Source organism: Ambystoma mexicanum, chromosome 8 (assembly GCF_040938575.1).
Source record: "Ambystoma mexicanum isolate Mex_15411 chromosome 8, UKY_AmexF1_1, whole genome shotgun sequence".
Classification (NCBI taxonomy): Eukaryota; Metazoa; Chordata; class Amphibia; order Caudata; family Ambystomatidae; genus Ambystoma; species Ambystoma mexicanum.
This window is the reverse complement of record NC_090929.1, coordinates 801,794,393-802,082,750: the sequence shown is the minus strand read 5'-3', so window position 1 is coordinate 802,082,750 and position 288,358 is coordinate 801,794,393.

Here is a 288,358-nt window from a genome sequence, read left to right as displayed (position 1 = left end):
TTACTTTGTCATTTATGTACCAGGCCATCGCTTTCATTGACCTGCCCTGTGCGTCTTTACCCATGGTTGGCCTGCCATATTTTGTCATGAGCGGTGCCTCGTTTTCCGCCGCTGCCACCGGCGGTACTGCCCCCGGTGGTGTGGCCCCTGCCCCTATGCTTGGCCCTACCGGTACCTCTTGTGGTGTTGATAAAATCGGAGCTCCTTGCGGCACCGGGACTACTGGTGCCCCTTGTGGTGCCGGGCCCGGGGCTTCCCTGGGGTCAGCTGGTGCTCCCTGTGGTGTAGGGACCGAGGCCTCTCTGGGTTCTGCCCCTGCCCCCTCTACCCCACTCCGTCTTTCTTTGCTCACCACTCCTCTCCATTTTACCCAAGCCTTTAGGTGATTCCTTTCTTCGTCATCACTGCTTGATTCGTCTGATGAACTCCCCTGCCACTCTTCCCTGCTTTTCTTCCCCGTCTGCTCTTCTTGTCGTTGGTTCTGGGCGACTTACCCGAAACCGTGACGCAATTTTTTAACATTTTTACTATTTTATTCCCCACATTATTATTCACAGTACCTTTCTTTTTATCTTTCTTCTTTCTCTTGGTCGGTGCCTCCGTCTGTTCCTCTGCTCTTTTCGCCTCCGCTCTCCCCCTTTTCTGTCCTTGCGGTACCTCGTCCTCACCTTCGCTGCTGCTGTGCTCTATGAACAGCAGAGGTGACGTTGCCTTCGCTCTCTCTTCTTTCTGCATTACTTCTAGCACCCATTGTGCTCCATACTCCTTCTCCGTCTTTCTTGCCCATTCTGAGAATTCTCGGGCCCTCTTCGCTCTTCCTTCCGCCATCCTTCTCGTCTGAATTCTGTCGGTCGCGCTTCTGTTTGGCCACTGAACAAGTATCCTTCTCTCCTGCTCCGAAAAGTGTCTTGCGTACCATTGTGGCCGCCGCGATAGTCTTAACTTCTAGAGAGGTAGAAAATGCATGAGCCCGCAAGAGCAAACGTTTTTCCTTCCCCTTCTCCAGGTACCAAGAGCCTACCCGAGAGAGGTGAGCTCTTACCTGGTTTGTGCCGCCTCTCCTTTTCCAGGCTTACTTATACCCCCGGCCGGGTTACCCCCTGACCCCTTGGTGTTACAATACGCACCTTACCAGGTGCTGTTTCCTGCCCTTCCTGGGCTTTTGTTTCTTACTAAAACTCCCAGACCCTCTATCGCATTTCATGCTGCCCGGGGCCTGGGTCAGAAGAATATAATGTCATTAAAAAAAAGAATGGTTGCCGTCGCGAACCCTGCCAGAAGGAGTGTGAGACCAAACACTTAACCAGAAGGCCAAACAGATCTTATCGTTAGAATATGAATACAGCGGAACTAAATTAATAATCGTTTTCGTTTGTGTATGAATAAAATGGCACTACCAATAACACAGCCTTGCCTGGACTTCTGGTCTTCAAATCTGTGAGACCAGGGTTCAAGGCTGCGTGATTGTTTTTTTTTTTTTATTAATTTGTGCGCTTATTTGGTGCAGGGCTTTTAGGTCCAGCTGCTAAATGCTGAGACATTTAGCAGCTGATCTTGCCGATTTGGGAAAGCGTCCCGTTTGCGGCAGATTACTTCTCGCAAATGAAACCCATTAACAGGCTGAGTACCTGTCAACCTGCAGCATTTTCGAAAAGTAATTACTTTGTATTTGACTGAACGGCCTTTAGATGAGGCTGCAGGAGCGTAGGAGACACATAAAATCTTGGGGGGACAGGGAGATGATTCTTTACCGTCCCCGCCGTACTGGTCACCTCTCTCTCCTAAGAGATGGTGCGTTCTGGACTGGCTCTGTGTGGCGCATGGGGGGTGGGTAGGACCATTCTCCTTTACAGCCACTCAACGCCACCCATAAGCAGAGGGGGGTTGAAAATGATAGGGCAAAAGGTGTACCCCAGTGGTGCTATCCATTTAACACAGTACCTCGCAGGCTCGCACACAGTCATGTTTGTGCTGGGTATGTGAGTGAGCTGAGCATCTCTGCTTCCTCCCCAATATCCTCTCTCTTCATTTATGCAATTTCCCACTTGTCTCCCCACCTCCCTGCTTGCACATGCAACCCAAGGTAACCTTGAGTTACAGAAGGAGTCCCACTGCTGTTGACCTCTTTCGTCCATATTGCTGCTTGGGTCTTGCTACAATAAGGCTGTTGTAGGCGCGGCAGCCACCTAGAGCGCCACAAGGATCCGGCCTCCAAAATCGCCCTCTGGTTTCAAGGGGATGCCAAACTGGCACTTCACTTTAGCTGGCATAAATGATTGCATGGGCGCTCAGCCCATGCCTCTTTTTACCACAAGTAGATCACCAATGATCTTACCTAGCACATAGATGAGTGAAATAGCTTCTGTTGATGAACACAGGGCACATGTGTTACATTGTCTGAGAAATGCTAAGTCGCCAGATTTGTGGGAAAATCTGTGCCACCTGGCACCGTGTTGTATTTTTTATTTTTTTCCACCACCAGCACTTTGCCTGCTGGGATTTGGAGACCCATACACCTATAATGTGAATGTGGAAATACAAGGCCCAGCATGTCTAAAAAGAAGGAATGGAAGAAGGGGAACATGGGGTCTGTTGGTAGTACACATGATTAGTCACATTAAATCTCCACAACTTTAAGTTCTTTAAGTCTAGAAAATTATAACCTCATGGTCTAAAGACTGACATTGTGGGTCCATACTAGGATGGGTGAGAGTGATTAATGGATGATATCAAAGTCAACAGCCAGAGCCTGTTCCACAAAAGAACATTTATTTAGGCCTTCCCCGATAATCTTTTTTTGATGCCTTGTCTTTATTGATTCATGAGCAGAGAAGATTTGTTTAATTATATGCCCATTTAATATGCTTCACAGCCTCTCTTCCCCTCTGATAGCCGTATGCTATTAATGAGGTTCTGCAAGCACATACATCCACAAAGCTTCACTAACAAGGTGCTGGTCAGGTGCTAAAACAAAATAATAGCTTGGGCGCTATTAAATATTAATGCCCCCTTCTTCCTCGTGACATGTGTTGGAAGTGCACAATCATAAAGCAAGATGTTACACTTTCCGTGCACGAGAGCAGGGCGCATACTGGCATGCTCAAGCCCTCAGGCAGCATATATATGTTTTTTCTTCCCCAGGCAGCAGCATGGTGATTGCTGGTGACCAGGCGCGGCAGCCCCAGTGAGTTATGGTATGTGTGACCTGGCACGGCGCAGCAACCACCCCCGAGTTATGGTATGTGTGCCCCGCGAGCGCTGCTGAGGAGAACACAGCGTTTATGGCCTGTGCTGGGGCTCGTGTCGGACTCTGAGTCTTGCATGATACATGCAGTATGAGCTGGGGGTGGCAGGTTATTTCTTTCAGGGTACGTTTATTGTGCATGCTGGGCTGTCGGTCCATGGATCTATAGCCTATGTGCATGCACATGGACATGTTTACCGGTGGTGCAGCCTCAGGCTTTTTTCCTCCACATTGTATGTTAGTGCAAATTGTGCTGCTCACCACGCATGGCTGTAAAGTCGGGCTCTCGTCTACCGATATTCTAAAGCCCTACTCTCTTAGCCTTTAGGTATTGTCGCAAACGCAGTCAAAATTAATTGAGCAATTTTCACTATATTTAGCTTTAAATATGGAAAGTATCATAGAGGGGTCGGGTTTCGGTGGGTGCCTTCTTGAAGGAGGTGCTGTGCTGTGCTTATGGAGATGCAAGTATATTTGCAGTAGGTGATAAAAACACAAACCAAGGTGGATAAAAGTAGCAATTTTACAAGACTTTCTCAGTGTTGGATAGTAGTGAATGTAAACAAATGTAATGTGTTAATGCTTTGGGCTTTCAGGTGTGTCTCCCGTAGATGTATGTGCATAGGGGAACTGCTTCCATAGGTTTTTGTGATTTGCTGCCAACTGCACGCGTCTGATTTCTAATGCGTTTTGCGGTTCTATATTTATCTGTTTAGCTTTGATGAGCACCGATGGTCTTCAGTTAAGCGCAGTCAGCGTTTTACAGAGGGCAGTATTACGGCAAGCACCCGCTGGCTCACAAAAGCATGTGTTCCTTTAGCCAGTTTAAATTGCCAGCAGTATGTGAATAGTCTGGACTAGTGCACATGCCACATGCTGCCTGCAGAGCAGACTCCAGGACACACAAACTGGGGGGGATAAATGCCATTGCATCCCCCCACTTAAGATGGTGGGGGGGATTTGTCCCACTCATCCCCCCATGCCCTACGCCCATGACTGACAGGGTAATTCATGGAATCAAGCTCAGAAGTGGCGCACGCGGCTGGCGCACAGAGGGAGCGTGCGGCAGCTTGCGGCAGCCGCGTGCGCCGAAACCCATTTTCACGCACCGCGTATACATGGATTTCAACATCCATAACTGTTAGGAAAGATTTCTTAATTATAGGTAATTTTCCTTCCATGTGGCAACCCCTAAACTTTTTGCTGTTGTTTTTCACCATGATCTAGACTTTGCCAGAGAAGCGCAGCCTTCTGCCGCACTCCTCTGGGCTTTCGCTCCATTCTTACGGGGAAACTGACATGCCCTTAAAACAGTCAGTACCGGGAAACGTTGTTTTCCGTAGTTCTTTCATCATGTTGCAGCTTTCGCGCAACATGACACAAGAGGGCACTGTAAGCTAAATTACTGCTCTCTTGGGTCTCTAGTCACTCTACAGGCCCTAGACACTCTCTTTGGATTGTTAACGAGGTGCAAGTGAATCACGGACAGGACTGGTGGCAGCGATCATTTCTTTGTGTTTTGAGCTCCTTTTGGCTGTTTAAGCGCGTTTCTCGCGCTTAGCCCAAAATGGTGACCTGGCTTCCAAAATGGCCAGACCACGAGGCTCTTTGTCCTGCCCGCTGACCGTCTTGCCCCCTTCACCTTCCCCAGGTCGAGCCAACCCGGGGCCTTCCTTATTTGGGCATATACTTTCCCGCGAAACACAGATGCTTTCGCGGGCTTCTACAGGCCTTGTGTGTGCCTCCAGGATGTGGGCTGGGATGTCTGGTCCCAATACACATCCTGGGTGCCAGAGAGTCTAGTGTGTCGTGAATGCCTGGGACCACCGTGGTCCGTGATAGGTCCACGTATGGTGTGAGTGTTTTGTGAGCAGATCTCCCATTGGGTCCTCTCCGTTTTGGCGCGAAGGGAACTCTGGATAAGAGGAGGCTGGAAACACCACTACCATGTCGATCTCCTGAGTTCTCACGAACAAGGGATACAGGAGCCAAGTATCCTGCAACTACGAGGCTGAACCAAGGAATCGCTGGTGACTCGCTGAAGGACTGCTCCTCTGCACTGCTGTCGCTCTGTGAAACCCTTCTGCCTCTGATCAAACGAGAAGGCCTGTATTGGTACTTCGACCCTTTGGAATAGTGGGAACAACTATTCTCAGCATCTTCATCATCTCCTGCATGTAAGCCTTCGGAAGTGTCTCTGGGCCATCCAGTGGACTGACCAGCCTACACAGGAGTCTTGCTCTGTTACCGCTGTCAGGTTGTGTTGTATTCCGAGTCCTTAGCACTCTCACACGATTCGTACACTTGGCATTCCCAGGTCTGAAGTGAGAAGTGTACATTGGGCTGAAATACACACGGCCGCTCTGTTACCCTGCTGTGGTAACAATCTGTGCGGGTTCACTGCGTTTGGGACATCCTCAACTCTAACTTCTGCTGCCGCGGAATCTACATGACGCCGAGACGTCCCCTGCTCGCATCTGAACCTGCCAGGACTGAAACTGATGTGGAGAATCCTGGGTCTGCCTGCATCGGGGACCGGTGAGTAGCAACGCTAGGAACTGGTCGCCCCCCTGCAGTAGCCCGTAGCTTTTCCTCGCTGTGTTAAACAGCACACCTTTTTTGCACTCACGCTCTGCTTCTGCCCGCAAGTGGAGGCCACGCTTGAGTAGCGGAGATCTGTTCGCCCTCCTTTGTTCACCACTCTGAACTGCCTGACTTCCTTGAAGAGACTACCCTTGGCCCATTGGCACCAGCGTGTGCAGGTACTTTTGAGCACAAGGCTCCACTCTTCGTAGGGCTCAGACTTCCTTCTAGTTAGGTGGCCTCTGAAGGCGAACTGGGTCTAACGATTACTTGCACTGCCTGTTTTCCTCCCCATCTACGTGGTCTGCATATTTCATGCTTCTAACTCTTTAGACCCTTCGGTAATTGTGTATATACTGTATTTGATTGTGATGTATTGGTTTACTTGAGTTTTATTGTGATTCTTTACTATGGTCAATATTACAAAGGCCTTGTAATAAATGTGTCTATATTTTTAATATAACACCTGCTTGGAGTAATTTGTAAGTGTCCTTGCTTTGTGTGCTCATTGCGGGCTTTCAGTCACCCTCACCCCTCTTGAGACCTAGTCTTGACCGCCGCGATCGCTACCTTGATTGGTCTGGCTTGTCCAGAGGTTACCCCGTTCCAAGAAACTAGGCTGGCCTTCTGAACCTCTGCCCCTCCAGGACAGAGTTCAGAAATCCATCTCAACAAATTGGTGTACAGCGGTGGGATACAACTGAAGGTATCCAGTGTTGCGCACGACCGAAGGCATTTCAAGTTATTCCTACCAGGACACGTAGTGAATTGTCGTAGTGTAACTTTTAAAAGGCCATAGTCCTATCTAACAGTATGGAAACAAATACCTTGTTAACTTTAAATGCTTCTAAATCCGAAACATTGAAAAAGATGTGTGCGGAGAGAGGTGTATCCTCTCAAGGCACCAAGTTGGATATGATCCAAAGAATCGTGGCGTGGCAAGAAGCTCAGCTTGACGCTATAACTTCCGAGGACAGTGCAGAAGGAGGTGGGGCTGCTCTCACTGGCAGAACCGACGGTTCTGCCGCTGCACTGGTCCACCGTGACCACGAGGACAGGGAGGATGAGATGTCTAATGTTTCCTCCGCCAGTGTCAATGGGGAGGCTGTGCTTGAATTCAAGAAGCAAGAGCTGCTGTTTAGGCAGAAGGAGCTTGATTTCAACATGGCCAAACTAAAAATCGAACAGGCAGAAAAACAGAAAGACAGGGATCACCAGTTGGAACTGGCCAAGCTTCAGGTTGCAAATGGATCCAAGGGTCCTGGACATGGGTCTGGGGCCTCCTCTCATCCACGGTTTCCAAAAGATCTGCTCAGTGTGTATGAGGAAAAGAATGACATTATGGATTGGCTGAATAAGTTTGAGTATGCATGTGAAGTTCAACAAGTTGACAATGCTGATAAGATTGCCTGGTTACTCAGCAGATTGCCCCATTCTGGCTGCAGCGCCATTATGAAAATGTAGAAGGCTGAGCGAGCAGATTTTGCAAACTTGAAGCAAACTCTCATTTTAAAGTTTGGAAAGACTCCTGCCCAATATTTAAAACGATTCCGAGAGTATAAGAAAAAAGAAGGTGGTACTTGGGTATCTTATGTAACCGAATCCTTAAAAAACTTGACTGGCTGGGTCGAAGGTTATAAGGTTTCTACCTTTGAAGGCATGATAAGTCTTGTCATGCTGGAACATATTTTTGCATCTTCTTCCCCGGAGCTTAAGCAGCATTTGGCAGATTCGAAGGAGATAGATCCTAAGAAGCTTGCCATTGCAGCAGATTTATGGGTGTCACATCGAGTGTCCCATAAGGACAAAACTCATCCTGGTAAGCAGGAGGAAGGGAAAAAGTCCAAAGATAAGGAGGGTGGAGAATCTGATAAATCTTCTTCTCAAAAGGGCCACAAAAAGAAAAATAAGGCTAAGATACAAGAGAACTCACAGGGTAGTGGAGGTCAGCCTCCGAAACAGAACTCTGGTTACAATAAGCCTCCCTATGTAAACAGACCCAATGGATCTTGTTTTGCTTGTGGAGCAACTGACCACGTGAAGAGGGATCCCCGGTATAAGGTTAAACCTTTGGGGGTCCACTCCGCTAATCTGGCCTTCTCCTCCTATGAGGAAGAAGAGATTACAGGAGCATCCTTCTCCTCAGACTCCTTCCCCAGTGGGATAGAAGCTGAGGTAGTTTTAGTTTCCCTGGGTTCCTGGGAGCCTAAAGTCGCAGAGGCTTATGCTAGGATTCCAGATAATACCAAGCACTATTTTAAAGACAGTGTGCTGATCAATGGAGTAGATACTCCAGCTCTTAGGGATAGTGGGTGCAGTCGAACTGTAGTGGATTCTACCTTGGTAGACTCAGAGGAAGTTGCCAGAGCTACTCTGATGCCCACTAAGTTGGCTGACGGCCCACCTCGCATGTTTCCAGTAATACCTGTAAATCTTACTTTAAATGGTAAGCAGTCAGGATTCCAGTGAGCATTCAGAGAAACGTCCCCGGAAAGGTCTTGTTGGGCAACGATCTCAGAGCTTTAGGACTCGTAGAAGACATTGCTGACCGACCCTGCACACGGTCTCAAACACGGGCAGCATTGGCCAAGACCAATACGCCGCCCCAGCCAAAGGGGAAACCCAAGGCTAAAGGAGTCAGAAAATCAAAACGAGGGAAAGAAAATATTCCCCCGAACTCACCTACCACTGCGGTGGAGGAAGTTGGTCAATCGCCCGGGCCTGACGAGGAGGTGGCGATGCCTGAAGTATTTGACCCCAATGACCATCCTGAACTAAAAGACTTGTTAGTAGAAGGTGGTCCTGACAGGGAAGAATTCAGTAAAGGCCAACGTGAGTGCCCATCTCTGGAAGGCCTAAGGAGACAGGCCTGCTCCCAGCTTGAGGGTGAACCTCCTGGGAAGCATCAGATTTATTGGGAAGGTGGACTCCTGTATAGTGAGCCCACAGAGTCTACAGAAGGAGACCATAGGAGGTTGGTGGTTCCCCTTGCTGTAAGACCCTTCCTCCTGCAGCTGGCGCATGAAGTGCCCCTTGCTGGTCACCTTGGTATTAAGAGGACGAAGCAAAGTTTATCCATATCCATGCACTTCTACTGGCCCAAGATGGGGGTGACAGTAGAAAGTCACTGTAGGAGGTGTGCCTCCTGCCAGTTATCTGGTAAGAGTGGCTCAACAATCCAAGCTCCATTGGTACCACTCCCAGTTGTGGGAATACCATTCGAAAGGGTAGGGATCGACATCGTTGGTCCCCTTGACCCGCAGACATCCTCAGGCAATAGGTTTATCTTGGTGCAAGTCGACTATGCTACCAGATATCCTGAGGCCATCCCATTGAAAACTGTAACTGCCAAGTCAGTTGCAAAACCGTTACTTGGCATCTTTACTAGGGTTGGCTTCCCTAAAGAAGTTGTGTCTGACAGAGGCAGCAACTTTATGTCAAAGTATATGCAGGCTATGTGGAAAGAATGTGGGGTCACCTACAAGTTCTCTTCTGCATATCACACCCAGACCAATGGTCTGGTGGAACGTTTCAACAGAACGTTAAAGAGCATGATTGGGGCTCTGGAAGAACCTCAGAGAAGAAAATGGGATCTTCTTTTACCATGCTTACTGTTTGACTACCGAGAGATACCACAGGAGGGTGTTGGCTTCAGCCCCTTCGAACTTCTGTTTGGTCACCCAGTGCGGGGACCCTTAGCCATAGTCAAGGAGGGATGGGAGATGCCCACTCCCCCTATTACTACCAACGTAGTCGACTATGTGCTAGGGCTCAGAAAACGGATGGTACTTCTGATGGGTCTGGGTAGTGACAAGTTGAAGGCAGGACAAGCGCTGGTGAAACATTGGTACGACCATAAAGCTTCCCTCATCAACTTTACACCTGGTCAGCAAGTCCTGATCATGAATCCCATAAGGCCTAGAGTTTTACAGGACAAATGGTCAGGCCCTTGCACAGTGGTGGAGCCCCTGGGTGAGGTTAACTATTTAGTGGACCTTGGAAGGTCTGGACAGGCTCCAAAAGTGTTCCACGTAAATAGGCTGAAGGCTTTCGTCCGAAGAGTCAAAATCGCAGCACTGCTACTGGCTTCAGATGTTGAGGAAGAGGAGTCTGAACCTCTCCCCGACCTGTTCCAAAGCGGTCCTTCAGATAGCTCCTTTGAGGGTGTCCGAGTGGCCCCTCACCTGACTTCTGATCAACAGGCGGAGGTGAAAAGTTTGCTTAGGCACTTTTCCCCCCTGTTTTTGCAGTCCCCTGCTTTGACACCGTGGTGCAAACATAACATAGACACAGGAGACAGCGTTCCTACCAAAAGTAGAGGATACAGGATGTCAGACAAAGTACGGTCTTACATTAAGACAGAGGTCAACAAGTAGTCCTTGGTCCAGCCCTGTGGTTTTGGTTCCAAAAGCAGGCACTTCTGAATTGAGGTTCTGCATGGATTACAGGGCTCTGAATGCTGTCACCAAGACAGATGCACACCCCTTGCCTCGAACAGATGAGCTGGTGGATACCTTGGGTGCCTCCAAGTACCTCAGCATGTTTGACCTCACTGCGGGCTATTGGCAAATAGCCTTAGCAGAACATGCCAAGGAGAAGACAGCGTTTTCCACTCCAGACGGCCTTTACCAATTCAGGGTAATGCCGTTCCGGTTGAAGAATGCACCTGCCACTTTCCAGAGGCTTGTGAATCATGTGTTGAATGGGTTGGATGAATTCTGTCTTGCATATCTGGATGATATAGCAGTTTTCAGTGCCACCTGGGAAGACCATGTGAAACACCTCGGGATTGTGCTCCAGGCTCTTCAGAAAGCACACTTGACCATAAAGGCTAGTAAATGCCAGATTGGACAAGGCTCATTGGTTTACCTTGGACATGAAGTAGGTGGAGGGAGGATACAGCCTCTTCCCAGTAAAGAACAAGCAGTACAAGACTGGCCTACCCCCACTACACAGACCCAAGTGAGAGCCTTCTTAGGACTCACGGGGTATTACCGCAACTTCATGGCAGACTATGGCACCATAGCTGCCCCTCTGACTGCCCTCACCACTCCGAAGAAACCCAAGAAGTTAACTTGGACCGATGAGTGTGAGAAGGCCTTTAACGGCTTAAAGGAATCCTTGTGCCAGGCCCCTGTCCTCAGGGCCCCTGATTATCAAAGACCTTTTATTGTGCAGACAGACGCCTCTGACACTGGGATAGGAGCTGTACTATCACAAGTAGATGAGAAGGGTAAGGAACACCCTATTGGTTTCATTAGTCGCCAGCTTAAGGACAGAGAGCTCAGATGGTCCACAGTAGAGAAAGAATGCTTCTCTGTTGTGTGGGCCCTATGGAAGCTGAGGCCCTACCTCTATGGGACCCACTTCACTGTGCAAACTGACCATAAACCCTTAAAGTGGCTGATGAACATGAAGGGAGAGAATCCAAAGTTGCTTAGGTGGTCCATAAGTCTACAAGGCTTTGACTTCACTATTGAGCATAGGCCAGGTGTCCAACATAGCAATGCTGATGGGTTGTCCAGAATGTTTAACCGACCTGAACAAGAGACTCATCCAGGGGTGGATTAGTTCCCCCTGTCCATAGTCTGGGAGGGGCGATTGTTAGGAAAGATTTCTTAATTATAGGTAATTTTCCTTCCATGTGGCAACCCCTAAACTTTTTGCTGTTGTTTTTCACCATTATCTAGACTTTGCCAGAGAAGCGCAGCCTTCTGCCGCACTCCTCTGGGCTTTCGCTACATTCTTACGGGGAAAATGACATGCCCTTAAGACAGTCAGTACCGGGAAACGTTGTTTTCCGTAGTTCTTTTATCATGTTGCAGCTTTCGCGCAACATAACACAAGAGGGCACTGTAAGCTAAGTTACTGCTCTCTTGGGTCTCTAGTCACTCTACAGGCCCTAGACACTCTCTTTAGATTGTTAACGAACGGTGCAAGTGAATCACGGACGGGACTGGTGGCAGCGATCGTTTCTTTGTGTTTTGAGCTCCTTTTGGCTGTTTAAGCACGTTTCTCACGCTTAACCCAAAATGGTGGCCTGGCTTCCGAAATGGCCAGACCACGAGGCTCTTTGTCTTGCCCACTGACCATCTTGCCCCCTTCACCTTTCCCAGGTCGAGCCGACCCGGGGCCTTCCTTATTTGGGCATGTACTTTCCCGCGAAATACAGATGCTTTCGCGGGCTTCTACAGGCCTTGTGTGTGCCTCCAGGATGTGGGCTGGGATGTCTGGTCCCAATACACATCCTGGGTGCCAGAGAGTCTAGGGTGGTGTGAATGCCTGGGACCACCGTGGTCCGTGATAGGTCCACATATGGTGTGAGTGTTTTGTGAGCAGATCTCCCATTGGGTCCTCTCCGTTTTGGCGCGAAGGGAACTCTGGATAAGAGGAGGCTGGAAACACCACTACCATGTCGATCTCCTGAGTTCTCACGAACAAGGGATACAGGAGCCAAGTATCCTGCAACTACGAGGCTGAACCGAGGAATCGCTAGTGACTCGCTGAAGGACTGCTCCTCTGCACTGCTGTCGCTCTGTGAAACCCTTCTGCCTCTGATCGAACGAGAAGGCCTGTACTGGCACTTTGACCCTTTGGAATAGTGGGAACAACTATTCTCTGCATCTTCATCATCTCCTGCACGTAAGCCTTCGGAAGCGTCTCTGGGCCATCCAGTGGACTGACCAGCCTACACAGGAGTCTTGCTCTGTTACCGCCGTCAGGTTGTGTTGTATTCCGAGTCCTTAGCACTCTCACACGATTCGTACACTTGGCATTCCCAGGTCTGAAGTGAGAAGTGTACATTGGGCTGAAATACACACGGCCGCTCTGTTGCCCTGCTGTGGTAACAATCTGTGCGGGTTCACTGCGTTTGGGACATCCTCAACTCTAACTTCTGCTGCCGCAGAATGTACACGACGCCGAGACGTCCCCTGCTCGCATCTGAACCTGCAAGCACTGAAACTGACGCAGAGAAGCCTGGGTCTGCCTGCATCGGGGACCGGTGAATAGCAACGCTAGGAACTGGTCGCCCTCCTGCAGTAGCCCGTAGCTTTTCCTCGCTGTGTTAAACAGCACACCTTTTTCGCACTCGCGCTCTGCTTCTGCCCGCAAGTGGAGGCCGCGCTTGAGTAGCGGAGATCTGTTCGCCCTCCTTTGTTCACCACTCTGAACTGCCTGACTTCCTTGAAGAGACTCCCCTTGGCCCATTGGCACCAGCGTGTGCAGGTACTTTTGAGCACACGGCTCCACTCTTCGTAGGGCTCGGAATTCCTTCTAGTTAGGTGGCCTCTGAAGGCGAACTGGGTCTAACGATTACTTGCACTACCTGTTTTTCTCCCATTCTAGGTTGTCTGCATATTTCGTGCTTCTAACTCTTTAGACCCTTCGATAATTGTATATATACTGTATTTGATTGTGATGTATTGGTTTACTTGAGTTTTATCGTGATTCTTTACTATGGTCAATATTACAAAGGCCTTGTAATAAATGTGTCTATATTTTTAATATAACACCTGCTTGGAGTAATTTGTAAGTGTCCTTGCTTTGTGTGCTCATTGCGGGCTTTCAGTCACCCTCACCCCTCTTGAGACCTAGTCTTGACCGCCGCGATCGCTACCTTGATTTGTCTGGCTTATCCAGAGGTTACACTGTTCCAAAAAACTAGGCTGGCCTTCTGAACCTCTGCCCCTCCAGGACAGAGTTCAGAAATCCATCTTAACAATAACCAGCCGTGGGGCAGCGACCCTGCAGCAGTGCCAGTTACGCCCCCAAGCCCGCCCCTTGCTCCAAAAACACCCGCACAAATCCCTTACATGGCGCAAAGGCCAGTGGACCAGCATACAGCCCCCAACAACGAAATTGCGCTAAAAACGGCACTCACCCCTCACACGACAACCCAATCGCGTGTAAAACTCCTCGCGCACCTCTCGGAATACGCGTACATCGCTCGTGCCAGCCCAATCACGTGTAAACTCCTTGCGCACCCCTCAGAATACATGTACCCCGCACGCACCAGCCCAATCACGTGTAAAACTCCTTGCGCACCCCTCGGAATACGCATACCCTGCGGGCGCCAGGCAAATTGCGTGGAAATAGTCCCCGGTGTGGTGTGGGCTGCCTGCGGGGCATGGCCAGGGTGGATGGGCTGCCTGCAGGGCATTGCCAGGGTGGATGGGCTGCCTGCGGGGCATGGCCAGGGGTGATGGGCTGCCTACAGGGCATGGCCAGGGTGGATGGGCTGTCTGCGGGTCATGGCCAGGGGTGAAGGGCTGCCTGCGGGGCATGGCCAGGATGGATGGGTTGTCTGCGGGGCATGGACAGAGCTGATGGGCTGCCTGCGGGGCATGGCCAGGGTGGATGGGCATGGCCAGGGGTGATGGGCTGCCTGCGGGGCATGGCCAGGGTGGATGGGCTGTCTGCGGGGCATGGCCAGGGGTGATGGGCTACCTGCGGGGCATGGCCAGGGTAGTAGGGGGCTGTGGTGTGGGCTGCCTGCAGGGGGTGCAGGGGGTGCATGTGGCTCCTCACCACACGGGTGCACGAATATGGGGGTACGCAAGTGCGCTTTTCATGTGATTCTGCTGGCACGAGTGGGGAACGTTCATTCTGAGGGGGGCGCAAGGCGTTTTACACGTGATTTGGCTCGCGCGAGCAGGTTATTCGGGATGACGTCAAATCACTACGCCCAGGCTCCACCAGTATTCTCAAGTGGGCCTGGCCGTACTCGTAGTGCACGACAGTGCACCCTCAGGATCGTGCCAGTTTAACATAAAGGGCGCAATGCTGAAATCTCAGCAGCATTGTTGGAGCATCTCAGCATCTCCTTGCGCCCCTCGCGGTGCTCAAAGAGTTTTACACGCGATAGGGCAGGTACGAACGGGGTTCGCATATACCAGGGGTGCACGAGGAGATTTACACATGATAGGGCTGGCGAGTGGGGTATGCGTTCCTGCCCCCCCGGAATACGCGTACCCCGCTCGCACCAGCCCAATCGCGTGAAAAAGGATGCGAGTGCTCAGATCACTCGCGAACGCATCTCGCAAGCAGCCCACACCACAACGGAGCCCCCATCACCCGTGAGCATGCCAGTAGGCATGTCTCCAATCATGATCACCCCGAGTGACGGTAACCTACCAGCAGGCCCCCACTCATGTCCCCCCAACACCACCCCAAGTGATGGCAACCTGCCAGTAGGCCCATCTCATGTCCCCCCCCACCAGTGACAGGCACCTGCCAGCAGGCCCCGACTCATGTCCCCCCAACAAACACATTGTCACAACACATGGCCATGTTACAAATGACAACACAAATCCCACCCCAAGCCGCACCACCCCAGTTCAAACACACAACCATCCATTGTACCTACTCCCCAGTAAATGCCCCATGGCATGACAGTCACAAAAGCATATGCATGCACCTAAAGACATGTCTAACAGAGCCACACAGCAGTGAACATGACTGAGCCAATGCTGACTGGCACATGCACAAAACAAATGAGAGTATTCCACACCAACATTGAACATTATGGAAATGTAATAAAATAAACTGTGTTGGAAGCAGGAAGCAGGAATACCTTTCTAATCGTTCTGGATTCGCTTAGTCTCCACAATTACATTTAGAAAATCTGCGGAGCTAGAGGCGAGGTAGAGGCAGTCATCGGCAGTCTCTCTACCCTTTCTACAGTGGGAGGACCCACTAAATACCTGTTCCAAGAGCAGAGCGGCGAGCGGAGCTAGAGGCGAGGTAGAGGCAGTCATCGGCAGTCTCTCTACCCTTTCTACAGTGGGAGGACCCACTAAATACCTGTTCCAAGAGCGGAGCGGCGAGCAAAGCTAGAGGCGAGGTAGAGGCAGTCATCGGCAGTCTCTCTACCCTTTCTACAGTGGGAGGACCCACTAAATACCTGTTCCAAGAGCGGAGCGGCGAGCGGAGCTAGAGGCGAGGTTGAGGCAGTCATCGGCAGTCTCTCTACCCTTTCTACAGTGGGAGGACCCACTAAATACCTGTTCCAAGAGCGGAGCGGTGAGCGGAGCTAGAGGCGAGGTAGAGGCAGTCATCGGCAGTCTCTCTACCCTTTCTACAGTGGGAGGGCCCACTAAATACCTGTTCCAAGAGCTGAGCGGCGAGCGGAGCTAGAGGCGAGGTAGAGGCAGTCATCGGCAGTCTCTCTACCCTTTCTACAGTGGGAGGACCCACTAAATACCTGTTCCAAGAGCGGAGCGGCGAGCGGAGCTAGAGGCGAGGTAGAGGCAGTCATCGGCAGTCTCTCTACCCTTTCTACAGTGGGAGGACCCACTAAATACCTGTTCCAAGAGCGGAGCGGCGAGCGGAGCTAGAGGCGAGGTAGAGGCAGTCATCGGCAGTCTCTCTACCCTTTCTACAGTGGGAGGACCCACTAAATACCTGTTCCAAGAGCGGAGCGGCGAGCGGAGCTAGAGGCGAGGTAGAGGCAGTCATCGGCAGTCCGCGGCATGTCCGCGCCCCGCGAACTTCCGAAAATGAAGCCTCACGTTTCACGTGAAGCCCCTTCACAGGTAAACTTAACGATCTCTACATGTCCGCAAGAAGAGCAACAAGTGCGGCTAGACTGCTCAGTGGAGCAAAGGCTTCTAAGAAGTAACTTTAAAAGTGTCGATGGTTCGTCAATGGAACATCCGGCTACAAAACCGAAGGCCCCAAGGATCATCGCTCTGACACCTTCGGTCAGCAAATTTTCTGATAGTACCCTGTCATCCCCGAAAACCTGTTTTGATTTCGAAAATCCTTTCAGTGGGGGTCACCGTTCTCCTTATGTATCATGCCAGACGCCAATGGAGCTGTTATCAAGTGCTGCGAAACATACAGATTCTATAGAAGCGGAGGCAGCTAACTCCCCGCATCCTTCAATTAACCAACACGCGCCTTCCTTGGACCCTTTTGTTTCTTCAGTTGGGAGGGGACGCTGTGTTGGTGACCTTTCGGATTCACCGTGCTTCCAGGGCGCGGCGCCTTCCTCAACTCCTCCGCCGTGTGCTTTGCGGGTGTCTCCCCCCTCCTCCCCTTCTTGTACCGGCGTCCAGCCTGCCCAGCCTTCCCGCCAGGTTCCAACGATGGCGAGAGGTGCGGACGATTCGGTGGTCGGAGGACCGCCGGCGTCTACCCCTGTGCTCGCAGCCTGGGCAGACGGTCTTGAGGGGGAGAGGCCACAGGACAATGGAGGCGAAATTACGATCACGATCTCAGAGACGCAGCCTCAAGTACCGATGTCGAAACTCTTTCCTCTTGGCTGCGCCGATGCTGCCCCAGGTAACGCTCTGTCTACTCCAGCGACAATTCCCTCCGCATTGGATGAGCCTGCAACTGATTTACCAGAGCCCATCAGCAATCACGAAAAAACTCTGCAGGTACCGGTCAGAATCCTGGCCCAAATTCATGCAACCAACGAACATTTACCTTCAATAAGTCCACAAAGGGAAAAAAAAACGGAAACCATTCAAGTCCCAAAAATCTTTCTAAGCCTAGAACAACTAAACCCTCCAACATCAACACATCGAATGAACATATTGAGGAAATTGTTGAAGAACCGGCTTCAGAATCTGCCACAGCCCAAATAGCCGCTAAGAACCTAAAGCGAGATGTTCAATACAAAAAAAAAACACAAAACCCTAAAAAGAAATATAAGAAAAAAGACACAGGGAAAAAAATTCTACCCTGCCCATTGCTATCATCAGCGTTAAAAGACTTCTTTAAAAAACAATGCAAAAGAAAACTGGATGAGGCCAATGAACTCTCGGATGCAGAAATCCTGGAAGCAATTCAGGACCTCTCCCCTGTCAACAAGGCAAGAAAAACAACCCTGCATGCCAAAAAAGTAATGGATTCTCCAAGTGCCAACAAAAATGATTCTAATTTAAACAATGTCCAGAATAGGGAAAATTCTATTATGAAAATCCAAGCGGAAAAAAACAAACCGAATCTAAAAGAACCCACCCTAGACTCTATGTCCGATACCCTGAAACCAGTGCAATCGCCAACACCGAACATGACTAGTTTGGGTACAACGGAGGCTGTAAACAACATAAAACCTTTCACACCTCCAAACGGGAAAGGGCGAACTGGCGTACTGCTACCCCTAATCGCTCAACTTCCACTAAAAAATAAACCAGGCAGCGAAAATGCTCAATTGTCTCCTTTAGTTCCAAATAACCGGCAATCTCTGGTGACACAACTAGAGCCGCAATTGTCGCTGGAACAACAAATGCAAAAACCGAAAAAACATGACCAGCTTACCCAAACAGATGAAAATCTACTCTCTCCAGAGCTATTGCCGCACTCTTCACCACGTCCACGTTCTCCGCCAAGGAACAGGAGACTTAGTGAAATAACCCCCCCAAATTCAAAAGACTCCCCTTTAAAAAAAAACGACTTAGCAGCCATCATGTCGGCTATTACAATATCCTTAGCTCCTTTTGGGAAGCTTTATGAAAATATTAACGACTCATTAAAGGACAGCATCACAGTTTCAGCAATGATGCATACAAAGCTGATATTTGTAGAAGGATTTATCACTGCTTTGGAGCAAACTAATAAGAAACAAAGAGAAATCTGGGACCAGAAATGATCGATTTTGGAAGAAAAACTAAGACTGTTACAAACTACAAACCCGGAAAAAAGTTCCCTGGATGAGAAAGAACCCCAGATTTCGCCACAAACACAACCTACGAAAACAGCACCGCTTTTTCTCAACGAAAAAAGTAAATTACCCCACAGAAAAACGGCGCCACTGAAAATGGGACCTACAAAGACCAATTCCAAAAAAATATTACCCTCAACGTCAAATCAACCACTATTGAAGTTAACAAAAAGTCCTCAACTAGATTCGTCTAAGAGATATAATGAACCCACAATAGAGCCACCATCTTCTCTCAAGGTAATCTCTAAAGAGAGCAGAACTTACTCTACAGATGAAGTGACGGCATACAAAAATGGTTCACCCGGCACCTACCATCCCATCCAATCGCCTCGATCTGTCGAGGACTTCATCTGCCAAAGTTCACTGATAGATGTATCTCAATATGAGGACCCAGCAGAAATTATTGATCTTGATACTGTGACGGGAGACAGCGACAGAAATCCTCATGAAACGCAATCGTCCCTACAAAAAGAAGAAATAAACAAATCTGCACCAACCCACGTCGGCAAAGGTGAGACTGATCCTAACCAGGCGGGTGACTTGAGCATCGACCAACTGTATGAAAAATTACAATCCACTAAATCTACCATCTCAAGTAAATCGTCTCCTTATAAGGAAAAAGTGGCGAAAACCAAATACCAACATGAATCCTCAGTAAGAACCAATGGCAAGATCCGTGATTCAGTGCGCCTTTTCAAGATCGAACAAAAATTGGCAGAAGACCACTACATGATCTTGAATAGAAGAACTGTTCTCAAAATTCTCAAACAGGTTGACATACTTAACACACTAAAAACTGACGACTTTACGCTCATAGAGCCGTATCATAGAAATAAGCAAGCGAAAGCATATCTCCATATTAAGAATTCAGCGCTCCAAGCAATCCCCCAAGAAGCCTACGCAAAAGTGGCCCAAGAGGGCTTCACCCTGACTGAGATCTCGTCTCAAAAAACCACCAAGATCCAGACGGAAAGCAATAATCCCATCATCCCCGGCACTAAAAAAATATAGATATAAATCACAGACTGAAGATTTGTATAGAGCAAGAAGACGAGGAAGAACTCCACCACGTTGGGATAAACCAGTCTATCATGAAACTAGAACGTCGGGGATAGCCCCATCTAGAACTGCTCATTTGAGATACTACTGCTATGCTAATGAAAGAAAGGAAGACAGGAATGATTCAAGAAACCGGAAAGATCATAGAAGATCAACTTCGCCATCGCATACATTGCCAGCGAGCCGAATCGAACAAAGACCACCATCTCCAGCACATTATCTACAACCTAAACAAGACGTAGACCAGTCTACGACACACCGACATCCTACATCAACAAAGGATACGTGGTCCTGGCTCCGAAATGCCTTTACTCCGGGTCTAAAGAAATAGCAGCAAACAAGGGGAGCCAATTCACCACGCCGGAGACCCGAATTCAGAAATGAAGTCCAAATGAACGCTACTTTATCCATAGCGTCATGGAATACTAGAGGCCACATGCATCTAACTAAAATTGGCAGCTACAACCTGGGAATCCATGACATTATATGCCTCCAAGAAACGTGGCTATTGAATAAACCGGCACTTGATGGATATAACATCGCGATCTCGCCGGCGCTAAAGGGGCCTTTTGGCAGACCATCTTCTGGCCTCCTGATAGCCATCCGGACTGGGTCTAATCTACAAATCATCAAGACAATCGTAGCCACCTATGCTTTCTTGGTAGTGCTTGTAAGAACGAACAGCGAAAATGACTCCGAAATCTGGGCAATAATTAATACCTACTGGAATCCTCAAAGAATGTCGTCCGCTAAATTTTGTGATGAAGCTGCCAGCACCATCGACGAAATAATGATTGAACACAAAACCTCTAATATTCTTGTCTGTGGAGATTTGAACTGCAATTGCCTAAAAGCGACTGATTCAACGCCAGCATCAGAAAGAGGAACTCTGTGGCTTTCGCTAATGAAATCAAAAAACCTTCGCAATGCCGCAAATGTCAATAATCAACCCACTATTCCGACATGGGAGCGAGAACAATCTATAGCAACTCTCGATTACATCTTCGTTGCAGAAAATATTTACTCAAGCATTGCGTCTTTCGAAGTAATCAGAACGGAAAGCAGTGACCACAACCTGTTAAACCTCATATGCAGAACCAGGAGATATGACCAGCAATTCTATAACGTCTCGGTTGAAGTGAACACGCAGCTCTCTCGTTTACGCATGAATGCCAACGACATCAAACGCTTGAGTGACGATTACGAAGCTCTCATCATGGATACTAAAGCCAACGATGTAACATACAGGAGTAGCTACATCCCTCTGCTCCTGCAGTACAAAAAACCTCGGAAAAGGTTAGACAACCGAAGTGAGAACTTTACCCACACTTACAACCGGACTTTAGTGATCAAACGCCGCCACCTAAGAAAACTAAAAAAAGCTGCAACTATGATGAACTCCCCTAGCACATGGGAATCTTACCATCTCGAGCTCAGAGCATATAAACAGTAGCTAAGAAACAACAGATCACTACTCTACCAAGCTGATGCTGAAAGCATGATCATGATCATAGCAAACAAGAAAACCCGAGAATTTTGGAAACTGATCAACGAAATGAAACCTCATCCAAACTTGCCAATGATAAATGCTGTGCCGGAAGAATGCTGGTTTAACCATTTCTCTAAACTGTTTGATCATCCTCCCTCTGACACTGAGAGGGCATATCCACCAACTAAATCCGACTGAGTCGACCTATCCGATACAGAAGATATAAAGTCAATTATCATGAAACTGAAACCCTCGCGCGCACCTGGACCAGACGGTCTAGCTAACACCGACCTGAAGCAGCACCCAGAGGCGTGGTCAGCAGCCCTGAGCCTGATATTCAAACACTGTAAGGAACGAAGGATAATTCCGAGCTCTTGGACACAAGCAATTATCGTCCCGATATTCAAAAAGGGCACGAGAGAAGACCCCTCCAATTATCGCCCAATTGCTCTATTGGATGTTATCGGAAAAGTTTTTGCCACCTACCTCTTGACCCACTTTCGGACCTGGATAACAACATCGCCAGCTATGGACCCTCTCCAAACCGGTTTCCAAAAAAATGCTAGCACAGCAGCTAACTTAATGATCCTAAGCATCTTAAAAGAAAAAGTCTTACTTGGAGCACCGAGAATCTTCCTTGCCTTTGTGGACTTGTCTCAGGCTTTTGACAGAGTAGATAGAGCCAAACTGTGGGCCAAGCTGAAAAACTGGAATTGCCCTGGCCAGATTCTTGACCCAATCATCGCTTTAAACACGGACACTCATATATCAGTCAGGCTAAACAACAGTGGACTACTCTCCAATCCTATACCGTCCAATCGAGGAGTCAAACAAGGCTGTCCTTTGGCTCCAGCTCTTTTTATCTCTTTTCTCAGTGATTTCCAAACTTCACAAGAACCAATCAGATCGTTTCCTCCGAAAATAGGATCCACAATGGTTGCTAGACTCCTATATGCAGACGATCTCATCATTTTAGACCACACCCAGGTGGGTCTCCAATGACAACTGGACAATCTGCAAAAGTACACAAAGGAGAACAATCTGGAGATTAACAACTCAAAAACAAAAATATTGATCTTCCAAAAGCAAGGTCGTAAGAAAAAAGAATCATTGAAGTGGTTTTTGAACCAATCAAAAATCGAGATAGTATCCTCATTCAAATATTTGGGAGTAACCATCGATAGTTCAAAAAAATCTCTTAGCATGCAGAAAATCCTGTGGCGTAAAACCAAAAACTTAACAGCACAACTACGCGCAGTGGACAGAAAATATGGCAAATTTAGTCTTCTTCCTGCAATTCAATTCTATAAATCCAAAATAATTCCAGCCTTGACATACGGCATGGACGCAAATCTCTCCATTTCTACGACCCTATGGGCAAAGCTAGAAGGTTTCATCTGGAGAACAACTCTAGGCTTACCTAAATCGACAGCAGTGGCTCCTATAAGGCGCGAACTCGGCCTGCTCTCCCTGGAGGCGGTAGTTGCGCAGAGCTCGATTCAGCTCTACAAGAAACTGCGGAACAAAGACAGCTTGGAAATATATAAAATTATCTCTGAAGAAATATCGAAGGGAACCAACAAATCCCTTACCAACTGGGCTGAGAAACAAAAGCTTACGCTGCAAGAAATAGCCTGCTCAGAAGAGGAATTAATTCAGAATCCCATGAGAATAAAATCTAAAATGGAATGGTTGGATTGGATAAAAACCAACGACAACTCAACTGCGAACAAGCTACTGACCCACCTGCCACCAATTTATAACAAATTAAAGCAACCAATGGAGTACTGTCTGAAATATCCGTCTAAGCGCCTCATGAGAGAACTCTACTCAAAGCCCGTTTAAATCTTCTACCTACTCAAGAGGTTCTGGCAATTCGGGCCGCATCGAAAGATAAATCCTGCAGACTATGTGGAGATTCCCAATCCACAGAAACAATCAAACATCTTTTGATGACTTGTCCTTCAATTGACCACGAAAGAGAGGCCTTTCTCGGCCCTATATTAAAATCTTCATATTTCATCGACTACAATGTCTGGTGGAATCGTTTGATCACGGGAGCTAAAACTAGATGGCTAATAGCGGCTTCTAAACTAATAGACATTGCTTTGGAGAAAATCCTGCAAAAAAATTCAGCAATCGAAACCCTCAATCAACCAGCGGTATGAGCAAGCCAGTGCACACAGGAAACGGTAGACTTCTTTTTTTCTCTTCAGTTAACAACAAAGAAAGACTTTTCTTCTTCTTTTGTAAAAATCTAATTTCGATTAAATACAAATAAAAAAAAAAAATAAAAAAAATGCATAAAGACCAAATGAAAATAAAACATAATGAGAAAGTCCAATAAACAAAGTCCAAAATGAAAACCATAAAAAAACATTCCTTCATGGGATTACAATACAATAAGAAAGTATGTACATGTCCAGAACTATTTACAATGAAAGTCTGAAGGGTCCATGATCCCAAAACAAAATGAAACCTAGAAAAAACCCTATGTAAAACACAACTATATACAAAATGTGGAGCAAAGTCTGTGTACCCCAAATCATTAAAAAAAACAAATTAAAGCTAAACATAAAAAACTATATACAAAGGCAGCGGGCTAGTCCGACAGCTCACTTTTTGATGTTCCGGGCCAGGGCATCATCGAACTCCACGTTGATGTCCCAGCGGCGGGCCGGTTCCATGGCCTCAAGGGCTCGCAGGGATCTTGCCAGAAAATCCTCCAAGTACCTGTGAGTTTCCACGAGGCACTCAGCCTGCCTCAATGCCCGGTGCATGAAGTTCTCTGCCCTGACCATCGTGAGACATGCATCAATTTGCTGGCCAAACTGCTGCCACACGGAAGACACTCCCAGTCTTGGGTCCTCCTGCCCGTCGGCTGATGCCTGCCCCGCCCCCGGGATGTTGTTGTCCCCGAGCGATGACACCTCCCACGCTGAGCCTGCTGCTGCCTCAATGCCAAATTCCTCTGGCACCACAATGGCCTCCGGGATGATGGTATCCCCCGGTGCCGTTGTGCACGCGCCCTGCTCAATGATGCCTGCATATCCTCCATTTGCTGGGGTCCAGTTGGTGGTGTGACCGTCTCCCGACTGTGGCAGGGATGTGCTCTCCACCAGCCTGGCCGCGGGCTCAGGGGCAGCTCCACAGCTCCACAGGGGGCCCATGTGATACATGGGCGGGAAGACGGCACAGAGGAGGACTGGCGCATAGGGGGTGCAGTTGAGGATTGGGTCGCAAGAGTGTCCAGCACACAGAGGAACCCTGTGCCGGTGACCTGTCCTACCAAGTCGAGGCGGCCACACAGGTATTCGGAATGACGTGCACTGTCATGCCTAGAACCATGCACATCATCCCGAATACCATGCGTGCGCAACGCCACACTGACTAGGACAGGCTCAATATGGTCACGGATTGCCACGTCCGCAAGGAGAGGACGACCAGTTGTTGTAGACGCATCCCCTACCTGCGAACGGGCCTGGACAGAGGCATGCCTGCTGGTGTAGGATGATGCACTCACAGGATCAGGGACAGGATTACACCCAGGCACCTCCGCGGCGGCCTGTGCTGGCTCTTGCTCCTGGACTGCACCACTCACACCAGTGGAACCACCCCTACACCCCCCTGCACCACAATTTCACCATGGCACTGGTGGGTAACATGTTGAACTACTGCAATGGCCTGTTCCACGCTCCTGTGTACATACACACTTCCCTCTGCAAACTTGCCAGACACATACTGTGGGGTACATCCTTTGTCCTTGATGCAGGGTGTCTCACTCGGACTGTGCAGATGGCAGATGCTCCCCGGGGACATTAGTGCCCATTCATGCTCCATGTTCATTCCATGCACACCCCTATGTGTCCTTGGCAGGATGATCATTGTAGTACGTGTCCGGGATTACAAACGTATCATGGCATTTGGTCATCCATTCCATGCTCACTCTGGCTCAGTCCTGCATCACGCACATGTTTAGGGTGTCATTGTCTGTGTGGGGCACAGGCCTCCCCCTGTTGCAGGTCCCCTGACTCTGTTCAACTGGTGTAGTGCCTTCTGCATGAATGGGTGTACTACTGAGGGTTCATCATGTGTCCTGCTTACTGTCCCATTCTCATCTGCTGTGGTGTCAGTTGACTGAGATGATGCAATTGACGCTAGCCGACACTGTCTGCCAATAAACAGTTCTCTGGTCTACCTTTCATTGCCATGCAATGCCCCCCTGCACGTTCACTAAGGGGTGGGGGGGTTAACTGTAGCCATGCAACCCAGTGCATGCACATTGCACATGATGGCTGAACTTGCCCTTACACTGCCGTCATGTTGACTGATTGACATCAAAACGTACTTGTTGATGTGGATTGTTGGGAACGTACACATGTACTGCACTGCACCCACCCACTTCTGAGCCATGTTACACCATTCTACATGGCTACTTACTGCTGCAATCTCAAAGTGACCTGGCATGTATGTTCAGATGTTCATCCCTTCACTGTTATGAAATGCACTAGCACAGGTGCATCCTGTGACACATGTACTCTGTATTAGAACACCCTAGGGGGTGTTTCGCAAAGTTGATTGGTCAATCTGCGGGCTATTCTAACTGGTATAGCCCGCAGATTGATTACAGCCCACAAATCGGGTTGTAATTACTGTGGAGCTGCCTGCACGTGTGTGTGTGTGTACACTTTCACATGCATCGAAGCAAGCAGCGTTGAAGCTGCTTGCTTTGCTGTATAGGAAGGTGTTCATATACACCATGTAGGTGTATATGAACACGGGTGTATATAAACACTTTCACATACACATGTGCAAGCAGCTTCAACGTAGTGTTGTGCAACATTGCAGCTACTTACTTTGGTGTGTGTGAAAGTGTTTATTTACACATGTGTTCTCAGCAGCATTTTTGTTAAATTACAAATGTCGTTATTTTCCAACAATGCTGCTGAGATTTCAGCATTGCGCCCGTTATGTTAAACTGGCACGATCCTGAGGGTGCACTGTCGTGCACTACGAGTACGGCCAGGCCCACTTGAGAATACTGGTGGAGCCTGGGCGTAGTGATTTGACGCACTGATTCATGGTTTTTGGCACTTTCACTGCACAAAGTGCTGAATCAGGCCCAGAAGGGTGTTGTAAAAGCTTCATGGACTGGCAGCTCGGACCGTACCGGCCATTATGGTCCCTCATACCTCGTTGAAGGCCCTCGCTTTGCTCGGGACATTAACTATATCTTCAGGGCAGGGGGCGCTGTTGCGCTGAAGCATGATGGCCGCCTGAGTACGGTACTCCGGGCTCGGAGTGAGCATAAACTCGACAAACGACCCATTAAATACGGCCAAGCTGCTCAGCGCTTACGGTGCCTCTGGCTGAACCTCATCGCTACGACCCCACGACTTTCTGGACTCTAACATCCCCTGGGGGCTGAGCTGTGACCCCCGTTCGCACTGGGGCTGTGTGTCACTGGCTCGCCCCGCGCAGCGGATCCACAGGCTGCGGCTCTCTCGGCCACCAGAGAGCGCGGTGCTGTGGGCTGCTGAGGGGGAGGGGCGTCCGAGCCCCTCTGGGCGCGCTGAGGCGCAGCGGCTGGCGGGCTCGCCTCTGCACTCCCACGGCCAAGTTCCCACACGCTATGAAGAGCTCCACATGCCCCGCACGGACCTACCACCATCTCGTCCTGTCAACTCCATGGACGCCTGGGGCGCCGAGTTCTCCCGCTGCCTGGGCTCGCGCTGCGGGAGACGGAGGCATCGCTGCAAGCCACCCCGCCGTCATTCTGCATGCCACACCACACCACACCACTGCTACTGGTGCCTGCGCCCCCCCTGTTTCTTGATACTCGCACAAACTCACTGGGACTATGTGGGGCATTAGCGCCTGGGGTCACCCTTACTACTTCCCCCCACCACTGGGGCAACAAACCTTTTGGCCTCCATATGTTTTGCTGCCCAGAATCAACGTGTCTGATCATATAGGTGTGACCCCATCAACCATCAAGCCCAATTGCAACGACTGTTGTTCACAAGATCCTAAGGGTCCCCGTGGCCTCACGGGGCTGGGATTACACGCGCTGGGTTGACCCTGTGATTCTCTAATTACGCCCTACTACCTAAACAACCCACGCAGTCCCAGCAGGAAGTGGCCTCTCACCCTGTCCATTGGTAACTACTCTCCTCATAGCTGACCATAGGGCTCGCCTTCCCAGCATCCGCTGCCTCACTGGACCGGGCCTTGGAGGCCCCCACTGGCATCGCTTCAGGGGTGTGGTGTCCCCCCTGCGGGCTATTACCGCCTACATTTCTTCCGCGGGGCATCGGACCCGAAGTGCCAAAAAACAACGAAAAACACACCGGTGCCCTGGTGTGCCGGGGGTGGCTACACAGACGCTGTTCTCAACTGAGCCTCACCACCATCCTCCTGGTTATCCCCACCTGGGCAATCATCAACTTAGAAACTTGTCACCCCTGCTCGCTGTCGCTCTCTTGGGTTCCTGAACCCTGCTTACGCCGTCACCATGACAAAAGGAGCTGGGGCCGGAAAGAAGCAAAGTTCACTAAACATGTTTTCCAAGACACCGTCCAGACCGCCATCCGAGCCCCAGGAGGAAGCACCCACTGTCTCGGCAGCCTTAACCCCTGATGATTCGCAGAAGATGCTGGAGTACATGCGTGAGGGATTTACTATACTGCATTCTAAATTAGATGACATGAACGGCACCATCTCTTCTATTAAAGCCCTTATAGAGAGAACAGACAGTCGGGTCGCCGAGATCGAAACCAGGGTCGGCACCGTGGAAGATGACTTGGGTTCCCTCCGTGCTGCAGTTTCCACACTCACCAGTCGAGTTTCGGCAGTGAAGAAAAAGAATGACAGCCTCGAATCCCGCTCTAGACAGAATAACCTGCGTATAGTTGGCGTGCCCGAGGACAACATCATGGAGCCCATGGAGGACTATGTGGAAAGCATCCTCTTAACACTCCTGGATACACCGAAGCTCTCCACACAGTTCGCTGTTGAAAGGGCGCATCGACCCCTGACTGCCAAACCTAGACCAGGGGCGCCTCCTCGTCCCATTATAGCCAGAATCCTAAATTTCCGGGACCGGGATGCTCTTCTGCGGGCAGCCAGGGCCAAGGGGGGGCTACTCCTTGGATCGGCGAGGATCCATCTTTACTCGGATTTCTCTGTCGCTGTGCAACAAGAGCGCAAAACCTTCATGGCTGTGAAAAAGAGACTTTGTGACTTGGGAGTCAAATACTCCATGCTCTTCCCTGCAAAGTTAAGAATTGAACATTACAACCAAACACTCTTCTTCACTATCCCAGAAGAGGCATCGAAATTCATTGATGAACACTATCCTGGATGACCCATTCACCGTGGCTGCGTAGACCACGCTTATGGTTGTCCTGCTTTAACCTCTGCTATATATCTGTCCGTCATCTGCGAGACTCCCTATGACGCCCATATTTCAATGGAAATGTTTCTAGTTGCTAGTTTTGTTCTTATTGGTCCATCGATCCACCGCAGTGTGGCCCTTATCTGCCACACAGACTTATTGTGGTTAGAGTAGTCTGATACTCTAATGTGGCCCCAGTCTTTGGAAACTATCCTACATCTGCCTTCAGGCCTCTGGCTATTGGTCACAGGGCTCCTGAGTTCCCCCGCGGGCACTCTAGCCCTACATCATGCTATTGCTTGGCGCTTCAGGGTCCATGGTCAGTCCCCTTCTCCAGTTGCCCTCTCTCTCCTTGACCGGGGCCCCTCCACACCCTTGCTCTTACACTGTACACTCTGGTTACACTGCTGTATTGCATAATTTCCTCACGCTCTCCCCAGTCCGGCGCGCCACCGCCTGGCTAAGTAACAGACCCCCAGGCGCAGATGCCATGTAGTTTGCTGTTGTTATGGTTTTGGTTGGGTTTCGTCCCTCTGATTGGGGGAGGGATGTGTGAGGGGGGGTGGGACGTTATGGTCAAAAAAGTCTTGACAACCGCCGGAGGTACCACATGCGCTACAGCAATACATCATGAATACAAGATGCAACAGATACAGCTACATGCTGAACGCCACAGTGTTAAAATTATATGCTTGCAAGAAACCCATGCTCACTCTGAACAATGTGAATGATTCGCAAAACAGTGGGGTCCCCAGAGGTATTATACTAATTATTCTACTCAAAGCCGTGGCACTCTCACTTTAATACACAGAAGCTTGAAGTTTGTGTGTAACCACTCGCGCATAGACCCCTTTGGCAGATATCTATTGACCATCGGCATATTGCAACACCAGAAGGTAGCTATCCTGAACATTTATGGCCTGAATGTCGACGATCCCGACTTCTATCTACACCTAGCCTCTGTCCTGGAAAGCTTCCCCCTGATTCCGATTATATGGGGAGGCGATTTCAACACGATATTAGATATCACCCTAGACAGGTCGGGCTCACAACCTCGCCAACTCTCCAGAGCGGCCTATACCATTCTCACAACGCTCCCTCGACTGTCACTAGTAGATCCCTGGCAGCTAATGCACCCCGATTCTCGTCCCACCAGGCTATCCTCCCCCGAACATTATCAGACCATTCACCGGTACTCATCTCGTCGAACTGGGGTCCAGACGCCGATAGAACGAGACAGTGGAGGATGAGCCCCCATACACTTCTCGATCAGGTCTTTGCTGCCGAACTCGAACTCTCCATTGAAGAGTTCTTTGAGGTCAACACAGACTCTGTGACAACGCAAGCCATCTTCTGGGAATCCTTCAAACCATATACTAGGGAAATGGCCATTTCCAAGGGATGTGGCATTCTAAAGGGAATCCAAGCAGATATTTCTGTTAGTGAATCAACCCTGGCCAGCCTCGAGACCCGATACGCTCGGGATCATTCCCCAGCTACTCTAGCGGTGTTGGGCTCAGAGCTGGATAAGTTCTGCAGCCTTGCAGAACGAGAGGTTACATTTCTAGACTCCCCCCATTCGATGAGGAAATACGGGGAGGGAGAACAACCGGGCCGTATGCTGGCCAGGCTGCTCCGTCGTGAGTTCGGAGCCCCCAACATTCCGGCTATAGGGAGGTCCGACGGCTCACTGGCCACTTCCCCACAGGACATCAACACTGAATTCCTATTGTTTTACACCTCCCTTTACTCAGAAGCAGACGGCCCCCCTATATCAGAAATGGACTCATATTTGGATAGTCTCCCTCTCTCAGTCCTGTCCACTGATGCCGGCATCTCCTTGGAGAGGCACATCACTCCTGAGGAACTTACTGAGGCTATTGATTCGCTGGCATCCGGCAAGGCCCCTGGCTCGGATGGGCTCCCCATGGAATTCTAGAAGCAGTACAAGACACACCTGGTCCCACACTTGCTGGCCCTATGGGAAGAATCGTGCGAAATGGGAGGCGCTGATAACAGTCCTCCTCAAACCTGGCAAGCCTCCTACTCAGTGCGGCTCATACCGACCCCTCTCATTGATCAACAGTGATGTTAAAATATACGCTAAACTTCTGGCCAACTGTTTATCCCCATACATGCCCCACATTATTCACCCTGACCAGGCAGGATTTGTCCCGGGAAGGTCCACATCCCTGAATTTAAGAAGGCTCTTTAATGTGATCAGCAGGGTCAACCCCACCACGCAGGCGGTAGCAGCCACTCTGGACATGCAGAAGGCTTTTGACTCGGTCTCGTGAAAATATCTCTGGCGAGTTCTCGAGAAATGTAAGTTCGGCCCTAACTTCCGAACCTGGGTTAAACTACTCAATACCGCCCCTTCGGCCAAAGTCCGCACAGAGGACAGGTGCTCCATCCCCTTCCAGATATCCAGAGGCACACGGCAGTGATGCCCGTTTTCCCCGATAATCTTCGCCATAGCCATTGAGCCCAAGGAATTGGGCGGATTTAGTGCCCCAGATTTCACTAGATACTGGGTGGTAACCCAATCCCAATTTGCCTCGTTCTGGTTCAACACCACTGACCCCCCCCACCCCGCATGTCCGGTTGGAGAAATTAATGGTCTCTGACCGGGTGATTGGCTCCCTTATACTTAAGCCCATACTTCCTGACCCCGACTCCACAGACCCCGTGGCTTCCACGTCCTTAGCATTGGCCAAATACTGGGCGGTGGTCGATACACCGCGCCCATTCAACGGGGACCTCCCACTATGGAACTTCTTTCCTGATGTCCCACCTATCCCACAATCTATCATGTCCCGCTGGACTGACGCTGGCTTTCTGATACTCTGCGACGTCTATGAGCAGGGTAACTTCATTGAGTGGTCTGAACTCCCTCTTTCCCTCAAGCGACGGCCCTCAGCGTGGCTACAATACTCCTCTCTCCGTAGGAATCTTAAAGCCAGATACCCTGATTTCCCCACACTACCGCCTGACGAACCCATAGTTGCAGAACTCTGCTCCTATCTCTCCTTCAAAGGAAAGGTGTCAAGACTCTACTGCTTATTGCAGACTAGAGCATCCCCTGCCTTTACAAAGTTGAGACGCAGCTGGGAGGAGGATCTTGAGGTCGAGATCACTGACGAGAGATGGTCCCGAATGTGTGCTCGCACCCATGATGTATCCTACAACTTTAAATTTAAGTTAATACAATTTAAGGTGCTTCACAGATACCACCATACAACAAAGAGAATACAACATATGTTCCATAGCTCTCCCCCAATTGCCCCAGGTGCGGCACTGATCAAGCTTCCTACATTCATATGTTCTGGCACTGCCCTCACCTGACCCAATTCTGGACTGACATTTGCTCCACGGTATCGGACATACTGGAGCACACTATTGCCCCCACACCACTACACTGTCTCTTCCATGACTTCCCCCAGTTGAGACGTGACTCTAAGAAGCTGGTGGGTCTTTGCATGTTGCTAGCAGTCCGCTGCATATTGTTATGCTGGCTCCGCCCCAAGGCACCTACCTACACACAATGGCTTAGATCAATTACGTGGGCACATGACACGTCAGAGGCCTGGAGCGCAATGCAACACCCACATTCAAGGCCAAGAGACATCTGGCGGAAGCTCCGGGATTACATGTCCGCTATGTCTTCTCCCTCAAATTCTGCTCTATCCTCGCCAGGTTGTTCCCCATAACATGGTCGTTCTGTGATCGGCCCCTCCTTTGATTCAAATGCCAACGCTTTGTCTGCACCTGATCCCCCCTGTCTCTCCACAGATAGTTCATGGTATACTGTTGAAATGTATGTTACTTGATTATCACTGCTGGTGCCGTGTGGCTCCCTCTGTTGTTCCTGTGTGTTGTCAAGTCAAATAAATAAAGTTTAAAAAAAAAAAAACTATGTCTTCAGGGCTCATGATGCATGGTACAGGCCGAGCTGCAGATCGATGAAGCTATAGTGGTGATGATGATTTAGTGATGCATGTCTTCATGCATATTACGTATGTCATGGTGTGTTTTGCATCACTTGCAGCTGTGGCCATATGGCTGTTCAAACATGCTTATGCTACGTGCCATCTCTTCGTTGCCATCTATCATTTCTGCCTGTGATATGTGCCTGCCAGAGGTTGTGTGTGATGCAGGTGATATACTACATTCAGTACATGAAAAGGCTTAGCAATTTACACGCATCCATTTCTGCTTTCGGGATGCCGTTGCATATCAATGCCACTGGATGCATGCCTGAGTATGAGTTGTGAGTGACATGTCTGCTTCATGTGTTGGCTCTCGATGTATTGATCTCTATGTGTGTGTTATGTGTGGCTGACATGTGTACTCATGTTTGTTTTGTTCATGTTACAGGCGATGACGCAATGGAGCCAGAGGATGAGGATGTCATTCCAGACACTGGATTGATTTTACATCAACAACGCGGCACAAGTGGGGGTCGTGGGGTGGAAGGCCACGAGAACCCATTTGTACTCCAGACCATCGTGTCCAGGGCTGGCAATCAGTCAGGCTCTGATGAACACTCTAAGCACGTTGTTGATTTGGATGCGCATCATGACGATTCGTTGCCAGTGAGTGATCCTGATGTGGATGATCATCTGTCCGCGACACCTGCACTGAGGGGCCAGGCAGTGTTGGAACGTCTGCCTGTGGTGGTTCTGGGCACACGGTCACACTCCACACCAGTTGGTCACGTTCCTGGGGCATCAGGTCAATGGAGGGATGCAGTCCTGCAGCCATGGGCAGTGCCAATCCAGCAAGGACCACAGCTCCTTGGGTCCCGCAGATGTAATGTCCAGCAACGCGGTAGCCATGCACCACCGGGGAGCACTGAGTGAGAGCATGCCATGTATGCCAGTTCACAGCAACAGGGGGCGGCTATTGAGATGATTGCTCAAGGCATGGAAAGTGTGGCCCAATCCATGCTCCCCCCTGATAGGCAGGTGGAGCTCCAGCATCAGGCAACGCAGTCCACGTGCTGCTCACTCAGGCTGGGCATAGCGGCCTCAAACAGGGCACGCCAGGCTGAAATGGTGTCTCTGCGCAAAGCAATTGCTGCTCAGGCAGAGGCGCACAGGGAGGCCCTAAGGCAAGAACACTGATCCCTCAGATCTACTCTGGGTGTGCTCTTGATGTCCCAGAGGCAGCGGTCAGAAGTGAGGATGGAGCAGCTTGAAAACACCATCTCGGCTGAGCTACGTGCAAGTCGGGAGGTGCTCCGGATGTCATGTGAGGCCACGCAGGCAGAACTCTGTCTTACACATGCTACCTTGCAAGAGGAAGCATGCGTATCACGTGAGGTGATGCATGCTGACCTGCATGTCATTGCCACACAGGACCAGGCTTACCAGATCCACATGCTTGCTGCCGTGGAGGGGCAAGCTGTGGATAGGCATGGTCAGGCAACTGTGCCACATCCACCTTCTGATTTACATCCAGAGGGTGACTAGGACAACAACCTATCTTCCACACAGGTCGGGCCGTGCAGGCTTTGAGCCCATGGAGTTTTTTTTTTATCTCAACATCATCGCATGTGGGTGTTGAGGTGCACCCTGTACCTCCCCTCTCCTGGGTGCCCCCCCCCCCCAGGGTCGTGTGTGGTCATTTTATTTAAAAAAAATATATTATTGTTTGTCTATTGTGCATTCATGTGACAGTGTGGTGCTTTGTGGCATTTGAAAGCATCCACTGTGTGTTCCAGCTGGGCCCATACAAGCTTGTCTCGCCTGGGGTCCTGACACATATGCCACTCCTGCTTCCCCTTTCCATGGGCTTGCAAGGATGGATCGGTGTGACAGCAAATTACATATCTGTGCCAGTCTGCAGTCCTACTTGTGTATATACACCCCTAGTGGGGATTAAGGATGTTTTCTCCATGGCATGTCTGCAATCAATTTTGGTGAGTATATTTTTGAACTGTGCTATTTTTGAAGTTGATTGTGATGTTTTTTCATTACTTGACTGTCTAGCTGGTGATGCACTTCATGCTGTAGATGGTAGCGTGCACCCTTTAGCTGTCAAAGCCACACTTATGATGGGAGGGGGCTGTGTGGTGACAATGTCAAGTTGGTACACTTGGGCTACAGTGATTGGTCATTGTCTGACAATGCAATGTGGGGTATTATGTACATGATGTGTTCTGCTGGTCAATGGATGTTCCTGTGTTGGGTTTACTTTTTAGGTGTCAGGGGATTGGTGTGGTTTGACACACTGGGGGCGTCCACAAGGGCAATGTTCACATGTGATGTGTACAGGACACGGAGGGTCACTTCATTTCACATGCATGTATTGAGTGCATGTCCCTACTGACACACACACTTACACAACGTACCAGCACACATACTACCACCCATCCATACCCAAATGTGCACACAGATTGCCTTCTCTGCCATGCTGTGTCCCTGCAGCGCATGATCACTTACCATTTTCCAATTGTGTATATGCGTCACAGGGTAAGTTTTGTTGCTTGTCTTTTTTTATATGATGCTCAAGGTGTATCCCCAACGCAAAGGTCACTCACTGTGCTGTGTGCTAAGCGGTGTGTTGCAGGGGACATACACACAGCACACGGTTTTGGGATTTGCGGATTTGGATTGCACAATGTGCATGCCAACAGTCATTCAGTCTTTTGTTGATGGTACTGCTGGTGGCATGCATTTGTGTATGACTTTGTATGTGTGGGAGGTTGTTGGTGAGTCCTTTCATCTAATTCCATGTCGGGTGTAATTGTCTCAGACCTGGTTCCATTTATCACGTGGCACTTCGTGATGATTTTGTCATCTGTTGTGCATTTGGTTTGCTCTTTTGCTGTTGCATGCCATGTCATGGTGTGGATGACGAGGGTCATGGGCGTTGGGAGGCTTTGCGTGACATACCAGTGATTTTCATGGTCTGTTTTGCAGGGGGGTGGTGGGATATGCACCTTGCATGTGTTCTGTTCGGTTACACGGGATTGGTTATGTTTAAGTGGCTAGGGATGCACACAATGTAGCACTTCTGTGGACACATTCTCAGGGTGGTAAGGTTGTGACAATTGACTGTCCCTTTGTCATCATCAATTGTCACCTGGTATGTGCCAGGCCTGTGTGCACTTTGCAGGGGTGGGAGTTTAGGTGAAATATGTGGCCACAAGCTGGGTCCGGGCTGCCTCACACGTGCCCTTTGCCCTCCCATGCGCAGCGCCTGTGCGTGTGATTGGGGATGTGGAGGCACCACCATGTCCAACGGTACGCCCCGCCGTGTTGCAACATTGTGAAGGATACACGCTGCCACAATGATCCTGCACACTACTGGGGATGTATATAGTACCTGCCCGCCAGAGCGGTCAAGGGAGCCGGAAGCATGACTTGAGCACTCCGAATGTGCGCTCCATTATGGCCCTGGCTGCAATATGGGCTGCATTGTACCTTACCTGGGTTGGTGTGGTGGGGTTCCGTATTGGCGTCATCATGTGGATGATAAGAGGGTATGTAACTGTATCATGTGGAAGAGATGATGGTTGTCATTAGTTGGGTTTGTGTATTTGTCTGTGTGTGACATGCATGCATGTGCACAGACATTTCTACTGACCAATGAGACATGTGTTGCCGTGCTTCCCAGCTCCCAGGGCCCTGCTCAGGGCAGACATTCTGTATATGAAACTGTCATGGGTAGATCCAGGATAGTTTTCATAGACAGAAGAGATGATTCCCAGGGCATCGCATGCAACCTGTATGTTGATGGAATACCAGTGCTTGCGGTTGCGGTAGATGTTCTCAGTGGCCCAAGGTGGACGTAGGGCCAGATGTTTGCAATCTCTGGCACCAAGCACTTTGGGGAAGTGTGCCACCCTGTAAAAGTGCTGGACCACGGCCTGCCTTTCTGCGGGTGTTCTGGGCATGTGGCGTGCAGTCATGATTGCCAACACCTGGTGTAGGCAGCGTGACTGCGTGGCCTGTGAGATGCCCCCAACTATGGCAGTTGTCCGCTGAAATGACCCAGTGGCCAAAAAATGCAGGACATTGAGCACCTTTTCCAGGGGGCTCAGTGCTTGGGAGCACAAGGAGGGTGATGTGAGGTAATCCTCCCACTCAGTGACCAGGTCTAGGATGATATGAGGTAGAAACCTATACCTTCCATAGACCTGGTCATCAGGCATTCCCAAAAATGCTAGTCCTGGGCAAAATAATGCGGGGCCTGGCTATTCTCCTCCTCCTGCGGTGTCCCACAATCACTGCTGTGAGAAGTGGGACATTCATCGTAGCTGTATATGCGTGTTTGTTGTTTGCGCGCACTTTTATACTGCGCGGGGGCGCTTCTGCCTGCTTTCGTGTGGCGGACATGTTTACGCCTGGGCGTGTCTTTTGGTGTGTTGAGCACAGCGTTCGGGATGTCGCAGTGATGTGTAAGGTAGGCGCAGATTAGGCGCAGCTCCCAGGTAAAACACACGCAGAGACTTTGATGAATAGCTTGCGTGCGAATCGCACGCGTGGGCTGGATTTTTCGTGCTTGCGCCACCGATTTCGGCGCATAATTGTTCCATGAATTGCCCCCTGAAATGGAGTGTACCGATCATTTTTTGTTCCGCAGCATATGATGGTGGTGAGCGCCACCACATGGCCAAAATCAGGGCTACAGAGAAGAGAGAATGGACAGTGGGTTTAGAAAAATAACTGCTAACGCTTGTATGCACTGCAAATTCCCAAGTAGCAGAGGCCTCATCCAGGACCAGGGGAGCCCCCGATCCCCAATTAGAGCAAAAACAAATATTTGCAAATTGTCCACAGTGCTCTGTGTGCTGCGAGTCTTTCCCCCCTGACCGCTTCCTCCCCGGCCCGTGTTCCCACCTACAACCCCGCACACATAGCATCTGATTGGCTCCCATACGAGGGATACTAAACAGCGAAGAACTTGCTGCCCGTGCAAGGCCATCCGCCATTCCCAAGTAGCAGAGTCCTTATCCAGGACCAGGTTGCCCAGAACCCCCCAATTAGAGCAAAACAAAATATTTGAAAATTGTCTACAGCGCTCCGTGTGCTGCAAGTCTTTCCCCCCTGCCTGCTTCCTCCCAGACCCATGTTCCCGCCTCCCAAAATACCCACAGAGCAGCTGATTGGCTCCCATTCGAGGGATACCAAACAGCGAGGAACTCACTGCCTGTGCAAGGCCATTCCCCCATTCCCAAGTAGCAAAGGCCTTATCCAGGACCAGGTGAGCCCCGACCCCCCAATTAGAGCAAAAAAAATATTTGCAAATGGTCCACAACGCTCTGCGTGCTGTGAGTATTTCCTCCTGCCCGATTCCTCCCTGGCACCTGTTCCCGCCTCCCAACCCACCAACATAGCAGCTGATTGGCTCCCATACGAGGACTACCAAACAGTGTGGAACTCGCTGCCTGTGCAAGGCCATCCGCCATTCCCAAGTAGCAGAGGCCTTATCCAGGACCGGGTGAGCCTGACCTCCCCAATTAGAACAAAACAAATATTTGCAAATTGTCCACATCGATCCAAGTCCTTCCTCCTTTCCTCCCACCTTCCGTCCCTCCCACCCTCCCTGATTGGCCTACAATTCTCATAAGAATCATAGTGCAAGGGCAGCCCTCTGCCCGTTGGCAGCCCCTGTGGCAAAGGGCCCCAAGGCAAAGGGCAGCCCCTACAGGCAGCCCCCGAGAGGTGTCTGCAGGTGCCAGCATGGGAAGCAGGATATCAGCCAATTAAGGTTGGTTTGCTTGCCATTTACTGCCACCAAAACCTAACCTCACAAACAGAACAAGCACCATCGGACAGCACCCACACATGCTGAAAGAGGAACAAACAAAAGTCTATCTGCGTCAACAGACAAGGTAGGGGAACTACAGGTAGTAACTACTACCACCCATGCAATAAGTAATCTATCCACTACATAGGCACACCCAGGACATTCTCTGGGAATCCAATGTGAACGCTTCTCACCCACATACACTGAATACCTATCTTATGTTGAAACCCAGGCCTGTCTTCCACCCTCTTGGATATTCAAATCTCGGTGTTTATTACTGGCTGCATTTCTCTGAAACCTATGCTTTTCTCCTACTCTCTAGGATACTCACATCTAGGTGTTTATTACTGACTACCATTCTGTGAAACCTAGCCTTTCTCCCACCATCTAGGATACTCAAATCTACGTGTTTATTACTGCCTGCCATTCTGTGAAACCTAGGCCTTTCTCCCACTCTCTAGGATACTCAAATATAGGTGTTTATTACTGCCTCCATTTCTCTGAAACCTAGGCCTTTCTCCCACTCTCAAGGATACTCAGATCTAGGTGTTTATTACTGCATGCTTTTCTCTGCAACGTAGGCCTCAGATCTAAGAGTCTATTACTGTCTGCTTTTCAGTGAAACCTAGGCCTCTCCCCCCTGTCTACGGTCCCAACTTTCCAAGGACACTATCTCCCCCACTGTCTGGGATCCCAATTTACCAAGGACACTATCTCGCTGTAAACCACAGGCATACCTCCCATCATCTAGGTATCTTGAATGTAAGCGTATTCTATCTATCACTGCTTGCCATCATGGAGCCCTAGGCCCCACTGTCACCCAAAAACACCCAGCAATCACCGAAAGCTAGCAACTACAATCAAACAACCACTCAAGTAGACCGAGAACCAGTAGTTTCCCAAACCAAACTGGGCTAGCCCGCTACAAAGCTTATTACTCTCCCATTGAAACAGCCCACCCATAATATAAAGGACACCCAAACGAAACCAACTAAGTGGTCTGACACCCCAAGAGGACACCACTACAACATAAGAGGATAGGCCTCTTTACAAACCAAACACAAGTCCCGACAGGTGGACTGAAATCAATACCTAGACCAACCCTACTACCAAGGACGCAATATGCCATGACAGAGAACTGGATGCCGCCAAAGAGAAATGGAAAAAGGGCCAACTTTGATGGATCCACACCTCCACCCACCTCCAGTAGAACCCGTCAGGAATTCAGAAGGCACCCCAGCAAACAATACAACCAACAACATAAACATCATAAGAGAAAAATCCCTATTCCTTACACCGTACCTAGCTACAACTGCAGAACCTTGAGATGTTAACGCCATCAACGCTTTCTTACAAGAACCTTCTGGAACCCTGGAATAAAATGAGAGGACCAAAGAAGAGAAAGATACGATACCAACGCCCTTACTACATATATAACAAGAACACAAGGGCACTGCCGACAACCACATCAAAACACGAGTGATGATGAAGCTATAGAATTCATCAAAGCGACTATCAATTTAACAGAGCGACTCAGCAACGAAGCAGCCTCTCCGGAACCCCAATCGACCACCGACTACAACACAGAAGCAATCCAACTTAACATCCACAAGTTAAAACAGGAATCAGTAAACAAACCAATCCATACCAAAAAAATCCACTGCAATCTAATTAATGCTAGATCAGTGACCAAACACGCCACCGAGATCTACAACCTCCTGTGCAATGGAGGCACCAACATCCTATTCATAACCAAAACATGGCTAGACGACAACTAAAAAATGACACTCCATGACTGCCTCCCTGACAACTTCAAGTGCGCACAAGCAAACAGGAAAATCAAAAGAGGAGGAGGACTGGCAAAAGTAAACAAGAAACACCTAAAAATGTAAATAGAAGTTCCATCAAGCATAAATTACTGCACATTTTTAATCCTTTGCCTATCAACAAACCCCAAAACAAGCCTCAAATTCATTCTGGTATACAGATCACCGACTTACGATGCAACCTTCATAGACTCCTTCACAGAAGCAATCACCATCCTAGCCATCGAAGAGAAACACCTGATAATCCTTAGTGACTTCAACATCTGGTTTGACGAAGAAACCACAATCACAAAAAAATCACTAGCCAAACAACTAAAGACAATGAAACTACATCAACTAGTCAAAGGAGCGACTTACGCAGCGGGACATACACTAGACGCAAACTTTGCCAACAAAAACCATCACCACAGCGCCTCCAATTCAGATCCTCTGGATTGACCATTTCATCATCCCATTCGGGATCACGCTGACTACAACCACAACCAATGACCGAACAATCTGCCAACCATCAGGAAAAGAAACTGGAGGACCATCAAAAACAGCAACTTAACTGAACTACTGGAAATCAACAAACCATCGGCAACAACCATGGACCAAGCCAACCTTGACAGAAAATCAGAACTACCTCACAAGGGTTCACCACAACAATAGACGAGATCTCCAAGGAAAAACCATTCGCTGCATTGTACAAAAGAGCAACAGCAAAATGGTGTATCCCGCTACTCAGCACTGTAAAGCAACCACCGGTGGGGGCGTCTGTACTGCTGCTCTCTATATGGTAGAGGAGAGGCACAGAGGACCCCAGCCAAGATTCTCTATTGTTGGTAGCAATGGACGAGCAATCAAGGCCTAGCTTCTCAGGAGGTGATGAGGGCTGGTTCTTAAGTACAGTGTAGTCCCCAAACACCCACAAAGGAATGTCCACACACTATTTTTGTTAAAACACAGTCTTTATATAAATAAGGTTCAAAGTTATATACACAATCACGGTAATACGCTTTGTTCTCTGATAATTCTAATATGGTAAATATATAAAGTTCTCAGTGGTACCACGATTACTCTGATTCCATTAAAATGCATCAACTGTACTCAGTTCAAATAGCATATGAATCAACACAGAAAAACGATATCAACCATAGACTTAGGAGGAAAACAAGTTGGTTAGACAATTGGCAGAATACCGGCATGTTACCTAGACACAGTTCCGTGTGAGGATCCCCCCACCTGGGCAACCTGTAAATGAAAATGCACTACAAGCCCAGTCCATATATTGTCTAACAGAGTCTTATCTTCTACAGTTCTGCAACCCAAATGTACCTTGTGTTGTAGAGTTCTTCATCAGGGAATCGACAGGCCCTTCTTGAGTGCACTCCCTTTCAGGTAGGAGCCACGGATTGTCGAAATTCCGAGATGTAGAAAGGGTGAACATTGTTGTTGAGGCAGCAGCTTCAGTCCTTGCGGTGCTCGTAGACGAGTGATCGAAAATGTCCTGCAACAGAGAAGACGTGCGGTGCACCTCGACGACGATGGTTCGTTGCCGCAAAGAGTCAGTGGAGAACTTTGGCCCAACAAGGCCGTCGAGTCGTTGGCGTCTGGCGTCAGCGAACGGGATCTGGCCACATCTGGCTTCAGTAATTTCGTCAGCGTCTCTGAGGTCTTCAGGTGGCGGGAAACCCACCGGCAGATTCTCCTCGGTCGTCGACGGGCTTGACTTTCTCCGGTTGACGAGAATAAACAAGGGAGTCCTTGGATCAAATGCTCTTAAGCAAAGGGAGCACGGCGGCTCCGGTCGGCGACGGCGGTCGGCGACTTCTCTTTGTTCTCCTCGGCGGTCACCTTCTCCTTCTCAGCAGCCTTTCGTAGGTCTGTCTACTGGGGAGCTTTGGCAAAGATCAGATGGTGCACAATGGTCCCTTGTAGCTCGGGGAGAGGTCTCCTTACCAGGTCCTCTCTTGGATCAGTTCTTGAAGGCACAGCAGCTTTCAGATTGCACAGAAGGGAACAGCAGTTCACCTTCTTCCGGCTTGGCTTTGAGAGTAAGCATAAAGTATCAACTTCAGCTTCTGAACGATTTCTAGCAGTGAGAGGCCCCCAGATATACTGTTGATCACCCATTCACTCTGCTGGGTCACACTCAGGCAAGCAATCACTCAGAATGGCATTCAGGCAGTCAGCCAGCCAATCAGGCACACAGTGCATTCAGTCCATTCTTCTCCATCCAGACACTCAGAACACAGAATGTGGATTCAGACAAGCACTCTGCCATTCAGCACACCACACTGCATTCATACCAGTTTTGGGGAGGGCTGTCTCAGTCATTGTGTCAAACACTAGATACTAGACACCCATAACACAGAATGCATATTTGTCACACACTCCATTCACCCAAGTCCCACTCCACGGGCGTACCCACAACATACGGTCATTGTGAAGGCTCCAGCCAGTCTGCTTGGCACTTCCCCCACACTACCATATATGGAACATCCACCCAACAGCCAGTCAGGGGGAAGGGACAGAGTCAGGGCTTCCCGGGACTTCGGGAATCCAAGATAACAGGTGATGGAAGGCAAGAGGCCACAGGGGCCATCTTGTCTCCATGAGGAATCCACCGATTCCAATGACAGAGCCTGGGCATCCCAAAACGGAGGACGCTCAGGGCACATGGCACATGTCAATTCAGCACAGAGCTGCCACCAGCCCGTACCCTGCTCTGTGGCCACACACAAGTGCCCAAAACATACACTAAGAGTACAGGGTCGTACTCCCACCCATGGGTGCCATAAGGGTATCCCAAGGGTATGTTCACCTAACTAAATACAAGAAGAGCAGCAACACCAGGAGTCGCACATGAACTCAAGTCAGAACACATGATAAAAAGCAATAAAGGACAAGGATACGGAGGCCCTGTCCCTCCGATGCATTTCCAGCATCACAAGCGCCATGAAAAGAAAAAACAGGAAAAGAACTAGAATGGAGGAATAAAAACGACCGGGCCAAGAAACTTAATTTTCAACAACAAATCCGCTCAGACAAAAAAAGAAATCCAAAAGGCATAAAAGAAATACTTCGACAACAGAAACACCAAAGGTCCCAACACCCAAAAAGAACTGTTGAAAATAACAAACGAAATAAGAAACCCCCCTGCTGCAACAACACACTGATACCCTCGCTGTAGCTATGCGATGACCTTGCAGATCATTTCAAAAACAAAATCAGCACCATCCAACAGATCATACAAAGCAGACCAAACAACCTCAACATGCAACCAACCCTTCCGTGGAACGTCAAAACAAACTCCGAAGGTTCCCCCAAATATCAGCAGAGACATTCCTCAAGCTGGTAAACAATAGCAACAAAGCCGACTCCCCCACTGACTTCTGCTCCCCAGATATACAAAAATCAATCCTCACACAAGCCGCTCCCATGGAATACTACAGAGACCTTCTCAATCAATCAATTTCAACAGGGAAAGTACCACAATCCTTCAAATCAGCATACATCAAGCCACTCCTCAAGGACATATCAGACAACGTGGAGGACCTCTCCAACTACAGACCCATCTCCAACATCCCATACCCAGCAAAACTGCTCGAAACATACATCTATGGAATAACACAAGAAAACCTACTGCTGGATCAGGCACAAGTAGGCTTCATACCAAGGAAAGGAACAGAAAGAGCACTACTTTCAATCTGGGATGATCTAAAGGCAATGCAGACTCTGACAAAAGCACAGCTCTGATAAATTTGGATCTCTCCTTAGCATTTGACACAGTCGACCATGGCATCCTCATCGGGAGGTTTGAAGAAATAGGAATCACCGACCTAGCTCTACTACGGATTAAATCCTTGCTAACAAACAGAACAGAAACTGTATGGATTGAACCTTTCAAATCTAGCCCAAGAGAATCCACATGCGGAGTACCACAAGGATCATCTTTTTCCCCATTGCTCTTCAACATATACCTGGCTCCACTAATCAAGCTCATTAAAAGACACAGTCACATATGCTATAATTACACTGATGACACACAAATAGTCTTCAAAATACAAGACACACAGGAAGAAAAAACATCACTGGAGGTTGGCCACAAAGACCTCTATGACTGGATGAACTCATTTAACCTCAAACTGTACCAGGGCAAAACAGAAATAATGATCATATCCTAAAACAGAGAAAACAACTACTACATCCAAGGGCCAATTGAACTTGGTACAGCGCCAGCTCCATCGACGATAGTAAAGAAACTGGGAGTCTTGATGGACAACGAACTAACGCTAGAGCCACAAGTAAACACTATAATCAAGAAATGATTCTTCCTCCTATGTGCAGTAAAAAGGATCCTACCATTGCTCCCTTTCACCCACAAAACACTCACCATCATCGCTCTAATCGTGTCCAGAGTAGACCACGGCAACAGCCTATACCTAGGAATGCCAGAACAACTCTTAAAAAAACTGCAACGCATCAAAAACGCTATGGCCAGACTCCTGCTCAAAGTACCACGAAGAGAGCACATTACACTGGCACTGAAAATGCTGCACTGGCTACCAATAAAACAACGTATAAAGTTCAAATTAATGTGCATAACGCATAGAGCAGTCCACAGAGTTCCTAATAGAGAAAATAAACATCTACCACCCAACAAGACCTCTCAGATCACGCAACGACATCCGCCTAGAACCAAAATCATTCAACAAAAGAAAATTTGGAGGATCGTCATTCTCTCACCTGGCACCAAAAACATGGAATGAGCCACCAAGAAACATACGTAACACAAGAGACCATCTTCAATTCAGAAAACTACTTAAAACTTGGCTCTTTGAGGGCGCTGTTGTGCGCTGAGCAAGATGGCCGCCTGATGCGTGAGCTCCGTGGCGAGCGGACCTCATAATCCTGTTTTATGGTGCTTTCTCTGACTGCTGCCGTGTACAGGGCACACGACTTTATTGTCGCTGCCTCAGTGATCCTGTGGACCCGGTCCTGCTCCGAATCGGAGTCGGGAGGAGCTTTCCCCGACTCCGTAGTGCCCATCCCCCCGCCTGCGGCGCTCCTGCGCGCCTAAAATCCAGCCCTGGCGGAGAGTGGACGTGCCCGCCCGGGGCCCTGCCGCGCTGCTTCTCACATCGGCCGGGCATCGGTGGGGGCCGGCGTGCCTCATCCTTCTCGGCGGCGGAGTCGACGGAGGCCTGGGACCGTGACCCGCCGGCCGAGCTGTTTCTTCTGCTGAGACGGAGCGGCCCCGTGTCCCTGGAGGGGCGCCCGGCCTGCGGGATCCGCTCTCTCTTCTCGACTGCGGGATCCGCCGCGGGGCTCCCCCACCTTCCACGTGAGGTCTTCCCTGAAGGACTCTGCAGCTGCTGCCGAGGGGCTCCGGCGGACCCGGCCCCGGCGCGGATCGGGGGCCGCGGGGAGCTTTCCTGGACTCCGCTGGGCCCGCCCCCCCTCCTGTGTTGGCCTGCGAAGCCCACACCCAACCCCAGCGGAGAGTGGACGGTTCCGCCTGGGGTCTCTCCGTGCTTCCCCCTGCATCTGCGGTGTGTTGGTTGGGATTGGCCTGCCTTTCCCTTCTCGGCGGCGGGCTCGACGGAGACCTGGGACCGTGGCCCGCCGGCCGTGCTACCATCTTGGTTGGGGCTGAGTGGCCTGGGGTGCACTGCACCGGCGTTCCTGATCGGACGTCTGGCCCGCTCTTTCTCCCCGGGGGGGGAACCATCGTGAGGTCTCCGCGCCTTCTCCCGGGAGGTCTTCACCGCCCGCAGGGGGGTCGCTGGGACCTTCCCCCCCCTGTCGGCACACGCTGCGCTGCTGGAGCGGCGCGGCCTCCAGGTACGTGCGGGGGGGCCCCGCGGGCTTCCCGGGCCGGGGTTGCTGCTTTCCTGCCTGGCGTCGGAGGCCCACAAACAGTGACTATTTGCTCCACCTGGGGGGCCCGGTCCTTCCCCGGTTCCCCTTCTTGGCGGTCCTGCTCTTGACCTCCCCCCCCCATTTTGGGGGCTGCCTTGCCTTCGCCGACCTCACATGTCTTCCACCCTGGCTGGGGTCCCTCGCTCTTAGGGACCCTACTGTTTGCTTGGGGCCTGCCTCTCCCCGCTTCATCACTTTCGAGGCTGCCGCATCTCCACCCGCAACGATACTCTGCAGAAGGGGTGCTGACAGTACCGCTGATCCCCACTCTTCCATCTCTGGGATCCCCCACCTTTGAGGCCCTCTGGTACTGTTTGCTACGCTTCCCTGAGTGGGCTGGAGCCCTGCGGTCTACACTTCGCCTGCACGGTCTCGCGGCCGCAGCATCCCCGGCTTCCCTCTCTTGTCACGCATCCTACTTGCGGTATTTGCTTGCACGGCCTGGGGGCCCCCCGTCTCCCTCTTGGGGCGGATAGCGTTTCCCCCTTTTCCCCACTCGACCACCATCCTCGTCAAAATGACCAAAGGGGGCGCGCGGAAACAGAGCTCTATCAACATGTTTGCGAAGGCGGCTGTGAGATCACCGGGGGAGTCCACTGAGCAGGCCCCTGTTGCGACATCATCCGCCGAAGCACCCGAATCTCAAAACATGATGGACTTTATCAGGGAGGGTTTCACTGCCCTACACTCAAAACTGGACGATATGAACGGCACAATATCTTCGATCAAGGCCCACATCGAGAGGACCGATAGTCGCGTGTCTGAGGTCGAGACACGGGTCGGTTCCGCCGAGGATGCGCTGGGTGCACTGCGACCGAGGTTGTCGCTCTCTCGGGCCGAGTCCTCGAGGTGGAGAAGAGGAACGAGGACTTGGAATCCCGCTCAAGGCGCAATAACCTTCGTATCATTGGGGTCCCTGAGGGTGAGGTACACGAGCCAATGGAGGACTTCGTTGAACACACATTAATGTCACTTCTGGATTCGCCCAAGCTCTCCCCTCACTTTGCTATTGAGCGGGCGCACCGTGCCCTTTCCGCTAAACCCAAACCCGGGGCTCCGCCTCGTCCCATCATCGCCCGGGTCCTGAACTACCGGGATCGTGATACTCTACTCAGAGCCGCAAGGATCAAGGGCGAGCTGTTATTGGGGGGTGCGAGGATTCATCTTTACCCCGACTTCTCGACTGCCGTCCAACGTGAGCGCAAGACTTTCCAAGCTGTGAAACGGAGGCTGCGAGATCACTCCATTAAATATGCCATGCTCTACCCCGCCAAACTGCGCATAGAACATGCTAATCAGGTGTACTTCTTCACGATCCCGGAGGAGGCCTCCAAGTTTATTGACGAACACTTCCCAGGTTGACTTCCTTCTTCTGTCCACAGCTCTGCAGCTTCCCCCTTGGGCCCTGCGGGGGGCGGCCGGGTCCGGCCCTTCCCCGTCACAGGTGCCACATTGATCCTCTCTCCCGGATTCGGCTTGTTCAAGTTTCTCCTTCATTTCAATGATGTGCCATACTGCTGAGTGCAAGACACCCTGTCTAAGTTACTTACAATGTTTGTAGTTACACCTTAAGCTCTACTGGTCCTGCTGCGACCCGGAGCGCTGCGGCCAGCCCGGCCTACAGGCCCCCAGGCGCTGATGCCTCTAGTTTGGTTCTGGTTGAAGGGGTTTGGGATTGTCATTCCTCTGTTTGGGAGGGGGATGTGGGTGGGGGTGGGACATGTTTGGGGTTTTATTATCAGAAAATTGGCGCTGGCAGCGAAGGCGGACCGTGGTGCAGCACTCACCCACTGGTCTTGGACACCTTTTTTGACTCTACCACTATCACATCTATGGCTGAGGGGGACTTAACCTTTATGAGTTGGAACGTTCGGGGGTTGGGGAACCATAGAAAGATGAGGCAGCTCCAGCTGCAGGCTGAGCGCCACGGGTCCAAGATTCTCTTTTTGCAGGAGACACATGCTCGCATGGAACAATGCGTGCGTTTCGCCAAAACCTGGGGTCCTCATAGATTCTCTACCGACTTCTCTACTCAAAGTCGTGGGGTCATGACCCTTATCCACAAGAGTCTCCGGTTCACCCTCATCTCTTCACATATTGACCCCCTGGGCAGGTATGTTCTGTTACACGCCACGCTTCAAGGGAAAGAAGTGGTTTTGCTGAACATTTATGGCCCCAACCTCGATGACCCTGAGTTCTACAGACAGGTCACGTCCCTTCTAGATGGCTTCCCCCTTGTTCCAATTCTCTGGGGGGGTGACTTTAATACTATCTTCGATGTAGCCCTTGATAGATCTGGGTCCAAGCCCCGTCATCTCTCCAGGGCAGCCTATGCTGCATTATCATCCCTACCCCGTTTGGCCATGGTGGACGCATGGAGGTTCTTTTATCCCGATTCCCGCATTTATTCATTCTACTCTTCAGTCCACGACTCATACTCCCGAATTGACCGCTGGGCGATCTCCAATGTCTTGGTTAAAGACGTGAAACAGTTAATGATTTTACCCAGAACCTTGTCCGACCACTCTCCAGTGACCATCACCGTGAGTTGGGCCCCTGATCCCGGCAGGTCCCGCTGTTGGAGACTGAAACCCCTCGCCCTACTCGATCCAGAGTTCCATTCCGAGCTCGAGGACTCTATTGAAGAGTTCTTTGAGTTAAACGCAGGCTCGGTACCATCACTAGCCACACTATGGGAGTCTTTCAAGGGCTATATTAGAGGGATCGCACTTTCCAAGGAAAACGGAGTCCTCAAATCGATTCGGAGAGATCTAGCCGAGAGTGAATCCAAGTTGTCGACCTTGGAGGCTGCGTGTTCACTTCACTCTTCGCCGGGTAACCTAGCGGCCATTGGGGCGGAATTGGATACGTTTCGCTCCCTGGCTGATCGTGAACAGAGGTTTCTGGACAACCCAGGCATTGCGCGGAAATACGGGGAGGGCGAGCGCCCTGGTCGCTTCCTTGCGAGGTTGATCCGACATGAGACAGGTTCCCCACACATTCTCGGGATTGAGAGACTGGACGGCTCTTTGGCTGTCTCCTCCCGGGACGTCAACACGGAATTCTTTAATTTTTACAAGTCCCTATACTCCAATTCGGACGAAGTATCAGTGGAAGAAATAGACTCCTTTCTCAATTCCCTCCCCTTGTCGGCTTTATCCCCTGAGGCCGCGGGCTCTCTTGACTCCCCACTTACACTGGAGGAGCTCTCCAACGCTGTGGATTCCCTATCCTCGGGGAAAGCCCCCGGCTCGGATGGTATCCCAGTCGAATTTTACAAGTCCTATAAGTCACTTCTCCTTCCCCACTTGTTGGCTGTGTGGGAGGAGTCGACCGAGACAGGCGAGTTCCCCCCTTCGCTACGTGAGGCCACGATTACAGTATTGCTAAAGGCTGGCAAACCCCCCTCGCATTGTGGATCGTATCGTCCGCTCTCCCTGATAAATTGCGACGCCAAAATATACGCAAAGGCCCTGGCTCTCAGGCTGGCCCCTATCCTACCTTCCATCATTCACTCCGATCAAGCGGGTTTCGTCCCGGGGCGGTCCACCTCCCTGAACCTAAGGCGTATATTTAACATAATTGACAGGATTAGCCCAGGGACTCAGGCTGTAGCGGCCACGCTGGACATGCAAAAGGCCTTTGATTTGGTATCATGGCAATTCCTTTGGCGGGTTCTCGAGAGCTGTAAATTTGGTTCCTCCTTTCTCTCCTGGGTCAAGCTACTTTATTCGTCCCCCGTGGCTAGGGTCCGTACAGGTGACCACTGCTCTCCTTCCTTTGAGATCGCCAGGGGGACGAGGCAGGGGTGCCCATTCTCTCCCTTGGTTTTTGCAATTGCCATAGAGCCCTTCGCGGACATGCTTCGTCACCACCATGCCCACAGAGGCCTCCGCACTGCCGGGAGGGCGGACATAGTTTCCCTATACGCGGATGACGCGTTGTTGTTCATTCGCTCTCCATCCCTCAACTTGCCTCCAGTGCTGGAGGATATCATTTATTTTGGCCGGGTCTCGGGCCTTAGGGTGAATTGCTCGAAATCCACCCTTTTCCCACTTACGGAATGCACTCTCCCCCCCCCTGACACTCTGGGATTCACATGGGCTCAATCCACATTCACTTACCTGGGAATAGCAGTAACACGCCAACAGACACTAACCCTCGAAGAGAACTTTGGGAAGTACCTTACACATCTGTCCGTTAAGGTCTCAGCCTGGGACAAGCTCCCGATTTCCCTCGCGGGCAGAATGGGTCTATTGAAGATGGTGGTGTTACCTCAGCTGCTTTACAAGTTTGCCAACGTACCCTTGTGGCCAGGCGCAGACTTTTTTCGCGACTTGACTCGTACAATTAACTCCTTCCTTTGGCACTCAGGAGCGGTCCGGCTTAAGTATGAGACCTTGTCCACCCCCATGGCCAGGGGGGGCTTTGGTGCCCCTGATTTTCTTAAATATTGGCTAGTATCCCAGATCCAATATATCTCTCATTGGTTTAACACAACTGACCCCCCCCCTCATGTCCGGCTCGAGAAGCTTGCGGTCTGTGACCGCGAAATCCGCTCTTTGGTTATACAACCCGCTCCTCTGGTACTGGACTCACAGAGTCCGGTCGCCTGCACATCCCTTGCATTAGCCAAAACATGGAGGCTGCTTGGAGTATCCCGCGCCTTCCACGGCAACTTTCCCCTCTGGAATTTCCTCCCGGGGGTCCCCCAGGTCGCACCACTTACTGTTCGTCGCTGGGCCGAAGCAGGCTATGAGCTGTTGCGGGACGTGTTTGACCAGGGCATATTTATTGAGTGGACTGATCTTCCCCTGCCCTTGAGGAGTGACCGAAGTGTCTGGCTTCAATATGCGTCTCTCCGTAAGACCCTTAAGCGTAATTATCCAACATTCCCTGCGTTACGACCAGACGACCCGGCCATCGGGGAACTCACATCCCCCTCACCCATGAAAGGTAAAATCTCCAGATTATACTCCATGCTGCACTCCAGATCCTTCCCAGAATTTTCTAAACTCAGGGGGTCTTGGGAGAGGGACCTGGGGGTGGAAATGTCAGACGACCGCTGGGCACATTTATGCGACCGCACTCACCGGGTGTCCTTTAATTCCCGATTCAAACTCATCCAGTTAAAAGTGCTGCATAGGTTCCACTATACTCCGGTCAGATTGCATCGCATGTCCAGTGAGCATCCATCTAGTTGCCCTCGATGCGGGCAAGATGGCGCGGACTACATCCACATGATCTGGTCCTGCCCCCGCCTCTCACTGTTCTGGGGAGCGGTTTGCTCGACGGTATCTGCTATGCTTGATCACCCCATTGATCCTTCCCCAGCATTGTGTCTCTTCCACGACCTCCCTGGCCTCCCTCGAAACTCCAAAAAACTGGCTGGCCTCTGCATGCTCTTAGCGGTTCGGTCCATCCTGCTCTGCTGGCTTCGCCCCTTTCCCCCCACACATGCCCAATGGTTAAGGGCGGTTACCTGGGCCTCTGACTCCGAGGAAACTTGGTCTCTCATGCAACCTACTCACTCCAGGCCTAGGGACATCTGGCTTAGGTTCCGCTCCTACTTGTCCGACCTGGACATGACTCCGGCTGCTTCCCCTTCACCCGCTCTTTCTCACTAGTGTGAGAGCTCCTTCCATATTATTTTGCTCAGCCACCCCTCCACGCACGCCGTCTGTAATTCTGTTTCTGAATCATTTTGTGCACAATCTTTGTATGACTGTACCATGAACTGTATTGTCAGTATGTACCTGCTGGGCGCTGTTCGCCTGTTGTTTCGCTGCCACGCTGCCTAATAAAAAAGAATTTATAAAAAAAAAAAACTTGGCTCTTTACCCCGGAACAAGAAGGAAATGACTAGAAAGCGCATTCACACCGGGAAATAAGAACCCCAGAGAAGGAACCCATCATCCCTTACCTCCTGCCTTGTCTGCCCTAACCAGAAGGCGGGGGGAGGATGCCACTGATACATTCTTTATGCCATAGCGGAAACCTAGGTAGACAAGGATCCTGCTTCAGAATGGGCATGGAAGGACCTTGAGGGCAGAGACAGTATGGAATACCCCCATACCGCTAGTCTACAGAGGAATCATAGGCAGGTAAGGACCACCAACACGGAAAAGGGCAGGAAGGGAGCTGAATCCTGTAATCTTTACATCGCAACACCAGAGTGGGAGAACATGCATGCTTCATCCAGGTACACAAACTAATAAAGTAACACAAAGGAGAACTGCCACCCCATCATACACTCCAATGAGATGGACAAACTACAATACCAAACTCACAGGACAATCGCAGATGTGACACAAAGAACAGATACAAAATCAGTATTGAGATATTAATTTAAAAAATAAAAAACATAAAACAAAATAAAATTTAAAAAAACAACTGATCCGAAATTAGTCAAATGTCAACTTCCCTATACACTTCTTACACCGAAACCCACACATCCACTTCTCGCACAGCAACCCACATGTACTTCACCACACAGCAACAACAGTCAAACACCACATAATCCTATCTCAACAGCACATGGGAACTCTCACCGAACCGATAACCGCACTCAAGCTCAGCACACAGTGAAAACCGAACTGAAGCTGCCAACAGGACATCACAGCTCTCCCTATACTACTGCTGCTACACCCTACTAAACCCTACCTTGCCCTGCCTTTTCAGATCCACTGGGGGCCACTTCTGGTGGCGACGGTGCGCGGTACAAATACCTTTAACATAACATAACATTTGTGCCCATTTCTGCATTTTCAACCAAAGATGGTCTGCCAATCACAAGTTTGCTGTAGATGTTGCAGTTCCCTGCACATTTCTCTGTAAACAGTAATGTCTGTAGCTTGTTAGTTTAGTTACGGGTACATGCAATTTGGGCTGTTCCCATATGAAGGTTTATGAGGAATGGACATTAATTAAATCTTCTTCACAGAGAGATGGAGCTGCCCTCTACCCCTTACTATCTCACCCCACACATCCCTTCACAAAATAGTCCTTTGTTTCTATATGGGGGTTGACAGTCATATGGTGGGGTCTGCACTGAGGCAGGGGAGATACCCCAGTCTTAACTTGTAACTAAGATTGAAATGAAGCACGTCGCCTATTTCCACACTCAGCAATGTTTCGTCCATCCCATGTACTCTTAGGCCACAATGGAATATGTACGCCTAACATGAGTAAAAGGCGTAAAATCCTTAAGGGTTCAACGCCTCACACATCAGGTAGCGTGTACAATTACAATGAAAAGCTGCCCAACATGCAAGCATGTCATGCTGGGCAGCATTTAACTGTAACTGTGAATGCTGCTTATCATGCCAGCGTTCAGTTGTTTATTCACGTTGCACGGCGGAGCGCAAAAGTGCAGAACAGTACACGTGTGTACGACACCATTTGCCCTGCATATTTGCAATTCACAGCCGGAACCTGCCTACGTCTGAACACCGTCAAACATGAGCTCCTTGGACACCGTTGACTTTATACAAAAGACAATGGCCCTCATTACGACCCTGGCGGAAATGGAAAAACGATGGCGGAAATGCAATACCGCCATCGAATAGCGCTCGGTGCGACTATGACCCGTCACCGCAAAGTACGAAGCCATTAGCGACACCGTAGTGAACGCCAACGCTAACTGCACCAAGCACGCGCGCGCGCGCCATGCCAAACCGCAAACACCACCATGGTGCAACGGTACGCCAATTCCGACCCTAGCGGACATGTACCTAACGCCATCAGGCATGGCGGAATGTACCATTCCGCCATGGCGAGAAGTACGGCATCGCGAATCAACCGTAAACGGCCCCACTGAGTGCCTGTACACCGCTCCCTGCCCACAAAGTACAACTCCCCGTAGGTGCAATGAAGCCACAATGCAACCATTGAAATGTACAAGTCACCCATGCATGCCAACGAACAAAAGAAACACAAGAGGGGCCAATGGGAGCTGCAGGGCACAGATGGCACGAATACAGAAGCCATCCCAATGGACATGACCACAGTCCCCCACCAAGAAACGCACGCAAACACAGGCACCTGTGACCAGCAATATTCCGAAGACCACATCATTCAACCAGTCCACCTGGCTGACCGGCATCTGTTACACAAAACCCAATCCCCCGCCCCTGAGCATGACAACATTCAAACTGGCATATTGGCAGCCCCCATCCCTGACCTCACTGGGCTTCGTAGGCAAACGCGCACAGCACAGTACCACGCAACTAAACCCCGAAGCTGGAACCCAATGCAGATCTCCTCACAATACATCGCCCCCCAAATAGGCATATGCCACATCACTTGCAAAGAAAAACGCTACACGGGCCAAATCAGAATAGAAATTTTATGCACATCAAAATCACAAAGCACATACAGCCATCAGGCCATGAACTCCAAAACACCAATCACCATTGTGGGCTGCTACCGCAAGAAATGACCAGCCACTACCTGTGTGTCGCCCTGTTCCCCCATGGTACACAGAGCCACATTCACGTACGAAAAGGCAACATGGAAGCGCACAGAACCGCAGGGCCGTCCCAATGGGGAGGCACTAGTCCAGCTGAAAGGCCGAAATGTTGCTCCGAGCCACCAGTACTGCGTAAGGGCATGTGGCCCATTGGCGATCGTCCCATAAGATCGTAATGCTGCTCCACTGATTAACACGAAGCAGCAGGTGTCGGGAGTAAAATCCATCTGCAGGAGTGGCATACAGATGGCAGTGGCAAAAGGGGAGGAGGTACCTGTCAACCAAAAGAAAAGAAAAAGAACAGAATGGCCATCAGAACTACATACCAACAACTCACTTCAATGATCACACGAAATCCACAGCCATATGCATGCTAGCCCACTCCAAAGGAACATCACCACCCCAAAACCACTTGCGACTCATAACCATCTATATCGAGGTGCAAACACCATCACAAACGAGTGTCTGAGGGCGCCTCGAGACAGGGAGGGCTCAACAAGGCCAGATGGACGATGGTCCCACTATGGCAGCCCTGCATCACATAGCGTAGGGGAGGCGGATAGATCCCAAGAAGCCCTGTACATGGCAAACTCTGTATCAAATCACCTGCCCATGCATCCATCCATCATTCCCTCATCCCGGGATCAAAATGCCTGAATAATTACTCACATAACATTAGAAACATCCATTGAGTCTGTGCGTTATGCAGCCTGCTAAATCCACAGTGCCCCAGCCCGTAATTCCAGTGTTGTGAAGTAACATGTATTTGGTAACGGACGGCCTCATCGCCCACGTAGCTATTGCGCATCCCAAACTATTCATATCAATCATTGCTCCCTCGCCATGGGCCCTGTCTCAAGGACATAGAACAATAGAACGTTACATTTGCAGTCAGACCTGTGGGCATCTCCTCGCCGCTAGCTGGAAACCGAAAGCGCCGCCCTTCGAATTCCTCATTTGCAACATCACGTCGAAAAGGCATCTGTGGCCGTTTGAAATCACTAATTATTCCATCGAGTGCGGCTGTGTGTGAAAATGGCAACTGCCTTCACCCACGAATGGGACGCCCCGCCCGTCGTTGCAACTCGGTACAGTGATGCATGAGGGCCCACCGTTACTCGAGTACTACGTCCCACTGACCCCTCACAAGTCTGTTCGCGACTGCACAGATAGTATGTGAAACAATGGGACCACAGCAGAATGAACATATCAACCAATCTTACACGGCCATCGGGTACAAATACATGATTGCAATAGCAAGATACAATTCCCCGAATTGCAGCGTTGTGCGCGGGACGTGCTCGGCCAAAGGGGAGAGCAGTTTGCACAGGTGGAATCAATCACCACAGGTGGAGGCCATACAGCCTGAAAACACATAAATTGCACAGCCAGTCTCCTCCCACAACCACACCGAAATGCTACCGGCAGGACTCGCGATGTTGGCCCTGGGGGACCTGATAGCACTGCAAGTGCTCCGACTCCAAGAAGTAGACGAACACCAACTACAACCAGCCGCACGGAGGAGACGCAGGAGGAGGAGGAGGCCAAGGCAGGGCCAGCAAGGCCCACCAGCACAGCCACTACCACCACGCAGGCAGCCCGCAATTCAACGCCTCCGAGCACATCCGTTCAACCTCACTGATGAGCAGATCCACACCCTCTACCGTCTGGACCGGGACACCATAGCCGCCATTGTGGACATGACACAGGCTGACCTTGTCAGCATGATAGATAGCCCAACCGCCATCCCACCCCTACTGAAGGTGGTGTCTGTACTCCACTTCCTGGCCACAGGCACCTACCAGCACACAGTCGGACAGTTGCATGGCATTTCTCAGCCACTGTTCTCACGGACACTATTGCAAGTGCTCGATGCCCTCCTGAAGCACGCAGACGACTACATCTCTCTACCACGCTCGGAGCAGGAAATAACCAACACAAAAGTGGGATTCCATGCACTTGCCGGCATACCGGGTTGCATTGGTGCCATCGACTGCACCCATGTTGAATTGGTCGTCCCACATGCCATGGAGGCCCAGTACCGCAACCGAAAACAATTTCATTCCCTGAATGTACAGATGGTGTGTGACTCCAACAGGATCATTACACATTGTTGTGCCCGATTCCCTGGATCAACCCATGATTCTATGGTCTTGAGGAACTCTACAATACCACGCTACATGGAGCGACACGCAGGGAACAGATCCTGGCTACTCGGTGAGTCTCATTACATGCATGATGATGTGGGGTATGTGAATTGTCAATGACCTGCCAGGAAGGGGGGGGGGGGGGTGTGCGTACGTATCAATGGCATTCCACATCATACGTTTCTCGTCCACATACAGGTGATGCTGGATATCCACTGAAGAGATGGCTCCTCACACCAGTCCGGAACCCACGGGACCAGCATGAGGAGGACTACAACCATGCCCACTCACGTACCCGTGTAGTCATTGAACAGGCATTCGGCCTACTGAAGACCCGTTTCCGCTGCCTCAGCAGGTCTGGCGGGGCACTCCTGTACCGCCATGAGAAGGTTGCAAAGATGGTGATGGCATGTGTCATGCTCCACAACATGTGCGTACGTAGAAATGTGCCCATGCCCCCTGACGCAGAACTGCAAGCACCTGATGATGGTCATGATGAGGGTGGGGATGTGGCAGCACCTCATGGAGTCTGCGAGGCACCGGAGGCCCGTGACATTCGTCAGCATCTCATTGATGTATGCTTCTAGCACTCACGCCTGGTGGCTGATACATGGACACGGGACTCGTGGCACTGCGTGTGTCTGGGACATGCACAATATGGACTGTACGCCTATGATGGCCTAGTACACAAAGATCAATGTCCACACTTGTCATTGGTTGATCGTGCACTTTTTATGGCATATGTGATATCATGTTGAACACCCTATCGACCCGCCACCCAAGTGAGCCCAACACACCCCCTCCACCCTCCTACCTCCCCCCCGAACCCCAGTGTCCAAAGATGCTCATTGTCAGTGGGCTGTCGCTATTGCATGCCCCCTCTGCGGGTATCAGGGGCACCCCTGCCTGTGGAGCGCAGGTTCCTTCCAGATCTACGTTGGGGGCTGCCCTGGACGGAACTTGCAACGGATGATGTGTCTGCCTGCTCACGTCCATGCATGTCCCTAAGGGTTTGCGAGAGCTCAGTGAGCACACGGCGCACTGCGGCAAGTTCGGCACATACGTCTTTGGACGTCGCATGCAGTTCCCCCCTCAGGCTCTCGGTGCTACTCTCCATTTGGACTCTCAGGCTCTCGGTGCTACTCTCAATTTGTGCCCTTAGCGTCTCTGTACCTCTCTCCATTTCTGCCCTAAGTGTCTCTGTTGATGTTTCTATGTCTGCCTTGGTGCCCCCACATTCATCGGCATGGCCCTTGAGGAGTGTGGCCATTTGCTGCTGTTGGACGATTAACTTGTCGAGGGACTGTTGCCTCTGCTGGGCCATGGCCATTTGCGGTGGTGTCACAGAGGGGCTGTTGTCCTCATGTTGCCTTGCCACAGGGCTTGTGGGGGATGGCCAGTCGTCGTCTTGTGGCTGCACCTGCGTGGTATCCTCATGTTGTACGGGAGGGGACAGACAGGGGGATTGGGACAGGTCATGGATGGATCTGACCTCGACATCCCCGTCTTCTGTGTCCGAGCATGCTGCCATCAATGGGGTGTCACCTATGGTGCTGCTGCCACCAGAGGCAGTGCCTTCTGTGGCATCCATTGGGGGGACCTGTGGTGGTGGTGTTGTGGGCATGCTGGCTGCTGGGGTGCCTGTTGATGTTCCCTCCTCTGTGCTGCCACCTGATTTGTGCTGCTGCCGTGTCTTGATGCGTGCAGCTGAGGTGGAGGGTCTCTGGCCGTTGGTCTTGGCCCTCTTTGCAGGTGTGCTGGTAGGGGTGTCCTGTAGCTCGTCGTTTGGATCGGACCCTGTGGTGGAGTAAAGGAGGGCGAGGGTTATTGATGGGTCAGTGGGAATTGGAATGGCATTGTATCACATGCATTGGGGTGGTACCTGAGGGTGATTTGGGTCGGGGTCTTGGAGGTGCTTTGATTTGTGTGTGGAGTGAGGGTGCAGTTGTTTGGCAGCCTGCAGTTATGGTGTGCCTGCTGCACGTGTAGTGCGTGTATTAGGGGTTTTTAATTATTTATGTATTTATTGTGGGTTTTAACGTGCGCTATCAGGCCGATGTGTGTGGGCGTTCTCCTGGACATGTGTTTCTGTTGCACTATGTGGACGCATGGTACTTCACATGGATGGACTGTGTGGATTTGGCATTGTTTTATCTGGCCCACCTACCTGAATCTTCGGATGTCTGCACTCCTTTCTCCATCCCTCCGACTCCCTCTATGCTCTCCATTCCGATGGTGGAGGCACAGATTTCTTCCCAGGGGGTCAACTTGATGGGTGATTCAGGACCTCCCCCGGTGGCTGTGGCAATGTTGCGGTTGGCAGAGAGTATGCTGCGGACGCGTATCCGCAGGTCGTCCCATCGCTTGCGGCATTGCTGTGGGGTGCGGGGTGCGGTCCCCACCGCACTTACCCGCTGTGCCACCAGAGCCCATATGGCCTTCTTGTTTGCAAGTGCCGTCCTGGTCATTTGCGTGGAGAAGACGACGGCTGCATTCTCCTGGAGGGTCTCTGTTAGCACGGTGAGTTCCTCACGGGAGAAGTGGACCTGCCGCTTGCGGTCGCACGCTTTCTTCGCTACTTTTCCCATTTTTCTTGGTTTCGCTAGGGTGGTTGACGGGTTGGGGTGTGTTTCAGGGTAGTGATTTTAGTGGTTGTGTTGTTTTGGTGTTTTTATAGGTGTACGCCGGGATGTTTCCCGTTCCGGGCCCATGTTTTAACTTCCGTTTCCGTATATTTCCGGGCACCGTACTTTCCGGTAGGCGCACACTGCGGTGACCGCTAAGAGGGGTGGCGGTATTGCACCTAGGGCGCCGTACGGCGGCGGTGTGGGCCGTTTTGGGGTCATTTCCGCCATCGCGGACTTTGCACTTCCGCCGTGGCGTGGTGCTCGTGCCCGATGGGTCGGAATGGCCCGCACTTTGCTCCTTCGTACAATGGCGGAAACGCTATTTACGCTGTGGCGCTCCGGTCAGTCGCTTTCCGCCAGGGTCGTAATGAGGGCCAATCATTACAACTCAGGCGGTAAGGGGTTTACGGCGCCGTAAACAGCGCCGACCCTTACCGCCTGAGTACGAGGTCCCTTAGCGCCATGGCGGATTTAACACCTGCTTTTAGCAGGTGTTAAAATCCATGGCGCTAAGGGACCATGGAGTTAATTACGCCACCGTAATTTACGGTGGCGTAATTAACGCCTTCCCCACTCCCATTATGCCCTATGGGGCAAAAATGGGAATGGGGAAGGGTAAATGGGGATTGGGGACTTACCGCCCCGCCAAGGTCGGAATGGGGCGGTAAGTCCGCCAACCACCATGGCGTAAACGTAGTTTACGCCATGGTGGTAAAGTCACGGCCCAGGCGGTAACTTACCGCCTGGGTCGTAATGAGGCACAATCACCTAATGCCTCACCATTTTATGGTGTCACTGTGGCTTTAAATAGGGCAACTGATTGCAATAGGGTGCTTTGGATTCTTGCTGTCTGCTTCTTCCTCTGCTTCTTCCCATCCGGCCCTCCCGTTTAATGCTCATTGCAGAATGCTGGTTTTTAACTTATTTGTTTTAAATGGGGATGACAATTTCACAGGAAGAAATGCGTTTTCTTCCTCGCACCATGTAAAAGGCAGGACACTTACTTTCAAAAGCATGTCTCGTGAATTCCTAGTTAAGGTGGGGTATTTCTTATCAGTAAACTTTGCACTAAAAATGTCTGGCATTGAAATGGATATGTTAAATCCTGGTTACATACAGTGCTTTAAGTTGGATGAGAAATCGATGTTGTGGTTCGACTCTAACACGTGGGAGTGTTCTCAGTGCGGTTCGGTCAAGGGCAGTCCACCCCAATCAATACATCATGAGACCCTGCAAATGTATATTTTGGGTAACTCAGCATTTCTCAGGTGCTCTTATTTGCATACAGTCTACACATTATTGTAAATAAATATCTCTCTGAATAGGTGTCTACATGACTAACAGGGTAATTCATAGAATTTCGCAGAAAAGTGTCGCAAGCGGCTGGCGCAGAGTGTCCGCGTGCGATTGACTGCGCCAGGCACGTGCGCTAAAACCGATTTCCGCGCACAGCGTATTCATGGATTTCATGCTCCCAAACCAGCCGTGGCGCAGAGTATCGCAGCGACCCTGCAGCAGCGCCAGTAACGCCCCCAAGAACGCCCTCGCGCAAGGAAAAGCCATCAAAATCGCTAAATCATCGCAAAGGGCTGCGCTAACCCTGGACCAGTATACAGGGCAGCCAAACAAGGAACGCAAAGCGGGTAACGTGCATATCAGGGGTACATGTGAAGTCATACACGCGATTAGCCAGGGTACGTGTATTACAGGGGTACGCGGGAAGTTTAACACGCGATTGGCCAGGGTACGTGTATTACAGGGGTACGCGGGAAGTTTAACACGCGATTAGCCAGGGTAAGTGTATCACAGGGGTACGCGGGAAGTTTAACACGCGATTGGCCAGGGTACGTGTATTACAGGGGTACGCGGGAAGTTTAACACGCGATTAGCCAGGGTAAGTGTATCACAGGGGTACGCGGGAAGTTTAACACGCGATTAGCCAGGGTACGTGTATTACAGGGGTACGCGGGAAGTTTAACACGCGATTGGCCAGGGTACGTGTATTACAGGGGTACGCGGGAAGTTTAACACGCGATTGGCCAGGGTACGTGTATTACAGGGGTACGCGTGAAGTTATACACGCGATTGGCCAGGGTACGTGTATTACAGGGGTACGCGGGAAGTTTAACACGCGATTGGCCAGGGTACGTGTATTACAGGGGTACGCGGGAAGTTTAACACGCGATTAGCCAGGGTAAGTGTATTACAGGGGTACGCGGGAAGTTTAACACGCGATTAGCCAGGGTACGTGTATTACAGGGGTACGCGGGAAGTTTAACACGCGATTAGCCAGGGTAAGTGTATCACAGGGGTACGCGGGAAGTTTAACACGTGATTAGCCAGGGTACGTGTATTACAGGGGTACGCGGGAAGTTTAACACGCGATTGGCCAGGGTACGTGTATTACAGGGGTACGCGGGAAGTTTAACACGCGATTGGCCAGGGTACGTGTATTACAGGGGTACGCGTGAAGTTATACACGCGATTAGCCAGGGTACGTGTATTACAGGGGTACGCGGGAAGTTTAACACGCGATTGGCCAGGGTACGTGTATTACAGGGGTACGCGGGAAGTTTAACACGCGATTAGCCAGGGTAAGTGTATTACAGGGGTACGCGGGAAGTTTAACACGCGATTAGCCAGGGTACGTGTATTACAGGGGTACGCGGGAAGTTTAACACGCGATTAGCCAGGGTACGTGTATTACAGGGGTACGCGGGAAGTTTAACACGCGATTGGCCAGGGTACGTGTATTACAGGGGTGCGTGGGAATCATCACACGCGATTAGGCTGGGTGGGTCCTCACAGGTGTTCCCTGTACACCCTCCACGGCCCCTGCAGGCAGCCTACAAAACAGGGGACTACCCTGCACACCTGCTCATGTCCCCCTGCACCCCCACCCCCCAGCAGTGCAGGGGCAGCCTCCACCAGGCCCCCACTCATGTCTCCCACCACCCCCACCCTCCCGCCACCAGGGGCAGCCTCCACCAGGCCCCCACCCATGTCTCCCACCACCCCCACCCCCCGCCACCAGGGGCAATCTCCACCAAGCCCCCACCCATGTCTCCCACCACCCCCACCAGTGCAGGGGCACCCTCCACCAGGCCCCCACCCATGTCTCCCAACACCCCCACCCACCAGCACTGTGGGGCACGTGGCCAGCAGGCAGTCAGGCAGCAGCAGATGGCAGGTGGGAGCGTGCTCAGGGCTCTGGGGGGCAGTAATTTCGCCTCCTGGCCAGGAGCGTGGTCTCTCGTGTGTGAACGCGTGGACAGCCTGATAGGTAGTGAAATCCCACACGTCAGCAAAGGCCCTTAGCGCGTAAACCCGTCAACAGCATATGCGCGCCTATAGTCACCAGCATATGCGCGCCTATAGTCACCTGCACGTGCAGCAAATTGTTGCGTGACACGTCCCAGTGTCAAAGCGTGTGATTGGTGAAAATGGATGTACACGTAGAATTGACAAAGCGTGTGATTGGTGAAAATGGATCTACACGCAGAAGTGACAAAGCATGTGAATGGTGAAAATGGATCTACACGCAGAAGTGACAAAGCGTGTGATTGGTGAAAATGGATCTACATGCAGGAGTGACAAAGCGTGTGATTGGTGAACGTACACGCCGCGTAAGTGACGCTGTACGTGTGGGCCTGTATATAAGGTACATGTAGAACACCATTTCCTTGTACGTGCTTTTCGTGGAGAGCGAGTGGGTGAAATCTGTACTTCTTGTCGTTTCACACGCGATTTACTTCACGCGTTTCCAGTTCGTATTCCCTGTTACCTCTGACAGCTTTTTCTCTTTTTTCTCTTTTACTGGTTTACCTGGGCCTGTTCCCTCAAACAGTGTCCCCTTCTACTGTTGTCCTGTCTTCTCAGACAGCGTACACATCTTCTTTTGGCGGGGGTTTAGCCAGCCAAACGCGCTCATTCTTCACGCTCTTTTACCTGGCAGACGGTGAGTCACGCACGTATCCAACTTCTGTGCTTGCCCCGTGTGTAGCCTACCCCTTCAGAGGTCATTCTAGGCTGCGTGTGACACGCATACGTTCATTCTTGTGTTACTGGGTGCCACAGCGTAGTGCAGGTTTTTCTTTCTGCACACGTGGTCTAGGAGGGGTTGCGTGCACGTCATCTCCCTTTTTTGGGCCTCCTGTGCGTTGCGTGACCCGTCATCTTTCCCCAGGGGTTACAATCAGCCGTGCTAGAGCACTAGGGTACAATTACCATCTGGTACCCAACCCCTTTGACCCCCAATTGCCCAGGACAATTGTCTACAGCCACTCCCATACGCACATTAATATCAGTGCCATGGCTGGGAGGCGAGGATTCCGTAAGGGTGGCAAAGGTGGAAGAGCCACAAGTGGTGGCCGTGGTGGATCCGGTAGGGGACGTGGTCGTAACTTGCAGGGTGAGCCTGTCCCCCCATGTGTGGAGGACCAGTCAAGGGCACCCATCATCCCCCCCTCCCCCCCCCTCCCCCCCCCCTCCCCCCCTCCCGTTGAGGCTGAAGTGGCTGACACCATCCATGCTCAGCCCTTGTTGGACCAGCCCATTGTGGCACCAGACCTGGCTGACTCCATGGCTGACTTCCAGGTCAGCAGGGCTACGACACGTGCGCTGGTGCACGTTGATGCCATCATGCCACGTGGATCTGGGGCAGCAAGGTCATCTGCTGCACCAAGGAGGCAGGGCGGAGTGGCTGCAGGGGCAGCTGCGGCTCCATCCACCCCAGCCCTCACACACCCAGCCAGGACAGTGTCGGTCCTAGTCCATGCTGCTGACATTCCCCCTGACACCATCACACTAGAGCCAATGCCTGCACCAACTCCCATGCTGAGTGTGCAATCCCACACTCCTGATACAGAGTCCACCAGGGCTCCTGCCCCTAGTGTCCAGAGCGGCGCAGGACACTCAGGATCACCACCACCTTCCAAGCGGAAGAGGAAGAGTGCTCGTCCGGCACAGGCTGATGCCCCAGACACGGCTACACAGTCCGGCCCGTCCAGGAAGCCCAGCTTCACGGATGACGAACTGAATGCACTTGTCGAGTATGTGTCCGGACATGACAACGAGATGGTCATTGTTGCAGGATCCAAGACCACACCTGCACAACGCCAGGCACACTGGCAGACCGTTGCGGACATCGTAAGTGCCCTTGGAATCGTGAGGCGCACAGCCAATGATTGCTATAAGCGCTGGAATGACCTAAAGCGCAGGGCAAAGAGTAAGCTGGCCTCAAGTCATGCCGCAACTCTAGTGACTGGAGGTGGGTCTCCAGTAGTAGACATGGAACTCACTCCACATGAGTCAGTCGCTGGGACCTACGTCACGGAGGAACAGATGCAAGGCGTGGGAGATCTGGCTGATTACGAGGCATTGTCCGGTGAGTGCACATGCATGTGTGTGTCATACATGTGCATGGTGTGTGTGTGAGGGCTTCTGTTTGGGTGCCAGGTGAGAGTGTGTGCGCCTCAGTCGTATGGGTCAGCCATGTGCTTCATGCAATACTTCCTGCGCAGCTGCATTTGGCCATAGCAGTATCCCTTCTGCCAACAGTAGGCATCTAGCACAACTGCACGCCAGTTGCCCTTGAAGTGTCACCTTGACACAACAGATTTGCTTATTTTTCACTGTTCATTCAGTCAGTTTGTTTGCATTCCACCACTTTCACTAGGCATGTCGCTGTCCACTAGTCACATGTCTGACATGGGTATGGTAAAGGGGAGTGACTTTGTTACCTGGATATCATTTGTACACACATGTCCCTGTGCAATTTGACCATTACAGACTGGCAGCTCCAGGTGAAAAATCTGACCTGTTAGAATCAGAAAAGCTATTACATGCGGGAACTGGACTGAATGAATAGGTGCTGCCCTCCTCTCCATCTTCACTCAATAGCAATGGTACATGCCATCTGTGTGATGGCATGTGTGTTTCACCTGCCAATCACAGGCCAATGTGTGATGCCACTGCCAGGCAGCATGCAGAAAATTTGTTCTTCTTCCATCTTGGTGTCATCAGTGTGTGCCGTTTGCCTGCACTTCATACGCAGTGAGGGTGCATGCATGGGAGGGTTTTAGTCATGTGGGACATGTCAATCAAGTACTGGTTCTCTTGCTTCTCAGCCCTCAATGTGTGCCATGGTGCTAATGCCTGTTTCCATTACTTTGTTTTCATGTCTTTGCAGGGGAAGACGCACCTGATACTGCTGGGGTTGTGGAGATGGTGCAGACCCAGGAGGTGTCCCAGGGCCGACCAACCACCAGTGAGGGACGTGGTGTGGTGGTGGGGGAGAACCCACAAGTGCTGCAGGTCGTGCTCTCAAGGGGTGTCTCTGGCTGCACCTCCCCCGAGCTGTACTCAGGTGTTGATTTGGATGAGACCTACGTGCCGTCGCTGGTGAGTGTTCCAGGGAGGGATTCTGTTCTGTCTCACCCACCTGCACCAGGGTCAGTACCCTCCATGGGGATGTCAGTGTTGGCAGCTACGCCTTCGGTGGTTACGGATGCAGGGTCACACTCCGCGACATCTGATCCTGTTCCTGGGCCAGCAGATCAGAGGGGGAATGCAGTCCTGCAGCCTCAGGCAGTGCCGGCACAGCAAGGCGCAGTTCGCCTTGCCCCAGACAGGTGTGGTGCCCGCCGACGTGGTGGCCGTACGCCACCCGGCAATACCGCATGGGAGCAATCCATTTACGGTATGGCTACCCAACAGGCTGCATCATCCTAGATGATGGCTCAGGCCATGGATAGGGTGGCCACTTCCATTGTCCCCCCAGAAAGGCTGATGGAGCGACTAGAGCAGGCAACAGACTCCATCTGCCAGTCACACAGGGAGGACATGTTGGGGTCCAACAGGGACAGGCGGGCGGCACTGGCGACTCTGCAGGAGGCCATCTCCATTGAGTCCCAGGGCCACAGGGAAGCCCTGAGGCAGGAGCTCCTACACCTCAGGACGACTCTTGTTGAGCTTGAGGCTTCAACACACCAAAGGACAGAACAGCAGCTGGAGCGTCTCACCCGTACGCTCTCAGCTGAGATGCAGGCAACGAGGGCGGAGGTCCGGGCATCCCATGAGTTGTTGCATGGGGACCTCCGCACACTCATCCTCCAGAACCAGACCTACCACACCCGCATGCTTGCAGCCATGGAGGAGCAGACTAGGGCCTTGCGTGGGCTGCCTCCCATAGTGCAACCACCTCCGGATGCAGCTGCACAGGGTGATAATAGCGACAGCAGTGACACTCCCACAATAGGGTAGCCGTGTGGGCCATGAGCCCATGGAGGTGTTTTATTTTCCCAGGATCCACGCAGGTGGGTTCTGGTGTGCATCCTGTCCTCGGACCTCCTGGGTGGCCTCCCCAACCCCCCCGGGCCCATCAATGGCCATTTTTGATTGTTTCTTATTTTTATTTTTATTTTGATTTATTTTATTCCCAATTTTTTTGGGAGGATCTGTTGGCTCCGATCTGTTGGCTCCGATCTGTTGGCTCCGATCTGTTGGCTCCGATCTGTTGGCTCCGATCTGTTGGCTTCCGTGGTTCCTGTGGGCATACGCTGCATTGTGGCTGGGCACATGCAGGCTTGTAATGTATTTGGTTCAGATGCTTGGGTTTGAGTCACACACACCCCTCCTGCTTCCCGTTTCCATGGGCTTGCAAAGGGTGTGCCCAAGTGACAGTGAATTACACAGTGACGTTGGACTCCCATGAGCTGTGTGGCCAGTCTGTAGTCAATACTGTGTATACATTCATAGTGCATATTGCTGTTGTGTTGTACACTGCATGTTGCATTGATGTGTAACTCTTCTTCTGTGTCTACCTCCCAATTTGCAGGTCCCTTCCTCAAGTCCACACAAGGACCTCTAGTCTGGCGAAGGGGACCATGTTGGCAGCAGTGCACCTACAACTCTACATGGCGCCAACACTGCACAGTTGGTAGTGGTGGGAGTGCAGGCATTTCCAGGTGGTGAGACTACTAATATGTAACCTTTTTGATGTCATGTTAATGGTACTACGTGCTCAAGTATGTTGTTGGTCCGGCATTGCTGTGAGCATTTCAGGTGTTGCAGGTTTCTAATAGTGCCACTGTACATAGTGAGAGTGATGTCATGTTGTGGGGATTACTTTGTTTACCTGCAATTAGCATGACATGGCACGGTGTGTCGTGTGGCAGTGCTGGGGTTGGGTTGGCTGACATGGCACTGTCCTCTTGTTGCATTTTGCAAGTGGGTATTCATTTTAGCTGCTTCAATGTGTAACTTCACAAAACTGCATTGGTGGTGTCTGTGTGGGTAGGGATGCACACATTGTGACACTTCCAGGTGAACAATCTCAGGCTGACATGGAATTCCCGGTTCATTCTCCACACATTCAGGATCAGTGTCAGGTTGAGTCATCATTGATTGTCAGATGGAATGTGCCAGGGCAGTGTGCACTCCACAGGGGTGTGATTTCTATGTGAAGTAATTAGCCACTAGCTGTGTACGGGCTGCCTCCCCCCGTGCCCTTTCCCCTCCCATGCGCAGCGGCTGTGCATGCGGTTGGGGATGTGGGGCCACCACCATGTCCACGGCCAGGCCCCGGCGTGTTGCAACGTTGTGCAGGACACATGCTGCCACTATGATCCTGCACACTACTGGGGGAGCGTATAACAGCTGCCCGCCAGAACGGTCAAGGGAGCGAAAGCGTGACTTCAGCACTCCGAATGTGCGCTCCACTATGCCCCTGGTTGTAATGTGGGCTGTGTTAAATCTTACCTGGGGTGGCGTGGTGGGGTTCCGAATTGGCGTCATCATGTGGGGGCTGAGAGGGTAGGCACTGTCCCCTGTGGAGGTGGGGATTGGTATCATTGGTGAGGTTGTGACCTTGCTCAGTATCCAACATGCATGCATGTGCAGTGGCATACATACTCACCAAGCAGCCATGTATCGCCATGCCGCCCAGCTTCTAGGTCCCGGCTTAGGGTGGACATTCGGTAAATTAAGCTGTCGTGGGTGGAGCCGGGATAGTTGGCATATACTGAGGTGATGATTCCCTTGGCATTACATGCTACCTGCACGTTGATGGAATGCCAGTGCTTGCGGTTCCTATAGATGTGCTCAGATGCCCTGGGGGGACGTAGAGCCACATGGGTGCAGTCGATGGCACCTAGCACTTTGGGGAATCGTGCCACTGCGTAAAAATCCAGGGCGGCAGCATGCCTTTCTGCAGGTGTTCTGGGCAGGTATATGTGCCTGCGGACTGATGGGCGTGCTTGGCTTGTAATGTATTTGGTTCAGATGCTTGGGTTTGAGTCACACACACCCCTCCTGCTTCCCGTTTCCATGGGCTTGCAAAGGGTGTGCCCAAGTGACAGTGAATTACACAGTGACGTTGGACTCCCATGAGCTGTGTGGCCAGTCTGTAGTCAATACTGTGTATACATTCATAGTGCATATTGCTGTTGTGTTGTACACTGCATGTTGCATTGATGTGTAACTCTTCTTCTGTGTCTACCTCCCAATTTGCAGGTCCCTTCCTCAAGTCCACACAAGGACCTCTAGTCTGGCGAAGGGGACCATGTTGGCAGCAGTGCACCTACAACTCTACATGGCGCCAACACTGCACAGTTGGTAGTGGTGGGAGTGCAGGCATTTCCAGGTGGTGAGACTACTAATATGTAACCTTTTTGATGTCATGTTAATGGTACTACGTGCTCAAGTATGTTGTTGGTCCGGCATTGCTGTGAGCATTTCAGGTGTTGCAGGTTTCTAATAGTGCCACTGTACATAGTGAGAGTGATGTCATGTTGTGGGGATTACTTTGTTTACCTGCAATTAGCATGACATGGCACGGTGTGTCGTGTGGCAGTGCTGGGGTTGGGTTGGCTGACATGGCACTGTCCTCTTGTTGCATTTTGCAAGTGGGTATTCATTTTAGCTGCTTCAATGTGTAACTTCACAAAACTGCATTGGTGGTGTCTGTGTGGGTAGGGATGCACACATTGTGACACTTCCAGGTGAACAATCTCAGGCTGACATGGAATTCCCGGTTCATTCTCCACACATTCAGGATCAGTGTCAGGTTGAGTCATCATTGATTGTCAGATGGAATGTGCCAGGGCAGTGTGCACTCCACAGGGGTGTGATTTCTATGTGAAGTAATTAGCCACTAGCTGTGTACGGGCTGCCTCCCCCCGTGCCCTTTCCCCTCCCATGCGCAGCGGCTGTGCATGCGGTTGGGGATGTGGGGCCACCACCATGTCCACGGCCAGGCCCCGGCGTGTTGCAACGTTGTGCAGGACACATGCTGCCACTATGATCCTGCACACTACTGGGGGAGCGTATAACAGCTGCCCGCCAGAACGGTCAAGGGAGCGAAAGCGTGACTTCAGCACTCCGAATGTGCGCTCCACTATGCCCCTGGTTGTAATGTGGGCTTTGTTAAATCTTACCTGGGGTGGCGTGGTGGGGTTCCGAATTGGCGTCATCATGTGGGGGCTGAGAGGGTAGGCACTGTCCCCTGTGGAGGTGGGGATTGGTATCATTGGTGAGGTTGTGACCTTGCTCAGTATCCAACATGCATGCATGTGCAGTGGCATACATACTCACCAAGCAGCCACGTATCGCCATGCCGCCCAGCTTCTAGGTCCCGGCTTAGGGTGGACATTCGGTAAATTAAGCTGTCGTGGGTGGAGCCGGGATAGTTGGCATATACTGAGGTGATGATTCCCTTGGCATTACATGCTACCTGCACGTTGATGGAATGCCAGTGCTTGCGGTTCCTATAGATGTGCTCAGATGCCCTGGGGGGACGTAGAGCCACATGGGTGCAGTCGATGGCACCTAGCACTTTGGGGAATCGTGCCACTGCGTAAAAATCCAGGGCGGCAGCATGCCTTTCTGCAGGTGTTCTGGGCAGGTATATGTGCCTGCGGACTGATGGGCGTGCAGTCATGATGTTCAAGACCTGGTGTAGGCAGCGTGACTGGGTGGCCTGTGACACCCCACCCACTATGGCACTTGTCCGCTGAAATGATCCAGTGGCTAAGAAGTGCAGTACATTGAGGACCTTCTCCAGGGGGCTGAGTGCTTGGGAGCACAGGGTGGGTGATGTGAGGTCATCCTCCCACTCACTCACCAGGTCCAGTATGATGTGTGGTGGAAACCTGTACCTCCCATACACCTGGTCATCAGGCATCCCGAAAAGGCTGGTTCTGGGTGTGAATATTCTGGCCCTGACTATCCTCCTCCTCCTCCTTTGGTAGCCCACTGCCACTGCTGCTAGGAACGGTATGTTCATCCTGGCGTCTGAGCTTGTTATTGTTAAAGTCCGCAATTTATGCTTAGCGCGTGTTCTAGGCGAGCGTGTGACCCGCGCACCCCTGGAATCCAGTTCCCAGTCCAATAGCGTGTGGAAATTCACACGCACCACGGGATACAGCGTGTGACCCGCGCACCCCTGGAATCCAGTTCCCAGTCCAATAGCGTGTGGAAATTCACACGCACCACGGGATACAGCGTGTGACCCGCGCACCCCTGGAATCCAGTTCCCAGTCCAATAGCGTGCGGAAATTCACACGCACCACGTGATACAGGTTCGCTGACGTACTTGCGTGTGTAAGTGGCCGCGCACCCATTAAATACACGTACATAGGCCAATCGCGTGTACGCGCACTTTTGTCCAATTACACGCGATGACACTCTGACGTGCAGTATCTCCACGTGTGCCCCGTCATCACGTGCTGAGTGGGGAACACCCGTGCGGGTCACGTCACAGACGCGCTTACGCGCTGAGGGACTCTGGTCCAATAGAATCGCGTATGCGTGCTGACGCGCTTACGCGCTAAGGGCCTTTCCTCGGATTTCACGCTGACGTGCAGGATTTTCACGTGCCAAATCACTCCGTATCAAGCTGGCCACGCGAAAACACACGGAAGCCCACGCTCCTGCCCAGAAGGCCGAGTTACTGCCCCCCAGTGCCCCGAGCAGCCTCCCACGTGCCATCTGCTGCTGCCTGCCTGCCTGCCTGCCTGCTGCCACCGTGCCCTGCCATTTGGTGCCTGCACATCAGCCATCTGCAGGGGTCCAGTTGCTGTGTGCACCCCTGCTGGAACAGAAGACTCCCGACTGGTATTACATCGCTCCACAGCCCAGCCCCAGGACCCAGTTGCCCACCCACACCTGCCTCTGGGGTTGCCATGTCGGGCACTTCAACATCTGGCACCAGTGGCAACCCCAGGCCAGAGGGGCAGAGGGGCACCAGCTTCACTGTCACCGAAGTTGGTGTCCTGGTGGAGCATGTCCTGGGGCAGTATGATGCCCTCTTTGGATCGTCCCGCGCCAGCAAGGAAGGACGGCAGAGGATCTGGGCCGACTGTGTGGTTGCCATCAACGCGGAGGGGGTGGCAACCCGCGACGTCCTGAAGATCAAGAAGCGCTGGGAGGACTTGAGGTCCAGGACCCTTGTGAAGGCCCGGCGCCTCGTGGAGGGGGGCCGGGGCCGCATGAGTTCCATCCAGATGAGGGTCCTGGAACGCGTACGCCCAGCGTTCCACGCCCAGATCCTTGAGAGGGAGGCCCGTCTGGAGTTGAGCGGTAAGTGTCCATGCATTACTGTGTGAGACAGGGCATGTTGCGGTGTGCTGGTTCTATGATACTTGCCTGTATGTGTGCCATAGGCCATGTATGCATGTATGTGTGCAGGGACATCATGGTAATGCATGTGCGACCAGTGATGTGTGATGCACATGGTTGCATGTGTTGAAATGCCGCATGAGGAGCCCTATTCAGATTTTGAACATGAGAGCATGCCAGTCTCTGTACGTGGACATGGGTGGGGGTGAGGGATGGGTGCTGATGCCAGGTACATATATGGTAGCCATGTCTGTGTGCCTGACCTGCGTGTCTGTGACTTGTGCATGCCATGGATGCATGACACATGTGTGTGACAATGCAGAGATTCAGTAAAGCAGCCAAATTACCCTTGTAACCGCTGTGTTTGGTGTGTTTGGGGCCAGATGGATGTGACTGAGGTGAAGTGTGTGCATGTGATGGGCATGAGGCATGATGCATGTGAGTTACATATCATTGAATGTTTCAAGAGTCCATTGGACATGCATGGAAATGTCCATGGCATGCACCATGCCTGTTACTGTGTGTGCTTTGCCTGGACTGACCCATGTGTTGTGGAGGGACATGATGGAAGTGTACTTTGACAGTGGTGCTCATCTGCTATTGCTTCCTGTCTAGGGGACCATTGTACAGTGCCCTGATGCTTGTGTTCTTTGTCTCCCTCTACGCAGCGGCTAGTGAAGAAGAGGGCGGAGACGGCGCTGTGGAGCAAGGCGGCGGGGATGCCCCCACGGCTGCAGCGGAAGGGGTGGGTGAGCCCCCACAGGGGCCTGCTACGGTGGGAGACGGTGAGGAGCCATCCAGGTTGGTGGTTTGCACAGAGGAGGAGGAGGCCGCCACTGGGGCACACATGGGGCCTGGTGGGGGCATCCCTGCTGGTGCAAGTGGTGCAGTCCAGGGCCAGGGGCAGGAGGCAGCACAGGTCACCGTGGAGGGGCCTGTGCATGTCGCTGTCCCTGACCCTGTGAGTGCACCACCATGCACCCGCAGGGATGCCCCGTCCCAGGCCCGTCCGCAGGTAGAGGGGATGTCCATGTCACCTGACTCCCCTCCACCTGCGGACGTGGGAACCCCTGGCCGTGCGGAGAAGGTCCTGATTGGGGTCGCGATGCGCACGGCTGTGATTCGTGATGCCGTGCGTGCTTCCCGGGAGGAGCACGCACGTCATCACGAAGTGCACCGTGCCGACGTGGCCCAATTGGGATCGGCCATGTTCGGGGGTTTCCTGCATGTGTTGGCCAATGTGGCGGCCCTCTCCTCCTCTGTGCAGGCTATCCACCAGTCGTTCTCCTTGCCGTCTTCCAGCCCAGATGCCACCAGGGCCCCCTGTGGACCTGCCCCGACCAATGCAGCCAGCTCGGTGGGGATCCCATCCCTGCCACAGTCGGGAGTCAGAGATCCAGCAGGGGTGGACACCAGAGCAACTGGACCCCAGCAGATGGAGGATGTGACGGCATCATCGGGCAGGGCACGTGCACGACGGCGTCGGTGGTTTCCATCAGCCTGGATGCCGTCGTGCTGGCACAGGCAGTTGCGTCGGAGGCAGCAGCAGGCTCAACGTGGGAGGCATCATGGCTCGGGGCCATCAACATCGGGGGTGCAGGCATCGGCCGGAGGGCAGGAGAACCCTGGAATGGGAGTGGCTTCCGTGTGGGAGAGGTTGTGCCAGCGGATAGGTGCGGAGCGGCAACGGGCAGAGGAGGAACGGCTCACGATGGTCAGGGCGGAGGACTCCATGCGGAGGGCGCTGAGGCGGGCTGAGTGCCTCGAGGGTCTTCGCAGGGAGTTAGAGCTGGACACTGCGTTATCCCTGCGGGACCTCGGGGCCAGGGAACATGCCCGCCTCCAAGCCATTGACCAGGAGTTCGATGATGCCCTGGCCCATGACAACAACCAGTGAGCCGTCCGAATAGCCCGCTGCCTTTGTATATAGTTGTATAGTTAGGGTTAGGTTTCCTTTGTTTTTTTGAATTTTTTTTGGTTGCGATTGGACAATGCACCACTTTTTTGTATATAGTTCACTTTTTAGTTAGTAGTCAGTTAGGTTTTATTTGGTAGGGCTCATGGACCCAGGATGATCTTCTTAATTTCCTTATTTTAATAATTCTGAATTTTTTTCTTGGACATTCATCTTGTTTAGTTTGATTTGCTTTGTGTTTTTTCTTGTTTGCTGTTCAATACATGATATTTTTTTATTCTTCAATGTGTCGTATCATCTCATTGCTTTCAGGCATGTCATGTTGGGTGTTTTGTCATTCACTTGCAGCCATTGTGTGTGACAGACATGTGTTAAATTGCATTATTTACATTGGGGGTGTAACATGTAATTGCCTTTGATATGTGGGTGGGTGTGATAGTTGGTTGGGCCTTTTGGCAGGGGAGGATGGGCATTACGGACATGATTGGGGAATGTTGGGACCCAGGTGCAGGGGGGCATGGATTGGACATGGGTGGGGGCCTGCTGGCAGGTGCCCCACAGTGCTGGGGGGTGGGGGTGGTGGGAGACATGAGTGGGGGCCTGGTGGAGGGTGACCCTGCACTGCTGGGGGGTGGGGGTGGTGGGAGACATGAGTGGGGGCCTGGTGGAGGGTGACCCTGCACTGCTGGGGGGTGGGGGTGGTGGGAGACATGAGTGGGGGCCTGGTGGAGGGTGACCCTGCACTGCTGGGGGGTGGGGGTGGTGGGAGACATGAGTGGGGGCCTGGTGGAGGGTGACCCTGCATTGCTGGGGGGTGGGGGTGGTGGGTGACATGAGTGGGGGCCTGGTGGAGGGGGCCCCTGGTGGCTGGGGTGTGGGGGTGGTGGGAGACATGAGTTGGACATGGGTGGGGGCCTGCTGGCAGGTGCCCCACAGTGCTGGGGGGTGGGGGTGGTGGGAGACATGAGTGGGGGCCTGGTGGAGGGTGACCCTGCACTGCTGGGGGGTGGGGGTGGTGGGTGACATGAGTGGGGGCCTGGTGGAGGGTGCCCCTGGTGGCTGGGGTGTGGGGGTGGTGGGAGACATGAGTTGGACATGGGTGGGGGCCTGCTGGCAGGTGCCCCACAGTGCTGGGGTGTGGGGGTGGTGGGAGACATGAGTGGGGGCCTGGTGGAGGGTGACCCTGCACTGCTGGGGGGTGGGGGTGGTGGGAGACATGAGTTGGACATGGGTGGGGGCCTGCTGGCAGGTGCCCCACAGTGCTGGGGTGTGGGGGTGGTGGGAGACATGAGTGGGGGCCTGGTGGAGGGTGACCCTGCACTGCTGGGGGGTGGGGGTGGTGGGAGACATGAGTGGGGGCCTGGTGGAGGGTGACCCTGCACTGCTGGGGGGTGGGGGTGGTGGGTGACATGAGTGGGGGCCTGGTGGAGGGTGCCCCTGGTGGCTGGGGTGTGGGGGTGGTGGGAGACATGAGTTGGACATGGGTGGGGGCCTGCTGGCAGGTGCCCCACAGTGGTGGGGTGTGGGGGTGGTGGGAGACATGAGTGGGGGCCTGGTGGAGGGTGACCCTGCACTGCTGGGGGGTGGGGGTGGTGGGAGACATGAGTGGGGGCCTGGTGGAGGGTGACCCTGCACTGCTGGGGGGTGGGGGTGGTGGGTGACATGAGTGGGGGCCTGGTGGAGGGTGCCCCTGGTGGTTGGGGTGTGGGGGTGGTGGGAGACATGAGTTGGACATGGGTGGGGGCCTGCTGGCAGGTGCCCCACAGTGCTGGGGGGTGGGGGTGGTGGGAGACATGAGTGGGGGCCTGGTGGAGGGTGACCCTGCACTGCTGGGGGGTGGGGGTGGTGGGTGACATGAGTGGGGGCCTGGTGGAGGGTGCCCCTGGTGGCTGGGGTGTGGGGGTGGTGGGAGACATGAGTTGGACATGGGTGGGGGCCTGCTGGCAGGTGCCCCACAGTGCTGGGGGGTGGGGGTGCAAGGGGACATGAGTTGGACATGGGTGGGGGCCTGCTGGCAGGTGCCCCACAGTGCTGGGGTGTGGGGGTGGTGGGAGACATGAGTGGGGGCCTGGTGGAGGGTGACCCTGCACTGCTGGGGGGTGGGGGTGGTGGGAGACATGAGTGGGGGCCTGGTGGAGGGTGACCCTGCACTGCTGGGGGGTGGGGGTGGTGGGAGACATGAGTGGGGGCCTGGTGGAGGGTGACCCTGCACTGCTGGGGGGTGGGGGTGGTGGATGACATGAGTGGGGGCCTGGTGGAGGGTGCCCCTGGTGGCTGGGGTGTGGGGGTGGTGGGAGACATGAGTTGGACATGGGTGGGGGCCTGCTGGCAGGTGCCCCACAGTGCTGGGGGGTGGGGGTGCAAGGGGACATGAGTTGGTGTTCATTAGTTCAAGGAGACATGTGCCTTTGCTGGGGGGCATGCCCATGGTGGGTGGGCTGCCTGCGGGACATGACCAGGGATGCAGGGTAGTCCCCTGTGGTGTGGGCTGCCTGCAGGGGCCGTGGAGGGTGTACAGGGTACACCTGGGAGGACCCACACTGTGAAATCACATGTGGAACTTCCCGCGCACCCCTGAAATACACGCGCCCAGGCTGTTCGCGTGTGGAACTTCCCGCGCACCCCTGAAATACACGCGCCCAGGCTGTTCGCGTGTGGAACTTCCCGCGCACCCCTGCAATACACGCGCCCAGGCTGTTCGCGTGTGGAACTTCCCGCGCACCCCTGAAATACACGCGCCCAGGCTGTTCGCGTGTGGAACTTCCCCCGCACCCCTGAAATACACGCGCCCAGGCTGTTCGCGTGTGGAACTTCCCGCGCACCCCTGCAATACACGCGCCCAGGCTGTTCCCGTGTGGAACTTCCCGCGCACCCCTGCAATACACGCGCCCAGGCTGTTCGCGTGTGGAACTTCCCGCGCACCCCTGAAATACACGCGCCCAGGCTGTTCGCGTGTGGAACTTCCCGCGCACCCCTGAAATACACGCGCCCAGGCTGTTCGCGTGTGGAACTTCCCGCGCACCCCTGAAATACACGCGCCCAGGCTGTTCGCGTGTGGAACTTCCCGCGCACCCCTGAAATACACGCGCCCAGGCTGTTCGCGTGTGGAACTTCCCGCGCACCCCTGAAATACACGCGCCCAGTCTGTTCGCGTGTGGAACTTCCCGCGCACCCCTGAAATACACGCGCCCAGTCTGTTCGCGTGTGGAACTTCCCGCGCACCCCTGAAATACACGCGCCCAGGCTATTCGCGTGTGGAACTTCCCGCGCACCCCTGAAATACACGCGCCCAGGCTATTCGCGTGTGGAACTTCCCGCGCACCCCTGGAATACACGCGCCCAGCCTATTCGCGTGTGGAACTTCCCGCGCACCCCTGAAATACACGCGCCCAGGCAATTCGCGTGTGGAACTTCCCGCGCACCCCTGGAATACACGCGCCCAGCCTATTCGCGTGTGGAACTTCCCGCGCACCCCTGAAATACACGCGCCCAGCCTATTCGCGTGTGGAACTTCCCGCGCACCCCTGGAATACACGCGCCCAGCCTATTCGCGTGTGGAACTTCCCGCGCACCCCTGGAATACACGCGCCCAGCCTATTCGCGTGTGAAACTTCACGCGAACCCCTGTGATGCACGTACCCTGCTGAAATCGCGTGTTAGACTTCCCGCGCACCCCGGTATACACGCACACGTATTTTTTGTCAGCGGGTGTCCGTGTTTGTGGGTACCCCTTTGCACGTCTTTGTTCCTGGAGGCCCACAGTATGGGACATTCATCATGGCAGTATATAGGTGCGATTAGTTGGCGCACCTTTTGGCGCACATTTCTTACAGCCGCAGAGACGCTACCGCCTGCTTTCTTGTGGCGGTCGTGTTTGTGCCTGTGCGCTGGTTTGAGCGTGCGCTTTTTTCCCCTATTCTATTCCATGAATACGTGTTGTAGGCGAGCGTGTGGGCGTTCCGCGCACTTGTGCCCTGTACTTCCCCCGTGACGCCCACGTTTTGGCAAGTTGTTCCCCATTCCGAGTGTTACGCCCGTGTTCCGCCTACTTTTATTGCGTGCGCCGCGCTATGTGCGATTTTCGCTGTGGCCTGTGCGATTTTCGCAGTGACCTGGCGCACGCTGTTAGATGGCCTGTGCGCCAACGTGCGCCGCGCACTTTTTATCGCACATCCGCTGGTTTTCTCGCGCACGGCCTTCCATGAATCGACGTGCGCTGCTTTTCGTGCGATTTTCGCACTTGCACTGCGATTCGCACGTTTTTGCCCACTTGCGCCGCGCTAATTATTCCATGAATCGGCCTCTAAGTGTCTATAAATAAATCACTCTCTCAGTATATAAATACACGTGCTGTACATTCTGATATACATTACACGGCCAGCGGTAGCGGCCGTGTAGTTATGGTTAAGTTGCTAAACTCATAGGAAGAGAACTTTTTCGGCAGCTTATAACTTCGCACCCCCTGGATGAATCCTCACCAAACTTTGCAAAAAATGTATATGGCCGGCTCTGAATTTTTTCGCCAAGTTGGGGGTGGTTTCATGCGGGGGAGACAGGGGGGGAGTTATAGGTGAGGTCGCACATTTTTTTCTTTTCTCCATAGACTGAATGGGGAAAAACTTTGCGCACGGCTACAGGCCAAACGGCTGGATGGATTTTTACCAAATTTGCGGCAGGAGCGGGGGCTTCGATCAGAAAGTGTATTTTTGTGTGTTTGGTGGAAATCCAACCAATAGTTTTATTTCAAATAACTGAAATGTACATCCCAAAAAATTAGTGGATGCCGCGGACAGAAGTGTCATTGGATCGGGGTGCAGCGTGCTGTCAGAGAAGTTTGGACGCGGCCGGTGGTTGGCTGGAGGGAAGCGTGGTATACGTCAAAACTTTTTGGGAAAGCCGCCATGGTGTATCGAAGGACATTGCGGCATCGGAAGGGTCTGGAAAATGTACCGTACGGAATGCATTGGTGGTAATAAGGGAGGGGACGGGGGGAGTCAGAAGTGCTTAATGTGACATATGTAGGTGAGTACTGTGTGTGGTGATTGGAGGCAGCTGTCGTAACGGCCCCATAGCTTCTGCCGCAACCTGTTTGCAGCGACCTCTTTTCGTGGTGAGTGGTGGCAGGTGAATTGCAGAAGGGGAGGGATTTGCACATGAAATAGGGTGGGTGGGAGCGCGGGTGCCTGTGCGCTGCAGATGGAATGTAGTAGTTGGTGACTTGGTGGCATGCATGGGTGAATGAAGGTGCAGTTTGTCTGTGGAAGGATTGGACTAATGTGTGCATGGGTGAAAGGCCGTAGGGTGTAGGGAATGCACTCAAGAGCGTAGGGCTGCAACACACCCACCGCAGGAACGCATGTTTGACTCTGCATTTGGTACAGGGAGCTGCTTGTATAGTGTGGTATGTGCAGATTGGTTGCAGTAGGGCTAGTGTTGTGATCAGAATGTGGGAAGGTTGGCAGTGACACAGAACTTTGTGAATGGAAGTGCGGACACCCATAGTAAGTGAATAAAAGTGAAAAGGGGTGCAGGAGAGAGTGTTTTCTTTGCACATTATGTTCACTGCTGCAATTCGTAGGCCATGCACTCAAGAGCCTAGTCCTTGAGGACACCCATGGCAGTAATGCATTTTTGAATGTGCATCAGTTAGAGGGTGGTGACATGTATGGAATGGTTGTGGAGCACATTTCAGCCATTATAGCCCAGTGTTGCAAACAGATTGTGGGTAGGTTGAAGTGGCACAATACTTTGTGAATAAAAGTGGGTACGCCCATAGTATGTGATTGAAAGTGCACAGGGATACAGGAGAGATTCTTTTGTTTGTACATTATGGTAACTGTTGCATTTTGTTGCTGCATAGATCCATGGCGGTGCGCTGTGCTTCGAGATACTGCAGTGAAAAGTCATGCAGTGTGGGCTCTGGGTGCAGTTTTTGCATACTGTTAGTATGGTAGAGGGTGTGGGTGAAGGGCAGTTTATATGTGCTTGGATAGTGTACTGTGTGCACAATGCCTGCAGTATGGGCGATGTTGTAAACATTTTGTGGTTACGTTGGCAGTGACACAATACCTTCTGAGTGGAATTCGGTAAGACAATAGTATGTGAATGAAAGGGCATAGGGGTGTCGGAAACAGTGTAATGTTCATACATTATGGTAACTGTTGCATGTAACGTTGTGCATGTGCATTGCAGTGTGGAGGCTGGTTAGGAGTGCTGATGCCAGTGGTGCGTATATGCATAGTGGTAGTTGGTGACATGCTGACATGCATGATTGCAAGGAGCACACCCACTGGAGCAATGCAGGTTTGACAGTTCATGAGGCACAGGGTGGAGATCTTTGGAGAATGGGTGTGGAGCACATTGTCGACGTGCTATAGCACTACAAGTGAGTTGCGAAGCGTGTATTGTGCATTCCATTGTTTGGTGATAGTTGCAATGTGCTACAGTATTTGGTGTGCAGCAGGAGATGGTGCAGTGAGAAGTTGTGCAGTGTGGCCACAGGGTGCAGTGTGTACGTAATGTGAGTATGGAAGTGGGTATGGTTGAAGTGCAGGTTATATGTGGTTGGTTACTGTGCTGTGTGCAGAATTATGGAAGTAGGCCCAATTATTGTGCAGATGTTGTGCATAAGTTGCCAGTGACACAATACTTTGTGAATGGCAGTGCGTAGGGGTGATGCAGCCTGTGTTATGTTTGTGGATTCTGCTAAGTGTGTCATGTTTTCGTGAATGGGCGTTTTATGGTGTGGGGGAGTTGGGTGGAAGTGCTGCTACGTATGTTACGTTTGTGCATAATGGTAGGTGCCCACATGGTTGCTTGCTTGGATGTATACTGTGCTGGTGGGTGTGGAAAGGGCTGCAATGTTGTGTGCATGGCCAAAGGTGTGCTGGCTGCGTCTGAGGATCTTTGTGGGTGTTGCAATTGTGAATTGTTTAGCAGAAGTTTCTGGTGGAGGGGCTTTGCAATGAAACAGAACGTGTACTGAGAGTGTTCAGCAGTAAATATGGAGTGCTGTATAGAAATGACAGTGTGCAATGCAGAGCCTTTGTATGTCATTGCTGCATGCTTGTTTGAAAATTTGACAGCACCCAATGGGGGAGTGCTGCAAAAAGTGCCTGTGCATAGGGAGGAAATATTGTCTCAGCTTTACTGGGCCGTTGCCCTCACTGTATATGGGAAACCGCACATGCACATCCTGCCATTATGAGCAAGGTGGAAAGGGAATTGGAATTGTGGGAAATAGGCAAGTAGGAGTTTAGGGCATGGTTCGCCAGAAGGGATGGTACCATTTCCTCCCAATACTATGTCGTGACAGTAGTCGAGATGGAGAGACGCACAGTGCTTATCGTCAGTGATACCTTTGTGCGCCATTTGCACAGGTGGTGTGTGCAAAGAGGCGTTTCTGGTAATTTCGGGTTGGAAGGAGTGGACGTTCTCTGGGCCTGTCAGGGTGACTGCAGTTTCTTTGGGATGGGTCGCCTTTGAAGATATGTGGCGTCCGTCACGAACGTTGACTTTGTCGTGCTGCACTATGGAAGTATACATTTGGGTTACATGTCGTGTGGATGATTAATCCGTCACCTGAAGAGGTTGCTGACCACAGTGATGCCTATTTTTCCTACTGGGAAGGTTATTCATGAATCAAGAGGAGTTTGGGTCCATGATGGTGTAATTTGTCTGCAGCCAGAGATCGGAAGGTGTGCTATAAACAGAATTCTCCACCCACTATGAGATCATGAGGTCACCAAATACGCAGTGGTTCCGTAGAAATGGAATTTATTTGAGTGCCATTAGCAATGCCATTTTCTTTCACACTGTGCAAGAAGCATTGACCAGAATGTGGTAAAAATGTGACGAGAGGCAAACAGAAACGCATATCAAGAGAAAATAAAAAAAAAGTTGCTGGCACGCACGTCACAAAAACAACAACAAAAAAACACTTTCATACATCTACGATGGAAGACTGAATCCCCTACCCAGTTTGATATTGTTTACCCCGCCCCTCCCCGCCCTCCACATTACCATGAAAAGGTAGTGCATTACGTGGTACTTTCAAGATTACACGTGCCACATCCAGGGTGGCTATGTGGATGTACACGGATGGAGAAATCGTGCATACTTTCAGAAATAGTGCATACTTTCATTGAACTTTGTAGTGGACATGCTTTGGAATGGCACAGTATTTGTACTGTAAATGTGTAACGATACATTTCAAGTGTTGCACAAGAGTGACAGTGTTGGATGATGGTGGTTTCGATGCGACTGGTGGATGCGTGTGTTCCTATTTACATGTAACCCAATGAAGTAGAGCTGCAGAGAACATATTGCAAAGGGAAGGACTGTTCCAGCTTTACAAGGGTAAGACCCTTGCGCTACTTTGGGAGGCGCACATGCTAAAATGTGCCCTTTACACCACCTTGCCCAATTGCCATGGCAGTGTGGGGATTAGCCAATAACGTAGTGTGGGTGTGGTTAAAAGGAAGGGGAGGTGTAACTGTTGTACATTATATTCTGCGTACTGAGGGTGGCTGACATTGTGAGCCGCATTGTGTTGACTGTAGGTGATCCCTTTGTCATAGATCTGCACAACGATGCCCTGCAAAGACACTTTGACAGCAATTTTTCATTGGAAGAAGTGGACACATTGTGGTACGCTGTGTATGAGTGCAATTTCGCAGATATGCATGCACTTTGCAAAGACCTCACCACTTTTCCAGTAGTAGATGTCATCATCATCCATTACGGCGGCATGCATATGGGTTACCTGCCTTGCTTAGATTTGTTCCGTAGACTGAGTAGATTGCTGAATGTCGTGAGGACGCCTTTTCTCACCGCCAAGGTGCTTTTCTCCTCCATAATACCATGAAGAGTATGGCCTACTGCTCATGGTTGTTGTTCGGAGCATGTATACTTTTTTGTCCGCTCGTGCAATGTTGTTCTGCAACAATTACCGCATTAGTTGTGGAAATGCAGAGTGTTTCCAAGAAAATGGCATTTTGTTGTCACACATTTGCAATGCAGTTTTGTTTGCTCATCTACAGCCTGCGGTGAATAGTTTATTGCACTGCTGTGAGCAGAAGAACTCACAAAAGCTAATGAACACCGGAAAAAATGTGTTTCCGTAGAAGCATCTAAACAAAAAAAAACAACCGGCTCTTTGAAGAGTCGCCCCTTACCAAGAACTACCCCTACCCTGGTTGCAAGTTATTCCTCATCCCCGCACGCAGCGCGAAAGCTACATCCGGGGATTTTTACGAGTGGCGGCCACGGAAATGGAACTGTAGGAAATGTCCAATAACATGATTAGGGTTTGCACCAATAGGAAGAGGGACTCCTGCTTCACTTGGGCCCGGCCCTACACATACTTGGGGACCCGCACATGCCACATTCGGCGCTTCTCACCATGGTGGCCCATGGAAATGGGACTGCAGCGATTGTCCTGTCAGGTGGTTTTCAGGGTGTGCGTCACAGGAAAGCGCACCAATACGAGGAAGGACTCCTCCTGCTGTACAGCAGCGTGGCCCGCGCGGTCCTTGGAAAATGGCACGTGCCACATTCTGAGCTTTTTAGCATGCTGGCCAATGGAAATGGGACTATGGCCTTTGACCAATGAGGTGCTCAGGGTGTACCTGCAGGAAAGAGCTCCAATAGGGAGAAGGAATCTGCCTGCCTCATCGGGGCGCAGTCCTTGGGCTCATTAGGGAAAGGCACATGGCACATTTTGCGCTTCTCACCATAGTGGCCAATGGAAATGAGACTATGAGCCTCATTACGAGTTTGGAGGTAGCCATGGTGCTATTAGCACCATGGCTGCCTCCAAACCGGGCTCCTTTACCGGGTTCCTTCAATGAGGAATAACCGGGTCATTCCAGCATTGCAGGACCCGGTTATTCCTCCTTGAAGGAACCATTCCCCATTCCCATTTGAGCCCCCATAGTGCAAAATGGGAATGGGGAGGGAGGTAACAACAGGCACATTATGAATGGCCCGTTATTACCTCCCTCTTCCCCTCGCGGGACCCGGAAAAGACGTCTGGTTTTACCAGATGTCTGATCCGGGTCCCGCAAAGGGAACCTCGTAATCGGCGCTCCTGGAATGAAGGGGGCCGGTCCCATACCGGCCCCCTTCATTCCGGGAGCGGCAGGGTTATAATGAGGCCCTATGGATTTTGGCCAATCAGGTGCTCTGGGTGTGCATCACATTAAAGGGCAGCATTTAGTTTCCCCATTACTTTGTGTACTGCGGCTGGCAAACATGGCAAGACGTACAGTTTTCATTGTGGATGATGGCTTTGTGAAAGATCTCTGCATGTATGCTCTCCAAGAAGACTTGTCTTGAAATTACGGTTTGGAGGGAGTGGACGCTTTGTGGTGTAGTGTTGAATCGTGCTGATTCGGCGGACTGCTTCTAGAATGTCGATGCGTGGCCCCTTTCGGCAACTGTACATTTTGTGATCGTGCACTTTGGAGCCTTCTTTTTGGGTTACATGCCTTGTTCCTGTGTGTTTAGTCAACTGATGATTATGATGAAAGCAGTGCAGCACATTTTTCCTACTGCCAAGGTGCTTTTCTCATGTATAACCCCGAGAATAGTGTGGAAGTATTCCAAGGATTCCTGTCACCAGATCGGAAGGGATCTCATCAACAGAAGCATGTGTGACTTTGTGAGTGCTGCTAGGATGTTCTCTTGTCAGAATGAGAACATTGGTTTGCGATACATACACCTTTTCAAGGCAAATGGCATTTCTTTGTCGCACAGTGGCAATGAAATGTTGTTTCACAATCTACACACTGCAGTGAAGACCCTGTTATAAGAATGTCAGCTGACATTCAAAACACACATTTACGTATGAAGACTGCAAAAAAGTGTTTCCACCGAAGCACCTTTACAAAAAATAGAATAAAAACAAAGGTTCTTTTAAGAGCCACCAGACCTAATGACGTCCGCTCCCCTGGTTGAAAGTTATTCCCCCACTCCCGATAAAGCAGAAAAAGTCTGCAAATATCGCTATAGTTGCAGGGTGGCACGTGTTACATATGCCCTTTTTGCAGATGACGGGCATAGAAATGGGCCTGTAGAGCCTACGGGATTGGGCAATAAAGTCTGTGGGTGTGGCGTGTACAGGCAGACTGTGGTACACAGTGTATTTGTCGACAGAAACACAGAGGGTACGGTTATGGCTGTGTGTTTCAGGAGATACCGACATACATTGAGTGAAAGTAAATGGAAAACACTGTGCAGTGGCTACTCATTTTGCAATCTATCATGTGCATGTGTAGTGCAATGGAGTAGCTACAAGGAAGTGCCAGATTTTGGTTTCTCTGTGTGACACTTTGGTGACACGCAATCATGCAGATATTATTGGTGTTCATTGCACAGGGAAAATGGCGCAGCTTTTTACACAACCTTAAGTGCCGTTTGCGATGAAGGAGGCCCAGTTCATGCATTTGTTTCAGATCTCTTGAAGATGTTTGTAGCGCATTATGCAGTCACTGATGTGGCAGCATCATTTCCTATTTGGTCCGTGAATGCAGACAGCACGGTACATTGCAAAGAAGAGTATTTGTGGCTTTGTTCGACATGTGGCAATAGCATCCTTCGCCCATGGTACTATGACGTTTCACAGCACGAATAGCTTTACCCAGCTATAATGTTTTTCTTACTATGCCAGCCATCGAGATTTTTGTATACCCCATCTAAATTGGCTTGGTGCCCTGCTTGAAAGTAGTGACTTTTTTTGTATTTAGTTGTGCGCTGTGGCTCTCTACAAAATGCTCTGGAACACCTGCAAAAACCTCTTTGTGCAGCGACCCCCTTTGTAACCGATTGAACTACAGTGTTTACCAGACTGCCACGCCTCCTGCCCTGCATGAGTGCATTGGCAATTCTCTTGTTGATCTGTGAAAGGTGCTTTCTTCATTTCCCTTTTTCCCTTTCACAGTTCATTTTTATTTATTATGGTGTTCTCACACATGCCACGGAAGAAACCGCAGGAAAGATCTGCTACAGAAGGGGCAGCACCTGTCTGGATACCATAGGGGACGTGCCGGGAGACGAATTATTGGGTGGTCCTCACCTACATAGGCGCCAGTCATTGCAATGCTTCCGTAAGGACCGTTACCCCGCCCTTCCATGTACCTTCCCTTTGTACAGTAGCGTGTTGCAATACATGCACAATACAATGCCCTTTGCCGGGTAAGGGTCTGTAGCACAACATATGGTTTGCACAGGTTGTTTTACAGCTCTGCTACCCTACTATCAAGGATATCAGACTGAGTAGGTAAGTTATCAGGTTTACTTGTGATGTCTTCCTCTCCACTTACACACAGAACGTCTCCAAGCTCCCCTTCCTCCTCACCTGATGTAGAAGAGTAGTCCAACTTCTTCCTGCGTGTGCGACGAACGTGGGCTTTGTTCTTCTTCAGTAGGTAGGGCCGGCCTCGGAAGGAAGCCACTGTGACTCCGAGTTGGAATCAACAGAGACTCCCCTCCGCGTCAGGCAGCACGAAGCAAGGGGAAAAGCCTTGCGGCACAAAAACCCCTCCGGAGCGGTGAATACACGCAGGTCCAGGAACAACGATGGGAAACACTAATAGCACAGCTGGTCAATGGAATCACAGGGAACGATCAAGGCAGGTGAGATACAGATTCGAATGAAGAGATTTGGGAAGAGAAACTGGCTAGACATAGAAACAGGAATGAGGCAGACTAGGATGAACGGCCAGAAAGTAAACGAGGAAGGCAAAACAGGCAGAAAGAGGAAAGGAGGAAACAAGGAACAGGGGCGGATCACCGCCAAGGGAAATACAACGGAGCATAGGCAACAAGGGAAAGACGAAAGTTGCAACGCGCCGGACTGCCGAGTGTAAGATGGTAATATACACTCGGCGGCGGCCATCTTTGGAAAAAACTAGACCGTCAACGACGTCTAGGGAGAATACATGGTGGCACAGTTTGATGGCAGCCATGTTTCCACCTGTTCCACAACCGCCAGGAACCCCTTATTGCCCCCAGCAGATGTGCAAAATGCTGTACATGAAAGTACCCTATGTAATTACTGGAATGGCGGTAGGCTGCCCACTGGTCCCGTGTGCTTTGTTTTCAGTTGTCGTCATATGCAGTAGAAACAATTTATGCTATGCCATTACTGTTAGGGGTAGCATTCACGGATATACATACATTGTGGAATACAAGAATGTTTACAAGGACGGGAAACACAGCTTCATTACGTGCAGCAGGAAACCATTTATTCTGTGCGATCCATTCAGCTACAGCACTTTTGTAACTGGCACTAAAGTTGTTTGCGCTCTGCATATTTTTCTGTTTCCTTACTTGCCTTTACATGCACTAGTATGTGAGTGAGGTAGGTGCAGCAGCTTTGTCATTTTGCAGACTAAGTACAAACTGTCCCACCTGCACTTACATGTTTTCTTCAAATGTACTACCGGCAGGCGACCTCTTGATACTTTCGGTCACACCGCTGAGTGAAGACACAATGGCCCTCATTACGACCCTGGCGGATTTTTTCCGCCATCGGCGGACTTTTCCGCCATGGCGCAAAGTCCCTTTACGCCATGGCGGATGGCGGACTTACCGCCCCATTCCGAGGTCGGCGGGGCGGTAAGTCCCCATTGACCCATTTACCCTTCCCCATTCCCATTTCGGCCCCATAGGGCTCAATGGGAGTGGGGAAGGAGTTAATTACGCCACCGTAAAGTACGGTGGCATAATTAACACCAAGGTCCCAGAGCGCCATGGATTTTTCCGCCCGCAAAAAGCGGGCGGAAAAATGACCATGGCGCTCCGGGAACTCGTAGTTGGCGGTAAGGGGTCCGCGCAGCTAACGCTGGCGCAGACCCCTTAGCGCCAGGGTCGTAATGAGGCCCAATGTATTTGTTTCACAGGTCATGGAAAGGCAAGCAGCAGGTAAATGAAAGTAATGCGACATTTAATACGGCCACGTGACAATGCAGGTTGCTGGTCCTGGTTTAACAGTGGCCGTTATACAGTTAGGAGTACTGTAGCCATACATTGGTAGGTTTGCAGAGCCACCCACAAAGTCGGCAGCAGTACCTTAAATGCAGTAGCTTTCTGCATGATTCCGTAGGGCTGGCGACAGGGGCGGTGTTACCAGCATACAGTGGATGACCTATGCATGGGTCTAGGTGTGGAACGGAAACAAGTGCGCTTCCACAACTACTTAAAAGTGCATTTGAAGATGCAGCCATGCGGCCACTAATGGAGTCCTACGGATACTTGCAGTGTGATTGCACATACGCCAACCAGGTGCAGTGTCCCTAAGAAACGTCCATATTGCTAATATGTACTCATTTCGGCCAGTACTGTGTGGCACAGATATATCATGCCCTGTTAACACAAAAAGAGAGCCTACTGCAACACTACACAATATTTACTATGTACATGTATAATTTGTACGATACACCAACACTATTCGGAAAGGTAAGGGTAGCGCAAATGGATACATACACCAGACAATGTGCACTTTCCACACGTTTATCATGAGGACAGCCAAGGAATTAGTAACAAACCGTTATTAACGGGACGTTATGGTTACGTTGCCATACTAAATACCTATCCTCTTTACAGAAAACTCTATGCTAAAGCAATCGTCTGCTTATAGTGCCCTACTAAAACCTATGAAATTCACTAACAAAAACATTGTTAAAGGGACGTTATGGTTAAGTTGCACTAGCAAAAACCTATGAAATTCTATGGAAACACGTTGTTACAGGGACGCTATGGTTACGGGTAAAATCGAAACCCCCCCCCCGAAATTCGACAGTCTCAATTGTTAAGATGGATTTTTGAACTCTGACCTGCTGGGCAGAGGTTCAGAAGGCCAGCCTAGTTTCTTGGAACAGGGTAACCTTCTGGACAAGCCAGACCAATCAAGGTAGCATTGGCGGCAGTCAAGACTAGGTCTCAAGAGGGGTGAGGGTGACTGAAAGACCTCAATGACCACACAGAGTAAAGGACACTTACAAATCACTCCCAGTCAGGTGTATATATATTAAAAAATACAAATACATTTATTCAAGGCCTTTGAGTGAGGACAATTTTGCTCAGTGCTAGTTCGCGTTTGAGGTCTCCGTACGCATGCAGCTTGACGCTGCTCACCTAATTTGTCATTCAGATCTGACAAAGTGATTTGTTCACATTAGAACGCCGTAGCCAAAACCTGTAGGACTGCCGCGGCCACAACCTCTAGGACCGCCTCAAATACGCGCATGCATTTTGCGGACAGCATTTAGCTGAATCCGACTATGGACATACCATTCAGGTCCATAACGCATTTGCTTTGAAATCGGACATAGCACTTAGGCTACATGCACCTGACACTCCCATCCTGAATTCGCTATTGGAGACACTTACGGCAGGCTCTTATCAACCCACACTGTTACCTCTAATTGGGGGGCTGAACAGAGACAGTTTTTTTCCTGATGAAGGTGATGTACAACTCCATCTCCACCGAAACGCCAACTGTGCCGCCTACGCTTGAGTAATTATTATGTACAGAATTTACCAGTTACAATAACAACGTTTGCCTTTTCACGCTAACACTATAGGATTGCTTTATGATTCAATGATAGCAGACGACGTACTTCCTCTATCAACCTCAACCTGGCATTTAACAGCCAAGAGGATACATGTTGATATTTGTATTGTTTTCTTCCCAAAATTTAAACTTGGATGCCACTTGGTCTTTGGGCATACAATGATGTCAAAAATACACATCATACATGAGCTAGCCAGGGCCACTTAGTAAGTTTAGTTGTGCTTTGGTACCGGTATGAGTTTTCATGCTGTCACAGACAGATTTACGTGTCTAATTTGCTTCACAGCACAATAACTGTGTTTTTCTAACAAATGTTTCTCTGTTACTGCTTCCTTATACAAGAGTGTTTACATATCTATTAACTCTCTTACCAAACAACTTGTGAATATTGTTTGTCTATTGTTACACCAAAAGGTTTGTCTATTTACTGCATGATATTTTTTATACAAAATAAAAAAGAATATAACTTTCATTTTTTCTCCTCACAATATTTATGTCCCACCAAAATTGTGTTGCTTTGATCTCCTATATACTTTCAGTATATACAGGTACCATGTATTCATGAATTATGTGATTAAATCATTTGCTGATGCAATATTAAGTCAAAGAAACTTTATTCGCAAACCAAATACTCTTCACACGGAACATTGTTGTGTTGTTCTTGTTATATTGCTCCTTTCAGTTCCCGTTGTCTATGGAGCTCCTCTTAGTTCCCACTTTGAGGTTCAACACACAGTAATAATCACAGTAACACTTTTAAACCAACACAATCCTACTAAAATACATATTTACAAGACCAAAGGGGCCTAAAGGGTTAATGCACAAAATGTGTTCACAACCTAGAAAAGGGAAGGAAGCAGATAGTGCAAATAGTCTTTAGGCAGTTCTGCAACAAACACAATCCTAACTGAAAGGCAGTCCAGTCCCTAAGAAGAGGGGAGCCTATTGCTCAAATGTACTTGCAATGCTGGCACATGCGGTAATGCAGACAGGCAAAACGGGGTCTCTCGAAGGGTCTGTTGCAGCTTAGGAACGTGGGTAAGGTGATGCAGAATAAGTTCCCACTATTCGTGCAGGGTCTCCCCAACGGGGCAGAGCATGTTCCAAGGGTTCGGAATAGTTTGCTAGTTCGCACTAGCAGTGGAAAGGAGAGGGGCCTTCAGGGGCCACTCATACGTAAAAATGGATGGATGCGCTAGAGGCCACCGGTTAGGGTAGCAATTACTCACTAACCCCCGGTGAACTCCGGACCAAACTTCGGCAGTCAAGTCCACTTCGGTTGCAGTTTCAAATGCGGCAATCTTGCGGCTCTGCGGCTTTCAGCAACGAAGTTACAGCGTTGATTCCCAAATGGGACAGTGGTGATTTCTCAGCTCCTGGTGGATGGATCAGGCCAGTTCCGCTGTAGCAGGCTTCAGGGCACAGAGGAGCACAGCTGCAATGAGTTAGCAAAGTTTGTCACCACAGCTGGGCGACCCAGTAACTGCGTGTACTCTGGTTTGGGCGCTCTCTCTTTACTTCAGACCTGGGAACGCCAAGTGTACGTAATTCGCTGTGAGAGTGCCGTGAACGCAGAGCTTGCGATGTACTATGCTCTGAGGGCCTCCTCGAAACAGCGTTGGTTACAGAACAAAGGTCCTGCGCAAGCTAGTGATCCCACTGGATGGCACAGGGACACTTCTGGGAAGGCTTTCTTGCAGGGTTTGATGAAGGTGCTGAGAATAGTTGGTCCCACTATTCCAATGGGTCAAAGCCTCTTTGCAGACCTTGTAGGATGACCAGATACAGAGGGGTCCAGCGGGACGACAGCGGGCTCAGGGAGCCAAACCTTGCAGTGGGTCACCAGTGGTTCCTCAACTCGGCTTCTTAGTTTCAGGATACTTGGATCCTATCCTTCGTTCAGCGAGAACTCAAGAGATCGACATGGTATGGGTGTTTGGAGCCTTCTGTTATCGAAAATCTCCTTTTGTGCCAAAACAAAGAGGACCCAGTGAGAGATCTGCACACATACAGGCATACCATACGTGGACCAATCATGGACCACAGTGGTCCCAGTCATTCATAGCACACCAGACTCTCTGGCACCCAGGATGTGTATTGGAACTAGACAGTCCCGCCCACATCCTGGAAGCACACATACAAGGCATGTAGAAACCCGCGAAAGCTTGGTGTTTCATGGGAGAATGCATGCTCAAATAAGGAGTGACCCGGGTCGGCTCGACCTGGGGAAGGTGAAGGGGCAAGATGGCCAAAGGACAGGACAAAGAACCTCGTGGCATGGCCATTTTGGAGTCAGGCCACCTATTCGTGCCAAACACAGTAACCGTGGTTTACCTGGCAGGAAAGGGTTAAAAATACATTAAAAGATAAGCTGCCACGAGCCCTGTCCAAGGCACAGCTGCACTTCTCCTAAAAAAATCCTTCGAGAGTATCTAAGGCCTTTAGAAATGACAGGAAGACCCAAGTGCACTATACTGAAAGGTACATTGTGCACTTGCAACATGTTGCAGAAAAGTTGCAACATTGATAAGGACTAAGGGATACTGACGGTCTTTAAGGGCATGTCAGTTTCCCCATAACAAAGTGAGCAAAAAAGCCCAGGGGAGTGCAGCAGAAGGCTGTGCTCCCCTGGCAAAGTCAGACTATGGTGTTTAACATCAGCAAAAAGTTGGGGGGTACACAACTGGAGGGAAAATACACATGAAATGGAAATCTTTCCTAACACTTGCCCCTCACAGGCCAAGGACAGGGGGAATTAATCCACCCTGGATGAGTCTCATGTTCAGGTCGGTTAAACATTCTGGACAACCCATCAGCATTGCTATGTTGGACACCTGGCCTATGCTCAATAGTGAAGTAGAAGCCTTGAAGACTTATGGGCCACTTGAGCAACTTTGGATTCTCTCCCTTCATGTTCATTAGCCACTTTAAGGGCTTATGGTCAGTTTGCACAGTGACGTGGGTCCCATAGAGGTAGGGTCTCAGCTTGCTCAGAGCCCACACAACAGAGAAACATTCTTTCTCTACTGTGGACCATCTGAGCTCTCTGTCTTTAAGCTGGCGACTAATGAATCCAATAGGGTTTTCCTTACCCTTCTCATCTAATTGTGATAATACAGCTACTAACCCAGTGTCAGAGGCATCTGTCTGCACAATAAAATGTCTTTGGTAATCAGGGGCCCTGAGAACAGGGGCATGGCACAAGGAGTCTTTTAAGCCATTGAAGGCCTTCCTATACTCTTCAGACCAAGTTACCTTCATGCTTTCTTAGGAGTTGTGAGAGCGGTCAGAGGGGCAGCTATGGTGCCATAGTCTGCCATGAAATTTCTGTAGTACCCAGTTAGTCCTAAAAAGGCTCTCACTTGGGTTTGAGTAGTGGGGCTAGGCCAGTCTTGTGCTACTTGTATTTTACTGGGCAGAGGCTGTATCCTCCCTCCACCTACTTCATGTCCAAGGTAGATGACTGAACCTTGGCCAATCTGGAACTTACTGGCCTTTATGGTCAAGCGGGCTGTGTGAAGAGCCTGTAACACAATCCTAAGGTGTTCACATGATCCTCCCAGGTGGCACTGAAAACTGCTATATCATCCAGATATGCTAGACAGAATTCATCCAATCCATTAAGGACATGGTTCACAAGCCTCTGGAAAGTGGCAGGGGCATTCATTAACCCAAAATGCATTACCCCGAACTGGCAAAGACCCTCTGGTGTTGAGAAAGCGGTCTTCTACATGGCATGTTCTGCAAGGGCTATTTGCCAATATCCTGCAGTGAGGTCAAATGTGCTGAGGTATTTGGAGGCACCCAAAGTATCCACCAGCTCATCTGTTCTAGGCAAGGGGTGTGCATCTGTCATGGTAACAGCATTCAGAGCCCTGTAATCCACACATAACCTCAACTCAGAGATGCTTGCCTGTGGAACCAAAACCATAGGGCTGAACCAAGGACTACTAGAGGGTTCAATCACCCCCAAGCTCTAGCATTTTGTTGACCTCTGTCTTAATGTAATACCTTACTTTGTCTGACATCCTGTATTCCCTACTTTTAGTAGGTACACTATCTCCTGTGTCAATGTCATGTTTTCACCAAGGTGTCAAACCAGGAGATAGTGAGAACAAGGGGGAAAATTGCCTCAGCAAACTTTTCACCTCAGCTTGTTGATCAGAAGTCAGGTGAGGGGCCACTTTGACACCATCAATGGAGCTATATTAAGGACTGCCCTGGAACAGGTCAGGGAGAGGTTCTGACTCCTCCTCCTCAATATCTGAAGCCAGCAGCAGTACAGCGATTTCAACTCTTGGGATGAAAGCCTTCAGCCTATTCACATGGAGCACTTTTGGAGCCTGAGGAGGACTTCCAAGGTCCACTAAATAGTTGACCTTGCCCAGTGACTCCAACACTGTGTAAGGGCCTGATCATTTGTCCTGTAAAGCTCTAGGCCTTATAGGAGTCATGCCCATCCTTATTCTGATCCCTAGCACATAGTCTACTATGCTGGTAGTAATGGGGGGGGTGGGCATCTCCCATCCCTCCTTGAATATTGCTAAGGGTCCCCTCACAGGGTGACCAAACAGAAGTTTGAAGGGGCTGAAGCCAACACCCTCCTGAGGTACCTCTCTGTAGGCAAACAGTAAGCATGGCAATATAAGATCGCATTTTCTTCTTTGGGGCTCTCCAGAGCCCCGTTCATGCTTTTTAAGGTTCTATTAAACCTTTCTACAAGACCATTGGTTTGTGGGTGGTATGCGGATGAAAACGTATAGGTGACACCACATTCCTTCCACATGGCCTGCATATACTTTGACATAAAATTGCTGCCCCTATCAGACACAACTTCTTTAGGGAAGCCAACCCTAGTAATTCTCCAGCATGAGGGTCTGGCATGGATTCACATGCTCATGAATATTCCCCGTCATCAGGCTGGGAATCCTCGGTAAAGAAGTTTCAGTTTCGTTTCTGAACTGTCTTTCTCCTAACATCCAATCACTGGTCTCTGGGACATAGTGCCCCAGCCAATGACTGCCCCCTACCTAAGCCCCTCCTCTGGCAGCCATCTTCAGATTTTTGCCGCACGTTCAAGTTTTGGGAGTCCTTATGCTAAAGCTCTCGAGTTTCTACTGTGTATTGCGTTTTTTCAGAGAATTTTCTCTACCTTTTTCGGTCAATTGAGCCTCAAGCTCCACCGATTCATCATCCGTTTAACAGGGACCCATTTTCGGAAGCTTCTATGCCCATCAAGGGCAAATTTTCGTTGAACTTCACTTCTTGGAGGATTCCAGAAGATCATCAAGGCCAACCCCACGTGGTCATGGCCGAAGTCAAAGGAGACTCGACGCCTCTGTTTAGGATCCGCCCAGGATGTGGACTACAGAATGTCTTCAAGGAGGATGGGTACTCCCGGTGCCTTTACTGCCTACACTCAGACAAATCGCACATGGAGGAGGCCTGTGCATTCTGCAAGGAGATGTCCTCCTGCACCACGAAAGACCGTCGCCAGTGGCTCGCTAACTGGCTGGAGTCAAGGAGCCTGGCAGCAGGTGAGCCCCAGCAACGTACTTCTCCCAAGAAAAAGTCTGAGCGGTCTTCTAAGACCTTTGAGGTTGCTCCGGCGACAGCGGCCCAACATAAGGCAAAGCACCGAGAGTCCGCGGGCACCAGGAGCGCCGTTGGTATGGGCTCCTCGCCAGCCAGGCCGGACGCAGCATCACCGATGCGTCAACCACGAGCCAACGCTCCGGCTCGACGAAAAGGAAACCCAAGAACCCGGGTAAGCTTCGGGAGAAGGCCCAGTCGACTCAGATGGAAAAATCCAAGGGGAAGCGGGGCATTGACCCTCCACCTACGGTGAAGGCCTCAGACGCACCTAAGGTTGTGAAGGCCCAGATTCACCAGGCTAAGGCTTTGATTGAGGGAGTGGTAGCATCCCTGGCAAAGACCACAGATTCAGCCCCAGTGGAGATGACCACCAAGCCAAGAGATTCCCTGCCCACCCGGAGGGAATCGTCTTTTCTGCCCATCGAAAAGACCCCTGTGAAGCCCCTGGCCGAGAAGAGGGGGGGCAAGGTAGTCCTACCGGATTCAGATACCTCATCCGAGGACGAGCTTACGGGCCTTAAGGCAGTCCTTGACAAGAAATTTGCTGAGGTTAGGCCCTACGGGAAGGACGCTGAGGAGGCTGACGTGGAAAGCGATGAGGGAACTGATGAGAGGCGGCAGGATGGGGAGGAACCAGAGGACACCAAGCCACTGCCAACACTCCTGTCACAACCACTGCTACCACCGACAGACAGGTCGGAGGACATCTTGCTAGCCCTGCACACCCTGTGCTCAGAAATAAGGACAAGGATGCCCTTGTCCGTGGCGGGCGATCCAGCGGCGCCTGGACCGTCAGCGGAGCCTCCATCCAAGCAGAGTCCATCCACCCCACCCTGCCATCCTTCACCTCCATCCCCTCCATCTAGGGATGAGACAGAGAGAGAGATGGCGACGACGGGGAAGGACGACGGCAGCAACGATGGAACAGATCTCCCGTCGCCGCCACCCCGGGCTTCCCCCGCCTGACAAAATTGGCTTGTTCCACGCCATGGTCGCTAGGGCCTCTGAGCTTTTTCAGCTGCGCCCTGAAGAGCAGAAGAAGGAGAGGTTCCTTTATCAACGAAGAGGAAGACGGTGCTCTCGGTCCTGCTGTTGAACGACTTCTGGGATAAAGGGCTGTCCCTCCTGAAGAACCCATCCTCGGGCCCCGGCGAAGAGAGACCGGTACGAGAAGAAATACTGGGTTCCAGACTCTGCACCGATGTGCCTCAGAGTGCAGCCATCCCCGGACTCAGTGGTCTCCGCGGCAGCCAGGAAGAAAGCTGCAGGGTCAACGGCATCGACTCCCACTTCCCTGCCGGACGGTGAGGGAAAGAAGCTGGATGCCATGGGATGTCGGGTTATCTCGTCGGCGGCGACGATCATTAAGGCAGCTAACGCTATCGCTATCGTGGCCCGCTACGATAGGGAGCTGTGGTTTAAAATCACCCCCCTCTTGGACTTCCTCCCGGACGACAAGAGGTCGGAAGCCCTTGAAATCTTGCAAGAAGGCAAGGTGGTTTTGGAGCATGCCATCACGGTGGCCACAGACATCGCAGACACCGGTTTCCGCCAGATGGGCAACGGCGTTTGCCTTCGCCGGTGTGGTTGGCTCAGGGCCACCGACTTCCGTCAGGATGTACAGGCAAGGGTACTGGACATGCCCTTCGACGGGGACAACTTGTTCGGCAAAGCGGTGGACGAGTCGGTACAAGCCATCAAGGCAGACACCGAGACGGCCGTGCCTTGGGCACACTCCAGCAATGATGGCCATCCTTTCGGTCCTCCGGAAGCAAGTCACAGGGTGCCTCCAAAGGATCCGGGGGTAGCTCTTCCTTGTACCGTAAAGCGGCACGTTCTTTGTCCCAGGAGGCCAACAGAGGCCACAGCAAGGCTGAAGGACATCTCCGTCGTCGCCAAGGGGCCCAAGGTGGTAAGGCCTCGGCAAAGCAGGACTGAACCGGCCGTGACGGCGGGCACCCACCCGAGCACCCTGGTGGGAGGCCGGCTGGTGAACTTCATCGGCGTGTGGAAGTCCATCTCCACCGACCGTTGAGTGCTCGATGCCCTGGCCCACAGACACACTCTGGAGTTCCAAGGTAAGTGTCCCCATTTCCCACCTGTGGCCAGGAAAGAAAACCACATTCCACAGCAGCTTTTAGAGGTACAAGCAATGCTGAAGAAGGGCGCAATAGAACTCGTCCCAAAGAGGCTACTCGCAGTACTTCCTCATCCGAAAGAAGACCGGCGGCTGGCGGCCCATCCTAGACCTCCGCTGCCTCAACAAATACATTAAATCCCAGAAGTTCCGGATGGCCACCCTTCAGCACGTGCTGGGACAACTGGAGGAAGGTGACTTCCTGTTGTCGCTGGACTTGGACGATGCCTATTTCCACATCCCCATTCACAAGGGGCATTGAAAGTTTCTGCGCTTCGTGGTCCAAGGCGCCCGTTGGATGCAAGTGGTGGGAAGCTTCGAGGACAGATCGCCCTCAACGAGACATTCCGTCGAGCGATTCGGTGGTGGGGTGTACATGCACATCTCGCAGCGGGCACAGACTTTCAAACCCCAGCGTATCAGGAGACGGTGACAACGGATGCCTCCCTGGAGGGATGAGGCGCACATACCGGAAATCTCCACGCAAGAGGCCTGTGACTCCCAGAGGAGAAGTCATTGCACATCAATGTCCTGGAGCTCTGGGCCGTGTTTTGGGCCCTCAAGTCATTCCTTCTGTCCCTCAAGGGCAAGGTGGTGCAGGTCTTCACCGACAACACCACCACGATGTTCTACATTCGGAAGCAGGGGGGCACCAGATCCCCAGCTCTCTCCAAGGAAGCGCAGGACCTATGGCACAGGGCCATCACCCAGAGGATGTTCCTGGTACCTTTTCATCTGGCAGGAGTGAAGAACACTGTCGCCGACTCACTCAGCAGGGAGCTGCACTCTTGCCACGAGTGGGAGCTTCGGCAGGATCAGGTGGAGCTACTGTTTCGATGATGGGGCAGTACCCAGATCGATCTGTTTGCGACAGCGATGAACACCAAGTGCTGGATGTTAGAGAGCAGGCTTCCCCAGCCGGGGACCATGGGGGGATGCGTTCTCATTCCCCTGGATGGCCTGTTTCTCTATGCGTTCCCACCGTTGCTGTTGCTCCTACAACTCATCAGTCAACTCAGACGGTCCCTGTACAGGATGATCCTCGTCGCACCGGCATGGCCGAGGCAAAGATGGTACCCGGACCTTCTGGACATGTCAGTGTCCCATCCAATCAAGCTTCTGGCGGACGCAGATCTTCTCGCCAGGGAAGGAGGCATGATTCTGCATCACGACCCAGGGTCGCTGAACCTGCAGGCCTGGCTCCTGCAGCGCTAGAGTTTGGAAGATACAAGATGCCGGCGGACTGCAAGGAGGTGCTTGCCAAGGCAAGGGCTTCTTCGACTCTGAAGTGCTACGGACATAAATGGTAGAGGTTCACCGTCTGGTGCCGTGCACAGAAGATAAACCTTCTACGGATTACGGCCCCTCAAGTGCTGCCTTACTTGCTGTCGCTGGCCAAGGCGGGGCTGGCGCACGCCTCTATCAAGATCCATCTGGCGGCTATCTCCCGCTACACCAGGACTCCGGGACGATCGTCGCTGTGGCCACATCGCCTGGTTAAAGAGTTGATGAAAGGATTTTTCTGCTCGTTCCCGCCAGTGAAGGCTCTGGCCCCTGCGTGGGAGCTCAATGTGGTGTTGACTAGGCTCATGAGTCCTCCATTCGAGCCTCTGCATTCCGCACCTCTGAAATTCCTATCGTGGAAGACAGCGTTTCTGGTGGCCATCAGCTCCGCACGACGAGTGGGAGAGATCCAGGCCCTATCCTGTAAGCCTCCGCACTTGACAGTCCACGCAACGAGGGTCCTGCTGAGGATGCACCCCTCCTTCATGCCTAAGGTGCCATCGGTCTTCCATCTCAATGAGCCCTTGGTGTTACCTGTTTTTTTCCCGTGGCCTTCGCCGCCGGCTGAGAGGACTTTGCACTCGCTGGATGTGGCTAGAGTGCAGAAGTTCTACGTGGACCACACAAAGAGTTTTCGGAAAACATCACAGCTGTTTGTGAACTTTGGCCCTGTAAACCAAGGGAATGCTCTCTCCAAGGCTTCCATTTCCAGGTGGCTCTCCGGCTGCATCATGCACTGTCACTAGTTGGCAAACCGACCATTGTCTGGCCGTCCGAGAGCCCAATCGACTATAGCGATCGCTGCAACTACGGCATTCCTGTCTGGTGTGCCCCTGCTGGACATCTGCAGAGTCGGCCAAGCAGTGCTGCACAGCCTGTTTGCTTGAAGGTGAGCCTGGTGAGGAGGTAAGAGATGCTTAATGTTGAGTTGTTGAAATGCTTAATGTTGAGCCTTGCCACCTCCTGTGGTTGTGCATGCGTGTACTGCTATGTATTCTTTTATTCATGAGAATGTGAATCCATGCCAGACCCCATGCTGGAGAAGGAACAAGTTACTTACCTGTAACTGTTGTTCTCCAGCATGGGTCTGGCATGGATTCACATGCGAACCCTCCCGCCTACCCCTCTGAGGTTCTTTCCTTGCTCCTACTGCCACTTTACATGCTACCAAATCTGAAGATGGTTGCCAGAGGAGGGGCCTAGGTAGAGGACAGTCATTGGCTGAGGGCAGCATGACCCACGACCATTGATTGGTTTTTAGGAGAAAGACAGTTCAGAAACGAAACTGAAACTGATTTTTTCTTTACCGAGGTTTCCCAGCCTGACGACGGGGAATATTCATGAGCATGTGAATCCATGCCAGACCCATGCTGGAGAACAACAGTTACAGGTAAGTAACTTGTTCCATATGCCAAGTAAATATTCTGCAACTGACTTGGCAGTCACAGTCTTCAGTGGGATGGCCTCAGGATATCTGTTGGCATGGTCGAGCAGCGCCAGGATAGACCTATTCCCTGAGGATGATTGGGGGGTCAAGGGGACTAACAATGTCAATCCCTACCCCCTCAAATGGTACCCCCCACAACTGGGAATGGTACCAATAGAGCTTGGATTGTTGTGCCACTTTTTTCAGATAACTGGAAGGTGGCACAACTCCTGCAGTGACTTTCTACATGCACCCGCATCTTGGGCCAGTAGAAATGCATGGATAACCTTTGCTTGATTCTCTTGATGCCAAGGTGATCAGCAAGGGGCACTGTGTGCGCCAACTGCAAGAGGAAGGGTCTTACAGCAAGGGGAACCACCAACCTCCTAGGGTCTCCTTCTGTAGACTCTGTAGTCTCACTTTAGAGGAGCCCACCTTCCCAATAAATCCTATGCCTCCCAGGAGGTTCACCTCCAAGCTGGGAGCACGCCTGTCTCAGGCCTTCCAGAGTTGGGCACTCAAGTTGGCCCCCTACTAAATTCAATCCTGTCAGGACCACCTTATACTAATAAACCTTGTAGTTCAGGACGGTCATTGGGATAAAAAAACTTCAGGTAAGATCTCTTCCTCGTCAGGTTCAGGTGTTTGACCAACTATCTCCTCCTCAGTGGTAGGTGAGTTAGAGGAAATATTTTCTTTCCCTCTTCTGTCTTTCTTGACTCCTTTAGCCTTGGGTTTCCGCTTTGGCTTGGGCTTTGCAATGGTCTTGGCCAGGGCAACCCTTGGTTGTGACCTTGTGCAGGGTATCTCTGCTGTGTCTCCCACGAGCCCTAAAGCTCTGAGATCATTCCCCAGCAAGACCTTTCCTGGGACATCTCTCTGAATGCTCACTGGAATTCTGACCACTGTACCATTTATAGTAAGATTTACAGGCATACCTGGGAACTTGAGAGGTGGGCCATCAGCTAACTTAGTGGGTAACAGGGGAGCTCTGGCAACTTCCTCTGGGTCTACCAAGGTAGAATCCACTACGGTTCTGCTGCACCCACTATCCCTAAGGACAGGAGCATCTACTCCATTAATCAACACACTGTCCTTAAAGTAGTGCTTGGTATTATCAGAAATCCTAGCATAAGCCTCTGCCTCTGAGACTTTAGGCTCCCAGGAACCCAGGGAAACTAAAACGACCTCAGAATCTATCCCACTTGGGAAGGAGTCTGAGGAGCTGGATGCCCATGTGATCTCTTCTTCCTCAAAGGACGAGAAGGCCAGCTTAACAGAGTGGACCCCCAAGGTTATGGCTTTACATCTGGAGTCCCCCTTCACATGGTCACTTGCTGTAACGCTCACCTGGTATCCACGGGGACGTCACTCAGCCTGTTCTGACCTCTTATGACCTTGAACCCTTCCCTGGAGTCTACTCGACTGGAGACTGGGCCTGAAACACAGGATTGGTACAGCTTAACTCCCTATTGTCTCTGTGTGCTTGAACCCCTTCTTCGCCGGGGTCCAACCCTTCCCTTGATCCACAGCTCACCTTGTTTTCTTGGAAAGTGTGCTCTCCGTCCTGCTTTCAGCGCAGGAGTGCGATGATTGATGCAGGCTCGTTGCTGCCTAGTTCACTGGCAAGAGTCCGACAGGTAAGTATAATGAGTCTTTTGAACAGTTCTCTAACTTCGTTCCTTTCCTTCCTTAGATGATGGCCAGCGTCCGGGGATGGCGACGTGGTGCTGAGATGAGTAGCGCTGAAGGTGAGTGAGAGCGCGATGCACGATGCGACCCTTTCGTATTTTATTGAACTGAGTTCTTTTTCTGTGTCTTTTAGGTGCCGCGACGTTTTCAGCGTGGATGCCGGTTATGAAGAAGAAATGCAGTGAGTAAGCGCGGTATGCGGCGCCTCTAGATGTTTCCACGCTAACTTGGAGTGTCTTTTCCCTCTTGCAGATGGATGAGAAGTTCCGGAGACAGAGTTACCCCAGAAAGGCTGGGATTCAGGTAAGCGTTTGAAGCTTGTACAGTCTTTAAAAATAAGCAAAGATTTGCTGAATGCTTACTAATGCCTTTTTTCTGTTCTTTTCCCTTTTCCTTAGGAAGCGGCGTGCCGGGATGGGAATGACACCGCCGAAGATGCCCGCAGAACAGAAGGAGCGATGAATGATGGGTAGAAGCGCCGCAAGGTAAGGCTGTTCCTAACGGTGTTCTTGTTCTTGCAGGAGCTGAGCGCAGAAGAAAGATGCAGGCCTACTGGAGGCCGATCCGAACACGGTGAGTGTCACGCTGCAGGTGCAGAAAACACAAAGCAAGTTTCTCAGCCTGGGCGTGGCTTAAATAGTCTCTGGGTATCCCAGGTGTCTCTGGGCTGAACCACACCCAAAAGACTAGACTGCACATGCAGTTCTGGGAACCGAAATATGTGGGGGCATCCATCTTGTCCCCATCAAGGCACTACAAGTCCAATCCCCAATGTTATCCTATGGGAGTGAGTGAGTCTGGTGCCACAGCGCCAAGTCTGACTCCAAGGGGGTCTTTGGAGGGATGGAGAGGCCCTTGAGGGCCACGTAGGTGATCGTGGCCTGGCTCCAGCCTGACATCTTGGAGGGCTGGGGACATGAGGGGCAGGAATCATGACAGCAGCCTATGGAAAATACAGGCAGAACAAGGTTGGAAGAAGAGCAAAGAGCATGTGAGAAGAGAGTGAAGAGAAGAGAAGACGAGGAAAGTAGAAGGGCAAAAGAACATAGAAATGAACGGATGAGCGAAGTAGATAAGGCTAGAGAAGAAGCAAAGAAGCGAAAAGAAACAGACGAGGAAGCAGAACGCAAGCGCAGACAGAGGGCACGAGATCTAGAATATTTGCAACGGGAAGTTAAAAACCCAATCCTATTGTAGAGTTGGAAGACATAGAAGAATTCTTTCCTGCACACGATTCGGTGCAAAGTATAAGTGGGAAAAATATTGAAGATGACTTCGACACCAGAAGCATCGGGAAACGATTGACAAAATCTATGGTGAGATGGAGTTAGAACAGATTCCCATGGGGAAAGGGAAGAAGAGCGCTTGGAGAGCACTCAGCTGTATGACACTGAAGATGTCACTCAAAGTAGTGGGAACAGGGGGCTGTCCCTAGACAGACTAGAGATAAGGCAGAATGAAGAGGATGCAAGGAGTTGTGTAAATTGGGAGCACTCAGAATCTGACTCTGGTGGGGAAACGGAGGATGAGACATATGAAGAAGTGAGACGGCGCGAAAAGCGGCTCCCAAGGGACCAGGGGGTACGATGGTCAGAGGCGAGTGGGTCCGTAACGAGGACACCATAGTCTGCTGTACAGTCCAGCTGACATGAAGGAACAACCCACGGTCAGAGGAGGCGTCAAGACCCGCCTATACAGACAGATTAACGGCATTGCCAGGTAGACGGCAAGGCAGGAATGCTACCCCGGCGATAGACCGGAGAGCTATGGGGAAAGAGAAGGAAGACTGCGCATTCTAATTTCCGCTGCTAGAGAAAGGGGGAGTAAGACCACAATATATTCCATGGCCACACATGGATCGAGAGAACCTGAAAAATAAGCTTCCAATGCTGACATCGGGAGCCGGGAATTGGATACATGAGTTAGAGAAAATGACAGGGGGTGTCACCCTAGCCATAGGGGACATTAAGGGCCTCCTAATTGCTATACTTGGTGAAAGAGCAGACGATGTGTGGAAAAGGGCAGGCTACCCTAGGGTAACCATAACCAACACCTCCCATGACGGAGCGCCATTTAATAATTGTAGAGCAGCAGTGTGGAAAGCGCTATGAACGCTATATCCAGACACGTCTGATATGGGAGCTATAATGACCTGGAAAATGAAAGAATCAGAGGATCAGTTGATTTATATCCAGGATTTTCAAGACGCGTGGGTGCTCGAAACGCATGAGTCTTGGACGAAATCTATCCCTGTATTCTACCATACATTATGCCAAGGGTTACCAGAACCGGTGCAAAAACAGCTCAAGAAATTGGTAGGAATAGAAGCTAAACCATGGGCAGAAATACAATTGACAATTGCACACTATTGTAGATGGTTGCAAGAAAAGAACCGGAAAAAGGAGGTAGCTCGTAAGGGCGAGGAGGCGAAGCTGGTGCAAAGGAAACTCTCAAAGTATGCTCTCGAGGGATCCATGTTGACAAGCCCGGCTGAGCCAAGTGCACAGCAAGCGATTAAGACATCGCAAAATAATCAGGGTAACACAGGTTTTTACCAGAGGGAAAGGGGTTTTGGAGGAAGAGAATGGAAGAGTAATCAGGGAAGGTTTCGAGGTAACCAAGGAGGTTTTCAGAATGTTCAAGGTGGCTTTCAGAACGCACTGATGGGCAGTCCAGCTATGCCAGATGGACAGGTGGCCCGACCACCGCCAGAGTGTTGGCTGTGTGGAATGACTGGACACGTGGCGCGCGTGTGCAGAAGCCAAGGCATGTGGCAAAATAGCCAAGGGATGGGGGCAGGCATGGTGAATCAGCCTGCCGTCCCGCAACAGGTCGGTGCACAAAATTCCACAGTGCAGCAGCAGGCGTCAGGCTTGCAGCAAGGTGCGCAACAAGTGGTTCAACCACCGAACATGGGGAACTTGCCACAGGGACAATCCCAGCAGGCACCACCACAAATGGCTCAGGACACTAATTCCGGAGGGGGAATTACCCCTGGAAATGGGGGAAACCCACAAGTATACAGTGGACCGAACCTGTATATGAAATAGGACAGCTTGCGGAAAGCTCTGATGTGCTCTATCCTATCAGTGACACCAGACCCTGATAGGGAACCAAGGGTAAATGTCACCATAGGGAGTAAAGAATATTCCTTCTTAGTTGACACGGGTGCAATGCGCTCGTGCATACGAGAAGGCAAGTTTTCCTTGTCCGGCGAGGCTATAGATACTCAAAGCTTCACTGGAGCTCATAGTAGAGTTCCCTTTACTGACGCGCTCCCAGTCTCAGTGGGAGAGCATGAAATGAATGTACCCCTACTATACTCACATCAGACCCCAGTAAATATTCTGGGTCGGGACCTGATGACTAAATTAAACATGACCATCTTGTTTACCGAGAATGGTATAGTGTGCTCCACTCCAGGAATGCATTATTCAAACGTGTGCGAAATGGTCAGAGCATACTCAGGACGTATAGCCATGAGAGCCGTACCGTTAGAACCAGAAGTCTTTGCATATGGCGTGCGGGTGCTTATGGTGGGACTGCCAGGCCTCGCAAACAAAACAATGAGAACCCATGATGAGTTTCTGTTCAGACCAATAATACCCATGCACGAAGAGGAGGAACAAGTATTTCCATTAATGATACAATCTGCCGCAGTGTGAGGGAAAGTGGTATTGGTCGAAGGATATGATGATGAAGGCAGACAATGGTGTGCGATTATCGCCATCGAAGAAGGGTATCGAGTGACTGACGTCACCGATGACGATCTGTTCGAAGAGCACCCTGACCTAGAAGAGACAAGAGTGGAAGTAAGTCTCATATTTTGGGTCAAAATGATCAAACGGCAGGTGCCACAGAGAACGATGTTAGCGCTGGTACGTCCAGAATACTTTGATGACGACATGGCCCAAGTGCCTGACGCAGTGTGGACTACAGGGCCCTAAGATGTAGGTCTCCTGAAGGGGGCAGGTGAAGTGAAAATTAAACTGAAACCAGGAGCAATTTTACCACGAGCGCGACAATATCCCATGTCTAGAGAGGCAGACGAAGGGACAATCTCCGCCATGATAGAGCAGGGCATCATAGTGACGTCAGAATCACCTTGCAACACAGTGATTTACCCTGTCAAAAAATCAAAGGGAGGGTCTTGGCGTTTAATCCAGGATTTAAGAGCATTAAATGATATTGTTGAAGCCGAGTTCCCTATAGTCCCTAATTCATCCACAATACTATGTAACATACCCACTGAGGCAAAATATTTCATGAAAAATGCGTTTTTCTCGATTCCGTTGCACCGTGACTCACAGGACCTGACGTCATTCACTTACAGACAGATGCGTCTTAAAAGCACGAGGTTGCCACAGGGGTAATGCGAGTCCCCGTCTATTTTCAACAGAATCCTGCAAATGGACCTAAGCAATATTCCGGTGGACAGTGTTGTGTTGCAGTATGTAGATGACATTCTGATCTGCAGCACCACCGAAGAGCAATGCAGGCGCAACTCTGTCCAGCTACTGACTATACTAGCTGAGAAGGGATACAAACTTGATAAGGAAAAGTTACAATACTGTCAACAGGAAGTGTTGTACATAGGGCAACTAATCTCTCATGAGGCGAAAAAGGTAACCCCAGAAAGGGCTGAAGCTATCATGAACACGGCTAAGCCGCTCACGATAAAACAAATGCAAAGCTTCTTAGGCCTGTGCAATTATGTCAGAGCATGGGTCTTCGACTACAGCTCGTATACCAAGCCCTTGTTTCAGGCCCTAAAGAAGGCCCAGGCAACAAGAGAAGATTTCGAATGGACCGAAGCAATAGAAAAGGGGTTTGCAGAACTCAAGGGGGCAATTTGTCAGGCCCCAGTTCTTGGGATTCCTAATTATGCAGAGGAATTCTACCTGTTCTCACATACCGATGGCAATTTTATGACGACAGTGCTCGCGCAGTGAACCTCGCTGGGGTACAAGCCCCTAGCATATTACAGCGGGAGTCTGGACCCGGTCATGACGGGCCACTTCCAATGCGAACAAAATCTAGTTGCTGCCGCTTTCGCTATCGAAAAGGCATCATCCATTGTGATGGGGTGCTCCACGACATTGTATGTTGAGCACTCGCTATTCGCCATACTAGAGAAGCCAAAGGGCACACTGACATCTCAGAGAGCATCCGCCTATGAGGTGATTATTTCTAATTCATCAATCAAAATAGTGCGATGTAAAACTGTAAACCCTGCTACGTTCATAGCTGAGACAGTCACAGAGGGAGAACCTATACACGACTCTGTGAACTATGAGGAATTCTATGATGAGATCCCAAGGGTAAAGGAAAATGCCCTGGCGAGTGGAGAGATCGTCTTTATTGACGGGTCTTTGAGAATCGACCAAGAAGATGGACAAAGGTATTCAGGCGTAGCTGTGGTAAAACACCTAGCGAATGGAGAGTTTTGAGTACTCGTTAGTGCTCGAATACCATCTCATTATTCGGCACAGGCTGCAGAACTATTGGCATTGATACTCGCCATTGAGAATCATGCAGACCAGGAAGTAACGGTGTACAGTGACTCCGCTTATGTGACGTCCACAGTGCACGTAGGACTAGCGCGCTGGAAAAGGAGGGGCTACCTATGAGCAGACGGCATGCCAGTGCAGCACGCAGCCTTATTGGACAGGCTGATAAAAGCACTACAGCTCCCAGTGGGCATAGCGGTTGTGAAATGCGCCGCTCATACCAAGGGGATGGATTTCGTGTCATGTGGAAATCATGAAGCAGACACGGAAGCCAAGCGCATGGTATCCAAGAATGAAACAATCATGGATGTGGAGGTGGAACGTACCCATGAGCGGATGATGGTAGTGCGAGCCACACCAGAAGCCTATAGCAATATGGGACAGACTCAGCTAATGGAGCTCCAGGGGGAGGCACCTCAGGAGGAGAAAAATGTGTGGAAGCGTCGAGGGTGTTCTTTAAACCCCTCTGACGGGTTGTGAAGGCAAGACATTACTGGTAAACCAGTAATGCCTGTCGCCCTTCTAAAAGTAGCGTTAAAACAACTGCACTACCCTATTCACATGTCAAAAGAAAACCTGGCTGCAACGCTCAAACCGAATATAGCGGAGCATGTTGCATTTTTTATGGTGAACTGCATAATCTGCCAGCAATTCACCACTGGGCACACATTAAAAGTAGTGAGAGGAATCATTCCTAGACCAAATGGGCCGTTCCAGCACTTACATATAGATTATGTCGATATCATTCAAGTATGCAATGGGTACAGGTATTTAATTGTGGTGGTGTGTCCATTCTCTAGATGGATAGAAGCAGGTCCCTGTACACACCCTGACCCACCTGTGCTGCCAAGTTTCTGGTGAGGGAAGTGTTCCCTAGATGGGGGGTATGAGAGGTAATGAGATCAATAACGGGGCTTACTTTGTTAATACAGTTTTCGAGCAGATCAACTTGTTGCTTGGTATAAAGCACAAGTTCTCATCGGCGTATCACCCAGAGGGAAATGGCATATGTGAGTGACTCAATGGCCTGTTGAAGGAAAGGATAGCCAAGTTGAAGCTCACATTAAAAAAGGGATGGTTGCACTGTCTACCACTGGCATTGTATGCACTTCGGAACCAACCCGGCTCCGACCATCATATCACGCCGCACAAGATAGTTACAGGCAGGAGGACGAGTACCCCTCTTAACACCCGAGATAGAGCTAGATGTGATGCCCAGCCGACTAGGGAAGTTTTGGGAACAGAGACGAAGGACTACTTAAACTGTATGACATCCAGCGCCTCTGTCATTTCAGGCCAGCTGCAGCGACGGCGAAAAGGGGACAGCACAGCACAAAACACAACAGGAAGTGCTGAAGCAGACACCTCGCAAGGTCTATGTGCGCCTCTCGTCTTCCCTGATGTTACGCTCACCTGGCTCCCACAGGGGTGTCGGACGGAACTGGACTCCCACGGTCTCCACCAGCGTGATGCGTAGTGCAGAGATGACTGACTGGACTGGCCCACCTAGCTTCGTCTGCTTGACCCGTGGAATTAGTCTCCTAAAGACGGGGAAAGGGAATTAGCCACCCGTGGATTCGAGTACTAGCACCTCACTGCGTTCCCACTTATCACCTCCGATATTCCCTTTCACAAAGCTCACCTTATAGTTTTGAATGATGAGCTCTCCATCCTGCGAGGAATGCAGGGGCGCGTTGATGGCCAGTTACTTCACTGGCTTGAAGATATTGGAAGAGTTCTAAAGAGTTCACAATGTCTGAGTAATCACTCTGTCCAATTCCTTTGTATTCTGTTGCAGTTTAGATCCAAAAGAAGGTCGTCTTGTGGCAGCTGAAAGCGATCAGGTAACAGTCTGTGTTATCCAACACTGTCCGGTAAAAGTTGCAATGGTTAAACTTGCTGCTTTCTCTTTTCATGCAGGTGCGGCGAAAGAGGATTTGGCGTACTGGTGATTAATACCTCCAGCGGTAAATCAGGTAAATGTATGATGGAAAGAGATTGTCCTTGTTTGTTCCCTTGGCTCACCTTGTCATTTTTTCCTTGTTCCCCCTTAGGTGCTGGAATCAGGTAACCAAGTGATGGAGACAGCACCGGACCGTGGTGGTGCTGCGAGGAACGGTAAGTATGGAGCGGCGCTGCTGTTGGCGAAGCAACGCGTTTAAAATGAAGTCTTTTTCTGGTTCAAAGATGAGTTGAATCCGAAATCAGGTAAGAAATCCAGTAATGTTCTTGTTCTAACCTTTCTTCTTCTTTCTCCTCCTTTCTAGGTGCTCTGGGCTCGAAGCGGGCGTGGCAGGATGCTGGATGCTGACTGCAGGCACGGTGAGCGTCACGCTGCAGGATGCAGAGTAACGCAAAGCATGTGCTGCTCTTCGGGTGTGGTTTAAATAATCTCCAAAGTAGTTCCAGGTAAGTATTTCTCCACAACCACGTATTCCTCCACAACCACGCCCAAGTAACAAAATAGTTCCCTAGGTAAAGTAGTCCCTTCCAAGCCTCACAAGGGCTTGGATTCCTTGCAGCATGGTCTGCATCAGGTAAGTTTAAACATATGAGCCTGGCACCTATGGCGCCAGGACTGATGTCCCATATGAGCCTGGTGCCACAGGCGCCAGGACTGTACCCAGATGGCCCCTAACAGGGGTTGCTGGGCTTACTCCAGATGACATGATGCCTGCTTCCTGGGTTGATGGACTTGGTCTGGATGCCCGGGGGCAGGCATCATGACACCTGGTGATGCAGTGTTGGTGAGAAACCACACAAGAAAAAGGTGGGACGAGCCAAGATTTAATGGCCCTTTCGTCGTAGAGGACTGCACCCCCTCCGCTGTCAACCTCCAGGGCAGAAGGGCATGGATCTTCATAAATGACATTAAACCCTATATAGGAGAGTGTCCCCCTGCTGCATCCAACTGCGAAGAAACCACAGACAACGGGGAAGAACCTCAGCACATGCAGACAAGATCCATGGCGAGGAAGAAGGACGCATGAGCAGCAAAATAACGGCAAAAGAACCAGTAAATTGTGGCTTTCAAAACAAGACATTTCCTCAAAACTACAGTTGCAGCGTAAAGAGGAGCACTTCCAAAGCCACAACAACATGGATAAAACGAACTTGTAAAAGCACGTCATGTCCAAATAGTACAAAGGATCAAGATTCTGATAGACTGCAAATAAGACATTGTCTGAGAGTGTAACACAGTATCCTGAAGCAATCTGTATCAAGACTTTGTTCACTGAATTTATGGTACATTCCAGCAGAAGTCTCAAGTGGGATGTACTCACATTCTTTCAACTTGTGGTGCTGTCCTACCCGTCACTCATAGGGAGAGAGACCAGTGTCACTGACTTTATTCAAGATCCTGCAAACAAGAAGGTAATCTGGCAACTGCTGACTGTCATCACAGAAGCTCTCATCAAGCTGACCGAGCACAGCAAAGAGGACGCAAATGCTTCCACCGCAGGCAGACGTTGAAGAACTCACCTTCGCATTGTTTTTCCACATAATTGAAAGGTGCCCAGGACTCGTTGGAAGAACGACCGATACACATACTTTCATCAGGGACCCAAGACATATCAAACAGTTAAACCAACTGTGGACCAAGCTACACTACTTGGTGGCAGTCCACGCAACAGGAAGGTGCAGAGACTGTGCGAATCAAAAGAAAAGCTCATGACCAGGGCCCAGCCAAACTGGACAAATGTCCCTATCACCAGAGGATACCCGCCTGGCACACAATGTCCTGTTTAGATTAGTCACAGACTATCCAGAAATGGTAGGAAGGTCTGCAGATGTTGACGTCATCACCTTCCTTAGAGATCCAGCCAATACCCCACACATGGGCACACTTCTCCACTGCATCATGCTCCAGATGGAGCTGTCCAACTTCCAGCGAGAATACCTAAGAAGGTTTCAGTGAGACTCTCTGCCGGGGGGCTGATCAAAGAAACAGAGACACAGTTTTTCAGCTTTCCGCCGCAGAACAGATCGAGGAGAGCAGAAAACGAGAACTACACCATCTTATTTTTTCTTCTTGTTTCTTATTTTATCCATGTTTACTTTTATTTTTGTTTTTATTTTTACTGCATTCTATTTTTTTGTGATTTTTAGCGGTTTTTAGCAGTTCCATCCTTTCATTCCTTCGCAATGAACAGGTTCCAGCATGTCCTGAGGACCAAAGCAGATTCGAGGAGTGCACTGGGACTTCACGTACTATAGATATGCATAAAAGAACATGGCATGAATTAGTTTTCAAAAATTGATTAGCACAGATTGCTAATTAACATTTTCTTGATTAGCAAACAAACCCATTTGATTAGCAATGCTGTACTAATATTTGAAATGTCACCAGAAGTTTTTTGAACACAAGACATAAAATAAGCAACAATGCAGCAATTAAGACATTTGTCTGATGAGTCAGGCCTTGCAAATTCTTTAGAATTCTGCTACACCTGCAGACTGAGTCACTTCGTTTACCTACTCAACCTAAGAGAAATGCCCTTGACTCATGGCAATGGACGATAACACATTTCAATGTGCTTTCTGTAAAATGGTGCATGTCACCACAAACCCGCGTGCTTTGGCACGCTGCTGCAACCCAGAGGTCATCCATGCACAGTGGAACTTTTATTTGACATTTACGGCAAACAAAGTAAATGTTAAATAAAACTTGCAAACATCCCCTGCAAATGGTACCCTTTCCAAATATCTTCTCAACTATACGAGTGGACTTTGCGTGCCCTGGCTGAGTGTCTGTAAAAATGTAAACAGCTGCATGAATGGACACAAATAAATAGATATTGTAAAAAAAAGCTCTGAAATCAGTTTGGCCAGCTGTCTCCCTCAGGTGCTGATATATAATGCAATCATAATCATAGAGCAAAGCGAGCTCTGGAGGCTTACTACACTGCATAGTATTGCAGTATATCTGTAGATGTACGGATTGGATGGAACTATCACTATTTTGTGTAAATATCTAATTAACTTTGGGTATTCATTATGCAAGAGGAAAGAAAGATTAAGCAGATTGGATAGAGTAGCAGTCAGAGAACTGGCCAAACTAGGTGGAATATTTTAGTTTGCGGCCATCTCACGTTCAGGGCAGCTTGTATAAAGCAACGGGGTGATAGAATGTCAAGAAGTATGGGATCACTTCATGGGTTGCCCAGATGTATGCAACCGGTAAGTCACAGAACTAGATTTGCCATTAAAAGCATTTGGCTGTGTGATCATATACATTTTCAAAAGTGTTCACTTGTCAATATGATACATCTTTCCCAACAAAATGAACTATAGTTGACCCTATGTGATTTAGATACACTAACCTAAACCTTACTGTAAAGCATGGAAGCAATGCATTGTTCTACAATAGCAATACCGTAATTATGCATCATTTATTTATTTTTATTTATTTATAAGGCGCCGTAGCCCACAGGCATCAGGGTGCAAGAACACACAGACGATAGGCAGGACAGGACAGCAGGGGGAGTCATCGAAGAGGCTTAATTGAAAAGCAGTCTTCAGTTTCCGACAAAACATATTGAATTCCTTCAAAAGTCTGAGGGCTAAAGGAAGGGAGTTCCAGACTTTGGCCGCCCTAACAGGGAAGGATCTACCTAAGCTGTGAGTAAGGTTTAATGTAAGGTTTTTAACCAGCGCTAAGGACTTAACAGCTTACATTTTTAGGAATGGAATTGCAGGACTGTCTTTTAAAAAAAATAAGTTCATGCATAATGGTCTTTGCCAGACTGAGAAAGCTTAATAAAAGTATCCTAATTCACGTCTGGTTTGCAATATATTGAAAAAGAAAAGAAAATCTTGCCTAGCACTCCCACACTTAACAGTAGACAGGATGATTTCTGATGCACTCTCTCCCTCCATTAGCCTCTTTGAACTTGCACTGAGAAAAGAGGGTGAGGAGAGTGCCCTGAGGGCAAGAGACAAATGTAGGATGAGCTGTGCTTTCATTGAACAGGGTAACTTAAATAGCTAGTTTTGCTACACAAGTGTCCATTTAATTAGAAAACCTACAGAATTGCATAGCAAATTGCTATGCGACACTGCTTATTTTATGCCTTGATGAATGTGATGTACCAAAGTTGCTAGCCTAACCTTTTTCCATAGTCTAGCAAATGGAACCACGCTGCATACCCAGAGACTATCGTCATCACCCGCAAAAGGGGGGACACTTGAAAAGCACTCGACACTTTAGTAATAATAAACTTTTGAGCTATGAGATCGGAGCAAGAAAAGAATAAATAATTGACTATGGACTTGGTCCAAATGGGGGCACAGAACAGTAACTTAAGTTCTACCTCCAGCAGAGAGGCGCCCCCGCTTCCCTGGGAGAAAATGCTGTCAGTTGTCACTCAAAACCATAATGTGTATTTGCATAGTAATTATCGTTGTGTTTTTGTCCCTAACTATCAGAACTGCATTTTTTATTGGTGCACGAAGTGTCCCACTATCAGTACGCCCACTGGATGATGAACGCCTGGGTCCCAAGAAAGCACCCAGATCCTATATAGTGATTCCAGTTCCCAGAAAGGCTGTTGATGAAACAAACTAACTAAAACTAAATGTAATTAGCAGTAATACATATGCACTTGAGGTGATGAATGGAAAGAAAAGCTGGAGACAGGGTCAGCACGGAATGAGTGATAATGTAGAACTGACCACGACACGCACCCACACACAGAATGCACACAGACAAGGGCAAGTGTCAATGGCTACAGGGTCTCCAACGAAGGCAGCAGAGAAGGAGACACTGCCTGCCAAACATTTAATTCCAGAGAACAGTGGGTATGACCAAGAGAAGCCAAGTGAAATACCAAAGACGGAGGGAATAGCAAAATCCCTCAAAAGAACAGAAGTGGCCACCAAATAATTCACAGAGAAGTCACAAACGCTAATAGATTATTTATTCCCATTTATAGTCTGAGCAAAGAAACTGCATGAGGAGCTAAAAAACAGGACTATTAGAACTATAACAGCAAGCAAACCTGCTCCAATGCAGGGAACAAGCCGCAGGCCTGCAACACAGCCACGCGCTGGGAAGTTGGTGAACCAATGGTGGTTATGGGGAAGTTTATGACAGACTACAAAAGGGAAGGAAAGGAAGCACAAAATCTTCTCCTACCACAGCGATGCAGTCGAGGCAGCCTGCTCCACCGAGATACCCGGAGTAGAAAAGCAGCACAGATGCATTTAGAGACATAGTCATAGCAAACTACAGAAGGATGCTGAGAATCAAGAGAAGCCCTCACGAAGATAACAATGAACTTAACGACTACCTGGACAGCACAGCCCATCTTGGAAACAACATATGGTACCAGCACATGAAGGAGGTAGGACGAAGACAGTCAGAAGGAGAATGCTTCGTCTGTGCTCTCCTACCATACAGCATGGGAAAATCAAAGATCTTCGTGGCTGTAGAAATTGACCTCCCCACAGCACACTGTATGTCACATGTAGCAATGTGTAACACCAGAGGACAATTTATGGGAAGAGACGCCTCGTTGATATAGGCAGACGAAAAGAATTACCCGGATGAAGATGGCAACGTCCAGGACATTAAAACATGAAACCGAGCGCACACCAGAAATCATGTGATCAGGTACGAGAACCCTGGCGGCAAAGGATCAGGGATAAGATGGGAAATTAACCTGAGACTGAACGTTCAAGGAAAAACTACAGAAGAGGCTCAAATCTGGAAGAACAGAGGCCAGATGCAGATTTGGGGGTAAGTGGTCTCCCCAGATGGATGGGAAGACGGAGTAGTAATCTGCCGAGCGTGGATGGTCCTTGGAGCCTGCAAAGAAGCAATAGAGAATTCGCAGAGGTTATGCAAACCTCTGTGGCCAAGGTTGGTAAAACTGCTAACATGGGTCGAAGATAGAGGAGGACCCCTGCAAATAGTACCACTGGAAAGCCCGAAACTATGCTTCAGAAGTAATGGCATAAGGAAGATGGGAGAGAATGTAAACTGCGGAAGAATCTTTGAAGCCCCAGGAATGACACATGGTACCGCAGTTATCATGGACCATTACTGGGCGTGTGGATCCAAGGCATATATAAGACTACCGAAGAATTGGGGAGGTATATGCACACTGATAAAAGTCCATGTTCCTGCACTAGTGATCCCCAAGAATGACCTGAATTTGGACAGTTTCCCGAAAGCAGATGCTCATCTAAGGAGAAGGAGATCTGCGGAACTAGTATACAGGATGAAAAGAGAAAATTACTTTTCTGCCAAATCAGAAGAGACATTTCATCCAATCCCTTACGAACACAGGCTATTCAGCCTCACCTCAACAGTGTTCACAACATTGCTCTTGCCCCACATCCAACTTGGAGTGAACGCTAAATGGTTGCAGATAACCAGATGGGAGCTATTGCAGACCATCAATACCACTATAAAAGGATTCAATGCGATCAAAGAAGAACTAAGAACAATCAGACTGATGACCCTCCAGAACAGATATGTGCATGACATGGTCACAGCGATGGATGGAGGTGTTTGTGCTAAAATCGGAGAATCATGTTGCACATTTGCACCATCACATGATGAAGAAAATGGAACCCTAACAGAGGCCATACGTATGCTGACGAGCCTGAAAAAACAGATGATCGATGAGACTGAGGAAGTGGGCGATGACAGCTGGTTTGGAGCCCTGTTCTCATGGGTCCCCCAATGGATGGCAGACATATTCAAGTTTCTGGGAGCCCTACTAGTAATGGTACTGGTAGGATTCTGTGTTATCAAGATAATCATCACACAGTGCCAGAAAACGACAAAGAAAGCTATAGGGATGAAAATAATGGTCGATGTTGAACTAGGATAGAAGCCTAGAGACCTGACTGATGAAGAAATAAGAGACTTTGTGAAGGCCAGCAACTTTGCGCCAGAAGGAACAAAGTTCACATATCCTAAGAAATGAAGAAGATATGAAGGTAAATGGATCTATTGCAGCCCAAATGGGCAATGCCAGCTAATGACTTGGAACAAAGACGAACATGTGAAAACAGTAGGGAGTTTGAAGGGGATGATAAAAATATGGACTCTTAAGAGGCACATGTTCACGCCATCATGTACCAACCCTGAAGAAGATGAACAAAACACTGAAGAATCAAAAGAAATAAAAACAAAAGATGAAGCAGAAATGGTCGATGAACCAACCAGAGGGGGGAGTGTAGAGGAGGTCCCAGACATGACCTGCACCCTTGCCCTTCCTTTCGAGGTACCAGGAAGGTTCTTGCCAAGGTACGTGACATATGAAGAGCAAATGAACCAACAGAGAGCCGCACTGGGACTCTGCCCAGTGTACATTAGAAGATCCGTGCCTGTTAAAGCGCCCATAATTAGACAACCCTGGGCAGCGCGGTACCCCATCAGACAGCCATACCAGCCGCTGATATGAAATGAGGAGTACCTACATACAGTCCATGAAGAGACCCCAAGAGCCTTAATGGAGGGCCAATGGAAATGACACAAGGGCCTGAACCAGCACATGAGTGAACAAAGTCAGCCATTGAAGATGACGCGCTAGAACAAGCTGTTATGAAAATCGATGTAATGGACACAGGAAAGAGATGATGCTAAAATATAAGGAAACGTGTTACAAGACAAGATGAAAGTAACCAACCAGTTAAACGTGTGTAAATAGGCTTGGAACGTAAGAAGCTAAGAAAACGATACTGCTTGCTATGCTTAGTAGAATATTAGAAGCAGCACGCGCCAACTATATATCTACCTCAAGAAGCACGTTATACGAGTGCGACTCCGTTTTGTAAAGCAGAAATGGTCCCAGGCTGCCAGAGGCCTAACAGGCCAAGTTTCACAACCCAGCCAGAGTCAAGGAGAAGAGCGGAATCGAAACTTAACAAAGAGCGGCTCATGCCTGGGAAATCGAGGTCAACCAGAGAAAGGGAGGAGAGCATCAACTCGCAAGAATCAAACTTCAGAGCATACCAACCGCCCGTGAAGGTCAAGATAAGAGAGGCCCAGGCAGGTGGCAGGGCCGAAGTAGAATTAAATACAATAAAAGCAGGAAACTGAAGCAGATTCATGGTGAACCGACACGTGATCAGCCAGGCGCGAAGAGGTACCATCGCCTGATGTCATCCAAAACCCGAGGATGCCATATCTTTTCCTGATAAGGGGATACAGTTCCGAGGCCATACCCAGCCAACTAATTGACAGATAGCCCTAAGATACTGATTGATGGAAGGGAGGCAGGGTGAAACTTGGGACACCAGGCCCTTGGGTGTCCATTCTGCATGCTGCTAATGAAAATGTGGATTTATGTCTAGGGGTGTAACCCGCCCAATCACAAGGGACCAAGTTATCTGGGTCCTATAGATAGTAGAACCAATAGGACTTCATACCTGTAGTGACATCAATCACGTGTGATGTAGAGGGAAGGGCGTACACACCCACCCGATAAGAGTTATCCAATCCGCATGCTCTATTACCATATACAGATATAGCACCTATACTTAAGTTACCTTTCCTAACCAATTATATTACATGACGTGTTTTGTAGAGTTAGACGTCAATGATGACGAGAATCTGCTATAAAGGTTACTGTTTGCTTGAAGAAGTTGGAAGTTGGAGCGAGACAGGTGATCGCAACGATGCTGATTCCCATTAGTTTCCCTGTTTGATGTATTTGTCATTAAACAGACTTCCCTTTGCCAAACTACGTTTTTGGGTCGTGTTGGAGTAAGTGAATCCTGCACCCCCAGTCCTCACATGGTGCAGCTATCTTGTCTTAAAGGTACTAGAGGGTGCGCACTGATCTATGAGCCCGCCAGTGAAACCCCGCTCCTCAGTACAGTGGTATTGCCTAAATTCCTGTTCATGTTTCAGATGCTCCTGGTGGTGGTCCCAAGGGCCTTGTTTGACGAGGTAAGAATAACCTTGTTAAAGTTCCTGTGGGCAGGGGCCAAACCTAGAATTGCATACAAAACACTGATCTTCCCTAAGGAGGAAGGAGGGCTGGGCTTCCTAGATCTCCTGACCTACTATAAAGCGGGCCAACTGCGGGTGCTGGTAGACCATCTGGACACGGCCTCAGAAAAGGAATGGGTGCCACTGGATAACGCGGCCCTAACACCTGTACCCCTCAGAGAATGGCTGTGGGTCCCCCACTCTTGTATTCAAGGGAGGGTGCTGACTCACCCGATCCTGGAAGTTTTATGGGTTCTTTGGAGGGACAGAGGGGTAAATAGATGGTTTTCTACATGGCTGTTTCCCCTGAGTTGCATCTGGGCACCACCATTACGAGATGGGATCCAAGAACCGTTGGCATTCCAAACCTGGTACGAGGCTGGGTTGAGCAGGGCGGGCCAGATGTGGGAAGGGGGGGAGCTCATTACAATAGAGAGGCTAGCAGACTGCTTGCAGATAGGCACCCTGTCTGCATTCTGCTACTTACAGCTGAAGGGAGTCCTATCGGAGGTTAGATGGGGGGTGAACTTACAGAGGGGGCTGACAGATTTTGAGATACTCTTGCTCACGAGGTCGGGCTCCAGGGGACACATAGCCTGGTTCTATAAGGGGATACTGCTGGCGGAACTCAGGGACCCACTCCTGGCCAGGAAAAGATGGGGCCGTGACCTAGGGAAGGAAATAGACAACGCTCTATGGACACTGATGTGCCAAAAAGTAGCAAAGTCGACAGCGTCCTTGCAGTATAGACACCAGGCCATAAAGGTCCTACACAGGTGGCACTACCCGTCAGCTGTGCTAGCAAAGATGTGTAGGGGATACGACCCACGCTGTTGGAAATGTGGGGGACCAAAGGGGACTATGGTCATATGTGATGGGGCTGTGGAAGGGTGCAAACATACTGGAGGGGAGTCCGGTCATGGATTAAAGGGGTAGACGCTATCAATAGGGAACTTTTCCTGTGGTGACTTCTCTTTGGGGTAACGGTGGAGGCAGACGAGGGTGAGGATGGGCACATGCTAAGGGTCATGTTAGTGGCAGCCAGATGCTGCCTTGCCCAGATGGGTAAAAGTCCAAGGATGCCAGCTGAAAGGGATTGGGTGGCGAAGTTGCGAGCCATATATGATATGGAATACCTCACACATCTGATTGATGAGTCCCGTACCAACATTGAGAGCCAATGGGTGCCTTTCTTTGGGAAATATGGACACTGAAAAGTGGTGGGGAGGGGACGGCCAAAACGGGTTGGCTGTGGCCCGGAGGCAAAAGAGCTCTGCGGTCCCAGATCCCTCGGTTTAGAGAGGAACCAAGAGGGGGCAACTCCAGATGAAATACGATGGGGGGATGGGAGTAGGGTGAATACACTCAGGGTGCACCGTCAGATGAGAGAATGGTTGTCATGGTGGAGGGGAGCCTTATGGAAATGGGTTAATTTGGCTGCAGGGTGGGTACAAGGGGTAATGGGTTTACGGGGCGGAGGGGGCTGATTAAATGTCCACAAGGGTGGAGGAATGAACTTTTGGATCCACACACATGAACTTCTGCCAACAGACTAAATCACAGATTTAAGCCTAGGAGAGGGACTCAAAGTGGGGGGAGTATTATAGGAAAGCATTGCTCATTCAAAGCTTGTATTGTTATACTGAAAATGCCAATAAAGTTCAATTTTTTTTAAAAAAAGGCAATGACAAACTTTAAAGTCCAAGCAGTTGCAGAGCTCTCTTCCAAATGTGAAATGATGCAGCAGTGATAACCAGTGATTCTGCCAAATAAATTGCAGCCCACAACTTGTCAGTGCCATTATCATTGAGTATAGACACACAATTCTGATATCCAATGTGTTAACATTTACTCAGACATAAGCACTTTGTCAGAATATGTCTTGTGGTTTCAATGTTACTGCCACACAAGTGACATAGGAATGCCCTTCCATGCTCCAGTACACTCTAGAACAGGAAGAATGTTCATTTTGAAATATAGAATATAACGTCTCATCGGGGGGCTCCATATTTTAATTAAACAGCTACAAGTCATGTCAATAGAAAATGCTGTCTAACATATAACGCATACCTTTTTGTGGTCGCTAATGTCTCCATAGTTAGAGAGCGGTCCCAAACCTTGGTATAAAAATGAAATGCTTCAGCTTCAATAGAAACCTCCAGCCCAACTATTTCTAGGTGCTTTCCAGCCAAAGTCGGCAAATCCAGTGGGCTTTTTTCCAGCTCTGACACATTTGTGCTTTGAGAAAAGTGCCAATAATTAATATTTCTTATTCGTAGTCCAACGTAATTTTACGTGGTGTTTAGTTTGAGCGATTCACGCCAAAGTTTCCAAATCGGCAAAGCCATAAGGAAACACTGGACCATTCTCCATAATGATTCCAATTTGTTGAGGCTGTTTCCCAAAGTACCGATGATGGCTTTCAAAAGGGGTCCTAACCTGAAAGACAAGCTCGTAAGAGCTGAGAGACCACCAAAGAAAAACAGCTTCTGCTGAAAACAAAGAAAAAGGGAACCTTCCCCTGTTTGAACTGCACGCATTGTAATAATGTAACTAAGGGTGACACTATATCCGATCCCCAGACGGGCAAGAAGTTCAAGATCAGGGATTTTACAACCTGCCTCTCTGCAGGCGTCATATATTCCCTAAAACGCCCCTGTGGGAAGATCTATATAGAGCAAACTTGTGGGTTGAGTAAAAGCACTTGTGGATTCGTTGGCTGAAGGTGCAGGAGGCAGCTTTCTTCAGCCACATATTTTGTTTGTTGCAGAACTTACCAGCCTGCTCCCCCTCCGTGTAGCACTGCGAGCACTGGGCTCTTGCTAGTCCTGGGGGCGGGGCTGCTGGGAATCACGTGTCGTGATCACGTGACTGACCTACGATCTTTAAAACTGCACTGCAGCCACCCTTGCGGCGTAAGCCCTGGTGGCAGAAGGGCTGGTGCTTCTGTTTCGTTGTTTGGCTGTGACCTGTGTCCTTGTGTAATAGACATATTATCCATCAACAGTGCTTCATTGAGTATCCCAAGTCTGGGACTCAGCTTGTTCTACTGGTTGTCCTATCCTATACTAGTCACCAGGGTGAGGGGGGAGAGTCGGACTATGGCAGCTCCTTCAGCTGTCGGGCGTTCCTTACCCTGTGGCTTTGGACCTACTTGGACTCCTGTAGATCAGTGTGACTTTTACTCCATAAGTTCTATATACCATTAGTTAACTGTTATTGATTAATACACCTATCCCTAGGTATTTCCTGATTTTAATGTAGGATTCATAGTTGTGTGTTCTGATGTATTTTAGAGGCCATTTTTAATGATTTATATCTACTAATTCACCATAGCCATTATTTTTACTCAGTGCAATATTCCTTTTTCTTTCTGTTCTCTCCCAAATATTTGTGTTCCTTTTTTTCAAACTGCACTCTATCCATCTGTTATACTGATCCTCTCTACTCAACACTGAGACTTTGCCCCTGCTACCTAAAGTTTTGTTTATTTTGTTGCTACCTTTCTTTCCTTGGCTCTTGTGCTTCTAGACTCAGTTCCCTTTTCTCTTTGGATGACACCTAAGGGCCATAGGAGTCAGTCAGTTATGGAGGCTTCTCTAGACTCCATGCAACCTGCTTTGGAGGTTATTTCACCTGATCCCAAAGAGGCTATCACTTCCTTGAATCTCTGCCCTATCTCTCTGGGTAAGCCCCCTCACATACAGGTGCTCGATTCTTTGGACACTACTGTTGTGAAAAGTATGGTACATGCCCAAATCCACTTCCAAGATAAGAGTGAGGTATTTAACATCATGGGCATTATTCCACGCTCTTTAGCTGATAATAGCTGCATCTTCAATGGAAAACAGGATATTTCCATAGACGCTCAGGAAGAACGTCTAGCAGCTACTATAGCCTTGAACTTGGATGATGGTGGCAGCTCACTAAGAGCGAGGCCCTGCTCCGACGACTCGAAATATAATATGGCCAACACTATCCATTTCACTCCTATCTCATCACAATCAACATGGCTTCTGTCTGACTCTATGTAGGATGGTTCTGGCTCTAACTTTATAGAATCTTCTGCTGCATCTAATGTTGCTACTGCCCCGCAACTCTCCCTATTAGCGGGTAACAATAATCATTTTGTTTCCCCCTCTAACTTGTCTGTGGAGGTGCCATCGTCTAGCGGGGTGGTTAACCACACTTCTTCTATCCAGATCAACCTCTCTGTTACCCCTGTTGGAAACACTGCTACTTCTATTAGGAAATCTACAGTCTTTAAAACACCCATAATGAAACCGCTGCCTAATACTCCCAAAATAAAAACAAAAATTAGCACATTAGGTGAACCAATTCAGGGGGAAAAAAATTCTAATTATTTTGGGAAAAGAACAGCTACTAGTACTCTTATTAAACCTCCTCACTCAGCTTTGACAGTGCCTACTATGGATCATCTGCATTTGGCAGATGAAGTAAAGAAACTAGATACTGATGACACTGCACACAATGATATTGATGATATCAGTATCATTGAGTGTGCTGACAAGGCAATAGCTGAGAGTGAGTTAGAATCTAATCCTATTGATACCAACAATGTAACCCAACAAACCTGTGATGCCTCTTTCGTGGGTTCTCCCTCTGAACTCACCAATTTCATCGATGAGTATACAGAGAAGCAAAACTGGCTCAGAGAAAGGGGTCTACTGCCAGACATGAAAAAGGAATATGTCAGTGATTCTATACTGCACCATACCATCAAAGAGGCCGATGATAGGATAAGACTGACTCAACCTACAGTCTCCACCCTGAATATGGTGTTAAGTTCCTTTGCTAGTCTTTATGACAATATCGGGGCAGAGGTCAGATCACATTCTCTTCTACTTTCTCAAATTTACGCCAGGGTAGAGGGACTTGATAGGTTTGAAGAGTTGGTGAAGATTATTAAGGAAGATTACCCCTCTATAGTTAAATCGTGCCCTGATCCTGCTATGTCAAGCCAATTAGTTATGGAAGGGCTGTTAGTCAAGAGTGGCTCTAATGTTGAAAGACCTAGTCCTTCCAGGGAATATTCTAAAAAGTTTTATTCCTCAACCGCCTCACTCTGTCCAGAGAAGGGAATATGTGCTCAAATTTTGCCTATCCCCTCTCTGAAGAAAGAGGAAGTCCTCTTGGTCTATGTTTTAGGCGCAAAAACAACTATTAACCCTGAAAAGGGGACCACAAATACTCCATCTGGAGAAGTCCTAGTTGGATTAGCTGACCAGTTACCTGGCCCTTCTTTTCCCCTGCCTGTTTGTGATTCCACCATACTAGAAACAGATAAAAAACATAAGGGGGATATCGCTGTTCCTATTTTAGGCCCTAAAATCCACCCTAATCTTGAGAAATCTTCTGACTTTATAGATCTTACTAAACAAGTAATACACCTAAAGGGATTTGCTCCTTTGGGTAAAAAAAAAATGTACTCAACAGATCAAGAAAACTAAAAATCTGAAAAATATGAAAAAAATAAACTCAAATGCTAATCAATTTTTTAAAAATCTGGTCATGCCAACTGCTCCCACTACCATAACCACTATCACCCCTCTTAAGGGGGTCCATATTTCGGTGGAAGCAGCACTACCTCTTACTGCTATTTCTAGTGCTGCCCCTGCATCCGCCGGGGCTACTTTAATGTCTACTAATATAGCTACATGCAGTCAGACAGATTCAATGACAATTAGTTCTATGCCGAATGACAATATTCCCCATGTGACTGCACGGAATGCTGCTCTGGCTGTGGAAACTCATGCCATCTGCAACCCTAAAGTAATCCCAATAATCTCTGAGTCAATAAATAACAGTGGTCCACTTATTCTGAATGCTCAAACTAAATGCAATTCCGTGGCTTCTTCCCCGGCTATAGAGTCCCTCACTATTCCCGGTAACCTGTTACCCTGCCCAATCTCTACTCTTCGTGTATCTACAACAATTCCCATATCTGCGACCCTGGTTAATCTTGATATGGTGAAACAATTATTACAGGATCTGTGCAGAATAAAGCCCCCCTCTTTGGTGGACGCTAACCCGACTTGAGGTTTAGCTCAGGCCACGGTTGCCATTACTAGTTCTTCTACCACTGATGGCCAATTATCCTGCCCTACTGAGGGTTATATGGCCTCTACGGATTTGGCTTCAGGGGAGCGTTCTATGGGATTTAGGACACGGGGGGATCTCTATGTTCCCAATGTCTTAAACCCTGCTCAATTAAAGCCATCAAATGGGGCACCCTTCAATGGTCACAAAAGATTTCCTGTGGGTCCTTATGCAACCCAAAATAGGACCATCTTAAGGGGTGCAAGGAGTCCTGATTTGGAAGTTGACTCTTTAAGTCAATTCACTAAATATATTGCTGACTCACTTCCCCAACTATTGGGGGATAAAGATCCTTTAGAGACTCTGCAACTAACTAGTCGATGGGGTCAGGATATGGCTATCTGGTTGAACCGTGGGAATATCCTGAAAATTCTCCACCAATTGACACCTCTCTCTCCTATCTCTAGTTATGACTTGGAAAGGATTTTTTTCCCTTCTAAGGAACGTGTGGATCAGAGCAATGTTGTCTTGAAATCTAGAGTAGTGTTGGATCTTATAATGGGTCAAAAAGACGGCCTAATGCAACTTGGTTTTGAAATAAGATTGCTAAAACCTACCCAGCTCTCACTTCAGAATGAAGGATCTGAAGAGTATAGGGGAAATCTTACTATGGTCTATCATCCAGAAAAGGTCTTGCAGCCTCAACTGAGGCAATTTACGGCCAGAAACAATGGGCATGCCAGAAATTGGGATCAAGTTACCTCTGGTTTGTGGAAATGAGTATTCCCTTATGAGTCTGGACCCAGTTACAAATAATATGGCCCCTAATAATTTCACTTTTTTATCTTGGAACTCCAGAGGAAATTTACATCTCCTGACTAATACCGACACAGCAGCTATGATTAGCGGTTCTGACTGCTTCTATTTGCAGGAAACCTGGCTGCTGGCCCCCCCCCCCTTCATTGATGGCTTTGAAATCTATTCCCAAAATGCTAAACCTAGTTTAGGAGGGAGGGCTTCAGGGGGTCTTCTTATTGGGATAAGAGCCTCCCTTGGCCTTAGGAATGTGGTTCTTTCGGACTCACAATTTGGTATTCTAGTACTGGAGTCTATTTCTGGAGAGGGCCTGGTTAACATTCTTATGATTAACATCTATTGGCATAAAGGGCTCGCTGATCTTGAGCCTTTCTTGGAAAATCTAACGGATATGGTTTTCACTTGGAGATCTCTCCATACCAGAGGGAAAGTGATCCTGGCAGGAGATCTCAATTCTGATTGCTCTATATCATCTGAGGCTAATTATGGCGATCTGGGTCAGGATCTGGAGGATGATATTCAGAGAGGTCAGAAATGTGCTTGGGGTAGACTCTGGAATCTTTCTATGGAATCCGTGGGTCTAATATATTTGAATGATTCCTATGATTCTAATCTTCCCCTCTGCCCTACATAGCATAGAGGTTTATCATCATCTACCATAGACTATGTCTTCGTAGACCATTCCCTGTCCTCTCTCTCGTCTTAGGTCCAGGTTTCTTTTAACCCCTGGAGTGATCATGGGTCTGTTTCATTCTTTTTTTCAACGAAGATGGTGTCTTCCGGGGGACCTCGACATCTAAAACTGTGGGCAAAGAGACTGGGGTTCGATGGTCGTTGGCTAATATTAACCTCCTCAACTGTCAATCATCTCCTCACTTAATCATACTTCGCTCCTGCGGAAACAAGTGGATTTTAAAACCTTACACTTTGATACCTTCCTGAATGCTCTTCAAAGTAGCATTTATGACTCAAGAAGGGTAACTCCAAAAGAGTCCATGCCCATAGGTTTGATCAGGAGCTGGCTAATGAAAAGGTCCACACACGCAAACTTATTAGAGAAGTCCAATTGCTTGCCACCGAACGGGATAATAAAAAAGTTAAAATTAAATCCATACATCAAAAATCTAAAAACTACTGCAAATCAAGAAAATCCAGTTTGCTGCAAAATGATGCAGAGTTTATGTTAAGAATCCTGGTTAAAAGGGATTTTAGGGCCTTTTGGGCTACTCTTTCATCTCAAGACCATGATGCGGTTATTGACCAACTGAATGCCATCCCGGAGGTTCAATGGGTAGATCATTATACCAAAATCTTTGGCAAAGGGGAAGAGGGGTTGCAACCTTGTGCAACTGGGGAGGTAGTAGCTAATGTTAGCTGGGAGCCCGCCATTGACTATGAGACAATAGTTGGGCTAATCGCCAAAGCCAAGAAATCTAGGGCTCCTGGCCCTAATGGCCTTACGAATAATACATTGAAAGCGGAACCAGAAATCTGGGCAAATCTTCTCTGCATGCCATTACAAGATATAGTAAATACTGGCAATGTTCCAACTAGCTGGCAGACTACCCATATTGTTCCCATCTTTAAGAGAGGTCAACGGACTCTGGTCAAGAACTACAGACCAATCTCTCTAATTGATGCGGACTGTAAGCTTTTTGCTTCTATGCTTCTTTCTCATCTCAATGTTTGGATTAAGGAAAATCATATTCTCCCAAAACAACAAACATGCTTTAGGGTCGGCCACTCAACTAATTTAAATGACTTTATTCTAACTGCCTTACAAAGCTCAGCATGGGGAAAATTTGGTGGTACTCTCTATGTCACCTCAATCGATTTGTCAGATGCATTCGATTTGGTTATCATGTCTCGGCTGTGGGGAAAATTATCAAGGTGGGGGATCCCGGCAGGCCTTCTTAATCTTATTATGGCAATGTAAGAGAACTTGGGGGTCCATATAAGGATTGATTTAGAGGGAACCCTCTCTAGAAGAATAAGGACACGTTTTGGGGTTAGACAGGGCTGCTCCTTAGCTCCATGCCTCTTTATTCTTTATTTGGCAGATGTAGGGGAGTTTCTAGGAGATGCAGGTTTGGTGAATGCAAAATTGGGGGATCTCAGGCTCTCGTGGTTGGCATATGCTGATGATTTCCTTCTCTTCGATCAGACCAAAGTGGGCTTGCAAAGAGTTGCAAGTTTGAAGAATATTCTTTACTTAATGGGCTAAAAATGTACCCGAGTAAAACCCGCACGATGGTCTTTTCCAAGGGGAAAAAAGGGAATAAACAAGTGTGGAAAATTGGCGGTGAAAACATCTTGAGAGCTCATAAAATTGTCTATCTGGGATTTCTTATTTTGGCCCAACCATCGGCCGCTGAACTAAGACGTTCTCTCAGATACAAAGCACTCCCGCTTATTTCACAATCCATTAAGCTAGACAACAAGTATGGCAGGTTTTCCTTTAAGCCAGTGGTAGATTTCTTTAAGGGAAAGGTCACTCTGAAATTAATATATGGAATGGAACTGCATTATTTGGATATCCTGACCTTCTGAGATACCCAAGAGGGTATCTTTTGGAGAAAGGTGATGAAACTTCCAAACTGTGTCCCGATAGCGGCTATAAGGTTCGAATTGGGTCTAGTGTCTCTGCGAGCCAGAATCCTTTGGAGGGTTCTTGCACTCTTTTCTTCCCTGCTCTGCCCTAAATGCGATACGCTTTATGATGATGTGGTTAAGACTCTCTTCTCACAGGGATCCCTAGATCGAAATGTATTCCTTCTAAAATTCAGAGATCTCTGTGACAAGACTTTCTCAGATTTGTCTACCGATAGGGACACTTTGCTGACCAATCCGAATAGGGTGAAAGAGCTTCTCTTTTCCTATGACTGGAATGATACCTTGGAGAAACTCCACTCCTACCCATCTCTCTGTGATTTACAATTCAACCACAAGAAGAGAGGCTGTTTGTCTTTTATTTTGACACAATTCCTTAACTGCTATTTCCGTTCCCTTCTCCAGAAACTCAGATGGAACATTCTGCCTACTAAGGAGGTCCTATATAGAAGGAAGATGATTGGTGACTTGGATCTCTCTTGTCGTTTCTGTCATATTCCAGGGGTCATTGAATCTGCCCGTCATTTCCTCTTAGAATGCGCAGCACTGAAAGGTCCTAGGTTACTCTATTTAGGCAGATGTATTACTCTGGGACTTCTGGTGGCAGAACATTTTATTTGGTCTAATTGTCTCTCTATTTCTAATACTATAGACGGACTTGCATTTGCAGGATTCATTAAATCATTAGACCTATATGCTCCTTCTGATGAATTACTTGTATGATGAATTTTTTCTCTATCTATTTATATTAACTATCTGTTTAATTAATGTATTTTATACATATATAAATCTGACATTCTTTTGATTTCTTGCTATGTGGGTGGAAGTACGATTTGGAATCTGTCTCTGGCTTTAACGATGCACTGACTTTTTTTTCTATCTTTTTTCTTCCCTGGCTTGGTTTATGTGTCCTACTTTTAAAAAGGATCTTAAGGTTGTGATGTAACTTGTTTTAATCGACTGTAACTGCACTTTATGTATGTTTATATCTATTGATTTTCTTTTTTTTACTGAATGCAATTGTAAAGGTTTCTTATGTAAACCATAAACAATAAAAACAAAAAAAATAATATAGGGCAAACTACAAGACCTGTTAAAATCAGGTGGTCTGAGCATAAGTCGACCATCAGATGCAACACCAACATACAATCGCCCAGATAAGATTCCAAGTGATAGAGGTGGTTAAAAGCCCCCAGAGAGGCGGCGATTACCAATCCATTATATCCCAATGAGAGAAATACTGGATACATGTACTGGACACCTTACACCCGTTGGGTCTCAATGAAGAATTTTCCCTTAGCTGCTTCATATAGACATCCGGCTGCTGGAACCTGAAGACAATCACTTGTCCTCTCACTACCATAACTGATCAAATATCCACTTAGGGATCATATAGGTATAAAGGATACCCACACATGTCTGGCCCAGATCATCCTTTTTGAAATTATTTTTTGTTGTATGCTTTATATATAAATATGTGTTGTTACAGCCTGTGGAGATCTCAGACACAACCTGCCTGTGCCTATAATGCATACTCACGAATGCTAATGTTTTTCTGCTTTTTACATGATCATAACTGATTAGTAGTTTGTCTGAACAATTATATACACCCATATAAGATGGTGACATACTGTAACCAGATTGCTTGTTTTAAAACATTTTGTGCAGTTATAATTTGAGATAAAATTGTTCTTGTAACAATGATAGTCTAGCAAACAGCTAATGAATCGTGTTGCACTGTACCGCTATGCTATTGTGTGATCAAATATGCCTACCATCCTGCTATTTTTCGTGCATTAAATTTGTGAATAACTGGGGTAACCCCACGTATCATTCGGCATTATCCTGTATATTTAGACTGACAATAAGTGTTGAGCAAATCAGATGTCTTCGGTCATCATATCTACTTCTCATTTGAGATTCCCAGGATCATTATCTAATAGCTCACTGACTACAGCACTTCCATTCCACATCAGTGACTCTGACCTAAATATCACTAACACATATGCTCCTCTAAGAGCCCTTGTTCGGATTTTGGGCTCTCATTAAATATATGCTACAATCACACTGTAACTCTGTGGATAGGTGCTTTCTTACCACATTACAAGATGCCTTCACAATGACAGCTGACATATTGGCACCCTACGAACTGTGTAAACAACGCAGTTGCCCTTCGGAACCCTGGTTTTCTCAAAAACTCAGGGACAGCAAACTCTGTTGCAGGCAAACTGAGAGAAAATGGCGTCATAGTTACTCTGCCAACTCTAAAACTCTCTACCGGAGCACTCTCGCCGCCTACCACTTAGATGTGGTAAATGAAAAAAAAGCCTATTTTGCTCAGACGGTGGAGGCAGCCATTAATAAACCTAAGGCACTATTCAATTTAGTCCAATCCCTCTCAATGCCTAAAATAGGACAAGATGTAGTTCCGCCCTCTCAAGTGCTCTGTGATGCCTTCTCTACTTTCTTCCTGTCTAAAATCACCACCATTCGGGATAACATTGCCACTGAAGCTGCGGCTATTTAAGCCGCCCCAGTGCCAGTGAACCCCTCTCCTACTATAGGCTCATGGTCTTCTTTTCCTCTTTTTTCAAACACGAAAGTTCTATCCACCATAAAAAAACGTAAATCTGCTACACCTTTGGATGCCATACCTCTTGCCCTCTTGCAGGAGACATCTGATGATCTGATCAATCACATAGCCTCTGCAGTTAACATCTCCTTCTCTACTGGAACCATTCCGGGTCCACTTAAGCATGCGTTAGTGATTCCCCTGCTCAAAAAGCCTTCTCTGGACCCCAAAATAATGGCCAACTATCGTCCCATTTCACTTCTTCCCTTCTTTATGAAGGTTCTAGAAGCCTTGGTATCTCCCCTGCTGTCTACATTCCTGGAATCCTCCAAGTTCCTTGACTCTTTACAATCTGGCTTCCGGCCGGGCAGAGGCACTGAATCTGTTCTTAATTCAGTGCTGGATGATCTTCTGTGCCTGGTTGACCAGGGCGGTGTCGGAGCAGTCCTGCTTTTAGATCTGTCGGCTGCTTTCGACACCGTCGACCACTCTCTCCTTATCTCCCTTCTTATGGAGGCCAGCATTTCCGGCCAGGTTCTCAATTGGTTTAGAGCTTTTCTTACTGATCGGTCCCAGTCAGTCTCTCTCCCCCTTCTGTTCGTTGCCTGCCCCCCTCTGCGGTGGGGTCCCTCAGGGCTCAGAATTGTCCCCCATCCTATTCAACATCTACATAAGATATCTCCTGCACCTTATCCAATCTCATGGGTTTCGTTTCTACTCTTACGCTGACGATACCCAGATTCTGGTCCGCTTGGACCTGACAAAATCTGATACAGCGAGTAGGCTCAAGAAATGCCTGGAGGATCTTGAAACCTGGATGACTCGGAACTGGCTTAAGCTTAATGGTAGCAAGACCGAGGTCCTGGTTGTAGGGACCTCTACTCCTCAGCTGTACTGGACATCCAACTTCTGGCCATCATCACTGGTGTCTCTCCCCATGCCTGTCTCATCAGTCCAAAATTTGGGAGTTTGCTTTTTTCTGCCACTCTGACTATGGATGAGCAGGTTGGTGCGGTCTGCAAATCTGGCCACTTCAAACTCCAGGTGCTTCGGAAGGTTCTTCCGTTTATTCCAGCAGCCTCCCAGGCCCCGGTGGTGGGAGCCCTGATTCTCAGTGTTTTGGATTACTGTAATTCTCTCTATTTGGCGCAACCTGCCTATCTTATTAGACGTTTGCAGCTACTCCAAAATGCTGCTGTAAGATCCATCATTCGTCCACCCTTTGGAGCCCATATGACTCCCTTGCTGAGGCAATTACACTGGCTCCCTGTCGCCCAGCGGATAATGTTTGAATCCATGTGTATTGTCCATCGGGCCTTCTATGGTGTGGGAGCAGAATACCTGCAAGTTAAGTTCACCCCTTATCTTCCTGCCCGCACTCTACGCTCCCAAACCGCCTGATGGGTAGTTGTACCTCATTTCAAATGGGCCCGCAAGGGTGGTCGTGCCTTCTCGGTGGCCGCCGCTCAAGCTTGGAATACTGTACCTCTCCCCTTGCGTGATATCACTGATCACTTTATCTTCCGCCGGAACTTAAAAACTCTGCTTTTCTAATCATCCTCCTAACAGCATGTCTTTCACCTCCTTTAGCGCCAAGATGCCTCCGGGCGAACGTGCACTCACACAAATGCCTTTAACTTAACATAACATAACATAACATAACATATATGCTTTTCCACTCCATAATGGACACCTCTCCCCAGGGGTTTGGAATTTGTCTGTCTTCACTTGCCATAGCAGGTCCTCCTGTTATTACTAACACAAGATGGCGCTGCACCGTTTCCTTGGTGAAGGACACCTAGTGATCTTACACGCTGCAGAGTATCGTGTTCCTGACAGTTTAGGTACACTTCTAATTTATCCTTACCAGCGGCTACTGTTACCGGTACTTCTGCCCATCTCCTCACGGCTCCGCCAACCGTTACATATTGAAACCCGCATTCCAGTTCCACGAGCTACGAGGAAAGAGTCACATAGCTCGTGAAACTGGAACGCAGCCAGTTCCTTACATATCTTCCTCCTTATAACAGAAAGTAAACCACGCAATGTAAAACACAACAATGCAAAAAAAAAACGAATATACTAGCTAAGCAGCAAAAGAAAAAAGAATGAAAACTAACTAACATTTATACTAAAAAACTTAGATAAATAACATGGATTAAAAAATGAAAACAGCATTGTAGAGAAAGCAAAATACTTTCACTGAACAAAGTCCTTCATCCAACCGGGTTTGCGTGCAAGTCTCTTATTACCATCACCATTGTTGACTACTTGTACACGCATGGTTGCAGGGTCATCACTTTCCCTTTGCTGTCCTGTCAATCGCTCCTCACTCCCATTCTGCATTTTCTCACCCTCTCCACCTCCAAGATTTCCAGCTCTTGCCAACCTGTCCTGCGACCAGACTTCTCCTCCATCCATGATAACAACACTGCCACACACTGAGGCAATTATTTTAGGCCCCAAAAATGTACTTCCCACACACTTTTGTGTGGACCTGTGATTTTTTTCCATACCCAGTGTCCAACCTTCCACACTCTATTCGTGACACACTCACTCCTGTCAAATGACCCTTTGTTCCTAGTTTTACTTTTTGCAATCATCCTCATAATGGTGTCCCTATCCACTGCAACTGTCCCTGCCAAACCTAACCATCCAGGACACAATTTGGTTCCAGGCTCCCTTCCCTTAAGTGAAACAAAAGGAGATACATTAGTAGTGGAGTGAGGAGTCATTAGATAACTTCACATCATGCGATTCATTACCTCCTTCCAGGGTTGTCCACTGCACGTTGCAAGTTGAATCCCCCCTTTGATATATCTATTTACCCTCTCGATCAAACCATTCGCTCTTGGGTGATACAGTGCCGTTCTGATATGTTTGATGCCATAAACCTCCAAGAATTTCCTCAGGAAATGAGAGACAAATTGTACACCGTTGTCTGAAACTAATTCAGCTGGGCAACCTTCCTTGAGGAAAACCCTTTCTAAGAAAGAAACCAACTCTGTTGCCTTTACTTCTCTGACCGCTTCCCACTCCGCCCATTTAGAATGAAAATCCCCTAGGACAAAAATGTATTTAAACTCATCTCCTAAACCTGCCACAGGTCCCAAGATATCCACTGCTAGCTTCTGCCACGGCTGACTAGGTACCGAATTAGGTATCAAAGGTACTTCCCGCACTAACTTGTACTGTTTCACCAGATCCTCTGCCATTCTGTCTATTCTGGGCCACCAGTAGCTATGTGTCACTCTCCTTTTAGTAGCTCCCTCACCCAGATGAGCTTGGTGTGCTAACTCCAACAAGCTTCTTCTCACTCCTTCTGGAGGCACTATGCAACTCCCCCTCCTTAACCTGTCACCCACTAGACTCAACTCGTCACGTATTTCCCACCATATCTCAAACCTTTTTTCAAGCAACTCCTTATCAGGCCACCCTGCAACCTTCCACTGCTTTATAAGTCTGAAATCTTGATCTGCCAGCTCTGCTTGTTCCCACTCCCCTCGGTCCACACTCACCAATTCAGCAACCACACACTCTTCTTCACCATCCTGTACATGAACTGTTTGAGATTGATCCACTGGCAATCTTGATAGACAATCTGCTACCAGATTCTTTTTTCCTGGCAAATAACAAACTTCAGAATTGTATAGCTGAAGGCTGAGACCCCATCTGCGTATTCTTGGTGATCCTATATCCCATCTGCCACTATTAAATAATTACACTAAAGGTTTGTGATCTGACTGTACTGTAAACCTCCTTCCCCAAAGAAATTATTTGAAATGGTTGACTGCCCAGAACATGGCAGCGCCTCGTGCTTTATTACAGAATATCTCTCCTCAGCCCCCACCCTTTCCACTTTGTTAACATCATACTGTAGTAGAGTAGCTCCCAAACCTAAAGTACTGGCATCAACCACAAGCACCGTACTGTCATTGGCATCAAATTTCCCTATGGAGAGAGCCTGTACAATCCCTTGTTTGATCAATCTGAAAGCTTCCTCACACTGTGTGGACCACTGAAACTTTACCCCCTTTTTTAATATGGCCCTTAACGGTGTGGAAATACGGGCAAAGTCCCTCACAAACTTGTGATAATATTCCGCTAACCCCAAGAAGGACCTGACTTGATCTTTATCACTGGGACATGGGGCTTTCTGAATGGCATCCACTAAATTTAACTTGGGTTTAATACCTTGCCTTAACACTACATGACCTAAGTATTCAACACTATCTACAGATATTCTACATTTACTACTTTTCACCGTGAGACCAGCTTCACCCAACTGTGTAAAAACAACTCTCAACAGCTTGTCATGCTCTTCACTAGATTCCGTATATACTAATATATCATCCTGGAAAATTATTACATTCTGAACACCCTCCACCACCATCTCCATCACCCTCTGATAATTACCAGCTGCTGAAGCCAAACCGAACAGCATCCTGCAGTTTTTGAATGTTCCTTCAGTGGTGATGAAAGAAGTTAGGTGTTGACAGTCCTCTGAGAGTGGAATTTGATGATATGCTTATGATGAGTCAATTACTGAAAAGTTATTCGCCTTGCTCAATGTGGCCAACTCCTTGCTGATGATGGGTAGAGGATGACGATCCACCAAAATATTCTTATTAAGGTCCCTCAGGTCAACACAAAGTCTTCAATCACTCCGATCCTTCTATTCTCTCTATAATGCCCCTTTGAAGTAATGTTTCAATCTCCTCCTTCACTTTGTGTTTGAGATTCTGTGGAACCAGCCTGACTTAGTGTATTTTAGGAACAGCTCCCTTCTTTAGTCTAATTCGATATTCATAACCTTCTAATCTTCCTAGGTCCTCAGTGAACAGATTCGGGAACTCCTTTTCCCACTGGTCTCTCACCTCTGCATTCGTAACTGGACTCTCAGCATTGGCTTGAATCCTTATACCGAGCTTCCTCTGCTCGCTCCAGCCTAACAATGAATGTCCTTCGTTGGTGACAAATACATCAGGTTCACAAATCCTTCCCTTGAATTTGATGGTGGTTGTAAACTTTCCTAAGAAGTCTATTTGACATTGCCATACACGTAGGGTTCTATGCCTGGATGTTTTAATTGTTCAATGTTACCAATTGCACACTTCTCAAATGTTTCTCTAGACATTATTGTCCATGGGGAACAACCATCCACTTTCATGGTGACTACCCTGCCATTGACCATGAAGACATCAATTGGCCCCTTGTCACTATTGGACACATCTCCAATTTCCAAAACATGCTTAACTTGTTGATACTCTCTGATATTTTCTTCCTGTTCCGGACACCTAGCATTGGCATTGACCTCTGTGTTCTCCACTGAAGAATTCTCCCTGCAGACTCTGGCAAAATGCCCTTTCTTCTTACACTTGAGGCAATTTGCATTCCGTGCCGGACAGAATGGATTTGACGAAACATGTCTATTACTGCCACACTTAAAACACTTTGTGCCTCATTACGACTTTGGAGGTATCCATGGTGCTATTGGCGCCATGGCTGCCTCCAAAATCGGGTCCGGGTCCCCTGAATGGGGAATTACCGGGCCATTCCGAGTTTGGAGGGCTCGGTAATTCCTCCTTCAGGGAACCCGGGCCCAGTCCTTCCCCATTCTCATTTGAGCCCGTCTCCTCCATGCCCCTTGCCACTTCCACTGCTTGCTCAAGGGGTAGGTCCTTTGACAGCAGCTTTTCTTGCACCCTGCTATTGTTAGTGCAGCGCACCAACTGGTCACGAATGAGCGATTCTGCCAATGATCCAAATTCACACGAATGGCTGAGAATTCAAAGTGCAGCAATAAAGGTTTCAACAGGTTCATGGAGTTCTTGGCTCCTTGAAAAGAACTTTTGTCTCTCAAATGTAACATTCTTCCTTGGCTCAAAATGCAGTTGTAATTTTCAGATTGCCACAGAGAACTGATCCTCCTCTCCTTGACCTCTCTCCGTGGGCTCTGACAGACCGTCGAAGACACTGCGTCCATCAGTTCCCAAATTATGTAGCAATACAGCCTCCTTCCTGGCTGGAACAAACTTATCCCCCCCAATGGCAATCAAGTAAGTATCGAACAACTTCTTCCATCAGTCCCATCTGATGAGCGGATTGCCTGGTTCAGACAGGAAAGGTGGGGGGGAGACATACTGGCAGCCGCCATGTTAGCTCTAAAGCGACAAATATAACCTTGACGTTTCTATTCTTTTGTGTCAATTTAGGATGAAGCTGTGCACATGCACTCTGCCTGTCTTACGGTAACACAGAGGTGATTCAAACAACTTAGGGTATGGCAATAGTGCCCTGGGAAAACTCGCTTTCTCCCAGTACTGATAAACTGATTCAACATTTGCCTTGCCACTCTATTACAGGTTTTACGGTAATTGGAAAACCAATTTGTGCCGTCGCTCTGTTACAGTTAATATTTCATCTGGTTCCACAATTTTGCCTGTCGCTCTATTATAGATAATACTGTAGTGAGGAGCCGACTTCCTGCTCCTCATTATCATATCCTGCAGTGCTTGCGATTAAACAAATGGGCGGGCAAGGCGGGGAAACGTTGTGTCTCACGTTGGCCGCATCAACGCCCAGGGGAAGGACGAAGCGGCTTGTATGGGAACAGCAACACAGCTGTTCCCGGTCAGGATCTGCGGTGAGCCCCGTTGGCCGCTTCCACGCCCGGGGAAAGGGCGGAGCGGCTTACAGGGAAACAGCGGTAACAGCTGTTCCCCTTCTTGGTCTCCGGTGAGCCTCAGGCTAACAGCGCAGAAGTGCCTTCCCGCGCAGCCACCTGCTTCCGACTCGCACTGCCCGCCCAGGACCTCCAGTGGCAGGCAGCGTGTGGAGGGCCCACTGTAAACCTCATCGCCAATGAAAAGAGGTACAAATTCCAGCAGTATGTGTGATTAAGGTTTTAATCAAGCGGGCCCACCTCCTCACGGCTCTGACAACCGTTACATATTGAAACCCGCATTCCAGTTCCACGAGCCAAGCAGAGTCAGATAGCTTGTGAAACTGGAACGCGGCCAGTTCCTTACAACGCGCACTGCGGTTACCCTGGTTACCATTGCTGCATCGGCTCATCTGAAACAACCTTCGCCTTTCTCTAAGGTACTTTTTCCGTGTGGCCTATTGCACTAGCCTTATCCGTATATACATTTTTTACACAGCACTTATGATGGGTGCATTTTTCGTTCTCGGTGAAAGCCCCAGTGTTAGACACTTAACAACCCGTGAATCATGGATGCCAGTCCCTTCCTGTTCTAGTTCCTTGGACGGCATGTCTTATTACTAGTCCGGTTACCGTCACTTGAACTGCCGCTTGCAGTATCCAACGCTACTCCTCAAGGTGAGCATGCGTACGTATCTTCGAACTAGTCCCACCCTATATCTTAATGTTGAAGTGTCTGACCTTGTGCCCATTGTAGAGAAGTCGCGAGAGCCCCGCTCTCGTGAGATCTCGCGCAACCGGAAGTCCCGCCCCCGCGCGCTCCGCGCGCATTACGAGCCGGGCCGAGGACGCGGAGAGAAGCGCCTTGCCGGCTCCTCTGAGAACGGGGCCTGCAGCTCCGTTGGGGACGTGAGCTGCACACAGCAAACCCCAGCCACTTCAGGCCCGTTGGCCTTAATCCTTAGAGACCCGCAGTTTGTGTGTATTTGGGACTGGCTGGCAATTCATAAATAAAGCCCTTCCAGAGCACCAGCAAGTCTCCTGTTTTCTATTACTGCATTTTACTACATAAATTGGCGACGAGGATCACCACAACCCACGAAGAAGCATGCAAGGAGCAACGCCACCGCCACCCTTCCTCCAAACTCCAGGTAGGCCTGCCATTCCGTGGCCACAATGGCAGCCCCTATTCATGACCTACGTGGAAGCACTGGGTGGAGCAGGGTTCTCGGCGGCAAGGCGCAGGGCCATGTTACTCAATGCCCTGGGGGTAGAGGGACAAAGAATTTTCGAAAGTCTGACCCCGATCCCGGTTGATGGCGACAACGACGACGTGTTCAAGGAGGCGGTGAGGAGAATCGTTAAGAGGTTTGCCAGCAAAGAAAACACAGTGCTGCACAGAATACGGTTCTACGGTCGGAAGCAGGAAATGTCGGAACCAGTGGATGATTACGTCACTAAGCTGAGGGAACTGGCGGCATTATGTAACTTTGGCAACAATGCGGAAAACCTCATTTGTGACATGTTGACCGTTCACACGAACAGCAGGAAAGTCCAAGATAAATTTATCATCGAAAAGGAACTGCAGCTGGAGAAAGCAATCGAAATTGCCAGAGCAGTCGAAGAAACGGCGGGAAGACGGAAGGAGCTCACAGGAGCCCAGAGCTCCGCTGAAATACAGGCAGTGGGCTTCCATTCAAAAAAAGAAAAGCCGTCATCGGACATGAGGGATGTGAAAGGAAACAGGAAAGAACCCCTCAAGTGCCACAGGTGCACCAGTACGAAGCACTTAGCGTTTGACAGAGAGTGCCCAGCCAGAGATAAGGAGTGCTCCGTATGTAAACGCATTGGCCACTTCTCAATCGTGTGTCGATGGAGAAACAGGAAAGTCACCAGTCTCAACGCAGAGCGCATCATGGAGAGAGAATCATCCTCAGAAGATGAAGGTAGGCCCACAGTTATAATGGTGAACAGCACAAGAGCCAGGAGAGAGAAGCCCCATTGCACGATTAAAATAGACGGCAATGAAACTAGGGTCATGGCAGACTCAGGTTCGGATCTAACCATCATTCCCCTGAGGACTTACAAAGAAATGGTGGGAAAAGAAAAAGTACAAGTGCTGACTACGCGGCACAAGCCCACAGTTTTCGGGGGAGCGTCGGTTGAACTCTTGGGGTACATAAAGGGCAAAGTAGAATTCAAAGGGAGAGTGGCAATCACTAGAGTTTACTTCAGCCATGAAGGTCCAGCAGTGTTAGGTTGGGACGACCAAGACAAACTGAAAATTAGACTGGATCCCAGCACAGAGGATCAGGTACTGTCAGTCAGTGCAAAGGACGGACCTGTGCTCAAAAACGATTATCCTACACTATTCTCAGAGGAGCCGGGGCACATTAAGGGTTTTCTCCACAAAATTGTGCTCAAAAGAAATGCTGTCCCAGTCAAGCATCGGGTGAGGCCGGTACCTGCCACAGCCAGAGATACCCTCAGAGGACAGTTAGACAAGATGAAGAGGGAGGGGGTCATAGAAGAAATCGAAGCATCCGAGTGGTTGAGCCCGGTGGTTCTCATAAAGAAGCCCCAATCCCAGGAATTGAGGGTCTGCATAGACCTGCGCAGCTTAAACTTGGAAGTCATCACGGACAATTACCCTCTTCCAAGCATCAACGAACTCATTCTACTAATGAAAGAGGCCAAGATATTTTCAAAACTCGACATGAGAAATGCATACCACCAAATACAGCTCCATGAAGAGTCAAAACCCCTCACGGCATTCATCACTCCGTTTGGGACATACCAATTCACCAAAATGCCGTTTGGGTTGTCATCAGCAGCATCGGCTTTCCAAAGGATGATGGATGTCCTGCTACGCAATGTTAAAAACGTAGTGTATTTCCAGGACGACATCCTGGTGTATGCAGGGGATGAGCAGACCCACGACTCCACGTTGAGAAAAGTCCTCAACAAGCTACAAGAAGCAGGCATCCGCTTACGCCACGAAAAATGCATGTTCAAGGTGAAAGAGGTCGAATACTTAGGGTACCTGATCTCGGAAAAAGGCATCAGTCCAAAAAGGAACCTCATGCAGGCCATCAGTAGAGCTCCAGAACCCACCTGCAAAGAAGAAGTGAGGTCATTTCTTGGACTCGCTGAGTACTATGCCAAATTCATACCAAAGTTCTCAGAAACCACAGCACCCCTCCGCGACTTACTCAAAAAAGGGTCGGAGTTTACGTGGCAAGAACCGCAAAAGATTGCGATGGGAAGCATAAAACAGCACATCATGGATGCCCCATGTCTGCAACCATTTAATCCAACGTGGGAGACCGTCATCACCACAGACGCCAGTGCGTATGGACTGGGAGCAGTATTAACTCAAAAGAAAGGTGACACGGAACATGTGGTAGCCTTTGCGTCGAAGGCGTCATCGGAAGCGGAACAGAATTACTCCACCATTGAAAAGGAAATGCTGGCGTGTGCATGGGCAGTGGAACATTTCAGAACATACGTGTGGGGCACAAAGTTCAAGCTGCTGACGGACCATAAACCGCTCATCCACATGCTCAGCTCTGGAGGGACCAAAACATCCACACCCAGATTAGCACGCATTGCAGCCAAACTGCAAGAGTACACTTTTGAAGTCCAGCACATTTCAGGTTGGAAAAATACGCAGGCCGACTGCATGTCGCGGCTGCCGGAAGATAAGGATAAAGCAACCACATTCCTACATGGGGAATGCATCGTGGCATCCGTCATGGACTTAAGAGCACCCGACTACCTGGAACTCAGTGAAAGGCACTGGGAGGAAGAGGATGGGAAAGACCCCACCATGACCAGGATTCGAGAATGCATCAAGGAAGGTTGGCCCAGTGAAAAAGTGCTGCCCGAAGGCATGAGGCCATATTGGAAAGTGTCGGATGAGCTGTCCGAAATCGAAGGGATCGTCATGAAAAATGATCAAATCATTCCCCCAATAGGTATGAGGAAAACCATTCTCTGCCGGGCTCACGCGGGACACCTCGGAAACACGATGACTCGCCGCAGAGTGAGAGAGGCCTACTGGTGGCCGTCCATGGACCAAGAAATTCGCACCATGATAGAACGGTGTCATGAATGCTTAAACAGCGACAAAAGACTTAAGGTCCGCCAGGCACCCCTGATACCCACAGAAATACCCGAAGCAGCATGGTCCAAAATAGGCATCGACTTCATAGGACCCCTGGAGGCTATGTCGCCGGAACACAGGTATGGCATAGTGCTGGTGGACTACTTATCGAAATGGGTGGAGGCAGAGTTTGTCCCTAATATAACCACCAAGACGGTCATAGAAGTACTCACAGAAATTTTCCAAAGGGAAGGCCTCCCCAAGGAGGTGGTTACGGACAATGGGGTGCAATTGGTCTCTAAAGACATGGAAGATTTTCTAAAAAGAAATCATATCATTCAAAAGAAAGCTGCCCTGTATCACCCTCAGGCCAATGGGCTTGTAGAAAGGGCAAACAGGTTCATAAAGGGTGCCATCCAATTGGCAACAGCTTCAGGAATGGACCCGCTCAAAACCACCAAAGAGGCCATAGCGGCCCACAGACTCACTCCAAATGGCATCACGCAGGTTTCCCCGTTCAAAATGTTGAGAGGGAGGAGTGCGGCGTCCACGCTGATTCCACCATGGCTATCGAAAGTACGAGAAGATGAGGCTGTGGACATGTCAGAAGTAGTGTGGCGAATCCAAAACAGTAAGGCACGTATGAAGTCATGGAGTGATGAGAGAAGGAGGGCCAAACAAGTGCCAGACATAAGAAAGGGAGACCTGGTCAAGATCAGACTACCGAAGAAAGATCAAATCACAGGGTCCCGATACAGTCGACCCTGCCAAGTAATTCACAAAGGAACAAACTACATTCGCACGGAAGACGGGCGCACATGGAACGTTGATAGAGTAGCACTGTACCAGAGGAGGCAAGAAAGAGAGAGGTCTCCGGAGAGATCAATAGTAGAGACTGAGAAGAACTATGGGAGAAGCGAGGAACGTGAACACGAAGGAGACGACGAAGAAAGGTTGGAACCTGAGGTCGAACCGGAAGAACTCGATGCGGACCTGGAACCAGAGCAGCAAGAAGAGTGCGCTGGAACCAGGGAGCGGCCCAGAAGAGAGCACAGAAGACCGGTGAGATACAATGACTATGTTGTACAGTGACTCTATTATCAGTCGGGAAAAGGGAGGTGTGTAGAGAAGTCGCGAGAGCCCCGCTCTCGCGAGATCTCGCGCAACCGGAAGTCCCGCCCCCGCGCGCTCCGCGCGCATTACGAGCCGGGCCGAGAACGCGGAGAGAAGCGCCTTGCCGGCTCCTCTGAGAACGGGGCCTGCAGCTCCGTTGGGGACGTGAGCTGCACACAGCAAACCCCAGCCACTTCAGGCCCGTTGGCCTTAATCCTTAGAGACCCGCAGTTTGTGTGTATTTGGGACTGGCTGGCAATTCATAAATAAAGCCCTTCCAGAGCACCAGCAAGTCTCCTGTTTTCTATTACTGCATTTTACTACACCCATATCTCTCCATGTGTTCAGACAATGTTGCCTTATCCGTGCACTGCAAATAGAACTACGGGGTATATTCCTGTCCCGATGAGATTAGACGCACATTTTCCACACGTCAGCACTCGAAATCAAGTACTTTTTTATGGTGGGTGCCATCCGCTGCTAACAAGTTTTAATATGGACCATATAAATATTTGTGCATAATTCCCTGAATATGTGTCACTATTTACCACAGTTTGAAGCAGACGCCTTGTGAAATGTTGGACCTCTGCCGCTTCCTTCATCAAACATTGACTTTTTTAATGAGCACACAAACGAGAACACTGCATTGGTTGGTGAGAGTTCTTGTGTATTTCTTTGATCGGCACCCGACTCCACATTAGGGACGCCTATACGCACCCATGACTTATTTGTATCAGTCCGTTTTGCTTCTTATTGCATTTTGGGACACAGGGTGATGTTCTTTAGTATATACTCCCCATCTTCTAGTATTAATTGTTTTTCTCCAGTCCCTGACTGGGTTATCGCAGAAAGCTCCATTGAGTAGTTAATTCAGTTAACTATGATATGATATATTATGATATGGCACTTTTAACGTGCCTATACACAAGTGTTTCAAGGCACGACGAGGCAAGGAAGGGGAACAAAGGGAGGATGGACAACGATCCTACTAGGTCAGGTGTCATTCAGATCGCGCAAGTGTGTGGGAAGGGGGCAGGGACAGTGCAGTACATGGGAAAGATGATAACAATAAGTAAATAAATAATGGCCAGCAAGTGGCAAGAGCATGGGTAAGTGCAGGCATCAGGTGTCAAGGGCTGGTAGGGGGACTGTGGGGATACATACACATATACACACAACTATACCCACAAAACTCTGAAGGACAGTTTACCATAGTGCAACCTTCTTTTATGACACCCCCATATTGCTCAACATTGACTTGTCAGTCGTCTATTATGTATATTCTATAATGGATGGGTTATAACACATTAAAATGTCTCCTTTTTTTCTATATGTGACTTCAATCAACAGTCCAATTAGGCTCTTTTGGAAGAAGGAGAACCGCCCCGAAACACGTCAGCCGTTGATATTGGACTCCGTGATGAGCCTTGCTTAAATATATTTCTTGTTAATTAAATCACTTTGTTTTTACAAAGATATTGTCTATGCATATTGTTTGCTAAAATTGATGCACTAGACTGTACTGTCTCCAATTGGATATCACTGCCATTGATTGAATCATGAATCGCCTTTCTGGTGCCTTTAGATAGTGTGCAGGGGACGGGAGGATTCCTGATTTGGATTCTTTCTTCTCTTATTTATAATTGGGCCTTGTGCCAAGGCCTTTTTTCCTCCCCCCGCATCTTTATATTCTTGAAACCAGCCTGCCTGGACCATGATAAATTGAATTTCTGTTTCTTAAAAAGGGTGTGCACCTATTACCCATTTTTTCTAGTTTGAGCGATTCTCCAACGGGAGCGGAGCGAGGGAAGCTCGAGCTCCAGTCTCAGTGCTTCCACCGGTACCGTGTTGGGTAGACATAGTAATAAGGCCTGTTAAATCAGAACGTGCCAGGCATGCAGAAGTAAAAGTATATTTATTTAGGCTAAGAAGTACGCGGCAGCAGGCCTCACCTTGAGAGGCAAGCTCAACTGACTCTATAGAATCTCATACATACAATAACACTCCAACCTGGAATGCTATGACATCATAATTACAGAGAAACAGGATAAGAAACAGATGAGTGCAACATCAATACAAATGGACATATGAAGTATAAACAAACTACATATTAACACATCTCTTCCCTTACAAAAAATAAATATTACTCAACATAGTAATCCCTCAGCCACAGAGGTTTGTTCCTAATACGTTCTGCATCGTTTCTATTAACCACATTACCGTGTTCTGATACAGTACCACTCTTTCTTGGGTCATAAACCCTGTCACTATCACTGTCTTCATCCTCGCATTCCTCAGCCTTTCCATTACGGTTGCATCTCACAAGTCTGGACATGGACCAGCACTCCCCTCCTTCCAGAATCACTACATTGCCTCTTACCGTGGTAATTCTTTTGGGTCCAAGGAACTTGCTTTCAACACACTTGGGTGACCGTCTAGGATTCTTTACATATACCATATCACCTTCCTTCCAATCAACACTCTTACACTTCTTTTCTGGATCAAATCTGACTTTATACTCGTCTTGGGCCTCTCTAATGAGTGTGACAATTTTGTTCCTATCAACATTAACACTCTTGTCCAGATTCAACCAACCTGGGCAGAGTTGGGTGCCTGGCTTCCTCCCTTTAAGAGACATAAAGGGAGAGATCCTAGTAACAGTATGAGGTGTAGTACAGTAACCCCATATCATCTCCCTCAAAATTCTTTTCCAATTCAATCCTGCTGCCATGGCTAGTTGTAGTCCTCCCTTTACAAACCTGTTTGCTCTCTCTACCAGTCCATTGGCTCTGGGCTGATAGAGAGCCGTTCTGTAATGCTTGATGCCATATTTTCTAAAAAATTCTGTCATCCTATCTGAACAGAATTGGACGCCATTGTCCGAAATCAATTCTGTGGGAAAACCCTTCCTGTAAAATACTTCTTCGAAGAAGGTAATCATCTGAGAAGTGGTGGCTTCTTGTATAGCCTTACACTCTTTCCACTTAGAGTGGTAGTCTACCATGACAATCAAATATTTGAGGTCCTCTCCCAGGTCCTGCAGAGGACCCATTAAATCTACTGCAACTTTCTTCCAAGGCTCAGTAGGGACACTCACTGGTCTCATGGGTGCTTCTCTTACTATTTTGCTCTTGTCACTTTTCTCACAATCTCTACACTTCTTAACACACCTTTCAACCTCTCCATCAATCCCTGGCCACCAAAAGGACTCTCTAATATGTCTCTTTGTGCCTCCTATTCCTAAATGCCCTTGATGAGCTAAGTTCACTAATCTAGATCTAATACTGGCAGGGGGAATAACTTTCAGACCCTTTCTAAGCTTGAGACCATCCTCTGATATAATAAGTTCCTCTTTAATGTTATAATAGCACTCAAAAACTTTCTCAACATCATATTTCTGGGGCCACCCTGCTCTGGTCCAGGTTTTAACTTGTTCTAACACAACATCTTCACCATTGGCAGTTTCCCACTCTTCCTTACTTATGGCATTATATTCAAGTTCAGAAATAAGTACATTTTGTTCTAAGTAGTCTTCTTCATTACCTTTGTTCCCCACTGGTAGTCTAGACAGGCAGTCCGCCACTACGTTATCTTTACCTGCTATATAAACAATCCTAAAATCATAAGCCAACAAGTCAACCATACACCTTGAGATTCTGGGTGAACCTTTGGCCCACTCGACACTTGCTAACAATTGGACTAAAGGTTTGTGGTCCGTTTTGACTATAAATGTTTGACCCCACAAGTAAAACTTGAAATGAGCCACAGCCCATGACACGGCCAGAGCTTCCCTTTCAATAACTGAATAATTCACTTCAGCACCTCTCAGTGGTCTGGATGCGAACGCAATGATGTGTTCCACCTTGGCAGAGTCATATTGAGATAAAGCTGCCCCCAGACCTTGATTGCTTGCATCAACCGCCAAAATTGTCTTTCTCCCAGCCACAAACCCACCAAGTGAGGGTGCTTGAACAATACTTTCCTTGATCTTTCCAAAAGCCACCTCACACTCGCTTGACCAGTCAAACTTAACATTCTTCTTCAACAATTCTCTCAGAGGAGTGGAGATGGTGGCAAAATTATTAACAAACTTGTGGTAATACTCCGCCAGCCCCATAAATGACCGTAACTGATCCTTGTCTTGAGGCTGGGGAGCATTGCTGATGCTGTCCACGAGTGACTTCTTGGGAGAAATACCGTCACTAGAAATCTTATGGCCCAAGTAATCTACTTCCCTTACAGCAATCTTACATTTGCTCCTCTGAACAGTCAGGCCAGCCTCTCTGAGCCTAGTTAGAACAGCCATAAGAGTATTATCATGCTCCAACTCATTGTCAGCAAACACCAGAATGTCATCTTGGAACACCGTGACTCTTTTTAAACCTCTAAGCACTTCCTCCATTACCTTTTGAAAAACGGACGCAGCAGAAGCTAAACCAAATGGCATTCTCTTATACTTAAACACACCCTCAGGAGTAATGAATGCGGTGAGATGCTGCACATCTTCCGATAGTGGGACTTGGTGGTAAGCTGCTGATAAATCAATGATGGAAAATAACTTTGGCTCACCCAAAGTGGAGAGAGTCTCAGAGATGTTGGGAAGAGGATGTCTCTCAACGATGATGTTTTTTTATTTAGGCTACGTAAATCGACACACAACCTCAAATTCCCATTGGATTTAGCCACAAGCACAATGGGTGATAGCCATTCTGTTGCAGCTACAGGTTCAATCACCCCTTTTGTAACCAAGTCATGTAGTTCATCACAGAGTTGACTTCTCATATTTAATGGGACTTGCCTATCCCTATGTACGACAGGTTGTGCATTTTGTTTAAGTCTTATGTGATGTTCAAAGTTTCTTAGCCTTCCCAGTTTCTCGGAAAACACTTCAGGAAAATTCTTTGTCCAGACGTCTTCTATCTCTGCAATAGATACAGGATTTGGTGCACTTGCCTGGACTCTCACTCCCAAAGCTCTTTGCTCTTCCCATCCTAGTAAAGAAGACCCTCTCTTGGCAACAAGTATTTTGGCCTGACAGTCCCTTCCTTTGTAAAATATTTTCGCTGGAAATTCACCCATGATGTCAATGGTGGATTCTGCATACCCACAAGCTTTGACATCAGTGGGTCTGATTTTGGCTTCATCCTTCTTCAAAACATTCACCAGAGTATCCCTTGATACTATGGTCCAAGGAGAACATGTGTCAACTTTCATTACAATATTGTATCCATCCACACGGAAAGTATCCGTCGGTCCTTTCTCATCACCATGTATGGCTAATACTTCAAATATAAACCTTGCGTTTGGTTCTTGAGTGTTTGATACTTCTTGGATGTTATAGTTCCTCCTAACTTCTTCTTCATGAGTGGATTTCACTTCCATCCTGGGTTCTACAAGGTTCACTGAACTTGCTCTACAAACATTGGCAAAGTGTCCTTTTCCCTTGCATTTAAAACAATCGGCGAATTTGGCGGGACTAGACGGAAAGTTCACGCCATGTCTGAAACTTCCACACCTGGGACATGAGCCCCTCAAACTCCAATTCCCTTTTTTTACTGATGAGAAGTTTCCCTTCTTCTTTTGATCGATAACACAGACTGACATGGCTGGAGTAATTTGTTTGTCTACTTTGAGCTCCTTAACATATTGAGATGTCTGCTCAATACTCCTTGCTAGATCAATTGCTTCTTCCAACCTCATATCCCTCGCAAGCAGTTTTTCCTGGATTCTAGGATTATTCGTGCATCTAAGTAACTGATCCCTGATCAGTGAGTCCGTCAGTTGTTCGAACTCGCACGTATAACTTAAGGACCTCAAGCAGGCAATGTATGATTCAACAGACTCATTTTGTTCCTGCATCCTCTGAAAGAATTTGTCTTTCAAAGCTAACATTCTTGCGCGGTTCAAAATGATCTTGCAATTTCTTGATGGTCAAAGCATACACATCTATGTCACCAGCCTCAGGTACTTGATCGCCAGTCAAACCATCAAAGATTCTGCGTCCTTCAATTCCCAAATTGTGAATCAAGAGGGCTTTTTTTCTGGCAGGAGAAAATCTGTCCCCCCCCCCATCGCTATCAGGTAATTTTCAAAAGTGTCCTTCCATTTATCCCATCTAAGGGAAGGGCGACCAGGTTCATTTAAAAATGATTGTGGTGGAGGAATAGAGGTAGCCATGGTAGATGAAGGCTTCAAGAAGAACTTTATTGAATGATGTGGAACACCAGCAGATTGTCTGAGACAGAAATAGACTGTGAGCAGCAGTGCTTGATGTGGATTGTCTACTGTTCACAATTGTTGCAACAATGTATCCTTTGCTCCGCTAGATTTCACGTTCCTTTATACTTTCAAGGCAGAAAAACTGGTTGCCAGGCAACCGACGTCACAATGGAGGCATGGTTTGCATTGCCGAGCCGTAGCGCGTAATGTGACGTGCCCCCAGGCAGCCAGCCTCAGCAAACAGGGCATGAAAGGGTTAGGAGACACGTGCGCGCGCACGGGCCAGTGAAAGCGTTGTGCTTTTAGGGCAGGGCCCGCGGAGTCACACAGTTTCTTGCTCTCTCCCTTCTCTTCCCACAACAGGGCACAACCCGCTGACTTGCCTTGTGTGAGGATCCTTAGTCAGATGCTCTCCGCCACCCTCCGCGATCCACCTGCTGCCGCTGCTGAGGAGGAGGCCGGACGAACACGACACTGACACAGATCAGCTGGAGATAAGCCTTCAGATGCGCACGCAGGGCCCGTTTCAGTTTTCCTCGTCGCCAATGTTAAATCAGAACGTGCCAGGCATGCAGAAGTAAAAGTATATTTATTTAGGCTAAGAAGTACGCGGCAGCAGGCCTCACCTTGAGAGGCAAGCTCAACTGACTCTATAGAATCTCATACATACAATAACACTCCAACCTGGAATGCTATGACATCATAATTACAGAGAAACAGGATAAGAAACAGATGAGTGCAACATCAATACAAATGGACATATGAAGTATAAACAAACTACATCTTAACAAGGCCGTATAAAATGCTTGGTTTACCACCCTTTCTGTAGACCTCCAGGAGGCCCTCAGCCGAGCTACCACCTTGCCATTTTCTAGTTGTTTTTAAAGGCAAGGTCTCAGCATAAAAGGACATAGTGGGGGATTATTATTATTATTATTATCAAGGTATTTATTGAGCGTGGACCTAGCTTCGAGAAGTAACAGAGCACTTTACAGAAGTATACAACAGTACAGATGCATAATGGAGTGCATTTCAGAGGTAACAACAGAACAGATATACAGCGGGGGTGGGATACAGAGGAGGGGTACAGCTGTACCGGGTGGCAGAGAGGAGAGAGGCGGGCAGCATCTAGCGAGTCGGGTGACACAAGGGGCGATGTGATGGCCTAGGTGTTGAGGCAGAGAGATTCCTTGAAGAGGTGTGTCTTAAGTTCTTTTCTGAATTGTAGGAACGTAGGGATGAGTTTGATGCTGATGGGGAGGAGGTTCCATAGTTTTGATGAGTAGGCAGAGAAGGCTTGTTTTTTGGTCCTTTCCTTTTTGCAGAAGAAGATTTCAAGTCTGCACGTGTCCTAGCTTCTGGTGGTGCGCTGTCCGCCAGAGATGCTGAGTTTCTCCGCAAGGTAGCTAGGTGACTTGAGGGTGACTGCCTTATAGCAGATGCAGCAAGACTTGAAGGTGATTCAAGTGTGCAGTGGGAGCCAGTGAAAGTCGATAAGGGCCGGGATTATGTGGTTGTATCTGCATGCACCCTTGATGAGGATTTTTAAAAAGTATACCAAACCACATCGTTGTACTGTACGCTTTGCGGCCACCCCCACTTCCCAGCATCCCATATTACAACAGTGCACATGCACCAGCGCGTGCGCACCAGAAGTGCCGCTGAAGTACCTGGCTGTTGGGCTGTTCGGGTGGCAGGTGTTCGGGTGTAAGGAGCACTCTAACTAATGTTAAAATATCTATCATCTAAAACCGGTAAGTCTGGTGTATCATTATTGTTTCTAAAAATAACTGCTTTAACGCTCGTAACCGATCACTTTGCATCTTGAAGTAAGTACGTGTCGGTTGACGGGTGATGTCTCACGCGCACTACAGTGTGCTATGTCTGCGTGGATGCGCAGCGGCCACATCGAAAATAAACCTGTGGTGAAAAAACGCATTATGGACAATAACAGAGGAATGTTGTTTAATGAGACGCGCGTTAACACGCGACTCTCAACCAAACAAATACCAGTTGCTTCCACACAAAGTGCGAGCACAAACATGATCCACTCTGCTGATGTTGGTGACGTCACTTCTAATGTTTATGATGTGTCCTCAAAGCAACCTACTTTGCCTCTTGATTCCAATGATAGTGACCAGTGGGGGTGGCATCCAGTATTATAGCGACTCCAATTAAAGAAGAAAGCTATCCCAATTGAAGGAAAAGCTTTCTAAGTGTCCCCGAAACAGACATTAGTCAGGCTTTGGGAACAATGGAATATGCCAATGCGGGGCCACCATCAGATATATCTAACCTAGCTCCTGCTGTTTTACTCGAATTGGAAAAAAGGGTTATTCTATCTGTGGGTCCGTCGACTCCAGTCACTGCTTGTGCGAGTGGTAAACACAAAGTCCACCTACATAGTGATATACCACGCATATCTTCTTATGAACCTTATTTACCGTTCAATGAGATGGAATCACCTACTAATAAACATCTAACTATTTCAATACATAATGAAGAATCTTCCCAAAACATTGAGGGACAAGCATGTTCCTCGCCTGAGAGCAAATCTTTTTCACGTCCTATACCCTCTACTGGTGTGAACAATCCTGATTCTCAACCCAATCTTTCTACTCTAGCAGATGACTTACAAATATTTGAAGCCTCCTACCCTGTAATTTCAAGGATACTTAACCTTCTAGATAAGGGTCACGATTACACGCACTATGAGTTGCGCAACATAAAGTCTTCACTTACTGAAATCTCTGCAAAATTGTACAAACTGGAGGGATATATATTTGCAAATAATTATAAGAAACAAAGAGGCTGTCATTCACTGTGTCCTCCATGACCCATTATCAGTCTATAGCTATACAAACTGACGCTCCTATCACAACGCCAGAGGTCAGCCACAACTCCACCGTAAGTTGTCCAACATTTGAATTTGCATCTACTTTTGCTAACACTATAAATGCACCAAAAAACATTGAGAATATCCAAATTTATACCCATGCTCAACTTTGTCAGATGGTTTCTACACATGCAGAAAAAATGTATCAACTTCTTTTCTTCAATTAACCTAATGACGCAGGAGTACCTACTCTTGAATTGAATAAGGAACAACCACAGTCCATTGCAGTTTTTGAGCATCCAGATAGTCTGTCGGCTCTTTTAGCCATAATCAATGAAGAAAATCAAAAACCAATTCAAAAGGACTGTTATTTGCCCATAGATGATAAAAATGACACTGGCGAACAAAAACACTTCATCTCATGAAAACAAAAGAGATTATACACTTGCGCAATGAATAGACTCAATTTGCACAAGGGTTTACAAGCAGAAGCTAATACAAAAATAAAATCAAAGCAAAAGAAACACGCAACTGTTGAAGCAAACCCAAATAGTGACTTACCTCTGAGTAAGGGTATGGAGACTCATTTATCCTTGCAGCTTATAACTGACTTAAGGATTAATGTGGAGGAGCTACCATTGGAAAGTAGACTGGCTCTTCAGTTACAGTCAATGAACAAAAAACCAACTTCTCTACCAGAAAATATAATCATGGATAAACAAAAAGAATTTTCAGCTTCTCTTACTACTTCACAGCAATCTCTGTTGTCCACCTTTTACAACCTATGCTAAATTAAAAAACTACTGCTAGGCTAAACTCAGATCACGGTGGGCCTAATGGCGACAAGGAACAGGGATTGATTGTGCATGAGGGAAATCATGTGCAACATAAAGCACTGGATAACATCATGCCAGCGTTGGCCTGTCAGAATGATGCTCTTAAACCTATGGCAATACAGAAGCAGCATTTAATAAATGAGCAGGCTCATGAGAATCCAATTGAGACTAAATATGATCTTACCCTTCTTAATATTGGAAATAATTCAAACCAAATTGACAGTCTTTCTATTACACACAATAAAAGTCAAAGTACTCACAAGGATGTGGGGCAGACAAATTGTGTAAAAGATGACCTCACTCACCATCCGTTGATCTTGAGTATCTTGGGCTAGATTAGTTGTTCAGAGATAAATGGTGATCAGAGCCTTAATCGCTCATTTATGCTTCAGTCATTCCAAAAAATCCCTGCGCTAAGAACATTAACATCCAACGATATTGTATGGATCACACTTCCACCAGTAAACAACCATACGATGGTGTTTCAAGTTCAATCTACTATTATTGCTGAACTAATTTGGGATCACAGAAGGGAATTGAAAATGTTAGGATTAACTTTACATCAATTACAATCAATTGAAGATGCAAAAGTTTTTAATGAGACTCCCCTTCCAATTCTAATAAATACCATCCCTGAACCAGTGGGGTCCACAATGTCCCATCTCCCGAAGGCGGCAGAAATTGCACAATTAGTAGCCATTTCTGCCGACTCAAAAGATTGGACATGGTTGACGGTGTTATTGGGTGCAGGGAAAGACGTAACAAAAACCGCATCCACATAGTAGCAAAAGTGCATTGAGGGTGATGACATGGAATTTGTGTGGAGCAAAAAAACTTTTAATATGGGCAACTAAGTTTTCTCCCCATGAACTCTTTGACATCATGTTGTGTCAAGAAACAATGTCCACCAAATCCATAGAAATCAAAGGGTTTGCTTCGTACCATAGGCCAGCAATTTATCGACTGAAAGGCAAACCCTCAGGTAGAGTTGCAATTTTTCTGAATATTGATCTGGTGTTCTCACTGCTATTAACTCGCACTACGCATTCCTTTGTGGCCATTGTAATCAAGTTAGGAATTTGCACGAGTGATTACTATTTAATCATCTCATTATACTTTAATCCACTTCATATTGCTATTCTTACGCTCTTTGAACTCCAAATTTGGAGGTGCAGCAAAAAATATGATATCGATGCCCTAAAATTATCACAAATCACAGCCATAGTCAAAGCCTCACCCGCAGTTCTGGTGAAACGCACAACCCAAAACAAAAAACCTCTTCAATCAGCAGATTCACACAGTGCTAAAATCAAATTATTAAAAAAAAGAAAAAATCATGAGATTAGGCAGTTTACAAAAATGGGACTGAGTAATTTTGAATTTCAGCACCAAAGAAGAATAATAAGCAATAAATATCATAACAAAATTATAGAATTTATCTTCATCATTCTGTCAATCAAGCAATGATTACCTCCTTATGTCATAACGATATACTGGTGCTAGTTCTTACCCTAGTTTTTAGCGCTGTGACATCAACTTTTCTTGCTGATACACCTGTTTAATTATTGCCGTATGTACTCTACTTAGTGTTCCCCATGTTGTCTCCCTGTCTAGTATCTGTCGGTTTTTGCCCATTGGAGGTGAACACCGTTAATACACTAGTCACAGTGTCTCCTTGGTGTTTAGCAGAGCGATTCCAAAAGAACTACTTCATTTTGTTCTAGTCCACATCCTAACAGAGGATATACAAGTGAGCCATTGGCAAACTGTTGTATTGTTAATACAGATGGTATTTCATAACAGCTCCGCCTTGATGTAATTATTGAATGTATCTAGCTTGGTTTTTAGCTCACTGAAAAACACTCAATGAGGTTTTTTCGTGTATTAGTTATAGGTGGCGAACTACTTGGCAGCCTCCCCTAACTTGAGCAATCCATGTTGTGAGCCCCCACGAGCACCACGAGAGGTAAGGAGAACCTGATTTGTGGGCCTCTTATTCACCATTTAGGGAATTTGACAAATCAACTTAGCTATTGATCAAGCCATTTATTTGTCCCCTTTTCTTTTCTTTTAATTTACAGGTTGCACGTGCACATCACTATGTTCCTCTCACAAAGCAATTGTTTTTATCAATTGGGATTCTTGTGATTATTACAACCCTCCTGATGAATGTTCTATGATTAATTCCCTAAGAACAGAAACATGTTGAGAAATGTTCCTGGACTGGCACAGGGAAAGAACAACTGTTGTTATCTAATTATAATTAGAAACTGATGCAGTACCAGCTATATGTTGATTGTATCTTGCACTTTATGTTAATCAACCATTTGATTGTTAATGACGAAATCCTATGTTTTTTATGTGATGATCTAGTATGCTTTTTTTGTATGTATCTAGCATTTGTGTGAAGTGACTATTTGTGTGTTTTACTAATTCTTAACATGTACTAAATTAAAATTGATATACAGGTTCCTTCCGAACCTCTTTGGGCATGCAACCTGACTTTTTGAGCTCTGTCTCTTTCATAATTTGATGTGTTTTCCCCCCCGGGTATAGACAGAGTAGACACTTCTTCCATCCTGATAGGTGGAGACGTGACTACCGGGATTCCTTCCCTATTAATAGTATTCATAGTGGCCCTGGTCACAGGAATTCTTTGAGTTGGGGTTTTTACTCTGGCTGATTATTTTCAATATTTACTGATATTACTCCAAAGATGGCAGAAGACAGAACACTGGCCTACAGCGATGACTACGCCGCCGCACTAATGACAGCTATCTCCATCCTCAATAAAGACGATTTAGCAGACTCCACCCCTAATACAGATGAATGGAATGGAATGAACTGGTACAATTGAGGAAACGTCGCACACAAACCGAATTACATGGAGCTATTATGTTGGAGTATCTGAAAAATAAAGCACTTCCACAGGGTCTTACTGTAATGAACGAACCAAGACTTTTTCTCGACAATGAGAAATTTCGAGTTCAGTGGAGTTGCATAGCGAATAGGTGTGGCCGAGATTGGCTGATATTGATTATTGATACAGCCAAAGAGACAGCATTAAAAATCGAGATCGAATTGCAAAAAATCAATGAGAATATTAAGAAACCATTACCACTAAAAGCCTATTAGAAAACATTAGAAGAGATAGAAAAAGAAATGAAGGATTTTAAAGTGAACAATACCAACAAAAGAATACAACGGCTGAAAAAATATTTATCTCGGTTTACACATGAAAAGGCGTTTCCATATGTAAAGGCGGAATATGTGAATAAAACCTTACAACAAAATGGACCCAACAGAAATAACAGATGAGTAAGATTTAGAAATACCTCATATAGTACCAGTCATGATAGCAGTGACACAGATGATAGTGGAGAAGGGACATCGACTGGCAACAAACAACAAACAAAAAGAGGACGAGGACAACAAACGAGAAGTTCTGGGAATGCAAACAGGAGAGGAAATCAAGGCCGTTTTTTATATCCGGCCCAGAATTGCAACAACTGGGACGAAGGGGCAAAACAAACCCGTAGCGGGAATTGCTTTTAATCAACCTATCTGACTACCAACCATTCTTAATGGAAGAAAAAGTGCTGAATAAATGACTAGGTTATGTAATCACAAAAGAACATGATCCCTTTGAGTTCCGGGTTGAATTCAATAACCTATTAAGAAAAATCCATTTGCGAGAATTTTTCACACAAGATAACGGGAACATGATGAACCATATGGGACTACGGAACCCTTCCACCTTCTGCCCTCCTGTTAGCAGTTTCTCTCCAGAATCCTTGGTTTTTGAAAAAAGAGTTATTGCAGACATAGTAGCCCTAGAGGCCAACCATCAACGACCCTTTTAAAATCTAACGAAGGCTGAGCAAAATGCATTACACTCACTGGCTAATAACCCTTCTATCATAATTGAGAAGGCCGATAAGGGTGGAGGAATTGTAATGCTTAATCGAACTGACTATATCACGGAATGTGAAAACCAACTGAGTAATAATCACTACTACAGACGATTGAAAGAAGACCCTACTACAGAACTTCAAAGGTTGATTACAGAAAAAGTAATAAAAGCCAGAGATTGTGAATGGATTTCCAGACAAGAAGCAGATTTCTTGATTAACATTAAACCTACCACCCCACTTTTTATACCTTGCCAAAGCTACATAAGACTCTTACTAAACCACCTGGTAGACCAATAGTGGCAGGTATTCTGTTCTAGAACCATTATCTACTTTTGCCAACCATTATCTGAAAGGTCACGTCCAGAAGATGGCTTCATATCTTAAAGATTCCAGAGACGTGTTAAACATCTATGAAGATCTTCCAGAGACATCTCTCCTCATAAGCTTTGATATTGTGTCACTTAACACGAACATACCTCAACAGGCAACTCTAGATGTAGTAGAAGAAATCCTACTGAATAGACTGGATCAAGATCCTGTACCCACCTCTTTTATTTTGTGGTGTGTGGACCTGGCCCTTAATCGCAACTACTTCGAGTTCAACGGGACTTATTACCAACAAATCGAAGGTACGGCTATGGGGGCCACTATGGCCCCTAGCGTGGCCAATTTATATGTGGAAATGTTCGAGAAGACCCATATATACAACGGGACGAATCATTTTCAACTCAACATAAAAAATTGAACCACTATATCGATGATATTTTGGTGATTTGAACATGCTAATGGCTTTTTGGCTTGGCTCAATAACTTGAACCCACATTTACAATTCACAATTACCATTGGGAGAGAAACCATCAACTTCCTCGATCTGACGATTTTCCACTCTAATGGAATTCTGAAATTGAAACCTTATCATAAACCTACAGATAAGAACTCCTTGCTTGACTATACCAGTCACCACGTAAAACACCTACGGGACAATCTCCCATTCGGCCAATTTTTACGCCTCAAAAGGAATAGCTCTTACAATAGCACTTATGAAATGGAAGCAACCATGCTTAGTAAGAAGTTGAAACAAAGGGGCTACCCCAGGAAACTGGTCAAAAAGGCTGTTAAACATGCATTTAATAACAACAGAGAGGCATTACTGGAAGAGAAACCTAAGGATGAAAGAATAGTCTGTGTTAATACCTTCACAGACCTAAGTCTAAAAATCAAGAACATGATTGCTAAACACTGGAAAATCTTCGAGACTTCAAAGACTCCTCTCCTGATGCCACTGTTTGCCTATAAAAAGAGTACCACAATTGGCAATAGAATAAGAGGAAGCCGATTAAAACCACTTACCAACAGTACGTCTAATCTAACCACACTCTGGGGTTTACTGCCAGCTAATGGCCATTATCCATGTGGAGCTTGTGGCGTTTGTAAACTTACCAGTAAAAGCAAAGAGATTGAGGTAGGCTTATCAAAACCATGGATACAAAAGAATCTGACGAATTGCAATACTGAATATGTGGTGTATCTAATTAAATGTGGATGTGGCCTCCCTTATGTGGGGAAAACAATCCGCAAGGTTAAAACACGCATTATGGAGCATCGTAGTTGCCTTAAAAACAAAACTGACGACGCCCCGATGGTGAAACATTTCACACAGGCCAATCATGGATACGAAGATTTCACATGGACGGTACTTTTAGCGCAGAAAGGGGGTAATTCCCAAACATTAGGCAACAGACTCCTGAAGAAAGAACAGGAAATGATTTATAGACTACAGAGTGACACCAGAGGCATGAACGACTCTGTTGAATGGCACAAAATCTGCCAATAGGAAGGCTCCTTTCTAACCTTAGTCCATTACACGAGATGAGTCAGTTTTTAGGTGTACTATTTGTTAATCTGAAGGGCACCCTAATATAACGTCTCTGATTTCCTCTTTGTTGAATTTAGGACATTTTTAGATACATCAGGATTGTAATTGATCTAATATGTCCTTCTCCTAAAAATCAAAATGCTCCATGTTAATCGTAAAGATTTCTGAATTTAAGTTTGTGACCTATAAACAATACAAGAAACATGCGTCCTGAAATGTATTAGACATACCTGATCCATGTAGATTACAGGGTTTAACTCTGTGACCAAGTTGTAAATAGACTTTGCCATTGCCAGTATATTACATAATGAGGACGATTATACAGACACCTATGTTGGGTTGATGTGAAGTTCATAACAATGACCGTTTGGCTGAATATGTGTATCCAGACTGCTGCACCTATAGAGGATTACAGTACCACCCATAGCGACACTTTAGTGAACTGATTAATACAGTGACGAACCTCCGTCGGTAATGGGCCGAGAGGTTTCAGTTCTGTCCCCGTATGATTTTCAGAACGGGTATAGTGAAACACACTTTTGACTAGTTATAGAGATCGGTTCATGTTATTGTAACTGTACTGGTTGCTATGTTGCGAGCATATCATGCTCGGGTTTGTTAGATCATACTCCATTCTAAGATGGCCGACCTTTTTACGGGGCTAGGTTCAGTTTTTGGCTCTGTGAGAGGCTCGCGCCACGTTTCCATGGAAGCAGATAAACTCCAGTTTCCTAGCTGCGCGCTCTCTCCACTCAGCTGTGAAGCGCTCACTGGCGGAGCTTTTGTCAGATGCGTACTATGTGGACACTGCTGTGTATTCTTTTGAGGTACGTTGATAACCGCTGATTGCAACCTCCATTGTATTTCTCTGAGACATGTTATGCCGGTGAGCCCGTCATTGACATCAGATTTACTGTATCAATTGCAGATTCCTTCTCGAGGACTAATTCCCTATGGATGTGTCTCTTCGGCATTTTTTGTATTTTGTGCATAGCATGCGCAAGCACCAAAGATCTATCTCGTGTACGGCAGTAAGCTAAGAGCTTGTATAATAACTCTAAACACGTTGGTGCTTTCTGGGGTCCTAAACTTGATAGCGAGTTTCCCCCTTCGCTCTCTCGCATTGACTGGAACTCCGAGGCAATATATTCCCTTTCGGACTTCACCTCTATTTAGGGAGATCTACGGAGTTTCTTGTATGAATGAACCATTCTAACGCTACTGTATTGGTTTACTTTAGTACTAACGGGGCAATTCAGTGTCTTGACGTGATAGTGAATAATGCGTATCACCCCATACTGGTGCTAGTTCTTACCCTAGTTATTAGCGCTGTGACATCAACTTTCCTTGCTGATACACCTGTTTTTAATTATTGCCGTATGTACTCTACTTAGTGTTCCCCATGTTGTCTCCCTGTCTAGCATCTGTCGGTTTTTGCCCATTGGAGGTGAACACCGTTAATACACTAGTCACAGTGTCTCCTTGGTGTTTAGCGGAGCGATTCCAAAAGAACAACTTCATTTTGTTCTAGTCCACATCCTAACAGAGGATATACAGGTGAGCCATTGGCAAACCGTTGTATTGTTAATACAGATGGTATTTCATAACAGCTCCGCCTTGAAGTAATTATTGAATGTATCTAGCTTGGTTTTTAGCTCACTGAAAAACACTCAATGGACAGATGGAAATGTCTTCTTAGACATTTCGCTCTGGCCACCGACCGAAACACACCGCCAACAACACATGGCCTACCTTCCTGCGTCCCCACATGTGTCCCGATGAAAACAGTACCGCACATGTGTGGGTGCACCTACCTGGGGAGCAAAAGGAAAAGGGTAACCCACTGGTAACCCCAAGCCTTTCGGCACATCACATTTTGTTCATGTAGGCAACCTACAGATTTGGGCATAGGGTGTTGAAGCCAGCAAGGAACACAGGGAACCCCATGCATTTCCGAAAAGGACACCCCTGGGAATCCACAGAGGTCTGACTTGCGCAAATCGGCCCAGAATGTATTACCCAGAAAGCCCGGCAAAGTCCGAAATGTGGCAACAAAAAGTTGCGCCAGAAGTTAAACTCTGAAGTTTACACCTCAAATTATCCTTGTCCATCTGGGGACAAGGTATATACTGTGGTCTAGCTCCCCCTTTCTCTAGCAAGAGAAACTCTGAAACCCCAAACTCACTCTTATCTCCCATTGTCTGTCTATTCAAGGCAGACACAATATTTCCGCACCGCCTTCTTCCTGGTTGTGACCTTAATCTGCTCACATATGGTGGTGATTCCCCCCTCTCATCACGAGGTTGCCCTTTAGGTTGATCTGACTGCGTCAATGCTTTGGACGTCCTAGGTACAGGTGTGTGTAAATCTGACCATCTCACTTCCTTATCCATTGGAAAGCAACCCTCAGGACCACATGCGTCATCCCTCTCTTCTCTACGAATGATGTCTCTGTCTTTGTCTGACATTTCCTGTGCCCAACTCGTATAACTTCTCTCCTCCTCATCTCTGTGTAGAGTCAGTCTATCTAAAGTCAACTCCTTGGGGGGCCTCATTCTACATGAGGCTCCCCCTGTATCATATAACTGTGTACTCTCAATTTGATAATTCTTTCCCTTCCCCCTCAATTCTTTCTGGGCTTTCAAATCAGAATAAACTTTATAGATTGCTTCCCCAATGCTCCTGGAGTCAAACTCGTCCTCTAGATTTACTCTAGATGGGCCAGGTAATAACGCATGTTCCAGGAAGAACTCCTCTACGCCCTCCCATGCTACTTCTGGTTCGGGATCCCTTACCTCCTTCTCCAGGCGATTGAGATTGCATGCTCTATGCCTTCTTTTTCGTTCTATCTCATCATCAAGCTTCTGCGCTTTTTTGCTTCCTACCTTACCCTGTCTTTCTCCTTTTTTTTCATGTCCCTTCTCTCATTTGCCCTTCGTATCTCCTCATCCTTTCGCCTTTGCATTCTCTTATCCCTTAACTTCTGTTCTTCATCTTCTATTCTTTTCCTTTATAACATTTCTCTCTCATAGATTGCCTTTTGTCTTGTATCTCATTTTCTTTGTTCCTCTGCTCTTTCCGGCTTTTTAAACTGTTCATCTTGCTATAGCTGCTCTCGTCTTTGTCTGTCTTTCCTTTTTGTCTCTTCTTCCTTTGATCATTCCTCCCTTTCCTTATCCTTTTTATCTTGTCCATCTTGATCTTCCCTTTGTCTTACATCCTCAATGCCTTTACCATCGAGTTAGAGCAAAATCTGTCCACCCATCCATTTGTTCTGTAGAAGTGCTAATTCATCAGCGTTATCTCTTTCTCCCTCCCATCACTTTATTTCTCTTCCTATATCTAAAGACGGGCTTGCTCGATCACTTCTCTCCTTGTCTCGTCTCTCCTTGTCCCTTGGGACTTTAGGAATAATGTCTTTCTCTGTATTTCTCTCCGTGCCCTCGTCACTGCTTTGCGCAGGCGACTCCTCATGTGCTGGGTTACAGAACCCTGTTGCTGTCTTAAGCTCCCTCAATGGGTATAACCCATCGTCTTTTTTGCTTTCGCCGTCTATTTCCGATGGGGCGGGGGAACAGAAGGCTCCCCCCCCCTCTTTGCATATATTGAGGATCCAATCTGAAGGAGACGGCTCTTCTCTTTCCTCCTGGTACATTTTCCAAAGTTCTAAGCTTGCTATTAGCTTGTCTAGCTGTTTTCCCGTGTACGCTGCATGCAAATATGTCGTCATATGCTGCAGGACTACCTTCGATAGTGACTCTCCTTGCGGCCACGGCATAAACATTTTGTCTGCAGTTCCCTTAACCCATTCCGCACTACACTGTCTAAGCTTAGGTGCATGTTTTGGCAACTGCTTGCAGAGATGCATAAGTGGAGTAACATCCTCCATTTTTAACTCGTCGCTCTTGACTATCAATACTCGTTTGCTTTTGTCACAGATTTGAAAAAAACAACACATTTCAGCAAAATAATATAATAAGAGCGTGCACCAATCGTTGCAAGCTCCAATCCCTCGGAATAACATTTTTTACTTTAATCTTGCTAAAAAACACCATCAGCTCAAATTTAAACAATCACTTTTTTCACCAATTTTATCAAACTATGATTTCATCACCAATACATAAATACATAAAACGAACAGATGAACAGACACACTCGACCGGTCACATATATCTCTTACGATCTTCTCTTTAGGACTCGTCTTGCCCTCTAATCAATACCCCATACAGAGCTTAAATCAACATCTTTAAGTCTGTCTTTAACCAGAACTCGTCGACTACGCCTTGACTATGCGACTTTAGGTTTAAGATTTCTTCTGATCCGTTCTTTAAAACGCAAGAACAGGGCATATCCTCTTATCGTGGCACTCTCTCCTCATGATACCTCTATTGCTTGTCCTTACACAAGTCAATATCTATTCACTATTTAACACTCGTATTCTCAAGTTATATTTACCCCACCTCCCCCGTTACACTTCTTTCCCTTATCACTTCTCGTCACTTATAACCCATACATCATTTTACCAACTCGCTCAGCTCTTACTCACCATTCGCATGTCTGTCTTCTGACTCTCGGGATCATGCGCCTCTTTTACTGCCTCTCCAACTTTGTGTTCATTCAGCTTCTCGTAGCCCATGGGAGGGGATTCCGTTTGAAACTAGAGGGACCCGTCAAGCCCTACTTGCAAGATTTTTTAAATTTAAACTAACCACTATCTACGGGGAGCTTCACATCCTGTTAGCCGAATGGCAGAGGTCGTACGATATTGCCGGGACTCCAAAGTTTACTTATGTCGATGGATTTTAAACCATCCTCTCCGCTACCAAGTGAACTGATTAACCCCTGCCCTTTAAGATGAGTAGCAATTACACTGGAGATGGATAGGGATGCAGAGGTTACTCAACATCAATAATCAAAATTACTCAATAAGTTGGTACAAAGGATAACTTTTATTTTCAGTTGTCTAAAACAGGGAGCATAACGAACATCAATAAATTTGCTCGTTCCTCTTACTCAACGAAATTCATCAAAAACTGTACTTTTATGTTAAAAACTTGTCATCATTGACTTTGACCTGCGTCACTACCAATGTCATCCTACATGGCAAACTACAGAACCTATTACTAACTATGATAGGCTCTGAGTGAACATCTACGTATACGATCTATACTACTATGGGATAGTAAGTGAAAGTGATAGGTTTCTTAACATCAGGTGGGACAACTAAGCCCTTCCCTCAAAATGGCCACTATGAACGTTACTAAATACACGACGTCCCATTGACTACACAAACTATAGGACCCTTAATTACGCAGTCCCCTACAAATGGTTGGCACTCTAACCTTCGTCAGTACTTTTCCATCTATGTCTAGCAGCATGCAGATTGGACTTCCAGGTGCTGGGGAGCTTGTCTTACCCCAGCTTCCCACCAATTAGCATATCAATCTATCATCACCTCAGTGGTCAGCCTAGTCGATTAGGCTTTGAAGCTCGGGCTTGAGTTTGTTCTGTACTGTGGAGAATCTGGGGAGTGAAGGCACGCTCTGCCCTCATGCGTAGGTGTGAACATCTTGCTCGTCCAACTTCATCCTTCCATGTGACTGTAGACCATGGTTTCGAGCTCTTACTGTCTTTAAAATACTATTTTTTAATAGACCTCTGACGTCTTTCGTGTGTTGCTCATACCTTCTGAACAGGAGCTGTTCTTTCACACGATTTTGTATCCAATGCTAGTTAACTTCATCCTGATAAGACCTTGGCTTCTTCGCTTGACTTCATGGTTCATTCAGCCTCATATTTCCGAGATTCACTTTTAATTCATGTGTTTTCTTACTGCGCCACACTGAAGATGAGGCCTTCCATTTTTAGTCCAACTCTGCTATAACACATTGTGAAACATCCATTGTTTATCTTTAATGCATATATGTATATAATGGTGCATGCCGCAATCTGTTCACTATAAAGCCAGCCTTAAGAATACTTTTTCTGCTTGTGTTTCTTTTGCATCTATACACGTGTAAACTGACTGGATTTCTTCATCCATTTTATGGCATAAGCTTCTTCACCTTGATCCCAAGATGTCACTTATCCTTGACACCTTCTTGATGCCTTATAGAATATCTGCATTCTCTAGTCTCTGCATCTCTTATAGGCACGTCAGCTCTGCTCTGTGTGACATCACCATTCATCTTGTCCATTCATTTGCTCTGCTTCTTCCGGGATTTCATTCAAACGTCCATCATATTTTCTTATATGCAGGTACAGTTTCCTCAATGGGAACCTTGCTTCCAGGATTCTCTCAGGTATTGTTATTTTCACTGGTACCGCACGTGTCTCACATCCTGGCTCCCAACATATGGGCAATACAGGTGAGGTGGTTGAGGAGGGGGTACTTGGCTCTTCCTCTACAAGGCTTCTTACCTCTGCTATTCAATGGCAAATGTTATTTAGAGTCCTATGTGATTCCAACTCTCGGAAATGTTTTGGAATATATAAGCTATGGAATAATTCTGGTGATTCAAAGAGAGAAATTGATCCTGTATCTGAGGAGAGATGGAGAGTGCATATTTGTGCCATCTATAGTATTCCCCAGAAGCGTGAAGGAAATATTGATTTTAAAGATATTTATAATAAAGAGTAATTGAATTTCTCTTTGGAATATATAAAAGGGAACATCTGTAATCTTTGCCCCTCTAGTGCCTCTGGCACAGACAGGCTCGCCAAAATTGTGATAAAAAAGGACCCGCTGCCCCAGATGGGCAAACTATTTATATGGTTTATTCTCTTCGATAAAAGATACTGATATAATCACTGATAGCTGGAGAAAATACATTTTAATCCCTGTGTACAAATAGGGTATGCAAGATAATCAGTTCAACTATCGTATGCTAGCAATCATTGACTATTGTTCTCAATTATTGCTAGACATTTTTGGGATAAAACGCCCCAAAATATTAAAAAAACAACAAACTGGCTTTAGAAGGGGGTTGGGTATCCTTTCCAACCTCTGGTCTCTCTCATATCATATCCTAGGGCCTTAGATGGCACAGATGGAGCTCTCTATATCTGCTACATTGATTATACTGTAGCGTTTGATACCATGAATTGGTCATTGTTGTATGAGAAGTTAAACCAAATGGGGCTTAATGCAGATATGTTATATTAAAACTCATTAATGTAAGACCATGTTGAAAGTCAGAATAAAAACGTGGACAGCTCAGCGAAAACATCATGACTAATCACGGTTTGAAACAAGGATGCACAATGCGCCTACCCTCTATAATTTATATGTAGCGGACATAGATGAAGTACTCAAGACTTGCAGGAGTTTCCCCGCTCGAATTAGTACCGGAGCATGTTGCTTGGCTGGCCTATGCAGACGATTACATAATCTTAGACAGGAAATCTTAGACAGGACGCTGATTGGTCTTTAAAAACTCTGAGGATAACCAATTGATTATAAACCTTGGAAAAACTAAGGTTATGATTATTCGGCCCAATAAAAAGAAAACCTCTCCATTTGTTTGGAGAATTAATAACCACATTATAGAGGTGGTCAGTTCTTATTTATTTGGGGGTTACTATTTGGAATTCCTTGAGTGCTGATAAATTTGTTAAGACAGTCGGACATAAGGTTTCTTCAGATTTTTAAATCTTGCCTTGCCCCATGTGTATTTTATGAATTAGAGATTCTTTCTTTTGGGGAGACAAGCTGGCTTAGAGTGCTGGAGGGTAAGATCTGGCATTTGGCACTGGGATTGCCAAACTCTTTTTCAGTTAAAGCCATTAATAGTGAGCTGGGACTTACTTCCTTGTACACTCTAAAAAAGATAGCTGGCAGTATGTTCTTTATAAGGTTGTTAACTGAAAAGGAAAATCCTCAATCCATGTTTTATAATTTGAGTGATGTACTCTTAATTGATCCCCCATGGGGGTATTAAAAAATTGGATTGTAGAAAAGAGAGATGTTTGTTATGATGTCGGTTATAATAGGAATTCTACTAATATTCTTGAATTGGCTAGACAGGCTATCAAAAAAAAGCATTTACTTGGGATAGAGACTACAAATTACAAAAATTAGCAGGAAAAATCTAGATTTTCTCTATATGTGCACCAAGGATTTCATATTAAAAGGGCCTTTTTAACATATTGTTAAACTTAGTAACAAAGTTCGGAGATTCAAGATGCAGCTTCACTTTTGAACTCCTTCCAACGCTCTCTAGAATGGAAACATGGTTGAATATTCTTTATGAAGAACACTTTGTTGTTTATGTAATTTGGAGGTAAAAAGTGCAAGACATCTATTAACGAAGTGTCACATATTGAGAGAGTTGCATACGAAAGGATATAGACATTTTAATCATGAATTCACAAATTATGATTCAGAACAAAGTTAAGGATTTTTATACTCCAGGAATAACTGTAAATTTACGTTTAACCTATACTACATATGGCAGAAAATCGTTTTAAAGATTATCTTGTATATTAATAGATTGAGTGGTGTTCTGAACTGATTAGATACATTCTTTCAGCGCCTTTTATTATTATTTGTTCTCATTTTGTTTTTCTTACTGCTTATGTTGTATTATTATTAATATATGTACAGTGTTTAAAGGATTTTTTAAAGTATGGACTTCTCCAAAGTGGCAAAATCACAGCCCCCATACAATTTCATGATGTAGCATCCCCATGTGTTTTCCTGTATGCCGGAAATCTCTCTAGAAGGTTCCTCTGCCAAATAAGTATGCTATAAGTACCAGGCCCTCCTGGAGTCAAGCATTTTCACGAGCCTAAAGGTCATCTTCCAATTAGAGTTATGCAATTTGTGTTTATAACCACAAAGCCAATTCTTATGTCAAGTTCGTAATGCCTTAACATTTGCGGCTTAACTCTCATTGGCAATACACAATTATCTTTTTATGAGACGTATAGTGGCAAGGAGGCGTTTTTTTCTCTGTATATGAACATATCAAAAAGGGACGAGTGTTTTTTTAAGGAATCAGATGTTACTATTATACTATTGTCTATGTTAAAGTATGTGCTTGCTGGTTTGACCGTTTTAGGTTACATGTGATGAAAAAAATGAATAAAGACATTCTCTGCAATATTTTTCTATTCTAGAGTACATTGAGAAGCTCTATTGCTCTGACAAGCATGGTAAAAATTGCACGATCGTCAACAAAGTGAAAACTGAAAAATCGATTGAATATCAAAATGTAGGCGATGACCCACATAAGTAGCCTGTATCTCCTTGAGAAAGAAACGTTACTGTATGAAATAAAAATAAAATAGAATACCATTAATGGAATGGACTGAAATGGGCAACAAAAGAATGTTAAATTTAACAATCATTGACTTTAAAAAATATGCACATATCTTATATTACAAATATACTCACGTGCTTTGGCAGAAGTTGTTTGCACAGCTGCTTCTCTTTTTAAGGGCAAAAGGCATCGTAGAGGCATGTCGTCTGTCTGTGTTCCTCTGTCAGAAAGCTCCATAGTTTTTATCTCCATATGCAAAAAGGACAGAACACACTAATGGCAACTAATCCAGATAATGTCAGATTTCATAACATCATTCAGGGAAAGCAATACACACATTTAATTAGAGCCCTCGACTATATAATCTGATTGGGTCAGCAAATTCGATGATTAGATTATGAACGAAAACTACAGTTCTTTGCCAGTATTTTGGCTTCTGAAGATGGCTGAATCTGTAAAGAAGCAGCAGCAGAGCTAAGGGATAAGCAAGTATCTTTATTATTATTATTATCATTATTATTATTAATACATGTATTTCGGAACTCTATTTCCATCAAACAGATTAAATAAAACACTTACAAATACAGCACTGAAATATTAGGAAATCAACCAACTAAAACACATTTCCCCTCATTAAATAGCGCATTTTAAATCATTGTAAAAATAACACTTTAAAGCTATTTTTCATAGCTGTCAGTGCAGTGCAAACTATGTAGTCCAAGTAAACTGCTATATAATTCTCATTTAAAACCTATGTCATTTAACATTTACATTTAAGCACATTTCAGGGCAAACTCACTAATCCTTTATATACAATCTTCGTACATTTTCTCGTATGGCTATAGATCTTTCAACATACTCTTGTGTAATTCTTCTATAGCAGCTATCTCATCAAAGTTAACAATGATCCTGTTTCCTACACCATTGAACAAAATGGAAATATCATCTGATTTCGAAAGATTTAAATCAATGTGCCTCTGTTGCCAACATCCAGCCTCCTGCTCCACTGTCCCAGGCTAACTGACTTGGAACACAGAAGAGGAATACACAAATCTTCTTTCAGTCCTGAAAATGAAAAGGGATCCCGGATCCCCTTTGAATGACCATGGCCCTTGCATCTGTGGAGACATTTTTGATCGAGACGGGGTCCAGGACAGGCACAACTCCAGCAGACCATCCAATCTCCATTTACAGGTGTGTCGCTGTCAACACAAGTATTCTCATTTGTATATTGGGTCAAACGAGTGAGCTTTGTGAGGGGGATCATGCTGCAACCTGGGCTCTATAGTCATAATGTCGAAAAAAAAATGTCGACAAAAATGTCGAAAAAAAAATGTCGAAAAAAATAATGTCGACAACCTATGCATATAATTGAGAGTCAATTTTCCGAAAAAGAAATGTAAAAAAAAAATGATCATTTAACATAGTCAATAACACGAAATAAATAAACATAACAAATACCGTTTATTATTGGGGGGGTTCCCCCCCAATCCCCCACCCTCACCCTACATCACGAACCATCCCAACACCCCCTCCCCTCCCCCTCGCCCCTGATCACCCACTCGTCTAACATACTCGAAAAAAGTAGGTTACGAAATGGTTAACACAATAGGTGACAATCCTGAGTAAAGAACCTTGTTTTGGTACCAGGAAACCAGTAACGGCTGTGGAAAACCGTCATTACCTGACAGAACATCTCGTGAGAGCGTACTGCAGGCAATAGATTAGAATTCATTCATACTCAAAACAGGTAAGACAAACGAACCTTAAACGAAAATTAAATATATTATAAAACCCATAGTATGAAATAGATAAAAATATTTTTTGTGTTAATCGTTTCAGGTTATACAATGGAAAACAAAGTGGAATTCATAAGCAGTCAAAAAGGCGGAAAGCAGTTAATTTTGAATGGTTACGTGTTCTATAAAGAACTTCAGAGAAAAGAACGGATTTACTGGCGCTGCGCAGAATATACAAAAACAAAATGTAACGCACGCGCAATAACAGTCGGCTCAGAAGTACAAGGTAAACATGAACACAACCATATGCCTGATCAAACTAATGTAATCATCAGGAAAACCTTGACAGAACTGAAAAGAAAAGCCATTGAACATCAGGGGGAAGCTAGCGGATCTGTGCTTAGAGAAGTTTGTGGCCAGTTACCGACCCATATAACAGCTCAGTTGCCGGCTGAAAAATTAATGCAGCGCACAATAAACCGCACAAAACATGTGAATGAAAACCTGCCACCACCACCAATGTCATTTGAAGATATAACAATTCCAGATATTTTTAAGGTAACTGCCAGAGGGGAGAATTTTTACCATGGCACAATTGAGATGAACACTGAAAAAATATTAATATTCTCTACTGCAACTAACTTTGAGCATCTGAGTCGAAGTAAAAAATGGCACAGTGACGCAACATTTAAAGTATGCCCTCAACCGTTTTATCAATTTTACACAGTACATGGGACCATAAATGATAAAATAATACCGCTAGTATACTTTTTAATGCCAAAAAAAACAGAGGAAACATACAAAATCGTGTACAGTAAAATTAAAGAAACAGCACCAGAATCGAAACCAGAAACAATAATCATGGATTATGAAACAGCTCAGATCAAGGGATTTTCAACAGTGTACAGAGAGACTAAAGTAAAGGGATGTTTTTTTCATTTTACACAGAGTGTTTGGCGAAAGATACAAAAATTGGGTTTGGGAACAAAATATACAGAGGACAGTTGCTTTCAATTTAACATTAAGAAACTTTTTGCTTTAGCTTTTGTACAAGAAAATCATGTCATTGCTTTTTACGAACATTTAATAGACAGTGAATACTATAAGAATCATGAAGAGGACTGTACAAATTTACTGGACTACTTTGAGAACACCTGGATAGGCCAATTAACGAGAAGTGGAAATAGACGCAGGCCAAAATACCCAATAGAATTGTGGAATTGCTACCAGGCAACTTTGGAAAACACACCAAGAACGAATAACACATTAGAAGGCTGACATAGCCGCTTAAATAAAAATTTCAACATACACAATCCGAATCTATGGCATTTTTTAAAGGATTTGAAAATAGAAGAACAGCACCAGGAATTACGTATTTCACAAACAATATCATTGGCTAACTAAGCACCAAAACGAAAAAAGTACAGAGATTATGACAGTAAATTGATGCAAATAGTACAAGATTTCAACATGGAAAACAAAGAAAACTACTTAGATTCATTGGCATTTAACTTAAAATGTTGAAAAACACTTACAGTTGCTGGTCATCAGGATTCCACGGTGAAATAGGTGAAGACTCCAAGAAAAATCCATAAATCCTGGTGTAAAGCTACATACCATATGAATGATCCACGAAAAAGCCAACAAAAAAACCATAATCCAGTGGAAAAAAAAAAATAATGATTCCAGGCAAAAACCCAAACCAAAGAAAAAAATATCCACGCTCCACGGTGACTTGGTAAAAAAAAGAAAAGAAAAATCCAAGGCAAGAATCCATAAATCCAGATGTGAAATTGCAATCCTTATGTCTGTTCCAAGAAAAAAGCCAAGAAGAAACCATAATCCAGGAAAAAAAATGTATTAATCCATACGAAAAAGCACGACGTTCGAAAAAAAACCTGACTCCAGGAAGCATCCAAAGAAACCCAGTAAATCCAATGAAAAATACAAGAAAATCCGGAGGAAAACCAGAAAAAATCCAAAAAATCAAAGACCGAAATAACAGACGCGACCGCGGGAGAACCATTTGCAGAATGAACTTTAAAAATGGCGCTTACGTTTACGTAGCAGGACGTACCGTGCGTAAGAAACAATAACAAACTGTTGTTAATAGTTTACATACATTTTTAGGGCAATAGCACCATCTGATGGTCATTTAATATATTACAAGTTACAATGAAATTTAAACTCAAGATACACTTATTTATTTATTTGGATGGTTACATGCATTTAAAAGTTTATATTTAAAAACTATATTTAGATTTATAAATACTATAAAAACAAAAGAACATAAAAATAAGTTAATAAAATGTTAATACTTCTTATTTTACTGATATGTTATGATATGTTATGTTTATAAAAAAAGAAAATAAGGATACATTACCTGTGATGAATGCTTCTTATTTTGCTTATTTCGAAAAAATATTGAAAAAATTTCGACATTTTTGTTTGTCGACATTATTTTTTCCGACATTTATTTTTCAAAATTTTGACTGTCGACATTTTTACTGTCGAAATTATGACTGACCACCAGTTAACACCACAAGGACCTTCATGGGACTGTTGTATTTCAAGCAGCAAGGCTACTTCACCTTGACAAGGTCCACTACCTTGATCCTGTTGCTGCTGTTCTATCTGGTGCTGTTGTCTAGCTGTGCCCTTCTGATTTTCCTGGGTACAGCTTTGATATTTTGTGTGATATGATATAATAGGTTATTTATAACGCGCTTAATACCCAGAGGTTTCTAAGCGCAGACCCGGGGTTCAAACCTGTGTTGCTCCGTGTCGTCTTGCTTCCAAGGCGAGCACGTTGCCACTAAGCTATCCTCCGGAGATAACGTTAGACTCTTTGACCTTAAAACTAAAGCATGTTACTAGGACCTCTGAGTCTTTATCCTGTGTCAAAGGCACCTGCCTGACCATGATGATAAATAGTGGGGTCACCAAGGAGGCCAGGTACCATCACAAGCCAGTGATGCTAGGACCAGGGATGGTGACGGAACAATGCCCTGCACCCTCCCACCCTGCCATGCACAGTATGCAGGGGATTCTCACTTTGTCACCTTAAATGTAGACGCCCCTATCTCTTCAAGAGAATCACCTGCACCCTTGGCCCCTCTTGCACAGGGACATAAAGCATATCCACAGAGGCGAGGACCTGAACCAAAAGACAAACCTTGATTCAGTAAGCATCCATCTCACAGAGTGTCTGCATGCATATACTTAAGGAGATTGGTTTAGAGAAGTCCTCCCCTAGTGCAAGGCCAAGGTGTGGTAAGCTGAACAAGAACCACCCAGGAAGAGGGACTGATATAACCCAAGTTCTGCATTAAAGCTGAAAGTATGCCCAGGGCCAGACCCATCAGCCTGCCCCCATGCAAGCTGCATAGGGAGACACACATAGGTTCTCTTTGGTCAGAGACGTTCGAAATCTGGGTCTAGGCACTATGAAAGACAGGGCCTGTGTCAGAAGGCAGTTGGAGTCAGGAGAAGGAGATGGCTGGTGAGGAGTGCAGATGGAGCAGCATACAAGAGGCCAGTGAAGAGACCCAGGAGGCTGGGGAGAGGCAAACACAAGAGGGTGAGTGAAGGTAGACCCATGAGGATTAGGGAATGTAGACCCAGGAGGCTGGGGGGAGGAAGATCCCCCAGCAAGGAGGACCCAGAAGGCTGGGGAAAGAAGGGTTCATGGGACTAGGGAAAGAGACCCAAAAAAGATAAAAACGGATGAGGTTGGGAAGAGAGAGGCCCGACAGACTGGGTAGAGAGAGAGAGAGAGAGAGAGAGACTCAAGAGGTCGGGGAAAGACAAACCCAGGAGACAGAAAAGAGAGAGAGAACCAGGGGGCTGGAGGCAACAAGCCAATAAGCTGGAGTGGTGGAGAGACCCAGGAGTTTGGAGAGAGAGAGAATTAGTGGACTGGGGAGAGAGCATTGCAAATTAGCTCTGGGTACAGAGATATTGAAGCAGTAGTTGGCAAGGGAATCAAAGGAGGAGATGATGAGAGGTTATTTTATTTATTCATTTTTGTATTTGTAGAGTTTACTAAACCTGTAGGCATCAAGGTGCCGGTTACATAATATTGCATCACATCATCCCAGGGACACATTTTTGGTGAAGATGGCACATTCGGGTTAAACAGCAGAGTCTTAAGGTGTTTCCGGAAAAGCCAATACGATTGTTCTGAGGCTGTGGGGAAGGGCTTCCCAGTTCTTCGTGGCGATGACGGGAAACTCAAGCCCCCTGACCTCTTGAGCCTGAATCTAGGGAGGATAAGTCAGTGAGTGTAGAGCTACTGTGTGGGCCTTGCTAACTGAGACTTTAGGAATTTCTGCGACAAGTACCGAGGGGCAGTGTTTGCAAGGCATCTATGTGTGCTAGCCAGCATCTTGAAAGTAATGCTCTCGCATATAGGGAGCCAATGTACACTTGTTCTGGCAGCAGATAAATGCTCCCGCCTCGGAATATTCAACGTGGCCCTGAAAGCATTGTTCTGAATAATCTGTAGCTTGTTGAGATTTTGAGCTCAAGTGCCTGCAAATAAGGCATTACAATAGTCCAATCTAGACCCAATAAGAGCCTGGGCAATGGTGAGGCAGCTGTCAGTAGATAAAAAGTGTCTGCAGGCATTGATTAGTTTGGTGGTGTGTGCCGCAGAGGATGCAATGGCGTTGACCTGCCTGTTAAGTGACAGGGTGGCATCTAGGTAAATGCCCAAGGTTTTGACAGAGCTTGATACAAGTATAGTAATGCCATCAATAGCAAAGGATTTGTAGTTTTGGTCAAGTTTGTTGAGTATGGTTTGCGAGCCAGTCAGGAGAATTTTGGTCTCGTCATCATGGTATTACCAAAATTGTTCAAACACAATTGTTCGAATGAACAATTGACCAAATTTCAAGGGTCCGAATTGGCCTTTTCACAATTGACCGAATATATATATATATATATATATATATATATATATATATATATATATATATATATATATATATATATTGGGGGTTTTGCGTTGGGTGGGAGTTGCAGGGGGTTTCCCCCGCACATATGCAACAATTGAAATTGACCTTCACAATTCGGTAAATTGTGAAAAGGTCAATTGTCATTCGAGCAATTGTGACTCAAACAATTTGTATACAACCGTCATCATTGAGGCATAGCAGGTTGGCGACCATCCAAGCTTGGATGGTTTGGTAAACAGAGTGCAGAGCGTTAGGGTCAGAGGTGTAGTTACCCGGGAGAGGCAGGAGAATTTGAGTATCATCTGCATAGTTTGTATAGGAGATGCCCAGGTCATCTAAGATATTGAATAGGGGTCTAGTGAAGATATTTTACAGGGTGAGTGAGACACAGGAGCCTTGAGGAATGCTGCAGGAGATGGGGGCATGCAGGGCTGATGCAGTATCAGAAAACACTTTGAAGATTCAAGGAATGACTGGATTTGGATATAGACTGCATGATTTTATATTTTGAGGAGAAAAGGGATGGTGGTGATCAATGTTCCCACTAATTATTTTCCCCTAAATGCAGAACTAATAAGCCTTTGCACATTATTTTCCATGTGCTCAACTGAATAATGAGGTAAGCCACTTTGTTAGTTAGTGAGATACCATCTCTACAGAGTTTGGAAGGCTATTTCCCCTTCCCACGCCACCGCAATTCTTTACAAATCCGTGGAAAAGGAGCATCTTACAACTCTTTTTTCCAAACAAAGTTTAAAAAAAACAAATATTTTATTTGTGATTATAAGAGCTCAATAACCAGTCCAAGACTTTAAGACATGCCATAGTACCTACCAAAAGTACTCCCGCCAGAGACAAAAACGTGTATGCACAAAAAAAGCTTCACATGCTCAGGATAAACAATAGGTTTAGTTGTGGCTATTCATTTGTCAACACTGCCCAGAGACAATACAGAAAGTGTTTAATGCCACTGGAAAAAACTTGTGTTAATCACTGATGTAGATGTCAAGAAATTCAGACATTATGCACTTTTTTACAAATGGAATAATTGCAACTGAAAGGAATGTGTCAGAAAACATGCCAATATGAGTACATGTGCCACTTTGTGTAATTCAAGTGCCAGGATAAAATGCATCTCATAATTTGTGTAAGGACAATAATTGCATCAGAATACCTGCACCACATAATATGATGATCAGTATTCCTGGGCCTTCACTATCCCTGCTAGCCACATTATGTTGTTCTGTGAGTTGTGATACCATTTACTCAAAACCAGCCTTACAGCTAAGAGGCATATACACCATCCATTTTACTCCCCAACAAAAACGGGAAACCATGAACATGTAGGAATCTACCCCTGCTTCTTTTCAAATCAGTGATCAGAAGAGCAGTGGCAATGGTAAGAACTTGAATAATATCACTGCCTGATCTCAAGAGAAATTTTAAAGGGGAAATAACATATTTTAATAAGCATGAAATATCCATACTGGCAAAGCCAATTACTTTCTTACTCCCTGAAAATCTTTTGATTCCAAGTATGGAGTAAAATCGTATCAAAGACCTGCTTGTAAGCCTGCCATAGGAAGTGAAATTACAGGGCACATAATACATCTTATAGTTTTGCCCAACCTTGCTCACCACAGCCTAGACAAAAATCAACAAGAGCCTTACTGGGATTTCTTCTGGCACTCGTTGAAGAAAATCACGTATATTTTCCTTTTAAGTCAATAGCAGCAATGCTCACAGGTACACCATATTGACTACCTTCTTCTTTAACTAGGGACTCCTCTTCTGAAATGTACTGTGATGAGTTGAACAAGATGCATGGCGATGCTAGAGGCTCAAACCCATAATTATCTTGAAAATCCCTCACCAGCGGAGCATAGAAAGAAATAGAAAGTGCAGTTTCCTAGACTATTACCAGAGTTTCCTATCCTTTAGCAAACAACACATTTCCTTCACTGTACTGTACTGCCAAAACATCTGATTTGGTTTATGAAAGTTGCTGATTTGTCCGTCACCCGAAGGAGTGTTCTCCTGTGCCCCCCCCACCCCCAGCTTTTTGTGCTAGCCTCCATTATTAGTTGACAGATCACACTCTGTAAACAGTGAGGGATTGTAGCAGTCATTCAAGATTGTTTGCAACATACCCCACCTTTCAATTGTTGGGTAGGATTATAGAAGTGTTCAGTGAACAGTTTTTGTATAGCAGCGAGTTGCCATATCATTTTTTAAGGTCTATGCCCCATGTAACTCTGAAAATGTGGAAAGGCATTTCTGTTTGTGTGAAAAGCATTCTAGTTATCTGATTATTGTTGCCCTCATTTTATATACAAATAATTACAGGCAGAGTCCATACCAATTATGTCTTGCAGGCCAAATAAATGATATTGCAATGTTGCTCTCCACTTATAGGCTAATGTTAGCAATGCTAAAGTACGCGATGCTGGGCATGACATTTGCCTACTCAAAACCCATAGAGGGCAAATTCATATTTGAGTTTTATAATGCGGTAACTTGCAAGGTGGGTGCTTCAAAGTGCTTGTGTGGCATATGTACAAAAAATAGGTAGCATGGGATGAGGTTACACATCCTAGTATCCTGCCTGCTTACTTAGTCAGTGGGCCTCATCACGAGTTGGGTAGTATTCCGACTAGGATACCACCCAACTTTATTAGCCTCAATCAGACCCTTGAAGGGTATTTGCGTTGGTCCATATCTGCTACCCAGGACAATTGGGAGGATTGGCTGCCCTTAGCAGAGTTTGCATATAACACGGTTACTTGCCAGCCGATCGATTCTAGGAAGCAGCGTCTTCTGTTCATGCTGCTCGTTTGGTCCGTTTGTTCCACCGTCTGCACCCTGGCAAGCCAGGGCATTCCCCTCTTGGGAGGGGGCATACTGTCATGTCCCGCTTCTGCAATCATTCCATTTGGCACAGATGGAAGCATATTCACGGGATCGTCGTGCCCTCATCCAAGATGGCGCTTACTGTTCCATGCGCAGGGCTAATTCCTGCCTGCTCTGCTTCCTCCTTCTTGTTTCCTTCTCGCTTTGCCAGGACAGTTTATATGCAGTGCCTTCATGGAACATGGCGCGTCGTGACTCCTTTTTTCAGACGCCTCAGCCATAAGTCTGTTCTATTGATTCTCCTTTCCTATTTATTCCTATTTGATCTATGCTTTCATTCCTTTGAACTCTCTTTCTCTGCTTAAACAAACTCTAGCTGTGACATTCAGAACCAACCAAGAGGAAACAGACTCTCGCAACTGACAATCTGCTGCGCCCGACACTAGTTACAAGGCTCGATACATTTACTTTGTGCATACCACACGTTCCATTCACACCCAGGCAACACTGTGATATTGAACGCTATATTTCTCTCCTCTCTGACAGCACGACAAGGGTAAGCAATCTAAGCCAATGCAACCTCCTGCTTGAGAAAAAAAACGGTTCCTGAATTTCAACCTCTGCTCACACGTACTAGCCAACCAGGGTTGCAAAGAAACACAGAATAACACATCTTTACCTACAAGACCAGACTACAGGGTTTTCTTTCCCCCCAGAGGGTTTCCCTGAGACATTTGCCCTCCCCTTCTCTTTGATCACATTGAGTATGGGAGTCCAAGAGGTATTGGGAAAATTGTCTTAACATCTTTAGTCGCATCAAACAGGATTAGTTGCAATTTGTGCATTTTTACCATTGATTACAAATGTTGTTCATATATGCATGAAATACAAGGGTCTCGTGGCAGTCAAGCATTACAACAACCCAAAAACCAAATGGCCCCCAGGGCCACCAATCTGCCTTCAAACCTTTCTTTCTGAGATGTCCTTTATTAATGCTTTTAAATGACAAAGGGCCTCATTACAAGTACAGCGGTAAGTGGTAAAATTGGTGGTAATTCAATTACTGCCAGCCTGACCACTATGCTAAATTATGACCAACAGAAAATTTGGCAGTAATACCCCTGGCAGAATTACCTCAGGCGGAATTACCTCTGGCATACATTCCTCCAGGAATTGGCGAAATTAGCATCGGGGCTAATTCCGTTGATGGAATTATCTCTAAAAAACAAAAACCCATTTCTGCCACATTACAAGTCCAAAAAAAGCAGAAACACCAACAAGAATCGGCAGTAGTTCAGCAAAAAATACAGCACAGTTAACTCCACAAAAAGGTGAATGTAAATGCATATAGGGGCCAGAAATCAGAAGCACTCAGGAGGAACATAAAAGGGACACACCTACCCCAAACACATTAGCAAACACCATGCTGTCACTAGCTGCTGCAAACTGGGACACGCAGCTGCCCCTGCCCTCCACTGAGTTGTACAGGCATGAACATCAGCGCAGGATACAGGCGCATAGAGGAGGAAGAGGCAGAGTAGTAGTTGATGCCATGCAATGCAAGCAACCATCACCCAGGTCATGACCCACCCTGTACCTCAACTGACAAGCAGCTGAACATCCTGCATTGCCTGCGGTGGGCCAACAGACCCGGCTACTAGGTGAGTACAAGTGCCATCACACTGACTGATTCTGCAGCACCAGTTGAATGCAATGTGAATTCTGAGACCATACAACAACAGAACAATGCATGGCCGGTCAAGGCCCTGTACATGCAGGACCTGCTCTCCCAACCTGCACATTTCAGCCAGCAACACACTGGACCAGTACATGCCGGACAATGCAATAGTATGTCTGGGATGTATGATGCACAACATCTGGCTCTGGTGAAGGGACCCCTGCCCTCTGATGAGGACATGCCACCACCAGAAGACAAAAAAGACCCAATGCCTCCAGGTGCAGTGCTGACAGATAGTGATCGGGAGTAGGGAAGGGATGGACGGCTGGTGTGACAAAATCTGTAATGCACATCCCCAACATGATACCCTCCCCTACCCTCATCCCCAACATGATACCCTTGCAGTCTGTGTGATACATGTCCATTAGCACCTTCTCTTAGCACCCTTTGTTACAGGAGTACCATCAAGTGAGGTGCAGCGCTGAGACCACCTTGGTGGTGTGCTCACCACAGATCCCTCTGTAGGGGTGTCTGACATGGAACTGCCTGCTTCACTGCCCCGGAAATGCTGCTGGGTGAGGGTTATGGCCCTGGAGATGTTCTCATTGGTGGCCGACATTTGAGCACACGACTCACGTACCCTCCTGCTCATGAGGGTGGTGCTTGCAGTTCCTGTAGCAGCACGACAACACAGTCGGTCCAGGGTACTCGACAACCTGCTTGAGGCATTGAGTACCATGTCATGCAGTGCCTGTGCGTGAAACTGTTGCCACACCACCATTCATTCAATTTCATTCTGACGCCGCTCCATCTGCCTGAGCCCCACCCAAATGTCATCCATGGCATATTGTTTCATTGGCCTTGGTGATGCATGGTGGGGCCTTCCCTGGTGGCCAGATGCCTGCTCACCACGCACGTCGTTGTTGTCTGCCTCTGGATCTGTGTCCTCAGTGTTGGGTCAATTGAGGGCACAGCGAGACGAAAAGGGGGAGGGAGAGGAATGCATGGGTGAGTGACCTTACAGGGGATGACCTCTGGGACATCTCTCTCAGAGGGGCAGCTAGGGAGGAGGAGGCAGGGGCGCCAGTGTCAGGTGCCGCTGTAACAATGGGTGTGGTGCTGATATCCACAGTGGATTGCTGTTTCACTGACACAACTGTGACTGGTGTGCCTGTATCCCCAGAGGTACGAGCTGCATGGCCCTTGGACTGGGGCATCCTGGAGGTCTCCTCTGGGGAATGTCCTCCATGGGAGTGACATGCTTTGCTACATTCCCTGCACTTGGTTCTCCATGTGTGCCGATCCCACTGGTGTCCTCCATGGGGTCCTGGGTGTTGTGGGTGCCTGTCTGGAGACAGTAAACAGTGCATCAATTGGACTTGTTGGTTGGTTATAGGGTGTCTATTAGGGCTGTAGAGATGCACATGTTACTTCCATTCCAAGGTCAATATGTATAGAGCAATAGCTGTTATTAACATTTAAGTAAACTTATAGGAGCTCCTTGTTAGATCTGTGCTACCAGAACAAAACTTTGGTACCTCGAACACCTCGAAGTACAAACAAGGGCACAGCATAGACAACTCAATAGTTGTAAAGTTATTAAATCAGAATTCCAAAAGAGAGAACTCAAAAATACTCTTGGGACAAAGTGTTCACAAAACAAAAGTGATATGATATATTTTTTTCTTCTCGAGTTAGCATCAAAATTCAATCAAAATACAATAATTGTACCAACTCAGAATTCAATACAATACATAGACATGAATTACATCAATTTCATCAAGAAGGTTATACAATCAAAATATGAATTTATACAAGTTTAAAAAATAAGCACATCATTATCTTAGAAAGTAAGAGGAAATGTCCCAGATATCTAGACAGGAGATGTCTGTTTAGCTATCTTCTACTACGCGTTTCGGGCTTAAAGCCCTTCTTTAGGTATAGATATCTGGAACAAACGTTCTGAAATTGTAATGAAAGTAAATGCTATTTTAGTGAGGAACTACTTTAGATGTTAATTCACTAAATTAGAACCACAAGTAAGGTAAGGGACACTGCACTAACCTGTGGAAGGACTGATGCAAATGTGATATCCTTCTATCATTCTGCTTCAAAGGAAATATGAATTCTGTGAATAAAAAGGCAAATGCCTAAGATTACTGTGTCTATCCGGTTTGTTTTTGTTTTTTATAAGAGAACTCTGGTCTCCAGCGGGACAAATCACTGAAAATGCACCGTGTCCCACTGGGAGACCAAATCAAAGTAATACAAGATCTTAGCTGTCTTATTAGATTGAAATCAACTCCCCCGCTGTACGGGTGCCGGATCTTAACCTTGGAGGAAGTTGGATAAATTGAGTAATTTCTCAATCTTCCAGCTCTGCCTGAATAAATACACTGATGCTGAAATAACATATTGACTACAGTCAGTTTCAGTTAAACCTATGACTGGTTCAAAATGAATAAAGTACTTAGGTGGCATACCTCTGAAGTAAATGTCGCCTCCAAGTTACTTCACGAAATAAGCAAATCAAGGATAGAGTTCTCTTCAACTTTACAGTATGTTTTTATTAGTTCTGTCCTGTCTTTTGGCTAGATTCTATTGTCGCTGTCGGTGCTTAAGGATTAAGGATCTAAAATGTAAACCTTGTTAAGAAAAGAGACATGTCAAGAATAATCTGACTCAATTTATTATATGTTATTAATTCTATTCCGCTCTGGAAAAAGGGTTAACATTGTCTTACCCGAAGCAAACTGGGTATGTCAGAAGATACTCTAATTACATGTGCCGGCAACAAGGTTGCCTTATTGTGACATTGATTACGGTTTCCCACGTCAATATTCTGCAGCAGCGTTCTGCAAGTAACGAGACGTACGGGTTTCAGTGTTATTGATATTACATCAGTTATACTGTTTCATTACGTTGTAAATCTAATCACGTTGCCCTGAACTAACGTGAAACTTACTTTGAGATGTTTTCAGAGCACTTCTCCTGCCTCGGAGATACGTCCGTCCTGACACAAACTAACTGGTACTGCTGTTCGTCGCTAAGCGACGGTTCCGAGCTGATCTTAAATAAAGAATAGAAACTTAGCGTGGTCTCTAGGTAGCCGCCATACTGGAGGTACAATAGTCTTGTGCCATTATTATTACTAACAATCATTCAAAGATGAAATGTTATAATTGACTCGGGCGATAAGTAATTCTTCTGGATAATGGCCTTACAGGCTAAAATTAGACTGATATTAAAGCTTAACAAGTATTTTACGTTTAAATTAATATCATCCGGGGACCCATTGCTATTGATTAATAGCAGTATTATTGTTGTATGACAAACCTATCCCGAAGAGAACACACCGCACCAGCGCTGAAAACACTAAATTGGCTACCAATAAAACAAATTCAGAACAATGTGCATTACGCACAGAGCAGTACACGACGAAGGCGCTGAGTTGCTAAGAGACAAACTGCGCCTACATAAACCATCAAGAATGCTCAGATCAAGCATGGACATCCGCCTGGAACCGAAGCCCTACAAAAAAAGAAAACTTGGAGGATCCTCCTTCTCTCACCAACCCCAGAAAACCTGGAACGACCTTCCAAAGTACATACGTAACACAAGAAACCACCTATTACTTAGGAAATTACTCAAAACCTGGCTCTTCACGTCATAACTAGAAAGACTGGCCAGAGGGGCACCGACATAACTAAAAACATCAATGAACGTAGAGCGACCACGATATGCACTGATCAATCAATGGGAAAAGCTGAGGTAAATATCCAACGGCATACTAAAGGACCAAACTGGAGACAGTCGCAATACGACCAAAGACAGTAAACATAGCAAACAAAGACAGAAAGACTAGAATGAATCATCAAGAGGACCAGGACCTAACTATGACCTTCGCCAACTGTTAGGGAGAATGCTCATTTTATGGCTAATTTCCCTTACCTATAGAGTCCCCCAGCAGCTTTGCTGGATTTGAAGGGTGTATTTCTTTTAACCTGCTAAGAGTGAGACTCTTTTTCCCACTCTTAGGCATTTTTGCTATGTGTGTTCTAGGCTATTTTTGTGTTTAATGCCTATGGGATATTTTCTCTCACTCATAGGAACCATCTTTATGCACATGTGTCCCACAGCACCCTCTGTGCCATGACACAGGGGTGTCATAGCGACCCCCAAACATAGACTCCATACCCTGGGACTGACTACTGTCTCCCAGGGCATGTAAAGTCCCCATTGACTTTACTAGTCGATTTTTATTAACTTAACCAGTACACCCCATCTTAATATAGAAGTACTGGAAGGGGTTAATAGATTTTCCCTTATGTTCATTTTCGAGAGGGTACCTTAAAGTCCCCCTCTACAAAGTTTCTGGCTGGTGGTAGTGGTTACTACCTTTTATATTCGACCGCGAATATTTCTCTATGGGATTTTCCCATTGTTCGAGGCTACCACTTTTACTGACAGCCTGTAACATACCGCCGGTTTATTTTATTATTAACTTTACTCCGGTAGGTTTTATTTGCCAGAACTTTGATAAAACTTCTTTCTCGAGTCTTACTCCATTTTCCTAACCCAGGTCGGGGATCCTTTGTTCGTCCTTTTGGAGGGCTTCTGCCAAGAAGCCCTCCTTTCGGCGCCACTGAGTCTGGGGTGGGTCTGTTGTTTGGGAGGGGGAGTGGAACCCCCGGACAGAGTTGCCACAGCAACTCAGGTCGCACTCTAACCTGATAGGCTGGAGGGTCTCCCGCCAAGAAGACCACTCCACTGTGTGAGTGACAGCTAGGCTGTATGAATGGGTCTCTTTCTGCATAAAAGCAGGGTCCTGAGGACTGGAAGAGCAAGACGCCGCCACTGGAACTACGGAACCGAAGAGAAGAGAAGCCAGAGACATCTTCAGCATCTACACCACCGGTGAAGCCCTGCCGGATCGTCTCACCACTTTTCTTCCACACGACGAGAGGAGATCTTCAGCGAAAAGAGCCTCCGTCCCTTGAGCTGGTGGGGTCAATCAGTTCACCTATCACATCCTCGGACCTGCCTTGGTCGAATCGACAGTGCCCCGCACTTGAAGACCGGATAGCCAGGCAGCTATCGACCAGGACCGCGATTAAAAGGAGCGTACCTTTTAAACTTCGTTTGGCAGCACCGCGGCTGGTTTCTTCCCTGGGTAGTGCAGCGACTCAAACCTTCCTCCACGACGAGAGCCTCTCTTCCTCTGTTGGACCCCTCAACCTGCAGGAACTACCAGGAACAACCACCACCGCAGGAGCCCCTTCTCCACGTTTAAGGTACATTGATACGCCAGGCCGCCCTTTCTCCGTGGTAGCCCTAAAGGTATTTTAAATCCTTTAACTACTTGTGGGGTCGGCAGCCCTCTCTCTTAACATTGTCTTTCGCCTTGCATCTACCTCTTCAAAAGTTTTCTACTAAAGACTTGACTGCAGCTACAAGAACATGTTTGCTCCTAAGCTCTTGGTCCTGTACCACTGACTCTGGCTCAGGCCTATTGACTCTGGCTGATTTGTTAGATCTGCTCTCACTAGATTAGTTTTCAATGAGAAATGTGTTGATGCACCTAAATCTTCTAAACCCCTCTTCCTTCCTACTGTTTTAACTTGTGGAGTGCCATTTTGCTCAGTTTTCATTCACTTGTCTTTTTGTTAAAGTGTTTCTGTGCATTACTTGTTCACAAAACTGCAGGTAAGTGTTGCTAGGGGGTGTCTGAAGATATTTTGGTTTAACTTGTACTTTCCCTCCCTTTCGTTGAATTGATAGAGTGCCATTTGTAGTAGGTTTTCACTGTGCCGTTTTGCTCAGTTTTCACTATACCGCAAACTTGTCTACAATTGAATAGGGAGTTGTATATGCTTTTCTTTTGACTAAACTTAACTTACTTTATTAACTGTGATCTATGTGTTGACTTAGAAGTGTATAAAATAAATATATATTTTCTTTTTAATACAAAACTTTGGTCAGTGTTTCCTTGCTCCATAGTACTGCACTACCTATTGTGTCAACCCGGAATACTGCTCATCCCCCATTTGAGATAAGTCTGACTGCTCAGCCACAGCTACCAACTAATTCTTTGTTGTACAGACTGATATCAAAGGCAGCGTCGGACTGGCCTCATCGGCCGATCGGCCACTGGCCGATGGCCCTTGAGCACCTGGGGGGGCCAGTTTTCATCAGCCACCCCCTGGGCCGGTTTTTGGCAGGTGTTTTTTGAGTGCATGACTGCATGTGCGTCGGAAACTGGGCTGGCCCTGTGCACTGCAGCATCAAAGCAAGGTAACAACGTGTGTGTGTTTACACGTTGTTACCTTGCTTTGATGATTTTTTTTGCAAATTGTTATTTGCATGCATCCGTCAAGGGCCCAGTCAGCCAGGCCATGGAGAGACACCATGGTAGCACTTGAGACAATTGACAAAAAGTGCTACGAATGTGCTATGAATTATCCGTGACTAATTCTAGCACGGTGAGCCAAGCGGGGGCTGGGCTCATGGGCTGAGGCCATAACAAGTACTTTAAGTTGCAAGCAACTTGTGCCTGGGCCGGGTCCTGGGGCTGGGGCCGCAGGGGGAAGGGAAGTTAAAAAACAATTAATGCAGGCAGCAGCGCCCGCACACAGAGACTTGGAGGCGCCAGAGAAGTCAATTCCGTGACGTGTGTGTTGTCAGTGTCACGTGAATATGGGCCTCTCTTGCTGCCTGCCGCCCGCCTGCGCATGATTTTGCACAGAGTCCGAGTCTCACTCAGAGACAGACACAGCCGCGCACACGGTGCAGCGGCAGGGCAGGGCACTGCACTGGCAGGCAGTCTGTGTTGCACTGAGGACAGGTGGACAGGTGCACTGCAGGCAGCCAGGCACTGTGTGCAGCAGGCACTGTTTGTTGCATAAAAAGCAATGAGGAACTGGAAGGCAACCGGATCCTGCAGCAGGTAAGTGTAGGAGAATGGGCTGCACAGCGGATGAGGTTGGGGGCTGGGGGGACACCCCTGGGGGCGTAGGCCGGACCCCTGATACAGCCTGCTACAGTAGTACAGTAGTAGAGAGAGGGTGCTGGGGAACAAAAGACTGACATTGCAGGGTCGGCGGCCGTCGGCCTTAATGGCCTAGATTCTGCACAGTCAGTCTTTTGTTGCCAGCATATAGACATAGATCCAGAGGCCCTCTTGTTTGATTTGCAGACCTCTCTTTGAGGTTTAGATTATGGATCGTGGATGGAATGGAATTCCTAGGCATTATTTAGTGAAAGTTAAGTGGTCCCCTTCTTGGTGGATAAAAGCACTCCCTGTAGCTCGCCTAATACTAAATCATTTATCTGGCAGTGTAGGAGATACTTGAACAGTGCAAGGGGAGGTTACCTGCAGTTAAATGAGTCGGTTGTTGAAATAGCCTGGCTAACGGCTATGTAATGGGATACTCAAATGTGTGGCCTGTTGATCTACGGGACTATAAGAATGTCATTCTTAAGAATTACTTTTGTTGTTGGCCTCAGACTACGATTGACTACTCAGCCCGTGCATAATGTCATTAAAGGTGAGGAGAATTTAGCCGGCCGTAAGAGTTAGCAATGCATACTATTATTGCAGTGAGTGACTGACTAGGTTTGGCTGTGCAATGGCTAGATATCAAGCGGCGTTGTTTTCGCTTGACAGTGGCCAAAGATGGCTCTTGTGAGTTAGACTGGTATTTCAGTGAAAGTAGACATGCAGGTTAATTGATGCGGGAGGAGTGTAGATGCTGGAAAGACACTGAGACAGTCTAGGCATGCGACTGGAATGCAGCTTGTATGACCAAATGTCATGATGGCTTTGCTGCGAACAGGATGTGCAGGAAAGCAGTGAGACAGTTTTGCTGTGCAATAGATATCTGAGTAGTACACTTGAATTAACCTGGCTATGCATTTGGAGCATGGGTAATACAGGAGCTGGTTTTCATTCAATTTGTAATTTTACGGCGGTGAGTCGTCACGTTGACATACGCGTAGGCTGCTCCCCGGAGGCAAATCTTTGTCATTTGCACGGACGAGTTCACTTTTGCACTGTTTCATTCATCCGGCAGATACCATTTCATGCCAGCATTTGCACTGGCATGAAAAGCCATGTTAGCACAACTGCTGGAGTATTTGTATGGCAGAGAGGAAGGGTGGCAGTTGAAATACAAGTTGCATTTTGCACCTCCTCTCCCCCATTCAAATCAATGAAAATGGGCCGTCAGTGACTTAAGAAAACATGCGCAAAAGCCTTACCCACGGCTTTTGCACAAGCCTCACCCACGGCTTTTGCACATGTTTCTTATGTTACGCTTCCATGAACATGAGCTCCAACGAGTTAATCTAGATATTAGTTCAGATAATACAAGAAATCAAGATTGATACAAAGAGTTAATCTAGGTATGCGGGTAATACAATGTCATTCTGTTATGCAATTGAAAAGGGATAATACAGTGAGTTGATACAGTTATGCAGTTTATATGCAAGTAAAAGAGTGACTTGTTCTAGTTATGCAATTGGTAAGTAGATACTAATATAGTGAGCCCATGAAACTAATTGTTGTGCAGGCAACACAATGAGGTAATCAAGCTATGTAGTTAATATGTGATTTATAACTGTGCTTTTGTTGGGCATGTACGCCCTGGGTGTGCAGGTAGACAGAAGGGTAATATAGCTATGCAGTAGGTTTATATGTTATATAGTAGTGAGTCATTGTAGTAATGTAATTGGTACGAAGCTAACACATACAACATTATCTGTGCATAAGATATGCAGGTAATGCACAGAGTCCCTTTAGCTGTGCATTGGGCATAGTGGGGAGCAGTAGGTAAGAATAACGATGCATATGCTGTGCTGGTATACAACGTGTCATTTAAGTGGTGGGACTGATGGTTACTGAAATTGCACAGGATTTGCTACGAACTAGACTTGCAGCTGAAACAATGAATCAATCTACATATGTAGGTAACACAAGTATGCAATCTAGATATGTAGGTAACACAACTATGCAAAGTAGACATGTAGGTAGCACAATGAGGCACTCTAGGTATGCAGGAAACACAGTGATGCAATCACACAAACCTAGAGTGTACACGTAGCTTATCTTAATGTTGATCACTCAGTTTGTCTAAAGGTGACAGCAGGGGTAGAGCACCAAGTCTTGCAAGTGCCTTAAAATGTCTGCACCCAATTAAAAGCCTAGCTCTGTCAGTCATGAATGCAGGTGTGGACTTTCCCGGTAGGCCTCTGCACATTGGGCCTCTTTTGGGTGGTACCAACTTTTATTTCCACATTTTCTCATAAGGAAATGATTGGGCTTGCTGAAAAAGTGTAATATGGGGCCCCTTTGAAAATTATTTCCAGGGCCTCTTTTGGTTCCCAGTGAAGTCCACCCCTGGTGGGTGTTTTATGTTAATGAGGTTTTACAAAGTGCAAAACAATTCCCAAAGCCCTTAAATAAATAATGACCTGGGGATGCAAGTTGCTGCTTGCATGAGCGCAGCTACTCAAAAGTCTGGGACAGGTACTCAATACTGGAGTGCATTGGGTTCATTTATGGTGATTTGGGGAGAACAGCATGCTCAACACTTCAAAGTTTTTGGGGCGGCTGGTGTTCTGTAGTGTTTACCATACTACTGGATTGTATATATGGTACCGCAATGATACAATGCATTTGTAATGGGAGCATAAAACTACAAGCACCAGAATGCAGAGAAACTCAGGTTGCCCCTTTCTCAGCTGACTTGGGGCATAGTTATGTTATCAAACTGCCATACACCAACACTCTGTTCTGCATCCTGCTCCAAACCGTAATGTGATCATCGTGATGCTGTGACTCTCAGAGTCGGAGATGAAATATTCCTGCTCATTGCAGCTAAGAATATCATCAATGTTTCGGTTTCAAGGTGTTAAATCGGTTGCTCTCTGAGACCATGTGTTCACATTTTTCAGAAGCCAACTGTAATTATACACTGCCAAGTTGTCAGTCACACCTGTGTGCTGTGTGAATCACAAACCTGAGACCCCTCATTATCCAATTACAACATCAACATGTTTGGATGCACAAAGCTCACAGTTCTTGCCCGTGGCCTCCCTGGCGCAGTGATGTCTGTTAACGTTACTGCCTCCTCTTTGTCTACAAAGAGGAGGCAGTATTTATACACCCAGGCCCTCTTCTCTTTGCAAGTAATCAGTTAAGTTGTCCAACCCAAAAATGAAGGGATGGAGAAGATACAATGGGTTGCCCCCTATCTACTCTCTCTCATTCCCTGTATTTATTTATTTATTTATTAAGCAGTTGTTAGGTGATTATACATCTAATAAATTGTGTATATTTGTGTAGAGTCAGAAGCAGGGACGTGTGTTCTAACAGCTCGCTGGAAGTGTGCGCAGTGATCAAAACCTTACCCTGGAGACTGGCCACCAGGGGGCGCGCGGATGAGTATCTCTCCTGCGTGAGCTCCGTCCCTGCGGTCCCGAAAAGCGGAATGAGCCCCCGCTGATGGATCCCCCCCCCACGAAAGCTCAAAATTTCGTGATCTGAACGGACCCCCCCGCAACTGAGAAAAAACCCGACGAAAATCGGACCCGCTTTGACCGAGAACTCGGCAGTCTCAGAAGTGCCTAATCACTGCGCCACGGAGGGCCCGAAGTCTGGCGTAGTCCGGCCCGTGCGACAGGCGTTACCCGCGGTGCGCATCTGTGACCTAAACTTGTGGTGGTGATCCCTCACCCGCGTGAGATAGCGTGCCCAAAGACTCCCAAGGATACCGGGCGACTGCACGGGGTGAGTGAGAGACTTTTACGCAAAACTCTGCGGCACCAGAGCCCGTGCCTGGCGGTGCCGCGTAACACGCGTGACCCTCCAACCCGACCTGCACAACATACTACGCCGGAGGAAGAAGAGAGGTCGGTTGGACTTCCTCCAATTGCGCACCCCAGAACCACACATATCCTCCGTTTAGGGTCCGCAAAACCGAACCAAGGAGCTGCCCCACATCATACGAAGTGCTGGAGACCGGAGACAATACGGAGCCCACCACCCGAGCCTCCTCATAGAGGGTAGAGCCCCCTCCTCAGGGGCGTGTGCCTCCTCTACCCAGGATTGTATCGCATGGACCTACGCCACAAACTGGCCAGATTTGCCTACGAACCATACGTCTCGCCTTGCAGATCTACAGGTGCAATGGCCACGGACCCATCAGAAGCGGGTGCCTCCGCCACCAAAGGTGACATCGCCACACTATTGAACGAAATAAAAAATATGGGAGCTAACCTCGGCGGCAAGATCGACAAAATCACACAGAGGATGGACAGATTCGAAGAACGCTTGGAAAGTGTGGAAAATAACCAGGCCTCGATCGACACGCTTGAGGTTCAGATGGACGTACGGATCCGAAACATCGAAAAAAGAGAAGTTGAGGCGAGGCTTAAGATGGATGACTTAGAAAACAGAGAAAGGAGAAACAACCTCCGCTTTTTCGGCATTCCGGAACACGAAGGTGAAACTGAAAAAGATCTCAAAGACACCATCCACGACATCATTAGAATATTGACCGCCGATGAAGACATCGACTAGCCCAAAACCGAACGCATACATAGAGCCGGTGGACCAACCGGCGGCCCGCGGTCTGTTCTGGCCAGGTTTCACCGATATCAAGACAAAGCTAGAATTCTGGAGAAGGCCAGGTCACAATGGGAGGCGCTCAAATCACCATCTTCCAAGATCTATCCTCGTTAACTTTAGCCCTGAGACGCCTCTGCAGCCCCCTCACGAAATGGCTCAAGGATCAGGGCACAAGGTATAGATGGGGATACCCCTTCTCGCTTACATTCGAGCACGACAGCAGGAAAATAGTTCTACGCTCTGAAGACGAGATCAAAGACTGCATCGCCGATCTCCTCGGTGCGGACCCGCGGAGCAAGGAAGGCGGCGACGACGGACGACCGGGATCGCAGTGGGAGCTCCAGGGCCCGAGGCGCAAGAGGGTAAAGGGATCGAGAAAGTTTAGACGCCCCAACAACACCCCCGATCATGATTAACCAAAAGAAACAGCGCTGGAATTGTACTAGCTACGGTCACATCTAAAACACGTGGCAATGTCTCCCACGAGGGATGCAACATAGCGGAATCACACGCTGCGGACAAAGCACCCCCCAGGAATGGAAGATGAAGTGGACTCCTGTGGAAAGTCCTGAAAGCCACACGTAACGTTGAAACTTTCCTAAGTTTATGGTTATTACTGTTAAAATTGCACAATGTTTGGGGGTAAGGGAGAAGAGATGGGGGCTCACCCTTAAGCTACAATGGTAAATTTGCTCGGGACCATAGGTCAATGGTCCCCACTGATGGTCCGCCGACGGACTGCAAATTCTTATCCAGTCTGTCCCGGACGCCGTCAACAGCTGCCAATGCAGCACCCCCTGTTTGCAAGCTCAAACGAGCACCACCATTTATGGTGGAATACGAGAAAAGGGGAGAGAGGTAACGAACACTTGGGACATGTACAGATAACAATAAGTTTGCTTCGAAGTATCGCAGCCAAGATGACACAGGGCACCCACTTGCCCCTCTGCTCGCTGATGGTGAGAGACCCTCGTCTCCAAACCGCTGATGGCATCACATGAGAAGTCTAAGGGCAAGGGTCTACTCAGAATTGGGACTATCAATGTGAAGGGACTGAACTCCCCTACTAAGAGATCGCTAGTGCGCAGAGAATTCCGAAGATCCGACATTGACATTCTCCTCATACAAGAGACAAAATTTGCCAGAGGAGAGGAGCGAGCGGTCCTGGGGAAACGGGGGGGGTTTGGAATTCTGGGGCTCTGGCCCACTCAGGAAGGGAGGAGTTGGGATCCTCATCAGGAAAGGGGTAGACTTTGAGATAGAAAAGACCTGGTCAGATGTGAGTGGACGAACCCTCCTGATAGTGGGGAAAATCGCAAGAGTTCAGGTCACGATCGCTACTATATACTCGCCTAATAACGGACAAGCTGCAATCCTTCGGAAGACAATTCCCAAAATAGTACTAGAGACTGCAGGCCACCTCATTATAGGAGGCGACTTTAATCAGTGTGTGAACCCGACTGTTGACTGGAAGCCAGGCAACCCCGACACGCGGGCCCAGCATAGGAGGGATCGCACTGAATTCGCTGCCATGATGGAACTTTACGATCTACGAGACGTGTGGAGAAAACAACATCCTGACGAAGGGGGTTTCACCTTCTACTCGAACCCCCATCGCACATTCTCACGCATAGACTATATATTCCTCGCATCTGACCTTGCAAGGTCAACAAGTTATACCAACATTATCCCGACAACATGGACAGATCATGACATGGTCCTAGCAGACGTCGACTGGAACGACCTGCCTGCCGCTGGGGGATCCTGGCGATGCAACGAGTCCCTCTGGACCGACGCGGCGTTCAGAAATGAAATGGAAACCGAGATTGAGGAATATTTCAAGACGAATGACAATGGGGAGGTCTCCAAACAGGTGATCTGGGAAGCGGGGAAGGCCACGTGGAGATGTATCTTAATACGTGAGGGCTCCTCTAAAAAGAGAGCGTAAAATTGTAGAAAACAAACTCTGCAAAGAAATATACCAGCTGGAAGCAGGAATAAGAGACGAAACGACGGTGGACCCCTCCAAACTCGACATGGCCCAACGTAAAAGAGAGGAACTACGGCTGTTAGAACATGGACAGGTGGTGCGGAAGCTACAATTCCTGGAACAGACATATTACGAGAAGGGGGATAAGGCCGATGCACTCCTAGCCGCCAGGCTCAGGGAAAGGAGGGAAGAAAGCAAGGTGAAAGAGATAAAAGAGCCCAGCAACCCCGCGATACATCCACCCCACTCGATACCCGAGAGCTTTGCCACCTTTTATGAAAACCTATATACCTCTGAGCTGCTTGCGGCTCACCCTGATATATCTGCTTACCTGTCCCCAATTACTATGCCCACAATATCACACACAGAGTCCGAACTCCTCGATAGCCCAATAACCGAACATGAGACACGAGAGGCGATCAAACGGCTTACACTGGGGAAGTCACCGGGCGAGGATGGTTATAAGGCCGGCTTCTATGAGACCTTCGCCGAGCAGCTCTCACCCTTTCTCACGGAGCTCTTTAATGAGATAATGAGCTCTGGGATCGCACCAGATTCCTTTAGGAAAGCCCTCATAACTGTCATCCCTAAAGAGGGTAGGGATCCCAAATTATGTGGGTCATACCGCCCTATTTCCCTCCTCAACCTCGATGCGGAGATTTACGCACGAGTACTGGCAGCCAGACTGGAAACTCTAATGCCCAACTTGGTCCACCCTGACCAGGTGGGATTTATCCTCGGGAGGCAGGGCGCCGACACAATGCGTAAAACCCTACACCTTGTCCACGTAGGGCACAGTATAGCAGATGACCCGGCCCTCCTATCGATCGACGCAGAAAAAGCCTTCGATAGGGTAGAATGGGAGTTCCTGGGTGCAGTACTCCAGAAAGTAGGGATAGGCTCAAAATTCCGCGATGGAGTGCGAGCAATATACACCTCTCCCAAAGCATCAATATTTGTGAACGGGGAATATTCCAGATGGTTTGAATTGCAACGGGGGACCAGACAAGGATGCCCACTCTCCGCGATCCTGTTTGCACTTTCCCTGGAGCCCCTAGCCCAAAAGATAAGGAACGACCCCCGAATAGAGGGAATTCACCTGGGAGGGATGGAATACAAAGCAGGGCTGTATGCTGACGATATCCTTCTACACCTAACGAAACCGATGACCTCCATACCACATGCCCTAAATCTAATAAAAGAATATGGCCGGTTCTCCGGGTTTAAAGTAAACACGTCCAAATCCATACTCTTTCCACTCCAAGGTACCCCAGATGATAACGACACCAAGTTCCTCCCCTTAGGACTCAAGGTAGAACACACAACATTACGATATTTGGGCATACAGATCACCAGAACCCTAGGCGAACTATATGAGGCTAACTTCCCCCCGCTCCTTCAAAGCTTTGAGAGAGACCTTGAGAAATGGAGCAAACTGACGATCTCTTGGCTGGGGCGCATCAATGCCGTCAAGATGGTATGCCTCCCCCGCTTCCTCTACCCCTTTCAGATGCTACCGATAGAGATACCCCAAAAATTCTTCGTGGATGCCCGTAAGATCATGCTGCGGTTCCTCTGGCAGGGAAAAAGACCGAGGATCTCAAATGACACGCTTATCCTCCCCAAGGACAGAGGTGGATTAGGGCTTCCCGATTTGAGAAAATACTACAATGCCACTCAGTTGCGCGTCCTAATCCCACACTTCAGAGACCACAAACACCTGCAATGGGTCCAGATGGACAACCACTACTTGTCCCCCGCCACGGTGGCGGAGTGGCTGTGGTCGCCACACCAACGGGTCCAGAAGAGAATTAAACACCACCCCATACTATCCACCATATGGGCTATATGGCGCACTGGGAAAGAGATGCGCGAAGTCACCACCTGGCCATCCCCGCTCAGTCACTTGTGGTCTCCTGGCATAAATGACCAAATCCCGAACCTAGACCGGTTCCAGTCATGGTACGAGGCAGGACTGGAGAGGATGGGACACCTCCAGAAAAAAGATGAGTATATCACACTACCTGAACTGACAACCGCACTGGGGATAGGCACTCTATCGACGTTCCACTTCATTCAGCTAAAAGGGGTGTTAACGAGAACCGAATGGAGGGAAAAACTGAGAAGAGATCTCACCGCCTTTGAGAAACTCCTAGACTCTAGAGCGGAAATGAAAGGCCTTATCTCAATAATGTACCAAACGCTATTGTGTGCAGGCGGCGGGAACACGGAACTCCTTAGGGCCAGATGGGAAAAAGACCTAGGCGAAGAGATAATTCCCGAACAATGGGAATTAATGTGCAGAGCTGCGCCTAAATCCTCCATATCCAACCAATATAAGCTGCATGCAATAAAGCTCCTACACCGATGGCAATACGATCCGCTTCGACTCTCCAAAATGTCCCAGTCCATGAGCCCAAAGTGCTGGAGAAATTGCGGAGAAACTGCCAACTACTGGCACATGTGGTGGAGCTGTCCGCACATCAGTGTTTTGGACCGAAGTCCTGGGATGGATCAAAGAAGTAGACGACATCCATAGAGAACTTGACCCACTCTTTGTCCTGTTTGGCCTTGAGAGAGTTGAGGAGGATTGGTTCCAGGTCAAAGGCCTGGCTCCCCAGCTATTACTGGCTGCGAGGGCCCTAATAGCGACCAAGTGGAAATCCCCTCAGGTTCCAGGTAAGACCGAATGGATTAAATTGGCCACGAGCATTTATGTAATTGAAACAATCACTGCCTCCCTGCACAATAAATCAGTGAAATGCGAAACTCTATGGATGGACTTCAAGAATACATATATCACGCCTACTCATGGCTCCCAACCTGAGGAGCCCCCAAAAAACCCTACCGAATGAAGCCACACCTAAGGAACAGTACAAAGGACGAGACCCTTACTTCCAGTGACCATGGTACTATCGGATGCAACGCTGTGTCAATCATATGATACTAACACTTTTGTCAAACTATTGTACTTGTGAGATACACTAACCCAAGTGGGGGAGGGGGGTGGGAGTGGGCTTTGGCGAACAGTCGATGAGACTCTTCTAGACAACCGGGAATGTCGCACTACCGAGAGAATCTAGTATACTGTTTTTACTATTCATTGTTTGTTCGAGTTACGCCTCTGGCAGATGTATGATCCTGTTTGAATACTGTTTGCTTCTTTTTGTTTTTTGTAAAACCAATAAAGCTAAATTTAAAAAAAAAAAAAAACCTTACCCTAACATCCCCAACCTATCCATAACCTCTCGCTAAACCTCATTCCGGTTTCCCTACCCCATCTTCCTAGCAAACCATCATCACCCTAACCCTCCTTCCCTGTTGGGATTGTGGAGCCCTGTATAAGCATCGACATGCAGCAGGTCCCAAAACTGCAGTGTGGGTGGTAGGTTCATGCCACTCCTGCGCCATCGGAGCTGTGGACCCTGTCACAGAACTGTATGCAAAGTTATGTTATTTTATGAGTTGTGTTGTAATGTAACAGACACTCCATAAGTAGCATTTTCTTTAAAGGATTCACAGATGATGGTTTGAGGGCCACTTTTTTTGAGGCAAGGATAGGGTCACTTTTCTTTTTTGAGGCGAGGTGTGGGCCACTTTTTTGGGGCGAGGGGTGGGCCACTTTTTTTTTGGGTGTCCGGGCCTATTTCTTGTCCCAGTCCGACCCTGAGGATTTATTGCTCTCACCTGTAGTCCTAATCTGGGGTAGTGCTCCCTAAGGGAACTGCCCTGGATTCTGCCTAACACCAACAACCCTAAGAACAAACATAGAGACGGAAAGGAAGCACTGCACCACGGGCCCAATGCAATTGGTGAGAAACAGAATGTTTCATCACTACACTCAGTCCACCTATACAAAGCAAGTAGCACAATGCCCCACCACACAAAACTACAACTAAACAACAGTCCCAAGTAAGTTCACCCCACGGAAATCAACGAACCAGTAAGGACAGAAGGATACGAACGCCTGAATACACATGCTCACCAAGACGGATCCACTAGGACAAAACTCCAACACGACCCTGGCCATGGACCACTCAAAGCCTTAACCGACCAGGGTCACACCCAACCAATCCCACGCCTGAAGATTAGGTTCAGACGCACTCACCAATCCAACTACACTCAACAGGATACAGTTGGATCAGCGCAACACCACCAAATCGAGTCGGCCCACGAGGAACCAGCAACATCTGAACCCACAGGTATACAATTCTAACGGAATCATAAGTACCTAAACCAGGATACAGACCCCACTAACCCAACCCTAAATCTTCTGCATACTTAAACCCACACAAAACCACACAACCATCTCTCTCTCAGCAATCCGCATGCACTTTACCACATTGCATCAACAACACATAAACTTCACCCACAGCACTCGAGGCCTTCATCCGATCCGATACTAGCACCAAAGTCCAGCACTCGGTGGATACCGAGCTGAAACTGCCAACAGCACACCACTTCTCCCACTCTCCTTCTCCCCTCCTCCCGACTAACCCTACCCCACCCTTCTTGTTTACAGATCCGCCAGAGCGCCTGGGGACCAATTCCGTTGGTGACGGTGCGCTATACAAGTACCGTTAACATAACATAACATATAGTTTCGTACATAGTCGAGATCGTTTATACATGAAAGGTTCAAAAAGCACAATTTTTCACCGCATGGCAGTATAAGTATCAAAGACACCCCACAGCGGTGTTTATACATAGGTACAAAGATAGTGCCGGGATTCAGATTTAAGAGAGGTTCAACTTCCTGATTACTCAGCTGCATCACGTTATCACGTCATGCTGTTGTTAATGATTAATGGCAGTATTATTGTAGTTGTGACCTAACTATACAGTTACATACTGAAACAATATTGTTTATACATGAGAGGTTAAAAAAGTAAGCACAATTTATCACCACATGGCGGTATTCATATCAAAGACACTACAGAGAAGTGTTTGCACATGGGTATAGAAATAGTGCCGGGATTCAAATTTCAGAGTAATTGAACTTTCTAATTGCTCAAGTGCATGGTTACACAGCAGAACATTGTACATTGCCACAGCAGTGAAACTTGTTCTAGAATCACAGTTGTTATTCCAACATTTACGTAACCACCACCACTGCTGCTGTCATGAAGCGGGGAACCTGGCCATATTAATAAGTCAGCATCCTCTCCATATCCACACACTATCATTGCCACAACCAAGATGATCAGTAGAAAGTTCATGCTGCCACTTATACAAATATTATGTATATACTTTTTTCTGAATACCTTTCCCATTATATACGCAATGTTCTCTCTTTCCCTCAGCATAATGAGACCTTTCATTGCCTACTTCACTTCTTTCAGTTGACCAATATGCTTAGCTAAAATGCCTGGCCTAGTCCAAACTTAAAAGAGATCAAACAAGAGGACTCATTTTGCCTGTAATCATGTAGGGGCCTGATCATCTGCTTTTGGGGAATGCCTTTGACCAAATCTCCTACTGCAAATACGTTGACATCTGGGGCCTGATTCACAGAAGCGCTTTATAATGGCACACTCCCATAGGAAAATGTTCTGTGAATCAGGTTTCTAATGTTTTCTCGTACTATTACTGCAACACTTTATTATGTTTCTGATGTTGCCACACCACCTGTCTGATGTCATGCAACCCTTTCACTAATTCTTACATATAAAACTATGTTATGTTGCGCTTATAATGCGCCGTAGCACACAGGCATCAGAGCGCACATATAACGAAAGACAGCAGACAGACAATGCTAACAAACCATGTACAGCGGAAAGTCTAGCGAATATGAAGTGCACAGAAATATTCATGGGTAGTAAGGAAGTCTATTTATTCAAATAAGCACGTCTTTAGCCTTTTTCGGAAAGATTGGGGGTTCTTCTCTAACTGCATTTCTACTGGGAGGTCGTTCTAGGCTAGAGCAGCCAGAACTGGGAAAGAATTACCTCTACCCTGGCTTCTTTTGATCCTTGGGCAGAAGAGGCGAAGGGTGTTGTTGGATCTAGTTGATCTCCCTAAGGCTTGTGGGGTCGAAAGTTTTTCAGGTAACTAGGAGCATGTCCATATAAACATTTGTGTGCCAGGGTCAGGATCTTGAAAGAGATCCTGCGATTAACTGGTAGCCAAAGAAGTTCCCTCCTACCCTTAGTTATATGCTCTCGTCTAGCTACGCCTTGGGTGATGCAAACTGCATCTTTTTGAAAAACCTGGAGTTTTTGTATGCAGTTTTTACTTGCTCCCCTAGCAAGGCGTTACAGTAGCCAATTCGAGGCATAACTATGACTCTGACCAAGCTCTCCCATTTCTTATTGGTGACATATGGCTTGACCAATCTGAGGAGATTAGGATGGTGTTGTGATTTTTTGATGACATTGGCTACGTGTGTATTGGCGCTCAAGGATTTATCCATTATCACCCCAAGGGTTTTAACCTGGTCTAAAGTTTTTATGAGACTACCATCAATTGAAATGAAAGTCAGAGTACATTGGGTAGGAATGAAGGTTTGACTTTATCTTTATGGAAAGTTGTGTGAGGAGGCATACAAGAAAGAGCCTGTAACTCACTCACCCTGCGGGCTGATGTAATAGCCACTAGTAAGACTGTTTTCAATGTAAGAAGCCTTAGAGGACAAGAATGCAAAGGCTTGAAAGGAATGCATCTAGGAAATTTTAATTCCAAATTTAAATCCCAAACAGGGACATGGAATGGGACTTTGGGGTGCACGTTAGTGAGACCCTTCAAAAATTGTACAATCAATGGTATCTTGAAATAAGACACCTTTTCAGAGGAACGCTTAAAATAGAAAGTGCTGCCAGGTATCCTTTTATTGTACCAATCTGGAGCCCCAGATTGGCTAAATGTAATAGGAAAGAAAGCACAATAGGTGTGCCACATAGGAATGCATCCACATTCTTATCCTTGCACCAGTTACTGAACTTATTCCAACGACACCTGTACAAGGACTTTGCTGCTGGCTTTCCATTACGTCGTCCGAGAGGTCCCAATCCTTATATCTCAGCCTCTCAGAAACCATGCGTGAAGGAAGAGTGTCTTGACCTCTGGATGGAGAACCCGACCTTCCTCTTGCGAGAGTAGATCCTCTCTTTGTGGAAAACGTATTGGAGGGCAGATGGAGATGTCCAGAAGGTCCGGGTACTACGTCTTCCTCGCCCAATCCTGAGCAATAAGGATCATGGATTTCCCAAAATTTCTCAACCTCCTGATCAAATGTGGAATGACGGGGACTGGAGGAAACGCGTACAGAAGTGGAAATTCCCATCCCCTAGAGCTCCTCTTGGGGGAAATTCCCTTGAGCAATACTGTTTGCACTTCTGATTGACCTCGGTCACGAACAAATCCACTCGAGGGGTTCCCCAAAGGGTGAAGATCTCTTGAAGGACTTCCTGAGCTAGTTCCCACTCGTCGGAGACTGTGCTCTGCCTGCTCAGAGCATCTGCCGCTGTGTTGTTCTCTCCGGCTAGGTGAACTGCTGATAGAGAGATTCCTTCTTGTATTGCCCAGAACCAGAGCTGCATTGCCTCTCTGCACAGTGGTAGTGACCCTACACCTCCTCTCCTGTTGAGGTAGTACATAGCCACTGTGTTGTACATCATAATCAGGACATTCTTTACCCGTACAGAGGGCAGAATGTCCTTCAGTGCTAGTCTGATTGCCCTCGGCTCCAAAAGGTTGATGTGTAGTTTGGACTCCGATGGAGACCAATGACCGCTGATTGTCAGTTGGTGTGGGCTCCCCACCCAGTGAGGGAGGCGTCCGTCACTACCATTATTTCCGGCCATGGTTGCCAAAAAGACTCTCCCTTGAGAATATTGTCTTTGCAAGCCCGCCATAGAAGGTCCTGAGCAACTCTTGTTACCATCTGCAGAATGTGTTGAGCTCTCACCTCAGGAGGCGAGACTTTCCCAGAGGAAGTATCCAGGACTGCTCTGATGAATTGGAGTCTTTGGAATGGTATCATTTGGGACTTCTTGTAATTGAGGGAGAAGCCCAGTCGGTGTAGGGAGTGGCAGGTGATCCTGTGATGTTCCTGCGCCTGTTCGGGTGAACAAGCCCTGATTAACCAACCGTCCAGGTAGGGGGGGACATGAGTACCAACTCTCTTGAGACTTGCTGCCACTACCGACATCAGTTTGGTGAAAACCCTCGGGTGGAAGTCAGCCCGAATGGCAGAACTCGAAACTGGTAGTGAGAACCGCAAACCTTAGGTACTTTCTGTGTTTGAGATGGATTGGCACATGAAAGTAAGCATCCTGAAGGTCCAATGATATCAACCAGTCTTGGAGTTGGAGAGCACGAAGGATCTGAGAAAGGGTTACCATCTTGAACTTGTCCATCCTGAGGAACTTGTTCAAGTGTCTTAAGGCCAAGATGGGTCTCAATCCTCCGTCGTCCTTTGTAATGAGAAAGTAAGGGGAATACCAGCCCTTGTTCCTCTCCGCTACAGGTACATGTTCTATTGCACCTTTCTCTAGCAGTGTTAATATTTCCTGCACAAGGAGCGGATCTGGAATCTTGACAGATTTGTTTCCCGGTGGATGATCCTGAGGCCTTTTTTTAAAAGGAAAATAGTAACCCTGGACTACCGTTTCCAGTGCCCATGCATCTGAAGTAATGCCCTGCCATTCGTTCAGATGCCGAGAGATTCTGCCTCCCACCGGGTCTTGTGGTTCAAGGCCTCAAAGTGGCTTAGAGACGGCTACAGCAGCGGCTGAGGGGACAGTTGCCGCTGCTGGGGCTGATCTAGCACCCTTTCATCGTTCACCACAAGGGACTCTTGTTTGTCCACTTTCACTAGCCTGTCCTCTTCTCCTTCCAAATGGGGAATAGAAACAAAAAGGATGACCCCCCAGGAAGATGAGCCTGAGTAGGAGTATTGCTGAGGTTGACTTATGGAAGCGCTAAGTGACTTAGCTTTCACCTTAGAGGTCTGCAGCTTCTCTAGACTCTCATCCACCTTGTTGCCGAACAACATCAGGCCGTCTAAGGTCATATTGAGTAGCCTGGCCTGCACATCCCTTGCAAAGCCAGACTTTCTCAGCCATGCAATCCTGATGCTGTCAGCAGTGTCCAGTCCTGACTGCAGACACTCCCCTATAGCCTACTTTCCATCATTAACAATAGCCAGGAAGCCGTCTCTTTCCTCACCTTCCAGAATGTGTTGAGTCGCCATGCTAACACAGTCCCACAGGGTGTAGGTAAACCTCGAAAAGGGTACACGTAACATTGGTTGACTTAAAAGCCATAATGCTCAAAGAGAATGGGCCTCATTATGACCCTGGCGGTAGCCGTGCCAGTAAATACATGAGTCATGAATTTACCGGCACCCGGCAATTGGAAATTACCGGGGCATTCCAGCCCCAGTGGACCTGGTAATTGCCCATTGCCGGGTGCCGATAATTATTACTCCCCATTCCCATTTGAGTCCCATTGGACTCAATGGGGAGGTCGGATGCACCGGCACCATTCATGAATGGTGCTGGTGCATCTGTCAAGTTCTGCGAGTGGGTGCCGTTCCGCCCGCCAAGCTGAAAGGCACCCGCTCGCCAAACTTGTAGTTTGCCGGTCCGGTAACAAGGGTACCGGCAAGCTTACCGGTAGCGTTGTTACAAGACCGGCAACCTAGTAATGAGGTCCAATATCGTGCGAGCCCAGGCATCAATCCTCTTGTCATCCCTATTCAGGGCAATAGAGGTGTAAGCAGACTGTCTGGTTGATGTATATGCTTGGACCACTAAGCTTTCAGGTGTAGGGTGCTTAGTCAAATAGTCTGGATCAATGGAAGAAGGTCTATATTTTCTGGCAAAATTCTTGTTTACCGCAGGTCCAGATTCTGGAGTTTCCCAGTTTGACATGACCTTCATTTGAAGGCAGTACTGGATCCTTCTGAGGACCCGGGCTCAGAATATCTGTCATGTTGTCTTGTTCGTAGGTAGGAGAACTCCACAACCCTATTCATGATATTCCTGTATGCTGAATCCGCATGTTCAGCTGGATCAGGTTTGTCAAACTCTAGTTCAGGCGAAGTGTCTATGCCACTAGCTGACTGAAGGCAATCATAAAGATCAGACATCTTCGATTCTAGATCAATAAGCTCCTCAGGAGCATCCTTGTACCATATTTCAACCTAAAGCGGTAAGAATCCTCCTCAGAACCTTGATCCACCTCATAAATTGAGGCCATAGACTTGAAAAAGTCTTTCCTTGGCAAATGGGTATCTGTAACGCTCACCTGACTCCCACGGGGGCGCTGGCCTGGTTCGCGCTGCTGTGACCTCGTCTAAGGTGATGCGCAGGGTTCGGAAGACGGACTGGACCGGGCCCCAGATCTGGCTTGTCTGACTCGCAGAAGTATCCTTCTGTAGGTGAGAATAGAGGGTTAACTGTCTGCGGGGTAATGCAATCGGCCTCCCATTTACCCCTCTCACCCTCCTCAAAACCCTGCTGTGCTTCCCCGTAGCGTCTCACCTTAGGGTCTGGAAGGACGAGCTCTCCATCCTGCTTCTGATGCAGGGGCGCGTTGGTATCCAGTTACGTCACTGGATTTTCGGATGGGTGAGAACCAAACTTGCTTGGCTTCCAGGTAAGTTTTTCTATAAGTGGTTCCCCTTGTGTCCATCCATTAATGTTCTAATGCTAGTGTCTTTTTCCCCATAGGGGCCGGGGTACGGAATGCCGGGGAACAGGCACCGACCCGAGGTGAGCGGTGAAATCCTTGTGGAAATCAGGTAAGTCTTTAATGAGTGTTTTGGTAATGTCTTTTCATTCACTCATTAACGCTGATGTCTTTTTCCCCTTAGGGGCCGGGGTCCGAAAATGCCTGGATGCGGCGCGGACCCGAAATGAAAAGGGAATGACCCAACAGGTAAGTCTTGACATGGAGTTTTAGCTTCCCTTTTCCCTTCTTTCTCTCACCTTTGTTCTTGTCTTTTTCTCCCTAGGCGCGGGGGCGCGACTGCGAATCCGGATGGTCGCTGCTGAACATGGAGGCGCCCTGTAAAGGTGAGTAGAATGCGGCGCTGCAGCGATCGATGCGATGTGCTTTTAAAAATAAATGTCTTCCTTTTCAGGATTGTCGGCGAAATGTCTCTGGGATGCAGATTTAGCAGGTGAGGCCTTTTCCTTCTTCTGTTCTCTTGTTCCCTTCCTTTGCAGGCGATTCAGGATGCTGGCAGGTGTGGCAGAAGTCAGGATGCAGGAGCAGACACGGTGAGCGTCCAGCTGCTAGATGCAGAACAACGCGAAGCACGTGTGGCTGATCGGGTGTGGTTTAAATAGCCTTGGAAGAAGTTCCTAGAATGTGTCCTTCCTCCAATCAGGTATGTATCCTTCCCCGACCACGCCCGGGTGGTAAATGAGTCCCACAGGTAAAGTAGTTCCTTTCAGGCCTCAAGGAGGCCGGGGTTCTGCAGCATGGTCTGCATCAGGTAAGTGCACCCAAACACTTTCATAATGAGCCTGGCGCCTATGGCGCCAGGACTGACGTTTTCTATGAGCCTGGCGCCATAGGCGCCAGGACGCTGTCCAAAGGGCCCCAATAAGGGGTTGCTGGGACCTTCCCCGGGGACTTGATGTCCGCTTTTGGGGACGCAGGGCCTGAGCCGGCTCCCCGGGAGCGGGCATCGTGACAGCACTCCCCCCCCCCCCCCAAGGCCCCTCCCAAGGTTGTTCCCTCCGGGGGTTTTGGTTTGTTTGGGAAGAGTCGGTGGAATTTCCTGACTAATCGAGGTGCATGCACATGGTCACTGGGTTCCCACGACCTCTCCTGAGTCCGTACCCCTTCCAATAAATTAGGTAGAAAAGCTTTGACCTAAACATTTTTTAATCTAAAATGTTCTTCACTTCGAATTCGGGTTCCCCATCTATTTGAATAGGTTCTGGAGGTTTGAGTAGTCGGGTTCCGGGGACCACTGGTTTCAGACGTGACACATGAAAAACAGGGTGAATTCGCATATTAGCTGGTAAATCAAGTTTAACCGCTACTGGGTTAATTATTGCCGTAATAGAATAAGGTCCCAGATATTTTGGGTTAAATGTTCGAGGCCCTTTGAGCGGTAAATGTCTGGTAGCTAACCACACTTGATCCCCAATCTGATACGGAGGTGCTTCACTCCGATGTAGGTCAGCATTTTCCTTGTATTTTCTCTTGGCTTGTTGTAAATGCGTGGTTGCCTCTTTGAAGGCTTGGGTAATGGTAGAATGCAGATGTTCTACTGCGGGCACTCCGAGGTTCTGAGGTGAGTCGAGGTTTGAGGTTCGAGGGTGATGTCCAAACAAGGTATAAAAAGGACTATGGCCAGTTCCAGAGTGTACCGAATTATTATATGCGTATTCGGCTATCCAAAGAATGTCTTTCCAGTTGCTTTCAGATTGCTGTAACATACACCGTAAGTATTGCTCAAGGGTCTGATTTGTCCTCTCGGTCTGACCATCGGTCTGAGGGTGGTGACTGGTCGATAATCTTACGTCGATTTGTGCCATTTGACAACATTTGCGCCAGAAGTGGGAAATGAATTGGCTTCCCCGGTCAGAGATTAGTATAGATGGGAATCCATGTAGCCGAACAATATTTTCGAGGAATTCTTTGGCTAGGACAGAAGCTGAAGGTAAACCTTTCAAAGGAATGAAGTGGGCCATTTTGGAAAACAAATCCACAATTACCAGAATGGTATTGTATCCCGAACAAGGAGGCAAGTCCGTAATAAAATCCATTGATAGGGTGTGTCAGGGTGCTGGCGGTATGTCTAGAGGTTGAAGGAGACCGGCTGGTCTTTTCTTTTGACCTTTATTTTGGGCGCAAACACCACAGGACATAAAAAAAGATTTAACATCTTTTCGCCAAGAGGGTCACCAGAATTGTCGTTTCACCTTTTCCATTGTCTTGGCAATACCGGGGTGTCCCTCTATTAATGTATCATGATAACCTGAAATAACTAGTTTGTGTAAATCCTTGTGCGGCAGGAATAAGCGTCCTTGGTAATAAGGTAAACCATTATCTATGGTAAAGTCTGATCCCTTTTGTATCCAATCCTGTAGGACTGGAGGGTCCAGGAGTTGTTTCACTCTGACTTGAATGTCTTCAAGCGTCTGTAACGAAGTCATGCCTAGAATTCTCTGTTCGGGAATTATTGGTACTGGTTCTGAGTTTGTATCAGATTCTCCCATTCCAATTCGGGATAAGGCGTCTGCTTTGCCGTTCTTGCAGCCAGGTCGATGGGTAATCACGAAATCAAATTCAGCGAAAAACAAAGCCCATCGGAGCTGCCGTGATGACTGAGCCTTGGCGGTTTTCAAATACTGTAAATTCCGGTGATCAGTGATCACCGTGATGGTATGTCGAGCGCCAAGCAGGTAATGCCGCCAGGCTTTAAAAGCGGACTTTATGGCTAACAGTTCTTTGTCAGTGATTGCGCAATTAATCTCTGGTTCCGAGAATTTTCTGGACCAAAATGCTACGGGATGCAGTTGGTTGGTTTCAGGATCTCTTTGAGACAGAATTGCTCCCATGGCTAGGCTGGATGCCTCAGTTTCGACGACATACGGGAGATCTGGACGTGGGTGTTGATCAACACCCGGGTCTCAAACCTGGACCGATCTGTTTTTCTGTTTTGAAGTCTGTGATCCAATTGGACCACTAAGTCTATATATTCTGTGCATTCTTGGGGCGGATTTACAACTTGGGCCAAGACATCTTTAAGTTCTCCGCGTAGACCTCGATAAAATAACGTGACTCTTTTATCCTCTGGCCATCCCGTTTCCACAATTAGTCTATTAAAGGTTGCAATATAGGATAGGAGGTCCTGATTGCCCTGTCGCAGGGATAGAAGTTCATCATCCAGAGCCTGCCCCTGAGAGTGTCGAGCAAATAACCTTTCCATGCTTGCTTGAAATCCTTGAAAATCACAGAGAATCGGGTCATCTTGAGTAACCAGTGGAACTGACCAATCGGCAGCGCAGCCGCTGAGATATGACAATACAAAGGCTACTTTGGTCTGATCATTAGGGAAGGCCCCAGGTCTGCATAGGAAGTGCAAACGACACTGATTCATGAATACGGCGAATCGTTTGGGGTCCCCAGCAAAGCAATCAGGTGGGGCCAACTGATCCGTCTCAGAAGTTTCCATAGCGCCTGGGTGGGAATTTGTAGGAAGGCTTCGCGTTCTGTAACGCTCACCTGACTCCCACGGGGGCGCTGGCCTGGTTCGCGCTGCTGTGACCTCGTCTAAGGTGATGCGCAGGGTTCGGAAGACGGACTGGACCGGGCCCCAGATCTGGCTTGTCTGACTCGCAGAAGTATCCTTCTGTAGGTGAGAATAGGGGGTTAACTGTCTGCGGGGTAATGCAATCGGCCTCCCATTTACCCCTCTCACCCTCCTCAAAACCCTGCTGTGCTTCCCCGTAGCGTCTCACCTTAGGGTCTGGAAGGATGAGCTCTCCATCCTGCTTCTGATGCAGGGGCGCGTTGGTATCCAGTTACGTCACTGGATTTTCGGATGGTTTTCTATAAGTGGTTCCCCTTGTGTCCATGCATTATTGTTCTAATGCTAGTGTCTTTTTCCCCATAGGGGCCGGGGTACGGAACGCCGGGGAACAGGCACCGACCCGAGGTGAGCGGTGAAATCCTTGTGGAAATCAGGTAAGTCTTTAATGAGTGTTTTGGTAATGTCTTTTCATTCACTCATTAACGCTGATGTCTTTTTCCCCTTAGGGGCCGGGGTCCGAAAATGCCTGGATGCGGCGCGGACCCGAAATGAAAAGGGAATGACCCAACAGGTAAGTCTTGACATGGAGTTTTAGCTTCCCTTTTCCCTTCTTTCTCTCACCTTTGTTCTTGTCTTTTTCTCCCTAGGCGCGGGGGCGTGACTGCGAATCCAGATGGTCGCTGCTGAACATGGAGGCGCCCTGTAAAGGTGAGTAGAATGCGGCGCTGCAGCGATCGATGCGATGTGCTTTTAAAAATAAATGTCTTCCTTTTCAGGATTGTTGGCGAAATGTCTCTGGGATGCAGATTTAGCAGGTGAGGCCTTTTCCTTCTTCTGTTCTCTTGTTCCCTTCCTTTGCAGGCGATTCAGGATGCTGGCAGGTGTGGCAGAAGTCAGGATGCAGGAGCAGACACGGTGAGCGTCCAGCTGCTAGATGCAGAACAACGCGAAGCACGTGTGGCTGATCGGGTGTGGTTTAAATAGCCTTGGAAGAAGTTCCTAGAATGTGTCCTTCCTCCAATCAGGTATGTATCCTTCCCCGACCACACCCGGGTGGTAAATGAGTCCCACAGGTAAAGTAGTTCCTTTCAGGCCTCAAGGAGGCCGGGGTTCTGCAGCATGGTCTGCATCAGGTAAGTGCACCCAAACACTTTCATAATGAGCCTGGCGCCGTAGGCGCCAGGACGCTGTCCAAAGGGCCCCAACAAGGGGTTGCTGGGACCTTCCCCGGGGACTTGATGTCCGCTTTCGGGGACGCAGGGCCTGAGCCGGCTCCCCGGGAGCGGGCATCGTGACAGTATAAATCTAACCTATGGTTGAGGCCATGAAGTGTTACGCTCACCTGGTATCCACAGGGACGCCACCCAGCCGGGTTACTCGCAGGTATGCTTCTCAGCTTGGCCCTGATGTGGTCTGCGGGGAAGGTTCTGCCTTGTGGTAGAATTAGGCGTGCTCTCCGTCCTGCCTTCTTTGCAGGGGCGCGTTGTCTTTCATGGGCGAGTGTGGTCCAGTTACTTCACTGACGCTGGCCCGTTTGATATTGTTCAGATAAGTCTTATTGCTGTTCTTTAGTTTTGTTGCTATGCTGCATGCCTTTTTTTGGTTTAAAGTGTCTCTTTTTTCTACCTTAGGTATGCGGAGCTTCAGCGCGGCGAACTGGCTTGGTTGAGCCCCGCTGGTAAATGATGGCGCATTAAGAGCGCTATGATGCGGTAAGCGCTATGCGCAGCGCTCCGAAGTCTTGCCTTTGCTAACCTGTGTTTTCCTTCCTTGTAGGTCGCAGTGTTCTTCAGCGCGAGTGGAATGTCAATATAGTGGTGCCAGCCAAGAGGCGACCAGCCAGGTAAGCCTTTTGAGCAGTTCGTAATTTGTGAATGTCTCTACTGCTTTCTTTAATGTTGCCTCTATCTTCCTCTTTCAGGTCGTTCTGTCCAGGAGGCATGCGATTTCGAGGAAGCTGTTCTCAGAAGCTGTGAGTGTTTAAAGATGAAGACTGCAGGTAAGATGCTGCTGCTAATGATGTTCCTTTTGTCTCCTTGCAGGTTCTGCTTCTCCGAGGTTCGAGGAAATAGCTGGACACGGTGAGCGTCACATTGCAAGCTGCAAAGTAACGAGAAGCATGTTGTCTTGCTCGGGTGTGGTTTAAATAGCCCCAAAAAATTGTCCAGGTAAAGTAGTCCCTAGGCTACCACACCCAAAACACTACACCGCATAGCTTGGTTCTTAGGAACCAAGCTATGGGAATGCCTCCATGTTGGCTGACAATACAATAAAGTAGTTCCCAAGCACATTCTTTTTCACGGTGTATGAGCCTGGCGCCATAGGTGCCAGGACTGGCCCCATGAGGGCTTTTGAAGAGGATGCCAGGCTCTAGAGGCCCGAGTCCTGACTCCACCTGGCAAATGGGTTTGTCAGAGGGGTTTTTGGGCGAGGGTCGTGACAGCACTCCCCCCCCTAAGGCCCCTCCCATGGTGTTCCTTCTGTCTGGCCCGGGTTTGGTTGGGCGTTCCGATGGAATTTCCTGATTAGACGTGGTGTGTGGATATTTTCACTGGGCTCCCAGGATCTATCTTGTGGTCCAAATCCTTTCCAATCGACGAGATAATATAGTTTGGTCCTAGAGTATTTAGAGTCCAAGATATCTTTGACTTCGAATTCTGGTTCTCCGTCAACAAGTATGGGCTTAGGTGGTGTCCCAATCCGTGTGCTGGGTTGCATTGGTTTTAGGAGGGACACATGGAATACCGGATAGATGTGTAGATTAGGTGGTAAATCCAGTTTCACGGCTGCTAGGTTGATAATTGCCTTAATGGTATAGTGTCCCAAGAATCTGGGATGAAAGGTCCGGGTTCCCTTGATGGGTACGAATTTAGCGGCTAACCAAACTTTGTCTCCTACTTGATAATTAGGGGCCTTTTTCCGGTGTTGGTCGGTGAATCTCTTTTGTTTTTCTTTGACATGAATAAGGTGTTGCTTTGCCCTTTTGAAAGCCTGAGTGATGGTTGTGTGTAGAGTCTTTACCACTGGCATTTCCAAGATGGACAAAGGTCTGGTTCAGAGGTACGTGGATGTCTGCCATAAAGGGTATAGAAGGGCGTTTGTCCCGTGCTTGAATGCAAGGAATTGTAATATGCATATTTGGCTATCCATAGTAAGTCTTTCCAATTCCTTTGTTCGTGGTGCAGCATGCACCGTAAATATTGCTCGAGCGTCTGATTGGTTCTCTTGGTTTGGCCGTCCGTTTGGGGATGGTGACTGGTAGATAGCCGAACGTCAATCTGTGTCATAGCACAACATTTTTTCCAGAAGTTAGAAACAAACTGGCTGCCCTGATCAGAGACCAGAACCGAAGGGAAGCCATGTAGCTTAACAACACCCTCCAGGAATACTTTTACTAAAGTGGCTGCGTCTCGGAGGCCTTGGAGAGGAATAAAATGGGCCATCTTCGAGAATAAGTCCACAACTACAAGCATGGTGTTGAACCCTTGGCTGGGAGGTAGATCAGTGATGAAGTCAAGGGAAAGAGTGTGCAAAGGAACTGGAGGAATGTCCAATGGTTGTAGGAGACCAGATGATTTTGTTTCTGTGATTCATTTTATGCGCAGACACCGCAGGACTGAATATACTGAAGGATGTACTTACGCCAGGTAAGCCGCCAAAAGTTCTCTTTCACCTTAGCTAGGGTTTTGGCGATCCCAGGATGCCCTTCAATCAGTGAATCGTGATAATTTGAAATAATATGCTGTTGTAACTCCTTCTTGTGTACATATAGGCGATCCCTAAAAAAGGGTAGATGGTCCTTGATGGTATATTGTTCTCCTTGAGTTTACCATGCGAGGAAAACATCAGGATTCATTGTCCGTTGAATTTCTTTTCGTAGTTCTGCTTGTGTTAAGGCTGTCGTGATACCCAAGAGTTTGTCTTCAGGTATAATAGGTAGTGGGTCTGGAGTTGTATATACCACTTCATCTATGCCCTTGCAAGATAAGGCATCCACCTTTCCGTTTCTGACCCCTGGTCGAAACGTGATTACATAATCATATTCGGCGAAGAAAAGGGCCCACCGTAATTGGCGCGAGGACAGGGCTTTGGCTGTTTTGAGATATTGCAGGTTTCGGTGGTCTGTGATGACTGTAATGGTGTGTCTGGCCCCCAGAAGGTAGTGCCTCCAGGCTTTAAAGGCGGATTTGATAGCCAGGAGTTCCTTGTCCGTGATGGCATAATTAATCTCTGGAGGTGAGAACTTTTTCGACCAGAAGGCCACAGGATGTAGCTGGCCGGTTTCCGGGTCTCTCTGTGAAAGGACAGCCCCCATTACGAGACTGGATGCATCAGTTTCAACAACATAAGTGGGTCTGGACGAGGATGTCGCAGGATTGGAGCGGAGGTAAACCTTCATTTAAGTGACTGAAAGGCTTCTTCTGCTTCTTTGGTCCAAGCAAACTTTTTATTGTTTTTTCGTAATAGTACTGTGATTGGGTACACAACCTGAGAGAAGTCTGGGATGAACCAGCGAAAGAAGTTCAAAAAGCCCAGCATGTACCCCTTTCAGAGACGTCGGTGAAGGCCATTTCAGAATGGCATCTACCTTGTGCACGTCCATTCTGATGCCTCCTGGAGTAAGGATAAAACCATGAAATTATACTTCGGTGATGTGAAAAAAGCATTTTTCAAGCTTTGCAAACAAGCGATGTTGACGGAGCTTGGTGAGGACTGAACGAACGTGCCTGACATGATCTTGTTCCGAGGTTGAGTATACTAAGATGTCGTCTATGTACACTAAGGCGCACACATCAATTAACTCCCTCAAGACGTCATTTATGAAATATTGGAATGCCGCAGGATCGTTTCATAACCCCAAGGGCATGACTTGATATTCGGACAAGCCGTACTTAGTACAGAAGGCGGTTTTCCATTCATCTCCTTTTCTGACTCGGACCAAGTGGTACGCTCCTCGAAGGTCCTATTTGGTATAAATCTGGGCATCTTTAACTTGGTCTAGCATCTCAGGGATAAGTGGCAAGGGGTAGCGGTTCTTCACGGTGATCTGGTTCAATGCGCGGTAGTCAATACAGGTTCTCAAGTCTCCTTCCTTTTTCAGTACGAAGAACAAAGGACTGGCTGCGGGGGACTTCGAAGGACGGATTAATCCGTTTGCATGGTACTGGTCTAAATAGGATTTCAAATGAAGGTTTTCTGGTTCTGTGACAGCGTAGATCCTGCCGCAAGGGATTTGTGCACCAGGAACAAGGTCGATCTGACAGTCATAGGGCCTGTGCGGCGGCAATGTATTGGCTTGGTCCTTTCGGAAAACATCCTGGAAATCATGGTATTCACTTGGCAAGGTATTAGTTGCTCCCAGGGTTGATACTGTCGCTCCGGGAGTCATGGGGATACAGACGTCGGGTTTCTCCTCTTGGTAATAGCAGGCAGGGGAGCAGTCACCTGGGAAGGTTATTTTTCGTGCCTGCCAGTCTATCAAAGGGTTGTGAGTAACCAACCATGGCATCCCTAGTATTATCCTGAACTGAGGTGCCTTGATCAGATCGAATGAAATAGACTCCCGATGTCTGTCCTGGCACAGCAAGGTTACCCTGGCTGTGCACTGGGTTACTGGTCCGGAAGCGATTTCTGTCCCATCCACGGTGGTTACCTTGTCCATAGTTGGCTTAGAACACAAAGGAAGCCCCATCTCTTCTGCCAGTTCTTGATCAATATAATTTCCAACTGCTCCGCTATCGATGTATGCTTCAACGGCATGCATTCTTGACGACTGTTGGTGGTTAATTAAGATCACTGTTATTGCAAAGTGCGAGGTCAGCAACTCTTTCTTCTCACTCGACAAACTGACCTCTACGTTTGTCGAGCTTGGTAGTTTCCCGATTCCTTAGCTTCATCCTTTTCTGTGGCTTGACTGTTCTTCTTGGGGGTTTTACTGGACAGTCCTTCAGGAAATGTCCTGGTTTCCCACAATACAAACAAAGCTGTTGTTGTCTTCTTTTGTCCCGCTCTTGTTTTGTTAATGGAGGCCGTATCCCTCCAATCTGCATGGGTTCTACAGCATTTTCAGGTACACAGGGTGTGTTTTCCCTTGGTCGAACATACACGGTCCGAGGGGCCATCTTAGACCGGTCTGCCTTTCGGTCCTGCAACCGGTGGTCTAGCTGCATGACCAGATTTATGAATTCTGCACAGTCTCTGGGTGGATCAACCACCTGGGCTAAGACGTCCTTTAATTCGCCTCGTAAGCCTCGATGGAATAACGTGGTTCTTTTGTTTTCTGGCCACCTAGCTTCGGCAACCAGTCTGTTGAAGGTAGCAATGTACGTTAACAAGTCCTGATTCCCCTGTCGGAAGGACAAGAGTTCATTGTCTACTGCTTGTTCCTGGGTATGGCGAGCAAAAAAAGTTTTTCCATTTCTCTCTGGAAACCCCCAAAGTCATGTAATAGAGGATCGTCATGGGTTACCAATGGCAGCGACCAATCTGCTGCACTACCACTCGGGTATGAGAAGACAAAAGCTACCCGAGATTGGTCATTTGGAAATGCTCCAGGCCTACAAAGAAAATGAAGGAGGCACTGATTGATGAATGCCGCATACTTCCGTGGTTCGCCTGAGAACCTTTCTGGTGGTGTCAGGGGCACTGTTCCAGGTAACGTGATCTGTACCAGAGTGGGTGGTATGGCGGGGTTTTGCATTGTTGGATTGCTTCCAGGAAGAGGCGTTTGGCTTGCCTGTGATTGCAAGTATTGCCTGCTAATCTCTTCAGTGCGTTCTTTGGTCACTATTAGGTCTCTCCGGAGGGCATTAGTCTCTTGGCGGGCAGAATGAACCTCAGCACGAAGCTCTCCTAGTAATTGGGCCAATTGGTCAATTTCTGATGTCTCCATGGGGCCCAGGTGGATTTGTTATGGTAAGCTTCGCGTTCTGTTACACTCACCTGGTATCCACAGGGACGCCACCCAGCCGGTTTACTCGCTGGTATGCTTCTAAGCTTTGCCCTGATGTGGTCTGCAGGGAAGGTTCTGCCTTGTGGTAGAATTAGGCGTGCTCTCCATCCTGCCTTCTATGCAGGGGCACGTTGTCTTTCATGGGCGAGTGCGGTCCAGTTACTTCACTGACGCCGGCCCGTTTGATATTGTTCAGGTAGGTCTTATTGCTGTTCTTTAGTTTTGTTGTTATCCTGTATGCCTTTCTTTGTTTAAAATGTCTTTTTTCTCCCTTGGGTATGCGGAGCTTCAGCGCAGCGAACTGGCTTGGTTGAGCCCCGTTGGTAAATGATGGCGCATTAAGAGCGCTATGATGCGGTAAGTAAGCGATATGCGCAGCGCTGCAAAGTCTTGCCTTTGCTAACCTGTGTTTTCCTTCCTTGTAGGTCGTGGTGTTCTTCAGCGTGAGTGGAATGTCCGGAGTGGTGCCAGCCAAGAGGCGACCAGCCAGGTAAGCCTTTTGAGCAGTTCGTAATTTGTAAATGTCTCTACTGCTTTCTTTAATGTTGTCTCTATCTTCCTCTTTCAGGTCGTTCTTCCCGGCAGGCGTGCAGATTTGAGGAATCTGTTCTCAGTAGCTGTCAGTGTTTAAAGATGAAGACTGCAAGTAAGATGCTGCTGCTAATGATGTTCCTGTTGTCTCCTGCAGGTTCTGCTTCTCCGAGGTTCGAGGGAATAGCTGGACACAGTGAGCGTCACGTTGCAAGCTGCAGTAACACGAAGCGTGTTGTCTTGCTTGGGTATGGTTTAAATAGCCCCAACAAAATAGTCCAGGTAAAGTAGTCCCTAGGCTACCACACCCAAAACACTAGACCGCATAGCTTGGTTCTTAGGAACCAACCTATGTGGATGCCTCCATGTTGGCTGACAATACAATAAAGTAGTTCCCAAGCACATTCTTTTTCACGGTGTATGAGCCTGGCGCCATAGGCGCCAGGACTGGCCCCATGAGGGCTTTTGAAGAGGATGCCAGGCTCTAGAGGCCCGGGTCCTGACTCCACCTGGCCAATGGGTTTGCCAGAGGAGGTTTTGGGCGAGGGTCGTGACATGAAAGCATCAGCATTGGCTTCGCCAACGGTGTCGATGACGCTAAAGTAATCGACGTTGTCCTCGACAATGGCATTGATGGTGTCGATGTTGTCGACGCTGGTTCGACAAAGTCACTGAAGGTGTCTTAGACAAAGGTGTTGTCGACAATGACGTTGATGAAACCTTTGACAATGGTGTTGACGAAACCTTTGACAATGGTGTTGATGAAGGTTTGGACACTAACGCCGTTTTGTCTGGCGCTGCCTTAGATTTATGCACCGATAGCCTTGTCGACATTCTCCTTTTCTGAGGTATCAGAGAAGGGCTATGTTCTCTAGACGATACCCTCAACGATTTCCCGCTGCACTTAGAGCGCTTGGTAGTCTTTGACCTTCCTCTGTCATCCAAAGGATGGACTGGGGCATGGTCTTCGCGTGACATCTTCGAGGGGGTTGTGGCCGCATTCTGGAAGATTTGCATCATTGAGGCCTTGAAAGCCTCCCATTTTCTGGGGGAATCATTCTTAGTTGGACATGTCATAAACCCTGTAGAGGTATCAGAGGAAGAAAAAGGGAGATCAGTGACCTCTCTTCTTTGCCTTCTTCGATGAAGAAGACGAAGATTTTCTTGACCGACTCCTCGATTGAGACGTCTTTGATTTGCGCCGGACCGAGTCCCTAGACTCCCCAGACTTTTTATCCCTCTTCGATGAAGCCTTCAAAGTTTCCCTCCCCACTGCCAGTTTACCTCGGTGCTCCCTGAGAGCTTTTCCTGTCACGGACTGACAGGACCCGCAGTCATCGGTCCAGTGTTCGGAACCCAGGCACCACAGGCAGACACGATGGGGATCAGTGATGGATATTTTCTTCCCGCAATCATGGTATTTTTTTAAGCCAGTTTTTGGGGGTCGAAGGATTAGAAGATGAGGACATCTTGACGAAACTGAAGTGCACCGTTCAAACACTCGAAGCAAAAGCTTTCGGAAAAACAGAACTGAAGCCAACGGGCACGGCTTGAGCTATTTGTACTGCTGATGTCGACGCTCTATGGCGGCCCTCGAGGAACATCGAGCACACTGCCCTCTGGTGTGGAATTCTTTTTCCAAAGCAGCAAAGCTGATGATACATATATCAAAGATGAGGAATACGTGGGAGGACACAATCCATGTAGTCCAGCATCTGGCTCTGAAGATCTAAGAAGGTACTTAAAGTGCCGTGATGTTATCTAAAAACTGATTGACGAGGTTGTAAAATGTTGGTTTGTTCCAAGTGTTTCTGTAACTGTATCGTGGCTACACGATCCTCGACTTTCAAAAAGAAAGAAACATTAGTAATGGGTCTGTAGTTGGCAAAGTTTTTTGGATCCAGACCAGTCTTTTTCAACGAGGGGGAGACTACAACCCTTTTGGCCTCTTTGGGGATGGTACCATAGCGGAAGGTGGCATTAGTAAACCGAGTCATGAAAGGCGCAAAAATATGAGCATTACTGAGAATGATTTTACCTGTCAGGAGATCACCACTACATTGTCTGAACAGAAATAGTGGAGAACTCAAAGAGTATGGCCTCCTCGCACAGGGAAAGTTTAGTTATGTTAGGTTCAAAGGCTGAAGCCATAATTTTCTCGTGTGCATTCGTAATTTTATCAGAGAAGACTTGTTGGATTTTGAGACAGTTTTCAAAGGTGGGGGAAGCCAAGTCTGATTTAAGATGAGATTTTTGCATAGTTTTCAGGATCTCAAAAAGTTTCCTTGTGTTATTCGGAGCCGCTCAATTTCGACATTGTAGAAGTTTTTTTTAGCAATGGTAATTTTTTCCCTGTATTCTTTTTCAATATTTTTCCAGATCAGTTTTACTTTATCTGTAGGGATTTTGTTCCATTTAATTTCGGCTAATCTTTGTTCCTGTTTCAACTGTGTGAGTTGTGGGGAGAACCAGCTATGACAATTTAATCTGCACATAATGGTTCTACTCTTAACAGGAGCTATTCTGTTAAGCATATCCGTCATAGCAGAGTCATTATTGGAGAGCAGAATGTCTGGTGGATCAAGCCTAGAGGTATTTGCCATAATATTAACTAAACATTTATAAAGATCTAACAATCTAATTTTATTGGTATTCCTGCAAGTAACCTTTTTAAATGGTTTCCCCTTCAAACTAGATTTTCCAGGGAGGATTATTTGAAAGATCACAGAAAAGTGGTTGGACCAGATGCAAGGAGTGGTACTGATAGGACCAATTTGTATATTATATGCCATAACCCAGTCAAGGATATTACCCTTGACATGGGTTGTTTCGTTTTTATGAACTAAAAGGTCAATGTTTTTTAAGCTGAATTCAAGAGAAATTCAGAGTGGTTTCCCTTCCACCGATTAAAATCTCCTATAAGAAGGATAGATGTATTCACAGTATTAAAATTCATTAAAATAGCCAAAAGGTCCTCATTAAAATTGGGCATCTCATTGGGGGGGGGGTGATAAAGCAAAAGATGTGAATAGGAGAAGAATTGATTTTCAAATGCAACAGCTAACAGCCTTCACATATGGTAGAGGTACGGAAAAAACAGAGTTACCCCCTAGCAACAAGCGCAACCCCACCACCAATGCCAGACTCTGTATTTTGTCCATAGAAAGTAAAGCCTCTGGGGGTAGCTGCCTGAATAATGGGGCCACTGTGTTCTTGTAGCCAAGTTTCGGTTATAGCCAAGAGATCAATATCATGGTCCATGATGAAGTCATGAAAATCTAGGACTGATTTACCAAGCGACTAGTGTTGAGAAGAGCGACTTTAAGGGTGGATCCATTGAGCAGTATAGGCTGCACAGGACCTCTTATCAGTTTTAAACCTTCTTCTTCTTCTTAATTATCGGATGCATGGGCGGACCCACGCAGGCGCTTCCCCATCCTGAAGGATGATGTGCACCAGACCCACCAATCAATACTTAGCTTACATAAACTCACAACTCCTCCCACCGCCCCGTTTGCCTCACAAAATCCAACATCACACTATTCCTCCTCCTGCCTCTCTCCCCTTCACCTCCCAGCAAAGTCTTCCCACTCAGCTCAGCCACACCCAGCGCAGACAATCGAACCCTCATCAATTTTCTCTCCTCAACATGTCTCTCACACCTAAGCAGAAAATGTCCCACAGTCTCAGGCACACCACACACCGCACAATGTCTCGACTCACGTTTCCCCACTTGAAACAGACAATCATTCAGTTCCGCATGTCCTATCCTCAACCGATTCAGCATCACCTCCTCCCCCCTCCTCCATTCCAGACTCCGCGCATCCACCTTCACCGACACTTTCCCACGAACACCAAACATCCATCTGCCCTTCACCCCACTCACCCACCTCTCCTGCCACTCATCTATGACCCGTCTCACCACCACCACCTTCACCTCATCCACACTCAAAGGTGATCTCACATCAACCGCTCCCCTTCTCATACCCTCACCCGCCGCCAGTTCCACTAACTCATTACCCAAAATACCACTGTGACTGGGGACCCACGCCAACTCCAAATCCATTCCCCCGTGTACGCACAGATCAATCTTCCTCCTGATGTCCATAATCACGTCCTTCCTATCACCATCCCCCGCCATAATCGCCTGCAACCCACTCAATGAATCTGAAAATATCACCACCTTATCTAACCCTAACTCGCACACCCTATCGATCGCCAATGCAATCGCCACCAACTCAGCCGTACAAATTGACACATCATTCGTCAATCGTCCCACTTTATACTCCCCAGTGCTTTCCAGATAATACGCCATACCCACTCTCCCAGACACAGGATCCTTCGAACCATCCGTAAACACCTTGCATCCTTCCTTTCCTGCCACATACGCCTGGCCCAAAGCTTTGATCTCGCTCCGCAATCCTCTTTTCTTCGACACCACATTCGCTCACTCCAAACACACCTTTGGAGACCCCATCATCCACCTCGGCCATCTCTCCAAATCCGTATCTGTTACAGTCATCAAATCGCCCACACCCCACTGCACTCCCTTTTCCCAGATGTGAAACCCAAAAGTGCCTCCTTTCCTCCTCCACTGGTCTCTATAATAATCAAACCTCCAATTATACTTCAAACATTCACGCACCGGATGAGCAACACTCTTCGCACTGCACTTCACCCACCATCTCATATTCAACGCATCTCTCCTCAACCCCAACGGCATCTCCCCCACAAGCACCTGAACCGCATTCGCTGGAGAGGACCTCATCACACCCGAACACACCCTCAATGCCCTTGCCTGAACCCTGTCCAACTGCAACTTCTGACTTGCCGTGAAACCCACTGACACTTGACATCCGAAATCAATCACACTCAAAATGAACCCCTTATACAACATTCGTAGACACTTCTGTTGAGCACCCCACTCTTTCCCAGTCACCGCCCGCAACAAATTCAACCTTCGTTTGCTCTTATCCACCATTCCATTCACCTGCAAATTCCAGTTTAACTTCCTATCCAAAATCACCCCCAAATACTGAAACTCTTCCACGCTTTTCACCTTCTCACCTTTCAAAACCAAGTACAACCCTTGCTGCACTCTTCTCCTTGAGAAAACCATACTCACGCTTTTATCCACAGACATCCAAAAGCCCCATTTCCCACACCACTCCTCCATACGCACTATCGCAGCTTGCAACCGATTCTGCATCAACAAAAAACTTCGCCCTCTTACCCATACCACACCATCATCTGCAAAGAAATCCACCTGACACCCGAAGCCCTCCAAAGCTCGAATCAACCCGTCCACCATCACATTAAACAGCATCGCACTAATCACACTCCCCTGCGGTGTCCCATTCTCCATCTTCCAAACCTCAGACAACACCCCCCTCACTCTCACCTGAAAGGTCCTGTCAGCCAAAAATGCCTTAATCCACCAAAACATCCTCCCCTTCACACCCATCTACAACAGTCTCACCAGCAACCCATTCTTCCACACCATATCATACGCCTTCTCCAAATCCAAAAAGAACGCCCCCACCATCTCCCCATCACACAAAGCCTCATCCACTCCAGTCACCAACCTCACTAACGGATCTGCCACTGACCGATTCTTCCTGAACCCACTCTGAAAATCGCTCAGACACCCATTCGACTCCAAATAGAACCCCAAGCGTTCAACTATCATCCGTTCCATAACCTTACACATCACGACAGTCAGCGCAATCGGCCTATATGACTTACACTCCGTCGGGACCTTGCCACTCTTCAAAATCGCTACCACAATCGCTCTCTTCCATAATCTCGGTAAAACTCCACTCTTCCAGATCTCATTGAACAATGCTAACACCTCCAACTTACATTCCACCGACAACTTCTCCAAAAATACATACATGACTCCATCTACCCCTGGACATAACCACTTCCCCTTCCGAATCGCCCTATCCAACTCCGCCATAGAAAACAGAGCCTCATACTGCTCTTCCCAAGGCCCAACATTCGCCAACAACTCCCGCATCTCCTCCTCAACCACTCCCATACTTAGTCTCACTGCCTCCGGGAAGTTCTCTGAACTGTGGACTCCCGCAAAATGTTCCCCCAGCAAATTCGCCTTCTCCCCATCTTCAGTGACCAACTCCACCCCTTTCAACAACACAGACATGCCACCCTGCGACTTCATTAACCCGGACATCCGCTTGAACTGCTTCCAAACCTCACCCACATCAGAATTACTCCCCAGAGACCCACAATAGCTCCTCCAATATCTGCGCTTTCTTTCCCTAATTACCCTCTGCACCACCGCCTTCGCCTTCTTATATGCCAACAAATCCTCCAACATTCCCGTTCTCACCGCCCTGGCCCTCGCCTTCTTACGCGCTGCCACAGCCCGTGAACATTCCACCGACCACCAAGGAACCTCAACCTTCCCCCCTTTCCCCTTCTCTACCTCCGGAACTGCCGCTACCGACGCTGCTCTCATTCCCTGCACCAAATGCTCATTCCATTCATCCACCCCCCCATCCCTATCCCGAGAAACAATCAATTCCTGACACAATTTCTTATACAACTCCCAATCAGCCTTCCTAAAATTCAACCTACTTCCAAGCATCCGGGACCTGACCCCTACCTCACCCCTCACAGTCACTAAGATGCCAGAGTGATCACTCCCCATATCCCCATCCTCACGCACCATCCAGTCACATTCACCCGCAATCGCAGCAGACACCAAGGTCAGATCCAAACACGACAACTTCCCAGTCCTCACATCCAATCGTGTGCCCGAACCGTCATTCAGCAAAAACAGACTCAATTCATCCACCATACCCTCCAACAGTTCCCCATTTGCATACGTCCGATCACTGCCCCACAACGTATTGGCACTGTTGAAATCACCACATAAAACACAAGGTCCCACATGTCCCCTTATCACTTCAGACAGCACATCCACCTCCACCACCTCACACGGATTATAATAATTCAACACTAAGACTTCTGATCCTCCTACCCGAATCCCCGCCCCAATAACCTCCACTGCTCCATCTACCACAATCTCCCTTGCAACCAACCCCTTCCGAACTGCCATAGCTACACCCCCCCTCTCCCCTCCGTCCTATCCTTACGAAACAACTCAAAACCCGGAATCACAAACCTCAGATCACCCCTTAACCACGTTTCCTGAATACAAACCACATCAACATTCAATTCCCCACACAACACCGCTTTCAACTCCTGCCCATTCCTCAACAAGCTCCTCGCATACCACTGCAAAATTCTCAGGCCGACGCCCCACTCTGTTTCCGCACTTTAGTAACCTTCTTGAACACATCTTCTTCCGACACATCTACAACATTCAAAAACCTCCTCCCTGCTTCCACCACTCCTTTCGTAAGATTCGACACACTGACTGACGAATTCCCCTGAACCAGCTCCAGCACATTTATTATAAAACACATAAACTCAGTTTTCGGGACAACCACCATTTCTACGCCTTTCACCTCTCTCACTACTCCCTTCCTTCCCGCAGCCTCATCCACCACGGCTCTCTCCTACACATTTCACTCACTACTCGAACCGGTTTCACCTTAGCCACAGCCTCCGCATAAGATAAACCTTCCGCAGCCCTCACCTGCACCACCTCTCTCGCCACTCTTTGACTCTCACACCCCTAAACGCAGTAGAGTGCCCCCTCACAATTCACACACTTCTCCGGAGTTTCCACCTTACATTCTTTAATATCATGATCTCCACCACACCTCCCACAGTGCCTACCATTCCTGCATACTCTCGCCACATGTCCAAACTGCTGACACTTATAACATCTCAAAGGCAATGCTACATAAGCTTTCACACAAAACCTCTGATATCCCAAATTCACCACCTCCGGACACTCCGCTCTCGCAAACCTCACTGCCACAGTTGTAGACACCACATTCCCATATGTATCTCTCCTCCCCAGCCTCCACGCCTCCACTAGCCCCACCTCTGCCAGCTGCTCCTCCACCTCAGACATATTCACAGTCAACGGTACCCCATACAACACCCCCTTACACAACACACCACTCTGATCAAACACTCGCACCGCGCGCCTACCCAGACAACCCACCTCCGGTATCTTAGCCTTCCTATCAGCACCCATCCCCTCCACCAACAACCGACCCCCAGACACCACTTGCACCCGAGTGACATTCCCCACAGCCTCTTTCAACCACCCAGCAATCACCATCGGATTCTCCCCTGAACGTTTTCCCACGACTATCTGGCTTCAACACCACCTTCCACACACTGTCATACTGCATCTGCTCCTCCCCAGGCACACCGCTTCCTGAGGCCCCCAGCCCCTCCAAAATACACTTTTCCTGGGTCCCCGACCCTGAGATATCCCTAACCGTCCCCCCACCATCATTCTTTTGTGGAGACCTGCTGCGATGCTGCCCCTCATTTCCCCGCTTCCCCCCCTCCACAGATGTAGACTTCACAGTCAGTGTCCTCCCCCTTTTCTCCCCTTCCTCCACCCCTCCCTTCATTTCAGCCTTCCCACCCCCCTTTCCCATTCTTACCACTTCCTCCGAGCACACTCTGCCCCTGCACCCTCCTAGAGAGTCTGCTCTATTTCCTTAATCCCAACTCCCTCCACCCAGACACCGCTCCGCCCTGCCTGGGTCCGCCCACTTCCAGAGTCAAAGCGTTTATCTCCTCACACGCCTTCCGACGCGCCTCTTTCCCGCCCACCGCGACCGTTACTGGCGCTCCGCCATCTTTCTCATCTCTTCAGTCTATCAGTTTTAAACCGAACATGTGCGTCAGATCAACTGATTTGAGGAACCTTGGGCTGCTGGGAAATGTAGTTTCCATGGCCAAGTAGCTCAAGCAGAGTGCACAAAGCCAAATGCTGCTTTAAGTGAGTAGACTAACCGCACATGCAGCCAGGCACACAGTCCACAGAACCTGATTGTAAAGCACCGGAGGGGGGTGTCTGTACTCCTGCTCTCTATATGGCAGAGGAGAGGCACAAAGGACCCCAGCCAAGATTCTCTGTTCAGTAGCTATGATCGAGCTATCAAGGCTTAAGCTCTCAGGAGGTGATGCGGGCTGGTTCTTAAGTACAGTGTAGTCCTCAAACACCCACAAAGGAATGTCCACACAGTATGTTAGTGAAAACACAGTCTTTATATAATTAAGGTTCAAGGTTATATACACAATCACAATAACTCACTTTGTGCTCAGTTAATCTACAATGGCAAATATATACACAGTTCTACGTGGTACCACAATTACTATCAGATTTAATTTAAGTGCATCAACTGGACTTAGTTTAAATGTCACACAAATCAAGTAACAAAGAGAACCAACAATAGACCTAGGAGGAAAGCAGTTGGTTAGAACAATAGGGAAAATACTGGCCCTGTTACCTAGACACACTTCTGTGTGAGGATCCCCCCACTTGGGCAACCTGTAAATAAAGATATCATACAAACCCAGTCCATATATTGTTCACAAGAGTCTTATTTCCTTCTAAATAGTTCTACAATGCCAATGTACCTGGAATAGCAGAGTTGGACGTCGGGTTGTCGACGGATCCTTCTTGAGCGGTTCCCTTTAAGGCAGGAGCCACGGATCGTTGAGGTCCCACCAGGAAAAAGGGTGATCACTGTCGTTGCGGCATCAGCTTCGTCCTGCAAGCTGAGGCGTGCGGTGTACCGTGACAACGAGTGCTCATTGCCGCAAAGAGTCCATGAAGAACTTCAGCCCAGCAAGGGCGCCGGGTTGTCGGTGTCTAGCGTCGGTGAACAGGACGGGACCACAGCTGGCTTTAGTAGCTTTGTCTGCATCACTGAGGTCTTCGGGTGGCAGGAAATCCACCGGCGGATTATCCTCGGTCGTCGGCGGCCTTGACTTTCTCTGGCAGGACGAAATCTGTCGACAGTGATGAACAAGGGAGTCCTTGGATCAAAATGTTCTTAGGCAAAGGGAGCACTGCGCGTCCGGTCGGCGACAGTGGTCGGCGACGGTAAACAGCTGTCCGGTGCTTCTTTGGTGCAGCCTTTCGAGGGTATGACGTCCAGGGAGCTTTGGCAAAAATCAGCTGGTGCACGATGGTCCCTCGTAGCTCGGGAAGAGGTCTCCTAGCCAGGTCCTTTCTTGGATCAGTTCCTTGAAGGCACAGCAGATTTTAGTTTAGCGAAAGACAGCAGCAGCGGTTGTTCTTCTTCCAGTGAGCTTCAAAGTTAAGCATCAGTTTCAGCTTCTGAACGATTTCTATCAGTGAAAGGCCCCCAGATATACTGTTTGATAGGTAAGATTTCCACAGAGCTGGTAAATCTTCCTTTCCTGGTTCAAATCCAGAACTTTTTGCTTTTCTAGTGGGATATTTTTCATTAATACCTCTGTGAGTGGGAACCTTTCTCCACACTCACCTAATCTTTAACTCTTTTTATGGGTGTCATTTTTAAGACTCTCCATAGTGTCTTTTTAAAGTTAGCATGTTTAACAACTTATTGGTAATAAGTGACTGTTGTTGCTGGGTTGCCCTAGGGGCTCCCCATTTAACTTTCTTGTGCTAACCTTCAGTGAACTACAGTTCCCAAGGGTAGAGGGGATCTTTGGATCCCTTTTACATTTTATTCTGTGAAACCAGCACACCCCAACTTATGTGGAGTGCTGCGGAGATACAATGTATCCCCTTTCACATTAAAACTGTAACAATTCAGTGACAAGCTTACCTTCAATGGCTGGTGGCAGTGATACATTTTACTAATTTGGTGCACCTTTACCGTGGGCTGTGATCACAGCTGCAGTAAAGGCACCTAAGGGTGCTCATTTTACCAAAATGGCCCCTGTCTTCTTTTTCTGCCATTTTAGTGTTTCTTGTCATTTCTTGTTCCTTCCCCTGACATCCAGGGCAGGAAATCCCTTTGTGTGAGTTTTGTCTTCGGGGGGAGTCCCCTGGACACCCCGCCCAGGCTCCAGCCACTCTGTAGGCACAGGAAGTGGGGGAGGAGTCCAAAAATTCCCCATCCTTTGTCTTACGCCTTCCTTCAACTGGGAAAAATCCCAGTGGGGGGCTGGCTGTCCTGATTGTACAACCAGACGTTCCTTTCTTGTAAAATGAGGGGAGAGAATGCAGAGGTTGTGCTGTAGTTCCTGATAAATACTGGAAACCTGGAAGCTGAAGTCATGTCGACCATTGGAACTTAAACCAAAGAGGATGACAAAGGAAAAGCGGCAGAGACGATTTCCAGCGACTGGAGAGCTTGCTGTGTAACCCGAGCCTGCTGCATCCCTTCCTTCCAATTGATCTGGGGACTCTGAAAATGATGACCTGAACCCGGAGCCTGATGAGACCCACTAGACTCAAGAAGACCTGCATTTTGAGCCATCCCATGGGTTGCTGCGACCTTGCGTTCTTGCAATACCCCAATACCCTGGGACTTCCAGCCACTGTGCGGTGCACGGTCTTCCGAATTCCAAATCTCGGTAAAACTTCGTGGGCAACTTTGTGTATCTCCAGAGACACGAATCGAGTCTGAAAAGTCCCCTCACAAGAGTGCTGGACCTTTAAAATGACGAGAAATCAACCGCGATATTCTGTCTTCTTCTATTCGCCTTGAAAAGGCGCCAAATCCGCAGAACCGCATACAGCTGTGAGAGAAATCTTGCCTAGAGCCTTCTTCATCGAACCCCTTCATCGAACCCTGCTGCAAAGTCCCTTCTGAGGTCTTATGTTCAGTCTCCAGGTCAAGAAATCCACTGACCAGGTATTTGGCTGCAGTTCGTGAAGTTCTCCTGCTGCAATCTCTTCTTTATTACTGAGGTACTGTGTTGGCTTGGGTATATACTTACCTTAAGCCTGTTGGGAGTTCTGTGTAGTCCTGGGGTGTTTTCTGTGATTGGGAGGTCCCTTATCCAGTGCACACAGTCCCACTGCGAGAATCCTGCTAGGGTGTCTTCTGTGAAGCCCCTGGACCCTCTTCTATCTCTAAAAGTAAAGTACTCACCTATTTGTCCAGTTTTCCTAAGGAACTCTGACTTTTGCTACTAAAGAACTTATTCTAACACTGCCTGTTGATCACTAGCCCTAGTAACCCACCTTCTGCCACTGAGAACACTCATGCTCCAAGAATAAAGAAAGACTTTGAAGGGATTGGGACTTCTGCCTAGAAAAGAAATCAAGTGTTTTACTTACTTGTAAAGAGTTGGTTGGTAACTGTAATTCTAAGAGTGAACAGTTACAAAAGTTCTTACTGATCTTGAATGTGTGATGCACTATTCTTAAAAGTATGGTAACATCTTTTCTTCCTTAGCCACTGTTTTGCCAGTCTAATAGAAAGTAGATGTGAAGGTATTTTACTCTCCTGTGATCAGGTTGTGCCTCTTTACAAAAGTAATGTGTTGGTTTCACCAGATTATTCCTGTAGGGTAATTGTATGAGTGTCCTCCAACTGTTGGTATCACCAGGTTAGTCCTGTTAGGATCTCTGTATGAATGTCTCCCAAATGGGCCTTGCCTCCCCTGACTTGCTGCTAGCCTGTCCTTAATAAGTCTACATTAGGTTGTTGCCTACCTAGAATAACTATTCAGTAAAGTGTGACATTGGGTTTTACTTTACCATTCATTGTGAAGTTAAAGTATGTGGGTTTTACTTACCTTGTGTTAGCTGTGTGCCATCCAAAATAAGTTACCAGAGTTATTTCTTACCTCAACCTGGGGTTCCCTGATTTCAAAAGCATCAGCAATTGTATATTACATCCTTAGGTTTTACTCACATGGTATAACTGTGTGTTATGACTAAAGTAGTTATAGGTTTTTACTGCACCTAGGATAAGTGTTTCACTATTCACCAAAAGTATATTGTCCAGGTGACTGTTTATGTGATTTGTTCCAAGAGTCACTGTACAACTAGAAGGGCCTACTGCCCTTCTGTTACTGAATGTAATCTGAAAGTAACCATTGGTCTTTTACTCCCAAAGAATAGGCTTGACCTATACTAAATGTGTACAACAAGGTTTTGACTTCCCTAGAACTACTGTTAGGTGTTCCAAATAAGGGTTATACTTGGGTCTGTGTGCTTTCAAGTATAGTGTTGTGTTTTTATACTGTGATTTCTTATACTGTTTTAGTACTTACTTACCCCTAGATTTATCTGGGCCTACCTGTATTTAAATAAATCCTTTATTTTTACAATACATAGGGCCTCATTCCGAGTACGGCGCTAACCAATGGCGCTATTAACGCCTTGGTTGACGCCGTACCCGGACCGGCAGCGCCTTGGTGGATGGCGGAATCACTGCCCCATTCCAAGGTTGGCGGGGCGGTAATTCCCCATTCACCAAGGCTCTTCCCCATTCCCAAATGAGCCTCCATAGGGCTCAATGGGAATGGGGAAGATGCAAATAACGGTGACCGTTCATTACGGTCACCGTTATTGGCTTGGAGGCCCCTTTGCGCCCTCGACTTTAACACCTGCTCAAAGCAGGCGTTAAGGGCGAGGGCGCAGAGGGAACTCGGAGTATGGCGGTAAGGGATTACCGCCACCGGTCTCGTTACCGGTGGCCGCTATCCCTTACCGCCATACTCGGAATGAGGCCCATAGTCTTTCAGTGTTTCTTTGGATCATTTGTATTACAATTTCACTTGTACGGCTTCTACTGCCCTCTCTGCCTCCTAAAATAAGCCTGGCGGCTCTGTCTACGCTACCCTATACTCAGGTGGTACAGCCTTATACTAAGAGTGGAGTCTTGTACTGCCTCAGTTGAATGGTTTTACTAAGCCCTTAGTTGGACTTCAGAAAAACTGTCCTAACACTGTTAGGACAGTTGTGGTTCACACACAGGCAACCAATCATTCAGAATGGCATTCAGGCAGCCAGGCAGCCAATCGGCTCACAGTGCATTCAGGCCATTCTTCTTCATACAGACACTCTCAACACAGAATGTGGATTCGGACAAGCACTCTGCCATTCAGCACTACACATGGCATTCATACCAGTTTTGGGCAGGGCAGTCTCAGTCATTGTGTCAAACACCAGATACTAGACACCCAGAGCATGAAATGTGTATTCGTCACACACTCCATTCACCCATGTCCCACCCCACGGGCATACCCAAAACATACAGTCATTGGGAAGGCTCCAGCCAGTCTGGCCTGGAATTCCCCACAATACCATATATGGAACTTCCACCCAACAGCTAGTAAGGGGGAAGGGACAGAGTCAGGGGTTCCCGGGACTTCGGGAAAAGTAAGGTAACAGGCAATAGAAAGCAAGAGGCCACAGGGGCATCTTGTTTCCTATCAGGAATCCACTGATTCCATGACAGGGCCTGGGTATCCCAAAATGGAGGATGTGCAGGGTACCTGTCAATTCAGCACAGAGCTGCCACCAGCCCGTACTCTGCTCTTTGGGTCACACACAGGTGCCCAAAAACATACACTAGGAGTACAGGGTTGTACTTCCACCCATGGGTGCCATAAGGGTATCCCAAGGGTCCTTTCACCGCAAACCAAAACGAGGAAGAGCTGCACCGCCAGGAGTCCCATATTAACTCCTGCGCAGAAAACAAGACAGAACATACATGATAAGGCAATAAAGAACAAAGTTACGGGGGCCCTGTCCCTCCGATGCATATCCAGCATCACAGTGATGGAATCTCACAAGTGATTACAGAAGTACTTCAATTTCAGTTAAAGCGCACCAACAACACATTCAGTTTTGGCAGCAGCAAGATAACACACACACACAGATGCAAAAAAGAAAGATAAGATGCAAGAAAGAAAGAACGATATAACCTGTAATATATTCTTCAAATGGCTTCAAATGCTTTCTGACGCTGGAGTTAGAGGCATTGATAAGTCAGTAAGGGCATGTCTTTCCAAAACATTACTAATATTTCATGGCAGTATGCAAAACGAAAGGTAAATGTAAATCACATTGGCCCCCTTCTTCGGAAAGCTTGTTTCACATCTCCCTTTTCAATCTTTCTTTCTGTCCCATTTCCTGTGGTTGAAAACCATTTCACTGCATTGACAGGACTAGGTTGTGGATGAAATTGGCAGTACGGGGCATTGCCCGGGCTTGTTACAATTGATAGTATACCTCCATACGAATAACTTAGTAAGAGAGGGTGACCTGTGTTAGGAAAGATTTCGTAATTGTAGGTAATTTTCCTTCCATGTGGCAACCCCTAAACTTTTTGCTGTTGTTTTTCACCTTGTTCTCGACTTTGCCAGAGAAGTGCAGCCTTCTGCCGCACTCCTCTGGGCTTTCGCTCCTTTCTTACGGGGAAACTGACATGCCCTTAAGACAGCCAGTACCGGGAAACGCTGTTTTCCGTAGTTTCTTTTATCATGTTGCGGCTTTCGTGCAACATGACACAAGAGGGCACTGTAAGCTAAGTTACTGCTCTCTTGGGTCTCTAGCCTTCTACAGGCCCTAGATACTCTTTTAGGATTGTAACTGATCGGTGCAAGTGATTCACGGACGGGAATGGTGGCAGCGATCGTTTCTTGTGTTTTGAGCTCCTTTTGGCGTTTTAAGCGCGTTTCTCGCGCTTAACCCAAAATGGTGGCCTGGCTCCCAAAATGGCCAGACCACGAGGCTCCTTTGTCCTGTCCGCTGACCGTCTTGCTCCCTTCACCTTCCCCAGGTCGAGCCCACCCGGGGCCTTCCTTATTTGGGCATGTACTTTCCCGCGAAACACAGATGCTTTCGCGGGCTTCTACATGTCTGGTCTGTGCCTCCAGGATGTGGGCTGGGATGTCTGGTCCCAATACACTTCCTGGGTGCCAGAGAGTCTAGGGTGGTGTGAATGCCTGGGACCACCGTGGTCCGTGATAGGTCCACGTATGGTGTGAGTGTTGATGAGCGGATCTCCCATTGGGTGCCCTCCGTTTTGACGCGAAGGGAACCGTGGATAAGAGGGGGCTGGAAACACCACTACCATGTCGATCTCCTGAGTTCTCACGAACGAAGGAATACAGGAGCCAAGTATCCTGCAACCAAGAGGCTGAACCGAGGAATCGCTGGTGACCCACTGAAGGACTGCTCCTCTGCACTGCTGTCGCCTTGTGAAACTCTTTTCACCTTTGATCGAACCAGAAGGCCTGTACTGGTACTTCAACCCTTGGAATAGCGGGAACAGCTATTCTTGGCATCTTCACCATCTCCTGCTAGTAAGCCTTCGGAAGCGTCTCTGGGCCATCCAGCAGACTGACAAGCCTACACAGGAGTCTTGCTCTGTAACCGCCGCCAGGTTGTGTAGTATTTCGAGTCCTTGTCACTCTCACACGCTTCGTACACTTGGCGTTCCCAGGTCTGAAGTGAGTAGTGTACATTTGGCTCAGATACACACGGCCGCTCCGTTGCCCTGCTGTGGTAACAAACTGTGCAGGTTCCTTCGTTTGGGACGTCTTTTACTCAACTCTGCTGCTGCAGACTCAACACGACGACGAGACGTCCCCTGCTCTTCTGAACCTGCCAGCAACTGAAACTGACGCGGAGAAGCTTGGGTCTGCTTGCATCGGGGACCGGTGAGTAGCATAGCTAGGAACTGGTCGCCCTCCTGCAGGAGCCCATAGCTTTTCCCCGCTGTGTCAAAACAGCACGCCTTTCCGTACTCGCGCTCTGCTTCTGCCCACAGTGGAGGCTGCGCTTGAGTCGCGGAACTCTGTTCTTCTTCGTTTGTGCACTAAACTGAACTGCCTGATCTCCCTCGAAGAGACTCCCCTTTTGCCCGTTGGCACCAGCGTGTGCAGGTACTTTTGAGCACAAGGCTCCACTCTTCGTAGGGCTCGGACTTCCTTTTAGTTAGGTGCCTCTGAAGGCGGACTGGGTCTAAGCATTATTTCGCACTGCCTGTTTTCCTTCCCTTTTAGGTGGACTACACATTTCGTGCATCTAACGCTTGAGACTTGTTAGTATTTGTATATATATATTGTATTGGTATGGTATGTGTTGGTTTACTAGAGTTGAATTGTGATTTCTCGCTACGGTCATTGTTTTAAAGGCCTTGGAATAAATGTGTATATATTTTTAATATAACACCTGTTTGGAGTAGTTTGTAAGTGTCCTTGCTTTGTGTGCTCATTGCGGGCTTTCAGTCACCCTCACCCCTCTTGAGACCTAGTCTTGACCGCCGCGATCGCTACCTTGATTGGTCTGGCTTGTCCAGAGGTTACCCTGTTCCAAGTAATTAGGTTGGCCTTCTGAACTTCTGTGCCACCAGGACAGAGTTCAGAAATCCGTCTTAACAACCTGTCAAATGCCATTAAAGCATCATGTAGATTGAAACAGGACTCTGTTCTCGCACCTCTTCTCTTAAATTTAGATATTGCTGATTACAGGATGCAAAATATGCCCCCCAAACAGGGTAAATAACATTTGGCACATCCTGTATAAGCTCATGATGTGGTCCTTCTCACTAGAACAAAGGTTGACCTACTGAGAAGCTTGAATGCTGTTGCCAGTTTCTTTAAGGAACTAAGGGGCCGATTCATGGAACAAACGTGCGCCGAAAAAAGTGGAACAAGCTGGCGCAAGCAGGTGCAAGCGTGAAAAAGGAAGCGCACACGCAAGCGTGCGATTCATGGAAGTCCCTGCGCATGTCTTTCTCGGGATGTGCGCCAAACCCGTGCATGGCGCACACGGGCGCACACGTCATTGCAACATCCTGAACGCCATGCGCGACGCGCACAGGGAAAGCGCACAACGTCTGCGCACACAACAAAAAGAGGGCGGGACACGGGGCGTAACACGGAATGGGGAACAAAGCGTGAAAAATAAGGCGTAACCTGGGAAGTACTCCAGGGAAATACACGGAACGCCCACACGCACGCGAACAACCCGTATTCATGGATTCGAATACGGGAAACCCGCGCACGGCAAAAGACGCGCATAGGCGTCAACGCGTCCGCCACACGAAGGCAGGCGGAAGCGTCCCCGCGCACAGTATAAAAGTGCGCGCAAACAACAAACACGTATATACAGCTACGATGAATGCCCCATTTGTCGCAGCACTGATCGTGGGACACCGCAGGAGGAGGAGAATAGCCAGGGCCCGCATTTTTTTACCCCAGACCAACCTTTTTGGGATGCCTGACGACCACGTCTATGGGAGGTATAGGTTTCCACCTCATATCATCCTAGATCTCGTCAGGGAGTGGGAAGATGACCTTACATCCCCCACCCTGTGCTCCCAAGCATTGAGCCCCTTGGAGAAGGTTCTCAATGTCCTGCATTTTTTGGCCACTGGGTCATTTCAGCGGACTACTGCCGTAGTGGGTGGGGTCTCACAGGCCACGCAGTCACGCTGCCTACACCAGGTGTTGGCAATCATCACTGCACGCCCCACAGTCCGCAGGCACATATACATGCCCAGAACACCCGCAGAAAGGCAGGCATGGCACACTTTACAGGGTGGCACACTTCCCCAAAGTGCTTGGTGCCATAGATTGCACCCATGTGGCCCTACATCCACCTAGAGCCACTGAGCACATCTATCGAAACCGCAAGCACTGGCATTCCATCAACGTGCAGGTTGTATGCGATGCTAAAGGAATCATCACCTCTGTCTATGCAAACTACCCTGGCTCCACCCATGACCATTTCATATTCAGAATGTCTGCCCTGATCCGGGCCCTGGAAGCTGGGCAGCATGGTGAAACATGGCTCCTAGGTGAGTACAAATGCCTGTGCACATGCATGCAAGTCACACAGAGACAAATACCCAAACCCTAATAATCTCAACTATTATCACCTCCCCAGGGGACAGTGCCTACCCTCTGAGCAACCACATGATGATGCCAATCCGGAACCCCACCACACCACCCCAGGTAAGATACAACGATGCCCATATTGCAACCAGGGGCATAGTGGAGCGCACATTCGGAGTGCTCAAGTCACGCTTCCCCTCCCTTGATCGCTCTGGTGGGCAGCTACTATATGCACCCCCAGTAGTGTGCAGGATCATTGTGGCAGCATGTGTCCTGTACAATGTTGTAACACGGCGGGAGGTACAGGTGGACATGGTGGTGCCCCCACATCCCCAACCACAGCCGCTGCCCATGGGAGGGGACAGGGCACGTGGCGAGGCAGCCCGGACCCAGCTTGTGGCCACATTCTTCACCTAAACTCCCACCCCTGCGGAGTGCACACAGTCCTGGCACATACCAGGTGACAATCGATGATGATAAAGAGACAGTCAACTGTCACAACCTTACCACCCTGAGAATGTTGCCACGGAAGTGCTACATTGTGTGTATCCCTAGCTACTTAAACATAACCAATCCTGTGTGACCAAAAGGAACACATGCAAGGTGTGTATCACACACCCCTGTAAAACAGTCCATCACAATCCCTGGTATGTCACCCAAACCCTCCAAAACCACATCACCCTTGTCTGCTACACCATCACATGGCATGGCAAAAGGCCAACACATGATCAATAATATACAAAGTGACATGTCATAAATGAAAACTGGCATGAGACAATGAGGTCTGACATGGAATCAGATGAAATGACTGACCAACAACCTCCCACACATACAAAGTCAGACACAAATGCTTTCCAACAGTCGTAGCATGAACACAACACTGAATGCCCGTTGACATGCCCATTGGGCATGGCAAAATCCTGACTCCCGAACCCGTGTGCTGTGTGTGTCTCCTGCAACACACTGCTCAGCACACAGCACTTTGAGCAGCCATAGTGTTGTGTTGCAGATACACCTTGAGCATCACATGAAAAAGACTAATGAAATCTAGAACCAAATGACGCCTGTACAGGGTACCCAAATGATAATAGATCATGTGCTGCATGGACACCGTGGGCATGAGAATGCAATCTGTGTGCACCTGTGGCCATGGAAGTGTGGATGTACGTGTGGTGGATCATTGTGCAACTGTGTGTGTCATTAGGGACATGCACTCAATATATGCATGTGAAATCAACTGACCCTCAGTGTCCTGTACACATCACATGTGAACATTGGCCATGTGAACACCCCAGCATGTCAAACCACACCAATCCCCTGACACCTGAAAAGTAAAGTCAACACAGGAACAGGCATTGAGCAGCACAACACATCATGTAAATAGTACCCCACAATTACAATGTCAGAGTGCCCAAAACACTGTAGGCCAAGCCAACTGTCCAACAACAAAACGCCCTCCCTTACACATCACCGTGACCTTCTGAACAACTGCCACTACAGTATGTAGCCTTCTTCCTCCAAGTCTTCCTGGCCACAGCATCACCCTACTCCTTGGTCTCCATGTTCCAGCTTGCGTGTAAATAGGGTCCAGCCCCCTCAGAGTCCACCTTGACTGCTAAAAATACCAAATCGTATAGAACTCAAAGTAGGCAAACCCACAAACCAGGGGAAAAGGCTGTAAGCACCAAAAAAACCCGGAAGAGTCTCCAGTAGATGACTTGAAGTAGCAGTAAATGTCAAAGCACATGTACAAGCACAAGGATAGAACAACCAAGGTAGCACAGTTGAACAATGGTCCAAAAGGATGGGTACCATTTATGGTACATTACATACAATGATGATGCAACAACTGATGGGTAGTGTCACAGCTCCGGTGTCCAGGCGCAGGAGTAGCACGAACCAACCACCCCCTCCATGGTCTGGGCACCTGCAAGGTCAAACTAACACAGGCCTCTGAGACCCCGGGGGGGAAGGAGGGTCAGGGATATGTTGCATGGACAGGCATTGTTATTCAGGATAACCGGAAAGAGGGGCAGGAGAGTGGATGTGGATTTGCAAGGGAAAGTTGGCAAAATACAACTAATCACAAACACACATACTCAATTACAGAAAACATGTTCATCATGCACATTTTACCAAATTAGTCAAATGCAAGCCAAAGAGACACTTATCTCTGGGGTGAGTGCTGGCCTCCTGCCTGCGCACTCTCAGGTCCTGTAACAGGAGCACTTCAATGCTGCAAAGAGAGGGTGAGTTACTGATCTGAATGTGTGTTTACAACACACACACACAACCCCATCCATGCCCCAAATAAAGTGACTTCTCCACAAACAAACACCCCTGTTTGCGGCCATGTACCCATATGTTAGCTTGGCCCACCGATGGTACATACACTGTCAATGCAGTAAGGCCGGCGCATGTGGCTGCGTGGGAAATGGAAGACCAATGGGTCAAGAATCAGACATGATAGAATGGTCCCTGGGTAAGCTGCAAGACGCGTTTAGCAAGGTGAAACTTCAGTACAAGTTGTTTTTTGGCTGCCGCAGATTTAAATAGGCAGTGCACGTGGTAATTAGCACATGAAAATGGCATGCACTCACCACGGGTCTGAGCCTCGCTGGTCGTCCCTGTGCGTTGTATCAGTTTCTGGCTAGGAACGCTACTACCCTAATTACTCAGCTTCAATGGAGCAGGGGGTACTGGAGGATATGTTTGATGGCCCCTGCGTGTGCCCCTGACAACTTGCAAAGGCAATTGGCATTTGGCCCTCAACGCATGTCAGCTGTACTGTGTGCTTCCCCAACAATGCCTGGCAAACCTCCCCAGCACTGGTGCTACTTAGCATCCATGTGCAAGTGGCCTGGTGGAAGGTAGTCTGCGGTGTGGGCCCTTGTGTTGCTCACCTTGGCAGGAGCTCCTGGAAACACGTCTGCTTCTGTCGGACGTCTGAGCACAAGCCCTGTGCATCTGCTTGTGCACACATCCACACGTCTGCACCACCGAACATGGCCAGTTTCCTGGATTAATCGTCCCTGTGTCTGCTGGCAAAGGTAGTCTGGAGGCTCATCTTCCTGCAGAAAGGGCATTAAACAAGCAATAAGGCTGGAAAGTTCCCTGTGTGTGTGTCTACATGCTGGTTGTCACTGGGCCAGGTTACAGAGCTACATCCAAACTCCTCCCACCATCAGGGTCACTTTGACAGGCCAAGGGTGCAGGCTACTATCTATAGCATAAAGTGAATCAAGCACATATACAGGCAAGAAAATAACATACATCACAATTCACATCAATTAATGGAGAAATCAATCACATACTCACCCAAATTCATCACAGACATGGGGTGGATGAAACACAACCAATACCCACTAGGGGTGTTAACACAAGAAGTACAGCAGCAGACAGACCACAGTTATGAGGCAAGTCCAAAGCCCATGTGTAATATTTTGTTACACCAAACCATCCTTGCGAGCCCATGAATAAGGGAAGCAGGAGTGGCCTATGTGAGTCAGGACCCCAAGCTGCAAACACATACACAAGACAAGCTTGAAGGGCCCAGCTGGAACAGAGAGTGGATGCTTTCAAAAGCCACAAAGCACCACACCGTCACATGAAAGCACGATAGACAAACAATATTAAACTGTATTAACCAATTAAACTAACAATGAACAACCTACATAACCTAATTAAAATAATTATCAAATAGTTAACATTAACTAACTAAACTAAAAGCAAAAATCAAAAATGGCCACATACGACGCGGGGGGGAGGCACCCAGGAGGGCGGAGGTACAGGGTGCACCTCAACACCCACATGCGATGATGTTGAGACAAAAAAAAACCTCCATGGACTCCGCCTGCACAGCGTGACCTGTGTGGGAGATATCTCGTCGTCCGAGTCTGCCTCATCCCCAATCGGAGGACGTGGGCCAGGAGCCTGACCATGCCTAGGCACAGCTTGCCCCTCATCGGCAGCAAGTCTGCCGGAAGGTTGAGCCTGGTTCTGTGCAGCAATGACAAGCAGGTCTGCATGCAGAACCTCCCGTGATACACGTGCTTCCTCTTGCAAGGTAACACGTGTAACACAGTGTTCTTCCTGCATGGTCTGGCTGGACAACTGATGCACCTCCCGGCAAGCACGTAGCTCAGCCGAGATGGTACGCTCAAGCTGCTCAAACCTCTCCTCTGACCGCACCCTCTGGGACGTAAAGAGGGCACCCATAGTAGATCTGAGGGACTGATACTCAGCCCTCAGGGCCTCCATGTGTGCCTCTGCGTGACTAGTAATTGCTTGACGCAGAGATAACATTTCAGCCTGGCGTGCCCTGTCAGAGGCCGCCATGCCCAGCCTGAGTGAGCGGGCCGTGGACTGCGCTGCCTGCCAGTGGAGAAGCACCTGCCTAGCAGGAGGAGCACGGATTGGGCCACACGTTCCATGCTCACAGTGATGTTATCAAGTGCTGCCACCTGACGTTCTGAATTGGCAGTCATGTCTTGCTCCCACTCAGTATACCTCGGTGGCGCGTGGCCACCGCGTTGCTGGGCTTGACACCTGCGGGACCCAAGGACCGGGCGTCCTCGTTGGGTTGGCACCGCCCGCGGCTGCACAACTACATGCCCCCGTCTACGTGATGCCCCAGGCACATCAGCGACTGGTGTGGAGGGTGACCCTGCGTCCCGATCCACCACAGGCGGAGGTCCCACCACTGTCTGGCCCCTCTGTGCAGGTGTCGCGGTAAGAAGAGTGTCCACATCAGAATCACTCACCCCTGACATATGGACCTGATGCAGCTACAACTCGACATGGTCGTCAGAGTGGTCATCTGGGCTGGACTCATTGCCAGCCAAAGACAAGATGGACTGTAGCACACGTGGGTTCTCGTGGTCTACCACCCCACGACCCCCACTTGTGCCGGGTTGCGGTTGTGATAACAACCCTGTGCCTGGCATGACACCATCCTCTGCCTCCATTGCGTCATCATCTGAAAAGTAGAGAGAAAAAAACATTAGTACACATGTTAGAAGCACTTAACACAGTCACACATGGACATCACACAGACAGCCAACACATGAAGCAGACATGTCACACACAAAAGAGAACCTGCCATGCATGCCTAGTCAATTTGACATTGCATCAGTGAGTACACATGTAGAACGGTGTTACATGGCTCTGAAGTGGTTTGATGCAGTGTAGAACATGTGTATGTTACTCACTATATACATGAACAAGTACTTCATGATGTGCATCAAAACATGTGAAGGCAGTGCATGGGCAAGTTCAGGCATCACATGCAATGTGCATGCAATGGGTTGCATGGCTACAAGCAACCCCCCCCCGAGTGAAAATGCAGGGATGCCTTGCATGGTGGCAAAAGGGTGACCAGAGACCTGTGTATTGGCAGCCAGTGTTGCCTAGCATCAATGGCATCATCTGAGTCAACTGACAACAAAGCAGATGATGATGGGACAGTAAGCAGGACACATGACGAACCCTCAGTAGTACACCTATGTGTGCAAAACCCACTACACCAGTTGGACAGAGTCAGTGGGCCTGAAACGGGGGGGGACTGTGCCCCACACAGACTAAGACACCCTAAACATGTGTGATGCAGGACTGGGCCAGAGTGGCCATGGGATGGATGGTGGAATGGCATGAAATGTCGGTCACCTTGGACACATACTACAATGAGCATCCAGTCAAGGACACATAGGGGGACGCGTGGAATGCACATGGAGCATGAATGGGCAATCGGGTCCCTGCTTAGCATCTGCCATCTGCACAGTCCAAGTGAGACACCCTGCATGAAGGACAGAGGATGTACCCGACTGCATGTGTCTGGCAGGTTGGCTTGTGGAAGTTAGCATGTACACAGGAGGCTTGAACAGGCCATTGCAGTACTGCAAAATGATGCACAACAGTGCAATCATGAAATTGGGATCGGGGGGGGGGGTGGAGGGGCAAGTGAGCATGCTTACGTGGAGTACCCACATGCAGGCAGGGGACACATGCATGTTAGTCATGCAATGACATAGTCCCAGTGCTGAGAGGAAGGACACCCCAGGCTACAAGCAGAAGGGCCAGTGAGCTGGAACATGGACAGAAGGGGCATCCGGGAGACTAGCATGTGAGTATGGTGCAAGTGTGGTGATGAGGACAGACCCTGTCTGCTCAACATGTCCACCATCCTGCACAGCAGGCACGCATCAGTGAAGCATTGCATGACTTGCACATGGAAACGGTTCTAGGTCAAATGTTCGAATGAAAACGATCGAATGTCCAAAGGGTCGAAACAAAAGGACCAACAAACCAAAGGGTCGATTATTTTGGGCCAATAGTTTGGGGGTTCCCCGGCAACCCCAGTTACTGTAGCATAAACCACTTTTATTTTTAACTACACGAAAACCATTAACCATATATATTCTGTCTGCAAATTTCGACCCTTTTGTCTTAGGTCCAATTACCTCGACCCTTTCATCATTCAGTCCTTTTGGTGTTGAATCTTTGACAGGACACCCATGAGAACCATGTACACATGACATGTAGTGGCAGTCATGCCCAACACATGAAACGAGAAAAACAACCATGACCTCGACAAACACGCAGCAACACTCACTGGACTGGGTATCAAAGTTCTGCATCTCTCCCACTCCTTCGACCAATTCTGGTGGTATGAACTCTGCAACGAGTGAGTCGTGCGGATTGAGGTCTACCTCCTCAGGTGCCGGCCCACTGCCAGTCACCAGAGTCATGTTGTAATTTGAGGCACGCTTCGCCTTAGCGCTGCATTTGAGGTCATTCCAACGCTTTTTGCACTCTTGGGCTGTGCGCACCTCATGGCCGAATGCACTCACATCTTCCGCAACTTGCTTCCAGAGGGTATCACGATGGGAAGCCGTAGTCTGACAATTCGGCCCCACTAGCATGTCACGGTTGTGGTCCCGCACGTAGTCCACGAGGTAGTCCAGTTCCTGCTTGCAGAAAGGCTTCTTCCTCGACGTGCAGGAGGCCGTAGCTGTGTCTGGGGTCCCAACCTGTACTGCAGGTGCAACCTTCCTCCTCTTGGATGCTGGTCCGGACCCTGGCTGACAAATGCTGCCCTGATCAGTATGGGCAGTGGCACTGCTGGAATGAGCAGAGGGAGTGGCAGGTGGAACATGGAGTGAGGCCATGACTTGCGTCAGTGGCTGCTGGGTGCCCTGGAATGGACCCTGCACAGAAACATCTGCTGGGCCAGGGTCATTGACCAGGACTGTCCTAGTTGGTAGACTCACAACCAGGGTCGTGTTGGCTGCATCTGCCCCTTCAGTTGCCAACACCCGGCTGGTTAGGGCAGCAGATGGGATTACTGCCCCGGGACACGTGCCTCGGTCTGGGCAGCCCTGCGTGCACCTACGGTGTGCCTCCTGACCACCTGTAAATCTTTCATGGACTCATCAAGTGCCAACGCAGCCTGCGCTGGCAGACCCTGAGCCTGGGTGGTTGTGTCCACAGCTGCACCTGCAGCTACCACTAGCCTTGGGCCCGTGGCAGTCGATGAAATGGACTGCCGGGTCACGTGGGCGCCAGTGCCAGATGCAAGAACTGCATCTGCTGGAGCCGCAGGGGGTGGTGGCATGACTGCACCAACATGTGTCACAACATCGTCCGGAGCTGGCGCACCCCTGCCTCTTCCCTGTCTGCAGCCAGCCTGGACACCCTGGAGTCCCCCTACTCCCTGATCATCCCGGCCACGTCCCTGACCACGCCCGCCATGAGGAGTACACCCAGCTGAGGCGCCCCTCACCTTTGGTGGCCTCCCAACCATGGCACAGATGGAGTAGTGCTGGCACAGATGGGGAAGTGCCAATGGGAGCTGTACACGACAATTGTCCTGGGCAATTGGGGTGAAGGGGGTGGGATACAAGATGTTATAAGCACCCCTGCACCTGCAAGGCTGTATGTGACCCCCAGTGATGAAGTGACAGTTCACGCAACGCTCAGGCACCCCAAAACTGCAGTAAAACCATGCACGCACCCCGGTAGCCCTCGTGTGTGGAATTAACCTCCCGCAGTACGCGGTGGCACCCAGGGACACGAAAAACACGTACGCATGGGACACGTAGGCTACTATGACCTCGAAAACGGGTACGCGATACACAGGGGCACCCGCAGTGGGAAAAATAGCGTGCGCGACTCACAGTCAGACTAGCGTGATAATGAAAAACACGCGTAGCCAAAACCCCCGCCAAAAGAAGAGATACGTCCTTGATGCGCTGTGAAGTAGTGATGGTGCGCGAAACAACACGAAGTAGCAACACACACGTCTGTCTCCACGAAAGGCATGTACAGCGAACTGCCGGGAGCCGCTCACCTTTAACCCGTGCTGAGGGAAACGCCCGCGCGCGTCACGTCACTTACGCGCGTAGGCCCTTTCCTCAGATTACACGCATTAACACACGGACGTGCAGTTTTTTCGCGTGCTGATTCACTATGCACCCGTCATGAGGGGAGTGCCTGCACGTGTAACGTCACAGACACTCTTACGCGCTAAGGTCCTTTCCTCGATTTACACGCTGACATGCACTTTTTCACGTGCCAAATCACTCCGTATCAAGCTGGCCACGCGACAACACACGGAAGACCACGCTCCTGCCCAAAAGGCCATTTTCCTGCCCCCAAGAGCCCCTAGCATGCTACCACCTACCATCTGCTGCTGCGAACGTGCCCTGCTATTTAGTGCCTGCACGTCAGCCATCTGCAGGGGTCCAGTTGCTGTGTCCACCCCTGCTGGAACAGATGACTCTCGACTAGGATACCATCACACCACAGCCCAGCCCCAGGACCCAGTTGCCCACCCACAACTGCCTCGGGAGTTTGAGAGGCAGAGGGCCACCAGCTTCAGTGAGAAGGAAGTTGGTGTCCTGGTGGAGCAAGTTCTGGGGCATTATGATGCCCTCTTCACACCATCGTGCGCCGACAAGGAAGGATGGGAGAGGATCTGGGAGGACGTAGTGGTTGCCATCAACGCGGAGGGGGTGGCAACCTGCGACATCAAGCATGTCCGGAAGCGCTGGGAGCACTTCAGGTCCAGGACCCTCAACAAGGCCCGGCGCCTCATGAAGGCAGAGGATGCAGAGGGGTGCCGGGTCAGCCTGACCAACATCCAGATGAGGGTTCTGGAACGCATAAGCCCAGCGCTCCACGCCCAGATCCTTCGGAGGAAGACCCGTCTGGAGTCGAGCGGTAAGTGGCCATGCATTGATGTGTGAAACAGGGAATGTTGCAGTGTGCTGGTAGTCAGCTACTTGCCTGTATGTGTAACATAGACCATGTATGGATGTGTGTGTGCAGGGACATCATGGTAATGCATGTGAGGCCAGTAATGCGTGAACCACATGGATGGTGCATGTGTTCCAATGCAACATGGGGAGCAGCATGCGGAATGCACACATGAATGCATGCCTGTCCCTGTTTTTAGACATGGATGGGGGATGAGAGATGGGTGCTGCTCTCATGTACTTGTATGGTGTACATGTCTGTGTGTCTGAGAAGTGTGTGTGTGACTTTGAAACGCCATGGATGCATGACACATGTCTGTGACGATGTGTAGATTAACTTATGCAGTCTAGTCACCCTTGTATCCACTGTGTCTGTGGTGTACGAGCCATGATGCATGACCCTCCGGTGATGTGTGTGCATGGGATCAGTATGAGCCATGATGCATGTGAGTTTTAAGGCAACATTTATGTCAATAGAGGCCCTTGTACATGGATGCTGATGTTGATTGCATGCGCCGTGCCTGTTTCTGCATGTGTGTTGCCTGAATTGACCCATGTGTTGTGGAGGGACAGGATGGAAGTGATGTTTGGCAGTGCCACTCATGTGTTATTACTTCCTGTCTAGGGGACTATTGTACAGTACCCTGATGCTTGTGTTCTATGTCTCCCTCTACGCAGCGTCGAGTGAAGAAGAGGGCGGAGACGGCGCTGTGGAGCTAAGCGGCGGGGATGCCTCCACCGGGCGGCGACGCATGGCCCAGCCACCCTCCCAGGAATTGCCATCATCCGGGAGCGAGGGGACTGGTGCCGCGTCTGCCACTATGGCTGTAGCGGAAGGGCCGGGTGAGCCTCCACAGGGGCTTGCAATGGCGGAAAACTGTGCGGAGACATCCAGGTTGGTGGTCTCCACAGAGGAGGAGGAGCCCGCTACTGAGCCGCACATGGGGCCTGGTGGGGGTAGTACCACTGGTGCAAGTGGTGCAGTCCAGGGCCAGGAGCCAGCACTGGTCGCCGCGGAGGGGCCTGTGCATGTCGCTGTCCCTGACCCTGTGACTGCACCACCATGCACCAGCAGGGATGCCCCGTCCCAGGCCCGTCTGCAGGTAGGGGGGAGGCCCACATCATCTGGCTCTCCAATACCTGCGGACGAGGAGTCCCATGACCGTATGGGCTCCGTCCTGGTTGGTGTTGTGTTGCGCATGCTTGTCATTCGTGATGACGTGCGTGTTTCCTGGGGGGACCACGCACGCCATCACGAAGAGCTGCGTGGTAACGTGGCACAGTTGGGAGGGGCCATGATCGGTGGGTTCCTACATGTGTCGCGCACTCTGGCGGACCTCTCCTCCTCTGTGGAGACTATGCACCAGTCGTTCTCCCTGCCGTCTTCTGGCCCAGATTCCAACAGAGCCTGCTGTGGACCTGGCCTGACCAACACAGCCAGCTTTGTGGAGATTCCATCCCTGCCACAGTCGGGAGTCGGCGGTCCAGCAGGGGTGGACACCCCAACAACTGGAGACCAGCAGATGGAGGATGTGCAGGCATCATTGGACAGGGCACATGGACAGCAGCAGCAGCAGCAGGCTCTAGGTGGGAGCGATGATGGCTCGGGGCCATCAACATCAGAGGGGCAGGCATCGGCAGAGGACAGGAGGACCCTGGAATGGGTGTGTCTTCCGTGTGGCTAGAGTTGGGCCAGCGTATAGATGCGGACCGGCGGTGGGCAGAAGAGGCGCGGCTCACCATGGTCAGGGCGGAGTTCTCCATGCGTCGGGCGTTGAGGCGGGCTGAATGCTTTGAGGCAACTCGCAGGGAGTTGGAACAGGCCATGGATGCATCCCTGCGAGACCTCGGGGCCAGGGCCAAGGCCCGCCTCCAGGAGATTGACATGGAGTTCGATGATGCCCTGGCCCACAACATCACAGAGTGAGCCGTAGGACTTTCCCGCTGCCATTGTATATAGTTAGTTAGTGTTAGGTTTCCTTTCTCTTTTTTTTCTTTTGGGACGCTTGGACAATGCCCCACGTTTTTGTATATAGTTCTTAATTAGGTAGTTTTTTTTTTTATAGGTTTCATTTAATTTGTTGGGCTCATGGACCCTGGTTTCAATCTCTGCACATAGTTGGACTGTGGATTTCTGCAAAAATATTATTTTACTTCACCATGGATCAATGGATTTTAAAATTTAGGTTTCCTTTGGATTTGCTTTGGTGGACAACGAGTTTTCACTGACTTTATTTTGGATGAGTTTTCACTGGCTTCATTTTGTGCACTATACATTTTGATTTCTTACTTCCATGTGTGGTATTCGCTCATTGGTTTACTGCATGTCACAATGTGGGTTTGCACAATCACTGGCACACAGTGTGCGTGACGGACATGTCTTGATGTGCATAGTTGACTTTTGGTTTGTGACAAGAAATAGGCCTTTCAGTGTGGGGTGGATGGGAAACTTGATTGTGTCTCAGGACTGGGGTGACGTTCAGTGGGATTTTGGTGGACATGAGGCCCATGAATGTGCATCTTTATGACATGTTGGGTGGGGACATGTGTCGGGGCCTGCTGGCAGGTGCCCCTCAATGCAGGCTGAGTGGGGGTGCAGGGGGATATGAGTCGGGGCCTGCTGGCAGGTGCCCGTCAATGCAGGGTGGGTGGGGGTGCAGGGGGACAAATGTCGGGGCCTGCTGGCAGGGGCCCGTCAATGCAGGGTGGGTGGGGGTGCAGGGGTACATGAGTCGGGGCCTGCTGGCAGGTGCCCGTCAATGCTGGCTGGGTGGGGGTGCACGGGGACATGTGTCGGGGCCTGCTGGCAGGTGCCCCTCAATGCTAGGTGGGTGGGGGTGCAGGGGGACATGAGTCGGGGCCTGCTGGCAGGTGCCCCTCAATGCTGGGTGGGTGGGGGTACCGGGGGACATGACTCGGTGCTCACTGGTGCATGGTGACATGGGGGCAGGCTGGGGGGCATGGCCAGGGTGGATGGGCTGCCTACGGGACATGACCAGGGGTACAGGGTAGTCCCCTGTGGTGTGGGCTGGCTGCAGGGGCTGGGGAGGGGGTACAGGGCACACCTGGGAGGACACACACTGCAAAATCACGTTTGGAACTCCCCACACACCCCTCAGAATACACGTACCCCGCTCGCACAAGGTCTATCGCGTGTGATTCTCCACACGCACCCCTGAAAATACACGTACCCCACTCGCACAAGGCCTGTCGCATGTGATTCTCCACGTGCACCCACGAAATACATGTACCTCGCTCGCACAGGGCCTGTCGCGTGTGATTCTCCAGCGCACCCCCGAAATACACGTACCCCATTCGCACAGGGCCTATCGCGTGCGATTCTCCACGCGCACCCCCGAAATACATGTACCCCGCTCGCACAAGGCCTGTCGCATGTGATTCTCAATGTGCACCCCAGAAATACACGTACCCCGCTCGCACAAGGCCTGTCGCGTGTGATTCTCCATGCGCACCCCCGAAATACACGTACCCCGCTCGCACAAGGCCTGTTGCGTGTGATTCTCCATTCGCACCCCTGAAATACACGTACCCCGCTCGCACAAGGCCTGTCGCGTGTGATTCTCCACGCGCACCCCTGAAATACACGTACCCCGCTCGCACAAGGCCTGTCGCGTGTGATTCTCCATGCGCACCCCCGAAATACACGTACCCCGCTCGCACAGGGCATATCGCGTGTGATTCTCCACGCGCACCCCAAAATACACGTACCCCGCTCGCACAGGGCCTATCGCGTATCATTCTCCATGCGCACCCCTGACATACACGTACCCCGCTCGCACAGGGCCTGTCGCATGTGATTCTCCACGCGCACCCCTGAAATACACGTACCCCGCTCGCACAGGGCCTGTCGCATGTGATTCTCCACGCGCACCCCTGAAATACACGTACCCCGCTCGCACAAGGCCTGTCGCGTGTGATTCTCCATGCGCACCCCCGAAATATACGTACCGCGCTTGCACAGGGCCTATCGTGGGTGATTCTCCACGTGCACCCCGCAGCGAGTACGTGTATTCGTAGGGGTGCGCAGGGAGTTTTACAGACGTTTTCGTGGTTGGGGGGCTGTATGCTGGTCCACCTGCCTGTGCACCATGTACGGGATTTGTGTGCTGTTCATGGCGCACAGGGCGGGGTTGGGGGCGTAACTGGCGCTGCTGCAGGTTCGCTGTGCCACTCTGCGCCAAGGCTCGTTATGGATGTTAGAATCCATGAATACACTGTGCGCGGAAATGGATTTTGGCGCACGCAGCTGGCGCACAATGCCGCACGTGCACACTGTGCGCAAGCCGCGTGTGCCACTTGTGCGCTGATTTCTATGAATTACCTCCTAAATGTAAGAATGAATTTAAAAAAGACAAAAGCCAGGTTTTTATCTCTGGGCTCAGACAGGGAAGACTAGTTGTGAATTTGTTTCTGGAAGGAAAGGAAATTGAGACAATTTAGAATTCAGTTACTTAGGATGTACGAATACAACATACAAAACTAAAGCTGCGTCTTTAAAAGAAATTAAGGCTACAGATATAACAACCTGTTTGGCAGAGATATAAGTCGTGAGATGTGGCAGTATCTCGTATCAAAGGAAAAAGGTGGTGTCTCAGCATCTTCATCTGATGGCTTTCGTAAACAAAGGGTAATGGCCAGTTACCCTTTGTTTGCGGAAGCCATCGCGTGAAGATGCTACATCTTGAAGCGATTATGTCTATGAAAAACCAGTTTCTAGGCATGCTATTTGCGGATTCTGGTTAAATCTGATACTCACCATGAACCAGTACAGCTCAGCAATGAATTTCTGCAACAATTAAGAATCTTCCGGTTACCTACCATCCTGTACCAGCATGGTTAAACAATGAAGTCTTGTGACAAATAAGAATCTCTGTTGTTTGAGACACCACCTTTTTCCTGAGATACGAGATACTGCTGCATCTCACGACTTATATCTCTGCCAGTACTGATGACAGCATATGATTAATGCACTTTCATTCAAGATGCCACCTTACCTTATGCCTCACATCAATTCCAGTGTCCTGACGATAGTTCGGTGCCCTCAGACCATTTGCCTCCACAAACGCAACATCTGTCGGTTTCAACTAAGTTCCAAACCAGAAACACCCATTGTATTGTGTTGACAATGATTGCATACTACTACCTTTGGAGTAGTACATGAAAGTGCACCATACTCTGCTACTAACCCACACTATTGTTTCAATGTCATGCTATTAATATAATTTGTACTTTACCCATATGAGCCTTTTTACCTGTCTCTTTTTAAATTGTTCGTCTAGTTAATAATCAAACTTTGTTTTATGATAAATCTACTCTTGTAATCCTTTTGGGCTAGTATTTGTTCCCCCTAGCCTAGCTGCTTTTGAGGTGCACCTACTGTGCATCTATGAATAGGGGTAGCTGTTGACTCTATCTTCTGTCTTGTTAGTCTACTACAACCTCCTGAGTCAGGCCCCCTTCACAAAAAAAGAGGGTCCCTTTTTGCCCCACTATATTTCTTTTCTAGACTTCCTTTACTTCATTGATTTATTTATTGGTTATTTGTGAAGCATCTACACCAAAAAAATTGTGTTTCCAGTCGCCACACGACCAAAAAATGGTAGGGGGCCAGGGAAGAAAGCAACAATGATATGATATGTGAATTATGGTGCACCTGTATAGAGGTGTTTCTAGGTGCAACAAGACAAGGAAGGGGAAAACAAAGGGGAACAGAACAAGCGATTTTATTAGGCCTTGTGACATATATATCGTGCAAGTGCAAGGGGAAGGGATAGGAGAAGTGCCAGGGGGAGTGAAAGGGAGAGTGCAATAAGCAAGCTCGAGTAAGTGCTGCCGGGGTGGCCAGCTCTAAGTAAGTGCAAGTAGGGAAGGGACTGTAGGGTTGCGGATAGAGTCCATAGTGCACGGTAGGCCCGGAGGCAGTGCATGGAGCTATTGGTCATGAGGGAGCCTGGTCCCCAGAAGGTTCAGAGGGTGGCCAGGTAACCAGTTAGCGCAGCAGAACAAGAACATCAGCAGGTGGGAGAGAGAAAGCAGAAGCCTAAAGGAAGGCCTTCAATTGCTTCAGGAACCTTAGGTGGTTCCATGTGTTAATATCCCCGCAAAAATATTGCGACACAAAAATATCTCCATATTTTTGTGGCGATATTGACCCATGGACCCTGCAGGGGACACCCCCACAACGCCCGCTCCCACAAATTATCCCCCCAAAAATATTGCCTATGGTGAGACAAACGCCCATATGTACGACGATATTTTTTTGGGGGATATTTTGTAGGGATACCCCTTAGGTGTTCCTGCTCAAGTTTGAGAGAGGCAGGGAGGCTGTTCAAAGGGAGGTACCAGCCGAGGAGAGAGATCTACTCCCCCACTATCTGCCTGGAGAAGCATCTGGCCCTCAGAGAGTTGGAGGTGGATGAGCAGAGGGCTCAAGAAGGAAACTGCTTGGGAAGAGAGAGTAGCATGTAGTGTGGTCCCCGGCGCCAGAAAGCTTTGAAAACAATGCAGAGGGTCTTGAACTTGATCCTTGCACCCACCAGGAGCCAGTTGAGAGATTACAGGGCTGGAGAGATACCATCCCTTGGCTTGAGGCCAGGGGAAAGTCTTGCAGCCCTGTTCTGTATAGGTTGCAGAGGGCAGAGAGTAGAGGCAGGAAGATTTAGAAAAAGAGGGTGTTGCAATAGTCCAGCCTAGAGAGAACTAGGGCTTTTGAGAGTGAGCTTCTGGGTGAAAGTGAGAAAAGGAAGACTTTCTCTGAGGAGGTGCAGCTGGTAGTGGGAACTCTTAGAGACATCTGTGATGTGAGGACAGAAGGGGAGGGTGGAGTCGAAGATGACACCAAGGAGGGCGGCCGGAGTGAAAGAGGCAAAGTGGGAGCAGGCGTCCCAGTGAGAAGGATCTTAGTCTTACTGGCGGCATGCCATTCCTGAATCACGGATAGACAGTCAGGAATAAGCAAGAGAGGAGAGGAGGCAGCACAGAGCTTGAAGGAGAGCTGAGTGTCATCCGCATAACACTGAAAGTTAGGAGAGAATGTAGAGATGAGGTGGGCCAGAGGTGCATAGTAAAGGTTGAAGAGCCTTATTGAGATATGCGGTCCTTGGTCTTGAGGTCAAGGATAAGTCTTGCAGCCCTATTTTGAATTAGCTGGATGGGGACAAGAGAGGAAGCGGGTAGATTAAGGAAGAGGCTGTACCAATAATACAGCCTAGAGAGTACCAGACCTCTAGAAACATTGAGCTTCTGGGTAAAAGTGAGCAAAGGGAGGATACCACTAAGGAACTGAAGTTTGAAAATAGCCTTTCTGGCAAGGTCCAGGATGTGATGAAGGAAAGAGAGAGTGAGGTTTTGAAGATGACTCCAAGGTTTCTGGCTTGAGAGGTAGGGGAGGGAGAACAGCCCAGGCAGGGAGTGAATTGTGGAAAGAACAAACAGTCTTGATAGTAAGGATATTAGTCTTGATTTAGATGATTCGAGTGAAATACTTGAAGTATCAGACTTGCATTTATTGTTGAAAAATAAATCATTTATTTTGATGGTTTAAAAATAGAAAACCCAACACAAAGTTGAAAATGGTATGCCTATCTAGTGACATTACCTCACAAACAGTAATTCATTACAAAGCATTTTTTATCAATTACATCTCAAGCCACATACTATTTTATTTTTTGTACAATGAAAACAGCTTGTAGGCACAGTGAGAAAGCTTGAAACAACCTCTGTTAAACATTGTAAAGAGAGCCACACATCATTTAAATCTCAAAGTCAACCTTTCCACAAGTTCAAGTTTGGGAGGGCAAATCTGTTTTGCAATGTTACACGGCAAGTCTGGGCCCGAGAAACAAACTCTGGATCAATTCCATGCGTTTGCATGGCCAGCACAATCAATGTCAGATCTTTCACGAATTCAAAATCCATCTCCTGGTAAATTAGCTTTGCCACCCACTGTTTGCTTCTTTTGGTAAACTCCTTGTTGTAACAAGGCATCCCAAAAATTCATGCAGTGTTTGCTTGTTCCCTTCCAATATTCTCGTTGTGTGCAAGTACAGCCAGCCTTGTTCTGGCCTTCATACTGTCTATGTGTCATGATGCCTACCTCCAAGGAGCCAGGTCCGACCCAGCAACCCCAGAGGCAGGCATCATTCCCCCCAGGGAAGTGCCAGCGGGCGCAAGCTGGGGCCCTTTGGACACAGTCCTGGCGCCTTCGGCGCCAGGCTCATGTTGGACCCCTGTCCTGGCGCCTTAGGCGCCAGGCTCATAAAGCTAGACATGTGTTCAAGTGTTTTAATGTGCACTTACCTGATGCAGACCATGCTGCTACATCCAGGCCCTCTTGAGGCCTGAATGGAACTACTTTACCTGTGGGACTACTTTCCACCTGGGTGTGGTCGGGGAAGGATACATACCTGATCGGTGGAAGGATACATACCTGGAACTTCTGCCAAAGCTATTTAAACCATGCCCGATCAGCAACTCACGCTTCGCGTTGTTCTGCTCCTCGCAGCTGGACGCTCACCGTGTCAGCTCCTGCATCTGGACTTCAGCCACGCCTGTTAGCATCCTGGGTCGCCTGCAAAGGGAGATAAGAGAGAATTGGTGAGAAAGTAGATCTTACCTGCTAAAGCTGCATCACGGAGACATCACACCGACGATCCTGAAAGGGAAGACATCATTTTAAAAGCATTTCGCTTCGATCTCTGCAGCGCTGCATTTCACTCACCTTTCCTGGGCGCCTCCATCTTCAGCAGCGATCTTCCGGATCCGCACACACTTCCCAGAGCCTAGAGAGAAAAGACAAGAAAACAAGGTGAGAGAAGGAAGGGAAATAGGAAAAGCTCAGTTTCCTTCTAAGACTTACCTGTTGGGTCACTCCCATTTCATTTCGGGTCCTGCCGCTTCCTGGCATTCCGGACCCCGGCCCCTATGGGGAAAAAGACATAAGCATTAGCGCTTGCTGCAATAAGACATTGAACGTTATTATTAAGCTTGAACTCTTGAACTTGCAACAGAACTCTTACGGCGCCTCACCTGAATAGTCAAGCTTATTTTGAACTCCCATCAAACCTCAATCCAGTGAAGTAACTGGGTTTCAACGCGCCCCTGCATCAGAAGCAGGATGGAGAACTCATCCTTCCAGACCCTAAGGTGAGACTTCACGGTGAATCGTGGAAGGGTATCGTGGAGGGTTGGAAGGGAGTGGGAGGCTTGAGCATTATTCCGTCAGTAGGTAATACTCCCTTTTCACGCACAGGGGAATATTCCTGCGAGCCAGAAAAGCCAGAGTAGAGGGGCCCTTCCTGTCCATCATCAGAGTCCTGCGCTTCACCATTGAAGAAGCATCAGCACTCGAAGCCAGACCTGCGCCTCCGTGGGAATCAGGTGAGCGTGACACTATGCAAAAAAATGTAACCTTTAGGACTGTACTTTGAGCACATATTGTGGAACACCTGCAAATCTCCGGTGTGGCAGAATTCGGTGAGTCCCCTCATGTCTCTTGAAAGCATTTTGTCGAAAAAAATCTTCTCAAGTGCTGTGTGAGCAGGGGAGCCTGTCACCAACCACCTTTTCTTATGTTCCTGCTCCTGCTACTTGCTCAATGATCCATGTGCACATTCATGGAAACGTTCAGTTTCTTGCCAAGAGCGTACATTAGAACAATGGTACATCACTGAATGCCATTTTTCAAGCATATCAACAGATCCTTGACAGGTTTTTGAGTGCCACCAAAATGGTTGCTTACAGACTGTGACCAATTTAAAATGTTTTCTGTGGCCTTTTTTCCAGCAGCTGTAATTGTTTGCAAAATGGATTTTGCGACGTACCATACATCATATTATGCTTTATGTCTGGAAACTGCTCTTGCATGGCCTTGACAATTGAAACATGCCTGTCAGCAGCTATCAGGTGTATGTGCATTCCTCACAATTTACAGAAGTTGAATGGATTAGATAAAACCATATTTTTCCATGGCAACAGAAGATGTACATTCAATTACTTGCACAACTACCAAACTCACTATGTTTTTTGTTTCAATATCTTGGAAATTATAAGTTACTCACCGTAGTGACTAACGCACTCTTAGTCCAAAGTCCCCTTTCCTCCATACTTCATGGGCGTCCCTTCCAAGGGACAGGAGACGGAACCTTTTTCACCAGAAAAAACCTTCTTCCCCTTTAAATTTAGAGGCACGTGTGGGCGTGGCCCAGGGAGCATGCGCTGACCCGACTCGCCCTCAGGCGCCACACCTCAGTCCCCATTGACGCATCAACAATAGATTTAACATTGCCTAATGACACCAGTATTACTATGGGGAGGTTGGTGGGACGTATGGAGGAAAGGGGACTATGGACGAAGAGTATGTTAGACACTACAGTGAGTAACTTATAATTACTCTTACTTCCCATCCCCTTTCCTCCATACTGATTGGGGAATTACAACTGATTGCAGCCCCCGGTGGGGAGGAGACCCTCCTTAAGCAAATAAGTTCCTGAGAACAGCCTGTCCGAAAGCGGCATCCGATCTAGAGCTGGCATCCAAACAGTAATGCTAGCAAAAAGCCGAGGGAGAGGCCCAGGTGGCCGCCATGCTTATGACTTGCCAAGGGACATGGCGTTGGAATGCGATGGCTGTTGCCTTGGCCCTGCCTGCGTGGGCATGCATGTTGGCCGTAAGTGTCTTGTGCTGGCCCTCGTACGCTTCCTTGATGGCAGAGACCATCCATCGGGATATGGAGGCTTTAAAAGCCTGATAGCCTGGTCTTGATCCTCCAAAGCTGACAAACAGGGCGGCTGACTTGCGGAAGTCCTTGGTCCTGTCCAAGTAGAATTTTAGGGCACGCCTGACATCCAGGCAGTGCAGCACACTTTGTGCTTAATCCTTAGGATCGGGAAAGAACGTCGGAAGAACTATTTCCTCGTTAATGTGGAATGCAGACGGAACCTTGGGCAGAAAAGCCGGGTGCGTCCGCATGACTACCTTGTCCCTGTGAAAGGTGGTATATGGTTCCGAGGCGACCACCGCCTGGATTTCGCTGACTGAGGTGAGGGGAGGCCGACTAGTAAGGCCGTCTTGATGGTGACCAACCTGATGTCCACAGATGCCATTGGCTCGAATGGTTTATGTGCCAGTGCGCCCAAGACTATGTTGAGGTCCCACACCGGGTGCGGTCTCTTAACAGGCGGGTAGATTCTAGCGAGGCCCGTCAGATGTTTTTTGACTATAGGGTTGGAGGAGGAAAAAATGCCTTCCTCTGAGTTCCTGTAGGCCCTGATGGCTGCCAGGTATGTGCAGCAGGTGTCTACCTGCACGCCTGAGTGAGCAAGGTGCGCTGAAAAGGAGAGCACGTCGTCCAAGGTGCAGGCCAAGGGGTTGATTCCTTTGGAGTCTGTCCAGTGGCAGAATCCGGACCATTTGTTCTTGTACTGGGCCCTGCTAGATTTGCTCCTGGCGCCCTGTATGATCTCCAGATTGGCCTGTGAGAGTCTAAGGTGCCGAAAGAAATTACCTGCTCAGGTACCATGCTGTGAGGGCTAATTTCCCTGGCGCAGGGTGGATGATCTTGCCCCCCTGCTGTGCCCGAAGATGTGCTGGGTCCATCGGGAGGTGTATCGGGGGCACCTCCGAGAGGCTGAGTAGCTCCGAGAACCATGGTCTGGCCAGCCACCATGGAGCAAACAGGATGATGAGGAGTCGGTGGGACTTCTTGATCTTGCGAATTACCCTGTGGATCAGGGGAGTGGGTGGAAAGGCATAGGCTTTCATGCCAGTCCACTGCAGGTGAAATGCATCACCCAGAGAGCCGGGGCCCTGTCCTTGCCAGGATGCGAACAGAGGGCACTTCTTGTTGTGCCAGATGGCAAAGAGATCCACGTGGGGGCGACCCCACCTGTTGAAGATCTCCTGAATAACAAGGTTGTTTATCTGCCACTCGTAATTGTCGGCTCCCAGCCTGCTGAGCCTGTCTGCCTGCAGGTTGGATTCCCACAGGAGGTGGACTGCTGCAAGGAAAATATCATTTTCCAAGGCCCATTCCACATGCTGATCGCCAGTCTGCACAGAGGAGGATATCTGGTGTCTCCCTGCTTGTTGATGTAGTACATGCTGGTCGAGTTGTCTGTCTGGATGAGGACAACCTTGCCCCTGCGAAGTGGAAGGAATGCTCTGAGCGCTAGCCAGATGGCGTTCAGCTCCAACCAATTGATATGGTATTCCTGCTCCTGTCGGGACCAGGTGCCGTGGACCGAGAGGTCGTCCAAGGTGGCTCCCCAAACCTTGAGTGAGGAGTCTGTGGTGATGGTGGCCTGCGTAGGAGGTGGCCGAAAGGGCTTGCCCATCCGTAGGTCGCCGTCCCTGGACCACCAAGTTAGGTCTGGGTGGATAGATGGAGGAAAGTTGATCATTTCGGATTGAGAGCCCCGCTCCTGACTCTATGAGGCTGCGAAGTGCAGCTGAATCCTTCTCATCCTTAGTCTGGTGTGCGGGGCGGCTAGCAGCACAGCCGCTAGCAGACCGAGGAGATGTTGATACCACCACACCGAGGTCACCTCTCTGCTGAGGAAGTGGGAGGTGCCCCACTTGATGGCCGAGATCTTGTCTTCCATCGGGAAGACCCTCTCGGAGCACGTGTCCCAAATGAGTCCCAGGAACATCAGTCTGCGTAGGGAGCAGCTGTAACTTCTTGACATTGAGCGAGAAGCCCAGGTCGTGCAGTGTGTTCATAAGGGCATGAGGGGAGTGGAGGACCGCCTCCGGAGATGTAGCCCTGATGAGCCAGTCATCGAGGTATGGGTAGATGTGGATCCCAGCTCCCTGAGGGGGGCCACCACCGTGTTCATGAGTCTGGTAAACACCCTGGGGGCGAGTTGAGGCCAAAGGGGAGGACCTTATATTGGAAATGGTAGCCCATGATCCTGAACCTTAGGAAAGAACGATGGGGCTGCCAAATCGGGACGTGTAGGTACGCGTCCTTCAGGTCTAGGGAGCACATCCAGTCTCCCCTGTCCAATGTCTCCGCTATAAAATCTGGCATAACCATCTTGAACTTTTGCAGGGGTAAGGAGAGGTTGAGGGTGGAAAGGTCCAGCACAACTCTCAGGCCTGCCTGGTTCTTCTTCTGAATGGCGAAAATCCTGGAGTAGAAGCCAAAGCCTCGCTGGGAGGATGGAACTTCCTCCACTGCCTGGCTCTCGACGAGCAACCGGATCTCGACCAAAAGAGTTGCTGTCCCAACCTGTGGGAGTGGAGGGGAGGAGGGAGGAGAGGTTGGGATGGTTCAGCGGTACCCCCTTGATACTACGGATAGGATCCAGGGGTCTGCGAAGTTCTGGCACCAAAAATGTGCATGGAGAGCAAGCCTGCCCCCCCACCAGAGACACGTGGACCCAAAGGGGCGGGTCATGCCTTCTTTCCCTCGGAGGCTGAGGAGGGGGACTGAAAAAAGCCCTTACTCGACCCCCTTTTTTTTGTTTGCGCTGGTTCTGAGACGGCAAGCGGCCCGGCTGCCTGGATCTGTATTCCTGGAAGACGCAGAACCCTCCATATGTACAACCCTTCTCTGAGTGCTGCTGAGATGGGGTGTAAGCTTTGGGCATGGTCTTTGTAAGAATGGACAAGGACTTTGCCGTTTGTAAGCTGTTCTTCTTTTTGTCCAGCTCTTCGTCCATCGAGGAGTGGAAGAGGTCCCCCCCCCTCGAACAGTAGATCTAGGATGCGCTCCTGGACGTCTGGGTTGAATTTCGTCACCCGGAGCCAGGCTGTGCGCCTCATGTCCGTGGCAATGTAGATGGCACGGCCTGAGGTATCGATGTTGGCCACTGTGGATTCCATGAGGTCATGCGCCACGAGCTTGGCCTCAGCTGGCCCCGCCTTGAAGCGTGATTGGCATTGGGTAGGGAGTTCCGTGAGGAAGTCTGCAATTTCCCACCATAACTGTTGGTTGGCGGCCGCCAGCATGGCATCTGCATTGGCCTGGCGCAGGAGCAAGGAGGTGTTGGGTTAGATCTTCTTGCCGTAAGCCTCTTCTCCTCCTTGACTAGCAGTGCTGCAGAGGAAGAGGCTAAGGATGACTGAGGCTTGGAGTATAGGGATGCCGCAGCAATCACAGAGGAGTGTGGCTGAGGATGGGTCGAGAGCAAGAATGTATCCCCCTTTATCTGCCTGTACTTGGCGTCCAGGCGTCGGTTGATCGGCTGGACCGGGTTGGGCTTGAGCCTTCTTGGCCAGGGACACTACATCAGTTTGCAGTGGAATCCCTGTGTTGGCAGAGGGGTGTCTTGTGAGGACTTCAGCCAGAACCCCCTCTGCCGGCTGTTCGACCTCGGGCTGAGGGAGGCCCAGGTATTCCGCCAGGCCAGCAAGACGTTCATGGGAGGCCCTGGCTGAGGATGTTGTGTCCGGATCCTCCTCCTCGTCCGTATCCTGCTGATCTGGAGGGTGTGGAGGAGGAGGAGGAGTGGATGGCGCCGGAGGCTGGGGTACAGAGACCGCAGCCGGAGGCTGAGGAGGCAGTGGTGGTTGCAGAGTTGGCTGTGAAGCCGGAGGAGGTGGCTGCACCGTGGTCTGGGGGCCCGATGAAGGCCTTTGTGGTACCTCTAGCATGGCCGGGAGTACTTCCCTGACTGCGTCTTTGATGGTAACCCCTATCTGAGGAGACCTCATGAAGCCGAGAAACTTCTTGAGGAGCACTTCCTCACTGGCCAAAGAGGTGGCAGGTGGTACCGACGGGGCAGCGGGGAGCTGCTGGGGCCGCCGCGTACCCAGTCTGTATGGACGCATGGGAAAGCTGCCCTGTGCGTATGAAGGGTAAACTGTAGGCCACGTACCTGGTTGCGACCAGTCCCACCTTGACACTCGTTCTTCGCCGAATTTGTGGAATGGCGTTGGAAGGGTGTTCTTGTCTGGCACGTCGGCCATCTTGTCGAGCTGCCTGCCACATGCCTGCAACGTGCTGCTCGCCCCGCTGGGTCCGGCCTCATCCAGGACTCTTGCGTGTGGATCACGAGACGTACGCTCCTCCTCGTGTCTCGGCCCGGGAGGTGCGACACCCTCGACCCGAGGGTCGGTAGAGCTCATATTGTCGCCCCCTTGGACGTATTGCCGGTATTAGGGTGTAGCCCTTCGGACACCCCGCCGGTGTAAGGGCATAGCCCCCCGGCCATTGCACTGGTAAAAGGGCATAGCCCCTCAGGTGAAGACCCGGTACAAGAACCTTCCGGTCCCTTGACACTGCGTCCGGGAGGATCCGAGGACCCCTCAACCCGAAGGCCGGAAGCTGAAGCAGCCTCGGTGCACATGCCAGTAGAAGGAACTGGTCGGTCCCTCCCATGCGGGAGAGTCCCTGGGAAAGAGTCTCCCTTACGGGGTGCAGTGGAAAATATCGGCCCTACCTTGGACCTGGGACGATGTTTCACGAAGTTCTTGAGATCCTCTGGAGGCGACCTCTGGAAGAGCTCCCTCCACCTGGTTAGTCTGGTCTTCAGCACCTTCAAGGACAGCGAGTCACACGCCGGACATGATTGCCAGCCGTAGTCTGGGCCAAGGCAACATAGGCAGAGGGCGTGGGGGTCTGAAGTTGGGAAGAGCCTGTTGCAGGGTGGACACCTGCTGAACCCTGCAGAAATTGACATGTGCCAGGGAGGAGCGTGACGCCTGAGGACCGAGTACCTGAATGATAAAAAAGACAAAAAAGACAAAGAGAAGAAGTATCCGCGCCTGGAATTACATGGCTGAAGCCAAACCCAGGAGCGCTGGTGAATTCCGCCTGTTCCTGTCGACGCGGAAAAGGGGAATGAGGTGTGGCGCTGGAGGGCAGAGTCAGGGTAGCGCATGCTCCCTGGGCGGCGCCCCCGCCAAGGATTACGCCCAAGGATAAGTCTTGCTGCTCTATTCTAGATTAGCTGGAGGGGACGCAGAGTGGAAGAAGGTAGATTGAGAAGGAGGCTGTTGCAATAGTCAAGCCTAGAGAGAACCAGGGCTCGGGAAACATTGAGCTTCTGGGAAAAAGTGAGAAAAGGGAAAATTCCTTTGAGAAGGAAGAGTTGAAAGTGGGATGTCTTGGCAATGTCCTGAGTGTGAGGGAGGAAGGAGAGAGAAGAGTCAAAGATGACTCCAAGGTTTCTGGCTTCAGAAGAAGGAGCAGGGGGAGAGCCCACGGAGGGAGGCCAGAGAGAAGGGAAGAAGGAGGGGTGTAGTATTTAGCAGAAGAACCAGGACTGATGGCACTATCCATCACCAGCAAGCCAGAGCCTTTTCCGAGCGAGAGCATTGTCCATTGACAACTGTTAGAATGTCCAGGACTGGCTAATAGCGGGGGAAAAAGAAATCCTTCTGATATTTGTAGTATTAGGTTTTCAAAGGGAACTGGAGTCCCACAAAGTTAGAAAAATGCGAAAGTGTACTGAATGTTGATCCACTAAACAACAATGCAGATGAACAAAGTAAGTTTCCAGCAGTCACTTTTTCAAGCATACGTTGAGCTGACCATGAAAATGAATCCTGGCAGAGTCCCCCTGCAGTCAGCGCAGCCTGCTGCAGATCTGCAGTGTAGTGGTTTACCCGTTCAACTCCTTCACCAGCTGACAGACCCAATACAACCGAGCCGAGACCGAGTCTGTTTCTGCTGCCCAAGGGAGCCTGGACGCGGCTACACTGTAATTAACTGTCTAAACTGTCTAAACTAACTGTTACGCTCACCTGGTATCCACAGGGACGCCACCCAGCCGGGTTACTCGCTGGTATACTTCAGTTTTGCCCAGATGTGGTCTGCGGGGAAGGTTCTGCCTTGTGGTAGAGTTAGTCGTGCTCTCCGTCCTGCCTTCTTTGCAGGGGCGCGTTGTCTTTCGTGGGCGTGTGCGGTCCAGTTACTTCATTGACGCCGGCCCGTTTGATATTGTTCAGGTAGGTCTTGTTGCTGTTCTTTAGTATTGTTGCTATCCTGCATGCCTTTCTTTGTTTAATAATGTCTCTTTTTCTCCCATAGGTATGCGGCTGCTTGAGCGTGGCGAACTGGCTTGGTTGAGCCCCGCTGGTAAATGATGGTGCATTAAGAGCGATATGATGCAGTAAGTAAGCGCTATGCGCAGCGCTGCGATGTCTTGCCTTTGCTAACCTGTTTTTTCCTTCTTTCCTTGTAGGTCGCGGTGTTTTTCAGCGCGTGTGGAATTTCCCGAGTGGTGCCAGCCGAGGGGCGACCAGCCAGGTAAGCCTTTAGAGCAGTTTGTAATTTGCAATGTCTCTTATGCTTTCTTTAATGTTGTCTCTATCTTCCTCTTTCAGATCGTTCTGTCCGGGAGGCGTGCAGATTCAAGGAAACTGTTCTCAGGAGCTGCGAGTAGCTAAAGATGAAGACTGCAGGTAAGATGCTGCTGCTAATGATGTTCCTTTTGTCCCCTTGCAGGTTCTGCTTCTCCGAGGTTCAGGGGTATACACGGTGAGAGTCACGTTGCAAACTGCAAAGTAACGCGAAGCATGTTGTCTTGCTCGGGTGTGGTTTAAATAGCCCCAACAAACTAGTCCAGGTAAAGTAGTCCCTAGACTACCACACCCAAAACACTAGAACGCATGGCTTGGTTCCTAGGAACCAAGCTATGTGGATGCCTCCATGTTGGCAGACAACACAATAAAGTAGTTACCCAAGCACATGTTTTTCATGGTGTATGAGCCTGGCACCATAGGCGCCAGGACTGGCCCCAGTAGGGCTTTTGAAGAGGATGCCAGGCTCTAGAGGGCCGAGTCCTGACTCCACCTGGCCAATGGGTTTGCCAGAGGGGGTTTTGGGCGAGGGTCGTGACACTAACTACACGTCCGGGAGTGGAGCGGAACCTGGGAACATCTATTTGAGGCACTGTGCAAAGTGTGAAGTGAAAAGCAGAAGTCTGAAGTCGGCTTCGGTAGCCGCAGTCACATAAGTGTTATTACGGCAGACTTCTGTTTGCCCTCTGTTTCCCTGTTCAGTAACAGAGATTCTCTTCAGTGCATGTGGTGACTTTTGACACCGTTCACCTTAACTCACTGTGTCATTGTGTCTGCCTGCACTTCTTTGCCGCTGCCATCTGCTGCGTCAACCTCTTCAGTAGCCCGAGGGACAGCAGGGGAGAGACGGACTCAGGCAGATCCTCAAGCTGTTGGGCGTACCCTGTGTAAAGACCAGAGGGGGGTGTCTGTACTCCTGCTCTCTTTATGGCAGAGGAGAAGCACAGAGGACCCCAGACAAGATTCTCTATGCGGTAGCGATGTCGATCAATCAAACACTTCAGCTCTCAGTAGGTGATGCAGGCTGGTTCTTAAGTACAGTGTAGTCCCCAAACATCCACAAAGGAATGTCCACACACTGGATTAGTTAAAACACAGTCTTTATATAAGTAAGGTTCACGTTATATACACAATCACAATAACACACTTTATACTCTGGAAATACTATAATGGCAAATATATACAGGTCTACGTGGTACCACTCTTAACTAGCGATTCCTTTAAAATGCATCAACTGCTAACAGTTCAAATGACATAAGAATCAGAAGGCAAGGTTAAATCATGCAATGGCAGAACAGTCTACCCCACGTTTAAGAGACCGTTCTGTGTGAGGATCCCCCCACCTGGTCAACCTGTAAATAAAGCGTATTTGAAAAGCCCTGTCCAGTTATGCTTAATATAGTCTCGGGTCTTTCTAATAGTTCTGCAACCCCAATGTACCTGATGTTGTAGACGTCTTCGTCGGGAATCGACGGGCATTTCTTGAGTGCACTCCCTTTCAAGTAGGAGCCACGGGTCGTTGAACCTCTGAGATGAAGAACAGGTGAACGTTGTCATTGAGGCAGTAGACGAGTGATCGAAAACATCCTGCAACAGGGGAGGCGTGCGGTGCACCTCAACGACAATAGTTCCTTGCAGCAAAGAGTTAGTGAAGAACTTTGGCGCAGCAAGAGCATCGAGTTGTCAGTGTCAGCGAACGGGACGTGACCACTGCAGGCTTCAATAGCTTTGCCAGTGTCTCTGAGGTCTTCGGGTGGCGGGAAACCCACTGGCGGTTTCTTCTCGGTCGTCGACGGCCTTGACTTTCTCCAGCAGGACAAAAGCTGTCAACGAGGATGAACAAGTGAGTCATTGGATCAAATGTTTTTAGGAAAAGGGAGCACTGCGGCTCCGGTCGGCGACTGCGGTCGTCGACGTTGGACGGCTGTCCAGGACTTGTGTTCATTCTCCTCGGCGGTCCCCTTCACCAGTCGGCAGCGTTTCGTAGGTCCGTATGCCAGGGAGCTTTGGCAAAGATCAGCTGGTGCATGATGGTCCCTGGTAGCTCGGGGAGAGGTCTCCTAGCCAGGTCCTCTCTTGGATCAGTTCCTCGAAGGCACAGCAGCTTTCAGAGCATTCAGGCCATTCTTCTCCATCCAGACACACACAACACAGAATGTAGATTTGGACGAGCACTCTGCCATTCCGCACTACACACTGCATTCATACCAGTTTCGGGCAGGGCTATCTCAGTCATTGTGTCAAACACCAGATACTAGACACCCATTACACAGAATGCGTATTCGTCACACACTCCATTCACCCAGGACCCACCCCACGGGTGTACCCACAACATACAGTCATTGGGAAGACTCCGGCCAGTCTGGCCTGGACCTCCCCACACCACCATATATGGAACTTCTACTCAACAGCCAGTCAGGGGGAAGGGATAGAGTCAGGGCTTCCCGGGACTTCGGGAAAAGGTAACAGGCAATAGAAAGCAAGAGGCCACATGGGCCATCTTGTTTCCTATCAGGAATCCACTGATTCCAATGACAGGTCCTGGGCAACCCAAAATGGAGGATGCGCAGGGTACATGTCAATTCAGCACAGAGCTGCCACCAGCCCGTACCCTGCTCTGTGGGCCACACACAGGTGCCCAAAAACATACACTAGGAGTACAGGGTCGTACTCCCATCCACGGATGCCATAAGGGTATCCCAAGGGTCTGTTTACCAAACCACATATAGGAAGAGCTGTACTGCCAGGAGTCCCACATGAACTCCTGCGCGGAAAACAAGTCAGAACATATGATAAAAAGCAATAAAGGGCAAGGATTCAGAGGCCCTGTCCCTCCGATGCATTTCCAGCATCACAGTCGCTCCCCACCAGACTGAGGTTAGGGCATCTAATCTCCCACGAGATTGATGCTCTCATCCAGACGGTCAACATACCTTCTGGAAAGGCCATCTGCATTATCATGACTCTTCCCTGGTCTATTCTCTTTGGTGAAGTCTAGCCCTTGCAGGCTAATGGACCACCTGAGCAGTTTTGGGTTTTCACCCTTCATCTGCATAAGCCACCTAAGGGGCTTATGGTCTGTTTGGAGCTTGAAGTTAGACCTAAAACGCCTAAGGCTCCAAACTATACTAAAACATTCCTTTTCAACAGTAGCCCACCTAAGTTTTCTACCCTTGAGTTGTCTACTGATGAATATGATCGGATGTTCTCTTCCTTTGTCATCTAACTGGGACAAGACAGCTGCAATTCCGGTGTCGCAGGCGTCAGTTTGAACGATAAAGGGCTTGCTGTAATCAGGCGCACACAACACAGGTGCCCTACACAGACTTTCCTTCAAGACATTGAAGGCCCTCTGACAGTCTTCAGTCCAATTAACCTTTCTCAGTTGATTGGGGCAAAGTCAGAGCTGTCTGGTGTGCAGCTATAGTTCCATAGTCTGCCATGAAGTTGCGATAATACCCAGTGAGGTCCAAAAAGGCTCTCACCTGGGTTTGAGTAGTGGGAGTCTCCCAGTCATGTACATACTGTACCTTACTGGGGAGAGGTTGGATTTGACCCCTCCTACCTCATGACCAAGATACGTGACTTTCCCCTGAGCTATCTGGCACTTGGTGGCCTTGATAGTGAGGTTAGTCCTTTTCAAGGCCTGCAACACTTTATCCAAGTGAGTTACATGCTCCTCCCAAAGGGAACTATAGATGGCGATGTCGTCTAAGTAGGCCACACAAAAGGCCTCCAGCCCACTGAGTGCATGATTGACTAAACGTTGGAAAGTGGCAGGTCCATTTTTCAACCCGAAAGGCATGACTCTAAACTGGTAGAGTCCCTCAGGTGTTGAGAATGCAGTCTTTTCCTGGGCATGGTCCGTCAGAGCTATTTGCCGGTGGTCAGACATTTTTTCGAAAAAATGTCGAAAAAAAAAATGTCGAATTCCGTTTTTTTAAATTATATATTTATTTTGGGGTTCGGGATAAAAAAAATGGGTAAAACAAAAAAAAAAATTAAAAAGGGGGGTTGGGGGAACCCCCCCATTTCGAAAAAAAATGCATTAAAAAAAAATGACTTTCGACATTATTGGTTTCGACATTATGACTATAAACCCTATTTGCCAATAGCCGGAGGTAAGGTCAAAGGTGCTCACAAATTTGACAGCACCTATAGTGTCCACGAGCTTTCATTCCTGGGCAATGGGTGCGCATCAGTTTTGGTGATGGCATTTACTCCTCTGTAGTCCACACAGAACCACCAGTCCTTGATACCTGCCTGGGAACTTGCCTTGGGGACAAGGACCACTGGACTGGACCAGGGACTGGTTGAGGGTTCATTAACACCGAGATCCAACATCTTGGCGACCTCAGCCTGGATGTGGTTCTTAACTGTATCTGACATATGGTAGCACCTGCTTTTGACAGGCACACTGTCACCAGTGTCAATTTTGTGCCTACACCACGTGTAAGGCCTGGTATCAGTGAGAAGAGAGAGGCATACTGCCGGAGCAAAGCCCTGAAAGCCCTCTGCTGCTCTGTCGTCAGATCTGGAGAGAGATGCACTCCCTCCACTGAGCCATCCTGAGGGTTGCTATGCAGCAAATCAGGAAGGGGCTCACCCTCGTCCTCTTCTTGCTTGGAAGCCAGCAAGAGGCATGCGACTTCTGTTCGCCTATGGAAAGGCTTGAGCCTGTTAACATGGAATACCTGAGGGGCTACCCCAGGGACCCCCATGTCAACCAGATAGTTGACTTCGCCCATCTTGGAGATTATCCTGAAGGGTCCAGTCCACTTATCTGCCAAAGCTCTAGGCTTGGTAGGCTCCATCACAAGGTTCTCCTGTCCTGGGGTCCAATCGACTTGTGATGATTTAAGGTCATGCCAGTATCTATTCAATTCCTGGCTGGCCTTGAGATTCGCTGTCGCCTGACCCAACATCTGTGTCATCCTCCGTCTGAGGACTAATACATAGTCCCCCACTTGCTTGGCAGGACCTGGAGGGGTGTCTTCCCAACCTTCTCTGATTAAGGCAAGGGGCCCCCTCACTGGATGACCAAAGAGTAACTCAAAGGGGCTGAAACCAACACCCTCTTGAGGTACATCTCTGTAATCAAACAGCAGGAATGGTAGGAGGAGTTCCCATTTCCTCCTTAGGGGCTCTTCCAAAGCGCCTAGCATGCCCTTGAGAGTTTTGTTACCGTTGGTCTGGGGGTGCTAAGAGGTGGAAAACTTGTAGGTTACCCCGCACCCTTTCCACATGGTTTTCATGTAACTCGACATGCAATTGGATCCTCTGTCAGAGACAACCTCCTTAGGGAATCCAGCATGTGTGAAAATGCCAAGCAGAGCCCTGGCAACCACCGTGGCAGTAAAGGTCCGAAAGGATATAGCCTCAGGGTACCTGGTGGCATGATCAACCAAAACCAGGATGAACCGATGTCCACCTGAAGTGGGAGGGTCAAGGGCACTGACAATGTCGATGCCCACCCTCTGAAATGGTGTGCCAACCAATGACAATGGCTGCAGTGGGGCAATGACACTGCCTCCAGTCTTGACAGACAACTGACAAGTTGGGCAGGTCTTGCAGTGTGACTCCACTTCTACTCCCATCCGGGGCCAGTAGAAATGGGCAGAGAGCTTCTGCTCGGTCTTCTTGGTATGAAGATGACGAGGCAAGGGCACCTCATGCACCAACTGCAGTGGGAAGGGCCTGTAAACATGGGGTACCACCAACCTCTTGAGGGCACCAGGTTCAGGCTTAGTGGGCTCACTAACAAGGAGCTCACCCTCCCAATATATCCAAAATGTCCTAGGCACTTCTCCCTGTGCCTGGGACAGGGCCTGTTTCCTCAGACCCTCGAGAGAGTGGCACTCTCTCTGACCCTTACAGAAGTCAGCCCGGGAGGGTCCCCTTTTAGCCAGCAGGCACTGAAAGTCGGGGTGGTCCTTCGGGTTGAGTACCTCTCTCACAGGAGAGTCTTCGGCCTCTTCTCCCTCAGGAGTTGAGTTTGGGTTTTCCACTTGACCCAGCCCATCCGGAGCATGGATACCAATGTGTGCTGCATGAGCAGCAGGAAACAAAGGGGTCCCTTTCGCAGAGGCGGCCATCTTGATCGTCCTTCTTTGTTGTGCCTTTGGTTTCCCCATCGGCGAGGGTACCGGACTCGCAGCCGGACCCGGTGTGAGCTGTGATTGGGTGACCACCACAGCAGCCCCGGGTACACCATCCGAGATCATCCCCATCTCTATCAAATCATTTCCCAACAAAATGTTAGCAGGTACATTGTCCTGAACCAGGACAGGAAGCTTCGCTGTCTTGTCTCTAATCGTAATGTTGACTAAGGCTACAGGTGATAATTGGGGAGGCTCACCAGCTAACATGGTAGTTCTCAGAGGAGCACCTACATAGTCCTCTGGCTTGAGCAGGGTCCTGTCCACCACTGTCATACTTGCCCCAGTGTCTCTCAAACCAGTAGAAGGCTGGCCATTCAGGAGGACACTTCTCAAAAACCTACAGGTGTTCTGTGGGAATGTCGCCAGTACTTCTGCATACTGGTCCCAGGCCCCAAAGGACACTAGGGAAATCTATACAGGAGCACAGAATGTGATCACTGTAGAGGAGGGGAGGACAGTGGCTTCCACCTCAGGCATGGGGTAAGGGTAGGTCAGGCTGACAGCCTAGACTCCAAGTGCCTTACCTTTACACTTAGGGTCACCCTACTTGTGATCCAGAGCCCCACAGTCCCAACAAGTGCCAAGAATGTGGGGTATGGTACTGGAACCACTGGGAGCCTGCTTTGCAGCAGGTGGACCACTATTTTTCTCCCACCCACATAGGACTTATCCCCACTAGATTTTTGATTCTTGGGAGAGGAAGGTTTTGGTTTACTTGACTGTGATTTATTCTGGGACTTCTCAGCCTTCTGAGAGGTCCCCTATTCTTTGTCCATGTCCTTCCCACTGGAGTCCTTAGGTGACACCCAGTGGGAGACCCACTTGTCAGCCAGCCTGGCCAGCTTAAAGGGATCTAACATGTTCTGGTCAGCAACATACTGACACAGCTCCGATGAACAGGCTTCTGAAAAATGCTCCAAAAAAAAAGGTGTGACAATTCAACAAACGTTTTCACTTTGTAACCATCAATCCACCCCATCATATTCATGTGCGCAGCACTCACCCAGTCAACCCAAGACACATTCTCACATTTCTTAAATTCCCTGAAACTGTTAAGGTATTGGGTCGGTGTCTTGGCAAACATGGCAATCAAAGCAGACTTCATGCACTCATACTGACTCCTTTCTTCCACACTCAGTTTCAGAACACAGTCATATCCATTCTGAGGCACTCTGCTTAATAAACACTTAGCCCAGTCTCTTTTATCAACATCATGAATTGCACAAGCCATCTCAAATGCTTCAATCCATTGGAGGATATCAGAACCCTCCGCATAGACACCAACCAAATCATTCATAAACCTGGTGGCTGGGGACCTGCCACCTTCAACTGGCTTTGCTGAAGTCTCCACTCTAGCTTTTTCCAGCTGAATTTTCTGGTGCCCAGTGTCCCTATATTTGAGTGCTACGTGTTGTGCCAACTCCTCTATCTTCAATTCAGCTTCTGTTGCCAACTTTTTGTATGGAAAGGCTAACTGTTCCCGTTGTAGCTCCAATTTCAAAAGTTCAATCTTCAGGGCTTCCCCCTGAAGAGCAGTGCTGGGGTTCGGAACAGAGGCAGCAGGAACGGTGGCATTCCCAGAATCAGATTCAGTGACAACACCAGGAGCAACGTCCTCATTGGTTGCATTCCCCCCTTCAAGTGCTTCACAATCGGTCTGGTAGTCCACCAGGGCAGCTATCAGCTCAGCGCAAGACTTATCTAAAAAGTCTAACTCCCTGGCTTCACAAGCACTCTGGAGAGCCTCTAAGCTCATCCGAGTCAATTTACCATTCGCAATAGATTCCATTGCTTGTAATGTAGTTATCTTGTACACAACTAAACCTCAATTTATCAAAGTGTAGATATTTTGCATGTGGCAAGGTTATACACTGATTCTTAAAACCATAAGCATCCCACTCTGCCACCAGTGTAAAGACCTGAGGGGGGTGTCTGTACTCCTGCTCTCTATATGGCAGAGGAGAAGCACAGAGGACTCCAGCCAAGATTCTCTATGCGGAAGCGAAGTCGATCAATCAAACGCTTCAGCTCTCAGTAGGTGATGCAGGCTGATTCTTAAGTACAGTGTAGTCCCCAAGCACCCACCAGGAATGTCCACACACTGGATTAGTTAAAACACAGTCTTTATATAAGTAAGGTTCACGTTATATACACAATCACAATAACACACTTTGTACTCTGGCAATACTATAATGGCAAATATATACAGGTCTATGTGTTACCACTCTTAACTATCGATTCCTTTAAAATGCATCAATTGCTAACAGTTCAAATGACATACGAATCAGATGGCAAGATTAATCAACGATAGACACGGAAAGAAGGCAAGGTTAAATCATGCAATGGCAGAACAGTCTATCCCACGTTTAAGAGACCGTTCTGGGTGAGGATCCCCCCACCTGCGCAACCTGTAAATAAAGCGTATTTGAAAAGCCCTGTCCAGTTATACGTAATATAGTCTAGGGTCTTTCGAATAGTTCTGCAAGCCCAATGTCCTTGATGTTGTAGACTTCTTCGTCAGGGAATCGACTGGCCCTTCTTGAGTGCCCTCCCTTTCAAACAGGAGCCATGCATCGTCGAACTTCCGAGATGAAGAAAAGGTGAATGTTGTCATTGAGGCAGCAGCTTCGGTCCTTGCGGTGCTCGTAAAGGAGTGATCGAAAATGTCCTGCAACAGGCGAGGCGTGCGGTGCATCTCGACGACGATGGTTCGTTGCCGTGAAGAGTTAGTGAAGAACTTTGGCCCAGCAAGGGCGTTGAGTCGTCGGCGTCTGGCGTCGGAGAACAGGACGTGACCACTGCGGGCTTCAGTAGCTTTGTCGGTGTCTCCGATGTCTTTGGGTGGTGAGAAACCCACTGGCGGATTCTCTTCGGTCGTCACAGGATGAAAGCGGTCGACGAGAATGAACAAGTGAGTCCTTGGATCAAATGTTCTTAGGCAAAGGGAGCACTGTGGCTCCGGTCTGCGATGGCAGTCATCGACGATGGACGGCTGTCCGGGCTTCTCTTTGTTCTCCTCGGCTGTCCCCTTCTCCGGTTGGCAGCCTTTCGTAGGATAGTCTACCAGGGAGCTTTGGCAAAGATCAGCTGGTGCACGATGGTCCCTCATAGCTTGGGGAGAGGTCTCCTAGCCAGGTCCTCTCTTGGATAAGTTCCTTGAAGGCACAGCAGCTTTCAGATTAGTGAAGCACAGCAGCAGCAGCAGTTCTTCTTCCAGTGGGCTTCAAAGTTAAGCGTCAGTTTGTACTTCAGCTTATGAATGATTTCTAGCAGTGAGGGGCCCCAGACATCTCCCATTCACTTGGCTAGGTCACACTCAGGCAACCAATCACTCAGAAGGGCATTCAGGCAGTCAGGCAGCCAATCAGGCGCACAGTGCATTCAGGCCATTTTTCTCCATCCAGACACTCACAACACAGAATGTGGATTCGGACAAGCACTCTGCCATTCAGCAGTACACACTGCATTCAAACCAGTTTCGGTCAAGGCTGTCTCAGTCGTTGTGTCAAACACCAGATAATAGACACCCATAACACAGAATGTGTATTCGTCACACACTACATTCACCCAGGTCCCACCCCACGGGTGTAACCACAACATACAGTCATTGGGAAGACTCCAGCCAGTCTGGCCTAGACTTTCCCACACCACCATATATGGAACTTCCACCCAACAGCCAGTCAGGGGGAAGGGACAGAGTCAGGGCTTCCCGGGACTTCGGGAAAAGGTAACAGGCGATAGAAAGCAAGAGGCCACAGGGGCCATCTTGTTTCCTATCAGGAATCCACTGATTCCAATGACAGGGCCTCGGCATCCCAAAATGGAGGATGCCCAGGGCACATGTCAATTCAGCACGGAGCTGCCACCAGCCCGTACCCTGCTCTGTGGGCCACATACTCTAGGAGTACAGGGTCGTACTCCCACCCACGGGTGCCATAAGGGTATCCCAAGGGTCTGTTCACCAAACCAAATACAGGAAGAGCCACACCGTCAGGAGTCCCACATGAACTCCTGCACGGAAAACAAGTCAGAACACATGATAAAAAGCAATAAAGGACAAGGATTCAGAGGCCCTGTCCCTCCAATGCATTTCCAGCATCACACCCTGTACTCAGAGCTGTTTCCACCGGACACTCTCCAATGGTATTGAAACTGGAAGGATTTAGCTCCTGGCTGTAAACTGTGTAGCAGCTGGACTGCTCTTTTTCTTGGTTGTTGTGTTTTGGGGTATTGTTTGTTGGCCCTCCAACTATGTTGAGGGGCTGCAAGATTTCTCTCCCCTCTCCATTTGGTTTGGGGGCTCACCCCAGCATGTAGTGTTCCTTTTTTTTTTTTTTACTTTTTGACATTCCCCATCGCACAACCTTTGCTTAACACAGCCTAACACAACCTTGCTTGTTATCTGCCGATGGCTGCCTGTTGCTCTTTGCCACAGCTCTCTTTCAAACCCGAGGGAGGGGGGGACGGACGGACTAAGGCAGCTCCCTGAACTGTCGGGTGTGCCCTGTCGTCGGAGTTTGCCTTATTTGTGAACTTGATTTCTTGGACACTCTCAACCCCAACGTTAATGAAGCTATATAACCCTTACTTGACAACCGCACGAGATTCTGTCTCTCCTGCCATTTTTGCACTTGCTTTTGGAGGCTTTATACGGCTGCACCACAATAAAGATTGCCCACGCTAACAGCTCAGGAAGTCTTCATTCTATTAAAGACGAGGAGGCGAGCATTATGCTTTTCTTTCTTTAATACTGCCATAATAGCATTTAAAAAAACATGACTTTTTAAACTTTAGCATTTGTGCTTTTCTGTTACAACGAAGAAATAGCCAAACTTGAGGTTTTAAAAGTCCAACTAAAGTGATCCTTCCTTCAAGATGACCATAAAACTAAAACTCCCATGATGCTTATGGGGTGTTGTAGTCCTGACCCTAACTCCTGCTCCAATCAGCTCATAGGTCAATCTATAAGAACCTTGCCCCCCAGGTCCCTTCCTCTTTCTTTTGCGGTCCAATTCTCCGGTACCAAACTCAACAGTCTTATGAACAATCAACACTGGATTTCCAATCTAACTGTGTCCCAGGTCCATGAACTGTAACTCTTTGCAACTCCTGGGCGAACAACTTGACTCGGCTCTGAAGACTCAGTGCTCGCGATCATGCTGCTTTCTGGTCGTCTCCTAGGGAAAAACGGAGAACCGATTATGAGGGTGGGTATCACGACAAGTTGAACATCTTAAATAAATCTTACATTAGTTCAACAGTTGTCTACACTTCGGGCGGGATATAATGCTCGCCTCCTCGTCTTTAATAGAATGAAGACTTCCTGAGCTGTTAGCGTGGGCAATCTTTATTCCATGACAAGACAGGAGGCTCGCATTATGCCTATTCAAAGCTCGCTACCACTCTATCAGGTATATCGGATACAGGTTTAAAATAAAATGTCTTAAAGGTCGATTCAGATGACCAATCTGCTGCTTTCATTATGTCTTGGAGTGGCACTCCGGCGGAGAAAGCTCTAGAAGCCATAGCGCCCCTCGCAGAATGTGCACCAAACTGGGATAAGTCAATTCCTGCCCACTGCATGACCTCGCGCACCCATCTAGCTATTGTCGCTGTCGCCACTGCATGATAAGGCTTCCTACGCGCTATTAGCAGCTGTGTAACACCTAGCGGTCTGTACGGTGCTGTGACGGTCTCGTAATCTTTGATACATTGCGCTACACATAATTCTTTGTTTCCCGTAAAATAGGGGTATGAGATAACCCGTGAATCTGATTTAGTTCGCTTGGTTATTGTAAAGGCCACTCCTTCGGGATTGTCATGATCTCTGCTTCCAAAAGGTCAGGGTTTTCCCAACTCCCTTGGAAGCAGATCCATAACCCAGGTTCCGAGTGCCAACCAGTCCCAATTGGGACCTTTTGGACCCAGTCCTGGCGCCAGTGGCACCAGGCTCATAAATATGCCCAGTCCCAGCGCTGGAAGCGCCGGGCTCATAATGCTTGGGTGGACTTACCTGCAGCAGACCATGCTGCTTACTTGCCTGCCAGTTGAGCCTCTGATCCTCTTCTGTTTGGAACTACTTTTCCTGTTGGGTGGGGCAGGAGGCACTCCCTAGATTCAGAACACTGGAACTCTTCTGGAAAGCAGGAACTCTTTTCTTACCTAGGCGTGGCTGTGGAAGGAGATACCTAAGCACTACAGGAGGCTATTTAAACCACACCCGATGGATGAATCTTGCTTTGTGTTATTCTGCATCCTCTGCAGCAGAACGCTCATCGTGTCTTCTGCATCTGATCCTGGGCCTAAGGAAAAAGGCTTACCATCCTGAATCCAGTCTTCAGCAACACCTATAAAGACAAGAAAGAACAGGTTAGCATTACGGTCTTCAGTGACAGCTCTTCACTTTCCTGGTCCATCGGCTGTCACCAACGCCTCGCGCTGCATTCCGGCATCTGAAAGACAAAGGCTTACCTACTCTTCGTGCGCTCCGGAGGTCTTCACACTGCATTCCGGCATCTGAAAGACAAAAGCTTACCAACTCTTCGCACGCTCCGGAGGCCTTCGGCGCTGCATCCCGCATCTGAAAGACAAAACAAGGTGCGTTTAAAGACATTGGGGAACTTTAATACTCACGTGCCATTACTCCTTTCCACATCTAACCCAGTGGGTATTCCGGCACCCTGCAGCCGCTCCGAACTTGTACCTGCAAAATAAAAAGACAGTTAGAGCGCATCGTGAAGCAGGCAACAAGCGCTTACTTACGTGCTTCCAGGCGCTTCTATTCATCACACGGGCTCCATCTTCAACTCACTTCAGCCCGTCATCCGCCATCGCCGGAACCCTGCAAAACAAGAGACATCATTACTAAAGACTTTAAAGACATTAGAATTACTCGAAACTTACCGTTCGTGCAGTAAACGACGGACAGCAGTCCTCTGAAGTCAAGAGGCCTGCTCCCCTTATCCAGTGAAGAAACTGGTTACAGCACCCTGCCCCGAGGCAGATGGAGAGCACAGCGTTCACTTACCTAAGGTGAGAGCGTTAACCTTTGGGGTTCTACAGGAGAAGAGAAAGGGAAGAAGAGAGAGACATTCAATAACCCAGTTCATTAATCCCATATTTTCTATCTGCAGACATCTTACCCTTCGAGTCAGACATACAGTGCACAGAGGTCCAGCCCAAAGAGCCAGCCGTGTGTTACACATCACCTTTGAAGATACGGTATACGCCCAGTCAAGACCGGCGCCTCTACGGGAATCAGGTGAGCGTTACAGAACACAAAGCCTACCTCAAAACTCCCGTCCAGGCGCTATGGAAACCTCGGATACCGACCAGCTAGCCCAGTTACTTGGGGAACTAAGGGCAGAAGTGCATGCAGCCCGTCAGGAAACGAACGCTCTAAGAAGGAAACTGATTATTTCCAAGGAGCGAACAGATGATCTCGCTAGACAATTGCTACAGTCACAAGCCGGACAGACCCCGTTACCCGCATCTGGGGGAAATCTTCCTTCTACATCCTCTATGAATCCAGTGCAGATCAACCTACCTGGGAATGTACCTCTGGCTCCGCCCGAACGATTTTCTGGTGACCCAAAGAGGTTTGCAGTATTTATCAATCAGTGCCGGTTGCATTTCTTATGCCGGCCAGCAGCCTTTCCAACTGATCAAGCTAAAGTAGCTTTCATGCTTTCGTACCTTAGTGGCAATGCGGCAGACTGGCGATCCCTCTAGTAAATCAAGATGATCCGGTCCTCCATGATTTTCAAGCTTTTCAGCTCAGTATGGAAAAACTGTTCGCAAGACATTCACAGGGGCAGGCCTTGGACAATGAGCTTCTTTCGTTGCGACAAGGTAATCAAGACCTTTTGGCTTATATTGCGTCTTTCAACAGACTGATAGTGGAAACTCAATGGCCTGAGGACAAAAGGATTACGCTGTTTTATAGAGGTCTACGTGGAGAGCTCAAAGATGTGTTAGCCCAAGTAGTGAATCCCCCACAAGATTGTTCGGACTATATAGACTTAGTCGTTCAAATAGATCACAGACTGCAGAACAGGAAGGGCGATCGTTCCAAGTTTGATGCTCGAGTATTTTCCAAACCGCCAACTCCTTCCAAAGGAGTAGACTCCGGGGAACCCATGCAAATAGGGGGTCTGAAAGGTCCTCTAACACAAAAGGAGCGGGAAAGGAGAAAACAGTTGCAATTATGTCTCTATTGCAGAAACTCAGGGCACTTCGAGACTGTCCGGTGAAACCTGCCAAGAAGGCAGTAGGAGCTGCAATTACCAAAGTTACAAACTCTGAGCAGGGAAACGACCTCGCCCGACAAGAATAGAGGTCCTCTTGCCGAGCGTAAAAACCAGTTCCGTGACCTCGCATTTCGTGATACCTATGGTCCTCATTAGCCCTGATAATCCGGATCGATTACATGCAATTGAAGCTTACGTCGACAGCGGTGCCATCGGCAATTATGTGGATCATGAAATGGTTTTGAGGATGAATCTAACTCTTTGTCCCAAGGCTGTAAAGGACGTCATTACTACGGTGGATGGTACGGAGATAGCCTCCGGGCCAGTAACGCATACCACTCAAGAGGTGACGCTAGTAAGTCAAGATGGACACCATGAGAAGATAGTGTTCGATGTGATCAAGGCCCCTCAGTTTCAGATTATTCTAGGAATACCTTGGTTAGAGAAACACAATCCTCTGATCGATTGGCGAGCAAGAACGGTCCAGTTTCCAGAATGTGTCTCTACTTGTCACCCTCCACCTGGTGTTGCACTGGCAGCAATTTCTTCAGAGACTCCCCAGTTACCTCCCGAAAACCTAGAATACCAAGATGTTTTCCGGAAGGATCAGGCTAACGCTCTACCTCCTCATAGGTCTTATGACTGCCAGATAGACCTGATACCTGGATCTACTCCTCCTTGTAGTAGAATTTATGCCCTCACCGAGCCTGAGAACCTTCACCTTCGACAATACCTGGATCAATACCTGGCAAATGGGTTTATTCGTCCTTCCAAGTCCCCTGCTTCTTCAGCTTTGTTCTTCATTCCAAAAAAGGAAGGAGACCTTAGAACTTGTATAGATTATCGCTCCCTGAACCAGATCACCGTTAAGAATAGATATCCGTTACCTTTGATCCCTGAACTCCTGGACCAAGTCAGAAAAGCATGCATATATACAAAGCTGGATCTTAGAGGAGCTTACCACTTGGTACGAGTAAAAGAGGGCGATGAATGGAAGACGGCCTTCCGCACCAAGTATGGGCTATTTGAATATCAGGTCATGCCCTTCGGACTTTGCAATGCCCCGGCCGCCTTTCAATATTTTATGAACGATGTCCTCAGAGAGCTCATAGATGTGTGTGTTGTTGTTTACATTGACGACATCCTCGTTTATTCTTCATCGGAATCTGAACATCGGAAACACGTGAAAATGGTCCTCGAAAGATTGCGTCAACACAAACTTTTCGCTAAGTTGGAAAAATGTGTTTTCAACGTGACTGAAGTTGAATTCTTGGGATTCATATTATCACCTGGCGGAGTGCGTATGGATTCAAAGAAGGTCGATGCAGTTCTCAAATGGCCATCACCATCCTCCGTAAAAGGTGTGCAAAGCATGTTAGGCTTCGCTAACTTTTACCGCAGGTTTATCCCCGAATTCTCTCGAATAGTCCAGCCCATCACTGCCTTGTTAAAGAAAAACAAACGTTTTGAATGGTCTACCGAGGCGGAACAAGCTTTCCAGGATTTGAAGACTAAATTTATCTCTGCACCAATCTTAAAACACCCTCGCCCCGAACTCCCCTACATCGTGGAAACTGATGCTTCAAGCCTTGCCATGGGGGCAGTTCTATCACAAAAGGACCCGGTAACCAATCAGTTGCATCCCGTGGCATTTTGGTCCCGCAAATTCTCGCCTCCTGAAATCAATTACACGATTACTGACAAGGAACTTCTGGCTATCAAGTCTGCCTTTAAGGCTTGGCGGCATTATCTGCTGGGGGCCCGACACACCGTTACTGTGATTACGGATCACCGAAACCTGCAATATTTGAAAACCGCAAAAGCCCAATCCTCTAGACAACTCCGTTGGGCATTATTCTTTGCCGAGTTTGACTTCATAATTACCTATCGACCTGGTACAAAGAACGGTAAAGCTGATGCCCTTTCTCGAATGGAAGTGGAAGAACACTTGATCAACTCTAAACCTGTACCAATCATTCCCGAACAAAGAATTCTGGGTGTAATCGCCACAGAATCCATAGAGGAAGTTAAGGATAAAGCCAGGCAACTTGTAACTCCAGCAGACATACAGAATTGGCATCTGCAGGGAAAGGACTTTGCAGTAAAGGACAACTAATTGTATTTCCAAGAACGATTATACCTACCCAGCACAGATTTACAGAAAAAAGTAATCTCTTGTTATCACGATTCTTTAATGGAAGGACATCCCGGTATGGCCAAGACCTCAGAAAAGATCAAGCTTTACTTCTGGTGGCCGTCTTGGAAAAAAGATATCAGAGACTTTATAATGTCCTGTGGAGTATGCGCCCAAAACAAGAGTCAAAAGGAAAGACCAGCAGGCCTCTTACGCCCTATTGACATCCCACCTCGCCCTTGGCATACGCTTTCTATGGACTTCATCACCGATCTACCTCCATGCTCCGGATACAATACGATTCTAGTAATCGTGGACTTATTCTCCAAGATGGCGCATTTCATTCCGCTCAAAGGCTTGCCAACAGCAGCAACTCTGGCCCGAGAATTTCTCGAAAACATTGTCCGACTGCACGGTTTTCCTTCGGTTCTAATTTCGGATCGAGGTAGTCAATTTATTTCTCATTTTTGGCGAAGTTGCTGTCGGTCGGCTCAAATTGATGTGAGACTATCGATCAGTCACCACCCTCAGACCGACGGACAAACCGAGAGGACCAATCAAACTCTGGAACAGTATTTACGCTGCATGCTGCAACAAACTGAAAAAACTTGGAAAGACATCCTTTGGATAGCCGAATATGCCTACAATAACTCTGTCCATTCGGGAACTGGGAAAACCCCGTTTTTTCTTTTGTACGGCAGTCACCCTCGAACCTCGGAGTTGGATCCCCTCCAAGATCTTGAAACACCAGCAGTAGACTACCTGCATTCTACAATCACCCAAGCCTTTAAGGAAGCTGTTTCTCACCTTCAAAGGGCTAAAGAACAATACAAGAAAGGAGCAGATCAACATCGGAAGGAAGCCCCTCAATATCAAGTAGGGGATCAAGTCTGGTTATCCACCAAATATCTACCTCTAAAAGCGCCACGCACATTCAACCCAAGATACCTTGGTCCCTATTCCATCACTACCATAGTAAACCCAGTAGCGGTCAAGTTGGACTTGCTCCCGCACATGAAGATACATCCGGTCTTCCACGTCTCTCTATTAAAACCCGTGCAACCTCAAACCCGACTAACTAAATCTCCAAAACCTATCCTTGTTGATGGAGAACTCGAGTTTGAAGTCAAAAGCATTCTGGACTCCAAGATCTCCAAATCTAAACTATTTTACCTAATTGACTGGAAAGGCTACGGCCCCCAAGAGAGATCCTGGGAACCTGCTGAATATGTCCACGCTCCTCGCCTAATCAAAAGATTTCACCGAACATTTCCTGACAAGCCAAAACCCCCGGAGAAGCCCGGTTTGGGAGGGGCCTTGAGGGGGGGTACTGTCATGATCTCTGCTTCCAAAAGGTCAGGGTTTTCCCAACTCCCTTGGAAGCAGATCCATAACCCAGGTTCCGAGTGCCAACCAGTCCCAATTGGGACCTTTTGGACCCAGTCCTGGCGCCAGTGGCACCAGGCTCATAAATATGCCCAGTCCCAGCGCTGGAAGCGCCGGGCTCATAATGCTTGGGTGGACTTACCTGCAGCAGACCATGCTGCTTACTTGCCTGCCAGTTGAGCCTCTGATCCTCTTCTGTTTGGAACTACTTTTCCTGTTGGGTGGGGCAGGAGCCACTCCCTAGATTCAGAACACTGGAACTCTTCTGGAAAGCAGGAACTCTTTTCTTACCTAGGCGTGGCTGTGGAAGGAGACTACTAAGCACTACAGGAGGCTATTTAAACCACACCCGATGGATGAATCTTGCTTTGTGTTATTCTGCATCCTCTGCAGCAGAACGCTCATCGTGTCTTCTGCATCTGATCCTGGGCCTAAGGAAAAAGGCTTACCATCCTGAATCCAGTCTTCAGCAACACCTATAAAGACAAGAAAGAACAGGTTAGCATTACGGTCTTCAGTGACAGCTCTTCACTTTCCTGGTCCATCGGCTGTCACCAACGCCTCGCGCTGCATTCCGGCATCTGAAAGACAAAGGCTTACCTACTCTTCGTGCGCTCCGGAGGTCTTCACACTGCATTCCGGCATCTGAAAGACAAAAGCTTACCAACTCTTCGCACGCTCCGGAGGCCTTCGGCGCTGCATCCCGCATCTGAAAGACAAAACAAGGTGCGTTTAAAGACATTGGGGAACTTTAATACTCACGTGCCATTACTCCTTTCCACATCTAACCCAGTGGGTATTCCGGCACCCTGCAGCCGCTCCGAACTTGTACCTGCAAAATAAAAAGACAGTTAGAGCGCATCGTGAAGCTGGCAACAAGCGCTTACTTACGTGCTTCCAGGCGCTTCTATTCATCACACGGGCTCCATCTTCAACTCACTTCAGCCCGTCATCCGCCATCGCCGGAACCCTGCAAAACAAGAGACATCATTACTAAAGACTTTAAAGACATTAGAATTACTCGAAACTTACCGTTCGTGCAGTAAACGACGGACAGCAGTCCTCTGAAGTCAAGAGGCCTGCTCCCCTTGTCCAGTGAAGAAACTGGTTACAGCACCCTGCCCCGAGGCAGATGGAGAGCACGGCGTTCACTTACCTAAGGTGAGAGCGTTAACCTTTGGGGTTCTACAGGAGAAGAGAAAGGGAAGAAGAGAGAGACATTCAATAACCCAGTTCCTTTATCCCATATTTTCTATCTGCAGACATCTTACCCTTCGAGTCAGACATACAGTGCACAGAGGTCCAGCCCAAAGAGCCAGCCGTGTGTTACACATCACCTTTGAAGATACGGTATACGCCCAGTCATGACCGGCGCCTCTACGGGAATCAGGTGAGCGTTACAGGGATAGAATATTTTCCTATCTATTTCTAATGCCTTAACGTCCGATACTCTTCGACATGCCGTAAGACACAATAACATTGCTAGCTTGCAAGACAGCTGGGATCGGGATAAATTACCGTTATCTGGCCATTCCAGGAAAAGTCGGAAGACCTCTTTAACATCCCACAGGGTTGTGTATCTCGGTTCTGGAGGTTTTTTCAACTTCATACCTCTCAGGAGTCGCAGCACCGTGGGGTGTTCGCCAATGGCGTTACCCTCTACTTGATCGTGCCCTGCTGATATTGCGGACCTTAATACTCCTATTGTTCTAAAGGCATTCCCTTCCTGAAATCTCATTGCTAAGAAGTTTAGCAGTTGCACTACAGGGGCAGAAACGGGATCCACACTCTGCTCTGCACACCAGTGCACCCAACTGTTCCATGCAGCGTTATAGCTCTTAATGGTGGAAGGCACCCACGAATCTCTGATACAGTCTGCAGCGAGTCGCGAAATGCCAGGCAATTCCCATTTTCTCCTGAAACCTTGCAGGCCATTAGTCGTAGAGTGCCCGCTAAGATTAGCGGATGCGCTCTCCCGGTCGGGTCTAGTAGAAGGTCCGGCTGGTGCGGAACAATCCTCGGAAAATCCGTAGAAAGTTCCATCACTACTGGAAATCATGGCTGAGATTTCCAAATAGGGAGCACCACTATTAGGTCTGCTTGCTCTCTGCGCACCTTCGCTAGAGTCCTCGTGATCATCAGAAACGGAGGGAAGGCATAATGAAGCGCCCCTTTCCATGATTGGAGAAACGCGTCTGTGCCAGCTGCACCCGGGTCTATCCTCCAACTGAAATATGTCTGTGTCTGGGCGTTCAGTCTGGACGCAAACAGATCTATGTGTACTGGACCCCAAAGGTCTGTTAACGCTCTGAACACCCTGGGATGCAGTCTCCAATCGCTGGAATCCACTAGATATCGTGAGTTCCAGTCCGCCACTTCCTTCAGATTCCCTGTTAGGTATTCTGCTGTAACCGTTATCTGATTCTGCAGGCAATAATGCCAGAAATCTTTTGCTAACTCTGCCAGCATGCGAGATCTCGTTCCTCCCAGTTTGTTTATGTAACGCACTGCCGAGATGTTGTCCATCTTCAGCAGCACGCAGCACTGCACTTTGTCCTTCGTAAAGGCACGCACTGCGAACGATCCCGCTAATAGTTCGAGACAGTTTATGTGTAGTTGTAACTCTTGTCCTGACCATTTTCCCCCTGTCTCTACGTTTTCGCATCTCGCCCCCCATCCGGATCTGCTTGCGTCTGATTCTATAATGATGTCTGGAATGTCTCCGAAAATCGCTCTGCCATTCCAGGCTTCCATGTTGAGAAGCCACCACTGAAGCTCCGAAAGCGCTTCCTGATCCACGGTTATCAGCTGGTGATAACCGAGTCCTCCCTGTAGATGCTTTATCTTGAGCCTCTGTAATGCTCGATAATGCAGTGGGGCTGGAAAAATTGCTTGAATCGAGGCTGCTAGGAGGCCTACTACTCTTGCTAGGGCTCGAAGAGAGATCATCTCCTTTGCTATCAGTACTCTGATCTCCTTCTTTATCGCTCTTACTTTGTGGTGTGGAAGCTCGAGTGTAGCTTTGATTGTGTCTATGTTGAACTCTAGGAACTCTATATTCTGCACAGGTACCAGCTGGGATTTGTCCAAGTTTACTAAGAAGCCCAGAGATGACAAGAGCGTGAATATCCATTGCACGTTCTTGGATAGCGAGGTTTTGTCTGACCCTAGAACTAGAATGTCGTCCAGGTAGACGATAATACGAATTCCTCTTTCCTGAATAGCCGCTGCTACTGGCCTCATGATTTTGGTGAAGGCCCAAGGCGCTGATGCTAGGCCGAACGGGAGACAAGTGAACCGCCATATTTCCCCCGCCCCAGCGGAACCGTAGATATCTCCGATGATCCTGGGCTATCGGAATCGTGAGGTAAGCGTCTTTGAGATCTAATCTCGCTAACCAGTCCCCTGTCCGGAGGAGGTCTCGCAGTAAATGGATGCCCTCCATCTTGAAATGGTTGCAAACAACCCATTCGTTCAAACTTTTTAAATTTATCACCGGACGAGTGAATATGTTTCTAGTTCTCCTCGGTGAACTAGAAACATATTGCTGAGGAATCCTGGTCCCCCCTGCATATCTTTCTCTATTGCGTTCTTGTCTGCTAGGCTGAGCAACTCTCTGTGTAACAACTCTTTTTCTCCCCGGGACACCTGGATGGGACGGGGTTCTGAGACCTGAATGGGGACCTGTATGAGCTCTAGCTGTAATCCCGCTACTGCCTGTAATACACATGCATCGCGCGATAACGCCTGCCATGCGCTCAGAAATTGAAGGGTTCTCCCTCCTACTTTCACGCTTATTACACTCACCTCCTGAGGCATTGGGTTGTCTGTGAGAGCCTCTTCTTCTACGGCCTCTGGGGAACTTGGCTCTAGACGGGAAGAAGGTGTCCTGTTGCTTCCCTTCCCAGTATTGGGCGCGCGGCCCTTGGGGTCTACGGGAATAATTGAAGCGACCGGACGTACGACCCCTGTAACGTCCGGTCCCGGAAAAAACTCGACCAGGGAATATCTTCTTGATTGCGCTTTGCGCCCTTTCCAGCGCGGAATACGTGCCTACAAATTGCGACATTTCCTTCGCAAAGGCTTCACCAAACAATAGACCTCTAGCCCCTTCACCAGCCTCATACGAGGCCAAGTCACTTAGTTTATTGTCTATTTTCAGAAGAACACCTCTCCTACGTTCCGAAGACATAGCGCAGTTAGCGTTGCCCATGAGACAGACGGTTTTTTGCACCCAGTTCGCCAGAGCCGAAGCGTCTACTGGTGTTCCTGTGTCCTTGGCTTTTTCCGCCAGGTCCATTATCTTAGCTAAGGGGCCTGCAATGTCCAGAAGCTTATCTTGGCACCCTCGCCAGGCCCTGTCTATTCCTTTCCGGATATCTCGCGCTGTTTTCGTCACAAAAGTGACCATCTTGGAGTCAAGCTCCGGTGTCTCTGCTAGTTTGAATGGCAACTCTGGTCGAGGGCATTCTGACCGCATCCTGGACCTTACATCCCTGTCCAGAGGTTTCCTAATATGCTGCGCCATATAGGCTGCTACTCTGGGCGACGTGTCTGATCGCTTCTGGGTCAAACATATCGGTGGTATTGTCTATCTCCTCTGCATGTTGCGCGGAGTCAACGTCGTCTCCACCTTCGTCCTCTGGCATATAGCCTTCATCATCGTCCCCTAGATTGTTCACCCCTGGGGTAGGGGGTCTATCCTGGCTTTGCTTCTTCTTTTCCAGGAAGGCTCTTTTCAGGCTAGCGACAGGGTTGTCTGGTCTTTGGGGAGCCTCATCCTCCCTATCAAGATTGCTCGGGGGGGTCAAAATATGTTTAGTTTTCCGAGCTGCTTTCCACCTCTTATGTTCAATCCCTTCCGAGGGATGTCTGGCTGACAGCTGATCAACTGACACTTCTGCTTTCCTCTTACTGGCAAGCTGGGCTTGCTGCTCTTGAATCATGGCTTCTAGAACTTCTAGAGATATGTGTATTGCGGGGTTATGCAGGGCTGCTTCCACAGAGCCTGGAAAGAAGTATCCGAACTTCTTGCTCTAGCTGTCCCCTAAATAGCACTCCGGTGAAATACGAGTTTTTTTTTTTTTTTGATAGCCGGTATTAGGTCGTTGTTTCCTCACTGTTCGCTGCGAACGCAATGAAATCACTTGCGTGCGCGTGCGCGGAAAGGCCCCGAGGGAATGCTGGGAGACTGAACTTTCCCTCCGTTTCCCTGGGTCCTACTGCCCGACTTGTTCGTCGGCGCGGAACCTCGAGGAGCGGGGCCGGGTGTAACGCTCACCTGGTTCCCACGGAGGCGCGGCGTCGAAGGCGCAGAACTCTGAAGATGGACAGGAAGGGCCCCTCTATTCTGGCTTCCCTGGCTCGTTGGATACCCTCCTGTGCGTGAAAAGGGAGTATTACCAACTGTGGAACAATGCTCAAGCCTCCCACTCCCTTCCAACCCTCCACGATACCTCCTCCACGATTCCCCGTGAAGCCTCACCTTAGGGTTTGGAAGGATGAGCTCTCCATCCTGCTTCTGATGCAGGGGCGCGTTGAAACCCAGTTACTTCACTGGATTGAGGATTGATGGGAGTTCAGGTAAGCTTAACTGTTCAGGTAAGGCGCTGTAAAAGTTCTGTTCAAAAGTTCAAGCTTAATAATAATGTTCGTTGTCTAATTGCAGCAAGCGCTAATGCTTAAGTCTTTTTCCCCTTAGGGGCCGGGGTTCAGAGTGCCGGAGATATGGCGCCGACCCGAAGTGAAACAGTTCTGGATGATCGCTCAGGGAATGTCTTTGCATTCGCTCATTCAATGTCTTTGTCTTTTTTCCCCATAGGGGCCGGGGTCCGGAGATGCCAGGAAGCGGCAGGACCCGAAATGCAGTGGGAATAATCCAACAGGTAAGACTTAAAAGGAAACTGAGCTTTCCTTATTCCTTTTCTCCCTCTCACCTTTGTTCTTGTCTTTTTTCCTCTAGGCGCCGGGGCGTAGCTGAATCCGGAAGATCGCTGCTGAAGATGGAAGCGCCTTGCAAAGGTGAGTAAAATGCAGCGCTGCAGCGATCTAAACGAAATGCCTTGAAAATGATGTCTTCCTTTTCAGGGGCGTTGGAGAAATGACTCCGGGATGCAGATTTAGCAGGTAAGGGCTTTTCTTCACCTATTCTCTTCCTTTCTCCCCTTGCAGGTGTTCCAGGGTGCTGGCAGGCGTGGCTGAAGTCAGGATGCAGGAGCTGACACGGTGAGCGTCCAGCTGCTAGGTGCAGAACAACGCGAAGCATGTGTGGCTGTTCGGGTGGGGTTTAAATAGCCTTGGAAGAAGTTCCTGGTATGTATCCTTCCACCAATCAGGTATGTATCCTTCCCCGACCACACCCGGGTGGTGAAGTAGTCCTACAGGTAAAGTAGTCCCATTCAGGCCTCAAGAGGGCCTGGATGAAGCAGCAAGGTCTGCATCAGGTAAGTGTGCACCCAAGCACTTAAACACATATCCTCTTCTATGAGCCTGGCGCCTAAGGCGCCAGGACTGTGGTCCGCTATGAGCCTGGCGCCAGGACTGAGTCCAAAGGGCCCCGACTTGGGCCCGCTGAGACTTCCCTGGGGAAAATGATGTCTGCCTCTGGGGTTGCTGGGCCCGGCCTGGCTCCTTAGAGGTAGGCATCATGACAGTACCCCCCCTCAAGGCCCCTCCCAAGGTCTTTTCCTCCGGGGGTTTTGGTTTGTGCGGGAATCTTCGATGGAATCTTTGAATTAATCGTGGTGCGTGAACATAGTTACTGGGTTCCCAAGATCTTTCCTGAGGTCCATATCCTTTCCAATCAACAAGATAGAAGAGTTTCGACTTAACTATCTTGGAATCTAAAATGTCTTTCACTTCGAATTCTAATTCTCCATCAATTTGGACAGGGCCTGGGGGCTCAGACAGTCTGGTTCCAGGTTGTACTGGTTTTAGAAGAGATGCGTGAAAAACGGGATGAATCCGCATGTTGGATGGTAAATCGAGTTTAAAGGCCACTGGGTTGATAATAGCTTTGATGGGGTAAGGCCCAATGAATCTGGGATTAAAAGTTCGCTGACCCTTGAGGGGTAGATGTTTAGTTGCTAGCCATACCTGATCTCCTACTTGGTAAGGAGGAGTTTTACTTCGGTGCAAATCACCATTTTCTTTATACTTTTTCTTGGCTTGCTGTAAGTGGGTTGTAGCTTCTTTGAAGGCTTGGGTTATTGTGGAATGTAGGTGATTTACTGCAGGCATCTCCAGGGTCAGAGGTGGATCTAGGTCAGAGGTCCGAGGATGGTGACCATACAGGGTATAAAAAGGAGTCTGTCCGGTTCCAGAATGCACTGAATTGTTGTATGCATATTCTGCAATCCAAAGGATGTCCTTCCAATTCAACTCGGATTGGTGTAACATGCACCGCAGATATTGCTCGAGAGTCTGATTGGTTCTCTCGGTTTGTCCGTCGGTCTGGGGGTGGTGGCTGGTGGATAACCGCACGTCTATTTGTGCTAGTTGGCAACATTTCTTCCAAAAGTGGGAGATAAATTGACTTCCACGGTCTGAGACTAATACGGAAGGGAAACCATGTAACCGCACTATATTTTCCATAAATTCCTTGGCCAAGGTGGAAGCTGACGGCAATCCTTTTAAAGGGATAAAATGGGCCATTTTGGAGAATAGATCCACTATTACGAGAATCATGTTGTAACCACCACAAGGAGGCAGGTCAGTTATAAAGTCCATTGACAAGGTGTGCCAAGGTGCTGGTGGAATGTCCAAAGGTTGAAGTAGGCCGGCTGGCCTTTTCTTTTGACTCTTATTTTGGGCACAGATTCCGCAAGACAACACAAATGACTTTATGTCTTTTCTCCAAGAAGGCCATCAGAAGTGGCGTTTGATCTTTTCTTCTGTTTTCGCGATACCGGGGTGTCCTTCCATTAATGATTCATGTTGACGGGTAATGACAAGTTCCTGCAATTCTTTACTTGGCAGAAATAACCGCTCTTGTAAGTAGGGTAAATCATCCTTAACGGTGTAGTGAGGACCCTTTTGACTCCATTCCAGTAAGGCAGAAGAGTCAAAAAGCTGTTTTACTTGAGCTTGGATGTCCTCAATGGTTTGCAATGAAGTCAAGCCCAGAATTCTTTGTTCCGGTATGATTGGCACAGGTTCTAAACTCGAATTGGGTTCTTCCATGCCTATCCGGGATAAGGCATCTGCCTTACCATTCTTGCAGCCAGGGCGATAGGTAATTACAAAATCAAATTCCGCAAAGAATAAAGCCCATCGGAGTTGTCGCGAAGATTGAGCTTTGGCCGTCTTTAAATACTGAAAATTTCTGTGGTCCGTAATTACGGTGATGGTGTGTCTTGCACCGAGAAGATAGTGACGCCAAGCCTTGAAAGCTGATTTAATAGCCAGTAGTTCTTTGTCGGTAATTGCGTAATTGAGTTCAGGTGGAGAGAATTTTCTGGACCAAAAGGCTACAGGGTGTAGTTGGTTAGTTTCTGGGTCTCTTTGCGACAGGACAGCTCCCATGGCCGAACTGGATGCATCGGTTTCCACGATGTAAGGGAGATCTGGGCGCGGGTGCTTCAATACAGGTGCAGAGGTGAATTTGGTTTTCAGGTCCTGAAAGGCTTGTTCAGCCTCAAGAGTCCATTCAAAGCGTTTATTTTTCTTTAGGAGAGCTGTGATGGGTTGAACAGTTCGAGAAAATTCCGGGATGAACCTTCGATAGAAATTGGCAAAGCCAAGCATGCTTTGCACTCCCTTCACAGAGCTAGGAGATGGCCATTTGAGAATGGCGTCCACTTTCCGCGAGTCCATTCGGATTCCTTGAGGTGTCAGGATGAATCCGAGAAACTCCACTTCTGTGGTATGAAAAACGCATTTTTCGAGCTTGGCAAATAATTTGTGCTGGCGCAATTTCTCAAGAACTGCCCTAACATGGTTTCTGTGATCAGATTCTGAGGAGGAATACACCAGGATGTCGTCAATATAAACGATGACACAAACATCGATAAGTTCCCGAAGAACATCATTCATGAAGTACTGAAAGGCGGCAGGTGCGTTGCACAAACCGAAGGGCATTACTTGATATTCGAAGAGCCCAAATTTGGTGCGGAATGCAGTCTTCCACTCGTCGCCCTCTTTTATACGTACCAGGTGGTAAGCTCCTCTGAGATCTAGCTTGGTGTACACACGAGCATCTTTTACTTGGTCGATAAGCTCAGGTATCAGGGGCAAAGGGTAACGATTCTTAATCGTTATCTGATTTAGGGCGCGGTAGTCAATACAGGCCCTAAGGTCTCCTTCCTTTTTAGGTACGAAGAACAAAGCGGAAGAGACTGGTGACTTTGATGGGCGAATGAAACCATTGGCCAGGTATTGATCCAAATACTGGCGCAAATGCAGGTTCTCAGGTTCAGTAAGAGCATAAATCCTACTACAAGGTAGTTGTGCATTGGGTACCAAGTCGATTTGGCAATCGTAAGATCGATGGGGAGGTAAGGTGTTAGCCTGCTCTTTCTGAAAAACGTCTTGGAATTCTTGGTATTCAGATGGTAGCTGTACAGGGGTGGAAGTTACAGAGGCTAGACCCATAGCTGGATTCCTTGGGTAACAGGTTGGTTCACAATCAGGAAAAGTTATCTTCTTTGCTCGCCAGTCTATTCTCGGATTATGTGTTTCTAACCAAGGGATTCCAAGAAGTACTTGAAATTGTGGGGCCTTGATCACATCAAACACGATTGCTTCCCGATGTCCGTCCTGACCCACCAGAGTGATTTCAACTGTGGAATGCGTTACAGGCCCTGAGGCTATTTCGGTTCCATCAACTGTAGTAATTACATCTTGGGTTACTTTCGGGCGGAGAGGAAGCTTAATCCTGGAAGCCAATTCACGGTCTATGTAATTTCCAATAGCTCCACTGTCTATGTATGCTTTTATAGCATGCAACTGCTGAGGCTGTTTTGGGTTCACAAGCACCATTGGCATGACAAAATGCGAGGTCAAAGAGTTTGTTTTCAAGCTCGGCAAGCGGACCCCTACGCTTGTCGGGCTAGGTCGTTTCCCGAACCAGGTGTCAATAACTCGTTATCAGTGGCTCCAACCACCTTCTTGGGTGGTTTAACTGGACAACTTTGAAGAAAGTGACCGGAAGTTCCGCAATACAGACAAAGTTGCATTTGTCGCCTTCTCTCTCGTTCCTTCTGCGTTAATGGTCCTTTAACACTGCCAATTTGCATAGGTTCGGAAACGTCAGTACTCTTGGAGTTAACGTGGGTCTTGATAGGTACTCTGGTTTCATACTTGAGCCGATCTGCTTTTCTATTTTGAAGTCTGTGATCAAGTTGAACCACTAAGTCTATGTAGTCTGCGCAGGCCTGGGGTGGATCTACTATCTGAGCTATAACATCTTTAAGCTCTCCGCGCAGGCCTCGATGAAACAATGTGATCCTTTTATTTTCAGGCCATCCGGTTTCCACAACTAGTCTATTAAAGGTGGCGATATAGGACAAAAGATCCTGATTACCTTGTCGTAAGGATAGCAGTTCGTTTTCAAGGGCCTGTCCCTGCGAGTGTCGAGCGAACAATCTTTCCATGCTGGCCTGGAAGCCCTGGAAATCCCGGAGAATGGGATCATCCTGATTTACCAATGGAATAGACCAATCGGCAGCACAGCCACTGAGGTAAGATAGTAAAAAGGCTACTTTGGTCTGGTCGTTGGGGAAGGCCCCGGGCCTGCATAAAAAGTGTAAACGGCATTGGTTCATAAAAACGGCATATTTCTTGGGATCCCCCGCAAAACGTTCCGGCGGGGCCAAAGGCATGTGTCCAGGTAGATTGATTTGTACCGGGTTATTCGAACCCATTGTTGTAGAAATATCTCCGGAAACAGGTAAAGGAGTGTGCTCTGCCTGGCCCTGCAATAACCTTTTGGCCAGATCATCAGTTCTTTCCTTGGATAGGATTAGTTCCCTTCTGAGAGCATTAGTCTCCTGGCGGGCTGAGTGCACTTCTGCCCGTAATTCCCCTAAAAGATGGGCCAGCTGATCTGTCTCGGAAGTCTCCATAGCGCCCAGGTGGGAAATTGTGGTAAGGCTTCGCGTTCTGTAACGCTCACCTGGTTCCCACGGAGGCGCGGCGTCGAAGGCGCAGAACTCTGAAGATGGACAGGAAGGGCCCCTCTATTCTGGCTTCCCTGGCTCGTTGGATACCCTCCTGTGCGTGAAAAGGGAGTATTACCAACTGTGGAACAATGCTCAAGCCTCCCACTCCCTTCCAACCCTCCACGATACCTCCTCCACGATTCCCCGTGAAGCCTCACCTTAGGGTTTGGAAGGATGAGCTCTCCCTGGGGAAAATGATGTCTGCCTCTGGGGTTGCTGGGCCCGGCCTGGCTCCTTAGAGGTAGGCATCATGACACCGGGTGCCTGAGGCGAGCGTGTTCGCTCACGGCGCCGGCCCCGCCTCCTCGGAACCTGAACAATGCCACGCCGCGGAACAACGACGAGTGAAATAATATTCAGAACGTCCGAGCGACACGGATTACTTACTATATTCTCTTCAATTGTAAATATTACCTTATATATATATATACGCTCTAATGTCAATGAAGGACACACTCATATATATAAGCGTTCTATATACGCTGCGCTGGGAATTATGAACATACGCACACAAATATTCTAAAGAGGGATAATGTGAGGTACTTATCTTTGGCAGCAAAAAAGAAAGAGGAAGGGACCTGGGGGGCAAGGTTCTTATAGACTGACCTATGAGCTGATTGGAGCAGGAGTTAGGGTCAGGACTACAACACCCCATAAGCATCATGGGAGTTTTAGTTTTATGGTCATCTTGAAGGAAGGATCACTTTAGTTGGACTTTTAAAACC